General features: G+C 45.1%; 1 protein-coding gene across 2 annotated transcripts; it reads left to right on the top strand.

Moving 5' to 3' along the window:
• Positions 1-67,195: 67,195 nt before the first annotated feature.
• On the top strand, positions 67,196-220,206 carry tmem178a (transmembrane protein 178a; the record flags this gene model as incomplete). Of its 2 annotated transcripts, XM_084317876.1 has the most annotated exons (5): positions 67,196-67,738; positions 197,277-197,321; positions 197,432-197,500; positions 210,769-210,906; positions 219,965-220,206. In XM_084317876.1, the coding sequence occupies exons 1-5, from the start codon at positions 67,300-67,302 to the stop codon at positions 220,204-220,206; spliced, it is 933 nt and encodes a 310-aa protein (XP_084174002.1). In that variant the 5' UTR covers positions 67,196-67,299. The 2 variants fall into 2 exon arrangements, with proteins under 2 accessions (XP_084174002.1, XP_084174001.1); XM_084317875.1 differs by lacking the exon at positions 197,277-197,321 and having other exon boundaries at positions 197,387-197,500.
• Between the last annotated feature and the right edge of the window lie 40,198 nt (positions 220,207-260,404).

The raw sequence follows: 260,404 nt of genomic DNA on the forward strand, positions 1-260,404 counted from the left end.
AAAAATTCGCAAGTTTCACCCCCCTGCTCACAATGACATTGCACCAACACGCTGCTCGCATTCACTGTAATAAAACTCAAAATAAGCAGGTTTTTTGGACATCCTAAATATAACATCACCCACCAGTCCTGTAAGCAAACAATACACATATCCACCCTGGGTCCTACTGTGGCTATACACAACCATCAATATTCCTATTCACCCCACGTCTCTCTCATCCTCCAGACAGCCTCTCACTCTGTACTGCAAATTTCCAACTTCCCGGTTCTTTTTCTGCATGCTCATTATGTGAACAAATCAGAACGGGTCTTAAAAACGGCACCAACTGTAGTATATTCCTATATGAATATCTATTAATTACAGCACAGTGAGGCTGTTAACTAGAGGAAGGAAAAGATCACAGTGTGATAGAAACAATGGTCCTCATCTGGGCTCCCAAATTTAGCCAGTAGAGAATAAGTTGTATACAGCCAGACAACCGGTAGCTATGGTCCAATATTCATTTAATTGCAGCGTGGGCCGAGATGGAATAATGCATTGGTTACATACAGGACACTTCAAGCACAATACATGAGTTGTACAAAAGGATTTGATGAGGTTAAATCACAATAGCCCTCGTTGGCTTTTTACATCAAAGACAATAATGTACATTTAGTCATGTTATGTTAATGAAATAAGAATGTACTAAGCCATACATATGGGCACAACCCGGTCCTAAGGTAGGAATCTGTACATGTTACTCTAACCAACAATAATGAGTAACTTTCCCAACACTGGATTCTACTCACATGTATAACAGCACATTCTCTGGTGGCTCGATGGAGGCTCAGCCGGACCCCCCTGGGGACGGGTCGGTGGGCTGGCCTCCCAACTAACTGCACTGCTCCAATACTTATAGGCCCAATATGACCTTCCTATCTTTCAACTGGTTCAACCAATCACATGTATCTTCTTGTTGGGGCTGCTCTGCCCCCACATGTCCTTGTGGAGGCCGGTGTCGGTGGCCCCCTCCTTTTTGGGCCGTGGCTTCTTATTGACAGAGGCCTGTCTCCTCTGCAACCACTTCAACATTCCTCCATGCACCATTTTTTACTTTCCCACACATATGGTTCATGCAATGACCTATAGATCTCTAATATCACCCCAGTACAGTCATTGCTTCTAGGCTGATATCAAACATCATAGGAGCAGCACCAACCTTTATTTACCAGACTGAATCTTTATAATATAACTGTGATTTGAAGGAAATGGCTTTATTACTTCCAGGTTTGACATTCCTAAAATGGTATTCTTCTTTGTAAGTTATTTTCTAATTTGTTACTATAATCTTGTTATTATTCCAATATTGTTTTTCATTCTAAACTAATATAATGCAATTATGTTTCCTGTGACCTCTAATCTTGGTTAGCGCAGCTGTCTTTACTGCTATACTGAGTCACCGTTTTTCTGTGGTGTGACTGAGTAAACAATGTCGTCATGAGGTGTCGCCTGGTGGTGTTCAACTGATGAGGTCTGGTGACTTCTGCCTTAATAGTGCTTGTGTTGAAAACATTAACCCAGTATAGTCAGTGCTTCTTAGGTTAATACTATTCAATTCACAAGAGCCATCCCAAAACCCTGTCTACCAACTGACACTTTGTATTTTCTGAATCTATTTGTAAAGATTCAACCACATTACTCTGGTCTCACAGAGGCATTTCCGCTTTTGGTCTCTTCTTGCTGTGCTCAACTGTCACATGTCTAGGTGTTTGGTTTCCTGGGGGGGTTGGAATGGCTTTTGTACAACTGTGTAAACAACCCTATAGGCTTGGCCTGCAGGTTTTCTCCAAAATGTGCTCTGAGAGTCTATGTAATACCTAAATTACCATCCCTACAGATATTTTCAGTTTTCAGGGTTACTCTAACATTTTTGATTATGAAATTATGAAGTCAATGTTACCACAGATGTACTACCTAGAATCAACTTCTTCAGTTCAATGCTACCATTACCCCCTCCAGAGGGTTACTGGAAAAGATTACACTCCTCCACATACAAATTTATTTGGAATAACAAACCACCACGTATAAAAAGATCCACCGCACAGAGAAATAAAGCAGATGGTGGCATGGCATTTCCAGATTTTTTCCAATATTTTAAGACGTACACATTAAGACCATTGACAACATGGTTTGACCCCCAAGCATTAGTATCCTGGAGAAAATTAGAAGAAAACATAGTAGCCCCACATAGACTGAAGGACATAGCATACACTAAACTACCAATCAAGCACTGTGAACGGAAATATGGCCCCATAATTACTCATGCGATCCGGATATGGCGTGAAACACAAAAAAAAAATCCTAACCCACATAAATGGCACAATCATACTCCCTTATTCAATAACAATGCACTCTTAATTGAAAAACGACCTATAAGATTCCCTATATGGGAAGAGCAAGGCATACACTCATTAGGGGATGTTTTTAACAAACAGGGTTTTTGTAGTTATAAAGAAATACGCAAAAAATGTAATCTCACCAAGTCCACATGGCTTTTTTACATACAGTTACAGCTATGTTTGAAGTCTCACAGTGTTCCATTAGACATACCAATTGAACACCACAGATACCACAAATTCTTCTATGAAAGAGAGACATCGAGAGGTTTTGTTTCCGATTTTTATCATCAATTACTAACGTCCTCGTATGAAACCCTCCAACTAGACTCTGCCTGGAGGAGGGATATACCAGACCTGGAAAATGACTTTGATTGGCAAGCCAGAGTCACGCCCCTCATAAAAAAACCATCCCTGAACCCTACCGTCATAGGCAACTACCGTCCTGTCTCTCTTCTCTCCTTCCTTTCTAAAACACTTGAACGTGCTGTATCCAACCAACTTACTGCTTATCTCTTACAGAATGACCTCCTAGACCCTAATCAGTCAGGCTTCAGAACTGGTCACTCCACAGAGACAGCCCTCATTGCGGTCACAGAGGCACTTCACTTAGCAAAAGCGAAAGGCCTCTCCTCTGTCCTGATTCTCCTAGATCTATCTGCAGCCTTCGACACAGTCAACCACCAGATCCTCCTCGCGGCCCTCGCAGGAATGGGAGTGGCTGGCTCTGCGCTGACATGGTTGTCATCATACCTCAATGGCCGCTCCTACCAAGTGTCATGGAGAGGGACCCTGTCGGCCACCCGCCCCCTGAGGACGGGTGTCCCCCAGGGCTCGGTTTTAGGACCCCTTCTCTTCTCCCTCTACACTAAATCACTGGGTAACATTATCATGTCTCATGGCTTCTCCTACCACTGTTATGCCGACGATACTCAACTCTTCCTCTCCTTCCCTCCGTCAGATATCCACGTCTCTGAGCGGATGTCCGACATCTCCGCCTGGATGACGACCAACCACCTCAAACTGAACCTAAGCAAAACAGAATTGCTCCACCTGCCGGCCAAATCCTCCCCCCTGACCGACCTTTCCATCACAGTCGAGAATGCAGCTGTGACCGCGTCCCCGACCGCCAAGAACCTTGGTGTTGTCCTCGACGACCAGTTGAACTTCTCTGCTCACATCGCAGCGACAACCAGAACCTGCCGATTCCTCCTGAGCAACGTCAGAAGGATCCGCCCCTTCCTGACAAAAGAAGCCACCCAACTCCTCGTCCAATCAACAGTCATCTCCCGCCTCGACTACTGCAACGCACTGCTCGCTGGCCTCCCGGCCACTGCCACTAAGCCTCTTCAACTCATTCAGAACGCAGCGGCCCGCCTGATCTCAAACCTACCGAAGTTGGCCCATGTCACCCCACTTCTTAGGGACCTGCACTGGCTCCCCATTGCTGCACAAATCCGCTTCAAGGCCCTCAACCTAGCATACCGTGCGGCAAAGGGAACTGCTCCCGCCTACCTCCGGTCAATGGTCTCTAACTACACACCCTCAAGACCCCTACGCTCTGCATCTTCTGGCCGCCTCAGACCTACTCCTATCCAAGCTCCGGGAGGGTCATCAAAGAGAAGTCGCCTATTCTCAATCCTTGCCCCACAATGGTGGAATGAACTACCCACCCCAGTTAGGACAGCGGAAACACGTCCAATCTTTCGCCGTCGACTAAAGACGCACTTCTTCAACCATTATCTGAATAAAAAAAAATAAAAAATAATCTAACCCTAACTAACCATACTGTCATGCAATTGTCCTAATAAACTAACCTACACTGTAGCACTCAACAATTTGATGAACATTGTTACTCAGCTGATAGAGTTGTGCCCTTCCTGATGGCTTGTCGTACAGAACTTGTAAGTCGCTTTGGATAAAAGCGTCAGCTAAATGACTAAATGTAATTGTAAATGTAAGGAGCCTGGGCAAATGTCAGACTTACATCAAGGAACCCGGACCATCAACAAATCAATCTTAACTATATTCACAGGACATACTTGACTCCTATAAGACTGTGCAGAATGGGTCTTAAACAAGACTCCAAATGCTCCCAATGTACAAATGGGGACGAAGGGACATTTATGCACATGTATTGGGACTGCCCACCAGTTAAGACATTCTGGAAAGATGTGACCCAACAATTATCAAAACTCGTATCTTGGAATATACCTGTACACCCCTCGGTATTACTATTGAATGATGTTTTTGAGTTTGCAGTAAATCCACAGCTAAAGAGATTGGTTTTATCGGGTATCACAGTAGCTAAAAAGCTGATCGCATCACGCTGGTTTCAACCGGAAAAAATGTGCCGGAAAGTTTGGTTTCTTACATATCTCGATGTGATTTATCAAGAAATATCTACAGCAAGAATTCTGGGTCTCAATGAATCCAAAATGTCAATGTGGTTAGAAGTGGTGGAGAGAATAAAAGCTAGCTTATAATGGTAGTGTCTGGTTAGGTGCGAGGGATAATGGAGGTACTACCCAAGGTGGGGTCCGGGAGGGGGGGGTTCGAGCTGGAGCATATGTGTGTAGGTTTTTAGATAACAGGTATTAGGGGTATATCTTATATAAGACAATTAACTAAAATGTGATTTCATTGGATGTGCTCTGACAATTAATGCTTGTATATCTTATCGTGTGTTGTCATGTTTGTTTATGTGTTTGTTTAAAAAATAAAATACAAAAAAAATAGATTGTTATTTGTTCAGAACTTGTCACCAGAGTGCCTTTTTCACCTTCTTCCCCTGGAGAGGGAGAGCTTCTCTGTACTTCCCTGAAATCTGAGTTGCATGTGTGATGTCACTAGTAATAGGTCAAACCTCCCACGACACCTTTAGCTTCAGCTACACAGAAAGCTGAGGAGGTATTGACATAATACAGATGTTCTTCTCCAGATTTGACTATTTTTACACCGGTAGTGTTGACTAAATGGTGGAACGATGAAACGTCAGGATCACTGCGCCGCCATTTCTAATTTTGTAGATTGCTATGAATGCATTTCAACGAACAGATAACTATTTCACTTACATATATTTCAAAACATAAAAACTACAGCAGTGAAAAACTATCTGAATCCGGTAATCACAAGCTTGTAATTACAATAGTGTATTTGGGCCTGTTGTTTTGTCCGTCTGTCTGGCCTGCAGCGCTGAACCTTACCTGCTCTGCCCTGACCAATTCTGAGTGGTTCTTCCTGCCCCCCGGGGCATATGGCCCTGAGCCATCGTCATGTATCTCATCCTGTATACATACGCTTGCAGTAGTTCTTAGTTCTATCTATTACTAAATTTCACAATTTTCTTATATACTTTGATTCTACTGTCACCATGCATGCATAATGCTCATTACATGTATTTATTGCTCCATCTCCGCCCACTACAAACATGGGAACTCTCTGTGTTTCATTACACATTATGTGTGCATGCTTACCAACTGTTTCGCCTGTTTTATTGCAACACTACTATCACCGACATCTAAGAAGGGAGATCCCCCCTTGAACGGCCCTTCTAAGATTTCTCTCCTCCACATTGCCTGTGGTGCATTTTTTTCTATTGCTAGGTTTTAGTGAGTTTTCGCTTACCTTTGTGTGGGGTATGTCTGGGAGTGTTGCAATAATTTATTTTTAAATGTTTTGGACTTCATGGTGTTTTTGTTTTGTTCTTGATTTATTGTGATGTTTCTTCTTGACTTGTTTAAAGAAGACGTGTCCGGCCCATGGGGACATTAATGTGTGTTGTCGGGCCTTACAAATCAATTTGATTTGATATGGTGTGTAAGACATGAAGAAGACCATTTACATGGGTGACAGTTGTAGGTGTGTGTAAAACAATGCTGCGATAGTCCTTAAAAGTAGTGAGGGGGATCAATTTGTCCTTTTTCACAGTATTTTGCAACTCATTCTAACTGCTGGGGACAGCAGCAACGTGAATAAGGTGTGAAAAAAAATATAGAAGGACACTTTTTGACTTCCGGTTTGACAACGACATGTAGCGGTCACGTTGGTCACGAGCTCCGCTCCCGTTCATGTTAATTTCGCTTCAAAACCCACTTTTTACAACACTAATGTGTTTAAACCTCGACGTATATTAACTAAGACCTTCTACTAACTATATCAACAGAAAGAATCAACATGACATCAAAGAAAGAACCTGTAAAGAGACGCGGAGCAGACAATCTAACGGGAGACCCTGCGGTGACGCGCTCCGTGAAGGATAGGGCAGTCGAGATCAAGAATAAAACAACCGACAATACCATCGCTTCCACCGCTCCTGCAACCTCACCCGAGACAGACATGGAGAATACATCACCCGATTTCGAGTCTCTGACTAATCTGATAAAGAACTTGACCGACAAGGTAAAGATCTTAACCGACAAGGTTGATAATGCTGACGCCAAGGCTGGTAATATTGCTGATAGGGCTGATTGATTGATTGAAAACTTTATTAACAGATTGCAGAATGGGTACAATACAGTACAGCTCAATACACACAATTGTTAAGGGGATGCAGACCAGAGAAAGACTTTCGTCTTGTTTACATCAGGGTCCCCCATTTTCAATTCATCAGGACATATATGACATACATGACATACAGATAGTCAGTACTGCTACATCTATACATTTATGACATACCAGATTTGCAAATACAGTACTGTTTGTGATACAGAAGGAGTCAAGAAAAGGGAGTATATACATTTGACGTAGAAACTGTACATTGGAGGAGGTTGGGTGGGGGGGGGTTGGGTACATTGGGATATTGACAACCATACTGGGTAATTTACATTGGAGGTGGTTGGGGGGGGGGCACACTGTATAAACAAGCAAAACTGTACATTGAGGGGGGGGGGGAGGAGACACTGTACAAACAAACAAAATTGTACATTGGACTATTGACAAAACCATACTAGGTAAATGACTGTACATTGGAGGGGGTTGGGTTAGGATATTTACAGGGGCCAGTGTTGAATTGCAGTCTCCCGTAGGTGTCCCTTGAGAGAGGTTTTGAAAGTGGGTAGTGATCCACATTCCTTTACAGCTTTGGGTAGGGCGTTCCACATTGATGTGGCATAATTGCGAAACGTGTTTAGTCCCTTATTTGAGCCGAATCTGGGTTTAACATGATTTGTGGAGCTCCCTCTGGTGTTGTGATCGTGGTATTCACTGACCTTTGGGAAGTATTTTTCCATGTACATGGGTACCTTGGTCGTGTAGTGTATCTTGAAGACCAGGCCCATTGCAAGTTGCTGTACTCTGTCGTCTACTCTAAGCCATCCTAGGTTGTCAAAGTGGGCAGGGGTGAGGTGGGTTCTAGGAGTAAGGTCAAGCAGTAGTCTGACCAGTTTGTTTTGAGATGTTTGTAATTTTGTTTTTAGCGCCTTTGAGGTGCTTTGGTACCATGAGGTGCAAGCATAGTCGTAGTACCCCTGAATGAGTGCTCCTGCCAGAGTCTTCAGGGTATTCTTGTTTACCAGAGAGGAGATCCGGTACAAGAATCGAGTTTGTTGGTTGACTTTTTTTATTACATTGGATGCCATTTTGTCACAGGAGAGATTAGCCTCTAGGATGGAACCCAGGTAGGTAATTTCATCTTTCCTTGTGACAATATTGTCACCCACTGTAACTGAGAAGCCGTCGGTCTTGCTGAGTTTGTTATTTGAACCGAAGAGAATGGACTCTGTTTTGCCCATGTGTAATGATAGTTTGTTATCAGCGAGCCATATGCAGATTCTGCCTAGTTCCGAGCTGAGGGTTTTTTCAACCTGTAACTTGTTCTTGTCAGAGACCAGCAGGGCTGAGTCGTCCGCAAACAGGAACAAGTTGCAGTCACAAGCTGACGACATGTCATTTGCATAAATTAGGAACAGTAGCGGTCCTAGTATGCTTCCTTGTGGAACACCACAGCTCACTGTGAGGGGGGGGATAGGGTACCGTTTACCTCCACCATCTGTTCCCTCCCCTCAAGGTAGGATTGCATCCAGCTCACTGATAGACTATCAAAACCAATTGCTTTTAGCTTGTCAATCAGAATGGAGTGATTGACCGTGTCAAAGGCCTTTTGTAGGTCCAGCATGACCATGCAGCAGTATTTGCCTGCGTCCACCTCTTGTTTGATGTGGTCATTCAAATAGAGAAGGCATGTGTCAGTGGAGTGGGATGTTCTGAAGCCAGATTGGAATTCGTAGATTAGATTTTTTTCCGCTAGGTACTTTTCGACCTGTTCGTAGACTATTTTTTCCATGACTTTCGAGATGGAGGTGAGAATAGAAACAGGGCGGTAGTTGCCTGGGTCTAATTTGCTGCCCTTTTTGTGCAGAGGGGTCACCCTCGCAATTTTGAAGTCCTTGGGGACGTGTCCCTGTTTTATGGAGAGGTTTATTATATGTGTGATGATTGGGGTGATGGCGGCTGCTGAGTCTCTGAGGAATTTGGAGGGGATGTTGTCATGGCCAGTGGCCTTGTTAGGTTGGAGGGCGCTCAGTTTATTGAGTACCTCATCTGTTGTTACCATTTCCAGCTTGAAGTCGTCCTTGCGGACCCCTAGGTTTTTGTAGTAAGCTACTATGTGTTCTACCCCATAAAGCCCTGAGTGGGAGGGTAGTTTGTTTACCAGTGTTGTGGCTATGTTTGTGAAGAAAATGCTGACGCTAATGCTAACGCTTTCAAGTTATCTATCGAAGCTAAATTCGAAGAATTTAAAGCAGCGGCTGCAGCACAAACCGAGCGCATTATTGCAGTTGAAAATACCGTGAGCGAATATACACTGAAATTCGATGAGGGCAACAAGGCTCTTCATGTCGAAATCGCGGAACTAGTGGTGGAGATGCAAGAGGGTGACAAGGAGCTTTTGCAGAAGATACTTGACAACAACGAGAAAACAACGGATAGGTTGCTCGAATTCTAACGTTACTCCCGTAGATTTAATATCCGTATAGTGGGATTGGATGAATCAGTCAAATGCACAGACGACTCGTTCCCGTCAGTGTTAGCTGAAATTCTAGGTTCAGAGATCTTCCCTACAACACCGACAGTCGACCAACGTTACAGAGTCGGCACCCGAGACTACAGCGGCAACAAAGTGAGGGTGATCATTGCTAGTCGGCGTAAAACTGAAATAAGAGACACGATCATCAGGGATGCACGTAAGAAATGGGGAAAACTGACATACAAAGGGAAACAAGTGTCGTTCTACGAAGATATGTGCAGGGAGGCTATAACTCTACGAGCCCGTTACAAGGTTGTGATGCATCAGCTCTATGAGAAAAATCTCCGTCCTATCCTACGTTATCCAGCAAATATTTCCATTGCGGAGGGAAATGGAAAAAGGTTCGGGCTCCGTTCGCCTGCCTGAAGCGGCCGAAGAATACATGAAGGAAATACATCGAGGATGACAAGTTTTTTTTTTTTTTTTTTTTTTAATCTATGTTGGATAACTTTACTATGACATCAAAAACGGCATCAAACAAGCTTTTTGACAACATTGAGGTACAAATAGTTTAATACGAAACGCTAGACACTATATTTATAGATTTATGGTTTTCTGATGTCGACATTTTGGAACATTCTGGATTTTTTCAAACGCTCTGTGTCATATTGGAATATACTGGAATACACTGGAATGACATAACTCTATGGCAGGAAGAATACCCTTGAACATAACATCAGTTTTACACAAGTCATGATCGGTGGCTAACTTTCTGGAATACACTGGACTTTTACAATGAAGGCCCGGGAACAATAACATCGGTATGTGACCTGCACATGAACCAGATATGGAAGATCAATAAACCTTTATAACGGATTAATGCCCACCCTTGTCGGGGGACGAACTGCATACAAGGATTTAAAAACCTCATTTTCATCTAGAGGTGTAAGCTTGGCAAAGTTATTTTAAAATTTAAGCAATTGTTCCCTAATTTTAGGGATTTCTATAATTTAGTTCTAAACATCTTTCTTTCTTTTTCTCTGTTTTCTGAAATGTTCCAACCTATACATGTTAGTAGAAGGTTCAAATGAGTATACTAATTGAGGCATATTTTTCATTTTATTTTATTACATTAACGGGAGAGTGGCTAGGCCACGAGTGACATTCTATTAAATTAGAATAAAAGTTTTAGATCCTATGGCAATTGGCATAGGAAAGTTAAGGATACATGGCTCATTCTGGGCTAACCGTGGTGTAAGGGAGGGTGGAGTTGTACGCAAAGGGGGTGTCAAAGGAACACAGGTACCTTGTACGGCTCTTTGAGGGAGGGGGGTTTAGGGGATTATTTGTATATATGTATGTTTTTAAGCTCGGCTCTCAACGGGACCTCAATAATTGGATATATATCCATTGTGAATTCGTACTCCAGACGCATTACTAACAAGTACACAACAACATGTATAGATTATGGCTAGTTTGAATATAATGATTTGGAATACTGGGGGAATAAATAAACAACATAAACGCAAAAGCGTGCTCACACTGATGAAAAACAAACAGGTTGATGTGGCTCTTCTAAGCGAAACGCACCTTTTAGTGGAAGACAAAGTAACGCTAGCGGACAACATATATCATAACATTAGCCACTCTTCCTTTGGAACGAGATCCCGTGGAGTTGCTATAGTCGCGAAACAGAAGTTGAATATTGAATTGCAGGAAGTATGGTCTGATACAGATGGTCGGATAACCATATCTAAAATTGTATACAGGAACAGGAAAATAGCGTTGGTAGCGGCATATGCCCCAAATCTTTACGAGGCTAACTTCTACGCTACACTTACCAGAACAATGTTAAACTTTCTTGAATACTCATTTATAATTGGTGCGCATTTTAATGCCATTTGGGATCCAGGGATGGATAAATCTTATCCCACCTTTTCCAATGATCAGAAGAATTCATCTAATGCATTAAAGGATTGGTCTAAGAATACAGGTGTAAATGACCTATGGCGATCACTCAACCCAACGACCCGAAAGTACTCTTGTCGATCTGCAAGACACAACACATTCTCCAGAATAGATTATGCTTTTGCATCCCCTAGACTATTTGATAACTATGACGTGGAAATGGTACCCAATGCACTATCAGATCACTGTTATTTACTCCTAAAAGGATCATTTGGTATACTGTCATCCCGAGCCCCAAGATGGCGATTTAACTCGATATTGCTGAAAAACAAGGAATTCATTACACAATTCAAAGAAGCTCTTGTTGAATTCCTGCTGGAGAATGCGCAATCAGTACAGGACCCCAGAATATTATGGATGTCGGTAAAGGGATTTATCAAGGATTTCAACTGGGTCTTTTCCTCCAAAATACGCAAGAATCGTTGTTCAAAACTGGCAGAGCTGGAAACGCTTTACTCTACGTTATTTTCCTCTTTACAATACAACTACTCGGTTCGACTGGAAACTCAAATTAATGTGTTAAAAAAAGAGATTAATGCCATTTTAAAACAACAATCTGAAGTTCAAATACGTAGCACAAGACAACAGTATTACTTTCATGGTTCTAAACCAAGTCACCTACTAGCTATGCAGATACGAGCCAACGCTAAATTTGCAGATATCCCTACTATTAAGGCACAGCAAGGACTTGTTACAGACCCTAAAAAAATCAACGAGACATTCAAAAAGTTTTATTCCAACTTGTACAAATCAGAAATGGCCTTCGATCAAAACAAAATGGACATATATCTTAATCAAATTAACCTTCCTAAACTATCAGAGGATAACGCTGCAGTTAGAAACACCCATTACACTAGATGAACTTAGGGAGGCCATATCTGAAATGCAAAGTGGTAAGGCTCCTGGAAGGGACGGTATCCCACCAGAAATGTACCTCTCATGCTGGGATGTAATTGGACCCCTATTACTTAATATGATTTTATACTCAATCAAGGAGGAGAATTTCCATAAGATCGACAATATTGCACTCATAACAGTCCTCCTTAAAAAAGACAAAGACCCCACCGATTGCGGTAGTTATAGACCCTTGAGCCTCCTCGGAACCGATATCAAGCTGTATTCCAAGGTATTAGCCATCAGACTTCAAAAGCATATGACGTCTTTAGTTCATCCTGATCAGACTGGCTTCATAAGAGGCCGCTTGATCATGGATAATATAAGACGGTTATTACATGTGCTAGATGCCAGCAAGGATGACACCCCACCTATAGCGATGCTGTCCCTGGATGCGATGAAAGCCTTTGATAGGTTGGAATGGTCTTATTTATGGGCAGTACTAGAAAGGATGGGGTTAGGAAAAGGATTCATTGATATGATAAAAGTATTATACAAAGACCCATCGGCCATGATTACAACAGGTATAATCACCTCCGAAATCTTTCCGGTATCGCGCTCTTCCAGACAGGGTTGCCCTCTTAGTCCCGGACTATTCGCTTTATCATTAGAGCCTTTAGCACAATATATAAGACAATCCCAATCCATAGAACCAATCGCAATTAAGGGCACACAACATATTAGTTTATATGCGGACGACGTAATATTGTTCATGCAAAACCCTAACACCTCAATGCCTCATCTTCTCAAGTTGATTGATGACTTTGGCAATCTATCGGGATTTAGGATAAATTGGCCAAAGTCAGCCTTCCTTCCACTTAATGCCCCTGCAAAGAATATACTCCTTCCAGAAAAAATACCAATGGTTAAACACTTCAGATGTTTAGGAGTTGAGGTATTCCCTACTATAAGCCAAACGGTGAAGTACAATTACACAAAATTCCAAGATAAGATCAAATACGACTTTGACAGGTGGTCCAAACTTAAAAACTCAGTACAGGCACGAGTATCAATAGTTAAGATGGATGTTTTACCTAGAATCAACTTCATTAGCTCAATGTTACCGTTACCCCCTCCTGATGGTTACTGGAAAAAATTACACTCCACAGCATATACATTTATTTGGAATAACAAACCTCCACGAATAAAAAGATCCACCGCACAGAGAAACAAAGCCGACGGAGGTTTGGCATTTCCAGACTTTTACTACTATTTTAAAGCGTACTCTTTAAGACCACTGACAACCTGGTTTGACTCCCAAGCATCTGTATCCTGGAGAAACTTAGAAGAGAATATAGTAGCACCACATAGACTGCAGGCAGGGGCGTAGCTGGGGGGGGGGCCCACATTTTTTTTTTCTTTTTTACTAGACATCACTCAGGTGTATTATTGATGCTCTCATTGATACTATGTTTGTTTCTGAAGTGTGTGTGTGTGTGTGTGTATGTGTATGTGTATGTGTATGTGTATGTGTGTGTGTGTGTGTTAGGCTCACCCACCAACAGTGCAGGTGCTGAACTGCTGATCCGAATGTATAGGTAAAAACCATATTGTTACGTACCCCTGTGGGGAGACGCAACACAAGGCCACAGACAGGGTAGGTGAGGGTGCAGTGACACTAAAACGCATGAGACAATTTGCAAAATAATAATATTTATTTTACAAAATTCAAGATCAGCAACACAGAGAGCACGGAGGACTTACCAGTGAGCACCAAATGAAATATCAAAAAGAAATAAAAGCCCACCCCCCCTTACAGGCGCGGACGCCACAAAGTACAGGTGGTGGTGCTCACTCTAAAGCTGGTGTCTTTAACAGTAGGTCACCTACGTGATGCAAAATGTAGACCCAGGGTGTCTTCCTGTCCTCAATGTCCCTGTGTGCGAAACAAAAGGTTAACAAACAATTTACACCATAAGCTGGGTGAAGATTAATAAACAAATACACAAAACAGGTTATGGGTAAACAGAAAATGTACAACAGGCAGGATCACAAAAGGTACAATACTATAGGAAATGGCTAATCCACCAGAGCCTTGACCAGCTCTCACACAAACATGAGCTCAACAGAGCTTTAACTGGCTCATGTACCAAACATGAGCCCAACAGAGCTTTAACTAGCTCACACACTAAACAAATGAGAGCACTACCACAACACCACCAGATATAGTTACCAACATACACCGACCGAGCTCTAGCTAACACTGCACACACAGGGATATATGAAGGGATGTGGAGGTTAATTAGTCTGATGAGCCTCAGCTGCTGCTGCTGCTACTGCTGTTGTTGTTTGGAGTGGGATGGTGATTGACCCTGAGAGATAGATAGGTTACACAGGAGGGAGACAAAAAAAACAACAATACAACCTGCCTACATACATAACACATATTATATATATATATAATACCCTATACAATATAATATTACATGCATACATAATGATATAAGGACAGAGTCCGTAACACTTCCCCCCCCAAGGAGTCAGCCCATGGCTGACTAAAACATAACACCATCAGCATCATAAAAATAAACACTCAACCGTCCCGAACAGCAAAACACCTCCTAACGAGCTAACCTCGAGAAAGGGCATCGGCAAACACATTCTCTGTGCCCTTCTTGTGACGGACCACAACGTTATACCCCTGCATAAGCAGAGACCACCGCATCAACCGCTGGTTGTGGTTATACATGCGGTGCAAAAAAACAAGTGGGTTGTGGTCTGTGTGGACCACCACAGGCTCCACACTTGACCCCACATAAACCTCAAAAAATTGGAGCGCAAGCAGCAATGCCAACGTCTCCTGCTCTATTGTAGAGTAGCGTGTCTGGCTGCCACTAAACTTCTTCGAGAAGTAGCCCACAGGATGGACCAAACCCTCCGAATCCACCTGCGTCAGAACCGCACCAGCACCAACACAATTCGCATCAACCTCAACGGAGAAAGGTCTACTAAAATCAGGAGCATTAAGGACTGGAGCACTACACAAAAGGGCCTTACAGCTTTCAAAAGCCACTTGACACTTGTCTGTCCACACATAAGACACCAAGGGACTGATCAGGTCAGTCAGATGGGCTGCAACTAAGGAGAAATTCTTACAGAACCCCCTGTAGTAACCGAGAAAACGACGTAGCTCCCGCCGTGTGGTCGGTACTGGGAATAAGGTTATGGCCTCTATCTTGGCCTCAAGAGGACGCACCTTACCACCGCCCACCTGTTTTCCCAGGTAGGTCACTGTCGCCTTACCGAACTCACATTTTGCCAAGTTCAGTGTCAGAGAAGCGTCTGCCAACCGCTGGAACACGGTTCTCAGCGAGCTCACGTGAGCAGACCAACTCAATGAATGCACCACCACATCGTCCAGGTATGCCGTACAGTTGGGCACATCTCCCAACACTATGTTGACCAGTCTTTGAAACGTTGCCGGTGCGTTTCGCATCCCGAACGCCATCACAGAATACTGCAGGAAAGCATCGGGCGTAGCAAACTCAGATATTTCAGAGGCCCTTGGAGAGAGTGGCACCTGCCAATAACCTTTTAAAAGATCCAATTTCGTCACATACCGGGCTGACCCAATGGTATCCACACAATCATCGATGCGTGGCATAGGAAAAGAATCAGGAATGGTTACTGCATTTACTTTTCGATAATCAGTGCAAAACCGATGAGTGGTGTCTGGTTTTGGAACCAACAGGCATGGTGAGCTCCATGGACTCAAACTGTGACGTGCCAAATTATGCTCCAATAAATATGCCACCTCCTGCTTCATTATTTCCCTTTTCACCGCGTTTACCCTATAAGGATGCTGTTTGACTGGCCTTGCATTACCGACATCAATGTCGTGTTCCAGAACGGTAGTGCGGGTTGGGACATCTCCAAACAAAACAGGATAACTGTGAATGAGCGCCACCATGTCAGCTTCCTGCTCCTTACCCAAGTGTGGCATCAGGGAGGGAAAGATCAACAACATCTCCGAGTTGCACAAGCGAGGAGTTTGTTGCTGGACCCTGGGAAGATAACGCTTCAACATATTAATGTGACACACACGGGTTTTCTTTCGCCCGTCAGGCGTCCTGACAACATAGTCAGTATCACTCAACTTCTTCTCGATAGCATAAGAGTGTGGTATAATATAATGTCCTCATGTAAAGATATTCCCCTCCCCTGTGTCCCCTTACCTGTGCCCCCCCCCCCTCTGTGGAATAAGACATTCCCCTCCCCTTTCTCCCCAATCCTGTGCCCCCCCCCCTTTCTCCCCAATCCTGTGCCCCTCTCCCCAAACCTGTATCCCCCCCCCCATTTGACCTATCAAATGGGACCACATCCCCCCCTTGTTAACTATATAAGTCTCCTCCCGAGATCAATCCAGGTCTTTTACCTGGGTCATTTCAGCTGATCACCTGGGGCGAAGCCCTCAGCCATTCTCTCTATGTACTCATGTATATTTCTATCTGTCTGGATAATAAACCTTATTATCCAAACCTCGGTTGACTGAGAACATTCTTCTTCAGGATATCCACAAATATCCCACAATTGGCGGCTACGAACTTGTGACGGACTCTTTGCGTCCTACCGGCGTGCTGTATTGTTTCATCGATACAGAGAAAAGTGAGTATAATAGATGGTCGACCAAAAATGTATGGCAAGGAATTAAAACCTTCCCACTTTTCTCTGTGCCAGGTGAATGTTACAGAATGTTGTCAAATATTGAGATCATGGCTGAGTAATAATAATGTGCATTAATATATCTGATCTGTATTGAAAATCGTTACCTGGGTCCTTATCAGGCGGTTCTGAGAGGATGGGTTATATGTGCTATTCCCGAAAGCTTTGGCACAAAATAAGGTTGTTGGATTGCTAACCCTAGCCTAGCTGATGCAGGCTAAAATATAGGCAACAAAAGAAGAAACGTGGGCTTATTAGATGTGATATCCTTGGAAAAGGCTACTCTGTTAGAACCTATTCTGTGATTCTTTTGGCAAAGAGGCGGGAAGTTAGGACCGAGAAGCTGATGGAATCATAATTAGATTTACCAGAGTAACGTCATAATATTCATTGTTTCAACCTCAAACTAAGCCCACAATCTCTTCCATTCCTGAAAACGATGTATTCGGATTAAATTAACCAATTGATCATACAGATAGCGGGAAGATGATTACGCGATGTCCTAGTAGTACATGATTACGTGATGTCCCGGGAGTACGTGAATGTACATTAAACGGGACATTAGTCGCGGAAAGTACATTAAACGGGACATTAGTCGCGGGTTGAAGAGACCGAGAGTGTGAGTAAAAGGTATATATAATCTAATATAGCGCTGTTAAATTTCGAAGTTTAGGATTCGGTCGTTATGTTTTAAAAACGATGTATAGTTAAACCGAGGGTAAACAAGCCTTGTCGCAGCAGGGTGCTGGCCGACTAAACGAACAGCGATCCAATACAGACCAGGTATATACACACGTTAACTTTTATGTATTTTCGTTTGTTTGTCTGTTTAAAGTCTCGTTTGTATGTGCACAGTATGCCGACTGATATCGCGCCGAGCATTGAGAGACGAGTTAACATTATGGGAATAACATTGGGGTACAACTCGCGCGACATGCAACGTCCGGTTGGAAATTATAGTTTTATCGTTTCTGTTTGTTTACGTTTCACATATGTACAGGCGCGTTCATTCGGTAACAAAACGCTGGTTTAGGTGAATTCCAGGCTATTGAAAGCTCGTGGAAAAAATATTGCATGGATTGCAAAGCGTTATTTCCGAGGTGAATGGGAACGCGTGAACGTCGCTTGAACTGATGACGTCATACAAAAGTGCGATATGAAACTATCATTAGGCGAACGTAAAGTTTAATATGCCCGTATAGTATATGTTAATTGTATGAGTAAATACACGCTGCAAGGGGGTAATATAATATGGTCATTCAATAACTGAACTGAACTGTGAGGATCCAACGTGAACACGGCAGCTTTTTCCGGTGAGTATGAAACAAACCTTGATGACGCATGACATAACCATCCTCTCATTGCAGTAAATTACAGCTATCCCATATCGCTTGAGTGATTGTTTTTCATTTAATTTACACGTTATAAGTCACATAAAGCTAGTTTTAAATAGGATTCTAATCAATTGGATAGATTTGATCTAAAAGCTAAAAGAAAGAATCAACCTTTCTTTAGAGATAATGAATAAATGCAGATAATGTTTAAATAAGACCAAAATCATGCCTCCTCTTTTCCACAGTAACATTGATGAGATATGTATATTGTGTGAGATGATAAAAAAGAGAAGGACTAGCTAATGTTTATTGAGCATACATGCAGTCAAAGAGACTTCACCGAAAAGAAAATAGTGGGAAATTAACATGTTTTTGTGTTTTCAGTCTGACTCTGAGGCGAGATGCAGAACAGTGCAGGTCTACACCCAAATTGTATCACAAAAGACAGAAACTCCAACAATTTGCATGTCAACATGTGTGGAGCTGAAAGACAATCGATTGACCAGTTAAAACAAATCTGCATCCAAACACCCACATGTAAATTTTGTTTACAGAAACAAAGCTATTCAGAGTGGGCACTTGAAACCCAAGGGGTATGGCATGGGTGAGACAAAGCAATGCAAATGCCTGCACTCTGACCACAGGCTTGGTGGACTCACCTGACAATGCAAATAGCCAGAGAGGACTCTGACCACACCTAGAAACTCAACTTACTATAGTATAAACACAGGTGATGATGTTGCAGTCATGAAAGTCTACCTAATTCCCATACTAACAATAACTAACCAGTTGTTTTCATCATCTCTTTTCAAGAGGCACACGAATTAGAGATATGAATTCTGAATAAAACCAGACAAAGTAGAAGTGCCCGAGATGAAAGATTAATAATGAAAACAACTTCACTTGCAATCTCCTCCTTCTATCCTCTGCTTACAACTACTAACTCCTTGCAATTTCAAGTCTTTCCATGACTGCAAATATCAACCACCAAAATTGGAGCACAATTATCTAAATGTACAAGGTATACACGTACATTGATCATTTAGCTGACACTTTTATCCAAAGCGACTCACAGATTCTGTGCGACAGGACATCAGGAAGAGCACAACTCTATCAGCTGAGCAACAATTCATCAAAGTGTTGAGTGCCACAGTGTAGGGTAGTTTTATTAGGACGAGTGCATGACAGTAAGGTTAGTTAGGGTTAGATGACAAAACGAATGATTGTTTTTCATGAAAAATTAACTGGCTGTCTAGGTTTTATGTTTTTTTCCTATGCTATGATGAGCCACACTGAGATGTGAAAAACGCCAGAGAAGGCGTGACGAGGTAAGTATCCTGAGGCACACCCATCGCACAGGTAAGATCAACTTCAATTTAACATCACAGACTATGAAGACAAAGAGCTATTTTATCTGATTCAAGACTTTGGCCATTCATTTAAAATTTTATTTAAAGCCTAATGCTGTAAGATCTAGTTAGATACAAGATCTGATAAGATTGTAGTGAATGTGACCTTCTTGACATAAGGAATCACTGCTAATGCAATTGGCTTGCATTTCCTATTTTCAATTAAGTGATTTTATTTACAATGAATTGAATTAATCCCAAAATGATTTTCCTCTTTAGCAGAAAGGCGTTGAATCATTTATGTGAGGAGGTTTTCTAAGGCAATTTTATCATCCTCAGATCATATTGGTGAGAGGACACGACAAGTGAGAAGGAGTGAGACGACGCGTGACCTGAACCACGAACGACATGCGGCCCATGGCAAACCAAACGAAGGGGAGCACAACCAGGGCGACGACACAACCTGAGAGAGCCGCCATCCAACCCAGCCCACCCAGGGACGCCATCCCCAAGGAAGTGGAGCAGAGGACCACGAAGGAGACTGACCAAGGAGACACTGACGAAGAGGAGATCAACCTTGACGGCCTGAGAGAAGACACCTACGAGTTCAGAGTCATCACCATCAACGAGATTGCGCCTGCTGCACCACCCCGGCACTGCAGAACACGGCAGACCAAACCCATCACCTACAGAAAGGAGATGGAGCCCCGACCATCAAGGTGGACTTCCATGACCAGATTGCCATCCGTGTGAGAGAGAGCATCCTACAGACAGGCCGCTACACCAGTAAACCCTCGCCCCTCTAGTACCGCAATGACGAGGAACGGGGGGACCAACCACCACACAGCACGTTCAAGACCACCCTACAGCCATGTCTCTAGGCCTGATAAAGGTCAAGCGTGAGCACAGTGGCAGACATGTGATGGTGGTGAAGAACAACATAGACTCCAGGGAAAGAGTCTGCAAGGCCACTATAGTTGACCGCCCCACTGCTACAGGTGACCCTTGACAGGGAATGGACGGCGACCAGTGAATGTTCCCGACTGCATCGTCAAGAAGAGACATCATCAGAGACCTGTGGACCAAGAGACTTCTGAACACACATTGTCCACATTGTTATGTATGTATTTAATTTTTACTGTGTTACTGTTTGGCCCTGCCACACGACAGACCGAGAACAGATGATCAACACGACACAGCAACTGTCAGATTCACAAACAAGAACTGTTTCACAGAGTTCATATGTATCTGGAAAATTATTGACTAGGAATATGATGAAATACAATCAGTAAGATTGCATTAACCAATTTTATAATGGCAATGAGAAATGATCACAGAGTCACATTGCAAAATGGTATTGTTAAACAGGGCAGAACCTGTTGGGTTGTTCCAAGACACCAAGTTTGTTTTGACCATTGATAGTATGCACCACAGAACAATGCATAACGATTATCATAATCACCTTTTATATCAGTTTTATTAACCACTAGGTTAACGGTTGTTAAAATGTTTTTGTACACATTAGCCACTAGGTTAATGCTTATGTGTAAATCCTATTCCTAATAATTATGCACACGATTTTGTTTTTTCACCCTGTGCACTCTGACCACACAGAGACAGTGTTCACATGTATTTAATTGGTTTATTACTATGCCTGTATGCACAACCATGACATTAGCTCCCCTGAGTCACGACATGAACGACTGAAGGTATGCCAAGATATGTGCACAGCTATAGCCTCTAATGATTATGTTATTTGTTGTTTGATATCAGAGTTGAGGACCAATCATTGATATAGGTATTTTGAGATTAATAAAAGAAAAGGGTAATATCTATTCCCACATCTCTGATATCAAAATAACACAGACCGCAGTCCAGTCGATCGTGTCATGAATCATGTATATAAATAATACTATTTTAAACTGTTATGCCAACCAACAGATCACATTTTTTTTTCACATCAGATCACAAATTTTCATTATTTTAATTGTTTTCTATTTTATTCATTCTGATAACCGATGGATTACATCGGCCCCATTCTTTTACCATACCTATTCACTTTTACCTGTTCCAAACAATCCTGGTATATTATACATTAATCTCACCCACATTATAATAGAGAAAAGTGAGTATTGTGGTATAATATAATGTCCTCATGTAAAGATATTCCCCTCCCCTGTGTCCCCTTACCTGTGCCCCCCCCCTCTGTGGAATAAGACATTCCCCTCCCCTTTCTCCCCAATCCTGTGCCCCTCTCCCCAAACCTGTATCCCCCCCCCCATTTGACCTATCAAATGGGACCACATCCCCCCCTTGTTAACTATATAAGTCTCCTCCCGAGATCAATCCAGGTCTTTTACCTGGGTCATTTCAGCTGATCACCTGGGGCGAAGCCCTCAGCCATTCTCTCTATGTACTCATGTATATTTCTATCTGTCTGGATAATAAACCTTATTATCCAAACCTCGGTTGACTGAGAACATTCTTCTTCAGGATATCCACAAATATCCCACAAGGGCCAAAAAAACGAGCACTCAAAGAAGAGCCAGGGATGGGCAACAAAACTAAAACCAAGTCATCAGACTGGAAAGAACGTGGAAGCGCTTTTTTGTCAAACTGCCGTTTCATTGAACCCTGAGCAGCAGAGAGACTCTCCCTAGCGATACTACACGCCTCATGCAGCCGCTCCTTAAACCTACACACATAGTTCAAAACCCCTCTCTTTGGAGGTATGGTGTGCAGAGCCTCCCCCATAAGTTGATCCTTTAATACCCTTAAAGGACCTCTCACTGAATGCCCAAACACCAGCTCTGCTGGGCTAAAACCCAGTGACTCCTGAACCGTTTCTCGCACGGCAAACAGAGCTAGGGGAACACCTTCATCCCAGTCTCTACCACTCTCCATACAATACTTGCGCAACACTGACTTGAAGGTCTGATGCCACCTCTCCAGGGCACCTTGCGACTCAGGGTGATACGCACTTGAGATCCTGTGAGAAATAGACAATGACGATAACACCTGTTCAAATATTCCTGAAAGGAAGTTAGTACCTTGGTCGGTTTGTACCACTTTTGGCAGCCCAAACGTAGAAAAAAACTTGATCAGAGCTTTCACTATAGACTGAGATGTTATCTTTCTAAGAGGAATAGCCTCAGGGTACCGTGTTGCTACACACATAATTGTTAAAAGGAACTCGTTACCAGACTTCTTTTTCGGCATGGGACCAACACAATCCACTAGCACATGCTCAAACGGCTCCCCCATAGCTGGGATTGGGTGAAGCGGGGCAGGTTTAATAACCTGATTAGGCTTCCCTGTAACTTGACACACATGACAAGTATTACAGAATCTGGTCACATTCCTCTTTTTTTTTAAATACTTTATTTCTCAGTTTACTAGACAAGAACAGACAAAACAAAAAGGAGGAGACAGAACAAAAATAAACAGACAAAACTAAACAAAAAAAAAACTAAAAGGACTGCCAGACAGGAAAATAAAATAACAGTGTTACTTAACTCAAAGCATTAAAGTGTGTTGTATAGCCAGGTGTTACAAGGTGCAGGTCAAACATGATATACAGGGGTGAGTCTCTGCAGAGTGCAGTTATTTGTCCTTCAGATAGTCAATGAATGGGCTCCATATGTCCGAAAACCTGTTGTGCTCTTTGGATCTGTAATAGCGGATCCTCTCCATCTGTATGATTGTGATCATTTCATTGAGCCATTTCTGGAAACACGGGGGTGTAGGTGATTTCCAATCGGTTAGAATCATTTTTTTTGCAGCTACCATGCCGAGCATTAGTGTCTGTTGTTCCTCCCTCGTGTACCTTAAGGCAGTCTCTGAACACCCAAAGAGTGCCAACTCTGGATCAGGGGGAATGTCCTTTCCATAGACCCTGGAAAACCACTGGAATATTTCACCCCAGAATTTTTGTAAATGAGGACAGAGCCAAAAGAGATGTGTTAAAGAGCCCTCTGCAACTTTACACCTGTCACATAATGGAGAAAGAGATGGATAAATTCTGTGTAGTTTGGTCTTTGAATAGTGGAGTCTATGGATGACTTTAAATTGAATCAATTTGTACCTAGCATTGATCGAGCAAGTTTGGATTCTAGTCAAACCTTCATTCCATATGTTCTCAGACACCTCTAGATTCAACTCAGTGGACCAGGCATCTCTCAGATGGTCAGTGGACACAGAGGTGGAAAACAGGGACATAAAGCGAGATATCAGGTGTCTGGAGTCTGGAGGGAGCTTCAGGAGATCATAGAAAGGGCAATTCTCTGGCATGGTTTCAAAATGTGGAATTTTTTCTTTGACATAGTGTCTGATTTGAAGATATCGAAAAAAGTGGGAGTTAGGAATGTTAAATTTTGTTTTCAGTTGGTCGAATGATGCAAACTGTTTGTCTATGTACAAGTCTCCAAGGGTCGTGAGTCCCTTGTCCCTCCAGACAGCAAACGCCCCATCTGTCCGAGATGGCAAAAAGGAGTGGTTATGACATATAGGGGTATACATACAGACATTTGGTGGCTTGTGAACACCTCTTATCTGATTCAAAATCCTAAGTGAGTTCCTTAAGATAAAATTGTCACCAATTAGCTTTTGAGGGGATTCTGTTTTAGAAAAAAGTAAAGTACAGAGAGAGGAGCCTTTTACTGCTGTGGCTTCAATGTTTAGCCACAGGGGGGAGTTATTAGATGGTGTCTCACCCGAGAGTCCCCTCTGCCAGTAGGTCAGAGCTCTAGCATTAGCTGCCCAATAATAATTCCTGAATACAGGCAGGCCTAGGCCTCCCTCCTGTGTTGGCTTCTGCAGATGCCCTTTTGATATGCGATGGGTTTTATATCCCCATACAAATGGGAAAATAATAGAGTCTAGTTTCTTAAAGAATGCTGCAGTGAGGAAGATTGGCAGATTTTGAAATAGATACAAGAATCTAGGAAGAGACACCATCTTGATTGCGTTAATACGCCCCACCATAGATAAGGGCAGGGTCCTCCACTTCTCTATGTTGAGTTTTAACTTTGTGAGCATGTCAGCATAGTTAAGTCTAAATAAGAGTTTGGGATTTCGAGATATTCGGAGTCCTAAATATGAAAAATGGTCATTTACTACTTTAAATGGTAGAGCCTTAAGAAAGTCTGAGTTCAGGCCGCCCGAGAGAGGCATGAACTCACTCTTACCCCAATTGATTGTGTAGCCAGAAAGCTTACCAAATGATTCAATGAAATCTAACAAGGGAGGAACAGAGGTTTCTGGGTCTGAAAGATATAACAATGTATCATCAGCGTAAAGGCTCACCCGGCTTTCCATGTCCCCTATCTTAATGCCTCTGATATTGGGGTGGCTCCTGATTCCTATCGCGAGGGGCTCCAGAGCAACGTCGAATAGTAAGGGAGAAAGCGGATCGCCCTGTCGGACCCCACGTTGCAAGTCAAATGGTCCAGATTTATCATTATTAGTGAGGATGGAGGATGTCGGGCAGAGATATAGTATTTTGACCCATGCAATAAAAGAGTCTCCAAATCCAAATCTTTTAAGTGCCTCGAGCATGTAGGGCCACTCTATTTGATCAAACGCTTTGGCTGCATCTAAGGACAAAATGGCCGCTCTGGAGTTGTCCTCGTGGTTGGTATAAACATTGTTCAGGAGCCGACGCACATTACAAAATGAAAATCTGCCTGGGATAAACCCTGTTTGGTCAGGGTGTATAATTGATGGAATATGTCTCCCTAATCTATTGGCTAATACTTTTGTGATCGATTTTTGATCAAAATTAAGGAGGGCGATGGGCCGGTAGCTCCCAGGCTCTGTTTCCTCCTTGCCCTTCTTCAGTATGATACATATATTTGCTTCGTACAGAGAGTTCGGAAATCTGTTATTCTTAATGGAGTCATTGATCATTCTGAGTAGGATTGGGGCAAGTGTCTTGTGAAGGTCACATTCCTCTTTAACCCGGGCCAAAAAAAATGCTTTAAAATCCTGTCATAGGACTTGGTGATGCCTAGATGTCCTGACCAAGGATGATCATGAGCTAAAGACAAAACAGACTGTCGATACTGTGTAGGCACAACAATCTGTGTAACATAACTCCACTCATTATCAAAATCCATCCGTGATCTCCACCTCTGCATTAGCACATCACTCTCAACAAAATAGGCCACTTCCTTGTTCTTAGCTGTCTCTGGGGCAAGAGCAGCAGCAAAACATGTGGCTAAACTAGCATCTTCCTTCTGAGCAACGATCAGATTACCTCAAGTCATGGGTAAATGAGTTGTCTCAGAGGTGAGCGTATCCTGCTGAAGCGCTATACTGTCCCTCGTCTCAACAGCAGGTTGAGCAAACATAAGTGGGGAAATAGGCGCGCCAGACAACTTAGTAGCTAGCACAGTCTCTGACAAGTCAACTACTTCACCCAACTTACGTGCTTGAGCACGGGTGACTGCACAAACTGTAAACACCTCAGGGAACTGTTGCGCCAACACATCTGGACGCAAAACCTCAGGGCGCTCCAAAACCTCCAAAATGGGCATAACTCTGCCACCAGCGATGTCATTTCCCAACAGGAAAGTGACACCTCTCACCGGTAACGACGGGCGTATGCCCACCTTGAACACCCCCTGTGCTAAACCATAGTTTAAATGTATCAGATGGAGGGGCACCGACACAAAACCCATCTCGATCCCCTGCACCAACACACTTGAGCCATTTGACGACTCATAACTAAACGGAAGCACGTCTGACAATATAAAAGACTGTGCTGCCCCAGTATCTCTCAGTATGCGCACCGGACGCTGGTCCAACTCACTACCACTGAGAGAAACCATGCCGTCCAACATAAACGGTTCGTAACTGGGCTCCAGGCCGTCACCCATTTTTGTGGGGACTACTGACTGCGGAGCTATCACCGTCTGCACCAAACCAACCTCCTTTGGTCGTCTATTTGGCGTAGACAGCTTGCATTTGAACGCATGACAGTCCTCCCTAATGTGACCCACCCGATGACAATGAAAACATTCCCGCTCCTCCTTGTAGCGGGGAGATAATAAACGTGGTGGGCTAGTGTGCACCTTAGCTGGAGTCTGAGCAGAGGTATAAAAACCTCTATCCTCCTGTCTTAAAGTACCAAATGACTGTCTATGAGTAAGCACAAACTCATCAGCGAGCACCGCCGCCTGTGCCAACGTCTCAACTTTCTGCTCATTGAGATATGTTACCAAACGGTCATTCAGACTATTTTTTAATTCCTCCAGTAACATCAACTCAGCCAGAGAATTAAAATCAGCCACATCACAAGCCCTACACCACCGATGAAATAGAGATTCCTTCTCACGAGCAAACTCCACAAAAGTTCGGCCAGGCAACTTTCTGTGAGTGCGAAATTTCTGCCTGTACGCCTCTGGCACTAACTCGTAGGCTCTAAGTACAGCCGGCTTGATTATGTCATAAGACAAACTGTCGCTGAGAGGGAGGGCAGACAAAATTTCCTGGGCTTTCCCAGTGAGCTTACATTGGAGTAAGAGAGCCCAGACCTCTTTAGGCAACTTTAATGAGGTAGCAACTCGCTCGAAAGCATTAAAATAGGAGTCTACCTCCGCCTCACGAAATTGAGGTACAAGAGATATTAATCTACTCACATCGTAAGTCCCCACAGCCGTGGAAGAGGGTTGAGCAGGACTCCCAGTTTTTGCAGCCTCGAGCTCCAGTTGCTTAATTTTAACATCAGCGTCGAACCGGTGGTTCGAGATCTCAGCCTCCAGCTCCATTTCCCTAACAGCTAAACTGTATTCCCTCTCCTTCTCCCTTTCCTCAAACTGCAACCGTGCTAAACTCAACTGAAGACTGGCCTCTTCAGTACTCCCCCCAGGGAAAGGTGAAGCATGACCGGGCACCGGAGACGCGACACCCGAAAGGGGAGGCTTATCCTCTCCCCCCTCTGCATCCGCCCCAACTCCCTCCTCCCCACGCTCCTCGTCCGAGGCAGAATGAGGGGAAGAAATAAAAGACGCCCCCTCACCTACACCGAGCACCTTCCTATACACCAATATGCGTACCACCTCCTCTCTCAGGTCAGCCTTTGCCAAACTTTTAGCAAGGCTGACCTGAAAATGCGAGGCGATAGCACATAAGTCTTCCTTCCTGCACTGATCCAAACGATCAACTGAGGGATCACACAGAAACTCCTCCACACTAAAAGACGACATGCCTACAAAGACACACTAGTGCAAACACACACCAAAAACACACCGATCAAACCACCACCAAAACCCAAACTAACCAACGTGCCCACCAACACCCCCCCTCACCTCCCGGACGAGCCCCCATTTATGTTACGTACCCCTGTGGGGAGACACAACACAAGGCCACAGACAGGGTAGGTGAGGGTGCAGTGACACTAAAACGCATGAGACAATTTGCAAAATAATAATATTTATTTTACAAAATTCAAGATCAGCAACACAGAGAGCACGGAGGACTTACCAGGGAGCACCAAATGAAATATCAAAAGGAAATAAAAGCCCACCCCCCCCCCTTACAGGCGCGGACGCCCCAAAGTACAGGTGGTGGTGCTCACTCTAAAGCTGGTGTCTTTAACAGTAGGTCACCTACGTGATGCAAAATGTAGACCCAGGGTGTCTTCCTGTCCTCAATGTCCCTGTGTGCGAAACAAAAGGTTAACAAACAAGAAAAACAATCACCATAAGCTGGGTGACGATTAATAAACAAATACACAAAACAGGTTATGGGTAAACAGAAAATGTACAACAGGCAGGATCACAAAAGGTACAATACTATAGGAAATGGCTAATCCACCAGAGCCTTGACCAGCTCTCACACAAACATGAGCTCAACAGAGCTTTAACTGGCTCATGTACCAAACATGAGCCCAACAGAGCTTTAACTAGCTCACACACTAGACAAATGAGAGCGCTACCACAACACCACCAGATATAGTTACCAACATACACCGACCGAGCTCTAGCTAACACTGCACACACAGGGATATATGAAGGGATGTGGAGGTTAATTAGTCTGATGAGCCTCAGCTGCTGCTGCTGCTGCTGTTGTTGTTTGGAGTGGGATGGTGATTGACCCTGAAAGATAGATAGGTTACACAGGAGGGAGACAAAAAAAACAACAATACAACCTGCCTACATACATAACACATATTATATATATATATAATACCCTATACAATATAATATTACATGCATACATAATGATATAAGGACAGAGTCCGTAACGATAGGTTATAACTATAACCAAGTTCTGTGAGTAATGGTGACGCTCGGTGCTGTACCTCGCCTGTGCACGCGCACTGAATAAAAATTCCACAATGTACCTTTACATCCCAATATTCGTCTGACCACACCCCTATCAGCTTACCTTCATAAGCAGGTGTGTGGCCACCTACTCGCCTCCTTCCCAAGCTTTCACCAAAAGGTGAGATCAAGGGCTGCAGCGGCGTCGGACGCCGAGCGTCACCATTACTCACAGAACTTGGTTATAGTTATAACTAAGGCTGTCAAATATATCGCGTTAATATCGCGTTAACTCCCGATTCTATTAATGCCACTAATTTTTTTAACTCAAGATTAACTAAAAATTTTTTTTTTTTTTTTTTTTTTTACTAGACTTCACTCGGGTGTATTATTGATGCTCTCATTGATACTATGTTTGTTTCTGAAGTGTGTGTGTGTGTGTGTGTGTGTGTGTGTGTGTGTGTGTGTGTGTGTGTGTGTGTGTGTGTGTGTGTGTGTGTGTGTGTGTGTGTCTGTGTGTGTGTGTGAGATATAGAGAGAGAGGGGGGTGAGAGAGATGAGGAAGGGGCAAAAGAGAAAAAGAGATGGGAGAGTGTGTGTGTGAGGGAGCGAGGGGGGTGTGTGATTAATCAGCCCTTGTGTGGGTGAATGTAACAAGTTCCTAACGTTTTCTTTCCCCTATTATTTCATGCACACTTTATTCATTGTTTTAAATTATTATTTTCTTTTTATTTTCTTTTAAGTTATTTTGTGCATCACTCTGTTTTGAATTTGATGCAAATTTGCAATGCATGAGGGTCATCCTTTTGTGTTAAATGGCTGCACAAAGCAAGCATTTGTTGACTCGCATGTTGATAAGAGTATTAAAACTTGGAACTTGAAAAAGATCTGTTTAAGGTAAAAAAAAAATAAAAATAGAAATGCGATTAATTTGCGATTAATCGCGAGTTAACTATGGACAATCATGCGATTAATCGAGTTAAATATTTTAATCGTTTGACAGCACTAGTTATAACCTATCGTTCTGTGTCGTAATGGCTCTCGCTCGGCGTCACTCTCTGCACAAGGGAGGCAGAGCGAGAGCCATCGGCCGACAAATATACCCCGCTGAGGCCCCCCACAACCATCAGATCGGGGAGGACCGAGCCCCCCCGACCCCCCCTAATGGAGGGCACCCCCCCTATTGGAGGTTCCCGGGAGGGCGACGGACCCGACCGCGCGAAGAGGCACTCAAGCAACTCAACGCACAGGGTGAGCAGACCGTGGCCTGACCCCACGACTACACACACGCACAACCCGCATGCCACCCGGGAACGAACGGAAGGAACAACCTCGTTACTGCCCCCAGAAAACACGGGGTCAAGAGCAAACCCAACCCCGTGGCAAGGCCGTAGCAGCGGCGCGAAGGAAGACCCAGACCCACCAAGGGACTGGATCCCCTAGAAAACGGGGGCCCGGAGAGGTCAATGACGCCAGGCATCAAGACCCCACCAGGCGGTCACTTAGTGACACCGCCCCCCACATCGCCAGCGTATTCGGATCAGGCCCCTCCAAGAGCGGGCCCTTTCCCCCCAACAGCACACCGCCTGGCATACTGACCCTGCAGAACAGGCAGTCAGCACGGCCGTAACACTCAAGGTTAACCAATGGAAGCAGGCAGCGTACCGGGGAAACCAGGCAACAGGCTGTAACCCGAGCCTGGAGCACTGCGGACGAGACAGGCGCCAAAGGAGTCAGCTGAAAACAGCCTCCCCGGCGGAAGGGGCGTATGCTGGCGTTGTTGATCACCATGACAAAGCCTCCTTTAAAAAAAAAAAAACCCAGCGGGTATGAGGCAGCGAAGGCTGACACGATTGGCAGACGTCATGAACGTGCAGGGGCACACTCAACCGGGTAACCCGGGAGTTGACTCTGCTCCAACACACCAGAGAACCAACCACCCTGTCGTTACCCTATGCGGTGGTTGGTCCTATAACCCCTCAAGAAAAAACTCCAAAACATACCTGCGGGCATACTACCGCAGGACAAGTGTTTCAGTTTCCAACAGGGTTATCCCAGGCCTACGGGTCGACGAAACATTACTTCGGACCGGGCCAGGCGATACGGGAAGCACAGGGTCACCCGAGGAGGTCAAAGACCACCCCAACAGGCCCCTCTTCGCCATGCGTGAGAGAAGAGCGAAAAAAATGGAGAACCAGCCCCAAGCACACCGTACTTGGTATTCCCAGGCGGTCTCCCAACCAAGTACTAACCAGGACCCACCTGCGTAGCGGCCGAGATCTGACGAGATCGGGCGTGTACAGGTTGGCATGGCCGTAAGCCATTACGACAGTGCGGAGTACAATATGTACCCAACAAGGGTCTCCATAGCGCCTAACCCTGTGACACCCGGACCGACCTGGCATTTCTTCCCCCTGAAAAAAGCCCAAATCCCTCAGGGTACCAGAACAGCAGATCTGCATCCCCGGCGGACAACGGGTTTAACTGATCCGGACCAGCGTGACCAGAACCAGTCCCGTGCCCTAACCACGCCGACATGCCTACTCCAGGAGAAGGGGCAGATATGCGTGGTGATCTTAAAACATGAAAAGAAGGCGCCACCCAGCCGTTCGGTGCGAACCGCGCCCGGTCGCCCACCCCCAGGGCGTGAGACCCCTCTACATATGTTCAGATCCATTCCGTCATCATCCCCCAGATATGAACGAGAATCCGTCGACAACCAACACAGGTCGTCGGAAGAGGAAAAACCTCCATCCCAGTTGCTTTATAAAAACGCTGTTTTAACCCCAAGCAACCAAGGCGCGCCAGTCAGTCGCCTGATGTTCAACAGAACACCCCGAGCTAGCACTATGCGTGCGTCGGGACACAACCACATCAATAAACAGGCTAGTTAGACCTGTCATTGAATCCCCAAGGCGCCCAGGGGAACGACAAGAGGGGTGTGATGCTTCCTAACCCCAACTCTTTTTAATAAAAAAGAAGGAAGCACCAACAGCATGAATCCCAGTCTGCACAGCCGGGAGTAAAAACTATTTATATTTTTACATCGAGTCACCCCTTCCACAGAGGATTTAGACCGAAATTCCCCAGAAAGCCTTCCCACTTGAGTCGTAGAATGAAAAAGCCATGGCAACTGCGAGTCACGTGACCAATTGACTCAAGTTACACATAAAAACGAGCGTAGCGGACCCGGAAGTCCTACGCTCTAACCCGACACTTTGACACCACAGACCTTACGTAAAGATCTACTCACGGAAGCCATCGTCATAGCAACGTAACGTACGCTATGACGGGGGGAAACCCTGCACATAACTCCTGTTTGTAATAGGAGCATAGTCAGGACAACCCACCGAACGGCTGGGTGGCGCCTTCTTTTCATGTTTTAAGATCAACACGCATATCTGCCCCTTCTCCTGGAGTAGGCATGTCGGCGTGGTTAGGGCACGGGACTGGTTCTGGTCACGCTGGTCCGGATCAGTTAAACCCGTTTAACGGCTTGGCCCTGACTGGCCCAACAGGAGATGAGAAAACCCATTCGACCAATCAAGTGGGAAAGAGGGGTTTATTCGGCACCCCCTCACAAAACCCTTCCCCCTGCACACAATAACAACTTTAGCATATGATACCTTTGGTAGAATGCTAATGAAATAGCGCAAGCTAATACAATGCACGCTACCCACAGTTAACTGTGAACAGGGTTTACAACAACCAAGTCGTGTGCATGTGTGAATCCTACACCCGCATTCCATGTTGTACATAGAAAAACACTGATAGAGAGTATAACGGCTAGGCCATGGAACGTGTGTATATGAGCATTACTGCAACTAACACAACAGTGTTGTAGTTCAACATTACTTCGTGTGTAAGCAACAGACCATACAACCAGCTTCTACCTGCATGTGGAGCGTCAGGCCAAGATAGAAACCCTTCTATAACCGCGTGAAAGCTGCAGACCTTGCTTTAATCTCATAACACGAACGTAACTCATCCATCAATGTATACCAATGTAGATTCACCCTTTTCAACCTTATCATATTTTGGTGAAGAAACACACAGTTTGTATAACCAAAAAATATAGTCCCCCTTTAGGGGACTTTTTATTTAATTAACAAATAATATGATAGGGCCGGGGAGGGGTAAAAAGTGGGGACCGCATGGGGAAAAAAGTCACTGTCTAGCGGCGTCTGCTGCCTCGAGCCGCTCGGGCTTTGCCACCCCGAGAAGCCCCGGAGGGACGGTAGGCAATCGGTTGCTGGTCTCGTCGATCCCTACCGTCACCCCCGGTCGTAGATGGGCCGGCTACAGCAGCAGCACCGTCTCTCCTCCTGGCCTTCGTCGATGGGCCAGCAGTGGCGATGGAGGCAGTGGCAGCCACGGCGGAGGAACCTCGACGACGCGGAAGCCTTCTGACTCCACCGGCGACGATGGGAGGCGGAAAATGGGGTTGGAGTACGGACCTCTCCTCTGCCATCTCTCTGCATGTTGAGATCATCAGCTGCAGGGCCTTCCCGAATAGTCCAGCATCGGAGAGGGTGGCTGTCATGGGGCTATCCCATGCCCTGTAAGTAGGGATGCACATGGGCCTTAAGTGGTTTGACCTGTTCCCACATGTGGTCATGCGGCCAAACATTTAGTTTAGGCCTTCGGCCTAGTTTGTTTTGTTATGTTGTTTTGTAATACAGACACATTGGTTTAAAGCATAACATGTTATGTAGAATTAAAGTACATGCATTTGTTGATAAATACCGTTTGTCTGTGCTCCCACTTGGTTCCTTGTAGGATCTCTGGCTGCCCAACCAGAACTGGGAGAGGCCAGGGCCTTTTCTGGAGGGGAGATTCGGAAGGAACCAAGTGTGGTAGAGTACAGGGGGGGGGATTTTCATAACGAGAGGGGAATAGGTTTATGAAGCGCCCTAAACACTGTTTAGTGTTTGGTGATGATAGAACATGATGGAGTAATGTATCCATGTTGTCCAGAGTTATTGGATGTGTAAATTGATGTCTGTATTGATTAATTGATTGTTTGTTTTTGGTTTGTCCCTGTAGGAGGAGCTTCCAGCATAAAGCCAGGGATGGAGGCTCCTCTCGGGGAGAAGTAGTGACAGGCTTGGAAGTGAGACACAGCCGTACTAAGACCTAGGTCCCTTAGCCAAGGGCCTAGTTGTTTATATTTGTTAAAAGAAAGTTTAATCATTTTGTATTATTTTTGTATTTATGTTAAAATATGTTTTTTCCCGTTTTTTCCCACTGGGGAGCAAAAGAACAAATAGAATAAAAAACCAACCACTGGGTGATGGCAACCTGACTCGGACTGCATTTTTCCTTCGCTTGGCCGCCTCCTCACAATTGGTGTCAGAAGTAAAGAGGACTACAAGCTTCAGGGATGCCTCCCAAAAAGCAACAGCAACAGCAAGAGCCTGCAGAGGAGGGTGCCACAGGGGGAGCCTTCGAGGATGGCTTTCAATCGGAAAGTGGCCCCACTGCAGGTCCGGAGGCCAGCTTCGCCAGGTTGGCACGGATGTTTGAGATGCATATGCAGTACCAGATGGATCGGGATAAAAGGCAGGATAAAGAAGCAGAAATAAAAGAACGGGAGTTCAGTGCTATCAGCGACAAGGTCACCGAGCTTCAGTTGGACCTGGAGGCAACCAGGTCTGGTCCACCAACGGGACGAGCCAGTGGGGTCCCAGGCGGAGAACCCAGGATGGTGAGGTTAGAGGAATCTGATGACGTTGAACATTTTTTGACCACTTTCGAGAGACTGGCAGCAGTGTATGGCTGGCCACGACAAGAGTGGGCTGTCCGCCTCATTCCTCTGCTGACTGGTAAGGCCAGGTGTGCCTTTGTAGCTATGGACCCAGCTCATACCAAAGACTATGACATTTTGAAAGCAGCAGTTTTGAGGAAGTATGAGATAAACAGTGACACTTATTACCAATGGTTCCGCTCCGACGACACACCACCAGATGAGGCCCCCCATGAGCTCTACACCTGCCTCAAGGACTTGTTCTGTAGATGGGTGGGTTATGGCACCTCCACCAAAGAGGAGATCATGGAGAAGCTGGTCCTCGAGCAGTACATCAAGGTGTTGTATCCAGAGGTTAAGACCTGGGTGAGGGAGCGCAACCCAGAAACGGCGGCGGAGGCTGCAGAGCTTGTGGAAACATATGTGACGGCACATGGAGGTCCAAGGGGCCACCGCTACGCTGGCGCACTACACCAGGCCAGAGGTAAGTCTGAGGGTGTTGGGATGGGTGGTTCAGGTAGTTACTCTCCTAGGCAGCCCGGTTTCAACCAGCCCAGTTCGAGCCAGACTAGGCCAAAGCCATTTGTAAGAGGATATGCCAGGAATAGGTCAGAGGTTGTATGTTACAACTGTGGTGAGGCAGGCCATATCAGTCCAGTTTGTCCCGTTAGAAAGCCAGAGATAGCAAGTCTCTGCTATGTACCTAGGCCAGCTCTAGGCGCCTCCCCTAAGGACAGTTCTGAGTCACCAGTCATGTCTGTCATGTTGAATGGCAGGCCCCTGTCAGCCTTATTAGACACAGGTTGCACACAGTCTCTGGTACAGGCCAAGTATGTCCCCAGGGAGTTGTGGAGTGAGGAAAGAGTTAAAATTGTCTGTGTCCATGGGCATGAATCAGAAGTCCCCATAGTGGAGGTATATGTTGAGGTAAACAACCAGGCATATCTGGTGAAGGTTGGAGTGGCCCCGAACTGCCCTACCCTATTTTGCTGGGGACAGATCTGCCTATTTTGCTAGACCTCATTCTTGAGAGTAAAGGGAGATTATGTGGGGTAGTTACTAGGTCCAAGGCGAGGGAGCACACTAATACACCAGTCTCTGTGACACAACCACTGATTCAGCCAGACACAACTGACACAGAAATACCCACCACTATCAGGCCAGACTCCGATTCACCAGCTACCAATGCGGACACAGTGCAGCTGATGCCATTTTTTGGGGTAGAGGTAGGTGGAGTGCCAGGAGTCACACAAGAGGAGAGATGTGAGAAACGCAGGGAGCAAGTCAGAGGAATTGTGTTGCAGTCAGCTGACCAGCCAGATCAGGATATGGAGTTTCCAGGGCTGTCGGTAAAGGAGGTTTTTTCTGGGGATCTTGCCAGACAACAGAGAGGGGACCCCACTCTAATAGACTGTTTCAAAGAGGCAGAGAAGGAATCCAGTTCTAGTCCCCTTAGCAAGCGGTTTCTGCTCGACAATGGGTTGCTTTATAAACAGAGTGAATATGACAGGCAGCTCATACTGCCAAAGGCATGCAGGGAGGAAGTGCTGAGGCTAGGCCATACTATTCCTTGGGCGGGTCACCTAGCTTTTGAGAAAACCTTCCAGAGGATTTCAAAAAGGTTTTTCTGGCCAGGGATGTATAGCCAGGTCAAATATTACTGCAAGACATGTCCAGAGTGCCAGCTTACAGCAGGGAAAGCTACAGCCCCTGTACCCCTTATGCCACTCCCTGTGATAGGCACCCCTTTTGAGCGGATAGGGGTGGATATTGTTGGTCCATTAGAGAGAAGCCAGGCAGGCAACCGGTTTATCCTTGTCATTTGTGACTATGCCACCAGATATCCAGAGGCCTTTCCATTGAGAGAAGTGACAGCCAAGCAAGTAGCTACAGCTATGCTGCAGTTTTTTTCTAGGGTAGGGATCGCGAGGGAGGTACTTACGGACCAAGGGACCAATTTCATGAGTCGCACACTCAAACAGGTCTATCAGCTGTTAGGTATCAAGAGAGTAAGGACCACTCCCTACCACCCTCAGACTGATGGCCTTGTTGAGCGTTTCAATCAGACCCTGAAACGTATGCTGAAAAAGTTTGTTTCTGAGTCAGGGAAGGACTGGGATAAATGGCTGCCGTTTCTGTTGTTTGCCTACCGTGAGGTTCCCCAGGCCTCAACTGGGTTTTCACCTTTCGAGCTGCTTTATGCCCACCAGGTCAGAGGTCCATTGGATGTGCTGCGAGAAACCTGGGAGGAGTTGGACAAACCACAGAACATGAACGTCATCTCTTTTGTCCTGAAAATGCGAGAGACGCTCATGAGGACCACCACAATGGCACGTGAAAACCTTCTGAAGTCCCAAGCCAAGCAGAAGGAGTGGTATGACCGGTCGGCAAGACAGCGGAGCTTGGAACCTGGGGAGGAAGTCTTGTTGCTTTTGCCAACATCAGAGCACAAACTGTTGGCAAGGTGGCAGGGCCCATACCGGGTCAAGCAGAAGATGGGGCCGGTAACGTATAAGATCCACATGCCAGAGAGGAGGCAGCCACTTCAGATTTTCCATATAAACATGCTCAAGAAATGGCACCCCCGCCCAGTCTCTGTGACACCTGTACCGCACTCGCTCTTCATCCAGGCAGTGGAGGAAGAGGAGGAACCCATGGAGCAGTACCTACCCGGTCGGGAGGAGGGGAAGAAGCTGGACATGGACCACCTTTCAGCAGGAAGGAGAGAAGAGCTCCTTCGGATCTTGCCCCTCCATCTCTTCATGGAGACTCCGGGGCGCACGGACATGGTGCACCACCACATCACTTTGAAGGAGACTAAGCCCCTTCGTCAGCCAGTCTATAGGGTGCCAGAACGTCTGTTACCGGTGCTGAGGAAGGAGTTGGAAATGATGAGGGAACTGGGGGTGATTGAGCCCTCCTCCAGTGAGTGGAGCAGCCCAGTCATCTTGGTCCCAAAGAAGGATGGCACCCTGAGGTTTTGTTTGGACTTTCGGAAGATCAATGGGGTGAGTAAATTTGATTTGTACCCCATGCCCAGGATCGATGATCTGGTGGAGAGGCTAGGAGGCGCCAGCTTCATTAGCACTCTTGATCTCTGCAAAGGGTACTGGCAGGTTCCCCTTACAGCAGGGAGCAGAGAGATCACGGCTTTCCGAACCCCCTTTGGTCATTTCCAGTTCACGGTCCTTCCTTTCGGCCTTCATGGAGCGCCGGCGACATTCCAGAGAATGATGGACAAGGTCCTGTCGGGCACAGAGGCCTTTGCCGCTGCTTACCTGGATGATATAGTGATCTACAGCAACAGCTGGGAGGAGCACCTGTGTCATCTCGAGGAGGTCTTGCAGAGGATCAGGAAAGCAGGCCTCACCATCCGCCCTGACAAGTGCTCACTGGCCAAGCAGGAGACCAGGTACCTGGGTTTTGTGTTGGGGAAGGGACTGATCCGACCGCAGGTGGGGAAGGTTGATGCTATCAAGTCCGCTCAGAGGCCCACGACCAAGACTCAGGTCAAGTCCTTCCTGGGTTTGGTTGGCTGGTACAGGCGGTTTATACCTGACTTCTCAACTGTTGCTGTGCCTCTCACGAACCTCACGAGGAAGAACGAGCCCAACAAAGTGCGGTGGACGGACGGGTGTGAGGAGGCCTTCCAGGGTTTGAAGACCTCGTTGTGCGGTGAGCCCCTGCTTAAGAGTCCTGACTTTGAGCAGCCATTCACAGTCCAAACGGATGCATCGGATCTGGGTATTGGAGCCGCCTTGTTGCAAGGGAAACCGGGTAATCTCCAGCCCATTGCTTACATCAGCAGGAAGCTCAACTCTCACGAAGTCAGGTATTCCATCGTGGAAAAGGAGTGCCGTGCCATCAAGTGGGCACTGGACTCTCTCCGATACTACCTGTTGGGCAGGAGATTCAGCCTGGAGACTGACCATCGGGCACTGTCTTGGCTGGGGAGCATGAGGGACACCAACTCCAGAATCACGAGATGGTTCCTTGCCATGCAACCTTTCGACTTCGAGGTACTGTATAGGAAAGGGAAGGAGAACTGTACAGCAGACTACCTCTCCAGAACGTCACAAGTGTCTACTCCAGAAGGGGGGGGTAATGTCATGGGGCTATCCCATGCCCTGTAAGTAGGGATGCACATGGGCCTTAAGTGGTTTGACCTGTTCCCACATGTGGTCATGCGGCCAAACATTTAGTTTAGGCCTTCGGCCTAGTTTGTTTTGTTATGTTGTTTTGTAATACAGACACATTGGTTTAAAGCATAACATGTTATGTAGAATTAAAGTACATGCATTTGTTGATAAATACCGTTTGTCTGTGCTCCCACTTGGTTCCTTGTAGGATCTCTGGCTGCCCAACCAGAACTGGGAGAGGCCAGGGCCTTTTCTGGAGGGGAGATTCGGAAGGAACCAAGTGTGGTAGAGTACAGGGGGGGGGGATTTTCATAACGAGAGGGGAATAGGTTTATGAAGCGCCCTAAACACTGTTTAGTGTTTGGTGATGATAGAACATGATGGAGTAATGTATCCATGTTGTCCAGAGTTATTGGATGTGTAAATTGATGTCTGTATTGATTAATTGATTGTTTGTTTTTGGTTTGTCCCTGTAGGAGGAGCTTCCAGCATAAAGCCAGGGATGGAGGCTCCTCTCGGGGAGAAGTAGTGACAGGCTTGGAAGTGAGACACAGCCGTACTAAGACCTAGGTCCCTTAGCCAAGGGCCTAGTTGTTTATATTTGTTAAAAGAAAGTTTAATCATTTTGTATTATTTTTGTATTTATGTTAAAATATGTTTTTTCCCGTTTTTTCCCACTGGGGAGCAAAAGAACAAATAGAATAAAAAACCAACCACTGGGTGATGGCAACCTGACTCGGACTGCATTTTTCCTTCGCTTGGCCGCCTCCTCACAGTGGCCGTCAGAAGAGGAGACCTCTTCTTCTCCGGCACACGGGCCTGCTCCAGCCAAAGGTGGCGCTGGATCAGAGTAGCCAGGGCGCGCACTTTCCCAGAGGCTATGGCCTGCACCTGGGTCAGATGCAGGACAGCTCCTGCCGCCTGGGTGAGCTGATCATGTTGTACCTCCGACCGCTCCGTGCCGCCCGTCATTATCCCGGATACAAATCTAGCCAGCTGTGCGATGTTAGACGCAGCAGCCAGCGATTGTGTACCCGCGATGAATGACTGGTCACTCCAATACGCCAACCGCCTAGCCGATCTTCCTTGGAGAACCGGCTTGCATAACGGCTCCCACACCACATCCGGACAGAGGAGAGCGGCCATCGGCCTATCAAGCCGTGGCACACCCTCTCTCATACCTTCAACCAAACCCACCACCCGAGTAACTGGTACGTAGGCGGGAGTGAGGCCCATGATGTGGGACACCACCTGGCCCCGACGAACATAGGCCCCCATTGAGGGGAAAAATGGGTAGACAACGTCCACCCCTCTCACCGGGCGACGCTGCCAGAGATGACCTATTAAATCATCGGGGACAGGAGCAGGCAGTGGCTGCGGCAGCGGCACGCCATTTGCAGCGGCCGCCACCGCCATAAGCTCGGGGAACAAAGCCTGCAGTTCCCCCTGCAGACTTTCCTCCACCGAACCCGCATCCCTCACATGCAGCAGGCTGCGACTGGTTAAGGAACCACAGTCTGATGTGGCTGATAGTAGGGCATCCTGCTGAAGACGCAGAGGGGTTTCCCCGACATCCTCGAACAAGGCGCCCCAAGGAGACATATCACCCCCCTCCAGTGTTACTTTTACTCCACAATAAAAATCAATCAATCAATCAATCAATCAATCAATCAACCTGGACGGGTGGGATATTCGTCTCTACTGGGCCTTCAAACAAGAACCCGTCCGCCTCTACCATGTAGTCCTCTGTTTCCATTGGACAACTAGAGACCGACGCATCCTCGCTGGTCTCCAGCAATTCCCCAAACCCAGGCCGGTCATGTCTGCAGGACACCATCTTGCGACGGGACCGAGCAGACGCAAAAAGCTTGCGTCTCAAATCCTCCGGAACCAACGGAACCGGCCGTTCAACAACGGACGATTCCCCGGAACCAGAGGAACCAGAGCCAGGACCAGGCCATCGCAGAGTCGATGGCACCGGTGCACTGGCTCCTCGGAGAGGCAAACTACCCATCGAATGCCTACCGGGCGTGGCTGCCGACCACGAAAGCGGCAACAGCCCTGCACCAGAACGCACGACGGAGGCGGGAATGGAGAACCACTGGTAAAGAGTGATTCTACGACTCTCCGAAGTAGACATTATGACTTAGATTTTTCTCTTGAATATTTATGATAGAAGAAAAAAATAAGCACAATGTAAACTCGTCTCAACTTTCTTCAACTCGCAACCTCGTCAAGTGGGGATCTACCAGGCACTTCCTTATGGTGAAAGCGAAGAAGGAGGCGAGTAGGTGGCCACACACCTGCTTATGAAGGTAAGCTGATAGGGGTGTGGTCAGATGAATATTGGGATGTAAAGGTACATTGTGGAATTTTTATTCAGTGCACGTGCACAGGCGAGGTACAGTGCAGAGAGTGACGCCAAGCGAGAGCCATTACGACACAGAACACATATTATGCGTTTTCATCAATAAAAAAAATGGCCAAAAAAATTTCCGCTCGCCCGCTTACGCGCGCTGGCATTCACTGGGGGCCTACAAATACATTCTTTCATGGGGCGCAGAATCTGGTGCTACACCCCTGACTGCAGGACATAGTATACACCATATTATCAATTAAGCAATGCGAATTGAAATTTGGCCCCCTTATTACACATCTGATCCGGATATGGCGTGAAACACAAAAAAAATATTCTAACCAACATAAATGGTATAGCCATACTCCCCTATTCAATAACAATGCACTCCTTATTGGAAAACGACCTATAAGATACCCCAAATGGGAAAAGCAGGGCATACACACATTGGGAGATGTTTTTAACAAACAGGGTTTTTGTAGCTATCAAGATATACATAAAAAATGTAACCTCACCAGTTCCACATATTATTTTTACGCACAGTTATTGGATTGTTTGAAGGCTCATGGAGTCCCATTAAAGATACCAATTGAGCACCACAGATATCACAAATTCTTCTATGAAAGAGAGACATCGAGAGGCTTCGTATCTGATTTTTATCATCACTTACTAACGTCTTCGTATGGAATCCTCCCCCTAGACTCAGTCTGGAGGAGGGATATACCAGACTTGGAAATAGATTTTGATTGGCAAGAAGTCTGGGCAAACGTTCGAATTGCGTCACGTAACCCGGACCATCAACAAATTAATCTTAATTATATTCATAGGACATACCTGACTCCTATAAGATTGAACAGAATGGGACTTAAACAAGATTCCCTATGTTCCTTATGTACAAATGGGGATGAGGGTACATTTATGCACATGCATTGGGATTGCCCACCAGTTAAGATATTCTGGGAAGAAGTGTCCCAGCAATTATCAGAATTCTTATTTCTGAACATACCTGTACATCCCTCTGTATTGCTGTTGAATGATGTTTTTCAGTTTGCAGCCCCTATACAGCTAAAGAGACTAGTTTTATCCGGTCTCACAGCTGCTAAAAAGCTGATAGCATCACGATGGATTCAACCGGATAAAATGTGCCGGAAGGTATGGGTTCTTACCTATCTCGATGTGATTTATCTAGAAATATCTACAGCAAGAATTTTAGGTGTCAGTGAAACCAACATTGCAATCTGGTTAGAAGTGGTGGAGAGAATAAAAGCTAGCATATCAATTGTAGTGCCTGGTTAGAAACGAATGAAAATGGATGGATTATCCAAGTGGGGGTCCGGGGGGGGGGGGGGGGGGGGGGGGGGTGAGCGAGCAGGAGCATATGTATGTATTGTATTAGATAGCAAGTATTAGGTATATATCTCGTAAACTACATTTATAATGATTCAAATGGTGATTTCATTGGATGTTTACTGTTAATGCTTGTGTGTCTAATTTGATGTTCTGTTTAAAAAATATATATATATAATATAAAATATAAATATATATATAAAATAAAAAATAAAAATAAAAAAGGACACTTTATAATGAGGGGTACTCACTTTATCGTAATACCAATTAGGAGGAGAGGTGGCCTCAAGAAGCAGGATGTAACAGGACGGTTGGTGGTTCAAATCCCTTTACCAACTGTCTACAAGGGAAGTAAATAAGCAATACTCTCCTATTGCTCAACAATTACCATAGAGGAGCCCTTTGGCAAGGCACTGAAATCCCAATCGATCCAATGGAGCTGGTAAATGTCAGACAGACACTGTGTCCGACAGACCAGTGGCTATACTGGGCAGCTCCCAGGTGTGACTGTCTGGAACTGTGTGAGTGGGAAGTGTATCTGAGACACTGTGTCAGACAGACCGGTAGCTGGGCAGCTCCCAGGTGTGACTGTGTGGAACTGTGTGAGTGGGAAGTGTAGTCTTAATGGCAAAGAGCATCACTACAGGGACGAGGTGAGCCAACTGATCACGTGGTGCAACCTCATTCTCAATGTTTAGCCACTGTTTATACTGTATATATAGTCCTGTATAGTGTATGTACAGATACAGCACTCAAAACTCAAACCTCTCATGCCTCTCTACCACTCTCTACCACTCCTCTATTGTTCTTGACCGGGCCAGATTTCACACCTCCACTTCCTCCCACAGGCTGGGCAGATTTTCATCTTAAATTTTTATTCGTCCCAAATGTCCCAGCCCCATCAGATTTCTTAGCTTTTTTCACTGTTTACTTATCATGCATTGCAACACTAATATATGGTCAGTACCCCAAGTCAGACTGCTCATATAAAAATTATTTTGGGGGTCTGTGGGCAGTAGCCCCCGACCCCCTCCCTGGGGAAGCACTTAAGTTAACTACTCTCCCTTTGTTCCCCCAGCCAACACCCCCGGAAAATTAACACCTGAGTAGACTTAAGTGGCACACAAGCAGCAACAAGCAGCAAACAAGCAGCAGAATTGGTTTGATTTTTGACCGCTGCGTCTGTACATCGTGTCCCATATGTTACTTATGTTTATAGTGTCCTACATGTTACTTTATGTTTATATTAGATCTTTTTTATATACACCGCGGGAAGGGGGAAACGTAATTTCATTTCTCTGTATGTCTTGCACATTATGAGAAACGACAATAAAGCTGACTTTGACATTGACTTTGAGTAAGATGATCCTTTATTAATCCCCTTGCGTAAATTCGGGTGTCAAAGCAGCATGGGGGTGGGGGGGATACAGGGGGGGGGGGGGGTACAGAGCTGTGTGTAGAACATGTGTAGCCTACTCCCTCAACCTTCCCTAGGTAAATAAAGGTTAATGAACAGGAAAATAGCCAGAAGACACCTTAATTAACTAGAAATGAAAACATCTTCATCTTGATGTAATGTGGTGTTGTTGTGTAGCAGGGTTGCGTCTATTCTTAACCCAAACGGTTCATGCGTTTTGCGAATCTGATTGGCCACTGACGTTTCTGGTCATGTGACATGTGCGCCCAATCGCGTGACGCGCCCATTTACGCCTCGACCAGCAGCAAACCCTAACCCTAACCCTAACCGTTCTATCGCCATGCTCTAAGACAAACTCTAACCTTAACCAACTTCGAAAGAGTGCCTAAGCTTAACCGGGGAAAGAACTTGCCGTCACACGATTGGTGCGACCAGAAACATCAGTGGCCAATCAGAGCGCAAAACGGGAACGCGTTCTTATTTCTGAACATACCTGTACATCCCTCTGTATTGCTGTTGAATGATGTTTTTCAGTTTGCAGCCCCTATACAGCTAAAGAGACTAGTTTTATCCGGTCTCACAGCTGCTAAAAAGCTGATAGCATCACGATGGATTCAACCGGATAAAATGTGCCGGAAGGTATGGGTTCTTACCTATCTCGATGTGATTTATCTAGAAATATCTACAGCAAGAATTTTAGGTGTCAGTGAAACCAACATTGCAATCTGGTTAGAAGTGGTGGAGAGAATAAAAGCTAGCATATCAATTGTAGTGCCTGGTTAGAAACGAATGAAAATGGATGGATTATCCAAGTGGGGGTCCGGGGGGGGGGGGGGGGGGGGGGTGAGCGAGCAGGAGCATATGTATGTATTGTATTAGATAGCAAGTATTAGGTATATATCTCGTAAACTACATTTATAATGATTCAAATGGTGATTTCATTGGATGTTTACTGTTAATGCTTGTGTGTCTAATTTGATGTTCTGTTTAAAAAATATATATATATAATATAAAATATAAATATATATATAAAATAAAAAATAAAAATAAAAAAGGACACTTTATAATGAGGGGTACTCACTTTATCGTAATACCAATTAGGAGGAGAGGTGGCCTCAAGAAGCAGGATGTAACAGGAAGGTTGGTGGTTCAAATCCCTTTACCAACTGTCTACAAGGGAAGTAAATAAGCAATACTCTCCTATTGCTCAACAATTACCATAGAGGAGCCCTTTGGCAAGGCACTGAAATCCCAATCGATCCAATGGAGCTGGTAAATGTCAGACAGACACTGTGTCCGACAGACCAGTGGCTATACTGGGCAGCTCCCAGGTGTGACTGTCTGGAACTGTGTGAGTGGGAAGTGTATCTGAGACACTGTGTCAGACAGACCGGTAGCTGGGCAGCTCCCAGGTGTGACTGTGTGGAACTGTGTGAGTGGGAAGTGTAGTCTTAATGGCAAAGAGCATCACTACAGGGACGAGGTGAGCCAACTGATCACGTGGTGCAACCTCATTCTCAATGTTTAGCCACTGTTTATACTGTATATATAGTCCTGTATAGTGTATGTACATCGTGTCCCATATGTTACTTATGTTTATAGTGTCCTACATGTTACTTTATGTTTATATTAGATCTTTTTTATATACACCGCGGGAAGGGGGAAACGTAATTTCATTTCTCTGTATGTCTTGCACATTATGAGAAACGACAATAAAGCTGACTTTGACATTGACTTTGAGTAAGATGATCCTTTATTAATCCCCTTGCGTAAATTCGGGTGTCAAAGCAGCATGGGGGTGGGGGGATACAGGGGGGGGGGGGGGGGGGGTACAGAGCTGTGTGTAGAACATGTGTAGCCTACTCCCTCAACCTTCCCTAGGTAAATAAAGGTTAATGAACAGGAAAATAGCCAGAAGACACCTTAATTAACTAGAAATGAAAACATCTTCATCTTGATGTAATGTGGTGTTGTTGTGTAGCAGGGTTGCGTCTATTCTTAACCCAAACGGTTCATGCGTTTTGCGAATCTGATTGGCCACTGACGTTTCTGGTCATGTGACATGTGCGCCCAATCGCGTGACGCGCCCATTTACGTCTCGACCAGCAGCAAACCCTAACCCTAACCCTAACCGTTCTATCGCCATGCTCTAAGACAAACTCTAACCTTAACCAACTTCGAAAGAGTGCCTAAGCTTAACCGGGGAAAGAACTTGCCGTCACACGATTGGTGCGACCAGAAACATCAGTGGCCAATCAGAGCGCAAAACGGGAACGCGGAAGCATGCACCGTTTGGGTTAAGAATACAGGCAGCAGGGTTGGGTCTGCTGAGAGTGGCTGTAGAGGAGGGTGTTGAGCTGGAGGTGTTGTGTTCGTCTGGTGATTCAGGGTCTAGATCCAGGCAAGTGTTACAGTATGCCTAACTCCAAACATCAGTGATGGGGAGATGCCCACCCAGACAGATCTAAACTAGGTTTCTGTGTAGTAGTACTCTTTCCTTTTTTGGGGTGGGCCTGTCCTCTCGAAAAGGTGTTTTGGTTTATATATAATCTTTATATTTGTACGTGGATGAATCTGAAGTTATACAGTAGAACCCCATGAGGCATTTGTATACTGTAGACTTGGGCTATGTCTATATATGTATATATATATTTATATGTGTGTGTGTATACTGTATATATTTTTATGTATACATGTGCATATGTGTGTATATATAAATATCCTTTCGATATTCCTAAAAAGCTGTAAATGTAGATGGTACTGAGGCCAGCATGCCGGTCAGAGAGAAGAGCTGTGGGCAGAAAGCTAGAGTTAATGGCCTAGAGGGCAAATGAAAGGAAATAATGGGAGCTGGAGCGACTGAGAATTAGCATGGGGGAGGGGTTTTTGGGATGCTGGAACTAACTGTTGAGCCTTCCCGAGGTGTCGTAGTAGACCTAACTTGACAAAACACCAATGACTAGGACCGCTACTGTTCCTAATTTATGCAAATGACATGTCATCAGCTTGTGACTGCAACTTGTTCCTGTTCGCGGACGAGTCGACTCAGCCCTGCTGGTCTCTGACAAGAACAAGTTACAGGTTGAAAAAACCCTCAGCTCGGAACTCGGCAGAATCTGCACCTGGCTCGCTGATAACAAACTATCATTACACCTGGGTAAAACAGAGTCCATTCTCTTCGGTTCAAATAACAAACTCAGCAAGACCGACGGCTTCTCAGTTACAGTGGGTGACAATATTGTCACAAGGAAAGATGAAATTACATACCTGGGTTCCATCCTAGAGGCAAATCCTTCCTGTGACAAAATGGCATCCAATGTAATAAAAAAAGTCAACCAAAGAACTAGATTCTTGTACCGGATCTCCTCTCTGGTAAACAAGAATACCCTGAAGACTCTGGCAGGAGCACTCATTCAAGGATACTACGACTATGCTTGTACCTCATGGTACCTCAAGCACTAGATGCAACAGTACAGTCTACCTGTATGTCATGTATGTCATTTATGTTATGATTAATAAAAAATGGGGGACCCTGATGTAAACAAGACGAAAGTCTTTCTCTGGTCTGCATCCCCTTAACAATTGTGTGTATTGAGCTGTACTGTATTGTACCCATTCTGCAATCTGTTAATAAAATTTTCAATCAATCAATTCAATCAATTGTAAATACCTGGAGCTCACATTTGAACCATTTCCTCCACCTACACCCCTTCCCCTAAACCCGGTTTATGTTGAACTTTTATGGAATTTTACCAAATAAACACTTCAATTAACAACAAATCTGAATGCGAGCCTTGGTTGCATATGTCAGAGGCCTTGGCTATGAGTGTATAGGGTAATGGTCTTTACATTAGGCAGCCTGGAATATATTCATGAAGTCACTCTTGGTGGCTTGATGCCTATCAAACAAAAACAACTGTTCTGTTCAGTCTCTGCTGCAACAGGTAGCCAGGCTGTACCTGAGGCGATACTCTTTGCACAGATAAGGCAGAATGGGGGCTTGAGCCCCTGCTCTTTTGCCCCAAGTGCCCCTTTCCTTTTTCTTTTCAAATATGAAGACGGAAATGTATACTACTATCCATGAAAGAATATACTTTATCAACTTAGAGAGTTCTATTCTAAAGACTGTTTATTTTATTATTTATTTATTTATTTAAATAATACTATCTTTGAATTATCTGATATTCGAATAGCTTTATCTTTAATAGTGTTTCTGGCTGGTAAAGCATGCTCTTCATTCTGGAGGGAATAGCTTCTTTCAGGATCCCATGTTTGGTGTCCTTGAGCAATTCTTCAGCTGCAATCAAACTAATTAGTGAATTGTGAAAAGCCTAGCAGATATAATTCTTCACCAACATCATGCATAATGCATAGAGACTAGCCCCTTTCGTGACTGTGATGCACACCAACAAAGTTTGGCCGAGTGAATCCACAGTCCCTTAGGAAACCACCCTATTTTAACTCTGAAGAACTGGTCCGACGCAAAACGTTCGTATACAAGTATCGCAGAGAAATTTCAAAGGTACTCACAGTTGCATGAGGGTCTTGGACAGAGAAACACAATGGTTTGAAAGCTCTGCGTTGCTAATAAACATTTTAAATAATTTGTATAATGCCATGCCATGGATTTTGTGGACCCCACAAAATCCTCCACCCCATCTACCAACCTCCTACCTACCAACCTCCTCCAATGTACAGTTTCTTCGTCAAATGTATATACTCTCTTTTAGACTCTTCTTGTATCACAAACAGTACTGTATTTGTAAATCTGGTACATGTCATAAATGTATAGATGTAGCAGTACTGTCTATCCATATGTCATATATGTTATGATGAATTGAAAATGGGGGACCCTGATGTAAACAAGACGAAAGTCTCTCTGGTTTGCATCCCCTTAACAATTGTGTGTATTGAGCTGTACTGTACACATTCTGCAATCTGTTAATAAAATGTTCAATCAATCAATCAATAACCCTGGTGATATGCTGGCTCTCGCTGCCCATCGCTGCCTATCTACACGTTGGATTGTAGTGGCCATTGGGGGCCATGTGGTTGGGTATGTAGCATCTATCTATCTACACGTTGGATTGTAGTGGCCATTGTGTTAGGGATGTGTTAGCAGAGGGCCCAGGCGCAAACAGATACGAGGGAGAGGTAGAGGTAGATTGTCAAATATGAGCACTGCTTCTTTAATTCGAGTCACTTGGAGCCAGGGGTGAAGTGTAACAAAAACAGCTTTACTTCAAAAAGGAGCAGTAGCAACAAACAAGGATTCTCCAAAGGACAAAAACAAACTCAGCAAGGCTGGCAAGAAAATGATTGCAAAACCTAACTACAAAATAAACACTAACCAAAAACATGAACTGTAAATGCAAAAACAAGGAAAGTCACAAAACAAACACTAATACTTGGGAACACTTACTATGAGGCAAAAACAGGATCACGGGAGACAGGGTGAGACAGAGAACAGAGCAACATCAAACAGGAATCTCAAACATGGAACCGAAACAATGAATGAAGAGTAGGGAACACACACCAGATATAGGGGAAACAATTAACACTAGAGAGACAGCAGGGCAATTAGCAAAACGAGACGCACATGAGGGAAACACAAGACCAAACACTCTGGGGAAATAAACAGGGAAGCACACAGAACTAACTACACAAGAAAATACTGAACACTAGACAGAGTAAACATAACAACCATACAAGGAACTAATAAAGACTAAAAATAAAGACTAAAGACAGAACACAGTTAAAACACACAGGAGACAATAAAAACGCCAAGAGTACAAGAATGTCCAAAGGTGGGGGCTGGTGAAGAGTAGAGGAGAAAAGTCCTCGCAAGGGTGGGGGCTGTTGAGGAGAGGAGACAGGGAAAAAAGGTCCAGGGACAGGCGAACCCTCACACATTGGGGGCCATGTGGTTGGGTATGTAGCATCTATCTATCTACACGTTAGGTTGTGGTGGCCATTGGGGGCCATGTGGTAGGGTATGTATGTAGCATCTATCTATCTACACGTTAGGTTGTGGTGGCCATTGGGGGCCATGTGGTAGGGTATGTATGTAGCATCTATCTATCTACATGTTGGGTTGTGGTGGCCATTGGGGCCATGTGGTAGGGTATGTAGCATCTATCTAACTACATGTTGGGTTGTGGTGGCCATGTGGTAGCGTATGTAGCATCTACTGTATCTTTCTATACGTTGGGTTGTGGTGGTCATTGGGGGCCATGTGGTAGTGTATGTTATGGTTTGTAACCGACCTCAAACGCAACGGCACAGACAGGAAGTTCAGAGTTAGCCAAATGCTAGGGCGTATTTATTTACAGAGTCAAAAGAAGGATAAGGTACAATAATCAAACAAACGGGGAGACTGCCTTCGGCAGAGTCATCTGCCGCTCTGCAGAATCCTCCTGGTGATAGTGGTGGGGAATTGGCATGTGACGTTGTAGCGGCTCTGCAGATACTCCCAGCAGATAGTGGTGGGGAATTGGCATGTGACGTTGTAGCGGCTCTGCAGATACTCCCAGCTTTCACTCAAGGTGGAAAACGGAGAGAGAGAGAGAGAGAGAGAGAGAGATATCAGAAACAGTCCAACGAAACACAGAGGCAGTGTGGTTCCCTCCTCCCTAGCTGGGTCCAGAACCAATTGACAGTGACAGTCCTCAGTGTTCCCCACAACACACAATTTAGCCGAGTTAGTGCAACAAAACGAAGTCTTCAGTGTCTCTTTTAAGACACACAATCAGAATAATCCAGAGGGGTTTGGTTTTACTAACCCAAGCGCAATGCGTAAAGCGGGGCGCAGCTCCAAACGGGGAACAAGGTTCTCCACAGCGGTTCTCCACAGAAAGGTCCTGGAGAGAAAGTAGACCAGGAACAGCAACGGGGAAAAGCAGGCAAATGCAGTTGTATTCCAGAACGACCCGACAACGATAGAAGGAAGGTCCTGGTATATAAAGCCCTCTGGGGCGCTAATCACAAACTATGACAGCTGCGTGATGAAAGTGGCAATCGTTCAAAAAGCGTGTGGCGGGGAATGCACCAATCAGCACCATACCTCAGGAGAGCGTGTGGCGGGGAACCAACCAAACCTCACAGTACCCCCCCCTCCACGGGAGCCACCCGGCGACCAGCCCGACCCGGCTCGCCCGGATGGGCACGATGGAAGTCGTGATTAGGCAGGGATCCACGATGAGCTGGCGGGAGACCCAGCTCCGTTCCTCCGGGCCGTACCCCTCCCAGTCCACCAGGTACTGGAACCCCCGACCCCGCCGTCGAACGCCCATCAACCGGCGGACCTGCCACTGGGGGTGACCGTCCACCATCACGGGAGGAGGTAGTTCCGGAGCAGGAGGCATCAGGGGACTGAGAGAGACAGGCTTAACCCGGGACACATGGAAAACGGGGTGAATGTGCATGGACGTAGGAAGCTTCAGAACCTCAAAAGGACCGACGAACCGGGGGTTAAGCTTCTTGGCCGAGGACCGAAGTGGAAGGTCCCTTGCGGAAAGCCACACCCTCTGCCCAGGGTGGTACGTCGGCGCAGGGACCCGGCGCCGGTCAGCCCCACGACTGGCGCGCTCCGATGACCGGAGCAGCGCAGTCCTGGTGATCTCCCAGACCCGACGGCACCGGTTGAGGTGGTCCTGTACGGAGGGAACTGCCACCTCCGACTCCTGTGCAGGGAAAAGAGGGGGTTGGTAGCCCAGGGATACCTCAAAGGGTGAGAGGCCGGTGGCGGAACTGACCATGGAGTTGATGGAGTACTCGACCCAGGGAAGGAAACGGCTCCAAGAAGCGGGTTTCTCGGCAGCCACACACCGAAGAGCAGACTCCACACTCTGGTTCATCCTCTCCGTTTGTCCGTTAGTCTGGGGATGATAACCAGAGGAAAGACTGACCGTTGCCCCCAATCCCTTGCAAAAAGCCCGCCATACCTGGGAAGTGAACTGGGGCCCCCGGTCCGAGACGACGTCCTGGGGAAACCCATGGAGGCGAAACACGTGGCGTGTCAGGAGGTCCGCCGTCTCGGCCGCCGAGGGAAGCTTGGGAAGGGCCACGAGGTGAACCCCCTTGCTGAACCGATCCACCACGGTCAGTAGGCACGTGTTCCCCTGGGAAGAAGGAAGACCCATGACGAAGTCCAACGCCACATGGGACCAAGGGCGGCTCGGAATGGGAAGCGGCTGCAATAGCCCGGAGGGTGCCTGGTGGGAGGCCTTGCTGCGGGCGCAGACTGCGCAGGCCAGTACGAACTCCTTGATGTCGTTCCTCATGGTGGGCCACCAGAATCGACGAGCCAGGAAGGAGAACGTGCGATGAACGCCTGGGTGGCAGGCGAACCGGCTGGTATGGCCCCACTGGAGGACCCGGGACCGGACTGAGTCGGGGACGAAGAGACGATGAACCGGTACATTGCCTGGAGCGCGATGGAAGCGTAGGGCACGCCTTACCACCCCCTCGATGCCCAAGGTGACTACTCCTACCACCCTGGCCTCTGGGAGGATGGGAGTCGGGTCCTCAGTGGTTGGAGCCCCCTTGGAGTGTAACCGGGACAGGGAGTCGGCCTTCGTGTTGCGGGAACCAGGGCGAAACGTCAGCGAGAAGTCGAACCGACTGAGGAAGCTGGCCCATCTTGCCTGCCGGCCATTGAGGCGCTTGGAAGCACGGATGTACGTCAGGTTCTTGTGGTCCGTCCAAATGGTAAATGGCTCCTCGGCCCCCTCTAGCCAATGACGCCACTCCTCCAAGGCAGCCACAACCGCCAGCAGCTCCCGATTGCCGATGTCGTAGTTCCTCTCGGCAGGGAGGAAACGACGCGAGTAGAAGGCGCACGGATGTACCTTCTGGTCCGTTGCCGACCGCTGGGATAAGATAGCTCCCAGTCCAGTATCCGAGGCATCCACCTCTACGATGAACTGTCTCTTGGGGTCTGGATAGAGCAAGATCGGGGCGGAAGTGAACCTCTTCTTGAGGGAGCGGAACGCAGCACACGCCGCTGGGGACCAGTCGAACGGCAGGGCGGGAGAGGTCAGCCTGGTAAGCGGTTCCGCCACCTGACTGTAGTTCCGGATGAATCTTCGGTAGAAGTTGGCGAACCCGAGGAAGCTCTGTAACTCCTTCCGAGAGGTGGGTTCCGGCCACTCCTCCACGGCCCGGATCTTGCGAGGGTCAGCTCGGGTCAAGCCTCTCTCCACGATGAAGCCCAGGTAATCGACGGAGTCGGAGTGGAATCGGCACTTCTCTGCCTTGACGAAGAGCCGATTGTGGAGGAGGCGCTCCAGCACACGGCGGACATGCTGGATGTGTTCCTCGAGGGTCTTGGAGAAAATGAGGATGTTGTCTAGGTATACTACCACAAACTCCTCCAGCATGTCACGAAGGACGTCGTTCATGAGCGCCTGGAATACCGCCGGAGCGTTGGTGAGGCCGAACGGCATTACCAGGTACTCGTAGTGGCCCCTGGGAGTCTTGAAGGCGGTCTTCCACTCATCGCCCTCTCGGATACGGACCAGATGGTAGGCACTCCGGAGGTCCAGCTTGGTAAAGACGGTAGCCTGGGTGAGAGGCTCGAAGGTGGAGTTCATGAGAGGAAGAGGGTACTTGTTCTTAATGGTGATCTCGTTGAGCTGGCGATAGTCGATGCAGGGTCGAAGGTCTCCGTCCTTCTTCCCAACAAAGAAGAAACCGGCCGCCACAGGGGAGGAGGAAGGCCGAATGAGTCCTGCTTCCAAGGACTCAGAGATATATTGATCCATCGCTGCCTTCTCAGGGACGGTCAGACTGTAGAGGCGGCTGCCGGGAAGGGGAGCCCCTGAGCGGAGGTCGATGGCACAGTCGTAAGGCCGGTGAGGCGGAAGGGCCTGAGCCCTGGACTTACTGAAAACCTCCTCGAGGTCGTGGTACTCGGGGGGTATGGTCGAGAGGTTCCGGAGGCGGCTCACAAACGGATCTCCGGGGCGAGGGACAGGACGCCGCCTGAAGACACTGGGCATGACAGGAAGAGCTCCACCCCCTGATGGTACCGGAGGACCAGGCGATGTGGGGCTCGTGCAGCGCGAGCCAGGGCCGGCCCAGGACTACTGGGACAAGAGGGGATCTGGTGATAAAAAACTGGAGTCTCTCAACGTGGTTACCAGCAATGGTGAGCAGGACAGGACAGGTGCGTTGAGTGATGTCAGCCAGGCGGTGTTGGTCCAATGCGAACACCTCCAATGGCCTCACGAGGTCCTCTAGTGGAATGTTGGCCCGGGTAGCAAACTCGAAGTCTAGGAAACTCTCGTCAGCACCCGAGTCAATGAGTGCCTCCATCGTGGCCCGTTGGTCCGCCCAGGCCAGGGTGACGCTCATCAGACGGCTAGGTGGTGCACGGCTCTGGGAACGAGAAAAACGGCTCACCAGGATCTCCCGGGGTCCCGGCGAGCCTGATCTTTTGGCCGGGTGGGGCAGTTGGCGATACGGTGTCCATCCCGACCGCAGTAGAGGCAAAGGCCAGACCTTAACCTCGCCTCCCGTTCAGCTTGGCTAAGATGTGAACGTCCAAGCTGCATGAGTTCCTCCCCGGTCACCGAACGGGAGGGGAAGGAACCACCAGTCGTGTTGGGAGCAGGGCGGACCGCAGTACCGTCACGAGTACGGGGGGTCTGGGGAACCTCTGGAGGTCCCTGTCGGGTTCTCTCATGTCTTCTCTCCTGGAGGCGTCCGTCGATGCGAATGGCGAGGCTGAATAGGTCCTCGAGGGACTCAGGTTCCTCACGGATCGCGAGCTGGTCCCTGACAGCGTCGTTGAGCCCCCTCATGAAGGTGAGACGAAGCGCTTGATCGTTCCAACCGCTCTCCGTTGCCGCCAGTCTGAACTCCAGCACGTAGTCGGTGACCCCGCCACTGCCCTGCCGGAAGGTGCCCAACCGAGCTCCAGGGTCCTGGCCACGGGCTGGGTGGTGGAAAACCCTGCGGAGCTCAGCCACGAAGTCTGGGTAGGAAAAACAGAAATCAGCCCCCATTGCCCAGGAGGCAGTAACCCACTGGGCTGCCCGGCCTGAGAGCAGGTTAGTCATGTAAGCCACTCGGGCTCCCCTTGAAGTGAATCGGCTGGGTTGATGACGAAAAACCAACTCACATTGCATGATGAATGTGGCACAATCCTCGAAGTTACCATCGAACAACCGTGGTTCGGAGAGACGGGCTCCCGAGGTGCGGGATCGGGAGGCGCGGGGCCTGCCACGGCTGCGGGTGATGCTCCGGCCGAGGCTCCTGAAGTAGGTGGGGTTACAAGCAAGGTGTTAACGGCTTCACTCAGCGCTTGTAATTGGTGGAGAATATTAGTCTGCTGATTACCCTGGGCTGTCTGTAGGCTAGCCAGAGAGCCAAGGGACTCCTGAATAGGCAGGACCTGGTCTCGGAGCTCCTGTACAGCAGCCGCAGCCGCACCTAGCTGTAGGCTGTGGTCGTTGGTTAACTCAATCTGGACCGCCAACGCTGTTCTGAACCTGTCTGTGTAGGCTGAGGTCGTCATGGTCGGTTCGTAATGTTATGGTTTGTAACCGACCTCAAACGCAACGGCACAGACAGGAAGTTCAGAGTTAGCCAAATGCTAGGGCGTATTTATTTACAGAGTCAAAAGAAGGATAAGGTACAATAATCAAACAAACGGGGAGACTGCCTTCGGCAGAGTCATCTGCCGCTCTGCAGAATCCTCCTGGTGATAGTGGTGGGGAATTGGCATGTGACGTTGTAGCGGCTCTGCAGATACTCCCAGCTTTCACTCAAGGTGGAAAACGGAGAGAGAGAGAGAGATATCAGAAATAGTCCAACGAAACACAGAGGCAGTGTGGTTCCCTCCTCCCTAGCTGGGTCCAGAACCAATTGACAGTGACAGTCCTCAGTGTTCCCCACAACACACAATTTAGCCGAGTTAGTGCAACAAAACAAAGTCTTCAGTGTCTCTTCTAAGACACACAATCAGAATAATCCAGAGGGGTTTGGTTCCACTCACCCAAGCGCAACGCGTAAAGCGGGCAAAACGAGGCGCAGCTCCAAACGGGGAACAAGGTTCTCCACAGCGGTTCTCCACAGAAAGGTCCTGGAGAGAAAGTAGACCAGGAACAGCAACGGGGAAAAGCAGGCAAATGCAGTTGTATTCCAGAACGACCCGACAACGATAGAAGGAAGGTCCTGGTATATAAAGCCCTCTGGGGCGCTAATCACAAACTATGACAGCTGCGTGATGAAAGTGGCAATCGTTCAAAAAGCGTGTGGCGGGGAATGCACCAATCAGCACCATACCTCAGGAGAGCGTGTGGCGGGGAACCAACCAAACCTCACAGTGTATGTAGCATCTACTGTATCTTTCTACACGTTGGGTTGTGGTGGCCATTGGGGGCCATGTGGTAGGGTATGTAGCATCGGCATCTATCCCCCCCCCCTCCCAGTGAGCTGTGGTGTTCCACAAGGAAGCATATATGGTATATTGACTTGAGTAGACTGTTAGATCAACCCTGAAACTGAAAATATCTGTTATAATAGTTAATTCAAAATAATGCTTTAATAGTGAACTGTAGCATTACATGGACTCTCAGAGTAACAAAACAATGAAGATGCAAATATGGTCAGTGGGGTGTGACACTCTGGGGAGCTTTTCAGGCAACCCCCGCTCACGAGAGGACTGTTTACCCAACTGTATTTAGGAGAACAGTTGGAGACACAGGGGACAGGTCATAAACTCCCCTGCATGCTAAAACTGGTTGAATCCACATAATAATAGATTAGAGACCAGACACACAGGTCAAATAATGCCTTAAGTCTGTAGGAAACCATATCAATTTAGAAGGTAACTTACAAAGAAGATTGAATATCATTTAGAATGTCAATCTGGTTATGAAGGTAATCATTTCACTCTTGTTGTAAACCATATACGTTTTAAATCATAGAGTAATACAAAGTGTCAGTCTGGTAAATAAGGGTTGGTGCTGGCTCTAGTGGACTGATTGGTATTAACCTAGAAGCAATGACTGTACTGGGTTAATGCTAGATAGTCCATAGATTCATTACACAAACCATATATAAAGGGAAATGTTAAGGAAACGAGGAAATCAGGGGGGGCGGACCGCCTCCCCCAGAAGATCATCTGAGGAGAACTCCATGTAGGGAATCAAGAAACCTAATTGGACCAACGTATTATTAGAATAGGCTACTATTGGTGGAAATCAGAGTATAAAAGAATGTATTGGTGAGAGAGAGGCCAGGCCAGAACAGATGCACCCACCCAACCCAGGGGGTCTGATTCTGAGCCTCCACCCCTCCACAGACTGCTACTTTGCCTCTATGTGAGTAAAACTGTATATGGAATAATCACTGCTTGTGATAACTAGAGTAAAATGCCTATCTTAGACCAGGTTTAATCATGTGGTGGCAAAGAGTATTATAGTCTATTTCATTGATAACATGACTACTTTTTATGTGCAAACCTGTCTTGATGTGAAGAAGCCACTGTGAATGGGCTATATGATTATGTAAATCTCATCAATCCTTTTGTACAATCATGTATTATGATGAATAATTCCTGTACGTACCTGATTGCTTATCCACCGTTGGCCGCTCGGCAAATAAATGAGTTTGGACCATAAGTTCCTCTTTTGTCTGGCTACACAAGTTATTTCTCATCTGACTAAGTCAGGGGAGTCAGATGAGGACCATGTTTCTATCACTCTGTCCTTCTTCCCTCTAGTTAGCAACCTGTATACGCTGCAAATGACCTTAGATATTGTATAGAATATACGTCAAATACTAGGCCTGTTACTGTTCCTAATTTATGAAAATGACATGTTGTCAGCTTGTGACTGCAACTTGTTCCTGTTCGCGGACGACTCAGCCCTGCTGGTCTCTGACAAGAACAAGTTACAGGTTGAAAAAACCCTCAGCTCGGAACTCGGCAGAATCTGCACCTGGCTCGCTGATAACAAACTATCATTACACCTGGGTAAAACAGAGTCCATTCTCTTCGGTTCAAATAACAAACTCAGCAAGACCGACGGCTTCTCAGTTACAGTGGGTGACAATATTGTCACAAGGAAAGATGAAATTACATACCTGTAAGGCAAATCCTTCCTGTGACAAAATGGCATCCAATGTAATAAAAAAAGTCAACCAAAGAACTAGATTCTTGTACCGGATCTCCTCTCTGGTAAACAAGAATACCCCGAAGACTCTGGCAGGAGCACTCATTCAAGGGTACTACGACTATGCTTGTACCTCATGGTACCAAAGCACCTCAAGCACTAGATGCAACAGTACTGTATGTCATTTATGTTATGATTAATTGAAAATGGGGGACCCTGATGTAAACAAGACAAAAGTCTTAACAATTGTGTGTATTGAGCTGTACTGTATTGTACCCATTCTGCAATCTGTTAATAACATTTTCAATCAATCAATTCAATCAATTGTCAATACCTGGAGCTCACATTTGAACCATTTCCCCCACCTAGACCCCTTCCCCTAAACCCGGTTTATGTTGAACTTTTATGGAATTTTACCAAATAAACACTTCAATTAACAACAAATCTGAATGTGAGCCTTGGTTGCATATGTCAGAGGCCTTGGCTATGAGTGTATAGGGTAATGGTCTTTACATTTGGCAGCCTGGAATATATTCATGAAGTCACTCTTGGTGGCTTGATGCCTATCAAACAAAAACAACTGTTCTGTTCAGTCTCTGCTGCAACAGGTAGCCAGGCTGTACCTGAGGCGATACTCTTTGCACAGATAAGGCAGAATGGGGGCTTGAGCCCCTGCTCTTTTGCCCCAAGTGCCCCTTTCCTTTTTCTTTTCAAATATGAAGACGGAAATGTATACTACTATTGTTATGGTTTGTAACCGACCCCAATCGCACAACACAAGACAGGTATGAGAGTAAGCCAAGAACTGGGCATTTATTGAAACAACAGAAAAGCGGCACTGTCCCTTTAAGGGAGAACACAAAATACTGGAAAAACAAGAACTAGGGAAAAAGGGCAATGTGCCTTTAAGAGGCGAGCTGGCTAAGGGGAAGGCTAAGGGAAGGCTAACGGACAGGGCCAGGGCAAGGGAACAGGACAGGAACAGGGAGGACTAGGAGGACTGGACAGGGATGACTAGGAGGACTAGGAGGACTGGACAGGGAGGACTAGGAGGACTAGAAGGACTGGACAGGGAGGACTAGGAGGACTAGAAGGACTGGACAGGGAGGACTAGGAGGACTAGAAGGACTGGACAGGGAGGACTAGGAGGACTAGAAGGACTGGACAGGGAGGACTAGGAGGACTAGAGAGGGGAAACAGGGACAGAGGCCCGCGGAGGGGGGCTGGGGACAGGGACAGAGAAAACAGGGTTCGGACCTTGGAACAGGGCGAGGGTCAGAGCTGCTTACAGGGATGGAGTAGGAGCGCGCAGGCTAGACGTCTGGAGGAGAGCGCGCCGGCTCGGAGAGCGCATCTGGCGCGGGGTCTGGAGTGGTGTGCGTCTGCTTGGAGAACGCGCCGGTTCGGAGAGCGCATCTGGCGCGGGGTCTGAGTGGTGCGCGTCTGCTTGGAGAACGCGCCGGTTCGGAGAGCGCATCTGGCGCGGAGGTCTGAGTGGTGCGCGTCTGCTTGGAGAACGCGCCGGTTCGGAGAGCGCATCTGGCGCGGAGGTCTGAGTGGTGCGCGTCTGCTTGGAGAACGCGCCGGTTCGGAGAGCGCATCTGGCGCGGAGGTCTGAGTGGTGCGCGTCTGCTTGGAGAACGCGGCGGTTCGGAGAGCGCATCTGGCGCGGAGGTCTGAGTGGTGCGCGTCTGCTTGGAGAAACGCGCCAGTTCGGAGAGCGCATCTGGCGCGGAGGTCTGGAGTGGAACACTGGAATACCTCCCGTAGAGGATTAGAGAGCGCAGTACTGTGTCCCACTCCAGGCAAACGGCGACAGGTGGCGAAGGCTTGCACCTCGTCTCACGCCGGAGATGAAACAGCATACAGACAGAAACTCCCGTAGGAGCCTACAGATAGAGAACCTCCCGTAGGAGTTTGCTGATAGAGATATGATACGGAACGACCCGACCAGGACTGGGGGGAAGAGCGAGGTATTTAAAGCCCACTGGGGGCGCTAATTAGAACACACCTCAGGTGCGTGATGGTAATTGATACTTGAACTAGAAGTGTGTGTTCGGCACGGACCAATCAAACAGATCATGAAAGATAGTCCAAGGGTGTGGGCTGCTGAAGAGCAGACAAGACTAAACAAGCGCGAGGGTGGGGGCTGGAGAGGTGAGGAGACAGGGAATTAAAGGTCCAGGGAAAGGCGAACCTCACAACTATCCATGAAAGAATATACTTTATCAACTTAGAGAGTTCTATTCTAAAGACTGTTTATTTTATTATTTATTTATTTAAATAATACTATCTTTGAATTATCTGATATTCGAATAGCTTTATCTTTAATAGTGTTTCTGGCTGGTAAAGCATGCTCTTCATTCTGGAGGGAATAGCTTCTTTCAGGAACCCATGTTTGGTGTCCTTGAGCAATTCTTCAGCTGCAATCAAACTAATTAGTGAATTGTGAAAAGCCTAGCAGCTAAAATTCTTCACCAACATAATGCATAGAGACTAGCCCCTTTCGTGACTGTGATGCACACCAACAAGGTTTGGCCGAGTGAATCCACAGTCCCTTGCTCCCCCATAGGAAACCACCCTATTTTAACTCTGAAGAACTGGTCCGACGTGAAACGTTCGTTATACAAGTATCGCAGAGAAATGGTTTGAAAGCTCGGCGTTGCTAATACACATTTTAAATAATTTGTATAATGCCATGCCATGGATTTTGTGGAGGCGGTCTGTTACCCCTTTTCCACCAAATTAATTCTGGCTCTGGAACCGGTTCTGTTGGGGATTATTTGAACCTCTGTGCTGTCTAGCAGTGGTCCGCGTTTCCACCTGTTTCGAGCTGACCCACTGTAATCAACTGTCATCAACGGAGAAAGTTGCTTAATGTATTTGCTGCAAGTATAAGGAACGCATACTTGTTTATGATCAATTATTTGTTCAATCTGAAGAACCTTTGTTAAATGTATTGATGCTCGCATACGCCTCGAGGTGTGCAATTCTCGCACGAAGATGTTTAATCCATCTGTAATGCGCCCAAACCTTGTAATGCACCTTGTCCACTGATCAGTAATAGCACCTTGTCCACTGATCAGTAATGCACCTTGTCCACTGATCAGTAATGCACCTTGTCCACTGATCAGTAATGCACCTTGTCCACTGATCAGTAATGCACCTTGTCCACTGATCAGTAATACACATTGTCCACTGATCAGTAATGCACCTTGTCCACTGATCAGTAATGCACCTTGTCCACTGATCAGTAATGCACCTTGTCCACTGATCAGTAATGCACCTTGTCCACTGATCAGTAATACAAACTGACTTGACAGCCGCACTCACCTGGGCAAACTGAAAGGTCCCTTGTTTTGGATTTAAATGTGGTGGAAAGTAACTATTTTCATTTTAGGGAACTTTATACTTTTACTCCACTACATTTCAAGGGAAATGTTGTACTTTTCACTCCACTACATTTATCTGAACCCATCAGTTACTAGTTACTTTGAATAAACGGATTTTGCATAGAAAACATAATATACAAAATAAAATATTTATGAAGATTATATACTTTCACATTTGAAGCCTGTCAACTTCAAGCAGCATAACTGGACCACTTACCACTTTAACATGACCTTTAATCAGAGCAGCATAACTACTGGACCACATACCACTTTAACATGACCTTTAATCAGAGCAGCATAACTACTGGACCACATACCACTTTAACATGACCTTTAATCAGGGCAGTATAACTGGACCACATACCACTTTAACATGACCTATAATCAGAGCAGCATAACTACTGGACCACATACCACTTTAACATGACCTATAATCAGAGCAGCATAACTACTGGACCACATACCACTTTAACATGACCTATAGGCCTAGAGGTCACACAATACACAAACGTCATGTAGAATGTGTACTTTTACTTTAGATACTTAAGTACATTCAATAGCAAATACTTTTCTACTTTTACTTAAGTAGACTTTGAATGGAGGACTTTTACGTTTACCAGAGTACTCATTTATCTGAGTATTTCTACTTTTACTTAAGTAAAGGAACTGTGTACTTCTTCCACCACTGGTATTCCTTTCGTGTTATATGACAGTGCAGTAAAATAGCTGCAGACCATTAGAGGAAGGGCTAAAAATAATATCCTGTGATAAAGCTCATACCGGCTGTGTCTCTGCCTCTCTGTATTGGCCATGATACTCTGGTAGTGCTTGCCTGACTGCAACAGTGCAAAGAGGCAGTTGTTTGAGTGGCTAGGGTCTTTGACTATTCTGTTATAGCCTTGGCCCTGCAAGAGTGATTGGTGTAAATGTCCTGGAGAGTGGGAAGCCCACCTCCAATTGTGTGTCCGGCTGATCGAGCCACTCTCTGCAGTCTGCTGCGGTCGTGTGCAGTGCTGTAAATGTCCTAACCCAACCCCCTCCAATGTACAGTAAATGTCCTAACCCAGTAATACACAAGACCCTCTTCTTGGACCAAGTAAGGTTTAGTTGATAATCCAATGTACAGTTACCCCCACCCCGCCTACCCATCCCCACCCCACCCAACCACCTCCAATGTACAGTTCCCACCCCACCTACCCAACCCCCCCCCCCCCCCCCCCCCCCTCCTCCAATGTACAGTTTCTTCGTCAAATGTATATACTCTCTTTTTTCTTTAACTCTTTTTGTATCACAAACAGTACTGTATTTGTAAATCTGGTATGTCATAAATGTATAGATGTAGCAGTACTGTCTATCTGTATGTCATGTATGTCATATATGACGAATTGAAAATGGGGGACCCTGATGTAAACAAGACGAAAGTCTTTCTCTGGTCTGCATCCCCTTAACAATTGTGTGTATTGAGCTGTACTGTATTGTACCCATTCTGCAATCTGTTAATAACATTTTCAATCAATCAATCAATCAATCAATCAATCAAACAATCAATCAATCAATCAATCAATCAATCAACTATTCCCAAACCAGGAGGTGATGTTGCCAGTCAGGATGCCACTCTATTGTGCATGAGTAGAAGTTCATTAAGATCTTCGGACTCACTTTGAACTTCCTTAGACGCCAGGAAGTAGAGGCGCTGCCGTGCCTTCTTCACTACACTGTCTATGTGTGTGGTCCATGTCAAGTCCTCTCGGATATGTGCAGAGGTGCGTTGCTCATGGGACGGGGTTGCACGATGTGCAACCAAGCATTTGTGAGCAGAAGCGCGTGCATAAGCATAAGCATAACAATAGCGCATGGAATGCAACCCATTTCATGGTATTCACATTCACATGTTTGGTATGAACGGTGCTCTGCCTGAGTCGTTCACACCAAACCTGAGGGGGAGGGGGCAGGGAGCTCTGTGTCTATTCCATCCTATCCTATCCAACCACTACAGTAAAATACTTATGCACAAAAGTCATTCCATGCAGCACTGCAAAATGTGAAAGGGGATTCAGCGCCATGAATCAAATTATCACCAATAATTTTCAAGTAAACACAAGTTGTCTGATTATTTTAAGTGTGCGTTTGTGTTTGTGTGTAAAACTATTTTACTACAATTGCCATCTTGTTTTTTTTTCTGGGACAAGGCTTTGAGTATGTGCTCATGGCGGCTATTTAAACACAAAAACACTCATGTTTACCATTTTAGCTAATTCTGAATCTCTTCTAGAAACAGTTTTACATCTGTGGTGTTCGGGTCCAAACGGACCCGATATAGAAAAATGGCTATAGACATCGGTTGGCTTCATAGAAATGCTAAGGCTAACTCTGTGGATCACATGTCAATCAAGGTTCATATTTGACTAGACACTTCACCCTCCCCCCTTCATGGGAACAAGAGCAGGAGCGAGAGGGAGGTGGAGAGGAGGAACAGAGTGATAGGGAGGTGGAGAGGGAAAGGGAACAGAGCGATAGGGATGTGGAGAGGGAGAGGAGGAACAGAGTGATAGGGAGGTGGAGAGGGAAAGGGAACAGAGCGATAGGGAGGTGGAGAGGGAGAGGAGGAACAGAGTGATAGGGAGGTGGAGAGGGAGAGGAGGAACCGAGTTATAGGGAGGTGGAGAGGAAGAGTGATAGGGAGAGGAGGAACAGAGTGATAGGAAGAGGGAGAGGAGGAACAGTGTGATAGGGAGAGGGAGAGGAACATAGTGATAGGGAGGTGGAGAGGAAGAGAGTGATAGGGAGGTGGAGAGGGAGAGGAGGACCAGAGTGATAGGGAGAGGGAGAGGAGGAATAGTGTGAGAGGGAGAGGAACATATTGATAGGGAGGTGGAGAGGGAGATGAACAGTGTGATAGGGAGGTGGAGAGGGAGATGAACAGTGTGATAGGGAGGTGGAGAGGAAGATAGTGATGGGGAGGTGGAGAGGGAGATGAACAGTGTGATAGGGAGGTGGGGAGGGAGATGAACAGTGTGATAGGGAGGTGGAGAGCGAGATGAACAGTGTGATAGGGAGGTGGAGAGGGAGATGAACAGTGTGATAGGGAGGTGGAGAGGGAGATGAACAGTGTGATAGGGAGGTGGAGAGGGAGAGGAACATAATGATAGGGAGGTGGAGAGGGAGATGAACAATGTGATAGGGAGGTGGAGAGGGAGAGGAACAGTGTGATAGGGAGGTGGAGAGGGAGAGGAACATAGTGATAGGGAGGTGGAGAGGGAGAGGAACATAGTGATAGGGAGGTGGAGAGGGAGAGGAACATAGTGATAGGGAGAGGAGGAAGAGAGCGATAGGGAGGTGGAGAGGGAGAGGAGGAAGAGAGTGATATGGAGGTGGAGAGGGAGAGGAGGAAGAGAGCGATAGGGAGGTGGAGAGGGAGAGAAGGAAGATAGTGATAGGGAGGTGGAGTTGTTTTGTTCCTTGATTTATTTCCATAATACAGTTCTAAAACCCACAAAGCAGTTTACTCAATAAAGTGTCTTCATATTATATGTTATAGTCAGATTGCATAAATATTTACCCATTTTCTTCAATATGGGGAACAGCATGAGTGAATATAATCCTATTTTCGATTGAAAAAAGATGTATATTGTGTCTTGGGGCCATATGGGGGACATATAAAATAATGTTTGATATGGGTACTGGTTATGATAGTTAGTAATCAAACTATCCAATCAAGTTAGTAATGAAGTACAAAACAAAACTGGATAATAATCCTTATTTTTTGGGGTGGTTGGTACTGAGTTACACACCGGGTCCATTCGAACCCAGAGTTTTTGTTAACACCACAATAAGATAAATAAATAAGCATGAATTAACTTAAACTAGAAAAGTAAATACAAACTAAATTAACAATGTAACTACAATTACATTGTTTGTTTTTCCACCATATCTGTTGACAATATAATTTCTTTATATATTGAAGGCTACATACTGTGCGCACGAGGGAACATTTATGCGCATGCGCGTGCATGTGCACGTGACGTCAATAAAACGCGTGCAACCAGAGTTGAAATCACCAACGCATGCCTGGATATGTGGACTCTGAGGTATACTTGAAACTGTATACTTGAAACACTCTCTCGAGGTTTAATAATAATAATAATAATAATAATAATAATAATAATAATAATAATAATAATAATAATAATAATAATAATAATAATAATAATAATAGATTTCATTTGTATAGCACACTTTAAACTCAGTGAGCTCTCAAGGTGCTTCACAGCACAAGGAAAATAAAATTTAAAATAGAATAAAAAGGTTTAAAACAAGAAAACATTCAAATGAATAGAAATAAAAAGATAAGAATAAAAAGGTTTAAAACATAAAAACATTTAAAATGAATAAAATAAAATAAACAAAACATAGGAGCAGATTAAAAAACAAATGGGTTTTAAGGCTGGCCTTGAAGGCAGCAATGGAGGAGACTGAGGCCTTGATGGACCCCGGCAGCTGATTCCACAGGTGGAAAAAGCACAGTGCCCGCATGGTCGACAGCCTAGTGCGTGGGATGGTGAGGAGGTTTTGGCTGCTAGACCTGAGTGACCTGGACGCAGGTTGAGGGGAGAGGAGGTCTTGGAGATAGGTCGGGACGGAGTGGTTTATGGCCTTATAGACCAGCAGGAGAACCGTGAAGGTGATCCGCTGGTTAATTGGGAGCCAGTGAAGGGAATGGAGGAGTCGGACTGGGGTGATGTGTTCTGTTTTCCGGGTTTTGGTTTTGGATGTACTGTAACCTCTGGATGGTTTTGGAGGGAAGGCCTGCCAGCAGAGAGTTACAGTAGTCGATGCGGGAACTGACGAATGCATGGACCAGTTTTTCGGCATCTGGGAGAGTAAGGGTCTGCGTTTGGAAATGTTCCTCAGGTGGTAGAAGGAGGTTAGACAGACTGTTTTTATGTGCACGTCAAATGAAAGGAGGGGGGCTGTAGTTCCTTGCCCCAGACCTCCTAAAATCCACAATCAGTTATTTGGTTTTGCTGACGTTCAGGGAGAGGCTGTTCTCCTGGCACTGTCTCCCAGGTAGGCCCTCTCTCGTCGTTTGCAGAGATCAGGCCCACCACAGCTGTGTGTGTTGTCAGAAAACTTGACGTTCAGAGAGAGGGAGAGAGAGAGAGAGAGAGAGAGAGAGAGAGAGAGAGAGAGAGAGAGAGAGAGAGAGAGATGGGAGGGGGGATCCAGCGAAGAGTCTCACAAATAGAAGTGTGGAAATGATAACTACTAAATTATTCATGTAAGTCTACAGGGAATGAAGATAGAGCCATATGGCTGAGCGTGTGCGCCACAGCCTGCAAGCCTATAACACCGACATCACAACAAAAACGGGTTCACGTGTGCTTTCGCTCCACGGTTAGCTTTAGGCATAGAATCACAAAGGTTTTCGGTGCATCGGTTCCCCTGCCATTCATCATTTAACTGCAGGTTAGTGGAAGTCTGGCATCTGTCTCTTATAGATTAGACACACCCCATCACCGTTATCATCGGGGGCGGGGCCTTTGCTAGCCTTCAACAGAGGAGGAGAGAGGACTCGGGATTCTAGTGAACGGGCGACCGACCACCGCGGCGCCACCGCTATTCTGGAGCGAGGATGGAGGGGAGGAGGAGGTGAAGCGCGACGGGAACTGTACGTAAACACAGCGCACGGGAAGGAGAAGAGGGGGGAGAGAGATAGAGAGACGGTCGAAACCAACACCCATCTCACACCGTGGACATTATAATAAGCAACACCATCAGCTGTGTTTTGGCGTGTTGTTGTGTGTTCCTGCACCTTGGTGGTGCTGGATAGATCCTACATAGAAGCGCAGAATGACGAAGCGCTCCAGGGGGCAAACAGTTGACGGGAGCGACGATGGATAAAAACGCTTAGTAATTGGAATAGCAGGTTCTCTGGAAAAGGCATCCGACCGTCGAACCGAGCGCATGAAGTCGAGGGCTGATGTTGACAACATGGATAAGCAGGCGGTCGTCACGGTGCTGAGCTTGTCCATGAGCGCCTTGTCGCTCTCGCTGCTGGTCACCGCGATCTTCACCGACCACTGGTACGAGACGGACACCCGGGACCACAAGGAGAACTGCGACAGACACGGGTCCGACTCCAACGACCAGAAGAACCGGGAGATGCCGATTTACCACCTGCCACTGGTGGACAGCGGCAACCCCAAGCGCAACGTGGCGCTGATGAAGCCGATCCACGTCGGGAGCAGAGAGGAGGACTTGCTGGAGAACTGGAGAGCGATTTTGGGAATGGGCATCCTGGAGACGGAGTGCGGGCGTCCGCTGTTCTCCACGTACTCTGGACTCTGGCGGAAATGTTACTTTGAAGGCATGGACCAGGATATCGATAAACTCATATCCAAGGGTAAGTTTGATTGTTGTGACCCTTCTTGGAAAAAAAGTGTGACAGATCGGTGAAACAATTTGTAAATACAAGCTGCCAGGTCGGGCTGCCTGGCTGGGGCTATAGTCCGCACTATGCGTTGCGACGAAAGTAAGGCTATATAGTGAATATCGATCATTAGGCTGTAACCTGACACACCCAAATAAAAATGTCTAAGAGTATACAGGCATAATTGGCTCTGGGCCCGACTGATGCGTGATGCATACTTATGAGATAGCCTAAAGACAGTAAGCGCAGTAATAACACAACAAGACACCCGCCATCCTACACGTTTGTTTACGCGGAGAAGTTGTCAACGCATGCGGCTGCAGGGAGAGTCCACGTAGGCCCACCTGGCGAACTTCAAGCTTCAGATGTGTTCAAGGTTGGAACCGGGAATGTCGATAGGGATTAACGGGAGTTATGCGAGCCCATTTCCCGTTTTTTGACCGGTCCGTCAAGATTAATGTCAACGCCATTTGCCACCTTGCATCTTAAACAGCCCGAGGTGTCATGCATGTGAAGCACCTCGACCTTCATCGAACGATCCTTGATTTCTGTCAATGTTGATTTAATTCGATACCTACCCGCGATCTTTGAAGAGCTTAGCAGTGTGGGCCTCTACGTGACTTCGACTTTTGCGCACAGGGATGCAACGTAACACCTCACCAAAGATAGCAGTAGTTATACATTTTGTATCCTTGGGCATCTTGTCCTCGAGTTGATGGGCAGCGCTCCTCATCATAAATATTGGAGGAGATCGGAGAGAGCCGGCATACTGAATAGGATCGCAACAACCTCCTCGAGCTCGGAGAGCAGGAGATGCTCAGCTCGACAGATCAAACGTGCGCCGCGCCGCGCTCTTCAAAGCGGCTCGAGTCCCGCTGATAGAATTCGTCAAGTGTGTCTGGACCACTCTGTCTGATTAGATTGATTTTTAGCAAAGGCTGCATCACAGCCTGCACACACACACACACACACACACACACACACACACACACACACACACACACACACACACACACACACACACACACACACACACACACACACACACACACACACACAGGGGCGGACCTAGCACATTTGGCGCCCTAGGCGAGATTCACCACTGCGCCCCCCCCCCATTTTTTTTTTGTTTTTTTTGTATTTTTTTGTATTTTTTTTTTGTAATTTTTTTTATTTTTTTTGTATGGCTTTTGCCTCTTCATAGTTCTCTAACGTTAGTCTTTCTTTCCTCAACGCTCAATTCTATAAACACTTGACCGATACCCATCAATGCACAGCGCTCTAGCATGTTCTGACTGTGAACACCTAAAGCTGAGGCTCAGACCGACCGACCGTTTTAGATTTTTGGCTCATTTTCCCTTATGTTAGAATTTTTTTAATGTAAAAATAATGGTTGCAGATATAGAGGTGGGCGCCAAAACTGCACAAAAAAAAATAAAAAAAAATATATATATATATTTTTTTTTGGCGCCCCCCTCTGGGTGGCGCTCTAGGCGACCGCCTATATCGCCTGTAGGAAGGTCCGCCCCTGCACACACACACACACACACACACACAGGGCCGGACTGGGGAAATAATTCATACCGGGAGATATAGCGCGAAATATAGCCCCAATCAGGCCACCTTTTAAGCGGGGGGTCTGGGGGTCTCCCACCAGGGCATTTTTTGTTACAAAGACTTAATTTCCTGCATTCTGGTGAATTTTAGTGCATGATTGTGAATCACAAACTAATGAGCCAACAATTGCTTAGTACAATGTACTGTTATGAACCTACTCTGTGCACCTTCAAAAAGAAAAAAGCAAGAGCACAACATATTTTTCTATTTACTATTATAATACAGTTAACCACTCTCTCCACCTATTCAAACAGAGCAAGAGCACAATACCATATTCACTTTACTGATGCACTACCCATCAACAGTTAAAATAGCCAGTAGCGGCTGCTGGTTTTCTCTCCACTAGGGGCGCTATACCAAAACATTTTGCAAACATGTACAGTACCACGCAACCGACTCATGGCAAGACGTGAGCGATTCGACTCACGCTCACGGCAATGAATCGGCTCTTATGAACGAGTCGCTCAGCTGTTACTACAACAACACACAACCAGTCAAATAAAGTATAGTCTAATTCACAACTTGAAACACAATATATAAATAGAAAAGTTAGAAACAAAACTCGCTCCGTCTCCAAACACACGCAGATCTCTCCCTCTCTCTCCTTCTCTCTCTCACACACAGCGCGACGTGGAATCGATTCGTTACACAATCAGACCTAGTATGTGTAGTATATACCAAGAATAACTTCAGTATGAGTACAGGGCTGTACACATATTTTGCATATTGTTAAACGAGCCAAGGCTAGCTATTAAACTATCGATATGAATCGAAAATCTGGGACCCTGATGTAAACAAGACAAACGTCTTTCTCTGGTCTGCATCCCCTTAACAATTGTGTGTATTGAGCCGTACTGTATTGTACCCATTCTGCAATCTGTTAAATAAAGTTTTCATTCATTCATTCAAACAAAGACGATATTGAACAAGCCATAATCCACGTATTTTCAATCCAAAAAGAAAGAGAGAGAGAGAGAGAGAGAGAGAGAGAGCATTTGAGTAACGTTACATTTTCAACAAGATTGCTGCTATTTAAACACTTCATGGAAACGGGGTAACGTTAACTTTATGTCGACTGTAGTATTGTATGACCTCGACATAACGTTTAAACGTTAACGTTACTCCGTTTCCATGCAGTAATTATAAAAGTGGCCAGCTAAGATAACGGAGCTAACAGCTAGCAGTAGCTAACGTTAGCTGAAAGCTGTAACGTTACAACGAATCAGCTGTTGATATTATGCGGCATCAGTAGACAACGTATCATGTATTAAACTAGAGTTAAGATCGCTAATCTACCTTGTTGTTGGCTTGTTGATAAAGTATATCCACTCCATGGCATTGTCCATCCAGCCTGTGTTGATGTCCATCCATGTCCCTCCACACTGCATCCATATATAGCTTGTTGTTAGCCAACAAGTACTGTGTGAGTGAAGAGCTGTGTCTTTGTCCATTTCCGCCTCGAACAGCCTGCAAACTACCTGGTGTTCTATCGCCATGCTCTAAGACAAACTCTAACCTTAACCAAGTTTGAAAGAGTGCCTAAGCCTAACCGTTGAAAGAACTTGCCATCACGCTCCAAGACAAATATCTACATCACACAACACAACAACAGCATAAACTCATGTTGCAAACTGCGGTTACGGAAAGTACCGCGTCGGCCAATCAGAGAGCTTTTAGACGCTCGGCTGCTTGCTAGGTCGTTTCAAACCAGCGCCCGAGTTCCATCATAATACATCATATTCAACGCAAAGCGCGTGGCTGCGACGGATACAGCTATGAACCAGTGCACGGCGGGCACGCGCACTCCAGGCGCAATTGCGCCTAGCCCAGAGAGAAATACGGCGAGGAGAAATGCCTGCGGCTACGTAATGAAAAGGTCTATATCAGACAGAATCGTCACTTCCTGTTCAGGAAAACTATTATTAATCTTTGTAAAATTAAGTTATATTGTGCATTGGAAACACAAACATACTTAAAATGAGTAAATATTATTCATTTTAAACATGTTTATATTATTTATAGGGCTATAAAACTAAAAACTAAAAAGTTTTTTTTCTTCTTCTCTCAATTAACAGGTGGGTCGGCGCCCTAGCGCCCCTAGTGGTAGAGCCGCCACTGAAAATAGCCCTTTACACAAACATTAAATAACAGCCCTTTCATTACAATACTATAATAACAGTAGCCACTGCCAGAATAGTGACACATGTATCGCGTGAGCTCACGCATGCATGCACAACGAAGACAGAAGATTGCGTTGTCTCAATCATTTTTGAGGAAATTAGAAAGGGAACAACAACTTAACCCGTCTGATCAGATTCTTATTTTTTTGATAACTTTGCAGTGATTATATTTGTAGCCAATATATGTGGCAAAGGTGTGTAATCTTTGAATTATCTTGGAATTATTTTGACTCTCTTTCATAAATTGTTTATTCAACTTCAGCCGCAATCATAACCACCACATATTGTTTTTTGTAATGTCAGATTTAACAACTCCTTTCAGAAAAGTGGGAGTATTTCATTTTTAATCTGAAGTTGAATAAAATATTTATGGAAAATAAAGTGGGAAATTATTTCAACATATAATCTTTTTATGGCGTTTTTCAATTTAGTCCCCTAATATGGTAAGAGTATAACACTTTAGTTTTCAGACACAAGGGTTAAATTATTTATTTGTTTCTTGGCAGATTTAAGATTGGCCTTTTGACAGGGGAGATGATGCATTGCATGGTAACATGTTTATTTTTATCACTGACTAACCTGCTGGTTCCTTGACCTTGGTGCAAGAAAACATTTGATAAATGTTGCCGGATTTAGCAGCATCTCCTGTAAGGGCCTTTCTTTTTCTTTGTTTTATCCCTCTCTCCTCCACCCTCTCTTTCTTCCACTGTCCATCTTGACATCAACGTTAATTGACTTTCGCTCTACTGTATCTCTCCCGAGTCCCTCACTACCTGGCTCATTGCAGCGTTATTTCTAAACCTAGCCGCATTTCTGGCAGACGCTCTCTGATTGGCACTGACTGACGCTCTCTGATTGGCCACTGACGCGTTTGCCCAATCGCGTGACGAGCTGTGTCTTTGCCCATTTCCACGTCAAACAGCCTGCAAACTACCTGGCGTTCTATCGCCATGCTCTAAGACAAACTGTAACCTTAACCAACTTCGAAAGAGTGCCTAAGCTTAACCAGTGTAGAAACAGGCGTCGGCAAATCAGAGAGCGTCTTGCCAGAAATGCGGCTAGGTTTAGAAATAACGCCTCATTGCCTGGCTGTTATTCTGCATCTGAGTGCCATCTGCCATTCCATTCGCCGCCTCCGCTGTCAATCAGTTGTATCGCCTGGTCCCGCCTCCACCAATCACAAGCGGCAGCACGGCTCCATTGTGTGTGTGTGATCCGCGTGAGGGAGAGAGAGTCAGACAGTGGTGGCTGGTCCATAGTGGGCGCTAGATCGCCGCCCTCCCTGGTTAAAAGAAGAAGAAGAAAGGAAAGTATTCACGCCCGCCGGCCGCGTGAACACTTTCGGCAACCAACATGTACTTCCGCGTTTCTCTGATTGGCCAGCGATTGGCCAGCCCTCTACGCTCGTTTTCCCCCTACGCCAATAACGCGCGCATGCGCATTTCGTACTTGTCTCCCTGTGTACAGCTGAGAGCTCCAGCATAGCTATGTACGCGAGCTAGGCGCAAGCCAGAGTAAAACAGTTTTCATTCAATCAATCAATCAATCAATCAATCAATCAATAATAACATTAACGAGACTCTTGTTGTGTCTATTCTGCTAACGCTACCTCTCATTGCTTTAACGTTACCTAGGCTCTCATGTCTATCTGCTAACGTTAACGCAGGGGTCTCAAACTCAATTTACCTGGGGGCCGCTGGAGGTAGAGTCTGGGTGAGGCTGGGCCGCATCAAATATTCCACAAAAAAAGGGTTTCAAGTATTCAAAAAAAAAGTACAACTGATCCAATCTTCTCAATCTTTAGCAATAACATTTCAGAACATGAACAGTTCTTCAGAACATAAACGGTTCTTTCTTCAGGCTTCTCAGTGGTGTCAGTGGACTCATCCACAGCTATGGAAATGCGCTGTGCATTTTTTTTATTCTATCACAAAGCTGTTTATTAAAAAAATAGGTAAAAACCATATTATGCGTTTTCATCAATAAATAAATGCCCCACACTTTTTTAATAGATTGGGGGCCCACAAATTGATTCTTTCATGGGGCCCAGAATCTCCAGCTACGCCCCTGGCTGGGACTCAGGAATCCTGAGTCCGGATGAACGCATATTTTCCCTTTGAATTGCAGTCGACTTTTCTTTTACTGACCATCTTTGAAAATGCCATATTTTTCTGCTGGCTGCCTGCTGGCGAAAATAGGCTAATAGCTACATTTATCTCACAGAGATACACTGGGAGCGAGTTTACTGTATGCGCTGCCAACTCTGCTCCGACTTGAACTGAAAGAGAGATACGTCATGCAGTCCGTGAAGACCCGCCCTACTCCCCTACTCTGCCTCTGATTCGCAGACTGTGGGTGAGGGGGAAAAACGCTGACGGGACTCGTATGTGATTGGACCAGACTCGTACACAGACAGACCTAGTGGCAGTGCTGCGGGACATGCAGAGCACTGCTCGCAGAGGAGAGAGATAACGAGGATGCATTTGCTTCCACTTTACTTGATATCACTCCGGAATCACGTTTCAACCAAGTCACTAACATAACGTTGCTGTCATGAGCCTGCGCTATGGTAGCCTACAAGTGATAAAATAAATAAAACTTCCAACTCTCGCGCAACGACTCGGCAAACAGTAGTGCGCGGGCCGCATTAACACTACACTTTGATATCCAGTAGGGGGCCGCAAAATATCATCCCGCGGGCCGCAATTGGCCCGCGGGCCGCGAGTTTGAGACCCCTGCGTTAACGTTAGCATTAAGCTAACAAGCTGGGGCCGCTGGTGTACAGCTGAGAGCTCCAGCATAGCTAACTTATGTCCGCGAGCTAGGCGCAAGCCAGAGTAAAACACAGTTTTCATTCAATCAATAATAACATTAACGAGACTCTCGTTGTGTCTATTCTGCTAACGCTACCTCTCATTGCTTTAACGTTACCTAGGCTCTCGTGTCTATCGGCTAACGTTAGCATTAAGCTAACAAGCTGTAACGGCACCAGTCTCGCGTCTATCTGCTAACTTTAGCATTAGGTAATAACCGCTTTAAAATGGATGGTGATTACCTCACGTTGTGTCTATTCTACTAGCATTAACCATTAGTTACTAGTACAAACAATCAATAGCGAGTTATATTGATCACGCTATGTACGATAGCCATGCTAAAACGCTGGCACAACATTAGCACCTAACCTAACAACAACAACAAGCTTAACAAGTCAGCGATCTTTTTGTGAGACTAAACTCTCCGCTCTGTGGCAAATTGTGTTGATGTCGGTTTTGTTTCATCAATAAATGAGGCAGAATACACAGTGACTGTATCCTTTTTTGTTTATTGCACTTGTTCCTGCTGCAAATGAAATCCTACGCGAGACATTAAAGATGGCGGCTTTCTGTTTTTCTGGAGAACCTCCAACGAGTGACGCGTCTCTCTTCTGACCAATCAGTGGTCTGCAGTGTTTCACGTGACTCATGAGGGGGTAAACGAGCGTAGAGCTGGTATTCACGAAGGAGAGCGCTGGCCAACGCTGGCCAATCAGAGAAACGCGGAAGTACATGTTGGTTGCCCAAAGTGTTCACGCCCCCCGGCCCCTAGCGGCCTAGCCCCCTCCAACCCCTTTTCATGGGCGCTCGATCTCAGCTCCACGGTCCGTGCGCAACTCACAGGGCAAATACATACGTACGTGTTAATAAATACGTACGTACAACATAACACAATCAAATACGATATCCGAGGGCGCTTGGTCTAGTGCTCGAAGTAGTCACTCTATTGGCTGAGAGTGGCACGTGACATCGCCTCGAGGAAATACGCTCTGCTCTGCTAGTAGTTGTCTGGTTGTCTGCTAGTAGTTAGCTGGTTAGATACTGTACATTCAGACAGTGTTGGATCTAACTAAATAGATTTATATGGACACTTTTATGGAAAGTTCAAGCCCTGGACCACAAAGCTTCTCGAAGGATTAAGGCTATACTCGGTCAACAACAACAACAACAACAACAACAACAACAACAAGCAGCTATAATGGCTGGATGCAGTCTGGACAGTGGACATCGACATAACAGTCTGGACAATCGACATATACTGTACACTTTATCAAGCCCTGCTGGACCGCGTTTGAACTAAACAAGTGAGTTGCGGTCTCTCTCTCTCTCTCTCTCTCTCGCTCTCTCTCGCTCTCTCTCGCTCTCCCTGTTAGAGCGATGCTGTGTTGTTGTTGAACTAACTAATTAATTTCGCCGCGGGGGGGCCATAATCACCCGGACAATGAATGGTAACTTGTTTAACACTTTGCCGACCAGTTAACTCGTGTTTCGATTCCACCCGTTGAGGACCAGAGCCACGAGTTAACTTGTGGCAAGTTGTTATTGTTTTATTCCATATTAATAACGGTATTAACGTCCCCGATCGACTTGCAGGATCTACCCGCATATTTGATTTCCGAAACATGCAATACCGGCCAGATCCTCTTAGGGGCGCCATCGCTCCACTGCAGTATCATTGAGGCCGAATGGGAAAATTATATTTTTTAGGGGCGTTTCATATGAGCCTGGATCCCAGCCGAACATCCTCCATCTTTGATCACGTTACCGAACGCAGATTTCAGCCTGGAATAATGGGAGTTATGATCAGCCAATGGACATATCGATCTACCAGATTCCGATGCATAATGACGAAATGCTGCCGGCGATCACATGGGCTGACGGTAGGATACTATTCACCCAAATTACAGCCGGATTGGACATTGTTGTAACACGCAAGCGATCGATCAGTTGAATGTGGCTACTTGAATGCACACTGTATTGCTAATCAATAATATTAATCGGCGTCCCCCGCCGCCCCCATTTCATCCATAGATGCTCTGTAATAGTCCGGATGCTAAGCAGTTTGTTTTATTTCATTCGTATATATACAACAGAAATGGCGTTTGATATAACGTGACTAGCCTTTAGCCTCATATCTAGCTTCCCAGAAAAAAGACGAGACGAAAACTGCGATAAAGCTTATATTCACGACGCTATAAAATGACAACCAACAGATGGATTTTTATTTTCTTTAAGCCATTATGAAGGCACGGTTTATGCACTCAAGTGACAATGAGAATGGACAGATAGCAATACTATAAAGTATATATATAGCTGTTAGAAAGTACATCGGTTTGTTGACAAACCCTGGTCGTCCAGAACCATATTACACTGCAAACCGTGGTCGCCAATGTGTTAAAATGACAAGATATACATATGTGATTATTATTGTTTGGCTTTGGCAATGTAAACTAGGGCTGACCTTCGAAGCTTTTTTTGGCAATCGAAGCTTCGGGGCCGAGCTTCGATTTTAATTCGAAGCTTCGAATTTTTTTTTTTTTTTTTTTTTTATATATATTTTTTTTTTATTTTTATTTTTATTTTTTGTATCTTATGTTGTGGGACTTGTACAGCACTTTCGTAAACTTTGTTGTTTTTAAATGTGCTCTATAAATAAAGTGGGTTGGATTAATTAATTAAGTAGCCCCTTTCGTGACTGTAACGCATCCAACAAAACCAAATTCTCAACAATACTAAACGACATGGCCCCCCTAAGAACCACCAGGGTAAAAAATCGCGCTGAGCCGTGGATGCACTCCGAAATACTGGCCGCTATGAAAACCAGAGACAAAAAATGCTCTGAGTTTCGTAAAAGTCAGTCAAAGCTTACTAAAAGCACGAGCAGTGAACTCCAAGCCCACGTGACTGAACTCAAACTAGAAAGAAACAGACTAAGAAACGACGTAAACTCCATGATCAAAACTGCAAAAAAGAATTTCATCAATGACAAAACTGAGGAAAACAAAAACAAACCACGTGAACTTTGGAAATTACTCAATAATCAACTAGGATGCAGTAAAAAACTTAAAACCAGATTCTCAAACATAAACATAAAAACGGACAACACGCTCATCACAGACAAGCTGGATGTAGCCAATTACTTAAACATTTTCTTCACAAACAGCCACAACACTGGTAAACAAACTACCCTCCCACTCAGGGCTTTATGGGGTAGAACACATAGTAGCTTACTACAAAAACCTAGGGGTCCGCAAGGACGACTTCAAGCTAGAAATGGTAACAACAGATGAGGTACTCAATAAACTGAGCGCCCTCCAACCTAACAAGGCCACTGGCCATGACAACATCCCCTCCAAATTCCTCAGAGACTCAGCAGCCGCCATCACCCCAATCATCACACACATAATAAACCTCTCCATAAAACAGGGACACGTCCCCAAGGACTTCAAAATTGCGAGGGTGACCCCTCTGCACAAAAAGGGCAGCAAATTAGACCCAGGCAACTACCGCCCTGTTTCTATTCTCACCTCCATCTCGAAAGTCATGGAAAAAATAGTCTACGAACAGGTCGAAAAGTACCTAGCGGAAAAAAATCTAATCTACGAATTCCAATCTGGCTTCAGAACATCCCACTCCACTGACACATGCCTTCTCTATTTGAATGACCACATCAAACAAGAGGTGGACGCAGGCAAATACTGCGGCATGGTCATGCTGGACCTACAAAAGGCCTTTGACACGGTCAATCACTCCATTCTGATTGACAAGCTAAAAGCAATTGGTTTTGATAGTCTATCAGTGAGCTGGATGCAATCCTACCTTGAGGGCAGGGAACAGATGGTGGAGGTAAACGGTACCCTATCCCCCCCTCTCACAGTGAGCTGTGGTGTTCCACAAGGAAGCATACTAGGACCGCTACTGTTCCTAATTTATGCAAATGACATGTCGTCAGCTTGTGACTGCAACTTGTTCCTGTTTGCGGACGACTCAGCCCTGCTGGTCTCTGACAAGAACAAGTTACAGGTTGAAAAAACCCTCAGCTCTGAACTAGGCAGAATCTGCATATGGCTCGCTGATAACAAACTATCATTACACATGGGCAAAACAGAGTCCATTCTCTTCGGTTCAAATAACAAACTCAGCAAGACCGACGGCTTCTCAGTTACAGTGGGTGACAATATTGTCACAAGGAAAGATGAAATTACCTACCTGGGTTCCATCCTAGAGGCTAATCTCTCCTGTGACAAAATGGCATCCAATGTAATAAAAAAAGTCAACCAACGAACTCGATTCTTGTACCGGATCTCCTCTCTGGTAAACAAGAATACCCTGAAGACTCTGGCAGGAGCACTCATTCAGGGGTACTACGACTATGCTTGCACCTCATGGTACCAAAGCACCTCAAAGGCGCTAAAAACAAAATTACAAACATCTCAAAACAAACTGGTCAGACTACTGCTTGACCTTACTCCTAGAACCCACCTCACCCCTGCCCACTTTGACAACCTAGGATGGCTTAGAGTAGATGACAGAGTACAGCAACTTGCAATGGGCCTGGTCTACAAGATACACTACACGACCAAGGTACCCATGTACATGGCAAAATACTTCCCAAAGGTCAGTGAATACCACGATCACAACACCAGAGGGAGCTCCACAAATCATGTTAAACCCAGATTCGGCTCAAATAAGGGACTAAACACGTTTCGCAATTATGCCACATCAATGTGGAACGCCCTACCCAAAGCTGTAAAGGAATGTGGATCACTACCCACTTTCAAAACCTCTCTCAAGAGACACCTACGGGAGACTGCAATGCAACACTGGCCCCTGTAAATATCCTAACCCAACCCCCTCCAATGTACAGTCATTTACCTAGTATGGTCTTGTCAATAGTCCAATGTACAATTTTGTTTGTTTGTACAGAGTCCCCCCCCCCCCCCCCTCAATGTACAGTTTTGCTTGTTTATACAATGTGCCCCCCCCACCCACCTCCAATGTAAATTACCCAGTATGGTTGTCAATATCCCAGTGTACCCAACCCCCCCCACCCAACCCCCCCCACCCAACCTCCTCCAATGTACAGTTTCTACGTCAAATGTATATACTCCCTTTTCTTGACTCCTTCTGTATCACAAACAGTACTGTATTTGCAAATCTGGTATGTCATAAATGTATAGATGTAGCAGTACTGACTATCTGTATGTCATGTATGTCATATATGTCCTGATGAATTGAAAATGGGGGACCCTGGTGTAAACAAGACGAAAGTCTTTCTCTGGTCTGCATCCCCTTAACAATTGTGTGTATTGAGCTGTACTGTATTGTACCCATTCTGCAATCTGTTAATAAAGTTTTCAATCAATCAATCAATCAATCAATTCAATCAATCAATCAATCAACAAGGTTTCACTCGGCTGTGTGATTTAATTCAAGGTGGATCGCTGTTGTCGTTTGAACAACTTCAGATTTCATGGGAACTACCAATCCCCCAAATCAAGAATGTTTAAGATGAATGAAGTAAGATTTTGATTATTTGAAATATGGCCTGTGTAGACTAAACTATGCACAGAATTATGTCAGTCTACAACAGGGGTGGGCAACTTTGTATATGGTGAGGGCCACAAAATGTCCACAATCAATCTGGGGGGCCGCATTGTTTATCGGCAGTCCCGCCAGTAGTACCCCATCACTCAAATAGCCCTAATAGTCACAAGGTATATAAACAATTATAATTTGTTGTAACTTTGTTTTTATTACATTTCAAATGCATTTAGTAATGCAATTTCAACTTTATGAATTTATAAACAGCTGAATTTAAAAGTATTGCTGTGTAACCCCAAATATATACAAAAATGATCAATTATAATTAAGGCTTCTAATAAAATAAATTTATGAACTTAAAGCCCACTGCTCAACAAACACAAAGCAGCATTCCTGCTGCATTTCACAGTAAATCAAAAGTGCAATAATAAATGATTTTGTTAAATGTATAAACTTTTATCCTGCTACTAAACAAAACATTATAACACTGAAATGCATGTTATGGATATGAAGCACTAGGGGTGGGACGATACATCGATCCAGATCGATACATCGATGTAATTATCAACAATCGAATCGGATTGATGCGATGTAATAAGATCGATTCATATCGATACTCTTATTTTGAAAATCCTGTGGCGAGTCTCATATCGGCCCAAGAACAACAGCAGTAGCTCCGTGTGTGTAGATGTTACAGCATAGCATTCTCCCTTTCTGTGTGTGTGTGTGCGCGCGTCTTTGGAAAGACCAGATGAGGTCAGAGGAGTTTGATGTTTAAATGTTATTTAAACATAAACAATATAATACATAATAAATGTAGGCCAGATACATGATCATGCAACATCAACAAATTGTTGTAGGAACGGTTTGGGAGAGGGAGGTTGTGAGTTTTGAGTTCTAAAAAATGTAGCTTAAAGTTTAAAGCTCAATATATAAAAACGTGGCACTTTACAGTGAACAGGAGGTCTATTTGTATTAAAAACAATAGATTGATTTTCCTTTAAATGTCTGGAAGAGCTCAAAAATACAAATGGCAAATGATATTTTCATTACCTTTTTTTTGTTGATCTAAATGTTACTGATTGTGTTAAATGGGCATATGATATCATCTCATATCGATTGCAGGCACCCGAATCTAATCGTATCGTATTGTATCGTGAGAGACTTTGTGATATCGGCAAATATCGTATCGTTGTCCAAAGAATCGATATCGTATCGTATCATGATGAAACTGGTGATTCCCACCCCTATGAAGCACTCAGGAATGTTTTGTTTAGTAGCAGGATAAAAGTGTATACATTTAACAAAATCATTTATTATTGCACTTTTGATTTACTGTTGTAGTGAAATGCAGCAGGAATGCTGCTTTGTCTTTGTGTTATTAGTGTTATCTGAACACTACAAAAGTAAACAAGTAAAGTGCAAGTAAAGTAAAGTGCAATACTACATGCCTCCCATTGACCCTTTATCAAACTGGCATGACATTCACCCTCGCCCCACAGTGGGTCAATAATGGTTATAATAATAATAATAATAATAATAATAATAATAATAATAATAATAATAATAATAATAATAATAATAATAATAATAATAATAATGGTCCCCTCTCTACACCTCTCCATCACCCCCCCCCCCTCTCTACACCTCTTCATCATCTCTTCCCCCCTCTCTACACCTCTTCATCATCTCCCCCCCCCCCCCCCCCTCTACACCTCTTCATCATCTCCTCCCCACTTGTGGTCTCTCTTGTTGGCGCACAATAGCAGGAATGTCAACTTCAATGTTTGTGCATGCAATCTGCATCAGATGAAATAATGTTTCATCCGACAGCCTGTTTCTCTCCTTTGACTTGATGTGCTTCATGTTTGAGAAATTGCTCTCGCATATGTATGTGCTCCCAAACATACTGGCCATAGAGAGGGCAAAGTCCCTGAAGAGTGGGAAGCGGGGTTCAGGTAGCAGTTTCCAAAATGAAATTCCCCTCTCATTTCTCTTTGCTTGAAAAAAAGGATCTGACTGTAGCTCGCACAGTTCAAGCTGCAACGGTGGGGGCTGCTCTGACACCGTAGCGGTGAGGGGGCCGGCAAACAGCGCTATCCGTGACTGCATGCCGTTGAAATCTTCAAACCGATCATTGAATTGCATTTCCAGTGTTTCAATGTCGCTCCTGTACTTTCTGACGGCTCAGCCATCGGATTTCTGTGTGTAGCTGCAAGTCGCCATAATCAGTGTCCATCTCTTCCAAAAAGGAGACAAACTTTCTATGGTTTAGTGACCTGTTGCCTCCACGAATTAGATTGGTAACCTTGGTAACCAAATCCATAACATGGCTGTATAGTCAAGCTTCTTGGCACAGAGAGCCTCCTATATCAGATAAAAAAAAAGAAAACCGATTTAACGACTCTCGCATATAATTTGACTACACTCGATTCGCATTTGTCATTATTAGTGACCCACAATAGATGGAAATTATGTTAGCGAACTTACCTGATGTATAATGCAGTGCAGCATTGGACACTCAATGCCACTCTGCCTTAGAAGCCCAGCGAATCCTGTGCGTTTTCCTTTCATTGCCGGTGCTCCATCGGTAACAACAGCCGACAGTTTATCAAAACCCCCATATTGCTGCACGGCACTTTCAACAGCGTTTCATATGTCCACACTAGGGCTGACCCCTATTAATCAAATAGTCGACTAATCGATCGAAAGGAGCCATAGTCGACTGCCAACTCTTCTTAGTCGAATACAAAAAAAAAAAAGTTAAAAAAAAAGTTAAAAAAAATCTATATATATATATATATATATATTTTTTTTTTTTGGCCTGGGGCCGCATGAAACGTCGGTGAGGGCTGCATGCGGCCCGCGGGCCGCCAGTTGCCCCTCCCTGGTCTACAAGGTCCGGATTCTACATGGTCCGGCAATGTAGACCTTGTAGACTCCACTACAGACCAATTATCAGTGAATGTTCATGCATTTTTAAGAAGGGCAACTTCCACAAAAAAACAAAGAACTCACCAAAACATCTCAGTAGCACCTTATCTAAATGTTATATTTCATATATGGAGATTCATATTTATTTATGTATTGCATGCATTTCTACATTTTATTTCCTATTTTGTTTATTCATCCCAGTATCTTTCTTTCTTATGTGTGGAATTCTACAAGGCGCACCCACCCACACACACACACACACACACACACACACACACACACACACACACACACACACACACACACACACACACACACACACACACACACACACACACACACACACACACACACACACACACACACACACTTACATTTAGTCATTTAGCTGACGCTTTTATCCAAAGCGACTTACAAGTTCTGTACGACAAGACAGCAAGAAGGGTACAACTCTATCAGCTGAGTAACAATGTTCATCAAGTGTTGCGTGTTACAGTGTAGGTTAGTTTATTAGGACAAGTGCATGACAGTAAGGTTAGTCACGGTTAGATTTTTTTTATTTTATTTTTTTATCATTTCAGATAATGGTTGAAGAAGTGAGTCTTTAGTCGACGGCGAAAGATTGGACGGGATTCGGCTGTCCTAACTGGGATGGGTAGTTCACACACACACACACACACACACACACACACACACACACACACACACACACACACACACACACACACACACACACACACACACACACACACACACACACACACACACACACACAAATCGAAGTAAAAAAAAAATAGAATTTTTTTTGTTGGAAAAAAAATTAATTTTTTTTTTTTTTTTTTTTTTTTAACTTCGATTTTTTTTAATGTTCGAAGCTTGTGCCATCGAACGAAGCTTCGAAGCGTCGAAGTATTTAAGACAGCCCTAATGTAAACGTATGTTTCCCATGTCAATAAAGCCCATTTGAATTGAATTGAGAGAGAGAGAGAGAGAGAGAGAGAGAGAGAGAGAGAGAGAGAGAGAGAGCTGTGCGTGTTTGTGTAGGGCTATTGGAAACGTGGTTGCATTTGACTGACTGTGATCATATATTGATTGATGGCAATGGTGATAATATTCGCCAATGCGTGCCTTGTACATGTTTGCAAAATGTTTGGTATAGCGCCCCCCGACGAAGAATTCACCAGCCGCCACTGGAGTCAGATAGTTCTCCAACTCTGTCGCAGACAGTGAAATCCTGGTTGTTCCCCACCCACCTAGGTTATCTAACTATCCCGCAGCGCCGCCGCCACAACTAGAAACAATGGCATGAAAAAAAAGAAAAAAAAAGTATAATAATTTTTTATAATTCTTTTTTTATATATAATTTTTTTTTGATCTAACTCCCGGTGCTCCCGATGGCCAGTCCGGGCCTGCACACACACACACACACACACACACACACACACACACACACACACACACACACACACACACACACACACACACACACACACACACACACACACACACACACACACACACACACACACGCTATTAGCTATTATCTGCTCTTGGGCAGGCATATAACATGTAGTTAGATGTAAAACTCAGTGGCGTCGCGTGGGTAAAATAACAGAGGATGCAAAAAAAATTAAAAATACGTTTTTTTTCATATTTAAGCCAAATAATATATAATTATAATATATTTCTCCCTCCCTCCCTCGCTCTCTCTCTCCCTCTCTTTCTGAATATTACACACACACAACACAAATATATATACACACACACAGTGGTTGCCTGCAGGAGGTCTGGTTTGATTATGAATCAGAGAGAGAGAGATAGAGAGATAGATAGAGATATGGCCTGATGTCGCCGTCGGAGCGTTTCTCAGCGTCTTGCAAGATATTGCTGACATGGCAGAACATACATGTATACAGTAGCCTGTGGCTTCCCTTGGCTTCCAGGAGGATTCACCACTGGTAAAACTATCTTACAGCGTTTGAATCCTAAGAAATACAGCGGCATAATTCATACGTTCTTCATCAGTAATAATATTGGTTTTTATTGCAGAACATGGTATTTTCTCAAGCAGACAGATGTAAACACTGTAATCTGTGTTGCATGTACCTGACAAACTGAACTGTTTGTATTACAGTCATATTCCAACTTAACTGAATGAACATGTGTGTGTGGACTACTGTACTATTACAGGTATTGAAATGAACAATGCAACTTCCTTATACTAAAAAAAAAAAAAAAAAAATTCATATGAATATTTAAATATCGATACTTGGCGTCCCTGTATCGATACGGTATCGCCACGCAAAGTATCGCGATACTACTACGTATCGATTTTTCCCCCCACCCCGCATTCACTCACACACTCACATGCAGATGGCAGAGGCAACCATGCAAGGTGCCAACCTGCTCACCGGGAGCAGTTAGGGGTTAAGTGTCTTGCTCAAGGACACTTCGACACACTGCCCGGGAGGAGTGAGAACCAAACGACTGCTCTACATGTCGCCCTCATGTCCTACTGAAAACAATGCTTGAGCTTCCGCACTATATAACGCATATAGTTCATGTCACTAATAAGTCAAAGTCAAAGTCAGCTTTATTGTCGTGTGCAAGACATACAGAGAAAAGTAACATATAGGACACTATAAATTTTTTTTTTGGATCCACTTTTTCTCCCATTTTTCTATATTTTCTCCCATCCCAATTTCGTATCATCCAATTCAACCCTCCCCTGTCACGAACGCTGTTTCTTGCCTCCCACAAGCCGGCTGCAATGTGGACTAAGTCATACATAGCACAAGTCCCCTCCGGTACTTGAGGTAACAGCAGTCGCATCTTTTCACCTGCGCAGCTCGATCTCTCAGTGGCGAGGAGTAACGCGTGGGAGGCTCACGCTGCCCCCGACACTTCCTGATTCTACTGCGCAGGCGCACCAACCGACCTGTAGGAGTCGCTGTCCACAACGCCCGATCCCCACCCATCAGTTTCCCACCCCCTAATACGGCCAATGTGTATTAGTATGAACGACCAGCTAAACTGAAAGCAATTCGGAGATCTGGGCTCGAACAGGCAAGCCCAGCGTCTCCGTCATTCGTGGCGAGCGCCTTGCCCACTACGCCACGTAGCCGCCAGGACACTATAAACATAAGTAACATATGATACACGATGTACGTACACCAGGGTTAGAAATTAAAAAATTTTTTCAAGGGCTTTTTTTGCCCCCCTTAATTGATTTTCGGGGGCTTTTTTGTATTTCGGGGGCACAACATTTTTATAATGAAAATTAACATAAAGATTATAAAACATTGTTGACATTTCTTTTTACAGTCTTCGTCCCTATGTTTGATAACGTAATGTTAATGTCTCCATATATAGGGCTCTACGCTAACCTTTTTCCCAAGGAGCACATGTGCTCCTAAATAAAATGTTAATAAATAAAATCTAAATAAAAATTTAGGAGCACACAGAAATTTAGGAGCAGAGTGACAATTGTTCAAGTAACACACACATTGATTGATTGATTGATTGATTGATTGAAAAGTTTATTAACAGATTGCAGAATGGGTACAGTACAGTACAGCTCAATACATACAATTGTTAAGGGGATGCAGACCAGAGAGAGACTTTCGTCTTGTTTACATCAGGGTCCCCCATTTTCAATTCATCATAACATATATGACATACATGACATACAGATAGACAGTACTGCTACATCTATACATTTATGACATATCAGATTTGCACACACACACACACGATGTGTGACATGGCTTGGTTTCATGTTTTGAGGTACCTTCAATTATCTGTAAATAATACATACATACTCTATCTAAATAGATTAAATATGATTGTCCCTGAGGGCAAGTTGTGTTGTTGTCAGATCGATCAATGAAATATGTTGCGCGCTCAGCGCTGTGGAATGAAGGAAATGCGCATCGGGATCATTTGGATGTTATTCTTTGGAGTTGTGTTACAAATGGAACGGTCTTTCCCCGCCGAACACAAGTTACTTAACGTTACACAGGTTGCGCTATGCAGATGCTTAGCTTGCTAACGTTAAGATAGCAGTGTAACTTAATGTTACACAGCACTATGCATGCTTGCTGAAAAGCAGAGCTCTCTGTCTGTCTGTGTTCGCACCTCAAGCACCCTTAACACGCAGCGGGCCCCGCCTCCCTCCCTCTTTGCATTCCACCCAAAAACTGAATTTCAGTCCAGTTTCTTAACTATTAACAGCGGAGCTGTTTTGTAATCTTTACTCTGCAAGTAAATGATTTTTCCGGTTCGCACACACACATATTATTAGGGGGAAATGCTCGCACTGTAGAGCATATATATAATTATATATATAATTAGTAAACTGTCGGGGGCTTTTATTGCCCCCCTTAACTGATTTTCGAGGGCATTTGGTCAATTTTCGAGGGCATTTTGCCCCAAGCCCCCGTTAATTTCGAACCCTGACGTACACACTATACAGGACTATACAGTATAAACAGTGGCTAACATTTTTTATGTATGATTGAAATACATTTAGGAGGTTTATTTTATTATTATTTTTTTTATTATGTTTTTGGTAGGTTTTTTGTTTGTTTGTACTACCGGGCAGTCCGGTAGAGGGAGAGAGAGAGGAAGAGCGGGAGACAGAGCGGGGGGAAGACATTCGGCAAAGGACGCCGGGTCCGGGAATCGAACCCGGGGCGACCGCTTTGCGACACAGCGCGTTACATGGGTCGCCACTTGGGTGCCTAGTGCAAATCTTTTTTAGCAGCAGTGTAGTAAGTAACTTAAAATAGTAAGTTTAACTAATAAATAATGGCTTGTCTATTCTGTGCTAGATCAAGACACTATTTCAATAATGGATGACGGTGAAAGCATACACGCCACGAGAACAGTTAGTACTCTGTAGATATAACGTCAGCTAGCGAGGTTGCACATCTTCTACTTTCATGAATTGTTTTCTACTCCTACTCTGCTTTAAAAAGATAATTCCGCACCGTCATCCATTATTGAAATAGTGTCTTGATCTAGCACAGAATAGACGAGCCAGTCATGCTGTTGGTTTTATGATAAACAATGACTTCATAACTTACCTGCTAATGATAACGTTAACTAAATAATAAAGACACTTTCGCCGCCATGACTGCGTATCAAACCCACCTTGTTGAGCATCTGCAACGACATAAACACACGTAGATGAGCAATGATTGTTTCTGAATCGTTAACCGTATGAGAAACGGGTAAATATTTACGAAATCTAAGTGATTTTCCAACCTCAGGGTTGATCTCCATCGAGTTGGTTAGAACTAGAGCTCGGTGAAGGCTGGCTGTTCGCGTGTCACTCGGGGGGGCGTGCTTCAGCGGCCAATCAAAGGAACCCGGAAACCGAACAGCGTTGTAGAAGGCATAGACGCATCCTGGTCAGAAAAACGGGGCAGACTACAATATATTTGCATTTGCTAGCCATGCTAGCGATCTAAACAATCAATCCATGCCAAAGCTAGATATGTAAAAGGTGAAAGACTCACACTCACAGCCATGCTGATTTGGCAAAATGACATCCACCCATTTTCGTTTTGAAACTACTTTTAGTCAGGGGAGTGTCATGGTTTCTCCATAAAGCCACGTCATACTTCTTTAGCGCAGCAGCTTGCGCAGGTAGGGGGCAACTTAGTCACGTGACTCAGTTGATATTGCTGATTGGCTCGAACACGGGAGGAGGTTGATGTACTGACACGCTGGTGTCAGGACAATAGCCTGCTCCTGAACATTGGTAAAACCAAGGAGCTGATCGTGGATTTTAGGAGAACACAGCAGGGGACACACACACCACTGTGGATAAACGGGGCTACCGTGGACAGGGTGAGCAGCTTTAAGTACCTGGGGGTCCACATCTCAGAGGACCTGACATGGACAACACACATAGACTCAGTCGTAAAAAAGGCGAAGCAGCGCCTCTACCACCTGAGACAGTTAACACTTTCCGTGCCAGCCGTGCCAGTCCTATATACCCTGTTGAGTGCCGACGCTCTATTCAATGACAGAGCGCTCACATTTGTGAACGCATAAACTATATCTTAAATTATGGCTATGTGTCTAATACGACCGTCGCTTATCAATGACTTGTTTGCAGTCAACATTGTCGAAACTGATTGTTTTTTAATCGGTTAATTTCCATTTTATACCATTTTGAAAAACACTCGTTTTTTGAAACCTTCAGTTTTTTTAAACCTTTCCGGGCTGAAAAATCGATTATCTTATTTCCTGATCAGCTACACACACTCACAGCCACACACACACACATATGGGACACGTTGATATATAGGTGAAAACAGCTCTGATTATCCCAATACTGGTAAAATAGATTCCTTACCTCAGATCAGATGTTCTCCAAAAAAGATTATTCCAATTCAAGTCAAGTCAAGTCAAGAGTTTTAATTGTCACGGCATACAGGTATACAATGAAATGCGGCTGGTCTTGCCCGCGACAATGTGCAATACAGTGGTACAACATATAATAGAATCCAATAAAATACAGTGGTACAACATATTAATAGAATCCAATAAAACAGTGCAATAAACAGGTACATGGTGTGCCATCTCGGTATCTGTACATTAGTATTTACAGAGCATATAGGACATGCTAGTTAGCTTTAGTAGTGCAATACACTGTTCCTGATGTTATACTACTTTAAGTGGCCTTTCCTCTGGCCATAAGTGTGCGTGTGTGCGGCATGAGTGTTAAAGTGGCTGCTAGTGTGTGAGCGTGCTCAGCGTGCGTGTCGTGTATGTGCTTGTGTGTGGATAGTTCAGTTTCTGTGTCTCTCAATGTTCATTGTTCAAGGCTCTGATGGCCTGGGGGAAGAAGCTTAGCCTAAGCCTCTCCGTCCTAGTCGCTGGAGTTCGCAGGCGTCTGCCTGATCTCAGCAGCTGGAACAGGCTGTTATTGGGGTGGTGGGGGTCTTTCATTATCCTGCAGGCTCTGGATTTGCACCTCTTGTTGTATAGAGCCTGCAGGGGAGGTAGCGCAATACCCGTGGTACGCTCGGCTGAGCGCACCACTCTCTGTAGGGCCTTCTTGTCCTGTGCCGTGCTGTTCCCATACCAGGCAGTGATGTTTCCGGTCAAGATGCTCTCTACAGCTCCTGAGTAGAAGGACTGGAGTATCTTCCCCGATACTCTGAACTTCCTTAACTGTCTCAGGTGGTAGAGGCGCTGCTTCGCTTTCTTTACTACTGTGTCTATGTGTGTTGACCATGTCAGGTCCTCTGAGATGTGGACCCCCAGGTACTTGAAGCTGCTCACCCTGTCCACGGTAGCCCCGTTAATCCTCAGTGGTGTGTGTGTCTCCTGCTGTCCTCTCCTATAATCCACGATCAGCTCCTTGGTTTTACCAATGTTCAGGAGCAGGCTGTTGTCCTGGCACCAACGTTCCAGTACCTCAACCTCTTCCCGGTAGGCCTTCTCGTCGTTGTCCGAGATCAGCCCCACCACCACCGTGTCGTCGGCGAACTTCACAATGGAGTTGGAGCTGAACTTGGCCACACAGTCGTGTGTGTAGAGTGAGTACAGCAGGGGGCTTAGAACACAGCCCTGGGGGGACCCGATGCTCAGGGTGATGGTGTTGGAGGTCTGACCCCCCACCCTGACCGCCTGGGGTCTTTCACTCAGAAAGTCCAGTACCCAGGCGCTCAGGGCGGAGCTCAGGCCTAGCTCGATCAGCTTGTCCACCAGTCTGGTGGGGACTATGGTGTTGAACGCTGAGCTGTAGTCAATGAACAACAGTCTCACATAGCCCCCCTTCTGACGGTCAAGGTGGGAGAGAGTGCTGTGCAGTACCTGGGAGACCGCGTCATCAGTGGACCTGTTTGTCCTGTATGCAAATTGCATAGGGTCCATATCACTGGGGAGAGAGGCACAAATGTGGTCCTTGACCAGCCTCTCGAAACATTTCATGACCACAGAGGTGAGTGCCACCGGTCTGTAATCATTTGGACATGTTGGGGAGGGTTTCTTCGGTACAGGGATGATGGTAGACATCTTGAAGCAGGCAGGGACTACTGACTCCGCCAGGGATTGATTAAATATGGCGGTGAACACCGGGGCAAGCTGGTTTGCACAGGACTTAAGTATGCGTCCTGTTATACCATCTGGGCCTGCAGCCTTCCTGGTGTTCACCTGCATAAATGCTCTTCTCACACTGTGTTCCGACAACGAGAGAGCGCCCCCGCCCCCCCGCGGTTGCCCCCCCCCCTCCACAACAGCCGGTGCGCCAGTGACGTCACTAGCCAGAGGGCTAGCGGCGACACTGTCTACACCGAACCGAGCGTAGAAGGAGTTGAGTTTGTCCGCTAGAGAGGCGTCGTCGCTCCCCATTGAGGGGGCGCTGACTTTGTAGTCAGTTATTGTCTTCAGTCCCCTCCACAAGCCTCTTGTGTCGTTTTGTGCCATTTGTGTCTCCAGTTTCTCAGCATATGTCCTCTTAGCAAGTTTAACAGCCTTGCGCAGAGTGTAGACTGAAGCCTTGTACTCTTCCATATTTCCTGATTCTCTGCCCAGGTTATAAGCCGTGGTGCGTGAGTTTAGGGCTGTTCTTATAGTGCTGTCCACCCAAGGTTTCTGGTTTGGGAAAACCCGCGCCGTCTTTGTGAGGACAATGCCGTCTACCACTGTTGCTATGTAGCTCACAACGGTATCAGCGTACTCGCTGACGTCACTGGCGCTTCCTTCAAACATGTCCCAGTCTGTATCCTCGAACGCGTCACGGAGCTCGGCCTCTGATTCGTCAGACCACTTTTTTGTCTCACGTGACACGACGACGTCACGTGATCTTTGTTTGTATGCTGGGATTAAAAAGATGGAGTTGTGATCGCTCGCGCTTACAGAGCCCATCAGTGGCGGAGCCGCTACAGCCTTGTAGGCAGCTCTGAACGGGGTGTAGCAGTGGTCGAGTGTGTTCCCCCCTCTTGTGGAGCAGGCGATGTGCTGAAAAAAGGTCGGCATCACTTTTTTCAGGTTTGCCTGGTTGAAATCACCAGTCACTATCGTCGCGGCTTCCGGGTGCTTGATCTGCTGTTTGTTGATGTGGTCGTGTAATTCCACCAGCACTTTGCCAGTATTTGACTGTGGGTGAATATACACGACGGATATAATGACCGCGGTAAACTCACAGGGTAGGTGGTACGGCCGGCACAGGATTTGGAGATGTTCCATATCTGGGGAGCATGAACTTGAGAGGACATGTACTTCCTTGGGATTAACCCAGAGATTGTTCGTGAGGATGCAGACCCCACCTCCGATGCTCTTCCCAGAGGCTGCCGTGCGATCTGCTCTCAGGACGGTGAAATTGTCCGATGGAGAGACGCTGTTGTCTGGCGTCGCTGGCTTGAGCCATGTCTCAGTGAAACACATGATGTTAACGTCTCTCATCTCCCGTTGGAATCGGACCCTCGCTCTCAAGTCGTCCATCCTTCCCTCCAACGAACGTGCATTCGCCAGAAAGATGGATGGAATTGCTGGACGGTAAGCAGATCTTTTTAATCTAAGTCTGATACCGCCTCGTCTACCTCTATGCTTCTTTCTGCCGTTTCCTTTGTTGTCGTTTTCCCGCTTGATTTCTGTTAGCCCTTCTGGGCATAAAGTGTCTCCCAACTCCTCTTTGAGTCCGGAGTTTAGGTCCATAAGTGTCTGGCGGTCGTATGACATACCCGCCAGTGATGTTTTAATAAAAAAAGTCGAAAAAACAAACATAATAGCAAAAAATTTGCACAATCGTCGCGGAGCTAAACCAAAGGCGACTGACCGGGGTCGCGCCATAGTAGTACAATTCCTGATCGCCATTCCAAATATCAATCGCGTTTATTGATCCAACGCTGGGTGGTCGAAAGACATATTCCACGCTGTTCTGATGGTGGGCGATGACTGGGATCGTCTCCGGTTACTTGCCTGACAAGTAAAATGTGGAATCCGGACTCTTTTTTCCCCCATGCGTTTCATTCAGTCAAATCCAATGGGGTGCAGTACCATCCGGAGAGACGACAGGGGGCGGTATTTTCTCAATTCGAGCTCAGAGAGATCCCCACTGGTAAGATGAGGCTAGATTGATGAAATATTAATGGAAATCGCTAATAAAAAAAATAACGATAAAAAAACGGCATATCTCGTTTCTGGCACTCAACGGTTGGCATGAAATAACGAATTATGCCGTGGCTGGCACTTAAAGTGTTAAGGAAGTATATATGCGGTATATGCCCCAAATCTGTACGAGGCTAACTTCTACACTACACTTACCAGAACAATGTTAAACCTTCCTGAATACTCATTTATAATTGGCGCGGATTTTAATGCCATTTGAAATCCCGGGATGGATAAATCTTATCCCACCTTTTCCAACGACCAGAAAAATTCATCTAATGCGTTAAAGGATTGGTTTAAGAATACAGGTGTAAATGACCTATGGCGATCACTCAACCCTACGACCCGAAAGTACTCTTGTCGATCTGCAAGACATAACACACTTTCCAGAATAGATTATGTTTTTGCATCCCCTAGACTATTTGATAACTATGACGTGGAAATGGTACCCAATGCACTATCAGATCACTGTTATTTACTCCTAAAAGGATCATTTGGTATACTGTCATCCCGAGCCCCAAGATGGCGATTTAACTCGATATTGCTGAAAAACAAGGAATTCATTACACAATTCAAAGAAGCTCTTTCTGTATTCCTACTGGAGAATGCGAAATCGGTACAGGACCCCAGAATATTATGGATGTCGGTAAAGGGATTGATCAAGGATTTTACCGGGAACATTTCCTCCAAAATACGCAAGAATCGTTGTTCAAAACTGGCAGAGCTGGAAACGCTTTACTCTACGTTATTTTCCTCTTTACAATACAACTACTCGGTTCGACTGGAAACTCAAATTAATGTGTTAAAAAAAGAGATTAATGCCATTTATAAACAACAATCTGAAGTTCAAATACGTAGCACAAGACAACAGCATTACTTTCATGGTTCTAAACCAAGTCACCTACTAGCTATGCAGTTAAGAGCCAACGCAAAATTTGCAGATATAACTACCATTAAGGCACAGCAAGGACTTGTTACAGACCCTAAAAAAATCAACGAGACATTCAAAGAGTTCTACTCCAACTTGTACAAATCGGAAATGGCCTTCGATCAAAACAAAATGGACATATATCTTAATCAAATTAACCTTCCTAAACTATCAGAGGATGACACTAAACAGTTGGAAACACCCATCACACTAGATGAACTTAGGGAGGCCATATCTGAAATGCAAAGTGGTAGGGCTCCTGGAAGAGACGGTATCCCACCAGAAATGTACCTCTCATGTTGGGATGTAATTGGACCCCTATTACTTAATATGATTCTATATTCAATCAAGGAGGGGAACTTCCATAAGAACGACAATAATGCACTCATAACAGTCCTCCTTAAAAAAGACAAAGACCCCACCGATTGCGGTAGTTATAGACCCTTAAGCCTCCTCGGAACCGATATCAAGCTGTACTCCAAGGTATTAGCCATCAGACTTCAAAAGCATATGACGTCTTTAGTTCATCCTGACCAGACTGGCTTCATAAGAGGCCGCTTGATCACGGATAATATAAGACGGTTACTACATGTGCTAGATGCCAGCAAGGATGACACCACACCTAAGGCGATGCTGTCCCTGGATGCGATGAAAGCCTTTGATAGGTTGGAATGGTCTTATCTATGGGCAGTATTAGAAAGGATGGGGTTAGGAAAAGGATTCATTGATATGATTAAAGTATTATACAAAGACCCATCGGCCATGATTACAACAGGTATAATCACCTCCGAAATCTTTCCGGTATCACGCTCTTCCAGACAGGGTTGCCCTCTTAGTCCCGGACTATTCGCTTTATCATTAGAGCCTTTAGCACAATAAGACAATCCCAATCCATAGAACCAATCGCAATTAAGGGCACACAACATCATATTAGTTTATATGCGGACGACGTAATATTGTTCATGCAAAATCCTAACACCTCAATGCCTCATCTTCTCAAATTGATTGATGACTTTGGCAATCTATCGGGATTTAGGATAAATTGGCCAAAGTCGGCTTTCCTTCCACTTAATGCCCCTGCAAAGAATATACTCCTTCCAGAAGAAATACCAATGGTTAAACACTTCAGATGTTTAGGAGTTGAAGTATTCCCTACTATAAGCCAAACGGTGAAGTACAATTACATAAAATTCCAAGATAAGATCAAATACGACTTTGACAGGTGGTCCAAACTTAAAAACTCAGTACAGGCATGGGTATCAATAGTTAAGATGGATGTTCTACCTAGAATCAACTTCATTAGCTCAATGTTACCGTTACCCCCTCCAGATGGTTACTGGAAAAAATTACACTCCACCGCATCCAAATTTATTTGGAATAACAAACCTCCACGTATAAAAAGATCCACCGCACAGAGAAACAAAGCCGACGGAGGTATGGCATTTCCAGATTTTTACCACTATTTTAAGGCGTATTCTTTAAGACCACTGACAACCTGGTTTGATTACCAAGCATCTGTATCCTGGAGAAACTTAGAAGTAAATATAGTAGCACCACATAGACTGCAGGACATAGTATACACCAGTAGTGGTGGGCCTGATCTCTGCCAACGACGAAAGGGCCTACCTGGAAGAGGTAGAGAACCTGTCACAGTGGTGTCAGGAGAACTGCCTCTCCCTGAACGTCAGCAAAACAAAAGAGATGATTGTGGACTTCAGGAGGTCGGGGGTCAAGGACTACAGCCCCCTCAGCATCGACGGGGCACCGGTTGAGAGAGTGAACAGTTTCAAGTACCTCGGAGCCCACATATCCGAGGACTTGACATGGACCACACACATTGACAGTGTTGTGAAGAAGGCACGACAACGCCTCTACTTCCTCAGGCGCCTAAGGAAGTTCCAAGTCAGTCAGAAGATCCTTAGGAACTTCTACTCATGTACAATAGAGAGCATCCTGACCGGCAACATCACCTCCTGGTTTGGGAATAGCACTGCACAAGACCGTAGCAGACTACAAAGAGTGACACGTTCAGCCGAACGCACAATTGGAGGGGGGCTTCCCACCCTCCAGAACATTTACAACAAGCGGTGCAAGGGGAAGGCTGAGAGAATTATTAAGGACTCGAGCCACCCGAACAACTGCCTCTTTGAACTGCTGCGGTCAGGCAAGCGATACCGGAGTCTTAAGGCGAGCACAGAAAGACTCAGAAGAAGCTTCTATCCCCAGGCCATCAGGCTGCTAAACGAACAATAATCACTATGCAACAACCATCAAATGCACACAGCACACACACCCACACGCACACACTCACTCAAACAAACAACACACTGCAGCACCCACTCTCCACACTTTAGATCACACAAACACACTTACACTTTATATTTATTGATAAAGGATTTGCACTACAACTCGTACACCTACTGTGAATTGTACCTAAATTGCACCTCGTCCCATTTCTCCATTTCTGCCTTGCACTATATAGTATTGTATATTAGTACACTGCACAGTATTGTATATTGTATGGTAACTACGTCTATTCTGCATCGAACATTGTACATATGTCTAAACTGAACACTGTGACCTAATTTTTTTTACTTCTAATTTTACTATGTTATTTTATTTCATACTTATCTTGTCTTGCACAGTCTCTGGAGCGCAACAGTAAGAAGCATTTTGTATAAAAGTATTCTGTACTTCTGTATGACAACTATTAAAGAAACTTGAACTTGATATTATCAATTAAGCAATGCGAATTGAAATTTGGCCCCCTTATTACTCATGTGATCCGGATATGGCGTGAAACACAAAAAAAATATTCTAACTAAGGATGCTCGATATTGGCTTTTTTACCGATACCGATATTCCGATATTGTCCAACTCTTAAAGGTCCCATGCATTATAAATGTCATTTTTCAGTCTCTAGCATTGTATTATAGTAATAGGAGTTCGTATCAATGTGTTTTAGGGTCTAAATACCATATTGGCGAATTGCTCCGTTTCAGCCCAACCCCTCTGTGCCTCTAGTAAATCGGGTCATTTTGATTTGAAGTCCCTGAGCACGTCACTGGGCGCTGTGGATAGACACAGTGATGCGATTGGCTCTGTGGTTGGAGCTAATGCCCGCCCCCATTCTACCTAGACTAGACAGCGAGTGGGGCTGCGGGGCCGAGAGGAAGAGAGAGCCGAGAGGGAGCCGAGAGAAAGGAAGAGAGAGGGAGGGAGGGAGAGAGAGGGGGCACTTGGGGGGGGGGGGGGGGGGGGGGGTACCTGCCGGCCGCGCGCCACACGGGAGATTGAAAGAAAGAAAAGAAAAAAGTTGCCTCGTCTCATCAGCGAGAGCCGAGTGGGAGAGAAAGGACAGAAAGGAAGAGAGAAGGAGGGAGGGAGAGAGAGGGGGCACTTGGGGGGGGGGGGACCTGCCGCACGGAGGTCCGCGTGACACACACCTCCGAACGGGAGAGTGATAGAAAGAAAAAAAGGAAGAGAGAGGGAGGGAGGGAGAGAGAGGGGGCACTTGGGGGGGGGGGGGGACCTGCCGCACGGAGGTCCGCGCGACACACACCTCCGAACGGGAGAGTGATAGAAAGAAAAAAAGGAAGAGAGAGGGAGGGGCTTCTCTCTCTCTCTCTCTCTCTCTCTCTCTCTCTCTCTCTCTCTCTCTCATGGTATAAATGATTATTTGTGTAAATAAGGTTATACGCCGACCATTAAGAAAATACATGTTAGTTTAGGAATAAGGGGCAGGTAACTATATAACTATAAGATTTATTCTTCTTCCTGCTCCTTTTGTCCATGGAATGACTATTTATGATTTTTTAATGAAGAAACTATGATTGTATTATTCCATGTGGCAAATAAAAACTCTGAACTGAACTGAACTCTCTCTCTCTTCCCCCCCCTCCCTCCCTCCCTCTACCAGTGCAGACTGTGGTCTGACTGTCACTCAAAGTGCTTATGGGCGGAGCCAGGCCATAACAGCCTGATTTCTCGAGGCTGAAAAATGATGGTTTCGAGTACTTGATTAGAAATATAAAACAATGAATTTTTTTGAAAAAAAAATTACAAATGTCTTCAATAGACTAACAGGAATTGTGTAAAGTTGCCCAAATAGTGCTAGGAATAGCAGTGCATAGCCCCTTTAATTTCCGATACCGATATCAACCGATATCAACCGATACCGATATATGCAGGGTTTCTCCCCCCAAAAAACTGAATAATTTCAGGTAACTAATAATTTCACTGGATATATATATAACAAATATTGTTATTGTTTTTTTTTTTTTTTTACCGATACCGATATTTTCCGATATCACATTTTACTGCCGATATCGGCCGATAATATCGGTCGGCCGATAATATCGGACATCCCTAATTCTAACCTTCATAAATGGCATAGTCATACTCCCCTATTCAATAACAATGCACTCCTGATTGGAAAACGACCTATAAGATACCCTAAATAGGAAAAGCAGGGCATACACACATTAGGAGATGTTTTCAACAAACAGGGTTTTTGTAGCTATAAAGACATACATAAAAAACTTTATCTCACCAGTTCCACATATAATTTTTACACACAGTTATTGGTCTGTTTGAAGGCTCATGGAGTCCCATTAAGGATACCAATTGAGCACCACAGATATCACAAATTCTTCTATGAAAGAGAGACATCGAGAGGTTTCGTATCTGATTTTTATCATCAATTACTAACGTCCTCATATGGAATCCTCCCCCTAGACTCAATCTGGAGGAGGGATATACCAGACTTGGAAATAAATTTTGATTGGCAAGAAGTCTGGGCAAACGTTCGAATTGCGTCACGTAACCCGGACCATCAACAAATTAATCTTAACTATATTCATAGGACATACCTGACTCCTATAAGATTGAACAGAATGGGACTTAAACAAGACTCCAGATGTTCCTTATGTACAAATGGGGATGAGGGTACATTTATGCACATGTATTGGGATTGCCCACCAGTTAAGATATTCTGGAAAGAAGTGGCCCAGCAATTATCAAATTTCTTATTTCTGAACATACCTGTACACCCCTCTGTATTGCTGTTGAATGATGTTTTTCAGTATGGAGCCCCTATACAGCTAAAGAGATTAGTTTTATCTGGTCTCACAGCGGCTAAAAAGCTGATAGCATCACGATGGTTTCAACGGGAAAAAATTTGTCGTATGGGTTCTTACATATCTCGATGTGATCTATCTAGAAATATCTACAGCAAGAATTTTAGGTGTCAGTGAAGCCAAAATTGCAATCTGGTTAGAAGTGGTGGAGAGAATAAAAGCTAGCATATGAATGGTAGTGCCTGGTTAGGAACGAATGATAATGGATGGATTATCCAAGTGGGGGTCCGGGGGGGGTGGCGAGCGAGAGCATATGCATGTAGGGTATTAGATAGCAAGTATTAGCTGTATATCTCGTATACTACATTTATTTAAATGGTGATTTCATTGGATGTTTACTGTTAATGCTTGTATGTCTAATTTTATGTTATGTTTAAAAATTTATTAAAAAAAAATACAAAAAAAAAAAGTGTTAAGGAAGTTCAGAGTATCGGGGAAGATACTCCAGTCCTTCTACTCCGGAGCTGTAGAGAGCATCTTGACTGGAAACATCACTGCCTACTATGGAAACAGCAAGGCACAGGACAAGAAGGCCCTACAGAGAGTGGTGCGCTCAGCTGAGCGTACTACAGGTATTGCACTACCACCCCTGCAGGTCTTATAACAAGAGGTGCAAATCCAGAGCCTGCAGAATAATGAAAGACCCTCAACACCCCAACAACAGCCTGTTCAAGCTGCTGCGGTCAGGCAAACGCCTGCGCACACCAGCAACTAGGACAGAGAGACTTTCTTTCCCCAGGCCATCAGAGTCTTGAACACTGAACTCTCCACACACAAGCACACATGAGCACACACACAACACACATACTGTATACGCTCACACACTAACAGTCACTCTAGCACGAACACACACACACACGCACGCACGCACGCACGCACGCACGCACGCACGCACGCACGCACGCACGCACGCACACACGCACACACACACACACACACACACACACACACACACACACACACACACACACACACACACATGCTGCACACGCTCACACTCAACGGTGACTTTACACAATGAAAAAGGTCACTTAAAAAAAAAGAACAGGAGTGGTTCTTGTATAGTAAATAGATGGCTATAGCAAGATAGCATAAGGATAATATGTATATTGTATAGTATAGTATTGTATAGTAGTGTACAGACGCAGTGCCTCATCCGTAGCTAACACTGTATTGCACTATCGCAGGACCTTAGCATGTCTTTTACCATGCTTTTTGTAAACTTTATGTACATTATACCTGTTATGTCTTATTCTTATTACTTGTATTATCGCTGCGGGCATGACCACCCGCATTTCACTGTATGCTTGTATGCCGTGACAAATAAAACTCTTGACTTGACTTGACACCATATGTTTGTATACAGCAAACAGGTCTATTGGCTGCTGGCCACACGTCAAGCTCTGCCAAGAGAGGTAGATATGCTATAGTATACTATAAGAGAGTTAGCTATATATGCTGTAGTATATACTATAAGAGAGGTAGATATAGGCTATGGTATATATATACACTGTATCATAGTATATACTTATTATAATGTGAATTTCTCCAGACCTCTCTCGGCATTGATTGATTGATTGATTGAAAACTTTATTAACAGATTGCAGAATGGGTACAGTACAGTACAGCTCAATATACATACAATTGTTAAGGGGATGCAGACCAGAGAAAGACTTTCGTCTTGTTTACATCAGGGTCCCCCATTTTCAATTCATCGTAGAACCTGAGGTGTGGCTAACAATAGCAACCCCTCCCCACTCAAGTCCAACCCACATAGATTAGATTAGATTTGATTCAATTCGATATATTGGAAGCCTGTGGCAGTGGTGGATCTGGAGAAAACAATTTATGTTAAATTGTTAAAAGTTTATGAAGGGTGCCTTGATTTTCTTTTATCAAGGCAAGAATAATAATTTGGAACTCAAAAAGACTGGTATGGAACTTTAGAGGCTAACCACAGATTAGATTAGATTAGATTGGATTAGATTAGATTAGATTAACATGTTTCCATTATACAACACAATTACAGTACAACAAATATAAGTTTGGCATCCAACCAGAGTGCAAATGTAACAGTAAAGTGCAATAAGTAAGACATAGCAGACCAAAAGAAAACACTTAAACAATGTGTCTGACCGCAACGTGTTGTACCCCTTGCTGGCCTTGTCCACAATTTGTAAGTGCATGGATAAAAGCACAAGTAAATGTAAAGTGAAAAGCGGGGACCTTTGAAGCACCATAATGAACACATGCATTATGAATTGAAAATAGGGGACCCTGATGTAAACAAGACGAAAGTCTTTCTCTGGTCTGCATCCCCTTAAAAGGGAGATGAAGCATAGCGATAAACACATAGTCATAGCATCAAATTAGTATTTAGATAAACCACAGAAAAAATCATGTTATAAAAATAAGGCGTTTCTAAGAAAAAACGATTTGTAATGTCCATTTATGTAGCATTTATGAACATGTGCGCCGCCATTTTGTTGCTGACGTCACGGTGTTGGTTTGGTATATACACTGCTGGTTAGTCGGGTCAGTCAAATGTTGCCTACCAAACAACGGGACCGCGGTGGTTCTTTTTGTATTGCTCCTGGCCAGGGGTGTAGCTCCAGATTCTGGGCCCCATGAAAGAATGTATTTGTAGGCCCCCAGTGAATGCGCGCGCGCGTAAGCAATGGCTAGCTAGTTAGCACCAGCCGGGTACCAGCGTTAGCTCCCGGGAGCTAACGCCGGTACCCGGCTGGTGCTAACTAACTGGCCATCGCTCCCGGGAGCTAACGCCGGTACCCGGCTGGTGCTAACTAGCTAGCCATCGCTCCGGGAGCTAACGCTGGTACCCGGCTGGTGCTAACTAACTAGCCATCGCTCCCGGGAGCTAACACCGGTACCCGGCTGGTGCTAACTAGCTAGCCATCGCTCCGGGAGCTAACGCTGGTACCCGGCTGGTGCTAACTAACTAGCCATCGCTCCCGGGAGCTAACGCCGGTACCCGGCTGGTGCTAACTAGCTAGCCATCGCTCCGGGAGCTAACGCTGGTACCCGGCTGGTGCTAACTAACTAGCCATCGCTCCCGGGAGCTAACGCCGGTACCCGGCTGGTGCTAACTAGCTAGCCATTGCTCCGGGAGCTGACGCTGGTACCTGGCGCTAGGTAGCCAGCAGGCTAAATGGTCCCGACGCTCGGCTGGTTGAACTGGAGCTAGGTAGCCAGCAGGCTAAATGGTCCCGACGCTTGGCTGGTTGAACTGGAGCTAGGTAGCCAGCAGGCTAAATGGTCCCGACGCTCGGCTGGTTGAACTGGAGCTAGGTAGCCAGCAGGCTAAATGCTCCCGACGCTGAACTGCCAGCGCCGGTCTGTCTGTCGAAGACCGAGGGAACCGCATCAGGCTTCAGCTGATTAGTGGTCTTCTGGACAAACCTCCCACCTCCAACAACATAATCTGAGGCAATGAAGTGTTCGCTGGAGATCTTCATTCCCTGTCCAACAGGCTGATCGCGCCGCCTGAGTGCAGCCAGCCTAAGCCAACGTGCCAACAACACTGTTTTTTTCACTGGTAGTTTGTGGAAATCAACCAACTTTCCTCTCTCTTTCACACGGTAAAATTAGTTTGAACAGCCAGAAGCAATACAAAAAGAACCACCCGACAGTCCATGTTTACTATGCAGCTAACCAGCAGTGTATACACCAAACCAACACCGTGACGCCCATGGCGAAAACAGGGAAATTATATTTGATTTTTCAGACAAATAAGCAGGATTTCACATTTTATTATAGGACCCTGTCTTACACAAGGTACACAACAAACAAACTAGGATCACATTGTTCACTGCTTCATCTCCCCTTTAACAATTGTGTGTATTGAGTTGTACTGTACTGTACCCATTCTGCAATATGTTAATTAAAGTTTTCAATCAATCAATCAATCAATCAACCAGTCTTTGACCACACCAGTCTTTTTGACACATGAGTTCCAAGTCATTCTTATACCTTGATACAAAAATCAAGGCGCTCTTCTGTCTTCACAATATTTTACTGTTACTGACAAATTTGCTATTTATTTTCTGCCAACTCAGCACTGCAATTGGATTCTAGTGTAAAACGTAGCACCACATAAACTGAAGAAAGTTGAAAAGCTGTAAAGGAATGTGAATCACTACCCACTTTCAAAAACACTCTCAAAGAACCCCTACGGGAGACTGCAATTCGAAACTGGCCCCTACAAATGTCCTAACCAAGTTGTACAGTAAATTACCAAGTATGGCTTTGTCAGTATTCCAATGTACAGTGTACAGTGTCCCTCACCCCCCCCCCCCTACCCCCCCCCCCCCCCACCTCCAATGTACAGCCCCCCCCCCCCCCCCCCCACCCAACCCCACCCCACCTACCCAACCTCCTCCAATGTACAGTTTCTACGTCAAATGTATATACTCTTTTTCTGGACACTTTTTGTATCACAAACAGTACTGTATTTGCAAATCTGGTATGTCATAAATGTATAGATGTAGCAGTACTGTCTATCTGTATGTTGTGTGTGTCATATATGTTATGATGAATTGAAAATGGGGGACCCTGATGTAAACAAGACGAAAGTCTTTCTCTGGTCTGCATCCCCTTAACAATTGTATGTATTGAGCTGTACTGTACTGTACCTGTAACTGAGGGGTTACAATACCCTGACTGTATTAAAGATTGTGATATATTAAACCACTACTAGTTATGTACTTTAATTACTGGCCATACAGTACATGAATATATATGGTGAACACCCACACAAGAATACGGCATTGACACATAAAGTTCTATTGGAGGGTTATTTATTATTATTAAGCAACGTTAGGTTACAGATTGAGAATTAGGCTCGCGCTTGTATGGCGAAGAACATACGTAAAGTCAGTCAAGAGCATAAGTCAATGAGAATAGTTTGAATACTATGATGGGTCTAAGCTGATGCCACCTGTGGTATAGCAATTATATGGGCCACACCGGTACCAGCTGGAGACACTGGGGGGTTCCCTCCGGGTGTAAGGCCGGTAGGGGTAGAGGAATGTTCGGGTACAAAGTCTGGGTCAACGAGGAATAACAAGGCTCCAGATACAGGAGCCGGTGCATGTACTCCTTTGATCAGCAGACAAAGCAACAGTTGTAATCCAGTATGCTCGACAGCATTGACGACAGCCAGCCAGCCCCTTCCAAGAGGCGGGCCCGAGTGATGATCCTCACGGGGGTAAATTCCAAACGACAGTGGGATCAACGGTTCTCTTCTCCAGTGGTCACGGTCCCAAAGCAATATAATCCAACCAGAAATGGTTCTGCAATCGCCGGTGTAGATTCTCCGGTGTACATATCCAACGGTTCTCGCCTAGGACTCCTCAGGTGTGGGCACGGATTTAGGCCGCACAGCCTGGATAAGTGCACTAGCTAAATACACGACGAACCGGTGGTAATGCTGGTCACTGAAGAACTGTAGCCGCACGATACACTATAAATGATCGACTATTACTTCACATTAGATTAAGTCGAACTCAACGTTACTGCGTTAAACTCTGACACTTTAGCATTCTATTCGCACGCGGTTCTCAATGCTCTATTTAGATGCAAGGTTGCTCACTTCACTGCACGCTGACTCGTGGTGAAGGCATTAAGGTTTTGGTAAGACTACTGCTGTTTACACCTGCGCCGTATTTATACGTAAGGTGAATATCTAGTGCCAACCTCAGTTCTCGTCTCGTATTACTGCGCAGACTCTGGGCATGTAACGACATGCCCGGAGTTGCCTTTGAACTTGCCGTTGGGGGCTTGGTCGTTGGCGCCTGGGGTCGCTGTCCAATAGGAGAGCGAATATTACTCTGGTTTGTACACAGGTAAAGGGATATTCCGTGTATATATACAAACAATATACAAGGTATATCAAAACAATAAATATATATATTCAGTTTAATCTGACCCTTTGCAACAGCCGCCTCCTAATTAGTCCGCACCTAATTAGTTAAAGCGAAGACAGATTAATAGTCCTGTCAACTACTCAATGTCTGTTGTGGGGAGTAGGGCAATCTACAAAGTCAGTGGGTCATGATCGTCATCAAGGGAGTCAGGGAGCCTTGGCAACTCTATCAGCCTCGCCACGGGTCGGGTGTATGTCTGTCCCTGGGCAATAACTTCTGCCGCTCTGACCTTTCCGTCGGCACCAGTGATCACTTTGCTTACGCGGCCGGCCGGCCACATAGCTCGGGGTAGTGACTGGTCCACGATCATAACGACTGTGTCCTCCGTCAAGTTGTCTCTATCTTTTACCCATTTCTGGCGGGTTTGTAGAGACGGTAGGTAGTGGAGGAGGAAACTGTTCCAAAACTTGTCAGCCAATACTTGACTGTACCTCCACATTCTTCGGCCGTTCGCTTCTTCGGGTCTGTACACCGTCTGTGGGAGCGCGGGGTCCAGCCGCCCCATCAAGAGAGTGTTGGGGGTGACTGGGTCGACATCTGCTACATCACTTGAGACATAACCGAGGGGCTTTGAGTTCAATACTCCCTCGATCTCTGTGAGGACTGTCGTGAGGACTTCTTCAGCCACGGTCTGGGCCCCAAGCACGGCATACAGAGCTGTCTTTATGGAACGTACTTCTCTTTCCCAGGTTCCCCCGAAGTGAGGGGCGTTCGGGGGGTTAAACTGGAAGTCGATCTGAGAGGGAGCGAGGTGGGTCTTAAGTTCTGGGCCCATGGCTTGGAAGCTCTCTCTCAGCTCTCTTTCTCCGCCTTTGAAGTTTGTCCCGTGATCAGACAACAATATAGACGGTTTTCCTTTTCGCGCTGTGAATCTCCGGAAGGCCATGAGGAATGAGTCCGTACTCATGGTCGGAAGGAGTTCTATGTGTATTGCTCGGGTGGTCATGCATTTGAATACAATGCCCCACCTCTTCTCTGTCCCTCTTCCTTTCTTCACGTAAAGCGGGCCGAAGCAGTCCATGCCGGTGGAGTGAAAGGGCTTGTCGCCAAGTCGGAGGCGACAGGGAGGCAGGTCAGCCATCATGGGTATACTGGGCTGTGCTCGCCACTTGCGACAGTCTAGACAGGTCCGCTGGAAGCGTCGTACTGCTTCTCTTCCTTGCAGTATCCAATAGCGACGTCGGATCTCAGCGAAGACTCTCTCTGCCCCAGCGTGATGCACATCCTCGTCGTATTTCTTTATGATGAGCTCGGTGACCTTGTGTCGGCTGTTGAGGACTATAGGAAACTTGACGTCATCCGTTAAGTCCGGGGCTCGTCTCAGACGACCACCCACCCTGATGAGGTCATGGGTGTCGCGCTCAGGGGCCAAGTGGAGCAGTCTGCTGTCTGACGGGACTGGCTTTGATCCCTGCAGACAGTCTAGCTCGTCAGGGAATGAGTCTCTTTGGGCTCGCTGTAGCAGAAGGAGTTCTGCTTCTTCGTAGTTAGCTGCATTAATGTCGGTAGTGGGGGGAACCTCAGGGTGGTGCCACAGGAATGTCTTTAACTGCGCACTCTCAAGGGTGGGGCAGTCGTCTATGTTAGGGTCAGTGGGGACTGGTGTGTGCGTCAACCCACAGAACATAGATTTCTTGATCTCTGCCTCCTCTTGACTAGCCTCCCGAGGGGTGGGGTTAGGCCACTCTTCTTCCGGGAGCTTGAGGAACTCAGGACCGTCACTGTAGATATTGTGACGTGTGAGGTCATCTAGGGACATCCCCCGTGTGATGACATCTGCTGGGTTCTGTTTCGTGTCCACGTACCTCCAGCACGCTGATTCTGTTAAGTCTTGGATCTCTGTGATCCTGACTCCCACGAAGACCTTGTATCTACACGAATCGGACTGGATCCATGTGAGTACGGTCATGGAGTCTGACCACAAGATTGTTCTTTGCACCGGGATGGTGAGTTCACGTTGGATTAACGTGGCGAGTTGCGCGCCTACCAGGGCTGCGCAGAGCTCTAGACGCGGGATCGATTGTTGCTTGCGGGGGGCTATCCTTGAGCGAGCCAGGATGAAGGCTGTGTGTATTTCTCCTCCCTCCTCTCGGGCCCGCAAGTAAGCCACCGAGCCGTAGGCCACTTCTGAGGCGTCGCTGAAGACGTGCAGGTCCATCTGGCACGTCTCCAGCCGCACTGTGGGTGGGAAGTAGCTTCGGCGTATGTTCACATTTTGGAGCGAGTTGAGTTCTCTCTCCCACTCTCTCCAGGTGGAAGCGAGGTGGTCGGGTATGGGGTCGTCCCAGCCCTGTTCCTTGTCCCACAGCTCTCGTACAATCATTTTCGCCCTGGTGGTGTAAGGTAGGATACACCCCAGCGGGTCATATTGCCTTGCGAGTGTTCTGTATACGCTCCGTCTGGTGGTCGGTAGAGGGGTCGACCTTCCCTGCTCCGTGGTCAGGGGTGTTTATCTGTAATGGAGCGAGTCTGTTTTGAAGCGCCAGACTAGTCCTAATGTCATTTCTTGTGCTTCACCTGGGATGGTCGCCATCCAGGTCTCGCTGCTTGCTGCCTTTGTCTCTGGGGAGAGGCTGCGAAGTACTTGAGGGTCGCTGCTGGCCCACTGCCGGAGATCAAAGCCGCCTTTGATCAGTGAGGTGCGGAGCTTGAGTAGGAGGGCTTCGGCTTCTTCTGGCGTCGAGACGCTTTGCAGACAGTTGTCCACGTAGAAACTCCTCTCTACACTTTGTCTGACCTCCTCGTCAGCTTCAGGGTCTTCTGTGACATGTTTTTGCAGTGCGAACGTAGCACAGCATGGGCTGCATGTGGTTCCGAAGGGGAGGACCTCCCATTGGTAGATGGATGGTTGCTCATCCCCGATCCTCTCTCTCCATAAGAACCGCAGCAAGGGCTTGTCCTCTTCCACTAGTCGCACCTGCAGGAACATCCCTTTGATGTCGCCGCTGATGGCCACCTTGTCTTGGCGGAAACGTAGTAACACGCCTAGTAGAGAGGGGCCGAGTGTTGGGCCGGGCAAGAGTTCTTTATTCAGATTCTGTAGTCCGATCTGGTAGCTGCAGTTGAATACAATACGATCCTTGCCGTTGTGGTGGACCTTGTGGTGGGGCACGTACCATGATTCGGTCGTCTGGTCGGCCTCTTGAATGTCAATTTTCTTTATGTGTCCCGCTGTGATTAGCTTGTCAATCTCAGCGCGGTACACAGTGGCTTGAGTGGGGTCTTTGGCTAGACGCCGCTCGGTGTTCAGTAGATATCGCTCTGTCGCTTCTTTTGAGGCGTGGAGGGTGGGCATACCCTCTCGCCTCAAGAGTGGAGTTGCGTATCTCATCACTCCCTTGACCTCGACTCTCTTTGTCCTCTGCTCGAGGAGGGTTATGGCATAAGTGTCTTCCTTTGAGCGAACGAGTTTCTTTTCATTCTTAAAGGGCATCGCATCTAATGTCCATAGCCTCTCGACGTGCTGTAAGAGGGTGGTGTCTTCTTCTTTTATTCTTGAGTGGAGGCAGCGAGTGGCTGCTGGTCGGTTGGAAGACCCGGAGAGGGGGCCTTGTAGTGTCCAACCTAGGCGGGTCTCGACCGCTGCTGGACAGCCTCTGGGCCCGATGTGGACCCGGTCCGTTGGGACGATGAGGTGTGCGTGGTCGGATCCTATGAGCAGGGTCGGGGTGGCGCCGTCGATGAGCGGTATAGGTAGTTGACGTAGGTGCACGTATTTTTCCATCAGCTTTGGGATGGGGTAGGTGTACTGTGACAGGCCTATGTCTTGGCTGGTGAAGGCGTTAGTAATCCTATACTGCTTCTCGGGCTGCCCGACTGCTGCTATCGTGAAGGAGACATTTTCACCCTTTATGGTCTTCAGGTCTCTTCTAATAGTACGGATTGTCATTGTTTCTTCGCTCCCCCGCAGACCCAGCCGGGCTGCAGCGGATGCGAGGAGGAGAGTCTTTTCTGACCCATCGTCTAGGACGGCGTAAGTGTCCATGACCTTGTCCTCGTAGCTTAATATCACTCGGACCACTTTCAAGAGCACTCGGGAGCTCCCGCTCTTCGCAGGGTCGATATACATGACGTTCACTCTCGAGCTGCTTGGGGGTATGAGTTTCTTCTTGTTGCTGTCATGTAGGACATCCAAGTGGGCGCCGTCGCACTTGCTGCATTTCTTCTTTAAACGGCACTCGGCTGCCATATGGCTGCGCGCGCAGCGGAAGCAGCGGCGGTTGGCTTTGATCCACTGACTCACCTCGTCAGCGGTCATCTTCTTGAAAGTGTCACATTGAGACAGCCAATGTTCCTTTTCACAGTACTGGCATACAATCTTCCACTTCCCCTTCGTCTGGGGGGTGCTGTGGTTCTTGTGCTGCGGCACTGACTCGGCTTGGTGCATAACGGTCACTGACCGGCGGTTATCATTAGATCTCTGAGGTCCATCTCTTGGGCTTGGTCCACTCCACACGAACGTGTCCAGTCGTAGGCTGCTGACTTCCCTTGCGAGGAAGGCGGCCAGGTCTAGGAGGGTTGGCTCGGGATCACGGTGGTCTCTCTGCCGCCGAAAGCGCTCTTGGCGGGCTGGAGGGAGCTTCTCTAGTATTCGTTCCACATTAGAGTTAGCATATAGTTCATATCTCCCTTTCTCCTTTTGGGACCCCAGCATCCCTACCAGGGATTGTACCTTGATAGAGAGGTCATCCAATGCTCTATTGTCTTTGGCTGGGGGGAGGCGGTCGATATCTCTTTTTTCTTGTATCACGTAGTCCCATATGCGTCCATAACGCTGGTCGAGGGCCACTAGAGCCGCGGAGTATGGGGTGCTTGAGTTGGAATATGCCAGCGCTATATTATGCGCTCTGGGCACCTTGAGATGCTTAAGGAGGATGGCATATTTGTACGACTCATCAGGGACGTCGGACATCATAGTCTCCAAGCACATCCGTAATTCCGTGTACTGTGCTCTGTCCTCGTGCGTAAAGTCTGGGAACGTCGGTGTGCCAAGGTACGATGCCATGGATGGCTGGCACATTGGTGAGCGTAGGGGAAGAGGCCTCCTGGGCGAGTCTCCCCGTACGTGTTGTCGTGGGTTGGTACTTGGTGGGTACCAGAGGCCGGGTACCCAGGTGCTGTTCCTCGGTGCTGACTGTACGTCAAACTCACCCGTGAGTTGAGTCGGGGGTTTGTAGTGCAGTGACTCGGGGCTGAAGTCTGGGCTGTACTGGGCCTCCTGGTCCTGAGTATGTTGCTGCGGGTGGGCTTGACATTCCTCCTCTTCCTCTTCTAAGTCCTGAAGTCTTCTATTCAGTCTCTCGGCGACGTAGGCCGGTTCTTCCCGGTGGCTGGGTCTCGTATGGACCGGTCGGGGAGGGGGTTCGTAGACGTAGACAGGATCCTTCTGTTGGCCGGGTCCCGGGTCGCTTGGTCGGGTAGGGGAAGGTGCCCTAGACCCTTGTCGTGATGATCTCCGGGAGCTCCGTGCGGAGAGAGGGGGTGTCGCCCTGGCAATCAATTGTTCTATCATCTGCGCCTGCAGCCGGTCGCGCTCTGCTTCGCGCTGGGCATGGGCGGCGTCGCGCTCTGCTTCGCTCTGGGCATTGGCGGCGTCGCGCTGTGCATTGGCGGCGTCGCGCTGTGCATTGGCGCGGTCTCTTTCAATGTTCTCTTCCGTCTGAAGGCGTCTCTCCTCCAGTATTATGCGTCGTCTTCACTCCTTTGTTGCGCCTGGAAGCGCTCTCGCTCGGTTGCAGAGTGTTCGCGTTCACTAAGGGCTTGCGCTTGGAGTTGCGCGTGAAGGCGCTCTCGTTCCGCTGCAGATTGTTCGCGCTCGCTCGTCTGTTGAGCCTGAAGGCGCTCTCTTTCCATGGTAGAGTGTTCGCGCTCACTTAATTGTTGCGCCCGGAGGCGCTCTTGTTCCATGGCAGAGTGTTCACGCTCACTTAATTGTTGCGCCCGGAGGCGCTCTTGTTCCATGGCAGAGTGTTCGCGCTCACTAAGCGTATTTGCTTGAAGTCGATCACGTTCACCCTGAAGTCGATCGCGTTCGGTGGAGGCTGTCAGGGTGGCGATGAAGGCTTGCGCCAGTATCTGGTCCGCCTCGCTGGGGGATGACACTGACGGAGGTGATCGGCTTCTGACAGTGCTCGTTGGAGATCTGTTCTTCTGGCGCGCCCCGAGGTCCATCTCCTGGGCGCGCTTCTCTTCTGGTGGTGTGTCGGGTTCTGTCCCTGGAGCGCTTTCTTTATCCTGGAGTTATCCGGAGACTATCCCGTTGACGTTGTCTGGAGGTATAGTCATGTCATGTCCCACCTGGTCCCCCCCGTGAGCTTGGTCAGTTTCGTTAGAACCCACTGGGGTCTCTACTGGCAGGGTCGCCTGGTCGATAGGATTTGACATGCTTTGACTATCCGCTTTATCCGTATTTAACGTCTGTTTAGATAAGCTAGGTAGTAGAACGACAGCGTATTCCTCCAGATAGGGAGGTGGCTGACGTTTGCGCTGCGGGCGTTCTAGCTTGGGAGAGCCGCTTGGGGAGTGTTCACCGCTGGCCATGGTTAATATCAATATTATATTAAATATTACACTGATACCATCCGGTTCGAAGGACCAATTGTAACTGAGGGGTTACAATACCCTGACTGTATTAAAGATTGTGATATATTAAACCACTACTAGTTATGTACTTTAATTACTGGCCATACAGTACATGAATATATATGGTGAACACCCACACAAGAATACGACATTGACACATAAAGTTCTATTGGAGGGTTATTTATTATTATTAAGCAACGTTAGGTTACAGATTGAGAATTAGGCTTGCGCTTGTATGGCGAAGAACATACGTAAAGTCAGTCAAGAGCATAAGTCAATGAGAATAGTATGAATACTATGATGGGTCTAAGCTGACGCCACCTGTGGTATAGCAATTATATGGGCCACACCGGTACCAGCTGGAGACACTGGGGGGTTCCCTCCGGGTGTAAGGCCGGTAGGGGTAGAGGAATGTTCGGGTACAAAGTCTGGGTCAACGAGGAATAACGAGGCTCCAGATACAGGAGCCGGTGCATGTACTCCCTTGATCAGCAGACAAAGCAACAGTTGTAATCCAGTATGCTCGACAGCATTGACGACAGCCAGCCAGCCCCTTCCAAGAGGCGGGCCCGAGTGATGATCCTCACGGGGGTAAATCCCAAACGACAGTGGGATCAACGGTTCTCTTCTCCAGTGGTCACGGTCCCAAAGCAATATAATCCAACCAGAAATGGTTCTGCAATCGCCGGTGTAGATTCTCCAGTGTACATATCCAACGGTTCTCGCCTAGGACTCCTCGGGTGTGGGCACGGATTTAGGCGCACAGCCTGGATAAGTGCACTAGCTAAATACACGACGAACCGGTGGTAATGCTGGTCACTGAAGAACTGTAGCCGCACGATACACTATAAATGATCGACTATTACTTCACATTAGATTAAGTCGAACTCAACGTTACTGCGTTAAACTCTGACACTTTAGCATTCTATTCGCACGCGGTTCTCAATGCTCTATTTAGATGCAAGGTTGCTCACTTCACTGCACGCTGACTCGTGGTGAAGGCATTAAGGTTTTGGTAAGACTACTGCTGTTTACACCTGCGCCGTATTTATACGTAAGGTGAATATCTAGTGCCAACCTCAGTTCTCGTCTCGTATTACTGCGCAGACTCTGGGCATGTAACGACATGCCCGGAGTTGCCTTTGAACTTGCCGTTGGGGGCTTGGTCGTTGGCGCCTGGGGTCGCTGTTCAATAGGAGAGCGAATATTACTCTGGTTTGTACACAGGTAAAGGGATATTCCGTGTATATATACAAACAATATACAAGGTATATCAAAACAATAAATATATATATTCAGTTTAATCTGACCCTTTGCAACAGTACCCATTCTGCAATCTGTTAATAAACTTTTCAATCACCCTCTGTATTAACCCTAATTTATATATTGAAACAATTTGTATATTGTTTATCCACCAAGCTGTTCAATAAACTACTGGAAATGGCTCAGCAGCATCTCTACACCTTGACCCTCATTGAGGATGCAAGGATCTATGAATAGCGTAGCACTCCGGAATTCCAAGTCAGCAGCTTATATTCTTCCAAGATATGTCAATAGCTACTCAGCTTTCTGTGTCTGCTGAATTAAAGGTGTCAAATTACCGTACCTCATATTGAACCATAATAAGTTCAACCCGTTAGTGACTGACATCACACATCTGATTCAGATTTCAGGGAAGTACAGAGAAGTCTAGTAGTGTAACGGCAATTTTTCCTTTCCAATGTCCTGCTTTCTCTTGCCCGTTACTTCACAGGTATGATAGGGAGTGATCTTACGCAGTAGACACAGCAATGATGGATGTCCAGTCGTGATTCCAGGTTTAGGGGTGTTTATTGCTGAAGTTGCAGTTGTACATAAAATGTATTGCCAGAGTGGGTTCTGTAGGAATTATATGGTATTCTATATTTATTTGGTATTTCTTGGCTTCTGGTTGCTGAGCTGCTGAGCTTCTGTTACTGAGCTACTGTTAAGAACGGTGTGCTCCTCACTACCTGTGTCCTAGTTGATTACTATCTCCGCAGAACCAAATAACACTACAGCCATACAGTCCATTACAAACTATCTGTTAGCAATAAACAAGTGGATGAACAATAACTTCCTAAAATTAAACGAAAGCAAGACCGAAATCCTATTGATCGGCCCAAAAGCGAAAAGGGAAGTGCTGTGTGAAAATCTGGGGAGTCTGTCAGCCTATGTAAAGACTGAGGTTACAAGCCTATGTGTCATCTTGGACTCAGACCTGACCTTTAAGTCTCATATTAATAAGGCCATGAAAACGTCATTCTTCCACCTAAGAAACATAGCGAAAGTAAGACCTTTCGTAAATAAAAAGGATGCAGAGACACTGATTCATGCTTTTGTCTCAAGCCGGCTTGACTATTGTAATGCACTGTTCACTGGTCTTCCCAAAGCAATCATTGGGAAGCTTCAGCTTATCCAAAACTCTGCAGCTCGATTACTAACTCATACAAAGAGAAGAGAACATATCACTCCAGTCCTAGCCACTCTGCACTGGCTTCCAATAACTCATAGAATTGATTTTAAGGTCCTTTTCCTGACATATAAAGCTCTTAATGAGCAAGGCCCAAAATACATAGCAAATTCCCTAGTTAGTTATCTGCCCTCAAGAACGCTACGGTCATCCACTACAGGTTTACTAGACACACCCAGAAACCAAAAGAGGATAGGAAGTATGGCATTTGCCAACTATGCCCCAAAACTATGGAACACACTACCAACACACATCAGAAACGCCAGCTCCATACACATTTTTAAAGGAAAATTAAAAACGTACCTATACAGTCTAGCTTACAAATAGTGTACCATGCCTTAGGGAAAGTGAGTATCTTATTGAAATGTTTTTATTATTGTTTTTATTTTTTATGTATTGATCTTTTACTGAAATGTTATTTTACTGTACTTTGCCTATTGCCGTACTTTTATTACTGTTGTCTTATTAATGTGATGCTTTATTTTTAGTACCCGGAGCTGCTAACTGGCTAACGTTATGAGAGCTAACGTTGCTACCTGCTGTACCCGGAGCTGCTGGCTAGCTGACGTTATGAGAGCCAACGTTGCTACGTACTGTACAAGTGCATTGGTTTAGTGCACTTCCTACTTCCGGTTGCTGCTAAACAAGTACAAGTGCATTGGTTTAGTGCACGTTATGAGAGCTAACGTTGCTACCTACTAGATATTGGTTTAGCATTGGTTTAGTGCACGTTATGAGAGCTAACGTTGCTACCTACTAGTTATTGGTCTAGTGCACTTCCTACTTCCAGTTGCTGCTAAACAAGTACAAGTGCATTGGTTTAGTGCATTTCCTACTTCCTAACTGGCTAACGTTATGAGACATAACACAAAGACGCTATGGCTTGGATAAGCCTTATGGATCCATAAGGCTTGGAAAAGCCTTATGGACCCAACTCTTTAGATGAGGGAATGGGTACATACGCACACAATACGCGACCACTAATAAAAACATAACTACACTAACGTTATGAGAGCTAACATTGCTACCTACTGTACAAGTGCATTGGTTTAGTGCATTTCCTACTTCCGGTTGCTACTGAACGGACATGTTTGTGCGGACCTGTTCTCCCAAACTGGTTACGGTATTATTATTATTTTTTTTAAACATTGATCTTAACTGATCACTGTGACTTTATTGCTTTTATCGTTATATATGCCTATGTTTGTGTACAGCACTTTGAGCTACATGACATGTATGAAAGGTGCTTTATAATACTTACTTACTTACTTACTTACTTACTTACTTACTTACTTACTTACTTACTTACTTACTTACTTACTTACTTACTTACTTACTTACTTACTTACTTACTTACTTACTTACTTACTTACTTACTTACTTACTGCACCTGTGACCCTAAATACCTAACCAGTGCTGTCAAATCTAAAACCCGCCACCAGGTGTCCAATAATAATATTACAAATAATAAAATAATATGCCACCATCATAATGGCTCCTACAAGTAGTATAATAATAATAATAATAATAATAATAATAATAATAATAATAATAATAATAATAATAATAATAATAATAATAATAATAATAATAATAATAATAATAATAATTCATTTAATTTATATAGCGCTTCTCAATGACCCGAAGTTGCTGACAATAGTCGGGAGCAAAGTAAAAACAAAGAAACAAAAACAAAGAAACAAAAACAAAAGGAACATGAGACCATGGGGGGAACAGGGAAGACAGCATGATAGCACAAAAAGACAGGAGACAGACATCAATCAGGTTGGAGGGGGGGGGGGGGGGGGGTTTATGGGTGGGGGGGGGGGGGGGGTTGAAGGCAAGGGAGAACAGGTGGGTTTTGAGGCGAGCTTTGAAGGTGGAGAGTGTAGGGGAGTCTCTGATGGACTGAGGGAGGGAGTTCCAGAGTCGGGGTGCAGTGCGAGAGAAGGCCCGATCACCAAAGTTTTTGAGTTTGGATGTCGGGACAGTGAGGGAGGCAGTGGAGGAGGACCGGAGGGAACGGGTGGGGCGGTAGGGAAGAAGGAGACCAGTCAGGTAGGGGGGAGGCCAGGCTGTGAAGGGCTTTGAAGGTGAGGAGTAGTTGTAACTGAGGGGTTACAATACCCTGACTGTATTAAAGATTGTGATATATTAAACCACTACTAGTTATGTACTTTAATTACTGGCCATACAGTACATGAATATATATGGTGAACACCCACACAAGAATACGGCATTGACACATAAAGTTCTATTGGAGGGTTATTTATTATTATTAAGCAACGTTAGGTTACAGATTGAGAATTAGGCTCGCGCTTGTATGGCGAAGAACACACGTAAAGTCAGTCAAGAGCATAAGTCAATGAGAATAGTATGAATACTATGATGGGTCTAAGCTGACGCCACCTGTGGTATAGCAATTATATGGGCCACACCGGTACCAGCTGGAGACACTGGGGGGTTCCCTCCGGGGTGTAAGGCCGGTAGGGGTAGAGGAATGTTCGGGTACAAAGTCTGGGTCAACGAGGAATAACGAGGCTCCAGATACAGGAGCCGGTGCATGTACTCCCTTGATCAGCAGACAAAGCAACAGTTGTAATCCAGTATGCTCGACAGCATTGACGACAGCCAGCCAGCCCCTTCCAAGAGGCGGGCCCGAGTGATGATCCTCACGGGGGTAAATCCCAAACGACAGTGGGATCAACGGTTCTCTTCTACAGTGGTCACGGTCCCAAAGCAATATAATCCAACCAGAAATGGTTCTGCAATCGCCGGTGTAGATTCTCCGGTGTACATATCCAACGGTTCTCGCCTAGGACTCCTCTGGTGTGGGCACGGATTTAGGCCGCACAGCCTGGATAAGTGCACTAGCTAAATACACAACGAACCGGTGGTAATGCTGGTCACTGAAGAACTGTAGCCGCACGATACACTATAAATGATCGACTATTACTTCACATTAGATTAAGTCGAACTCAACGTTACTGCGTTAAACTCTGACACTTTAGCATTCTATTCGCACGCGGTTCTCAATGCTCTATTTAGATGCAAGGTTGCTCACTTCACTGCACGTTGACTCGTGGTGAATGGTTTACTAGTAATGAACGAAGTGCTGCTGTTTACACCTGCGCCGTATTTATACATAAGGTGAATATCTAGTCCCAACCTGGTCACTTTGGTCCTGAATCACTACACTGCCAAAGGCATGTTCTAACATGCCCCAAACTCACCCATTGCACCTGTCTGAGTACGAGACTGCCTGGAGCCTGGGGGCACTGTCCAATAGGAGAGCGAATATTACTCTGGTTTGTACACAGGTAAAGGGATATTCCGTGTATATATACAAATAATATACAAGGTATATCAAACGATACATATATATATTCAGTTTAATCTGACCCTTTGCAACAGTAGTGTTTTAAAGTTTATGCAGTGTTTGATCGGGAGCCAGTGGAGAGAGTGGAGGACAGGAGTGATGTGTTCACGGGACCGGGTGTTAGTGAGGAGGCGGGCGGCTGAGTTTTGGACCATTTGCAGTTTATGGAGGGAGCGGGAGGTGATGCCAGTGAGGAGGGAGTTGCAATAGTCCAGGCGGGAGGAGATGAAGGCGTGTATGAGGGATTCAGCAGCAGGGGGGAGAGGCAGTGACAGATTTTTGCAATGTTGCGGAGGTGATAGTATGATATTTTTACGATGGAGCGGACGTGGGGGTCAAATGAGAGGGTGGGGTCAAGGAGGACACCAAGGTTTCGGACTAGGGGGGAGGGGGTGATGGTGGAGTCATTGATGGTGAGTGTGATGGGTCCGGATCTGGTGAGGGTGGTTTTGGTGCCAATAATGAGAAGTTCCGTCTTGTCACTGTACAATTTGAGGAAGTTGTGAGTCATCCAGGTTTGGAGTTTGGTAATGCAGGATTCGATGTGACTGAGGGGTGGGCTGTGGGGGGATTGTGTACTGATGTAGATTTGGGTGTCATCAGCGTAGCAGTGGAAGTTGAGGTTGTATTTACGGATGATGTGGCCAAGGGGGAGAATGTAGCAGATGAAGAGCAGGGGGCCAAGGACTGAGCCTTGGGGGACCCCCTGTGTGACTGGGGAGGGGGAAGAGGTGTGGCCGGAGAGGGAGATGAATTGGTGTCTGTCTGTGAGGTAGGAGGAGAACCAGCCAAGTGCTGTGCCCTCAACACCCAGTTGGTGCAGCCTTTGGAGGAGGATGGAGTGACACACTGTGTCAAAGGCTGCACTGAGATCGAGTAGGATCAGGATGTTGAGGGCACCGGAATCAGCGGAGATGATTTCGTATCATCCAATTCAACCCTCCCCTGTCACGAACGCTGTTTCTTGCCTCCCACAAGCCGGCTGCAATGTGGACTAAGTCATACATAGCACAAGTCCCCTCCGGTACTTGAGGTAACAGCAGTCGCATCTTTTCACCTGCGCAGCTCAATCTCTCAGTGGCGAGGAGTAACGCGTGGGAGGCTCACGCTGCCCCCGACACTTCCTGATTCTACTGCGCAGGCGCACCAACCGACCTGTAGGAGTCGCTGTCCACAACGCCCGATCCCCACCCATCAGTTTCCCACCCCCTAATACGGCCAATGTGTATTAGTATGGACGGCCAGCTAAACTGAAAGCAATGTGGAGCGCTGGGCTCGAACAGGCAAGCCCAGAGTCTCCGTCATTCGTGGCGAGCGCCTTGCCCACTACGCCACGTAGCCGCCCCAATACAAACAATTGTTAAGGGGCCCAGGGGGTGTAGACTGTTGTAGTTTGGTCAAATCAAGCAAATTTACATCATGCTCCAAAAAAAATAAAAGAAATCTGCCGAGCGATGTGGAGTGGGGACCGGGGAGCGCTCGATTCAAGGTGAGCGGTGAGCGAGCGACTTGGGGGCGGGGTCAACATGAGCGATTAGCAGAGCGGAACAAGCCGTCTAGAGCGAAGAGCGGATTTCTCGCCTGCGCCAATCCGCTCACGGGCCCTGGTCGAGAGTGGGTTTTTTGAGGACAGGGGTGACAGCGGCGAGTTTATAGGGGGAGGGGACGTGGCCTAGGGATAGTGACTGGTTGAAAAGGGCGGTGAGGTGGGGGATGAGAGCAGGGAGGCAGGATTTGGTGAGAGTAGTGGGGAGGGGGTCAAGGGAGCAGGTAGTGGTCTTGGAGGTGGTCATGAGGTCCATGATGAAGGAGGAGTCGTAGTCAAAGTCATGCCTCCAAGATTTAACCATTATATTTTTTTGAGTGGCAGGGTTTCCCCTGGTGTACTCTCTAATCACTAACTGGTTTCCACTGGTGTACTCTCTAATCACTAACTGGTTTCCACTGGTGTACTCTCTAATCACTAACTGGTTTCCCCTGGTGTACTCTCTAATCACTAACTGGTTTCCACTGGTGTACTCTCTAATCACTAACTGGTTTCCACTGGTGTACTCTCTAATCACTAACTGGTTTCCACTGGTGTACTCTCTAATCACTAACTGGTTTCCCCTGGTGTACTCTCTAATCACTCCCAGGCGATAGATCTGTAATGGCTTTGTATATTATATCTATCATAACTGATCCTAGTTCATACACCGGTAACACTCTTACTAATGAATGGCATTTAACAAGCGAGTCTTAGAGTTATTTCTAAATGGCTGCATTAATATAACAGCTTTTATCCAAAGCGCTTTACAATTTGTTCCTCAGATTTTACCCATTCACTCACACATTCACAGCGGAGGCAACCATGCAAGGTGCCGACCTGCTCATCGGGAGCAATTAGGGGTTAAGTGTCTTGCTCAAGGACACTTTGACAAGCTGCCCGGGAGGAGCGGGAATCGAACCGGGAACCTCTGGATTACCAGACGACTGCTCTACCTCCCAAGCCACTTTCGCCCCCATTTCTAAGGGTCACTCATACATATTGGCGTTACACGAAAAGGAAAAATATCCAGGGCAGGTTTCATTACTCGAAAGCCAAGTAAATGTCACATTTTGACCCTTTCCAATGTGACGCCGGAGTCGGTGAAAATGCAATAATGTCTTTAAAATGTCATTGATGAAAACCAGAGTGCTTCCGCAGAGAGCTGGACACTGGAACGAGACCTATTGTTGATGCAGCTACTTGTATTACATTTGTGGAACAAATCTTTAATGTGCAATTCACACTGTTGCCAGTTGTAAACAGTGTCTGTCCCCACAGAATTAGATAGAACATATAAAAGCTGTTTTGACTTTTTGCTGTGAATTGTTTGCACATAGTCTGGTTTGATTTTGATTTTATTACGGATCCCCATTAGCTGGTGCCATGGCAACCAGTCTTCCTGGGGTAGTTAGAGGTAGTTCAAGTTCAAGTTCTTTATTAGTCAAATACATTGCAGGGGGCATTGCAGGTGATGCAATTCTTGTGTTTCGAGCTCAGACTCAATGGTGCACAATTAAGAAACATCAATGAATACAAGAATGGTAACAAACAATAGGTAGTAGTAGTAACATCAAAATAAAATGTAAAATTACGTAAGATAAAATAGTCAATTATTTACAGAAAGTGTCTTGCGTGTAGTGTATGTGCATGATAAGGTGCAGTGCAGGGTGTGTGTGTGTGTCCAATAACAATAAGTAGTAGTAGTAGTAGTACGATAAATTAAATTAAATATCAAAATGAATACTACAGTATCCAAAGGAGTTTCTGATCATTAGTTTATGAAATTGGCGCTATAGCTTGCCTTAGGAGGAAAGGGGTCCTTGGAAATCGTGTACCAGGCGTATTTCCTGTCCATAAATCTTTTATTCAACTTCAGCCCTGATCATAACAATTTGTTTTTTATTTTTTGTAATGTCAGATAAAAAATGAAATACTCCCACTTTTCTGAAAAGAGTTGTTAAATCTGACATTACAAAAAATCCATCAAAATCTGTGTTGTTGTTAATCATTGACACATGCCTAGCCTGTAATAACCCCCCCCAGAAAAATGTACTTTGCATTTGATATATTGAAAATATTTTACTTTTTGTGTGTTTTTTTAACAATAATTTGTGATGCCATCACACAAACTGGCATTTAAAGGGTTACAATTCGAAAATGTATTGAATATGTTTTTTTTTTTTTTTTACTATAATTTGTGATGCCCATCACAAACACTGGAATTTAAAGGGTAAAGATTTAAAAATTCCTGCACCAGAATGCAGGAAATTAAGTCTTTGTAACTAAATAGAGTGAGAGAGAGAGAATTAAGTACATTTGCTGAAATACAGTTGTTCTTAATTTTCTCACTTGCTATGTGAGAATGTTAGTTATGTTCTCAATGCCCCCTTGCATTGTATGAGTTGTGTGGAAGAGTTTGCTAGTTCTAGTGCTACCCCTTTGTACATTGTGGCTGTGTCTGACAAAAGTTAACAATAAATAATGGTATTAGGAATACATTTGCCTCCTGCGTGAACTGTGCATAGCTGAATAGACTGTATTTTAACGTCGGTCATATGGTGGTACTTGGAGAGCCAGCTACGTTCTCAGGTGGTACTTGGTGTAAAAAGTTTGAGAACCACTGGTCTATACAAACGATCTTTTTTTTTTATCCACTTTTTCTTCTCCTGTTTTTCTCTGATTTTCTCCCATCCCAATTTAGTCGTTATGCCAATTCCCCCCTCCCCTTCCTGGTCGTTGCTCGCATGTGCCCCCCACTGGTCGGTCTAGGGAGTCCTGAAGTCTATCGGATTCTGCCTCCGTCACATAGGAGACAGCCTCTTTTCACCTGCCAGCACGGACTCTCATTGGTGAAGTGTAACGCGTGGGAGGTCACACTACCTTCACCATATCCCTTCTTTGCTGTGCAGGCGCCCTGACCGACCTGTAGGAGTCGCTGTTTACAACGACCAGAATACCAACCCACCGGCTTCCCTCCCGCTGACTCTGCCAATTGAGTCAGTATGATGGCCGGCCAAGCCGGAGGCAACGCTGACAGCCGGATTCGATACCGGTGTCTCTTGCGTTGGTGACGAGCGCTTAGACCGCTGCGCCACCCAGCCGCCCTCTATACAAACGATCTTCAAGCTAACTGCATGTCAATCTAAGGAGGTTGGACTTGTTACAACTTTATGAAAACTGAAAGTGAAACTTAACATGGATGGATTATAAACATTGGAAGAGTAATATAAATTGTGAACATTTATGTAAAAACATGTATTTGGGTGGAAATGTGAATACTGTACCTGTAATAATACAAACCACCCCAAACAAAGTCCAATGCAACTGGTTAATGACGACTTGAAGCGTGCTTTCCTCCTCTATTTCTTAATTTTAATCTTTATTATTATTATTATTTTTTTTTTTTTTTTAAAGACTTTATTTATATTTTCAGTTTATAAATGCACAGTAAAGTAAAGTACAGTATAACCCCCCCACCACCCATCCCAAGGCCATACAAAAAAATATATATTATATACATACAAAAAGGCGGAAATAATAATAAATAAATAATACATTAAATATATTCTGAATCGATATTCATTTGAATTAGCGATTATCGATTCATAAAATCCCAAGATCGATCTTAAAAAAAAGAAATAATAAAAATTATAATATATATATTTTTTCATCCCCCAATTTAGTTGTTATGCCAATTCCCTTCCTGGTCGCTGCGTGCATTGCCCCACTGTCTGGGGAGGGTGTAGACCAGGGGTCGGCAATTCAGTTTGGCCTCGGGATAGGCATTTTCCATTGGTTCTCCCAGCCCACGTGACCATTTCTAGCATTTCCATTGGCTATAGTGACAGACATAGATAATGATTCTGGAAATACAACAAATCTACGAAACTGAGACATCACCCAGACGTGTGTGGGATATTGTGGATATCCTGAAGAAAGTTCTCAGTCAACCGAGGTCCAGTTAATAACAAGGGATATTGTGGATATCCTGAAGAAAGTTCTCAGTCAACTGAGGTCCAGTTAATAACAAGGTTTATTAACCAGACAGATAGAAATATACACATAGTATTTAGAGAGAATGGCTCTCGCCCTAGGTGATCAGCTGAAATGGCCCAGGTAGAGACCCTGAATGCTGTCGGGAGGAGCCCTATATAGTGGAACGGGGGAGGAGGGGGTCCCATTTGATAGGTCAAATGGGTGGGCGGGGGAACACAGGATAGGGGACAAAGGGGAGGGGAGGGGGATTTCTTTACATGAGAGTTGGGGAATCAATATATTATTCCACACGTGACATATGCCAAAGCCAATGTTCCAATAAAAAGTACATTCATGTAACTGCTTGAGAGTAAATTCTTAATGTAAACATTGATATTTTTAACAATGCAACATGTTAGGGTTCCTTGAACCATTAAAATTGTATAGCATTGAATTGAATTTAATCAATTTCTGTTATTGTCCTGTGAGTTATTGTTGATTATTACTGTTACTGTATTGTTTGTCTTGTTTCATGTAAAAAAAGAGAAAATAAAAAACATTTGTTCAAAAAAAAAGAATCGAATTTAATCGGAAATCGAATTGATTCTGGACCTTGTGAATCGGAATCGGATTGAATCGGAAATCGAATCGATTCGGGAAATCAGTGGCGATACCCCGCCCTAGTTATATAGTTGTCGGAAATTACTGTACATTGTTTGGCAATGTATAGGAACATTCTACAGCATTATATATCCTTGCATTCAACTGGCTACTGAATAGGTATGTAATGAATGATGTCACATGAGGGATATATGCTTCTGACAAATTCTGGTTTTAACATACAGTCTCTGTCTCTGGAGCTACTCTGGTTGTATCTCACCTTCTCTAATGGAATCATAGAAAGCAGTTTGTAAACGAGGGAGGTTTCGCTGACATTGCAGAAGAATTAGCCTCCGGGTTAAACCCACCTCTATTTCTTACCTCCTTCAAGGAGGTTATGTTCTCACCCGCATTCATCTGTCTGTCTGAACAAGATATCTCGAGAACATGCTGTGAACATTCATAACCCAACTCAAGAAACCATGATATTTCCTCTAGCGCCACCACCAGGCCAAACCATGGCAATGTATAGACCTGTTTGCTGTAGTTTCTTTAATAGTTGTCATACAGAAGTACAGAATACTTTTATACAAAATGCTTCTTACTGTTGCGCTCCAGAGACTGTGCAAGACAAGATAAGTATGAAATAAAATAACATAGTAAAATTAGAAGTAGAAAAAATGAGGTCACAGTGTTCAGTTTAGACATATGTACAATGTTCGATGCAGAATAGACGTAGTTACCATACAATATACAATACTGTGCAGTGTACTAATATACAATACTATATAGTGCAAGGCAGAAATGGAGAAATGGGACGAGGTGCAATTTAGGTACAATTCACAGTAGGTGTACGAGTTGTAGTGCAAATCCTTTATCAATAAATATAAAGTGTAAGTGTGTTTGTGTGATCTAAAGTGTGGAGAGTGGGTGCTGCAGTGTGTTGTTTGTTTGAGTGAGTGTGTGCGTGTGGGTGTGTGTGCTGTGTGCATTTGATGGTTGTTGCATAGTGATTATTGTTCGTTTAGCAGCCTGATGGCCTGGGGATAGAAGCTTCTTCTGAGTCTTTCTGTGCTCGCCTTAAGACTCCGGTATCGCTTGCCTGACCGCAGCAGTTCAAAGAGGCAGTTGTTCGGGTGGCTCGAGTCCTTAATAATTCTCTTAGCCTTCCCCTTGCACTGCTTGTTGTAAATGTTCTGGAGGGTGGGGAGCCCCCCTCTAATTGTGCGTTCGGCTGAACGTGTCACTCTTTGTAGTCTGCTACGGTCTTGTGCAGTGCTATTCCCAAACCAGGAGGTGATGTTGCCGGTCAGGATGCTCTCTATTGTACATGAGTAGAAGTTCCTAAGGATCTTCTGACTGACTTGGAACTTCCTTAGGCGCCTGAGGAAGTAGAGGCGTTGTCGTGCCTTCTTCACAACACTGTCAATGTGTGTGGTCCATGTCAAGTCCTCGGATATGTGGGCTCCGAGGTACTTGAAACTGTTCACTCTCTCAACCGGTGCCCCGTCGATGCTGAGGGGGCTGTAGTCCTTGACCCCCGACCTCCTGAAGTCCACAATCATCTCTTTTGTTTTGCTGACGTTCAGGGAGAGGCAGTTCTCCTGACACCACTGTGACAGGTTCTCTACCTCTTCCAGGTAGGCCCTTTCGTCGTTGGCAGAGATCAGGCCCACCACTACTGTGTCATCAGCAAATTTGATGATGGTGTTGTTGTTCCGCTGTGCTACGCAGTCATGTGTGTACAGGGAGTAGAGGAGGGGGCTCAGAACACAGCCCTGGGGGGCCCCTATGTTGAGCGTGATGGATGAGGAGGTGCAGTTGCCGGCTCTTACCACCTGGGGTCTGCCCGTCAGGAAGTCCAAGACCCACTGGCAGAGGTCATAGTTCAAGCCCAGGCCCCTGAGCTTGGCTATGAGTTTGGAGGGGACTATGGTATTGAATGCTGAGCTGTAGTCGATGAACAGCATTCTCACATATATATATATATATGTATATATGTATGTATGTATGTATATATATGTATATATATATATATATATATATATATATATATATATACAAATATATATACAAACATACCGTGTTCGAGCCAATCAGCAATACCAACTGAGTCACGTGACTAAGTTGCCCCCTACCCGCGCAAGCTGCTGCGCTAAAAGAATATGACGGGGCTCTATGGAGAAACCATGACACTCCCCTGACTAAAAGTTGTTTCAAACGAAAACGGCTGGATGCAATTTAGCCAAATCAGCACGGCTATTAGTATGAGTCTTTTACCTTTTACATATCTAGCTTTGGCATTGATTGATTGTTTAGATCGCTAGCATGGCTAACAAATACAAATATATTGTAGTCTGACCAGGATTACGTTCCTTTTGCCCCCTTGATGCGCATGCACACTGAGGGCCCTTTCTCACTCACTGCTCTGTGTCGAATCAGACCTGGCTCGCATCAGAAAAGGGTGTGTCTGTCTGAGTGAGAACGCTGTCCCCCGTCCCCGCCCCCCGCTGATTCGTCCCCGGGGGCGCTGAACCTGGACCGCTGAAATAGGTGGTCTCAGGCGCGCACTAGTGGGGGCGGTTAGGCCTGGCAATTTTGTTTGCCATTGCTATGTCTATACATTGTTCGAATGCATTTATTTCTATTAGACCAGTGGTGCCCAACCAGTCGGCCGTGGTCGACCAGTAGATCAATGACATGCAATATAATTGCCACAAGCGATGGGATAATGTTAGCTTCTGAACAGGCTAGCTAACTAGCGTTAGCCGTTAGCCATTGCTGTATACTATACTTTCTTGTTCGAATGCATTTATTTCTATTAGACCAGTGGTGCCCAACCAGTCGGCCATGGTCGACCAGTAGATCAATGACATTCAATATAATGCATATAATCGATGCAGCAATGTTACTAGTAAAGGCTAAGCTAACTAGCGTTTAGCCGTTAGCTTAGCGCTATCGTTAAAACGCTCAAAAGCGGACTCTGCTCCGTCTTTGTGAGCTATCCACTAAAGGACATTGCGCGATGAGATACCAGCGCAGACACGCCCAATATGTGTGGCTCGCTAGTAGTGTTGTCAAAAATATCGATTTTTCGATACATATCGATTCTGAATATTTAAAACAGTTTCAATACTCATTTCCCGCAATATCGATACTTTCTGCACTATCGATACCAGCTGGCGTTCTCGCAATCTTCTCTCCTTGTTGACACACACTCACACACGCTGCTGCTGTGGCATGCCCCTCCCCCTCCCCCTCCCCTCACAGACCTGTCTTGTGTCAACACAACTCCTCAGCTCTCACTCGCTCCAAGTGCAGAGCCTCGACAGCTCTTCTTTCAACATCACTGAATCATTAAACAAAATGACCCATTAAACGATTGACTTTAGGCGTTGTCTAATGTTGGCCATCGTGGCGTTCGTTGCAGGCTTGCAGCTGTTGGCTAGCTGTTGGTTAGCTTGCTATCTTTCTTAGTTGGCTAACGTTAGCTACCTAGCTACTAGCTAGCTAATACTGGCTGGCTGCTAGTGCCTACCTTTGAATTCACAATGGAATGGCTAGCTAACTAACTGTACATATCGATGTGATTGGCTGAGACCGTATTTTGTACGGTTGGCTGGATTGGGGGTGGCCAGAGCGGCTAGCTGGCAGTTCATGGTGCAGTAGCTGGCTAGATAGCTGGCTAATGTTGGCCAATATAGCTGTGACTGAATGATGCTAGCCTTATGTGGTCTTATGAGTTTCAGTTCATAGGAAAATACTTTGACTATAATGGTCAGAAGTACATTAACTGTATATACTCTCTTTTAGAAACTGTCTCTTAAACAGTACTGTATATCTTGTATGTCATAAATGTCTGGATGTAACAGTACTGTTTATCTGTATGTCATATATGTTATGATGAATTGAAAATGGGGGACCCTGATGTAAACAAGACAAAAGTCTTTCTCTGGTCTGCATCCCCTTAACAATTGTGTGTATTGAGCTGTACTGTATTGTACCCAATCCATTCTGCAATCTGTTAATACAATTTTCAATCAATCAATCTGTTATGCTTAACACGCAGTACTATTCACTTTACTTAATTTCTAAGATTATATAATTTAGTTATTTTTAAATGTCTGATCTAAAGATAAACAAAGGGTTTTAAAAGTGTTATATTTATCTTCTCTTATAGTACCAGAGAGAAGCTGAGGAGAATCAACCAGCAACAAAAGCAAAATTTATAAAAAATATATATATATATATATATATATATATATATATATATATATATATATATATATATATATATATATTTTTTTTTTTACATTTTAAGATTGAACCTTTTTCCCTGTGGTATCGAAAATGGTATCGAATATCGATACTTTTCAAGGTATCGTATCGAAGTTCGAAATTCCAGTATCGTGACAACACTACTCGTGAGCAGTCTGCACTCTGCACTCCTGACAGCGCTGTTGGCAGAAATGTGTGTGTGTCAAAATGTAGAGCGCTGTCAACGTTTAGCACGCTGTCAAAAGAATAATAAATAAAAACATTACAAGCGAACTAGAAATCAAGAAATCAAGATGGAAAGCAGTAAAAAGAAACAAACCTGCAGTTACAACCAAGAATGGCAAACAACACATGCCGTTTCTTCTTAAACCCAAAAATCCCAAAGTCACTGCAGTTGAGATAACAAGCGTCTATCACACTGTACAACACTCCCATTCATACAGGTCAGCCAACTGTGGTAGCAAGCTAGCTCCTGTCATTTGGCCAGACTCCGAGATTGCAAAATCGTGTGGTCGTACAAAAGCTACATCCATAGTTATGGATGTGCTTGCACCTTCCTCAGTGGAGAGTTGTTTGAGTGAATTAAAAAACCCAATGGTCCCAGGTGCTTTCCATGGTTCTGAAGATGGGCACACACGCCGGCTGCCAGTGCCAAGACGAATGTGGAGAGATATAATTTTGTATTTAAATTTGTATTTAACCTTTATCTATTCTGTGAAGACCAGTTATTCTAATAAAAATCAGTATATATCTGTCCCACTTTGTCCCACCAAAATCTTACTGTTGTCCTGCTTTTGGACTTTTTGTATCTGGTCACCAGTGTGTGTGTGTGTGCTTAAATACAAATTAAGCAAGCTCTATACATTACGAAGTAAACGAAATACAATACAAAATGAACGGAATACTAAAGAAAATAGATCTTATGAACAGTATCTAACTTGTTCGAGAAATATAAAGCCACATGCTTATAGCCTTCGCAACGCGTGATTTAGAAATAAGGCTAAGCACTAAAATTTCAAATGCTTGGTTCTGAGATGATCAATACAGTAAACATTTATTTCTGATAGGCGTGCTGATCAGCAGTAATGCAACGTCATGATTATTATTATTATATTATTATTGTTTTGTTTGCAGAAAATGAAGCAAATTTACAAAACATGTTGAATATTATGAGTTCTTGGTGCAGGAAATGGAGACTTGCGATTAACAGTGAAAAAACACAGATTATGCACTTCAGGAAAAAACATGAACAGCAGAGTAACCATACGTTTCAATTTGGACCAACGCCCCTGATTTACACATATTCTTATAAATATCTTGGTTTCATCTTTAATGAGTACATGAGCTTCATAGAACTTGAAGGAAGGAAAATACTGTCTGAGGCTGCGGTTACACTAATGGCCAGTTTTCGTTTTGTTGTCAGGGTCAGTTTAGCTTTTCAGAACGCAACGTAATGGCAGGCAAGTTAGACATTGGTTTTGCCTCCTGAGCACAGTGATGTAGTACAATGCCAAAGCAGTAGGTGGCAGTAGGTGGCGAACATGAAGGCAATTTTCAACCAATCAGAAAAGTTTAATGTGCCAATACACTTCCTGCTAAAAAACAACAAACCACCATCTTTAAATGCCTCGCGTGAGCCATTTAGCCAACGTAGCATTTATTTTTCAGCAAAGAAAGTGCAATAAATAAAAACGGATACATTCACTGTGTGTTCTGCCTCATTTGTTGATGATTTGTTGATGAAACAAAACTAACATCAACACAATTGACCACCAAGAGCGGAGTTTTAGTCTCACAAAAATATCTCTGTGTTGTTAGCTACATGCTAATGTGCATGTAGCATCATGTTAATAGCATCGAGTAGAAATGGGAGAACACTTTATTTAACAGATTGCAGAATGGGTACAATACAATACAGCTCAATACACACAATTGTTAAGGGTATGCAGACTGTTGTAGCTTGGACTGGGCTCCTTATAACAACTAACAGGGTTTGGAAGTAACGTTAGCTAGGTAGCTAACATTAGCTCACGTTAGCCAGCCAGCACCAAACTGATGATATCAGGAGCTATCAGTAGCTAGATAACATTAGAGACAACGCCTCATGTATTAAACAAAGGTGAATAGATGACTGGGCCATTTTGTTTAATGTTTGTTATGTTCAAAGAGGAGCTCTGAGCTAACAGGGTCTGGTAGCTAGGTAGCTACGGTAGGTAGCTAACGTTAGCTCATGTTAGCCTGCTGCTCATGCAATCGTCAATGCTAGTGGAATGAATGGATGTTAACTTTATTTAACAGATTGCAGAATGGGTACAATACAATACGGCTCAATACAAACAATTGTTAAGGGAATGCAGACTGTTGTAGCTTGGACTGGGCTCCTTATAACAATAACTTGACAACACATGGTAGCCGCAGCTATTTGGGACAGCTCTGCTGTAAACACTAGAAATAACCGTGTGGGTCTCTACTGCGCATGGGCGTTGAGCAACAACGGCTCCGTATCCGGCTCACGCAGATTACATGGCAGCATTGTCGGCGAGTTTTGGCGAGTATCCAAAACGGAAACACTATTTCAGCGTTGCCCTATCCTGCAAAAACGGCGTTTCTTTTTAACTTGGACAGCAAACGTAATCATTCAACAACAAAAACGTTTCTGTATTCAATGGTGTAACCATGGCCTGAGTCAGCAGGAAGGGCGCTAGGGGGTGTGTTGAGTAAAATGAAAGTGTGCACTGACCTTGGGTTTTCAATATTTACACAATTATTTGATTCAATGGTGGGTTCTGTTTTATTTTATGCTGCTGGAGTATGGGGTTTTGATGATGCACCTGAATGTAATGCTATCCAGAACCGTGCCATGAGATACTTCTTAGGAGTCCATAAATATACACCAAAAGGGGCTATAGAAGGGGACATGGGTTGGGACTCTTGCTTGGTCAAGCAAAAAGGTGAAATGGTTAGGTTATGGAACCGCCTGGTCCAGCTGCCAAATGACAGGGTGACAAAAAAGATATTTAACTGGGACAGAGCACATGGTCATCCCTGGTCAAGAGAGATGTCCATGATCTTTTCTTCTGCTGACTTAAGTATGATTTTTATGAACAATCTGCAGTGTAAGGTTCACATAATTAAAACAAAATTATCAACAATCCATCAGGATAAGTGGAAGGTGGAGATATGGAAAAAACCTAAACTTAGAAAATATGTTGTAATTAAAAATGAGTATTTTACTGAACCTTATGTAATGTTAAACTTAAAGAGAAGACGGAGGTCTCTGTGTGCCCAGTTGAGGTCTGGCACCCTGCCATTGGCTGTGGAAGTGGGTAGATTCCAAGGTAAACCTGAGGAGGAGCGGTTGTGTGTTCTATGTGATCTGGGAGTGGTGGAGGATGAATATCATTTAGTTTTTTATTGCCCTTTGTACACCGATTTGAGGAGGGCTTTATTTGAGAAAATTCTAATTGTAAATCCGGATTTGTTTTGGCAGTCTGAGAGTTGTATGTTGAGTTTTTTTTTTGTGGAGGACATCCTCAGTTTTGCAGGATTTTTGGAGAAAGCATGGCACTTGAGACAAAACACACTATATCCTATAAAATTGTATATGAATTCCTCTCGTTTCTTTGTTTACAATACATTGCTTACAGCTTGTGTTATATTACGTTTGATTGTATTTTCTTTTTCTTGTGGCCATCTTGGTCTATATGTCATTTGTCAAGTAATTTGTCAAGTATACTATTATATACTTATTGTTTATGTGTCTTGTAAGCCCATATGGTCTGGGCATACACCTGTATGTGTAACGATCCCAGACTCAGCCCTCTGTTGGGCTGTGATGGGAAGAGTAACATTGGTCCCCTACCTCCCTCCTGTAACGAGCCCAGACTCAGCCCTCTGTTGGGCTGTGATGGGAGAAGAAACATTGGAGTCCTACCTTCCTCCAGTCTCATACCACCTTCTAGTGGTCACCAGCAGATGGTGCAAACTTTGATTCTACCTGTGTTAACTCATATGTTTAGTATAATTAATGGGATAATTAATGTGATGTCATTGTGTGTGTTGTTGTTGTTGTTGAATTTCCCTTCCCTTGTGTGATGTTGTTTCCCTGGCTAGTGTTGTTTTGTAATATGCTTTTGTGTCTAGTTGTTGATTCTGTGTTTTGGACTGGTTCGCCAGCTGGTTCCAATTAGAATTAGCCTGTGTATATAAATGGTTCGGTCTCTCCCCATTGTGGCGTCATCCCTCCGCGTTACCTCCAGTTACCTCCGTGTTCCCTTGCCCGTCGTGTCTCCTGTCGTCTTCCTCGCCTTGCTGTTTTGTATTGAGTTAGTAAGTAAGTTTAGTATTCCGTTTTTGTGCATCTTTGTTTTCTCGTGTAATCAGTTCTTATTTGTATCTAGTGCCAGCGCGGCTGTGCCTTTTGTTTAGTTTGTTCCTGTAATATATTTCATGGCTCTAGTGATTCTCAAATAAATGGATCACAGTATTTGAGAAGAGCAAACTGCCGTCTCCGTTTCCTCCATTCATCTGTCTAGCCGCATATTGGGTTCTTCTCTCCCCCCTATCGTAACAGTATGTAAGACACGGAAATAAAAAACATCAAATCAAATCAAATTATGAAGTTATTATTATTATCATTATTATTAAATGAAAGATAACTCCTCTCCTTCACTAGAATATAATATAATTATGAAATCAAATATAGGCCAGGGCTTTACAACCTAATAAAGAGATTGAATATATATTAAATGCGATATAAACTAAATTAAATATAGCACAATAGAATAATAATATAGCACTATATTCTATTGTGCTATATTTAATTTAGTTTATATCCCATTTAATTGTATTCAATCTCTTTATTAAGTTGTAAAGCCCTGGCCTATATTTGATTTCATAATTATATTATATTCTAGTGAAGGAGAGGAGTTATTTTTCATTTAATAATAGTAAGAACTTCGTTTTATATAGTGCCTTTCATAAAACCTAAGGTCGCTTATAGGGGAAGACAATAGAAATAACAAACAGACACAACTTTCCAACTAAAGTGGAACAAATTAGATATATTTTCTGGTGTTCCAACGAAACCTCAATGAACCAAATCCGTCCATAGATTCTGGCTGTACAGGACGAAATGTAAGGTGCCATCGCGCCACTTAGCGATATATCTCTGCATGTGGCTTTTTATTTGTAGAACAAATTAGATTCTGTTTATAAGAGCATAACGCCAAAGCCCACAACGTTAAATAACAATATTTAAATAATAAATACGATTGCATGGGATTTCTGGTTGGCTGCTCAATATCATCCTTGATTTGATATTCTCCTTCGAAATGTTCTTTCACCGTCATGCCTGCACAATTACTGCTGCCATCACCTGTGAAGAGGCTCATTTACATAGAAAGGGGACATGTTCCGCCCATATTACCTCATTTAAATATATGCCAATTGCACGGACGCAATGCTGACGGAGCGCATGAGCAACCTCATTTCACCCGCTGCGTGTCCTTTGAGAGCGATATGCACCGGCTTTGTTTCGGAAAAAGCTGTGCAAACCCTTTGTGGATCCCGCCCATAGTATATTGAAAGATAGCACTTGTTTTTCATATGTGTACATACTGTAAATAGCTGTAGATGACAGCAGATATCTACTCGGTTCCACTCAGGCGTTATATTAACACCGACAGCTTCTAGATATAGGTCTATAGATCTTAAAGGAGGAGACATCCAGTGTGTGTTTTTAGTTAGACTGAACGCGCAGACAGGGCCTTTAGCAGATAACACATTAGCCAAGGTCAGCATCGAGAGAGCAGTCTGGATATCACTTAGATGAGAGGGGGGCATGGCAGGCCGGTGAGAGAGTGAGAGAGAGACACGTAGACACTAGGGGTGGGACGATACATTGATCCAGATCGATATATCGATCTATTATCAATGATGAAATAGGATCGATGCAACGTAAAAAGATCGATTCATATTGCGATACTCTTATTTTGAAGGCAGGCATGCTCCCTTTCTCTCTGTGTGTGTGTGTGTGTGTGTGCATTTGGAAAGACCAGATGAAGTATACCGGTAGTATATTTATAGTAAATGTACTGAGGATGGACAGATAATGTTGATATTTAAACATAAAAAATACAAAACGTGGCACTTTACAGTGAACAGGAGGTCTATTTGTATTAAAAACAATAGATTGTTTTTCATTTAAATGTCTGGAAGAGCTCAAAAATAAAAATGTCAAATGATATTTCCATTGCTTTTTTTTTGTTGATCTAAATGTTACTGATTGTGTTAAATGGGCATATAATATCGTCTCATATCGATCGCAGGCACCTGAATCGAATCGTATCGTATCGTTGCAGACTTTGTGATATCGGAAAATATCGTATCGTTGTCCAAAGAATCGATATCGTATCGTGATGAAACTGGTGATTCCCACCCCTAGTAGACACGCTGACGTTATAAATATGAGTTCTTCTGGGTTTGAGGCAGACTAGGAGACGAGGCAGACACGTAGACACGTTGACAAAGAGACAGCAGTAAGCTGGAGGGTGGGGGATGGGAGGCCCTCCACCCTCCTGAGCCATGAGATAGCTAGCTTCGGCTAACAGGGAAGGCTTTTGGCTAACCACTGGGCCGCAACAACCATCAAGCTGATAACAGGAGAGATCGTTAGAATAATGAATTTAGTAGACTTTCAAAGACTTTCAAAGACTTTCAGAACTGTTTCCATCTTGAGTATATGTCTATGGAATAAACATAACGATTTAAGGAAAGGTATCACGTTTCCAGTGTCGATTCTTCTGATTAGGGATGTACCAACGGGGTGATGCCAGCGTGTGACAGCCAGTATGATAAGTAGAGTATAAACAACACAACGCAGAGACTTCATGGAACCACAGGTGACGAGTAGATTAAAGGCTGAACACGAGAAATCCAACAATATTATCATCTGAGCAGATAGTATTATCATCTGAACATATAAAACATAGTTTATTATCATCCAAGCTTATAAAACAGTCTATTTTCATCTGAGTATATAAAACATAGTATTCTATCATCTGAGTATATAAAACATACTATTTTATCATCTGAACATATAAAACATAGTCTATTATCACCTGAGTATATAAAACATAGTATTTTATCATCTGAACATGTGATAATAGACATGTTCAGGGGATGTCTATTATCAGCACTTGATCATCTTTCCGGCCTTTTCATTTTAACTTAAAGATAGAATCTGTGGTGCGGCCGGGTAGCACAGCGGACTAAGCGTCTGTCTACCACCACAGAGACAGTGTGTTACGATGCAGGTAAGCAATGCGAGTTCAATTGTTGAGGAATGAAAAGAGACGGAGAAGTGGTTTGCTCTTACTTCGATAGGGTGTCTTGTAATACAAGAACACAGAGCAATGCAGGCAGCATAGAAAAGACGCAGTGTCAACTGAGAGAAAAGGCTTGAATATAATACAACAGAATAATAACAGCAACGGGAAGGTCAGCACTCTTCCTTACTCCTTCTGCACGCAGGACAGTCTGAAGACTCGACAAGGAAAGAAGGAAACATAGGGTCAATATAAAGCCACATTCCTGACATTCCAATGCATCAATCAGTGACGGCAATGTGACAGCCAGTGACAACAACCAGTGGTGACAGTTCAATCAGTGAATAGACAGCGAATCAGAAGTGACCAACAATGAGTGCAAATACCAACCACCAGGTGAAGAACTCCAGAAAGACAGTAGGGTTCCTAGGCCTAGAACCCAGAACGTTACACAGTGGGATCGAATCCAGCTGTGGTGCTTCCGGGTTGGCCGACCGACGACCGTCCATACTAACACAATTGGCAGTGTTAGCGGGTGGGAAACCCGGCGAGGGTGGGTCCTGGTCGTTGTAAACAGCGACTCCTACAGTTCGGTCAAGCACCTGCACAGCAAGGGAAGGATCTAGGAGAGGTAGTGTGACCTTCCACACGTTACACTCTCCCAGTGAGAGTCCGCGCTGCCAGATGAAAAGAAGCGGTGGGCTGGGTACACATGTGTCGGAGAAAGCATGTGATAGTCTCCGCCCTCCCGGACCGACGGTAGGGGGTAGAGTGCGCAACGACCAGGAAGGGGATTGGGAATTGGCATAACGACTAAACATTGGGATGGGAGAAAAACGGAAAAAGAAGGGGGGAAAAGATAATAAAACATTTAAAAATGTTTAAAGATAGAATCTGTAATGCCATCAAACAGCGACCTCCAGGTAAAAGAGCTCCTCTTGGTAAAAAATTTTAATAGAATAAAAAGGCAGTGTAAACAATATAACAATAATAATTAACTCTGGACATGTGCATATGGGCAACACGGTGCGAGATGAGGGTATACCTTCTCAGTTATATTTTCCCTACAATAAATAGTTACAATATATAATCTAATAATCTAAATCTAATCTAATATATAATCTAAAAAAAGAAATGCTAAAATGCTAAATATATGTGATATATAATCTAATAATCCAATAATCTAAATCGAATCTAATATATAATCTAAAAATGCTAAATGCTAAATATATGCTCTGATGAAGTATACAGTATACACATAAGGTGCGGTATGCATAAGATACGTATATATTGTCCTTTTAGGTGGGAGTCAGCTACTAGGTTCCTGTCTGGCAGCAGTCCCTGCCCACTGTTGTGGAGCCTGATGGCCGCTGGTATGAAGGACTAGCCGAGGCGGTTAGTTGATTGTCGGGGGGGTATGAGTCTGTGACTGAACGTGCTTCTCATCTTGACTAGCTCATTGTTGTGGGAGGGATTCTCCAGGATATCAGCCAGCTTCCTTCTCATTCCCCTCTGCCACCACCTCTAGACAGAAAACACTCTCATCACAGACAAGCTGGATGTGGCCAAATACTTAAACATATTATTCACTAACATAGCCACAACACTGGTTAATAAACTACCCTCCCACTCAGGGCATTTTGGGGTAGAACACATCCTAGCATACTACAAAAACCTAGGGGTCTGCAAAGACGACTTCAAACTTGAAATGGTAACAACAGATGAGGTACTCAAAAAACTGAGCGCCCTCCAACCTAACAAGGCCACTGGCCATGAAAATATCCCCTCCAAATTCCTCAGAGACTCAGCAGCCGCCATCACCCCAGTCATCACACACATAATAAACCTATCCATAAAACAGGGACACGTCTCCAAACACTTAAAAATTGCGAGAGTGACCCCCTGCACAAAAAAGGCAGCAAATTAGACCCAGGCAACTACCGCCCTGTTTCTATTCTTACCTCCATCTCGAAAGTTATGGACATTTCTTTCTACAAACAGGTTGAAAAGTACCTTGCGGAAAAAAATCGAATATACGAATTACAATCTGGCTTCAGAACATCCCACTCCACTGACAGATGCCTTCTTTATTTGAACGACCACATCAAACAAGAGGTGGACGCAGGCAAATACTACGGCATGGTCATGCTGGACCTCCAAAAGGCTTTCGACACTGTCAATCACTCCATTCTGATTGACAAGCTAAAAGCAATTGGTTTTGATAGTTTATCAGTGAGCTGGATGCAATCCTACCTGAAGGGGAGAGAACAGATGGTAGAGGTAAACGGTACCCTATCCCCCCCTCCCAGTGAGCTGTGGTGTTCCACAAGGAAGCATACTAGGACCGTTACTGTTCCTAATTTATGCAAATGGTAAAAAAGATAGTCCATTCTCTTCGGATCAAATAACAAACTCAGCAAGACCAACAGCTTCTCTCTTACAGTGGGTGACAATATTGTCACAAGGAAAGATGAAATTACATACCTGGGTTACATCCTAGAGGCAAATCTTTCCTGTGACAAGATGGCATCCAATGTAATAAAAAAAGTCAACCAACGAACAAGATTTTTTTTATCCACTTTTTCCCCTTATTTTTCAATTATTTCTCCCATCCCAATTTCGTATAGCCAATTCTCCCCTTCAATTCTCCCCTTCCCTGTCTTGAACGTTGATAGACTATGCCTCCTACTGGTCGGCTGTAGTGAGGATAGAAGCCTTGCATCACGTGTCCCCTCCGGTACACGAGGAGGCAGCCTGTCGCATCTTTTAACCAGACAGCGCGGACTTTCAGTGGCGAGGAGTAACGCGTGGGAGGCTCACGCTGCCCCCGATACTTCCTGTCTCTGCTGTACAGGCGTCACCCAACCGACCTGTAGGAGTCGCTGTCCACAACATCCAATCCCCACCCATTGACTTTCCACCCGCTACCTCTGCCAATCGAGATAGTATGACGACTGGCCCAAGCCGCAGGCAACGCTGACTCGGGGAGTCGAGACCGGAGTCTCTTGCATTGGTGACGAGCGCAATCTCCGCTACGCCACCCAGCCGATCAACGAACAAGATTCTTGTACTGGATCTCCTCTCTGGTAAACAAGAATACCCTGAAGACTCTAACAGGAGCACTCATTCAAGGGTACTACGACTATGCTTGCACCTCATGGTACCAAAGCACCTAAAAAGCACTAAAAACAAGATTACAAACATCACAAAACAAACTGGTCAGACTACAGCTTGACCTTACTCCTAGAACCCACCTCACCCCTGCCCATTTTGACAACCTAGGATGCCTTAGAGTAGACGACATAGTACAGCAACTTGCAATGGGCCTGGTCTACAAGATACACTACACCACTAAGGTACCCATGTACATGTCGAAAAACTTCCCAAAGGTCAGTGAATACCACGACCACAACACCAGAGGGAGTTCCACAAATCATGTTCAACCCAGATTCGGCTCAAACAAGGGACTAAACACGTTTCGCAATTATGCCACATCAATGTGGAACGCCCTACCCACAGCCGTAAACATTTTTGAATCCCTACCCACCTTCAAAACCGCTCTCAAAGAGAACCTACGGGAGGCTGTAATTCGAAACTGGCCCCTGTAAATGTCCAAACCCCCCCTCCCTATGCTTGCACCTTGCACCCCCCTTAACAATTGTGTGTATAGAGCCGTACTGTATTGTACCCATTCTACAATCTGTTAATAAAGTTTTCAATCAATCAATCAATCAATCAATCAATCAATCAATCAATCAGTCTAGTCTGACAAGCTCGACTCCCACCACGGAGCTAGCTTTCCTCACCAGCTTGTTCAGTTTGTTGGTGTCCCTCGAGTTGATGTAGCCCCCCCAGCATGCCACAGCATAGAAGAGGACGCTGGCCACTACAGACTAGTAGAATGACTGCAGCAGTCTATTGCAAACATTGAAGGACCTGAGTCTCCTCAGGAAGAACAGCCTGCTCTGTCCCTTCCTGTAGAGGGCCTCTGTGTTGTCCGACCAGTCCAGTTTATTGTTCAGGTGTACCCCAAGGAACTTATATGACTCCACCACCTCCACCTCATCCCCTCGGATGGTGATGGGAATCGGGGGGGGGGGCCTCTTCTTGCCCCTCCGAAAGTCCACCACTAGCTCCTTGGTTTTACTGGTGTCTTGATTGAATTGATTGATTGAAAACTTTATTAACAGATTGCAGAATGGGTACAGTACAGTACAGCTCAATACATACAATTGTTAAGGGGATGCAGACCAGAGAAAGACTTTCGTCTTGTTTACATCAGGGTCCCCCATTTTCAATTCATCGTAACATATATGACATACATGACATACAGATAGACAGTACTGCTACATCTATACATTTATGACATACCAGATTTGCAATTACAGTACTGTTTGTGATACAAAAAGAGTCCAGAAAAAAGAGTATATACATTTGACGTAGAAACTGTACATTGGATTGGGTAGGTGGGGGTGGGGGGGGACTGTACATTGGAGGTGGTTGGGTGGGTGGGGGGGGGGGGGGTTGGGTAGGAGGGGTGGGTGGGGGACACTGTACAACTGTACAAACAAAACTGTACATTGGATTATTGACAAGACCATACTTGGTAATTTACTGTACATTGGAGGGGGTTGTGTTCGGACATTTACAGGGGCCAGTTTCGAGTTGCAGTCTCCCTTAGGTGTTTTTTGAGAGTGTTTTTGAAAGTGGGTAGTGATTCACATTCCTTTACAGCTTTGGGTAGGGCGTTCCACATTGATGTGGCATAATTGCGAAACGTGTTTAGTCCCTTGTTTGAGCCGAATCTGGGTTTAACATGATTTGTGGAGCTCCCTCTGGTGTTGTGATCGTGGTATTCGCTGACCTTTGGGAAGTATTTTGACATGTACATGGGTACCTTGGTCGTGTAGTGTATCTTGTAGACCAGGCCCATTGCAAGTTGCTGTACTCTGTTGTCTACTCTAAGCCATCCTAGGTTGTCAAAGTGGGCAGGGGTGAGGTGGGTTCTAGGAGTAAGGTCAAGCAGTAGTCTGACCAGTTTGTTTTGAGATGTTTGTAATTTTGTTTTTAGCGCCTTTGAGGTGCTTTGGTACCATGAGGTGCAAGCATAGTCGTAGTACCCTTGAATGAGTACTCCTGCTAGAGTCTTCAGGGTATTCTTGTTTACCAGTGAGGAGATCCGGTACAAGAAACGAGTTCGTTGGTTGACTTTTTTTATTACATTGGATGCCATTTTGTCACAGGAAAGATTTGCCTCTAGTTGGAGTGTCTATATAAAAAAGCGATATATAAAAAGAAAGCGCTATATAAAATGTTATGATCATTCATTCATTCATTCATACATTCGCAAATATGTGCTAAAATACAGCCAAAATATACAATCATATACAGTAAAATGTAGAGTAATAGGTGTAAAAAACTAAAGAAAACATGACTTCCTCACCAATCTCCCCACTTTGCAGTTATTTTCACACCCACTATTTGACTGAGTAGAATAGACGACAGGAGCTAGAATTGCCTATTGCCAGTCTCAACAGACCCAGGCTCTAGCTCCATGTTCTAAATGTTCAAAATTAGGGATGTCCGATAATATCGGCCGACCGATATTATCGGCCGATATCGGCAGTAAAATGTGATATCGGAAAATATCGGTATCGGTAAAAAAAAAGAGAAGAAAAACAATAACAATATTTGTTATATATATATCCAGTGAAATTATTAGTTACCTGAAATTATTCAGTTTTTTGGACGGGGAAACCCTGCATATATCGGTATCGGTTGATATCGGTTGATATCGGTATCGGAAATTAAGAGTTGGACAATATCGGAATATCGGTATCGGTAAAAAAGCCAATATCGAGCATCCCTATTCAAAATTCAAACTCTCCCTTTAAGTCTTGACGTAGGTCTGCACTGTATACTGTAAAATATTCCTAAATATTCCTGCTCTACAGATGAAGAAACATGAGTAGATTCTCACTTTAATCACTCACACAAATCACAGCTCCTTGCTGTATGGCCAGGGCTAAGACATCTTCATCTTTAAACAAGCCTAAACGAGCTGTTCAGAATGATTACCCTTGTGAATCGTACAAGGGGGGGAAGGCTCCTTCTCCATGGTTGGTAAACTAGCTTCGTCTGTGGTTCATGCAAGCTTTTTACCTTGAACAAGGTCTTCTGATATCGATTTCTCTCTCTGCTAAGTCAGGGGATTTAGAATTTCAAAGTGAGAAAAGTCGTTAGCCAAACCTATTAGCATCGCAGCTCAGGTCACCTGGCGTCACCATCTGATAGGGCATACAGACCCTCATCTGCACCTTCATTTACACTGCCTATTTAAATTTTAACTTTTCTACTGTACAATAATTTTATGACCTGTATTATGTCTTCTACTATTACCATGTACCTGTACCTCCCCTCCCCCTCCCCCATGCTGCTATGATGCCTGAATTTCCCCAAGGGGATCAATAAAGGAATATCTTATCTTATATCTTAATTAAATATCTCCCCTTAAAAACACAAGGTTTTTGTTCAGAGGGGATCAGCGTTTTTTAAACACTGAGTCATGGTTGTCAGGAGGATATACAGCATTTCTGACTGAAACCCGTCTGCCCTGTACTGCATATGGCTGAAATGGAATACTCAACCGTTGCCACCGCCAAATTAAAACGGTGATCCAAACAATTTAGCTGGAGGTGTCCGTCTATTTGGCTGACTCAGCAGTCTTTTGGCCGTCAAATTTTGGCCGTTACAGACTTCAGTGGGAGCTACCGGTATGCTAATAACAGACTGACTTTAGAGCGGTGGGCTGGGCATCTCCTCACGGTGGCGTTATTTGCGTTGTTAAATAGAGTTGACAGAATATCTTGCACTTCAGCCCCTCCTCAATCCAAGGTCAGTGCTCTCTAGAAACAGATCTAGGCCACTTAGAATAGAATAGAATAGAAGTACTTTATTGATCCAGAGGGAAGTTCAGCACTACAGATCGCTCACAGTAAACATTTAGGTAGTCAAAAAACAAAAATCACAAATACACTAAATATACAGCCAAAAATATACAGTCATATACAGTAAAATGTACAGTAATAAGTGTAAAATCGTAAAATGTACTTACATTTTTTTTGTAACAACACACGTTAATATCCCCATGGGCCGGACACGTCTTCTTTAAACAAGTCAAGAAGAAACATCACAATAAATTAAGAACAAAGACAAAAACACCAGGAAATCTAAAATAAAATGTAAAATAACTAAATTTAATTAATGCAACACTCCCAGACATACCCCACGCGAAGGTAAGGAAAAACTCACGAAAATCCTAGCAATAGGAAAAAAGCACCACAGGCAATGTGGAGGGGAGAAACCGTAGAAGGGCCATTCTTCTTAGATGTTGGTGATATAGTGTTGCTATAAAACAGGCGAAACAGTTGATAAGCATGTACATATACGTGTAATGAAACACAAATAAGTACATGCAATAGCAACTGGGGTACATAAGAACATTTTGAAAGATTGAAAATAGAGCTGATGACCATTTGAGGTAGGGCTGGGCGATATGACCAAAAACGTTATCGCGATAAAATTATAAAATTATTTTCATATAATTCGATATCGATAATTATCGTCGATATAATGTCCGTCAAGTTTAATTAACTTCTTATGCTGCTGTGAATGTCTCAAGTCGAGTTGATGTCGTCATCAGTCTGCGCACGTTAGCCGACAAGCGGAGTATCTCATGACAATAAATATGACACTAAAATACTCTCTTCCGCCACAATATATTGAAACGAGGTCCACTGTATATCCCACACTACCATAAACGTGGCCTCAGAATTCAAAACACACACATACTCGGCACGTAAATATATAAAAACAGCGACGTGCAAGCTAGTTAACCTAGCCAGCCTGTTGGTTCTAAGCGGAGTATTCCATGACAATGTGCTAAATATGACACTAAAATACTCTCTTCCGCCACAATATATTGAAACGGCGTCCACTGTATATCCCACACTACCATAAACGTGGCCTCAGAATTCAAAACACACACATACTCGGCACGTAAATATATAAAACAATGCCGTGGAAGCTAATTAGCCTAGCAAGCCTTGTTGAGTGAGTCCTACCTCCTTCCGGGTCTCGGCCATCTCCTTCACTGATTGGTTGTTAGCTGTTGTGCGTAAGTACGTCATCACGTAACGCTGGTTGTTGTTAGTGAGTGTGTTGAGCCGAGGCTGAACGGAGGAGATACTATTGGAACGGAGCCAAGCTTGGAAAATCGATATATCGAAACTTTGCGACCACGTTTCATGTTTATTTCGAGGAAATAATTTATCGCGATAGTTATCGTTATCGTTTTATCGCCCAGCCCTAATTTGAGGTATGGGGAGTCCCGGCCATCATTACGGGACGTCCACCACTCCGGTCATCACCACGAGACATCCACTCACAGGAAGACGGGGAGATGGGGACAGGCGTTAGACAGTTTGTGTGTTTGTGATGGGCGGACATAGCAAAAGATACACGTATTATTTTGATTGATTGATTTGATTGAATACTTTATTTTGACACAATCATAGGACAAACATTTGAAAAACAAACAATAACAGTGTCAACACGCTGGTAAAAAATGGATAAACACAATAAAGCCAAGGCATGTTTCCATTGTGGTCCATACATGGAACATAAAAGGCACAAAAACACAAATGGACACTAGACAGGACACCCTAAAAATAAGTACAATAACACCTAACCTGAAATTAAGCATATATGTGAATAGAATAGATACATGTAGTCAGGGGCGGACCTTCCTACAGGCGATATAGGCGGTCGCCTAGAGCGCCACCCAGAGGGGGGCGCCAAAACATTTTTTTTTTTTTTTTTTTTTTATTATTTTCTTTGTTTTTTTATTTTTATTTTTATTTTTTTGCAGTTTTGGCGCCCCCCTCTATATCTGCAACCATTATTTTTACATTAAAAAAATTCTAACATAAGGAGAAATGAGCCAAAAATCTAAAACGGTCGGTCGGTCTGAGCCTCAGCTTTAGGTGTTCACAGTCAGAACATGCTAGAGCGCTGTGCATTGATGGGTATCGGTCAAGTGTTTATAGAATTGAACGTTGAGGAAAGAAAGTCTAACGTTAGAGAACTATGAAGAAAAAAGCCAAAAAGTACATTTGAAGTACATTTCCTGTTTAAGATAAGATAAGATTTCCAGATGATTTCCCCAAAAAAGAAAATATATATATATATATATTTTTTTTTATGCAGTCAGGCCACTGAACTTAGAAGCAGGCCAGGCCGCGTGAATACTTTCGACAACAAATGTTTGTTTCCGCGTTCTAGTTTTGCGCTCTGATTGGCCAGGTCAGGTGACATGTGCGCCAATCGTGGGACAGCAAGTTCTGTGCCTATTTCCGGGTCTAACAGCCTGCAAACTACCTGGCGTTCTATCGCCATGCTCTAAGACAAACTCTAACCTTAACCAACTTCGAAACGGGGGAACCCCCAGGGGGATCCTCTTAGCCCTTTACTATTCGACATGGCCATAGAACCACTCGCACAGGCCGTAAGGCAGTCAGCCGAGATCTCAGGTATTAGAGTGGGCGGGAGGGAGCACAAAATCACTCTTTACGCGGACGACGTGCTGATCTTTGTGTCTAAGCCTGACTCTTCAATTCCATGTCTAACCCGCATGATTTCCACATTTGGAACCTTCTCGGGGTACAAAATAAACTTTTCCAAATCCGAAGCAATGCCACTTGGGACACTCAAATCTATCCCGATACTGCCCGAGCCCTTCCCATTTCGCTGGTCGCCCTCCGGCTTCGTTTACCTAGGAGTATTTGTGACACCCACCTATGATACGTTGGCTAAGGCCAATTTTCCCCCTCTTTTAGACACCATAAGGGCAGACTTAGTTAGATGGGCCCCCTTACCGATCTCCTGGCTGGGTAGGATTGCCCTCGTCAAGATGAACGTACTCCCCAGACTGTTGTACCCTCTTCAAATGATCCCAGTGCTGCTGACAAACAAGGTTATCAAGGTGCTGGAAGGTTGGCTAAGCTCATTCATTTGGAATGGGAAGAAACTGCGTCTGAAAATGGCCAAATTACAGATGGACAGTGAAGATGGGGGTCTAGACCTACCTAATATTAGACACTACCAACTGGCGGCACACCTTAGGGTGATGGTCGGCTGGCTCAGAGCAGACCCACTGTCAATATGGCTGGACGTTGAATCCTCGCAATCTAAGTCCCCCTTGTGGAACCTACTATTTATCAAAGACTTTAGGTCTGTGAGGAAGGTGTGCTCCAACCCCATCACATTATGTTCCGTCAAGGCCTGGAAGACTGTCCGTAAGGTGGAGGGCCGAGCCAAGCTGACCTCTCCTCTTACCCCGATTGTAGACAAACCCGACTTTAAGCCAAACCAAGTCGGCGGCGGCTTCAAGACCTGGTATAGGCAGGGTATAACCGATCTTGGCCACCTGTTTGATGGCCGGACCCTAATGTCCTTTACACAGCTGCAGCAGCGATATGGCCTATTGAAAGCGGAATTTTTTAGGTACCTACAAATTAGGCAGTTTATCACCAAGGACACCTCACTTTTAACTGACATCTCCACCTCGCAGGTGGAGAAAGCCCTCTCCTTACAGATCCCCAAAAAAACAAATATCTATCTTCTATAGTACTCTGAACCGTAATTCATCTTTATCTTCCTATGTTACTGTTGTATATTCCTATATGAATACCCATTAATTACAGCACAGTAGTGAGGTTGCTAACTAGAGGAAGGGAAAGATCACAGTGTGATAGAAAACATGGTCCTCATCTGAGCTCCCAAATTTAGCCAGTAGAGAATAAGTGTGTACAGCCAGACAACCAGCAGCTATGGTCCAATATTCATTTAATTGCAGCGTGGGCCGAGATTGGAATAATGCATTGGTTACACACAGGACACTTCAAGCATAATACATGATTGTACAAAAGGATTTGATGCAGGTAAATCACAATAGCCCTCGTTGGCTTTTTACATCAAAAGACAGTATTGTACATAAATATTAGTCATGTTATGTTAATGAAATAAGACCATAGTACTCTTTGTCACCACATGATAAAACCTGGGTCTAAGATAGGCATCTTACTCTAGTTATCACATTATACCGTTTTACTCACATAGGGACAAAGTAGACCATGGTCGGTGGTGGTGGTGGTGGAGACCAGACTCAGACCCCCTGGGTGTGGTGTGGCGGGTCCGGCTGGCCTGCCTCTCTATTCTTATTGTTCCAATACTTATAGATTTCATGACCTCACTTTTCTTAACCTAGTTCCACCAATCACCAGTATCTAAACACAGGCAGTCCTCATTTGGTGTCTTCTTGGTCGTGTGTGTCTGTAACAACCGGGTAGCCCCCTCCTTTTTGGCTATGGCCTCCTTTGAATGAATCAATCATGTTAACATTCCTTCTATTTGGTTCTTCTGTAAGTTACTTTTCTAATAGGTTACTATACTCTTGTTTTATTATTCCAACATTGTTTTCATTCTAAACTAATATACTGCAATTATTTCCTGTGACCTTCTCTTAATTAGGCAACTGTCCTTAGGTTTTACTGAGTCACCGTTTTTCTGTGGTGTGTGACTGAGTAAACAATGTCGTCATGAGAGGTGTCGCCTGGTGATTTTCAACATGATGAGGTCTGATGACTTCAGCCTTAATAGTGCTTGTGTTGAAAACATTAACCCAGTATAGTCAGTGCTTCTTAGGTTAATACTATTCAATTCACAAGAGCCATCCCAAAACCCCGTCTACCAACTGACACTTTGTATTTTCTGAATCTATTATTGTAAAGATTCAACCACATTACTCTGGTCTCACAGAGGCATTTCCGCTTTTGGTCTCTTCTTGCTGTGCTCAACTGTCACATGTCTAGGTGTTTGGTTTCCTGGGGGGGTTGGAATGGCTCCCTCGCCAACTGTTCTATTTACCATCACTACAGATGGTACTTTCAGTTTCCTGGGTTAATCTAACATTTTTGATTATGAAATCATGAAATTATGAAGTCAAGGTTACCACATTACTAAACAGTCCTGGGAAGAGGATTTGGACATAGAAATCACAGATGCAGACTGGCAGGATACGTGGACCTACGCAAAAAAAATCTCGGTTTGTAACCGCACCAAGGCCATCCAAATTAGAATATTGCATCGCATTCATATTACCCCCGCCCGTAAAAGTAAAATGGATCCCAATACGTCCCCACTTTGCTTTAAATGCAAGATAGAGATTGGAAATCACGTCCACTGTTTTTGGACCTGTGTAAAACTACAGAGCTACTGGTACGACGTTGTAGAAGAACTGTCTGACATATTTCACACCCCCATCGAGCTGGATCCCCTCTGCCTTTTGCTGGGCCTCCCAGATATTCATGTTACCAATTCCAAACATAAGAGACTGTTCAATTTGTTGACATTTGCTGCTAGAAAGAACATCCTGTTGTTTTGGATCAAGGACGAGGTCCCGTCAATGAGGTCATGGCACAATATCATAATGGAATGTATCCCCTGTGAGTATATTACGTGTATGCTGCATTCCAAGTTGGACACTTTTTATGAGATCTGGGACCCCTATCTGTCGCATATTGGGCCTGCACTGTCCACCACTGTACTCGCCGGATTTCCCCATTACCAGTAACCTCCCACTGCTGCCTTGTTTTGTCTACGGTACTGGCATTGTAAATACTGTACATGTCCTATTGACTGCGGTAATACTGTACATGTTCTCTTGACTACAGTAGTGCTGTACAGGTACCCTTGACTACAGTAACACTGTACATGTCCACTTGACTACAGTAGTACTGTACATGCCCACTTGACCACATTGATACTGTACATGTCCTCTTGGCTACAGTAGTACGGTACATGTTCTCTTGACTACAGTAATGCTGTACATATACCTTTGACTACAGTGACACTGTACATGCCCTCTTGACTATAATAATACTGTACAAACCCACTTGACTACATTGATACTGTACGTGTCCTCTTGGCTGCAGTAGTACTGTACAGGCACTCTGGGCTACTAGGGTATACACGGTCATATGCACACGTTCACTACACACATATATGCATGTACACATAAAACATATACATAGGTAAAGCACACGCACATATGGGTAGGTAGAACACACGTATATATAGCACACGAGATAAGGCGCACACGTGAAAGCCACACTTATTTTATTTTGTTTTATTTATTTTATTTTCTATTGTCATTTCCTTATTTAATTTTTATTGTCTTTTTTCTTTTCTGTTTGCCTGTCTTGTAATGTTATTACTGTTATTAGTGTCATTATTTGTATTATTATTGACGGTATTGTATTGTGATGTCTTGTTCTATGTTGAAAATTGAAAATAAAAACATTTATAAAAAAAAAAAAAAAAACTTCGAAAGAGTGCCTAAGCTTAACCGTCGAAAGAAGGGCAGGCGTTCTATCGCCATGCTCTAAGACAAACTCTAACCTTAACACTTTGAGTGCCACGAGGTGGCGCCAGAGTTAGCGCTTCAATGCCACCATCGGCGCCAATGTTACTGTAGCTAAGGGGCTACACAACCCTGACTGTATTAAAAATTGTTTAGATTAAACCACTACTAAAGAATATTAATAGCCAGACAGTACAGTTAGACAAAATGGCGGACACTCAATTGACTTGCCGGGGACAGGGATACCAAGTTAACAGTATTTTAATAGTCATAGCAACATACATATTAGTTATCACGGTTCTCCTTTAATAATAGAATGTCAGTGTATCAAAGTCAGCGGTAATGAATAGTTCCTAGATTACGGATACTCGACCGGAGCTCTGAAGGGAGTGAGATGAAACGAGGCGATACAGGGAAAGCAAATGGTGGCTGGAGACGATGGTTTCCCTCTGGAGCCCTGCTCCGGAGGAACTGTAGACTGGTCGGATAATCCTGTCGCCGCTGGAAGAAGGGGTCTCGTACGGAACCGGTCCTTGTAATCCTAGCGCCCGATGGCAGGGTTAATAGCTATTAATCCAAAAGCCCGTTGGCATAGATGGTAGATAGCTAGCTTCGTTTGTACTTGAAGCTAACCCGCAGACGGTCTCCAATGAGTAGTTATATCCAAACGGCGCTGGGTTTAACTATAAGTCTCTCCACGTTACTTTGCTTACACGAGTCACTATACTGTGCCAATAATGGCTCTACAATATTATAGTTGTATCTAAGTAGCCATTAGCTCTCTATAACGATACACTGCTATCGGTCTGTGTACAACTGTACCGGACGTCTCACACTCTCGCTCTGCTAGTTCTTCTGTTATGTTACTGCCGCTGCGGCTGCTTGCACCGTCTACAATATATACTCAAACTGATCCCTATGGGGCTCAGCCGATTCACCTGTACAGAATCAATGCTCTTGCTCTGGGCTTGTCTGAACGTGTCTGAACATGTCTAGAAACCATGTCTAGGGGGCGCGTCTCTGGCGCCTACAACGTCAAGGATGGGACCCAATAAGGCGAGCGAAGAATACTGTTATGCAAACAGATGGCGTAAAGATATATATCTTATATATATAAACAATATACAAGTTATACAAAATAATAAACGCAGACTTTCAGTGTTAATCTGGACCTTCAGAACAGTTACGCTTAATATCGCCTAATCTATGTTTTAAATTATGGCTATGTGTCTAATCTGCCCGTCGCTTATCAAAGAATCCTTTTCCAGTCAGTGCTGTCAAGGCAGATTGGTTTTTTATCGCTTCATTTCCGTTTGAGAGCATTTTGAAAAGCACCCGTTTTGAGGTAAAAAACAGTTCATTCTAGACCAGGGGTAGGCAACCCTAGGCACGCGTGCCTGCATAGGCACGCGGGGGCATTTTCATAGGCACAGGGGGCAGCATAAAATAAATTAAATAAAAAATTATAATACATTTTTTTTGCTTTGAAATATTATAGTGAAATATTTTGCACTATTGTCGCATTTATCTTGTTGAAATCCTCCCACAGGTTCTTTTTACTACCACATATTTAATTGAGACCCTTTATTTGTTTATTATTTCAATTTAGCTGGAAATACATTGCTACATCATTCAGTAACATTTGCAGAGCCTTATAACAAAAACATTATTATGGTCACCATTGTGACCAGTAGGATTAATCAACAAATTTTATTATTTATTTTTCTATTTCATTGAACATTGCACATGTTAAAAGCCATTTTTTTTCTCAAAATGTGAGTATTACCAAGTCAACTTGTGTTCTTAAAACAATGACATTAGGTTGAAATAATGTGGTTGTGTACTTATTTTTCTGTTAACGTATTATGGATTGAAAACTGAAAACCTTAATGCACAGTAACTGAACTCAATATTTTTAAGTTCTGGTAACTTATTATTATAAAAATGTTTACAGTGTAGTCTTACGATCAATCAAAACTTATTTACACAATATACCTCACATTCACCCTCCATTCACATCCTGGTGTTCTCCTGGTGTTCTCCATTAGGCCTGTAGGTGGAGCTATGACAGCACACGTACAGTACACACACCGATGGTGTGTGATGTGTCCAAAAATGAATGGGCAAATGTGAGTGAAATGGTCGCACTGTATGCAGCTGTTTGTTTGCATTGCATTCCCCCCCCCCAACTCAGATTTAGGGTTGATACAACCATCATAATAATATTGTTAATAATGACAATAACAATAATGATGTAATAATGTAAAGATTATCATTAAAAATACCTGATTATGAGAAAAAAAAATTACGATGCATGGAATATTGTTGAGGCACACTAGTTATAACTATATTTCAAACAGGCACTCCATGTCAAAAAGGTTGCTGACCCCTGTTCTAGACCATTCTATGATAATCGTCTTTTACTGGAATATTCCAGAACGTTGATATTTGTCGGCCTATTTATGAATCGTTTTCAAATAAACGCTAGATGATCAATATTATACGTGCACGCAAGCACATTCGAGCCGCGCACGGATAATTGCCGTGTTCATTTCCTCTTGGACTTTTACAGTGAAACCGAAAGAGCCCATTTCACAAAACAGCTTATATCTCCATCAAAATTTGTCTGATTATCCTAACACTGATAACATAGATTCCTTACCTGACATCAGATGGTATCCAACTGGTTTATTCCAATTCCTGATCACCATTCGAAAAAATCGATAAGTGTATGGATCCAACGTGTGTACAGTGCAGTACATGATTCCGCGGGTCTCAGAGGCTCCAGAATGAACTGTGATAACCCTGGCTGCATCAGTGGACTGGAAAATGTGGAGTACAGGATTTTTTTCCCCATCCATTTTCATTGAGTCCATTCCAAAATCCCTTATGTCATCTGGGAGACGATAGGGGGTGCTTTTTTCCACATCTGATCGCCGGCGGCGCTCGGGTATACTAGGGTAGGCTCACGTGATGCAATATGATTTCAGATCGCTAAAAAAAAAAATATTTCAGAGAAATCTCGTGAGTGGCTTTCAACATAACTATCGGAAACCCGAGATATCTTGTGAGTGGCAGTGAAAGTGTTAACCAACTTCGAAAGAGCGCCTAAGCTTAAAGGAAAACTCCAACATTTTGGGAAATTAGCTTATTTAACATCTTCCCTGGAGTTAGACAAGAAGATACATACCTTTTTTGTCTCTGTGCGTGCATTTAGCTTTGGGAACAGTCGCTCCGTTAGCATAGCTTAGCTTCATCACTGGAAGTGAGGGGGGGCCGGAGCCTGACGTTCCCTTACAGTGTATAGTTTGATTGATTGATTGAAAAGTTTATTAACAGATTGCAGAATACACTCCAAATACAACTCCAAAACGTTCATGTAAACATGTTGTGACCTGTGTATTCACCACGTGGAGAAATAAAAAATAATTGAATTAGACAATTACGTTTTATAAGCAAATATACTCGGAACAATTTTTTGCCTAACCACTCCTCTCTGAGCGCAGCCAGTGATTTCAACGTGTCGTCGTGATTGTTGACATTCTCATTCATTCAAAGGATCCGAACCGATTGAAGTTTATGGATACCATGACTTAAAATCCTCTTACCTTGACGATTAAAAGCCTCCCCAATTTAGAAAAACAGTAATCCAATGGCTGGTATTGTTATACCGGACGCTCTGAGCTAACCGGAGCTAACACAGATCAGGATAGTAAAGCATATATAATTACTTCCTTTCTGGGGTTTTCAAAATAAAAGTGTGACGTTTATAGCAGCGGAAAACATTTATTTTGTACATTATCTAACGTTAACACGAACCTAAACTAACTTTAGGTTAGTTGTAACATTAGTAACATTATATATATATATTTTTTTGCCTCCTATAATAGTGGGGGTCTCTGACACCGTTATTTCGGGGGTCGCGGCCTGAAAACTTTGGGAACCCCTGGTCTAAACCACAGGCATTGTGGTGTTCAGGCTTGACACGGACTAAAACAAACAATTCCAATGTCCACACAAGTGCAATTTCAATAAACAGTTGAGGTTTATTGATCCAAAGTACAGTTCCGATAGGCAAAAGAGTCGTCAAAATACAGTCCAAGGTCAAAACACGATCCAGGCTCTCGTACAAAAAAGGGAATGTTCAATACTCAGGGTTTGTCCTCCGGTCCGGGGTCAGTTTCACAGGGGGTTGTCTCAGCCAGTCCAGGGTCCAGTACCACGAACACCTACTTGCTCTCACCTCTCCTTCAAACTACCTCTCACCTCACAAACTCTATATCACACTCTCTCCACGATCTCTACTCCTTCCTCACCTCCACTCAACTTCCCTCTGTCCTAGTCCTTTATGCCGGGTGTGTCTCTGTGTGTGTGTGGGATGTGGGTGCACGTGGGTGCACAGGTGTATTCTATCAGTCCCCAATCAACTCCTCATTCTCTCCTCTGCCCGTGACAATAGTATCTCCCTTCCTCCACGTAACCATGTGATGAGGGATGATATCTGCCACAATGTATACACGGTGACAGTAGAATAAAAAATTGTGAAATTAAGCAAGTGGGTGCATTTGTTTTTGTTTCCTGGAGCACACTAGGTGCTAGAGATGATGAGTTATATCTCAGTAGGCAGAGCGGGACGCGATAGCCAGTTGATATATAACTGGACCACACACCACTTTAACATAACCTTTAGAGGTCAATGGATTGAGGCTTGAATGCTCCCAAGCACTGGAATACACAAACATCACGTAGAATGCATACTTTTACTTTAGATACTTAAGTACATTCAATAGCAAATACTTCTCTACTTTTACTTAAGTTTGAATGGAGGACTTTTACTTTGACCAAAAGCTCGAGCAGTGAACTCCAAGCCCATGTGACTGAACTCAAACTGCAAAGAAACAGACTAAGAAATGAAGTAAACTCCATGATCAAAACTGCAAAAAAGAATTTCATCAATGACAAAACTGAGGAAAACAAAAATAAACCCAGTGAACTTTGGAAATTACTCAATAATCAACTAGGCTGCAGTAAAAAACTTAAAACTAGGTTTTCAAACATAAACATAAAGACGGACAACACGCTCATCACAGACAAGCTGGATGTGGCCAATTATTAAAAAAAAATCTTCACAAACATAGCCACAACACTGGTAAATAAACTACCCTCCTACTCAGGGCATTTTGGGGTAGTCGTAGAACACATCATAGCCTACTACAATAACCTAGGGGTCCGCAAAGACGATTTCAAACTAGAAATGGTAACAAGAGCTGAGGTACTCAGAAAACTGAGCGCCCTCCAACCTAACAAGGCCACTGGCCATGACAATATCCCCTCTAAATTCCCCAAGAGACTCAGCAGCCGCCATCACCACCCCAGTCATCACAGACATAATAAACCTCTCCATAAAACAGGGACACGTATTCAAAGACTTAAAAATTGCAAGAGTAACCCCCCTGCACAAAAAGGGCAGCAAATTAGACCCAGGCAACTACCGCCCTGTTTCTATTCTTACCTCCATCTTGAAAGTCATGGAAAAAATAGTATACGAACAGGTCGAAAAGTACCTTGCGGAAAAAAATCTAATCTTCGAATTCCAATCTGGCTTCAGAACATCCCACTCCACTGACACATGCCTTCTCTATTTGAACAACCACATCAAACAAGAGGTGGACACGGGCAAATACTGCGGCATGGTCATGCTGGACCTACAAAAGGCATTCGACACTGTCAATCACTCCATTCTGATTGACAAGCTAAAAGCAATTGGTTTTGATAGTCTATCAGTGAGCTGGATGCAATCCTACCTGGAAGGGAGAGAACAGATGGTGGAGGTAAACAGTACCCTACCCCCCCCCCCCCTCCCAGTGAGCTGTGGTGTTCCACAAGGAAGCATACTAGGACCGCTACTGTTCCTAATTTATGCAAATGACATGTTGTCAGTTGTGACTGCAACTTGTTCCTGTTCGCAGACGAATCAGCCCTGCTGGTCTCTGACAAGAACAAGTTACAGGTTGAAAGAATCCTCACCTCAGAACTAGGCAAAATCTGCACCTGGCTCACTGACAACAAACTATCATTACACCTGGGTAAAACAGAGTCCATTCTCTTCGGTTCAAATAACAAACTCAGCAAGGCAGACGGCTTCTCAGTTACAGTGGGTGACAATATTGTCACAAGGAAAGATGAAATTACATACCTAGGTTCCATCCTAGAGGCAAATCCTTCCTGTGACAAAATGACATCCAATGTAATAAAAAAAGTCAACCAACGAACTAGATTCTTGTACCGGATCTCCTCTCTGGTAAACAAGAATACCCTAAAGACTCTGGCAGGAGCACTCATTCAAGGGTACTACGACTATGCTTGCACCTCATGGTACCAAAGCACCTCAAGGGCGCTAAAAACTAAATTACAAACATCACAAAACAAACTGGTCAGACTACTGCTTGACCTTACTCCTAGAACCCACCTCACCCCTGCCCACTTTGACAACCTAGGATGGCTTAGAGTAGACGACAGAGGACAGCAACTTGCAATGGGCCTGGTCAGCTCCGTCCCTGAGGAGTCGAGAGAGAGAGAGAAAGAGAGAGAGAGAGAGAGAGAGAGAGAGAGAGAGAGAGAGAGAGAGAGAGAGAGAGAGAGAGAGAGAGAGAGGCAGCAGAGTCCTGATTCATTATTGAATCCCTCCTACACCCTCCGTGAGAGAATCATGGCGGCAGGAAAGTTTGGAGCACTTCTGGCTCTCCTTTTTTATGCTTTTATATTAAGTTTTAACAACACAGGCCCAGACTATTTTAACTTTAAACCTTCTAATGAGTTTAACACAAGTAATACGATGACAGGATTGAAGCACTTTGGGCTGGGGAAGTTGACCCTGCTCAACGCTTTCGTTTACCCAAACTGGTACAATCCCTCAAACAAATTGAGCAAAACGGGAAACAAACGCAAAATCGACCGTGACTATTTGATTATTACGCTTGGTTTGCTTATGTCTGGTGACATTCACCAATGTCCTGGTCCGATCTCGGACGGTGTAAACACCACGCAGAACGGCGACAGCAACAACAGCTACAGATGCAACGTACCTGTTTCCCAGGTATGTATGGAAATCAGCGGTGCAGCTCCAGATGTTGATATTTGCCAGCCTAACCCCCATCCTTACTTCTGCTTCCCGGGAGCCACGACGGGACCTGAGCCCAAGCCAGACGGCGCTGATGGAGTCAGGAATGGAGAAAACATTCGGAGACCGGCAGGTCTCCGCTGCCGGTGGAGCAGCGGAGACCTGACGACGGCCTTCCTAGAACCGCGAGATCAGAGCACGTAATTGCGAACTCGGGCGAAGAAGCCACGGGGCCGGAACGAACGCCGATAGAGCAGTGGAGACCTGAAGCGAATATCCACGGAGAAGACGAGACACTACCAAACTTGGATAAACTATACGCAAAAAGAGGACTACATTTTTTCCATCTAAACATCAGAAGCCTCCTCCCCAAAATAGACGAACTTCGGCTACTATTTAATAGTTGCAAGGTAGGAGTAATATGTTTCAGTGAAACTTGGCTTGACAGTTCAATAAGCGACTCCGAAATTGAGATTGAGAACTATATAATTGTAAGGAAAGATCGAAACCGAAACGGAGGAGGTGTGTGTGCTTATATTAGATCGGACATTGGTTTTAATATAAAATCAGATCTTGAACACGACGCGGTAGAAGCGATGTGGCTTGATATTCTGTTACCCAAAAGCAAACCAATTATTTTTGGAGTCTGTTACAGGCCACCAGACCAGGGCAATTTTTATGTTGATCTAGAGGAGATATGCTCCAAGTGCACTGATTTTGAGAAATCTGAAGTTGTTGTCATGGGAGATTTCAACACTGATTTACTTAAAAAGAGCTCTGGATTAAAGTCCCTTCTGAATTATAGTAAATTGTTTGACCTGCACCAGCTCATCACTGAACCTACCAGAGTTACCTCCCTTTCTCAGACCATAATCGACTTAATACTGGTCTCTGATAAACAGAGGATAACAAACAGCGGCGTTGTTGATTTTGCACTCAGTGATCACCTTGCAATTTTCTGTACCAGAAAGGTGCAGAGGGGTCATTTCGAGGGTCACAACAACATAAAAATCAGATCTTTAAAAAATGTCAGCAAGGAAATGCTCCTGGATGGTTTAACGGGTGTGGACTGGTCTCATGTAATGCACTGTAAAGAGGTTGATCAAGCATGGGATGGTTTCAAAACAACATTTCTTAAAGTAGTTGACAGATTAGCACCCAGGAAGATGGTCAGGATAAAGCAGAGGACACAGCCCTGGATTAATGATGACATTTTAAAAGCTATTAAAATAAGGAACAATCTTTTTAAACTATTTAAGAAGTCCAGGACAGAACAGGCTTTCCTGGATTTAAAGAAACACAAAAACTATGTAAATAGTTTGATTAAAGGGGCGAAGAAGGGTTTTTTTAATGAAAAAATAACAGAGTATAGGAACAACTCAAGGAAACTCTGGAGGACACTTAAAGAGGTAGGATACAGTAAGAAATTAAAGACTAAATCGGGCAATATCAGTTTAGAAATAGGAGACAAAATTTCAGCAGACAAATCAGAGGTGGCAGACTGTCTGAATAGCTATTTTACATCCATTGCAAAAACTATATCGGAAAGGATCCCAGCTAAACCCGGCAACAACATAGAGAGTGAAGTCCATAAATTCTACCTAGATCAGGGGGTTAAAGCAAATGCTTTCTCCTTTAGGAAAGTGACTGAGATGGAGGTCCAGGAAAAGCTTAAAAAACTTGACACCTCAAGGGCTACTGGATTAGACAACATCCCTGGTAAATTCTTGCAGGATGCTGCAGAAATCATTGCCCCATATGTAGCTCACATTACCAACCTAGCCATTGACACAGGAACTGTGAGGTTTTGTCCGCTGCTCACCTACTCTCTCTGTTCCTTTAAGCCTACTGTTAAGGAATTCCCTTCTCACTCACCTCACTAGCCCCCACCCTCGCGTTCTTTACTCTCGTTTGCTCTCAGCAGCCACACCCTTGTACTACCTGTCATTATGTGTTTGATTGGTCTGGCGCCGAACTCACACTTCTAGTTTGATTATCAATCACCTTCACGCACCTGTGGTGCATTCTAATTAGTTCCCCTGTGGGTTTTAAGTAGCTGGCTCTTCCCCTCTGTTCCTTGTGGGGTCGTGTTGTAACATGCCGTAACATGCCGTAACATTCGGTATCATATTCTCTATCATCAAGACTCCTTCGGGAGGTCCTCTGTCTGTCTATGCTGTTTTCATCTCCGGCGTCAGATGTGCTCCAGCCTTCGCCTCCTGTCGCCGTTGCCTGGGGGAGATACTGGACTGCGCTCCCTAGACTTCCACGGGAGGTATCCCAGTGATCCACTTCAGACCTCCGCGCAGCAGGCGTCCTGACGCACATCCAGACCTCGGCGCAGCAGACGCCCAGACACCATCCAGACCTCCGAGCCTGGCGCGCTCTTCCGCGCAGACGCACTCCAGATGCGTCCTCCGTACCGGCGCGCATTCCGCGCAGACGCGCTCTCCACTCCAGACCTCCGCGCAGCAAATGCGCCCTCCGTACCGGCGCGTACTCAAAGCAGACGCGCACCTTCCAGACCTCCGAGCTTGGCACGCTCTTCCGCGCAGACGCACTTCAGATGCGTCCTCTGTACCGGCGTGCACTCCAAGCAGTTGCGCACCACTCTGACCTCCGCTTGGACAACCGGCTCCCCGGTGGCGACGCTCTCGCCCCGCTGCTGTTCCAGCGCTCTTTACGCACAAACGCCTGGGTGAGTTTTTAATGACTGTCCTTGATCAAATTCCGTTTTCGTGTGTTTTTATAACACTGAAGATTACCACCTTTTTATCAGACAGTCACTCACCCAGCGGTTGCCTTTTGGATTATTTTCACTGGGATAATATTTTGACCTAACATCTCCCACTGTGTGTTTTTCACACCGAAGATATTATCACTTTGGATTGTATTTTGGACTTCGCTCTCAGTGTCTATTTTTGCACCGAAGATATTTTTCACTTGGGATTGTGTTTTGGAACATTGCTCACTGTGTGTGTTTACACGAAGATTAGTTCACTTGGATAACTTTTGTTTTTGGGTACAGTCACCTCTCCTGTTCTCCTGCTCGTTCTACCTGCACCCTGTGTTGACTCGCTCCCTCTCTCTCTCTCTCGGTCCCGCATCACCTCGGAGATTCTGCCGAGAGAAGTCTGCAGAGCGGCTCTGACGTCAGCATCTGCTACCCCCTACTACCACTTCGGGAGAAGCTGCAGGGCAGCAGAACATTTCATCCTTGCTTGTATTCCTGTCTTGTTTAGACTTTCCTATTCTGTGCTCATTATTGCTTTTTCCAAGACCTGACCCTGTTTACTCTTTCCCAGTATGCAGCTCCTGCCCTCGCCCTGTTCCAAGGCCTTACCCTGTTTTTCCCTAGTCCTCCCAGTCCTCCCTGTCCCCAGCCCGCCTCCGCGGGCCTCTGTCCCTTCCTCCCCTATCTAGTCCTCCAAGTCCTCCCACGTCCCCAGCCCGCCTCCGCGGGCCTCTGTCCCTCCTTCCCTCTCTAGTCCTCCTAGTCCTTCCCGTCCGGTCCTCCTAGTTCCTCCCGGTTCCTGCCTTCCCTTGCCCCGGCCCTGTTTTTCCCTTAGCCTTCCCTTAGCCTTCCCCTTAGCCAGCTCGCCTCTTAAAGGCACTGTGCCTTCTCCCTTCATGTTATCCATTATTTTGTGTTCTCCCTTAAAGGGACAGTGCCGTTTTTTCCTTCTGTTCAATAAATGCCCAGTTCTTGGCTTACTCTCATACCTGTCTTGTGTTGTGCGATTGGGGTCGGTTACAAACCATAACAGGAACATTTCCAAGCGAAATGAAATCGGCAAGAGTTATTCCTCTCCACAAAAAGGGAAACAAATTGGAACCGGGTAACTACAGACCCATTTCCATCCTGGGCGTTCTATCAAAAACCATTGAGAGGCTAGTATATGAGCAAATAGACGGGTATTTCTCCACTAATAACATCATGTACAAATACCAATCTGGTTTCAGGAGGTCCCACTCCACAGACACCTGCCTGCTGTTCCTCACAGATTACATCAGGAAAGAGGTAGACGAGGGAAAGTTCTGTGGAATGGTAATGTTAGACCTCCAGAAGGCATTTGATTCAGTGGATCACAACATCTTGTTAATGAAGCTTAGGGCCCTAGGCTTTAATGAGGCAGCTCAGAAATTGATTGGTTCCTACCTAACAGGGAGACAACAGGTGGTAGATATAAACGGAGTACTCTCCAGTCCTCGGACAGTAGAGTGCGGGGTCCCACAAGGGAGTGTTTTGGGTCCGCTCCTCTTTCTACTGTATATAAATGACCTGAAAGCAGCTTGCTCATGTGACCTTTTTTTATATGCAGATGACTCCGCCCTACTAGTGTCTCACAAAGACAAAAAAGTGGTTGAGCAGACATTGAGTGCAGAACTAGAGAAGGTTAGCGACTGGCTAGGCCACAACAAGCTGTCCCTCCACGTGGGGAAGACTGAGTCAATTTTATTCTGGTCAAAGGTCAGGCTCAGAAAATCGCCAGGTTTTAACATTAGAATAGGAGATACTGTTCTCACAGACAAAACATCTGTGAAATATCTCGGTTGCGTCCTGGAAAACAGCTTATCAGGGGAAAGCATGGCTCACCAAGCACTTACAAAGATAAATAACAGGACTAGATACCTAGCCAGAATCTCAAATTTTTTAGATCAGTCAGCGATGAAGATTCTTGCTGGAGCTCTCATACAGTGTCACTATGACTATGCATGTGGCTCCTGGTACAACAGTGCCCCCAAAAGTCAGAAAATAAAACTACAGACATCACAAAACAAGCTAATCAGGGTAATACTAAGGCTACCTGCTCGAACCCACCTTGACCCATCTCACTTTGAGGTCATGAGATGGCTTAAGGTGGAAGACAGAGTAAACCAGATAGGGATGTGCCTAGTTCACAGAATAGTGCATGGGGTAGTGCCAGTGTACTTTAACAATTACTTCAACAGAATCAGAGACACCCATGCTTACCAAACAAGGCGCAGCTCAACTGACTTTGTGCCAGTCAGATTCAGGAGCTGTATGGGGAAGGAGTCATTTTTATATTCAGCAGCTGTCTATTGGAATAGTCTGCCCAGTGAACTGAAAACCATAGACAGTGCCGTTAGATTCAAGTCCAGCCTGAAGACATGGCTCAAAAGGGACTATACCTAGACACTTAGCTTAAGGCACCCTTGCATGTTGTATGAGTCTGTATGTATATAAATGTTAAATGGTATATGTGATGTGTTGTGATGTCACGTTTTGTATGATGCATGTGTTAAGCATCACATTCCCCCACCCCCCTACAAGGACCACAATGGAAATAAGCTCTGAGCTTTTTTGTGTTACATCCTTGGCAGTATATCCCGACTGTGCTCTTCTATCACATGTTTATTTTTTATATTGTCAAATAAAGTCATTCATTCATTCATTCAGTCTACAAGATACACTACACGACTAAGGTACCCATGTACATGGCAAAATACTTCCCAAAGGTCAGTGAATACCACAACCACAACACCAGAGGGAGCTCCACAAATCATGTTAAACCCAGATTCGGCTCAAACAAGGGACTAAACATGTTTCGCAATTATGCCACATCAATGTGGAACACCCTACCCACAGCTGTAAAGGAATGTGAATCACTACCCACTTTTAAAACCACTCTCAAGGAGCACCTATGGGAGACTGCAATTCGAAACTGGCCCCTGTAAATGTCCTAACCCAACCCCCTCCAATGTACAGTAAATGTCCTAACCCAGTAATACACAAGACCCTTTTCTTGGGACCAAGTAAGGTTTCGTCGATAATCCAATGTACAGTTACCCCCCACCCCGCCTACCCATCCCCCCCACCCAACCACCTCCAATGTACAGTCCCCCCCCCCACCCCACCAAATATTGTGTATATTACTAGGCTTGCTTAAATGGTGATGAAACAAAGGAGAATATGAATTATGATTTTTCTTTGCATCTTTGACAGTGAATAACACCATGCTAAAAATGATCAGACTTCTTGAGATCATGTGTACAAAAAATCGAAGGAAATTAATAAAGGGAAGATGATTAAACAGAAGCAGGGCTGTACGCTAAGCTTTTTCACTAGGGGCACACTTGCCCCTAAATGAGAAATTTAGGGGCACAGAATATTTTTAGGGGCAAATCTTTAAATAACAATTTTACCATTATAGTGCAAAAAAATATGTTCCTCCTGCCTCATTACTGTGGTCCTTTTATTTAACATTTAAGTGTGTTTGTTTTGTATCTTTTATAATGAACCAACTGAGAAAGTGTGTAAATCACTAATAGAACAAAAACAACAAACTGTGTGTGTGTGTGCATGCGCTTGTAGTGCTCCTTGAATGAGATCACCACAACACACACACACATCATTACATTAATCAGGAGGACAAGAAACTCTGCATACCTTTGTTTCACAATGAAAAGTGCTTTATAAATAAAATTAATTATTATTATTGTAAATAACCCCATGAAAGGTTTACTATTTTTATGGGTAATTACCCGCTTCATATTTGTGATGTTACTGGTTTCAGGGTGTGCCTAAAGTGATCAATGTGTTGGGCCGTTTATAGAGATCTATGCCAATTAATGTTTATGTATATCCGGGACTTTTTTTTATAAGAATTGAGAGGCCTACTACGGTATTTGTATATGTGACCTTTATTTTGAAAACCGTGTTGCGACGCAACCGTGTTTAAGTTTGCGCTTTTGACAGTGGAAATGTTCAGTTCAACTTAGCTCGAAGGAAAGACTCTAATCAAAAAGGTTTAATGGACCTGTATGAGGCCATAGCTCTTACGGTGGGACTTTATAGAAGAGGAATGTAATACTATGCAAAATGAGAAATAAACAGTGATTTTACCAGCAGTAAGTTGCAAGCCACTTTCATACGGGGAACCGTGACAATTATTAGTATTATCTTATTTGCATATTGTCTCATTATTAGATAGATAGGTTGATACTTTATTGATCCCAGGAGGGAAATTTAAGTAGACAGTATTTAAGTATTGAAAAACGTCCTAATAGTGGGCGACTCACCAAATGCATGGCTGAACTGAACGTTAGAAGTGTGTCCCTGTCAATCATCACTGCCAGATCTGACTTAATTTCACCGGCTATGGTCTCTTATCATCTCTCCACATCGGACGTGGTTGTCATAAGATGGACTGATATCCGCTCCGTTCTTCTTGCAGAGCAAAATTAGCGGCTTAAACTTATTGAAATGAAGTTCTTCTTTGGCGATGCAACATTCAGTTTCGATTCGATGGTTCGCTAGGAATTATGGGATTTGGTGTTGGATGTATGGACTCAACGCAGACGGGGACCAGTGGAGGTTTCTCTATGACAACACGTGAAACACAAATTCACTCATAATTCATAATTATTATTAATTTACATATATATATATATTTTTTTTTTAATTATTATTATTATAATTTTTTTATTAGAAAAGCTTTCCGCTGTAAAAAAAGATGCCAGTGATTTTTATTTTTTTCAAAAATTGCCAAAATTGACAGCTCTGAGCAGGCCTGCACTGCAGTAATGCCTGCAGTAATATTCGTGCAGAATATCTGCACAGGTTGACCCAATTTAAATAAATAATAAATAATAGCCAATCAAAATAGGCTATTAACGTCATCTAAGCACGGTCTGTGCAGTTTAACTCTTGCCATTGAATGGGGGGATTGAATGATTGACAGCCTTGTTATCCAATCAGTTAATGGTTTCTCTTTTGCTGCTCTGCGGCTCTGCAGCTAGCATGATTGACAGTCTTGTGGCCCAATCAGATAATGGTTTCTCTTGTGCCATACTGCGGCTCTGCAGCTTGTTTACAAAATATTTTTTATCTCAGGAAGAGAACTTGTTGGAGCTAACGTAGCTAAAGGGCTACCACCGCAGCTATCAGGCCCAGGGTGGAGTGTTTTGTTATTGTTCATGAACTTATTGTGCATCGTTTGATGATATATATATACACCTGCGATAAAAGCTAAACGTGACAACAACAACAACGTCATCGCCTCGCGGGCACTTTGAATTCTCTAGTACTGTAGATAGCGTTGCAATGGAGGAAGGAGATATTGTCGACTAGCTTGCTTGCTAGCTAACGTTACGCAAGTCTTGTGAATGTCTAAACAGGGCTGATGGCATTGATGAAGATGATATCAATAACAACAATGCCTCTCCATTGTGCATCGTTTGATGATATATATATATATATGTTTTTTTTTATCTCAGTCGTTGTAAAACGAAAGCCTGCAGTGCTTAGCCTGGACCGAAGTGTAGTAGTTCTAACTTCACTCGGGAGACAAAAGCCAAACATCAATTTGATGCAACAAGCTGGCTCGCGATGCGCTATTGTTTACATTTTCCATGGGATTAATGCACGCGGCTCGAGTCGGACTCGTCACATGGAGAAGCTGCACTATTCAACGATAGATGAGATCGATCGAGATACCGTCTTTATGGGTAGGTCGTGTCTTCTTGGCTTTAGAATGTCAGTTTGTGTAACGTTACTGTAACCGAATTGAAACCGCATCATAACTCCTACATCGACCATGTCACTTTTCAAAAGGCATGAATGAATGAAAACATTATTTAACAGATTGCAGAATGGGTACAATATACAGTACGGCTCAATACACATAATTATTAAGGAGATGCAGACCAGATAAAGACTTTCGTCTTGTTTACATCAGGGTCCCCCATTTTCAATTCATAGTGAAATGTATCTTGTGTTATTAGGAGCCCTGCTAAAGTTGGTAGCTAACGTTATATTGATAATGTTTCAATATTATCAGGTTGATATTATTATTTTTTTTGTATCAAATTTTTTATTATTATTCACACGAAACAAGACAACACATTAACCACAATCACAATACATAGAACTTCACAAGAAAATAACAAAAACAATAATAATAATACAGACTAACAATTATACAGACAAGAGAAAAGAAAACAGAGTTCAACCTTCTAAATTTTAATTCCAAGGGGTACTATCTAATAAATGGTCTTTCCCAGTGTTCAGCCCCGATTCCCGGCCGTGTGACCCTATATTAATAAAACGTACCTCTCCAATCCACCACAAGGACCATTTTTTGAGAACACGACCCGAAAACAGAGCAATGAACCTTCATGAAAAAACAAAAACCAGTAGAGGTGTTCCATAGACTCACAGAGACCGTGTAAAAGTGGCCAAACAGTGAAGAAATAGTTAAATAGCTGCCCCCCCATAATATCCCCAGCTAAACTCAAGATGACAAGACAAAAGACAAGACAGACAAAAACATTTCCTCCTCCCCCTCCCAAGAGACCGCCGGACTCACCCGAACACGCACCCCAACCCCGCTCAGCCGCACACTGCGGTCTTTACCTTCTCAGCTGCTGCGAACCACAGGTCAATTCCAGCCTGCCCCACCCCAATCACCCGGGCTGTGGATATCTCAAGATAAATCACATCCAATAGAGTTAGGGACCAGTTAATCATTGTAAGCTTCTCAGGCTCCTTCCATCTCATTGCTATTAGCTTCTTCGCTGCTGTGACGCCCGCTAGGACAACCCTTTTCAGTTGTACGGACGCGGGTAGTGTCGTTATATCGTTCAGGAGTAGCGTAACAGCTGTGAATGGGATAGTTAAGCCACACAGATCTGAAAGTTTGTCCGTTATTGACCTCCAGAAGCGGGCCACTGGTGGGCAATCCCAATACATATGCATATAAGTGCCAGTGGCCTTTTGAGAGCACAAAGTGCACCGAGAGTCGGTTATCAGTCCCATAGCATATAGCTTCCTAGGTGTAAGATAGGTCCTATGAATATAATTAAAATTAATTTGCTGGTGATTGGGGTTGCGGGAAGATAATGCCACATTTGCCCAAACATCATCCCAGTCAAACTCGGGGTCCAACTCCGGGATATCCACACGCCAGATTGTATCCAATGATAAATTTTTATACGTGGATTGAATTAAGAGCGTATAAAAGTCGGAGACAAACCCTCTGGATGTCGTCCTGTCCACTATGAGCCTGAGGAAGGGGTGTGGGTGCAAGGCTTGAGCCCACGGTACGCCATGCGCCCTCAGTGCTGACCTTAGTTGAAGGTAAAGAAAGAAGGACTCGCCGGGAAGATCATAAAATTCTCTTAAGTCCTGAAACGCACGGAGGCCGTTCTTATCATAAATATCCTCCAGAGTATGCACTCCCCTCCTTTGCCATTGAGGAATATTAACCGGCTTGTGTCCAACAAGTAATTGCTGGTTATTAAAAATTGGAGAGTCCAGGTGCCAAGGGCATTTAACCCCACACGACCTCTGTACATTACGCCACGTTTGGATCACGTGAGTTATGATCGGTCCATACCTCAGCCGGCATTTCGAAATAGAGACAGTGGAGTACACTACATCCTGCAATCTTAGCGGAGATACCGCCGCCGCTTCTAAGGAGCGCCACGATACAGCCTCTACAGGGTCTAGCCAGCACATCAGAGGTCTCAGTGAAAAGGACCAGAAATAAAGTTTAAAATCAGGGATTGCGAGGCCCCCATCTTGTTTTCTACGTTGAGTAGTAGCTCTTTTGATTCTCAGGCGTTTGTTATTCCAGACAAACTTAGATACCATCGATTGTACCTTGCGCCAGTGGTCTATTGGAGGGGGCAGGGGGAGCATTGAGCTAATAAAATTTATCCTAGGCAGGATGTTCATTTTGATTATGGAAGCCCGGGCTTGTAAGGAGTTAGGAAGGGACGACCACCTGTCTAGATCCTGGCGTATTTTATCATAAGTACCCGTGAAGTTGTACTTAGTAGTTTGGTTCAGCGTGGGGAATATCTCTATGCCCAAGTATTTAAAATGTTCTACTATGGGGATATCAGCTGGTAGTCGTACCGCCTTGGCCAGTTCATTAAGAGGTAGGCAGGCTGATTTGTTCCAGTTAATCTTAAAACCTGACAATTTACCAAAGTCGTCGATTATCTTCAATAATTTTGTGGCCGACCGGGAGGGGTCGTCCATGAAAATCAGCAGGTCATCCGCATAGAGAGCAATTTTGTGTGGAGTATTGTTGACCATTATGGGGACGATGTCCTCCGATTGCCTAATAAATTGGGCCAAAGGTTCGAGGGAAAGCGCGAACAGTCCCGGGCTCAGAGGGCAACCCTGTCTAGAAGATCTGGAGACTGGAAAGAGTGTGGAACAGTTTTTGCCTGTCAGTATCATCGCAGACGGCGAGGCATACAGGACTTTAATCATATGAATAAAACTCTTTCCAAGACCCATGACCTCAAGTACCTTCCACAGGTATGACCACTCAAGTCTGTCAAACGCCTTCATGGCATCCAAAGACAGAACTGTGGATGGAGTTGTATTGTCTTTACTGTTATCGATTACATGCAACAGCCTCCTAAGATTATCTGCAGCCAGACGCCCCGGGATAAAACCAGTTTGATCGCAGTGTACCAATACAGACATAAATCTCTGCAGGCGACGGGCCAGCACCTTGGCAAACACCTTTAAATCGGCCCCGAGAAGACTCAAGGGTCTATAGCTACCACAGTCATTGGGATCTTTGTCCTTCTTGAGAAGTAAAGAAATCAACGCCATATTGACATCTCTTGAGAACTCCCCTTGTTCGATAGCGTAATTGATCATATCGAGCATCAATGGACCCAGTTGGTCCCAGAAAGCTAAATACACTTCGGGTGGAATACCATCCCAGCCTGGTGCCTTACCCCTCTGCATTTCAACAATCGTCTCCCTCAATTCTACGAGAGTAATCGGTCTCCCCAGTTCCTTGGCCTCTTCCTCAGAAATGTGGGGTATCTCAAGCCCGCCAATGAACGATTCAAATTTAGAGTCATCCAGATTACCCTCTGAGCTATATAACTGTGAGTAAAACTCTTTAAAAGTGTCATTGATCTTTTTCGAATCAGTAGTGACTGCACCCTGGCTCGTCCTAATCGAGGGGATATCCGAGAAATGATCATTTGAGCGTATTTTCATTGCCAATAGATGGCTAGGTCTGGAGCCGTGAAAATAGTAATTTTGTCTTGTCCTATGTATCAAGAACTCAGACTGTTGTTTAAGTATGGAGTTTATTTCTTTTTTGACTATCTTACGTTGTGTGTTTAGTCGTTCATTATAGTCAGTTTGCAAGGATGCGTATAGGTCCGCATATAATGATTCCAGTCCTTCTAGCTTTTTTGACCGGGATTTTCGCAAATTGGAGGCAAATAGTGTGACATGACCTCTGATGAATCCTTTCAATGCGTTCCACAGGACCCTAGGGTCTTCTACTGTGCCAACGTTGATCTGCAAAAATTCAGCTAGTTTACTCCTGAACTGAAGTCATCGTTCTTTAGCAAGGTCGAATTAAAACGCCATCTGGGAGCTCTTGCGGAGAGCCTGCCAAAGGTTGCCGTAAGGAAAACCCCCTTGTGGTCTGAGAGAGCCAAGGGAACCAATGAGACCTCGAAACTATCAAACATATTAGGGGACGCGAATGCATAGTCAATTCGAGAGAAGCTTTTGTGTCTGGCTGACAGGTGAGAGTAATCTTTGAGGGTGGGGTTGCATAAGCGCCAAAGGTCTGTGAGCCCTGTGTCTTTGGCCCACATCCTAAGGGCCTTAGAAGCCCGTTTTTGGTCGCTCGTTTCAGAGGGCCCGGACCTATCCATCTCCGCATCCCAGCACGCATTAAAATCGCCACCCACAATGAGAGCGTATCCATTAAGTTCCAACATATTCTTCGTGATTGTATTATAGAACGCTGAATCAAATGTGTTAGGAGCATACAATGCTATTATAGCCATCTTCCTATGCAAGAATTCAACTTTTGCTATAGTAATCCTTCCCTCCGTGTCCGACCATACATCCAAGATTTTGATATCAAGGTTACGTCTTGTAACTATGACTACTCCTTTCGTCTTATCATCGGCTGAGGATGAGGAGATAACGTGATATTGCCGATTTGCCAGTCTTGACACGTCACCTACCAATAAATGCGTTTCACTAAGGAGAGCAAGGTCAATATTTCTCCTCTTCAATAGCCAAAGGACACTGGCACGCTTGTGTGGGGCGTTAAGCCCTCCTGCGTTCCTAATTAAAATATTCAATTTAGCCATGGTCGAGCTTGTATAAATGCGTAGAGAACATACCCGTGCAGCCAGGCTGAGTACAGTTGTGCTGATCCCGGCGGGCCCGGACGGTCAATCCCAGGAGTTCAGAGGAGGAACGATTACACACATATAAGACAACAGTACATAAAACACATAAAAATACCACCCCAGTTACAACCCCCCCTCCTTCTACTCTAAACCCTATCCCACCCGTCCTATTATAAGGCCCCCTATACCCACTCTCCAATCCCCACCCTATGCCCCATCCCCTGAGGATGGTCATCTTCTTACATGGATCAATAAGACGCTCCCCACTCCAACCCCCCTCTAGATAAACCCCTGAGTAAACCCCCACTAGTCCAATAAACACAAATAATAATAAAAATAAAATTCAATAAAGATATCGGTCGAAACCCACCTAAGCACTGGCCCCAACATGAGATAACCATAATGGTAAAAATAGCCATTATTAAATAATAACTCCACATCAACCTGCAGCCATCTATTTCCGAATCTGCGCTTCAACGTCGCATTGTTATGGCCCAAAAGGGTATAGGAAAATTCAAAACGAAATTAAATTAAAGCATCCCAGCCGATAGTCTAAGGCAGGGTCGGGTCACAGGTTAATTGTGCAAAATTGTGTGAACAGTGTCAATTAAACCATGACAAAAAAAGGAAGGGAAAAAAAGGGTTATGGTCAAAGTGCACCCCTTTAGCTGTCCCTCTGATCAGGCACAACGGCTGAAATGACATAACCTATGTAAGAATAGAATTAAACACATTCATTAATCAATCCGGGGATGGTAATAGGCAACACCTGACACCACCTGTTATCATACATTGTTTCAATAAAGATATCGGTCGGAGCAGTTAGTCCAAGGTAGGATCGAATCACAGTTAAATTGCTCATTCAAATGCCATTAAAACAGCGACAATAATTATTATATAATTACTCAGCATCAACCCTGTAACCATCTACCTTGGAGTCTGCATATTAATGTCGCAACGTTATAGCATAAGTGGCTCACGGAAAATTCAAAACAAAATTAAGGCGAATCAGCAGTTAGTCCAAGGTAGAATCGGATCACATTTAAATCGCGCATACAGATGACATAAAAACAGCGACAATAGGAAAGAAAAAGAAAGGAAAAGAGGGTAATGGCTAGAGTGCAAGCCATATAACCATATAGCCATGAAGTGCATAGCCATACCCGACCCAACCTGTTATCATATATTGTATATGCATATTCAACCGACCTTGGCATCTACTTTGGATCCCAAAGCTCAAAACAACCTGGATATAAAAAAAAAAGCATACCAGAAGTTAGTTAGGGATTCGGTCACTCTTGAATTGTGCAAACCAATGTCCCTTTGAACAGCAACAGCAACCAAAATACGTAACCATTAACGGGTCTCGAATGTCTCAGCGCAGACTATAGACGAAGCCCGCTGGCTGGCTAGCCCGAGGCTAGCGCGTAAGCTAGTGATGAATCCGGATAGCACGTTAGCCTATTATGTACATTGTTCAGCTAGCTCGTTAGCTTCCAAAGAGGCGATACACAAGTACGACCATGAGGTCAGCTTTAGCAAGTAACAGAAGTCATTGGGAAGCCCCGCTAGTTGGATGGGCAGAGGACAGTTAGCATGTCTGGGCATGACAGCAAGTGTTTGTGAATAGTCGACCTAATCAATGTATATAGGCCCAAACCGCCAAGTCACTCACCCTCCATAGATATCAAGCAACAGACTCGGGTGTCTCCGCGAGATATTCCTTCGCTTTAGCCAACGACCAAAACAAACGCTGACCACCGACCTTCTCCAACACAGATAATTTCGCGGGAGCGAATAACGTGGGCCTCAGGCCTAGTTTCCATAGCTTAGTCAGGACCACCTTGTATTCGGCTCTCTGTGCTTGAACCTCTGGTGTAAAGTCTTCGAAAATGGCCACTTTGTGATCGCCAAGCCTCAGATTACCCCTTCTGGTACGAGCCGACCGCATGATGAGTTCTCTCTGCTGGAGTCTGTTCAGCTTGACTATGATGGGCCTCGGCTCTTTGTTCACGCCGGGAGAAAACCTGCCCGCTCTGTAGGCCGATTCACAGATAGGAGGCATAGGGAGGACGTCCGTCCCTAGTATCTTCTGCAGCAGTTCGGGCACGGTCTCAGAGAGACGGCCTTCACCGCTGGTCTCCGGTACTCCAACAATCCTGACGTTGTGGCGTCTATCCCGGGACTGCATCTCCTCCATTGCCGACTGTAGTTTGTTGACTTCAGCCTGCCTAGCCAGCAGGGCGGATTCAAGACCCGCCATCTTCTCGCACTGTGATGATACCTCCGTCGTTAGCATGGCTAGTTCGTTAGCATTAGCCGATGAGGCAGCGTGAATCGCCTCCATCTTGTCTGTCAGCGGGACTACCGCCAGCCGTATTTCTTCTGATATCTCACGACGGAGGCTGATACAGAAATCCGCCAACACTTTCTTCTGTGCTTCAGCGATGCGTGTCTCAGAGTCTGCGTGTAGCTTGGTCATGACCAAGAGCACAGCTTCGCTTAACTCCCCGACAGCGGGAGACGGTGCGGCCAGGCTCGGCGGTGCCGGCTTGCTGGTTGTGGCGCCTGGTTTCATGGCTCTGGTTTCCACCCCCGCCATCGTAGAAAGTCGAAAAAAGTCGATGAATGTATACTAAACACGACGACCTAGCAAACAGATAAAAAACAAATAAAAATAAAATAAAGACTAATGGGGAGAAACGTATATTCAGCACGGTAGAAGGGAGCTCATGTGAAACACGTCTACTCCATGATCGCTCAGCTCCGCCCCCATCAGGTTGATATTATTAGGTTGATAATGGTGTCAGTGTTTCAGATAGCAAGGTGGAGATCTTTGTTAACTAGTAGAGCTTTGGTTGAGAGAGATTACAGTGCTGTCTCTTAAAACTCATAAACAAGTATTGAGCAAGACGAGTTTGTCTGTTGTGTTGTGCGTATTGTATGGGAGGGATAATGATGACTGTGTGTAACTAGGAGGGATATGAGGACTGTGTGTATGTGGCACTGAATTGATGTAAACAAGACGAAAGTGTTTCTCTGGTCTGCATCCCCTTAACAATTGTGTGTATTGAGCCGTACTGTATTGTACCCATTCTGCAATCTGTTAAATAAAGTTTTCATTCATTCATTCATTCATTCATTCATTCATTCATTCATTCATTCATTCATTCATTCATTCATTCATTCATGTGTAGAAAGAATAACTATAACATTCTCATTCTCAAAGACCACAGTCTTAAACACACGCACACACAAAAGATACATGGACTATTGTTATTGGACACAAGCCACACACATGGACCCTGCACCATAATACACCTGTGATTATAGTATACTTGTTATTACACACACACACACACACACACACACACACACACACACACACACACACACACACACACACACACACACACACACACACACACACACACACACACACACACACACACACACACACACACTCTCTCTCTCTCTCATTCAGTTCTGTTGTGTTAATATAAACCCGCCGTGGTCTCTCTCTGTCTCTCTCTCTCATTCAGTTCTGTTGTGTTAATATAAACCCGCCGTGGTCTCTCTCTGTCTCTCTCTCTCATTCATTCATTCATTCATTCATTCATTCATTCATTCATTCATTCATTCATTCATTCATTCATTGTCCTTGTGTTACATAAAACCCATCTGTGGCCTCGTGCAGAGGAAGGTGGTAAATACATGTTAGATATTCCAATGTACAGTTTTGCATACCATTGACTCAGAATGGTCGGTTTTATTGAAATCGTCACAGCAGTATAGTTTGTTTATACTTCAGAAGTATGATATTTAAACATGGTCCCCAAAATGAATGGAAGCGAATGAGGAGCCTGACACCTGGGAGGAATGGGGGTGTTGCAGCGTTGGGGATGTTTAAAAAATATAATTTAATATAGAATATAATATAATAATTTGTGCTTCACCTAAAAATTTGGTCAGCAGCCTCCACTGACGGGGACATGGTATTTAATCGCACGATAGACTTGTAAGAGCCGCATTCAAGCTTATTTGTTTTGATTAATTGTGAATCTGTATTAATACATTTCTCTGTTGCAGTGAGTGGGGCGCTTTGCTCAGGTGAATGGGGCAGGGCTAACGCTAAAGCCACAGGTGCGGCGTGTGACGGCAGAGCAGCAGGCAGCAGCAATACTGTCATTGACACGCAGCGCAGACGCAACCTTTTGTTACTAAGATTATTAGGATCTCTTGTTTTGTTATTGAGATTATTGGGATCTCTTGTTTTATTTCTATGTACGGTATTGTTTTCATATTTTGTTCTTGCTGGACCATTAAAAGAGCAAAAGGAACAACATAAGCGTGCAGTGGTTTCTGTTCTGCGACTGCGAGTCTGACACTGCTTCCCAACCTACAAGTGGAAGATTCAAATAGGTTATAAGACAAACCTGTTAGGATTTTGGCCACTACATCAAGTCAATGACAAGCTGCGATTGAAGAGCACGGATTATTGGGATCCGAAGGAACGAAAAAGGATTGGACTCTTGGAGGATCAAACAGGTCCATATTGGAACGGAAAGCGCCGGCCCGACGCGCGGCTACAAACAGAGGAAACGCCGGCCTGACGGCTGTAAACAAGCAAGCAAACAAATAATTGAGGTATGTGTTTGCAAAAAACCAACGCCACATGAATAATTATTCGTTTGGAATAAATGCCAGGATTATTACTAAACGGACGTTTGCCTCTGATGACGATGTTTATGGACAGTGAATATTTTATTTTGTGCTGGTGACATATCATGGATAAAGAGAGCAGCCAAGGAAACGCCGCCCTGGCGTGCGGCTGTAACCAAACAACAATTGAGAAAGACAATGATAATGAAATAACCAGCCACTGTTTCTAAACACGTCGAAGACCTTGTGGATTTATTTATTTGTTTATTCTGAATTAAAATGGCGAGTAGAGATAAGGCAGACCTGCCCGTTAATGACATGGATGAGGCGCAGCTGCGCGCATCGAGACAAGGAAACGCCGGCCTGGCGTGCGGCTGTAACCAAACCAACAATTGAGAAAGACAATGATAATGAAATAACCAGCCACTGTTTCTAAACACGTCGAAGACCTTGTGGATTTATTTATTTGTTTATTCTGAATTAAAATGGCGAGTAGAGATAAGGCAGACCTGCCCGTTAATGACATATGAGGCGCAGCTGCGCGCATCCAAATAGGATGGCAGACACACGCTCAACGAGGTCTCACTCTTCCTCCCACCACTCCTCCTCTTCCTCACGCATCAACGCGGAGGCAGAGAGACGATATTTATTGGCCAAAGCTTCTATGTTACAAGAAAAACATGCCATTGAAAGACAGGAACAAATGTTAAAAAAAAAGAGAGAAACATTAGAATTACAAGGTGAAATAGCAGCCAGCACAGCCAAAATTGACTATCTTAAAGACATTGAATTACGAAGGTGCCGCCCTGCACGGGCTGAAGCAGCAGCTACTGCGCTGGTATATTCAAAGCCAGATGTTTCAATTCATCCATATGACATAGGTGCTCCAGCTGTTAGGAGCAAGGCAGGAGCACATTACTTGCCCTTTTTTAATGTTAACGATGGTAATGCTCACAGTTGGCCCGATGCTCAGCCAGATGACACTAATGACCAGCACCAGCCCCAACTAGTGCACAATATTCGACCTGTCATGCCCATGTTGTCGCCTCAGTCTTCGTTTAGGAAGTTCCGGTTCCCGAGGGACCCCCCTGCCCAGTTCCCGTCCTCCACCTCGATGGTCAACCAGCGGCCCCGTCCTTTCACCGACAGCCCTCTGCCACAGGCCTCGCCCCTCACTTCTCCCGCAAAAGCCGGGCCGCAAGAGAAGGACGGAGCCCACCCCTCTGCCCAACGGGAGGCGCCGCAGGTGCATTTCAGACGGGGACTTCCTGTGTCTTGGCCACATGGTTCTGAGGCCATCGCAGCAGCCAATAGGGAGGCGCCTGTTCTCACCACACCGGTCCAGAGTCCCTGTGAGGAAAAATCCAGAAGCCTGGCATCGGAGGAGAAGACCTCAGCAGGCATGAAGAGGGCAGAGGACAATACCTCAGCAGACATGAAGAGGGCAGAGGACAAGACCCCAGCAGACATGAAGAGGGCAGATGACAAGACCCCAGCAAGCATGAAGAGGGCAGAGGAGAAGACCCCAGCAGATATGAAGAGGGCAGAGGAGAAGACCCCAGCAGATATGAAGAGGGCAGAGGACAAGACCTCAGCAGGCATGAAGAGGGCAGAGGAGAAGACCCCAGCAGATATGAAGAGGGCAGAGGAGAAGACCCCAGCAGATATGAAGAGGGCAGAGGACAAGACCTCAGCAAACATGAAGAGGGCAGAGGACAATACCTCAGCAGACATGAAGAGGGCAGAGGTCAAGACCCCAGCAGACAGGAAGAGGGCAGAGGACAAGACCCCAGCAGATATGAAGAGAGCAGAGTTATGTGGTCACATAGGGGCCGGGGATAGCCAAGCAGAGTTATGTGGTCACATAGGGGCCGGGGATAGCCAAACAGTACTCAAGTACATTGGTAACGAGCACACTAGGAAGAATGCTCTGATGTTGACCGTCAAAAAGCACAAAGAGCTTTCCCCAGGTCACAGCCACACCCACTCGAGCAGCCAAAAGGTGAGCACTGAGCTAGGCGCTTTCAGGACCACACTTGGTGGACAGCTCCTCACAGTGGAAGACCTCTCACAGGCAGAGAGGTCAGTCATCACCTATGTTCAAAAGCAATCCTTCCCAGTGGAAATGGCAGTGCTGGAAACCGCTCCATTCAGAGTGCAGAAGAACAGTAAGATCGATCCTATACTGGATGAAGGCCTACAAACCATCTTCTGCGAGAGATCTGACCTCTACGCCAGGACACAAGAATACCTTCTGCTACTACAAGGAAGACCGAAATGGAGCACAGTGAGAGAAAAAAAAGGAAAAAACTTTAACATTGGAGATGTCGTCCTGGTAGTCGACCCAACTGCTCCACGGGGGTCGTGGCCATTAGGCAGAGTACAGGAGACCAAGCCTGATGCAGGAGGTCTGACCCGTGCAGTGAAGCTCCAGACGAAAACATCCAATATTGATAGGCCCATAGCTAAGCTATGCCGCATTCCTGGAGATTGAAGAATAACAGGTCTTCTTTCAACAGCCAAAAAGGGATGTAATGTATATACTATATTTTTCTAAATTAATTTGTTGATAGTTTTTACGGCTCTCTTTATTTGTCTGAGTAATTGATTCTTAGAGAACCCATAGACTGACGCATAGATATACACCCATAGACTAATACATACACATACACCCATGATACATATACATACACCCATAGACTGATGCATAGATATACACCCATAGACTTCTTTCAACATCAACAAGGGATAGAATGTATATACTATATTTTTCTAAATTAATTTGTTGATAGTTTTACGGCTCTTTATTTTGTTTGAGTAATTGATTCCTAGAGAACAATTAGGGGCCGGTGTAAGAGCCGCATTCAAGCTTATTTGTTTTGATTAATTGTGAATCTGTATTAATACATTTCTCTGTTGCAGTGAGTGGGGCGCTTTGCTCAGGTGAATGGGGCGGGGCTAACGCTATAAGCCACAGGTGCGGCGTGTGACGGCAGAGCAGCAGGCAGCAGCAATACTGTCATTGACACGCAGCGCAGACGCAACCTTTTGTTACTAAGATTATTAGGATCTCTTGTTTTGTTATTGAGATTATTGGGATCTCTTGTTTTATTTCTATGTACGGTATTGTTTTCATATTTTGTTCTTGCTGGACCATTAAAAGAGCAAAAGGAACAACAAAAGCGTGCAGTGGTTTCTGTTCTGCGACTGCGAGTCTGACACTGCTTCCCAACCTACAAGTGGAAGATTCAAATAGGTTATAAGACAAACCTGTTAGGATTTTGGCCACTACAGACTACAACTACCAAGTATATAGCGTGGCCCAGATTCACTTCACACGCAAATCTTTTTTTCCACACAGGCTATCGCAGTAAGTTCATTCATTGCAGACAGATTTTTTCATAGCACCACAACATTATGTCGCACTGTACAGCCCTGGTTGTAGGCTAATGTTTTACAATTCTTTTTATCCAATTTGTATGGATTAATTTAGGAGTGAAATGCGAATGAAGGGTTGAAATCACTACTCCCAAGGTTGCCCCCAAATATTATTGTCCACTTGCATGGGCCAAATTAAGGGGCAATTTGCAATAATCTCATCGCAGTGTACAGCCCTGAGAAGGTTTTGTAGATACAGTATTGAATTCTCCCATCCGGACCAATGCAATTTGAAATATTATTATAGAATATAGAATAGCAGGATTATAAATTACCTTATTATAGCCAATTCGCACATTTATGGATTGTGCCAAATCTTATATTTCAATTTGGATTTAGTATCACCAGGCGTGCATAAGAACAGATAATGAAATCTACTGTATGTAGCTTTTTAATTTGTCAGGGTGCCACATTTTTAAACTAATTTCAAATCTAGTTGTTGCTACATGCAAAAAATAGGGAAGATAAACTAACTGCGCTTCAATATATGCCAATAACATTACGTTTTGTGGTTTATTATCCAGAGTAATTCGGAAAAATTCCAACGCTCATCGAAAGCTCTCTGTGTCCTCTTCAAAAAACTACAATTCCCAACGTAAAATGTTTCCTAAATGGTAGACTTTCGCAAACTAAACAACAGCAAAACGAAAACGAAAATCGATCTAATAACACTTTAAAGTGGAGATGAAGCAGTGAGCAATGTGATCCTAGTTTGTTTGTTGTGTACCTTGTGTAAGACAGGGTTCTATAATCAAATGTGAAATCTATCTTATTTGTCTGAAAAATATAATATAATATCCCTGTTTTCAACATGGGCGCCGCCATTTTGTTGCTGACGTCATGGCTGACGTCATGCCGGGGGTTGGGTGTATACACTCTGGTTAGCTGCCTATATTGAATGGGTCAGTCAGCAAATAAAATGTTGCCTACAAAACAACGGGACCGCGGTGGTTCTGTTTGTATTGCTCCTGGCTGTTCAAACTAATTTTACCATGTGAGAGAGAGGAAAGTTGGTTAATTTCCACAAACTACCAGTGAAAAAAACAGTGTTGTCGACATGTTGGCTCGGGCTGGCTGCACTCAGGCGGCGCGACCAGCCTGTTGGACAGGGAAGGAGGATCTGCAGCGAACACTTCATTGCCTCGGATTATGTTGTTGGGGTGGGATGTTTGTCCAGAAGACCACTAATCAGCTGAAGCCGGACGCGGTTCCCTCGGTCTTCGACAGACAGACCGGCGTTAGCTCTCGGGGCCCGGCGTTAGCTCTCGCTAGCTAGCGTTAGCAACCGGAGCGTCGCGGAGCATTCAGCCTGCTGGCTACACAGCTTGTGTAGCCAGCAGGCTGAATGCTCCGCGACGCTGGTTGAAGTGGGTCTAGGTAGCCAGCAGGCTGAATGCTCCGCGACGCTGGTTGAAGTGGGTCTAGGTAGCCAGCAGGCTGAATGCTCCGCGACGCTCCGGTTGCTAACGCTAGCTAGCGAGAGCTAACGCCGGGCCCCGGCTGGTGCCAACTAGCTAGCGATCGCTCCCGAGAGCTAACACCGGTCTGTCTGTCGAAGACCGAGGGAACCGCGTCCGGCTTCAGCTGATTAGTGGTCTTCTGGACAAACATCCCACCCCAACAACATAATCCGAGGCAATGAAGTGTTCGCTGCAGATCCTCCTTCCCTGTCCAACAGGCTGGTCGCGCCGCCTGAGTGCAGCCAGCCCGAGCCAACATGTCGACAACACTGTTTTTTTCACTGGTAGTTTGTGGAAATTAACCAACTTTCCTCTCTCTCACATGGTAAAATTAGTTTGAACAGCCAGGAGCAATACAAACAGAACCACCGCGGTCCCGTTGTTTTGTAGGCAACATTTTATTTGCTGACTGACCCATTCAATATAGGCAGCTAACCAGAGTGTATACACCCAACCCCCGGTATGACGTCAGCAACAAAATGGCCGCGCCCATAATGCTAAATGCTTCAGAAATGTACACAACAAATCGTTTTTTCTTAGAAACTGCTTATTTTTATAACGTGACTTCTTCTGTGGCTTATCTAAATACTAATGTGATGCTATGAATATGTATTTATCGCACTGCTTCATTTCCACTTTAACCTATTGGTAAACTAACGTATTGATGATAATATACATTATAACGGCTGTTGTGATGTTATGAAGGTTATGATGTTTATACTTGAGTACGTTTGAAAAATAAAACGATACTTTTGTCAGACAGTCTAGACAGATTGATTTATGATGTGATGTCATTTGCGGTCCACCGATGGACCGCACGGGTGGAAGAGGTTAAGTGAGACCGAAATCATCCGGAGACACTGTTACAATCTGCCTGGCCCTGCTCTCCCCCCTGCCTATCCAGAGACTCATGCACAGTCCTATACCCCCACCTACTGGACAACTGCCCGCACTGTCCCTGCTTACTGTTGTCCTCCACCTGTGTCTTGTATTTTCTGTGATCATTAGTGTACTCCCTGTCTTGTTGTCCATCCCTGCGTGTCTGTTATCTGCTGTTTTCCCTTGTCTGGTCTAGTGTTATGTCTCCAGTGTGTGTGTGTGTATATTGTGTTTCTCTGTTTAGCCTTGCCTAGTCTGTGTTCCCCCCAGGTGTCCCTCGTCCAATCAGTGTGTGTATTTATGTGTGTTCCCCCCTGTCTTCCTTCGGTTCACTATTCTGTTTCCTGTATTCTGTCGTCCTGGTTGTTACTCGCTGTTCATAGTGTTTCGTCATAGGGCTGGGCGATATAACGATAACGATAAATATCGCGATATATTTTAATAATCGATATCGAATATCGATTTAAAAAAAAAAAATTTTAATTAACATTTTTTTGTGACCTGCAACAGGGCAGTTTTAAAACCAGAGACAGTGGACAGACTTGTCTTTCTTGCCTGCAACTTAACACTTTCAGTGCCACGCCTGGTTTTCCGTTTTACCGCTTGAATGCCACCATCGGCGCCAATGTTAACGTTAATATCGCCTAATCTATGTTTTAAATTATGGCTGTGTCTAATCTGCCCATCGCATTATCAAAGACTATTTTCCAGTCAGTGCTGTGAAGGCAGATTGTTTTTTTATCGCGTCGTTTCCGTTTCAGAGCAGTTAGAAAAGCCCCCGTTTTGATATAAAAAACAGCTCATTCTGGAGCATTCTATGAAAATCGTCTTTTAGTGGAATATTCCACAACGTTGATATTCGTCGGCCTTTTTATGAATCGTTTTCAAATAAACGCTAGATGATCAATATTATACGTGCACGCAAGCACATTACGGCCGCGCACTGATAATCGCTCCGTTGATTTCCTCACAGACTTTTACAGTGAAACCGAAAGAAGACATTTCACAAAACAGCTTATAACTTCATCAAACTTACTCTGATTATCCTACCACTGATAACATAGAGTCCTTACCTGACATCAGATGGTATCCAACTGGTATATTCCAATTCCTGATCACCATTCGAAAAAATCGATACGTGTATGGATCCAACGCGATACAGTAGAACTCCATGATCCGCGGGGCTCTGAGGCTCCAGAATGAACTCTGGTAACCCCGGCTGGATCAGTGAACTGGAAAATGTGGAGTACCGGATTTCTTTCCCCATTCATTTTCATTGAGTCCATTCCAAAATCACTTATGTCATCTGGGAGACGACAGGGGGCGCTTTTTTCCACAGTGATCGCCGGCGCCCCTCGGCTATACTCGGGTAGGCTCGGGTGATGCAATACTTTTTCAGATCGCAAAAAAAAAATAAATAAAAAAATCTGAGAAATCTCGTGAGTGGCATTCTACGTCACTATTAAAAACCAGAGAAATCTCGTGAGTGGCACTCAAAGTGTTAAAGTAATGGCTTTGCTTGTCCAAATGACAATACTGACCAAATTGAGATTTATTTTTCTCTTGTCCATTTATTTTGTTTGCTTTCTAATTTAAAATACAGTTTGAAACCGTCTGTACACAGTAGGCTATGTGTGCTAGCAGAACTAGACTCCAGTCACGAGTCACGGTCATGGGAGGAGTTTATGGGAAATTGCTTAAAAAAAAAAAATAATCAAGATTATCTTTATTTTAATAAAATTATAATAATTGTGAGAAACAAATCTGAATTCTATTATGTTTTGTTTTACAATACATTCATTTTATAGTAGTAATCATGTCACATTATAAGGCGAACCTTCTGTAGTGTGGCAGTGAAAGGGTTAACGCGCGGCCAAGCACCACCATTCGCAGCAGCAGCAGCAGAATGCCCCGCGCGATAGTACATTGTAACGCTTGTACAAAGCCACTTATTCTGAGATGATAATTAATGTATCTGGATAACCAATGCACGGATTTTGTCGAGGCAGGTAGCGTTATTTTGGGAAAATTGATATCTATAGTCTGGTATATTTTTCGTCCACGAAAAATGGAGGCTGTAATAATTATTATTGCTCGAGAGTCTCTATGAATAATAATAATTAGAGCCTCCATTTTTCATGGACGAAAAATATACCAGACTATAGATATCAATTTCCCCGAAATAACGCTACCTGCCCCGACAGAATCCGTTCATTGGTTATCCAGATACAGATGAATTAGCATCTTAGAATAACAAATAACACATAAAAGACAAACGCAACATCTTTTTCTTTTCTTTTCTCCAGCGCGACCAGCACATCTTTCGTTGGATTGGCATGTCTAATAATGCTGTTATTAGAAAATGTGAACTTTTGTTTGTACAGCCTTTGACAACCTACTGTATGCATACGTGTGCGCGGCTGTGCGCTTGGCAGAGTGTTGTACAGTATTTTGTTATTTTTGTATGTCATGTTTGGTACAGTAAAGTGGTCTAGTGGAGCAGCAATATACTTGTTGTGGTCTTTTTATTTTAGTATTTCCTTCTTTATCTTTGTCACTTTGTCAATGATTAAGAGTAAGTCAGTTAAAAATGATCCCCCGTAGTGCTGTGTGTGTGAGTGTGTGTGTGTGCTGCTGTTCTACCTAAATAAAATAAAAAATTAGGGGTTAGGGCATTGTAAAAACGCTAAAATAATAAAATAAAGGTCAAAAAATAATTCTCTGCGCGTGCGCGCGGGTATCGTTCGCCAAGCAGTCGCACCCCCTGGCGTCAAGTTCAAACTCCGCCTATGGTCACGGTGCACATGTGCGGTGGTTTGTCCACCAAAAAAGTGCCAAAAGATCGAAAATAAACTAGCAGAGCCAGAACTGTTCAACTCCCCTGGAGCCACAGCCAGCAGAGAAGCCGGTTTACTTTCGCTTTTAAACCAGCTGCAACTAGGGTGACCAGATCCCAATAAACCAAATGTGGGACAAATGGTATGTTTGTGAGGGACAATGTGGGGCGCCCCCCCCCCCAGCGCAGCCCCCCCCCTCCTTTTTTTTGGTAGACTGTCCCTGTCCCCTCCATCAAGGCTCATCCGCCACTGTCCTCATTAAAATGACCACAAGCCTAATATGTTTTGCCCTTATTCATTTATTTTCCTTTTGTCTCTAATGGGTGTTAAGTACTCAAAATAAATAAATAAATAAATAATGAATAATAAATAAAATTACCACCCAGACTTACAATCACATATGATTAGGTCTGGACCCCCAGTCTTATCACACACTTGCACACGCATGCACACACACACACACACACACACACACACACACACACACACACACACACACACACACACACACACACACACACACACACACACACACACAGACACACACACACACACACAGGGACCGAAACTAAAGCCCGCCGCCCGCCAGGGGCGGTCAGTTTTTACCTTTGGCGCTTGACACTTAGAGGGCTGCCCGCCGTGTGGCGTGTAGACGTGTAGTTCATAACGATACTCTTATTTTGATTGTGCGAGTACAGATTATAGCCGCTCTCGTCTTTTTTTTCTCCGCCGCGAGATCGTTAAAAAACTACAAGTCCCACATTGCACTCAAGTCAACGGTCCAATCACAGTAGAGTGACGTGACTGGTTTCATGAGAAAGAAAGCAAATGACCAATCGGAAGCTCTCATTTGGCTTGTTTACTTCCTGAAACGCCACCATTGCGATATGCGGGCTGAGCTACCGTTACTGTTTAAACAATGACCCAGTCAACTATTCACTTTTAGTTTAATACATGACAAGGCATTGTCTAACGGTATCTAGCTGGCTAGCTACTGATAGCTGCTGATATCAACAAATGCTCCAGCAATAGTCGACTCGAGTGCATAATACCTCCGTTCCCTCGTTAGCTAGCTTAGCTAGCTCACGTTAGATCTTATCTGTCCCAGTAAACTAAATTGTCTTAACGTTATCTACCGGGCTAGCAGTAGCTACAGATAGCTCCTGATATCAATGTCTTATAACATTGATTGAATGCGTATTCTAGCTGAGGGCATGTTGAATGTGATTTGACAATAGAACCGTAACGTTATAAATAGGGTCCAGCTGCATCGCCGGAGAATCCTTGCATGCTGAATGTAGGGTCTAGCTGAATATAGGGTCTAGCTGCAGGGCCGGAGAATCCTTGCTGGAGCTGGAGGCTACTCAAGTATACACACAGACAGTGGAGCTGTTTGCAGATAGCAAGCATTTTGACTTATTGCGTGGTGGCGATGTCTCGCAGATAATACAACTACAAGTATGATTATATAATATATATTTTATTTCAATTTTTTTTATATAAAATATATATATATATATATTATATTATATATATATAATTTTGGCAGGTAAGAAATATGCTTGGCGGGTAGTCTCTTCCCATCTACCCGCCACTGGCCGGTGAGTCAAAAAGTTAATTTCGCTCCCTGCACACACACACACACACACACACACACACACACATAATGACCACCCAGACTATGTATAATTAATAATGACTACCCTCACAACGCTTTTTCACTCTCCTGCCCTCCGGGAGGAGAATGAGGAGCCTCCGAGCCAGGACCAGCAGACTGAAAGACAGCTTCATACACCAGGCTGTCAGGAAGCTGAACTCTCTCCCAGCTCTAGCCTCTCCCCTCCTCTACTCTGCCACCACAGAACCTGGACTAAGAACACCCCCCCCCCGCAGGAACAGTAATGGCACAATAATAAAGAATATGATTATCTTCCACCTGCACTGATTTGTGCGGGGGGTGGTTCGGTTACCAAGCGGCTACTCGCATCTTTTTTATTGTTATTATTCGTTTTCAATCTAAACCGTTTGTGATTGTTTTCCCCTATTCAAATTTGGAACAAAGCGAGCGGTGGATGGAACTGATCTGTTTATCCCAAGTTGCGCGGAAGGACAACTGGCTTGGGAAAGTATTCACGCGTCCCGCCAGGCTCATGAAACGGACCGCCGCGCGCAACAGTGTTGGGAGTTGTTGTTGTCATAGGATGCGGTGTCACTCGCGGCCAGATACTAGTAATGTTATTACGCGACGCATAGAGGATCTTCACATTGGCTGGGGGGGGGGGGGGGGTCGGGGACATTAGCGCGGATGACAACCAATCATGCAGGACATGGTCTCAATTTGCGTGACGCGTGAAAAGAGACCGAAATGCTGTACAATCACGCGCAATGCGTGACGTCTGGCCACCCTAGCTGCAGCCTGAGAACTGGAGTGTGAGGGGATGTAACACTAAAGATGGCGGCAATGACAAAGAATTGCTGCAAAATAAACATACATCTGTTGTTAAAAAAAAATATATATATATATACTTATAACAATTCGATAATTATCGATATCGAGAAATATGATAACTAGGGCTGTCAGTTTATCACGTTAATTAGATTAATTAATTACACAGCAAATAATCGCCTTATGAAAATTAACTCAAAATTAATTACAACATTTTTTTTTTTAATAATAATAATTTTTTTGTATCTCATTCATTCCATAAGCATGTAGAATACACATTTACAGATTTTTTTTAATATGGTCCATTTGTTTGTTCAGGGTATCTGATTCTAGGGACATCTATGAATCTCAGGGAATGTATTCCCAGTGTCAGAAATACTGTGGGCTAGATCCACAAAGAATGGATTGCACGGTGCAAGTTGCACCCTTACTTACAATTCATTATGAATTGAAAATGGGGGACCCTGATGTAAACAAGACGAAAGTCTTTCTCTGGTCTGCATTCCCTTAACAATTGTGTGTATTGAGCCGTACTGTATTGTACCCATTCTGCAATCTGTTAATAACATTTTCATTCAATCAATCAATCTGCGCGGTGATTGATTGAATGAACATTTTATTTTGAGTAAATTGTAATGAACCAAATGAGAATATCAATAATTTTTTTTTTATCTTTGACTGTGAATAACACCATGCTCAAATTGACCAGACCTGAAAAATCTAAGCAAATTAATAGATGGAAGATGATTAAACAGAAGGTTTTGTAGATACAGTACTGAATTCTGCCATCCGGACACATGCAATTTGAAATATGATTATAGAATATAGAATATGAGGCATAAAATGGTAATGCGATTAAAATGTGATTAATTAGATTAATTAATTACAAATCCTGTAATTAATTCGATAAATTTTTTTAATCGCCTGACAGCACTAATGATAACATTATCATATCGTTATTGCGATATGATTTTTTTCCATATCGCCCAGCCCTATTTCGTCAGCCTGGTTGTATTTGGTATCCTGTCGTTCGCGGAATTGTCCTGTGTACCCAGTTAAATAGTAAGTGTTTCCAGTGTTCAGTGTGTTGTTGCTACCATCTTTGTTTTCGTGTTCAGCTCGCTTTTGGATAGGTTCTTGTTTGTAGTTAGTTTTGTACCCCGCTCACTGTCAGCCTTGCTGTGCCTTTTTGTTCGTGCTTTTTTGGAGTGTACCTTTGTTGTTGCCCTGTTTTCAATTAAAGTACTTTGAACCACACCCCAACGACTCCTGCCTGCTCTACTCGTCTCTGTCCTGCGTTTGGGCCCTACTCTCCCCCACACCGTAACAGACACAGGTTGCCAGCTCAAACAATCCTTTTTTTTCTTTTTTTTCACTTTTTCTCCTTATGTTTAAATTTTTCCCCCATCCCAATTTTCGTAATTTCAATTCTTCCCTCCCCTGTCTTGAACGTTGCTAGACTATGCCTCCCACTGGTCGGCTGTAGTGAGGATAGAAGCCTTGCATCACGTGTCCCCTCCGGTACACGAGGAGGCAGCCTGTTGCATCTTTTCACCAGACAGCTCGAACTCTCAGAGGCGAGGAGTAACGCGTGGGAGGCTCACGCTGCCCCCGATACTTCCTGTTTCTGCTGTGCAGGCGTCACCCAACCGACCTGTAGGAGTCGCTGTCCACAACGTCCAATCCCCACCCACCGGCTTTCCCACCCTCTAACACTGCCAATTGTGTTAGTATGACGACCGGCCAAGCCGGTAGCAACGCAGAGAGCTGGGCTCGATACCAGCATCTCCTGCGTTAGTGGCGAGCGCCTTGCCCACTGCGCCACTCAGCCACCCCAGCTCAAGCAATTCTTGATCTACTGGATGAGATTAAGGATGACATTGAGCCAGCCAACCAGAGATCCCATGCAATCGTATTTATTATTGAAATATTGTTATTTAACGTTGTCGGCTTTCCCAATGTTGTCGGCGCTATTGATTGATTGATTTTTAAACCAGATTTAGATTTAGCATCATGATGCAATTCTTATTTGTGTTATGCACTGCTCTCACTGCTTGTTTTATTATGTATTCATTCATTATATAAAGCACTTTGAACTGCAATCCTTGTATGAAAGGTGCTATATAAATAAAGATTGTTATTATTGCACTCACGTTCCAATTGTACCACCGCACTCATATGCTCCAGAATAAACGTTTAATGTATAACATTTCGTCAGGTCCATGGAGTAGACGCTGGAAACACGGCCAATGAAAAGTTTATTCTGGAGTATATGATAATGCAGGTTCTATTATCTTAACGATAGGTTATGTAGATAACCTAGTTATATTAGTATTGGCTGAGCGTCCCGCTCTGAGCCTTACGAGATACTTCTATCTCCTGTGATACTTAATGTATCTCCCACGAATAAAAAACACATGCACCCCACCTGTATGGGGCCCCGCCCCTTATGGTGGCCACCACCCATATAACCATGACTCTGGTCATGAAACACCCTTCCTCGCCAAAAACCCGTCCCAGGAAAAGATCCCTCAAAAGGGAACTCAGGGCGCGCAGAGCGGGACGCTCAGCCAATACTAATATAACTAGGTTATCTACATAACCTATCGTTATATTTAGTATTTGCATCGCGTCCCGCTCTGAGCCTTACGAGATAATGGGGAAGAGCGGGCGCGAGACCCGACAGATGTACCCCCTGAGGACCCGTAAGCCCACATCAAGGGGTGCGGGGAGCCCTGTCACCCCATCCTTCCTAACGAAGGGGGGGCGCAGTCAACTCCACCTGAATGCGAACAAGAGGGAGCTAGAACCCCTTGAACACACCGTACAGGCGGAACCACGTGTGACTCAACACACTGTGGCCCATACCCACACACTCCTGCTACCCGACCAAAGGACGGGAAGCAGGAAAGGCCACAGACCCCAGAACCGCCTGGGAGACAGAACCCCCTGGTCATGTCCATGAGGTAAAACCTTACAAAGGAGCCCGGGGGGGGCGGTTAGGTGGCCGAGCGGAGATTGCGTTCGTCACCAGCCCCGGAGCTGAGCTGGATTTGCCTGTTCGAATCCAGCTCACAGCTCCGGGGTTGTCACCAGCTTGGCTGGCCGTCTGCACTGATACAATTGGCTGTATCAGAGGGTGGGAGAAGCTGGCGGGGTGGGTCCGGGTCGTTGTAAACAGCGACTCCTACAGTTCGGTCGGGGCACCTGCTAAGCGCGGATTGGACGTGAGGGGGATAGTGTGGTCCTCCCACACGCTACGCCCTCTCAATGAGAATCCGCGCTGCCAGGTGAAAAGAAGCGGTGATTGGCTGGACGTGTGTCGGAGGAAGCACGTGGTAGCCTCCACTCTCCCAGATGATCTGACTGTGGGGGGTAAGTGCGCAGCGACCAGGAAGGGACTGGGAATTGGCATACGACTAACATTGGGATGGGAGAAAATCGGAGGATAATGGAGGGGAAAAAAAAAAAAAAAAAAAAAAAAAAAGGAGCCCGGGGAGGACCATGAAGCTGCAGCACAGATGGCCTCCACCGAGGCCCCACCCAGGAGAGCGGCAGAGGCAGCCACCCCACGAGTGGAGTGCGCCCCGACGCCCCCAGGGGGATCCTGCCCAGCCAACGTGTAGCAGAGGGCAACACCCTCGCACAACCAATGGGACAGGCGCTGCTCCGACAGTGCCTTACCAGCACGAGCCCCACCGTAACAGACAAAAAGCTGGTCGGTAACCCTGAAATCCTGAGTACGGCTGAGGTAAATCCCCAAGCACGGACTGGACATGACAGGTGAAGGCCCGCATCTAACTCACTAGTGTGAGGAGGAGGACGAAACGCCTGAACCACAATATCCCGGGAGCGGAAGGAACTCCGGATATTCTTAGGCACGAAAGCAGGATCAGGTCGCAGAGTGACACCGCAATCGGTCCGAAAAGACAGGCACTCTGGACGTACCGAGAGAGCACAGAGCTCACCTACGCGTTTAGCGGAAGTGACAGCCAGAAGGAACGCGGTCCTGAAGGACAGCTGTCCCAACGGCGCCCGCTCGAGCGGCTCAAACGGGGCCAAGGACAACCGACCGAGGACCAATTGAAGATCCCAAGTCGGAGCCAAGGAGCGTTGCACCGGCTTAACGCGTCGAGCGCCAAGCAGGAAACGCTTCACAAGAGGGTGGCTGAACAAGACATCCCCTCAAACCCCTCATGATAGGAGGATATAGCTGCTGCATATACCCTCACCGTCGAAGCCGACAGTCTATCAAGGAGAGACTGGAGGTAACTAAGGACAGCATCCAGGGGGCAGGAGACTGAGTCCCGGCCCCCCACCTTACACCACACTTGGAACATACGTCATCTGCCCGCGTAAGCGCGACAGTGGAGGGAGCATGCGCATTCCAGATGGTAACACCATCAGGATCAAGAACCTGCGCCCCTCAACGTACCCGTCCCAACAACTGACCTAACGATGTATGGGGAAGAATCCCTGGCGGCACGGCATCGGTCCCAGACCCGCCTGGCCATGTCCAGACGCAATCCTCACCCGTCAGGATGAGGGCCGCCCCGCGACAGTACACCTGCACCCACATTCTCCCTGCCGGGGATGTGGGGAGCCCTCAGGCCGCGCAGATGGAGGACGCCCATAGCCAGCCGCCCGCCGCCTGGTGCAGACAGGGGGAGCGTACTCCTCCCTGTCTGTCGATACACGACACTGACGTCGTAACGTCCGTCCTGATCAACACCATTTGTGGACCAGAAGGACCGCTTTCAACACCAACACATTGAACGTAGCGCAGACCGGGCAGCATGGTTTGCCAGCTGCCCCCTACTGCGTTGGCCCGACGCATCACCAGCGAGGGAGGCGTCGGTGAAAACGCGACGTGAGACAGCGCCGTAACCGTCCTAGGACGGAACCTCCCGAGCGTGTTGACAACACGCTCTGAAATGGATGCCCATAGCCCTCCAACCGTTGACTGGGAAGAGGAATACTCTACATCCAGTCTACAGCAACCCCAGGCTGGTAGAGACCTGCCTGGTATGAGACCTGACGATCCACCTTGACCGCGAAGGACCAGAACGTCATCAGGGCAGAACACTCCGTAACCCCGGACGACGCAAAGGCCCCAGTGCGGCCTCCACGCACTTGGTGAAGATGCGGGGAGCCAGAGAAAACCGAACGGCAGCCTCTGGTACTCATACGCTAACCCTGCAAAGGAAGCGTAGGTAAGCCCTAGGATGGAAGATCGGGGATGCGCATACGCATCCTACAGGTCTATGGAGGAGAACCAGACCCCCACCTGACAGTGTTCAACAGGTAGGAGACGATCCAAAAAATGCTGAACCTTCCCATGGGACAGGACCAGCCTGGGTCTTACACCCCTCCCTCCCGACTTCTCGGGCTGAGAACACCGGGAGGAGAACGCCACGACGATGGCTCGCTTCGTCCACAGAGATTGGATCTCGTTGACCAGAGCTGTCCCTGCTGGAGACCCCGACAACAGGGTCTGTACCAAACCTGAAAACGGGTGGGGTTGTGTAAACACAAGTCCCCGCCTCACCGTTCTCTCCATCTACCTCGACATATGGTACTGCCGTAGTCATATGTGACGACACTCCCAACGCACCCGCCGTCACGTGGCGCAGGTCCGCCAGGAACTGTAGATAGTTGGCCCGGTCCCCCCGCTGTGCGTAGACAACCCCGGAACCGTGCGAGGAGCGCGTTCCGTGTCGGAACACCTGACCCTGACACAACCACGAGGCAATCGCACCCAAGGGGGAACCCCGACAGAAAGGGCCGATCTGATACGGGGGGCTTCCGATGAAAAAAGCCCCCCCACTGAACACCCCTCCAGAACATGCTGAAGGAGTTGTTCTGCAGCCGGACATGCAAGGTGTAAGGTCCCCATGGGTTCCTACACACCGTAGCCCTGCAGTGATATTACTACCACCCCAAACCATGTGAGCTGCGACCACTTGCCAATATTTCAGGAGTGGGAGGCACCAACATGATACCTGGCCTGGCGAAGGCGAGGCCGGGGAAGCCCGCACTGTGTGCCTCAAAAGGTTTCGAGCCCCCCTGCTGACAACACTTAAGTTGACAGACGTAACACCAGGCTCAACCAACACAGTTCAAGGTGTGGGAGCCGCTTGACAGCACAACATTCTCACGGACAGACCCAGGCTCAGCCATCAACTGGGTGTCAGCCCCTGTCCCCATGAGAAGCGAAAAGTGGGGCCGCCCGCGCTTCAACGAAGGCACGCGGCCCGCAGCCAAAGGAAACAATCAGAGCCCACTTCTTCCGCTGGTGTTGGGGAAGGGAGTGATCGGAGAGCGGGCTGCTCGCGGCAGGACGGTGACGGCTTGTTTGTTCAAGCCGAACCCATCCTACATGGCCGATCCCTCGGCCGCCAAGGCTGTCGGCCTTGTGGACACCTGTCGAATCAACGCCCAGGATACCTCTGGCGGGGGAAAAACATGGCCGCCTGTCGAGGGCCCCGTCATCGCCGCTGACGAGGCCGTGCTCTCTCTTCTTCTGGCTGCGCGGTGTGAGGCGGTGTAGGGCCTAGGACAATACCGCCCGCGCTCCAGCAGAAGACCAAAATCCCCTGCGGAGAGGGGAACCCTGAGCGGTTATAGCTTGCGGCTGGGTCAAAGCTAATAACGTCAACAACCTCGCGCGATGTGTCGACGTCGGCTGGCCCTCAAGGCCCCTCCACCAGACACCATTTTTTTAATAGAAAAAAACACCAATTCAAACACAGTTCTAATCGTTGCCAATTCCATACCGTGGCGGTACAAGCCTTAACAGCCCACCAGCCACTCGCCAGGCCGACCCACCCATGGTGTCTGCCGGGCGGGGCATTGTTTCAATATATCAAAAACAAAGGACTGACGTTAACATGGAGCACCAGTGGTGATTGCAAACAGCACCCTCCACTGTGGTGTGCACCATGAAAGGGTTAAATGAATAAAAGAGCTAAACCACAAAAACTGTAGAATGAGCAAACCCATACACACAAAGTTTAAGGGGAGACGGACCAGACCCGTCTTCATTCAAAATATTCACAACAGAACACCAGCCCTAGTTTAGCCCATTTACCAAAAAAGGTAAACAAAGCCCCCCCCCCGCACTACTCCCCCAGTATACCGATTGACCGTCAGTATGAATGGTTTGAGAGGAGAGAAAGCTGTAGCAAGACAGACCTTCTCATAGCAGAGTGACAAAACGAAACAATAGCCCCCTACACAGGGCCGCCCCAGGAGATGGGGGGCCTCGCGTCTAAAAACGCACAGGGCCTCACATTTCTCCCAGGCGGCCCTGCCCTTATACTACTGCAGCCTAACGCCAGGCAATGTGGGACCCAAGACAACAATTGCCTGTGCACAGACACGCAACATGTTTATCATGTCGGCTGGACCCATAGCCCCACTACCCGACGCCAACCCAGATGGGAACACCGTTCAACAAACCCCGCCGGAACACAAGGTAAAATACCTGGCTAGGAACCTAGCCACGACCTACCCCGTTGTCAACCCATTTACCCGAAAAAGGTAAATAGAACTCAAAAACCCCACAACAGCTACCGACTGACCTTCATTGATGAACCGGGCAAGAGGCGGGAGAGTGACAACATCTCACGGCGGAGACATTAAAACAGCATAGCAATTAGCAGTAGTAATAGCATGCGGCAGTAGCGATAGCATGTAGCATAGCTTCAGATGTTTTAGCAGCACGCCCAAGACAGCTTGGAAACCGTTCCCTGCAGAGAATGTTCACCAAACCATCCTGCCCCCGGCGCCAACACACAACATGGTTGTGTTAACAAAACAAACCAGCATTACTAACACTAATACCCATGCCTGAAGACACAGGGTCTACCTGAGTACAAGCTGGCTCGACAGCCAGCCTTGTACAGCTGAACCTCGATGTGCAGTCATCAAACGAGGAACATCAACACAGGCCCGTCGTGTCGCCGAAAACATGCGTCGAAGATGCCAGGGGCCAGCAACCTCCGGTAAGCTTCCAACATTATTAATCTTCCTTAATCTTTTCATTCCGCTAGACTCATATGGTGCACTCATCCAATACGCTGGGACGAAAACAGAGGAAGGGTGTTTCATGACCAGAGTCATGGTTATATGGGTGGTGGCCACCATAAGGGGCGGGGCCCCATACAGGTGGGGTGCATGTGTTTTTTATTCGTGGGAGATACATTAAGTATCACAGGAGATAGAAGTATCTCGTAAGGCTCAGAGCGGGACGCGATACAAATACGAAATATAACTAAACATTAAATACAACTGTCTCACTCAAAATATTCGTAAATTAGAAAATATCTTCACTGGCATAGTGCTTAAATTCGGTATAAAAATTCAGCACTATGGACAGGTCTGCTCAAAATAATTTATTTGTGGATGACAAACAAATGCAATGACGAAATAAACTAAATACAATAAGGGATAAACAAAATAAACACATTTGGCATCTCATATCCCAGTCTGAGAGCAGTTGGGATATCCAAATGTGGCAGTGGAAAAATATGGGTGATTTTGCGCAAGCTCCCACGCGTGTGCCCGTATTCCGATCCACGCAATAATAGTCAAGGAGGTAGGTCTCCTCATGGGACACAAGTTCCCAATGCATTTATTGTCCCGTGGGATAATGCCCCCCCGCGGCGATATTAATTGAGGGCAGATTTGCGGTGATGGAGAAATTAATCAGAATCAGGATCAGAAAGGTCTTTATTGCCAAGTAGTTTTCACATACAATGAATTTGCTTTGGTAATTTTCTGTGTGATATTAGCGGACATACATTAACACATTCACGGCCAGGGGTCGCTGTTTACCTTCTGTATAGAATGTTAGTGCTGTAAGTCAATGGGCGCTTTGTTCACTTGCGAGTGCTTAAAATATATCTTATTATTATAGCTATGGGTCTAATACACCCGTCGATTGAGTTGCTTCCAGTCAATGTGCACAAAACAGATGGTGGAGTAAAATTTTATGAAATATGAACTAAGTTAACAGCTTGAGTGCCAGCAGGGGGCGCAGGATTTAGCGCTTGAGTGCCAGCGCTCTATTCAATGAGAGGGCGAGCACATTTGCGAATGCATAAACTATATCTTATGGCTATGTGTCTAATACGCCCGTCGCTTATCAATGACTTGCTTGCAGTCAACATTGTCGAAACGGATTGTTTTTTTATCTGTACATTTCCGTTTTATACCATTTTGAAAAACGCTCGTTTTTGGAAATTTCCAGAAAAGAAAAGTGATTCTGCAGGAATCGCCCTTTACTGGAATACGCAAAAAATGTTGTCATTTTTCGGCCTATTTATGAATCGTTTTCAAATAAACGCTAGATTATCGATAGTATATGTGTACTTATGCACGCTAGAGAAGCGGGCTGAAAAATCTATTATCTTATTTCCTGATCAGCACACACACACACACACACACACACATACACATAGGGCCCACGTTGATATATCTGTGAAAAAAGCTCTGATTATCCCAAAACTGGTAAAATAGATTCCTTACCTCAGATCAGATGTTCTCCAAAAAGATTATTCCGATTCCTGATCGCCATTCCAAATATCGATCGCGTTTATTGATCCAACGCTGGGTGCTTGAAACACATATTCCACGCTGTTCTGAGGGACCACAAAGACTGCAATCGGCTCGGATTACATGCCTGACAAGTAAAATGTGGATTCCGGATTTTCTTTTCCCCATGCGTTTTCATTCAGCCCAATCCAAAGGGTGCATTACCATCCGGGAGACAATAGGGGGTGGTATTTTCCCTGTTCGAGCTCAGAGAGAGTCCCAGTGGTAACGTGAGGCTAGATTGATGAAAAATTTATGGAAATCGCTAATAAAAAAAATAACGATTAATAACAAGATTTCTCGTCGTTGGCACTGAACGGTTGGCATGAAATAACGAGAATTCTCGTCGTTGGCACTCAAAGTGTTAAGCGCAATAGAATATAATATAATTATGAAATCAAATATAGGCCAGGGCTGTACAACTTAATAAAGAGATTGAATAAAATTAAATGGGATATAAACTAAATTAAATATGGCACAATAGAATATAGTACAATTATAAGTAAAAATAGAATTGGAATAGGACATGACAAACATATGCAATGACGAAAGATAGTGACAAAAACAAAGGATGCATCGCTTGAGCGACAATCACGAGAAAAGTCGGGTTTTAATCGTTATTTCTTTTATTCGCTATTGCCATTCATAATTCATCGGGGCAGCCTGTGCATACTGTTCTGAATGTGTCTGAGCTGGCAGACGGTCAATACCGCCCTCTAACGCCTTCAGCCGCTATTGCACTCCATTTGAAACGATGTAGTTTGTTTTCTGGGCCGAGCTGAGCCGTGCGGGCAGGGTTTAAATACTAGATCAACTTCATATAGTTTTAGCACTCGCAAGTTTGGCTTTCTCCCCATTGAACAAAGCGATGGCATTCTACCCAGAAGGTAAACAATGACCCCTAGCGCTGAATGAGTTAACACTTCCGGCACCAACAGCAGAGGACGCTGATGGCCCTTCAGCGCCAGTGCTTTATCCAATGTAGGATAGGACTTATTTGCGAGTGCTTAAAATATATCAAATATAATAGCAATAGATCTAAATAACACGGTGATCGTCAGTGAGTTGCTTCCAGTCAACATGCACAACACAGATAATTGATTCATACATACATTTCTGTTTTATACCGTGATGAATATGAATATATTTCTAGAGTGTTCTCATCTCAATAAACTCCAGCAAATCGAGCTTCAATGTATTTTGTTAGAAATCGTGCCATTTGTCGCTTGATTTATGAATCGTTTTCAAATAAACGCTAGATTATCGATATTATATGTGTCATCATGGGCGAACAAAAGCTTCTCCATACTTTGGTCGGCGTGAACCTCACACACACACACACACACACACACACACACACACACACACACACACACACACACACACGCGCTCCGATGCTGGTGAAAGGAACATCTGATTAACCCAAGATTGGTAACATAGATTCCTTACCTCACATGTGATGTAGTGCAAAAAGATTAATCCAATTCCTGATCGCCATTCCAAATATTGATCGCGTTTATTGATCCAACATTATATTTCCAAAACACATAATCCACGCTGCTCTGAGTGTCCCCAGTCAATGTGTTATAACGATACTGCATGCCCGAGAAGGAAAACCTGGACCAGACTTCTTAGATTGATGCACAGCCCCAGCCAGATGGATTCCAATGATGTGCAATACCATCCGGGAGACGTTAGGCGGTGGTATTTGCCCTTTGCGAGCTCAGACCCATTCCCAATGATAACGTCATGCTGGATGGATTAAAACCTGGGATTTCTCGGGTTTGGCGCCCAGAGCATGGCGAGTTAACCCGACTTATCTCGGGTTTGGCCTCCAAAGGGTTTTTAAGCAAGCTCTATACATTACGAAGTAAACAAAATACAATACGAAATAAACAGAATACTAATGGTGAAAAATACTGTTATGTCTAGGCCTCATTTTGGGTTTATTTTCTCCCTTCCTGATAACTGCCAACAGCGCTGTCAGGTGCAAACTGCTCCGGAACTGCTCTGCACACATATGGGCGTGTCTGCGCTAGTAGCTCATCCTCGCAATGTCCTTAGTGGATAGCGCGCAGTTAAGGGTGCAATTAGCACCGCACAATCCATTCTTTGTGGATTTGCCCCTCTGTGTGTATTAGGGGTGGGGGAAAAAATCGATTCGTAGTAGTATCGCGATACTTTGCGTGGCGGTACTGTATCGATACAGGGACGCCAAGTATCCATATTTAATTATTCATAAAAAAAATAATATATAAAAAAAATAAAAAAATTGTGTAAGGAAGTTGCATTGTTCATTTCAATACCTGTAATAGTACAGTAGTCCACACACACACACACACACACACACACACACACACACACACACACACACACACACACACACACACACGTGCATTCAGTTAAGTTGGAATATGACTGTAATACAAACTGTTCAGTTTGTCAGGTACATGCAACACAGATTACAGTGTTTACATCTGTCTGCTTGAGAAAAGACCATGTTCTGCAATAAAAATTATTGAAGTGAGATGAACAGACTGAACTTTATTTGATTAGATAAAACATGATGACAAAGTTTTACTTTGCAGTTGAAAAAAGGTAATAAATTAAATTGTATCCAAAAAATATATAAAAATAAAATAAATTTCCCGCAATACTCAGCGTATCGCGATATATTTAGTATCGCGATACTATCATATCGTGACGCAAGTATCGCGATAGTATCGTATCGCGAGGTCTCTGGCGATTCCCACCCCTAGTGTGTATAGACCTGTTCGCTGTATACGTCAGACTCAGGGCTAGATCCACAAAGAATGGATTGCACGGTGCTAGTTGCACCCTACTTACAATTCATTATAAATTGAAAATGGGGGACCCTGGTGTAAACAAGATGAAAGTCTTTCTCTGGTCTGCATCCCCTTAACAATTGTGTGTATTGAGCCTTACTGTATTCTACCCATTCTACAATCTGTTAATAAAAGTTCCAATCAATCAAATTTGACAAGGTTACAATGGCTTTAAAAAACAAGCAATGTTTTCACAGGTATCGCAGATCGATGCTCGACTGTCAAGTATCACTTCTCTCAATGTGTCCACAGGTATCGCAGATCGATGCTCGACTGTCAGATATCACTTCTCTCAATGTGTTCACAGGTATCGCAGATCGATGCTCGACTGTCAAGTATCACTTCTCTCAACCCATCCGGCTGAGAAACATCCCTCTCAACCTGACGAGAACCATTCAGCAAGACGAATGGCATCTTCTACGTAAGTATTGTACACTCAATCTCGGATCCACCCAAAGGGAATCAATTCGCTCGCACGGCTGCCAGTATCTGCTGTCTGCCGATATTTCAAGATATTTCCTAGAGCTTTGTTTCTACATAGGAGTCTGAATGAGGAATATATGGTGTCAGAAGTGGGACAGCACGTACATTCTAAAGACTTGTGTTTGGGGTTGGATGTGCCTGTGATGAAGGCACAAACACAGGTTTGCCCTCAATCTGCAAATAATACTTGTGTACTAAGGGCTTTCCCCATGGTTTTCAAGATGGTGCTGAGTTGCAACTAGAGGGCGGTTCGGAGGGGGGCCTCATATTTGTTGTCCGGGAGGCAAAAAAATCTGCAATGAAGAAAGACATTTACTGCAAGTTGCTGCAACTTAAAAACATAAAAACTGAAATGTAAACGCATGGTATTGCTGGTGCATTGTCATAGTGGCATTGTGCCCCTATACCAGTGTTTAGGGAAAGCCCTGGCACTGATGTGTGTTACTGTACTCAATTGCCTCTGCAAATAATCTATGCAAATAAATAGATCTGCTCCGCAGTGTTGGGATTCCTGCTGCCAAGTGCTGGGACGAGCGCAGGACCGCATCATTTTCAATCGACTTTCCCAGCGCCCTGATGAATATGTAAAGATAACCTTTCCACACTGGCATTCCTACTTTAGAGTATGACCTCTGAAAAGTGGATTACAACTCTAGCACAGAGAAATGTTCGTGGGGATGAAGGTAAAATGTCAGTTCGTACAAAGAGAAGCTTAAAACTCTCTGGAGTCCATTATTACAGCAAGCGGGCGGAGAAGCACATTCATCAACGTCAGAAACAGCTTTTGTCCCACAGCACCATCCCCTCCATGTGCCTACTGCTTGACTTTGAACATATCACTCCGAGCTAACTAGTATGTACTCAGGACATATCATTGAATATTGTACGTTTGCCTTACTCAGCTGGTAAATATTCTTTGTATAGTTACTTAAGTACATTTTTAAAGCACTATTTACTTTTTCGGGTACTTTGTACTTTTACTCCACTACATTTCAAAGAAAATATTGTACTTTTTACTCCACTACATTTCTCAGTTACTAGTTACTAAGAAGAACCATGGCAGAAATTATGACGATAATGCTTTCAGATATGAAGCCTGTCAACTTCAAGATGCCTTAATCAGAGCAGCCTAACTGAACCTCTTTAACATAACCTTTAGATGTCAACGGATCAAAGATTGAATGTTCCCAAGCATTGGAATACACGTCATGTAGAATGTGTACCTTTACTTTTGATACGTTAGATTTAGACACATTTTACCAGGGTACTATTTTATGTTTTGAAAGTGTGCTTAAATTACCTGTATGTATCAAGTCTATCACGGGCTAGCATGATCTTTTCCCCCTCCGGACGCCGCTCTTTAGGCTAACGGAGTCTTGTCCCCCTTTCAGAGGCTACTCTAATGGTTAGAGACGGCACTCTGGTAAAAGGTCCTCTTTCAGAGGCTACTCTAACAGTTAGAGACGAGGCTGTGAGGGCTGGGTAAGGACTGCATGCTGCCCAACGAGGGGGCGTGCCGAACATTCTACCTCACGCACCTGAGAGTGGTTGGCAATCAGCTCGTCGGGAGACTACTAGTACTGCTGGTTGCCTTCCACTCATGGCCAGGTCGTTCTGTATGCTACCATCAACCGCCTCACTCCTGGTGAGACATCGTCTTCGCTCTCTATAATCCCACGGGAAGATTTCCTATGTTCTCACTGGGAGACGTCGTGCCATCCGTTGCTACCATCTACCGCCGCGTCTCTGGGGTAAGAAGTCGTGCCAGCTACTGCCCTACTCCCTCTTCGTGGACCTCGTTCCTGGGGTGAGGCCTCGTCATCGATCTGTATAGTTCCACGGAAGTATGCCCGTGTTCTCACTCCGTTCCCCTTGGACCCCCTGTTTGCTGTGTTGCCCGTCGGCAGCGTTCTGGTGAGGCTGTACGAGACCAGACTCCGAACTTTCATTTTCATTCATGGACTCAAGAAGATATTCCTGTGTACTTTTTGTTTGCCCTTTAAAGGGACAGTGCTGCATTTTTTTCGTTGTTCATGGACTCTAGTGTATTTCACCCTTAGTGGGTCAGTGCTGCCTTTTTTCCCTGTGCAATAAATAATGCCCTGTTTTTGGCTAACTCTCATACCTGTCTTGTGTTGTGCTATTGGGGTCGCATACAAACCGTAACAGAGGCTCTGGTAAAAGGTCCTCTTTCAGAGGCTTCTCTAACAGTTAGAGACGAGGCTCTGGTAAACGGTCCTCTTTCAGAGGCTTCTCTAACACTTAGAGATGAGGCTCTTGTGAAAGGTCCTCTTTCCTTTCCCTTCCCTCATCCAATCTCCACTGAGTGTACCTTCCCAGGAGCGCGTGGCTCCATGTGTATCCTCCCCAAGCTGCCTGCATCAGGCTGTTGCAACGTTGCTAAACTATCGATTTTGATGGAATTTGTCAAATCTCTATCCTTTGTGTCTGTTGTCGTTGTAAGGGTTGAATTAATTCTTTAATCAATGACCCAATAATGCTGCCTATTAATGAAAAATGCAAAGTATGCTAAAGTTGTGTAGTAGTAATAATAATAAACTTTATTTGTATAGCACCTTTCATACAAGAATTGCAGCTCAAACAGAAAAAAGACAGATTAGTCTCACATTAAACCTTACAATTGATATATAAACAGTCTGAGGTCATTAATTAGTGCAAAACAAAGTCACTGGCTGAGGGTTTCCCGTATTTTCCTGCAGTGGTGGAAGAAGTACCCAGTTGCTAGAAAAACCCAGATAAATGAGTACTTTGGTAAAGTAAAAGTAGATAAGTATTTGCTATTGAATGTACTTAAGTATCTAGAGTAAAAGTATGCATTCTACATGACGTTTGTGTATTCCAGTGTTTGGGAGCATTCAAACCTCAATCCATTGAACCTCTATAGGTTATGTTAAAGTGGTATGTGATCCAGTTATATAGTTGTAAAGGCCAAATGAGTGTTCTTGTTATAGATTATTATTAGTATTATTATTATCTATATATTAGAACTATGCACTGGTAGACTGTCTTATTTTTGTTTGGACACTAGAGGGCTCACCACCCATTACAGCCCACTCCTATAAATAGCCAAGGTGATCACTGCAATCTTTGTGCACCTGTGATGAGGATACAATTTTCTACCTGTCTCACCGTTTGGAACTGACAATGGAGCACTTGACAATTGTTCTGATTTAACCCTTCATTCACCATCATTTACCTTTGGACAACAATAAACCCTGTAAACCGTAAGAGGAGCAACTTTGGACATTCAATTCATTCAACATCACAACCTTGGGACTGAGTAAGATAGTTAATTGCGGGTGCATCATGGACGCTTGTCGATTCATTGGGGAGCGACAAGCGGCCACTACAAAGTAGAAAATGACCTCATGGAAGAAGGACGTGTGCTGAGTGAGTACAAAGCTGGAAAACTCCTCACGAAAGAAGGACATGTGTGAGTATAAAGTAGGACAAGCTCCCTCACCAAAAGGACTCCAGAGGTAAGAAGATTTATGAATAACACCTCTGTTGTTGAAGACCTGGATAAATGAATTGATAGTAGCGTGAAGAGCTGAACCAGCCTTCCGTGAAGAAGACTGTGGAATGGATTATGGAACGGACTATGTGCCGTATTAGAATTAAGTAGAACCATCGCAATTAATGATGTCTGGACGTGTGGAAACTAAATGGCGCAATGGACTGATTTAATTCCGATACAGCAGTGGACTACGGAAAGGAGCATTGAGGTATTGCAATTAAAGTCACTCTCGACGTGTGGAAACGAAATAACGTCGGCACATTGGCAACCTAATTGAGTTGCGATATTGTGGATATGGAACTGACTGTATGCCGTATCGTTTAGAAGTGGAGCCATCGTAATTAGTGTCGTCACTGAACGTGTGGAAACTAAATTGTTCTCTTGGACATTGTAGATGTGTGGCAAAACTAAAGCTATACTACATTACTGCATAATATACTAAGCAGAAAGGAAAGGAAACCCACTTTTGAACGCTCTGATGGCTCTGACGTCACACCAAGTGAATGCAACATTCAAACTACAAAGGATAAATAAAAAGAATAAATAACATGTCTGAAGCCAAGATGAGGCCAACCAGTCAAGTACTGGCGAATCGCGTCTTGCTCTTTGCCATCGAGATGTACCTCATCTCCAGTACCTACTGTACTTCATTAACGAAAAACAAATGCACCCAGCATCTGACCAGGCCCCGCCCCAGTGCCGTACTATAAGGCACCGGGCGTGGTCACCACTCGCCCTTCCTCTATTTCGTTTCCATCATGGCAGATGCTTGCACCCTGTGAACTAGCGTTATGAAAAGTATAGAGAATTGCGCAATGTTGAGTATTCGCCGGAGATTTGCCAACCCCTGGAATCTTCTCGGCATGTTCCAACGGCACGTCGGGTCTGTCCTGGTGTTCCTCGTCTCTTGGCAGCGGTTCGAGGGACAGCGTGTGATGTTTAGCTATCGAGCTAACTCGCACCAGGTAGGCTCTGTGCCATCAGGCATTAACACTGGTGTTAGTAATGCTGCTTGTTGTCCTGTTGGACAACCGAGTTGTGTATCGGCGCAAGGGGCAGGATGTCTGGGTGAACGTCCCTCTGAGTTGGACGTTTTCCAGGCTGCCCTGGAGCACGCTGCTAATACTAAATGCTATAATGCTGGGTCACTGTTCTAATGTTCCCCGCTGTGGGATGTCACTAGGCATGGCGATGCTGGCATTGGTGATGTTGATCGAGTTGTCCCGGGAGACAACCGAGTTGTGTATCGGCGCCAGGGGCAGGATGTCTGGGTAAACGCTGTTGTTTTCCCCGTTACCCTGGAGCGCGCGGCTAACGCTATGCTAGGGCTGGGCGATAAAACGATAACTATCGCGATAAATTATTTCCTCGAAATAAACATGAAACGTGGTCGTAAAGTTTCGATATATCGATTTTCCAAGCTTGGATATGAGTACACGCACAACCAATCAGTGAAGGAGATGGCAGACAGCGGAAGGAGACCCGCACTGCACCTCTGGGTAGAGATGTAGGACTCAAGTAGTAAACAAGGCTGGCTAGGATAATTAGCTTGCACAGCGCTATTTTATAGTTTACGTGCCGAGTGGGTGTGTGGCGTGAATTCTGAGGCCACGGTTATAGTAGTGTGGGGTATACGGTGGACGTCGTTGCAATGTATTGGGGCGGAACAGAGTATTTTAGGGTGATATTTAGTACTTTGTAAACAAGGCTGGCTAGGATAATTAGCTTGCACGGCGCTATTTTATAGTTTACGTGCCGAGTGGGTGTGTGGCGTGAATTCTGAGGCTACGGTTATAGTAGTGTGGGGTATACGGTGGACGTCGTTGCAATGTATTGGGGCGGAACAGAGTATTTTAGGGTCATATTTAGTACTTTGTAAACAAGGCTGGCTAGGATAATTAGCTTGCACAGCGCTATTTTATAGTTTACGTGCCGAGTGGGTGTGTGGCGTGAATTCTGATGCCACGGTTATAGTAGTGTGGGGTATACGGTGGACGTCGTTGCAATGTATTGGGGCGGAACAGTATTTTAGGGTCATATTTAGTACTTTTTTCATGGGATACACCGTTTGTCGGCTAACTGCTAACGTGCGCGGACTGATGACGACATCAACTCGAGACATTCGTAGCAGCAAAACAAGTCTATTAATAGCCCGTCTATCGGCGCCGGGCATAAGAAGTTAAATAAACTTGACAGACATTATATCAACGATAATTATCGATATCGAGTTATATGAAAATAATTTTATAATTTTATCGCGATAACGTTTTTGGCCATATCGCCCAGCCCTACGCTATGCTATGCTGGGCTACTGTTTCTGTTTGTCTCCCCGCTGCGGGATGTATGTCTACAGTCTTCCCTTCTCTTAACCATTCATGCTGACGGTCAATCGGTGTCTAATGTGGGAGTATTGCGGGGGGGCTTTGTTTACCTTTTCATGGGTGAATGGGCTGAGGTCTAGGGCTGGTGTGCTGTTTGTGAATATATGAATGATATGCGGGACTGGTTCTTTGGTCCGCATCCCCTTAACGTGTGTGTATGGGCTAGCCCATTCTACAGTATATTGGTGGTGTTTAGTTCATTTATTCATTAACCCCTTCATGGTGCACACCACAGTGGAGTTTACTGGTTGTAACCACCACTGGTGCTCCGTGTTTAGCATCAGTCCTTTGCCTCTGGCATGTTGAAACAGTGCCCCGCCCGGCCGACGCCATGAGGTGGGTTGGCCCGGCGAGTGGCTGGTGGGCTGTGTTAAGCCTGTACCACCACGGTATGGAATTGGCAGCGATTAGTAACTTTGTTCGACTTGCTGTTTTTTCTGTCAAAAATGGTGTCTGGTGGCGGGGCCATGAGGGCCAGCCGACGTCGAAACATCGCGCAAGGTTGTTGATGTTATTAGCTTTGACCTAGCCGCAAGCTATAACCGCAGGGAGTTCCCTCCTCAGGGCTCCCCTCTCCGCAGAGGATCTTGGTCTTCCGCTAGAGCGCGGGCGGTATTTGTCCTAGGCCCCACACCGCCTCACGCCGCGCAGCCAGAGGTGAGAGCACGGCCTCGTCAGCGACTATGGCGAGGCCCTCAACAGGCGGCCATGTTTCCCCCGCCAGAGGTATCCTGGGCGTTGAGTCAACAGGTGTCCACAAGGCCGACAGCCTTGGCGGCTGAGGGATCGGCTATGTTGGATGAGCTCGGCTTGGAATATACAAGCCGTCGCCGTCCTGCCTCAAGCAGCCCGCTCTCCGATCACTCCCTCCCCCAACACCAGCGGAAAAGGGGCTCTGATTTGTTTCCTTTGGCTGCGGGCCGCGAGCCTTCGTTGAAGCGCATGCGGCCCCACGTTTCGCTTCTCATGGGGACAGGGGCTGACACCCAGTTGATGGCTGAGCCTGGGTCTGTCCGTGAGAATGTTGTGCTGTCAAGCGGCTCCCACACCATAAGCTGTGTTTGGTTGAGCCTGGTGTTACCTGTCAACTACAAGTGTTGTCAGCAGGGGGGCTCGAAACCTTTTTGAGGCACACAGTGCGGGCTTCCCCGACCTCGCCTTCGCCAGGCCGGGTATCATGTTGGTGCCTCCCACTACTGAAAGATTGGCAGTGGTCTCGCAGGCGCGTGATTTGGGTGGTAGTAATATCACTGCAGGGCTACGGTGTGTAGGAACCCATGGGGGCCTCACACCTTGCATGTCCAGCTGCAGAACAACTCCTCAGCATGTTCTGGAGGGGTGTTCAGTGGGGGAGCTTTTGTCACCTAGACTGATGTCAGCTTCCCCCGTATCAAACCGGCCCTTTCTGTCGGGGTCCCCCCTTGGGTGCGATTGCCTCGTGGGTAGTGTCAGGGTCAGATGTCCCGACACGGAACGCTCTGCTCGCACGGGTCCAGGGTTGGCTACGCACAGCGAATGGGACCGGGCCGCCTATCTACAGTTCCTAGCGGACCTGCGCCAAATGGCGGCGGGTGTGTTGGGAGTATCATCACATATGGCTACAGCAGTACCATATGTCGAGGTGGATGGAGAGAACGCTGAGGCGGGGACTTGTATTTACACAACCCCACCCGTTTTCGGGTTTGGTACAGACCCTATTGTCAGGGTCACCAGCAGTGACAGCTCTGGTCAACAAGATCCAATCTCTGTGGACGAAGCAAGCCATCGTCGTGGCGTTTTCCTCCCGGTGTTCTCTGGTGCCTGAGAAATCGGGAGGGGGGGTGTCAGACCCATGCTGGACCTGTCCCATGGGAAGGTTCAGAATTTTTTGGATCGTCTCCTACCTGTTGAACACTGTCAGGTGGGGGCCTGGTTCTCCTCCATAGACCTGTAGGATGCGTATTCGCATCCCCGATCTTCCATCCTAGGGCTTACCTACGCTTCCTTTGCAGGGTTTAGCGTATGAGTACCAGAGGCTTTTCTCTGGCTCCCCGCATCTTCACCAAGTGCGTGGAGGCCGCACTGGGGCCTCTGCGTCGTCAGGGATTACGAAGTGTATTCTGCCCTGACGACGTTCTGGTCCTTGGCGGTCAAGGTGGATCGTCAGGTCTCATACCAGGCAGGTTTCCTACCAGCCTGGGGTTGGCTGTAGACTGGAAGTAGAGTACTCCTCTTCCCAGTCAACAGGTGGAGTGCTATGGGCATCCCTCTCAGAGCGTGTTGTCGACACCTAGGACGGTTACGGCGCTGTCCGTGATACGCCTGCTCGGTATGATGGCATCTGCTCATTCCGTGGTCCCTCGTGGCCTCTTCTTCACCCCAGGAGGAGGTTACGGAGGTGTTTTTTTTCCAGTATGGAAATAGACCCGGTGAGAGGCAAGTGGAAGCGGCTAAGGTTCCCGTGTCAGTACTGGGGGACCTCGCCCCCTGGGGTCCCTATGGGCAGTAGGCTGTCACACGTCATGTTTTTCACTGACGCCTCCCTCGCTGGAGACGTGTCGGGCCAACGCAGTAGGGGGCAGCTGGCAAGCCATGCTGCCCGGTCTGCGCTACGTTCAATGTGTTGGTATTGAAGGCGGTCCTTCTGGTCCTCAAACAGTGTTTGATCAGGACGGACGATACGACGTCGGCGTCGTATATCGACAGACAGGGAGGAGTACGCTCGTCTGCACCGGGCGGCGGGCGGCTGGCTATGGGCGTTCTCCATCTGCGCAGCCTGAGGGCTCTCCACATCCCCGGCAGGGTGAATGTGGGTACGGGTGTGATGTCGCGGGGCGGTCCTCACCCTGACGGGTGGGGATTATGTCCGGACATAGTCGTGCCGCCTGGGATTCTTTCCCCCCATACATCTGTTAGGTCAGTTGTTGGGGCGGGTACGTTGAGGAGCGCAGGTCCTTGATCCTGATTGCGCCGGATTGGGGCGCAGCTGTGTGGTTCCCGGTCCTGATCCAGCTCTTGGTAGCCCCGTCGTGGCCTGTTCCTTGGTCATCGCGGGCCCTCTCTCAAGCGCACGGGTCTCTGTGTTAGTTCCCTGTGCTGGACCAGCCGCTGATGGTTTGGCTGGTGAGAGGGTGAGTCTGGAGAGGATGGATCCTTCTGTGGTTGGTACCATCCGGAACATGCATGCTCCCTCCACTATCGCGGGTTACGCGGGTAGGTGGCGTATTTTCCAAGAGTGGTGTAAGACACTCTCTTGTGAAGCGTTCTCTGGCTCCGAGTTGGGATCTTCAATTGGTCCTCGGTCGGTTGTCCGAGGCCCCGTTTGAGCCTCTTGAGCAAGGCCTTTGGAACAGCTGTCGTTCAAGACTGCGTTCCTGCTGGCCATCACCTCCGCTAAGCGCGTGGGTAAGCTCTGTGCTCTCTCGGTGCGGCCTGAGTGTCTGTCTATTCGTTTCGATAGCGGTGCCACTCTGAGGCCTAACCCAGTCTTCGTGCCAAAAAATATCCGAAGCTCTTTTGCTCCGGGGATATTGTGGTTCAGGCGTTTTCATCCGCCTCCTCATGCTAGTGAGTTAGAGGCGAGCCTTCATCTGTCATGTCCGGTCCGGGCTTGGGGATTTACCTCAGCCGTACTCAGGGCCTCAGGGCTACCGATCAACTTTTTGTCTGTTGCGGTGGCTCTCGCGCTGGTAAGGCACTGTCGAACCAGCGCCTGTCCCATTGGTTGTGCGAGGGCATTGCCCTTTGCTACACGTTGGCTGGGCTGGCCCCCCTGGGGGTGTCAGGGCGCACTCCACTCGTGGGGTGGCGGCCTCTGCCGCCCTGTTAGGAGGGGCTTCGGTGGAGGACATCTGTGCTGCGGCCTCATGGTCCTCCCCGGGTCCCTTCGTAAGGTTTTACCTCATGGACATGACCGGGGGTTCTGTCTCCCAGGCGGTTCTGAGGTCTGGAACCTCCCGTGCTTCCCACCTTTCGGTGGGTTAGCAGGGATGTGTGGGTGTGGATCACAAGGTGTTGTGTCACACATGGTCCCGCCTGTGCTGTGCTTTTAGAGGTTTCTAGTTCCCTCTTTTTCGCACTTGGGTGGAGTTGACTGCCGCCCCCTCTTCACTAGGAAGGCGGGGTGACGGGACTCCCCTCCCCCCTGATGTGGGCTTACGGGTCCTCAGGGGGTGCATTTGTCGGTCCTCGCGTCTGCTCTGTCCCCATATCTCGATGGCGAAGAGCAAGACGCGATTCACCAGTACGACTATATAACAATAGGTTATGTATATAACCTAGTTATATGAGTACTGGCTGAGCGTCTTGCTCTTAGCGCGCCCTGAGGTCCCTTCGGAGGGGTTTTCTGATGGAATCTTTTTCCGAGGAAGGGCGAGTGGTGACCACGCCCGGTGCCTTATAGTACGGCACTGGGGCGGGGCCTGGTCAGATGCTGGGTGCATTTGTTTTTCGTTAATGAAGTACAGTAGGTACTGGAGATGAGGTACATCTTGATGGTGAAGAGCAAGACGCTCAGCCAGTACTCATATAACTAGGTTATATACATAACCTATCGTTATACTGCTGTGATTAAAGGTTATGTTAAAGTGGTGTTTGGTCCAGTTATGCTGCTCTGATTAAAGGTTATGTTAAAGTGGTATGTGGTCCAGTTAAGCTGCTCTGATTACGTCCTCTTGAAGTTGAAATGTGAACATATATCATATTCATAATTCTCTTCCATGTTTTCTATGCAAATTTTTTTCCTTCAAAGTAACTAGTAACTGATGGGTTCAGATTAATGTAGTGGAGTAAAGAGTACAATATGTCCTTTGAAATGTAGTGGAGTAAAAGTATAAAGTTCCCTAAAATTAAAACACTCACATAAAGTACAAGTAGCTCGAAAATGTACTTAAAGGAACATGCCAACATTTTAAATGAGAAATTAGCTTATCGTCTTCTCCAGAGAGAGACAAGAAAATAGATACCAGTTTCCTCTCTGTGCGTTCAGTAGAAAGCTATCTGGCTGCATGTTAGCCTAGCTTAGCACAATGAATGGAAGCGGACATGACCGGTTAGTTAGTTAGTTAGTTAGTAAGTAAGTTAGTAAGTAAGTAAGTAAGTAAGTAAGTAAGTAAGTAAGTAAGTAAGTAAGTAAGTAAGTAAGTAAGTAAGTAAGTAAGTAAGTAAGTAAGTAAGTAAGTAAGTAAGTAAGTAAGTAAGTAAGTAAACTTTATTTGTATAGCACCTTTCACAGATAAAATCACAAAGTGCTTCACAGAAGTAAAACATAGCAACAGTTACATCAACGCACTACACATAAAACAATTCTGACACATCGTAAGCATAGGCATAACATAAGAAAATTAAATAACTAAATATGTCAGTCCTAAAACAAAACAATTATAAATAAATAAACAAAGTATATAACCAGGAATTAATTAAAAGCCTGACTGAATAAAAACGTTTTCAACTGTTCCTTAAGTCAAGTGAACGCATAGAAAGGGGGAGGGTGTTCCAAAGGGTAGGGGCCATAAATTGGAAGGACCGGTCACCTTTTGTTATTAACCGGGTCCGTGGGACAACCAGGAGATTTTGGTGGGAGGACCTAAGTGCACGACTGGGGGAGTAGGGGCGCAGTAAATAACAAATGTACACAGGGGATTTACCTTGGAGGGCTTTAAAAGTTAAAACAAGAATTTTAAAATGGACACGATAATTAATGGGGAGCCAATGTAGAGTGGATAAAATGGGAGTGATGTGGGCACACCTACTTGTCCCAGTTAAAAGCCTTGCCGCTGCATTTTGAATGATTTGCAAGCGGTTTAGCACAGATTTATCCAGACAGGTAAAAATTGAATTGCAATAGTCCAGGCGTGATGAAATAAAAGCATGGATGATCATTTCCATTTCAGCTCTAGAAACAACAAATCTTAATTTGGCAATGTTTCTGAGCTGATAAAAACATGACCGTGTGAGCTGGTTGACATGGCTGTTAAAAGACAGAGTCATCAAAAATTACACCTAAGTTCCTCACATGAGGTTTGACACACTGACCTAAAGGTCCAATCGAATTTTTTATAATGGGGATGATGTGGTCGGGAGCAATAATGAGGGCTTCTGTCTTACTTGCATTAAGCTGAAGGAAATTATCAGCCATCCAGCTCTTGGTTAGCCTTCGGGAGAGGTGTTAGTTGGACAATGCCTAGGTTAACCGGTCATGTCCGCTTCCATTCATTGTGCTAAGCTAGGCTAACATGCAGCCAGATAGCTTTCTACTGAACACACAGAGAGGAAACTGGTATCTATCTTCTTGTCTCTCTCTGGAGAAGATGGTAAGCTAATTTACCAAAATGTTGGCGTGTTCCTAAGTACAGTACTTGAGTAAAAAAGACTTAGTTACTTTCCACCACTGACTAGTTGTCATAGAAACAGGGTACTACTGTACATGTACATTACTAGGACGCTATGCAAGATAACTGGAGAACCCGACAGCAGGATGTAAAGATGCAGATTCACAGCATCTTTTGCTTCGGGACAGCAGGGGTAGGTTATCGAGAGGTGGTTGTCATGGAAACGTGCGTTCGTTATCCTCGTCTCGTGTGTTTTCTCTGCATGTGTCTGAGCAGCTTTCTGAGCATGAAGAACATTTACACTTTGGGTGTGTGTGTGTCTGTGTGTGTGTTTGTCTCTCTGTCTCTCTGTGTGTGTGTCTATCTGTGTGTCTCTGTGTGTGTGTCTCTCTGTGTGTGTGTCTGTGTGTCTCTGTGTGTGTTTCTGTGTGTCTCTCTGTGTGTGTGTGTCTCTCTGTGTGTGTCTGTGTGTCTGTGTGTGTGTGTGTGTCTCTGTGTGTGTGTGTGTGTGTGTCTCTGTGTGTGTCTGTGTGTCTATGTGTGTGTGTCTGTGTCTCTGTGTGTGTGTCTCTGTGTGTGTCTCTGTGTGTGTGTGTGTGTGTCTTTGTGTGTGTCTCTCTCTGTGTCTGTGTGTCTCTGTGTGTGTGTGTGTGTGTGTGTGTGTGTGTGTGTGTGTGTGTGTGTGTGTGTGTGTGTGTGTGTCTCTCTCTCTGTGCATCTGTGTGTGTCTGTGTGTGGGTCTCTCTCTGTGTCTCTGTGTGTGTGTGTGTCTCTCTGTGTGTGTCTGTGTCTCTGTGTGTGTGTGTCTCTGTGTGTGTGTGTGTGTGTGTGTGTGTGTGTGTGTGTGTGTGTGTGTGTGTGTGTGTGTGTGTGTGTGTGCGCGTGTGTGTGTGTCTATGTGTCTCTGTGTGTGTGTCTGTGTCTCTGTGTGTGTGTGTCTGTGTGTGTCTCTCTCTGTCTCTCTCTCTCTGCCTCCCAGACCTCCGCAGGATCACAGCAGGGTTCCTGGGCATGGCGGCGGCGGTGCTGCTGTGTGGGAGCATCGTGGCCTCTGTCGGGTTCTTCTGGGAGGAGAGCCTCACGCAGCACGTCTCCGGCCTCCTCTTCCTCATGGCAGGTATGAAGAGCAAGAAGCTGTGTGTGTCTGTGTGTCTGATTGTGAATGTGTGATTGTGTGTGTGTGATTGTATGTGTTTGCGTCTGTATGATTGTGTATGTGTGATTGTGTGTGTGTTTGTGTCTGTATGATTGTGTGTGTGTGTGTGTATGATTGTGTGTGTTTGTGTCTGTATCAGTGTGTGTGTGTGTGTGTGTGTATGTTTGTGTGTGTGTTTGTTTGTGTCTGTATGATTGTGAATGTGTGATTGTGTGTGTGTGTGTTTGTGTCTGTATGATTGTGAATGTGTGATTGTGTGTGTGTGTGTGTGTGTGTGTGTGTGTGTGTGTGTGTGTGTGTGTGTGTGTGTGTGTGTGTGTGTGTGTGTGTGTGTGTGTGTGTGTGTGTGTGTGCATGCATCTGATTGGACATGTATTCACCTTATTTTGTAAAGTCATTTTCTGTTTAGTTTTTGTTTCTTTAAATCAAGGGATTTGCCCTCAAGCGCTTGCAAAGAGATTAAATGAACATAATAATAATAATAATATTCTCAACAGGCTGTTATACTTTCAACATTTACATTTAGTCATTTAGCTGAACGCCTTTATCCAAAGCGACTTTCATGTTCTGTACGACAAGTCAACAGGAAGTGAGTAACAATGTTCATCAAACAGTGCTGAAACTTTGGTGCTGCAGTGTTATATGCATAGTTGTAACGTAACAACATATTAGTATAGTAGAAAGAGTGCGGGGGGACAGCCACCTGAAGGGGGCGGGGGGCCGACAGGGTCCCTCTCCATGATACTTGGTAGGAGCGGTCGTCGAGGTAGGATGTCAGCCAGCCACTCCCATTCCTGCGAGGGACGCGAGGAGGATCTGATGGTTGACTGTGTCGAAGGCTGCAGATAGGTCTAGGTCTCTAGGAGAATCAGGACAGAGAGGCCTTTAGCTTTTGCTAAGTGAAGAGCCTCTGTGACCGCTATGAGGGCCGTCTCTGTGGAGTGACCAGTCCTGAAGCCTGACTGATTAGGGTCTAGGTCATTCTGTAAGAGATAATCAGTAAGTTGGTTGGATACAGCACGTTCAAGTGTTTTAGAAAGGAAGGAGAGAAGAGAGACAGGACGATAGTTGTTTATGATGGTGGGGTTCATGGTTGTTTTTTATGAGCGGTGTGTCTCTGGCTTGTTTTAGGGAGGTGGGAATCACCCCAGAGTTGATGGAGGAGTTGATGGTTGCAGTTAGGAATGGGAGAATGTCTGGTGCTATGGTCTGGAGGAGTGGGGAGGGTAACTGGTCCAGCTGGCATGTAGTGGGACGGTTAGACGTTACCAGTGTCAAGGCCTTGGCTATGTCAAGTTATCCGGCGTTATCCAAGTCTCAGTAAGAGCCAGAAGCTGGAGGTTTTGACTATGGGCATAGGCAGTAATGAAGTCTGCTTTCCTGACGGCTGATTGACAATTCCATAAGCCTCCACGTACAGTGATAGGTCTATTTGTAGTGGTGGGGGGGTAGGAGAGGTTCCCAGGATTGCTCCAAAAATGGTGTGGATGGCTTGAAGCTGGTCTGGTGGAGGAAAGTGTGGGGATGGGTAGGAAACACATGGTTGAGGGGGATAGGTGTGAGTAGCAGGAGGAAAGGTGAGGTTCTCAGGCGAGGAGGGGAGGAAGAAAGTTAGAGAAATGGCAAAGAGGGAGGGAAAGGGAGAAATGTGCAGAATAGAGTAATAAATAGGATAATGGTAGCACTGTGGTGGGTCGGTTTCTTCCTCTGAGGACTCTCGCAGGAAAACTCCTCGTCTTTGTCCGTCTTCTATTCATTGACGCTACGCTGACGATTATCCAGCTGCATTTAAATCTCTATCACTAGTTACTAATGCCAGACACCCGTGGGAGCCCTGAGTCTGAAGAGCTCAGTTAGCAGGACAAAGCCACATGTAGTTTGACCAACACCTCCAGTGTCACCTGGGATCATGAAACTAGTCCGAATGTAAGATTTAAGATAAAAAAAAAAACAGGTTTTTTCACGCTACACCCTTCAAAATGATGCAGTCAAAGTTGACTCAGTTAAAGGATCCTCCCTTTCTGCTGTTGTCATGAATGTTTCCTGAAATATAATTCAGTGGTCTGCTGCTCCCTGTTCATCCTGCAGCGCGACCGACTGCAGGACGGCATGACAATTCTACAGGACTAAAGTAATACTGAATGCAATGTGTAAGAATAAAGGTTTACATCATGTATAACGCATGTTATCTAAATATAAGCATTTAGATTAACTAATGTCTTGAAAACACAGTAGGTAAAATAGGCCAAATGTCTCAGCAGCAGAAACACTAAGAACAGAACTTGTAGGCTGATAGGAATGATGTCTTCATAGTTGTTACTGGTTGTTACTGCTCCTAAAACACTGAGGGCGGGATCCCCAAAGGGTTTGCGCTGCTTTTCCCGACGCAAAGCCGGTGCTTAAATCTATCTAGGTCGTCCTCGGACGGGCCCTCCATCGGTGCTTCCAGTCATCCCGATCCTCCATGCATCTGGCTAGCTCGCCGGTGCTTTCTGTTCCCGCATCTCTCCTGAGTACGTCCACGTAGGTTAATGTGGCCTCGTGATCGATGCCCGTGTGTTGGTTCCCACAGCACAAGTTTGCTGGTTGGCATCTCATGGTGTCTCTGGCAGTGACTGCCACTTTATCACTCACCTTTAGCACCCCCCCATACAAGTTTGCATTAGTGACATGCTCATCCCTGTTGATGTTGAGCACCACACGCATCATTCTAAAGCTCTGAAACTCAGTTTGCTATCCACAGATGCAAATGAGCCTCGTCCAAAAATGCTCCCTATCCACAAAGCCCGCCGTCAATTGCACCAAGCAGTTAACTCTACGCACCTACCGTCTTCACAGACATGGTGGTAACTAAGCGGAAATCCCTAAACACAATGGGGCATCATGCCAGCGTCACACAAATCCAACGCAGTTAAGGGTGCAATTTCCACCGCGCAATCCATTCTTAGTGGATCCCGCCCTGAGACAACGTCTTCAGCACCATGGAGAGGGCAGTGTGCCATATAGGCCTTTTAATAATAATAACTTAATAACTTTATTTGTATCCTTTTGAGGGATTTATATTTCTTGCTAGACTGCGCTGCTTAGAGCCTTCTTACAAAGAGGATGTTTATAAAACTCTCAGCATTTCAGAGAGAAATTCACTTTGACTTGAATCTCGCTCTTCATGAGATACACGCTGTGTTCTCTGGTGTGGTCAGAACCTCAGAACCACATCTTCAGCTGCAGAGGCCAGTGGAACTGAAAGTGCTGTAGTCAAACTGGCTAGAAACACAGCTCACTGCAGCTTCTTGGAGAAAGGAGACACTACTAAGCAGGGAAACTCTGGCGTGTAGCTGGCACTAGCTGCTGACGATTTAGAGAAATCCATGTATTTAATTCAATGCAAGAATGCATATTATAGACTGTCAGAAAGGAGGATGAATCATATCCACCAGTTATAAAGATGAATGACCAGAGGAGGGGCAATGCCCCCCACCTGAAAACCACACCCTGCTACCAGTACCATGGTGATGCATGACCTTTACCATGGCAGTACTATGATGATACATGACTTTTACCATGGCAGTACTATGATGATACATGACCTTTATCATGGCAGTACTATGATGATGCATGACCTTTATCATGGCAGTACTATGATGATGCATGACCTTTATCATGGCAGTACTATGATGATACATGACCATTACTCACCCATTGACTCACCCATTGACTCACCCATTCACTCACCCATTCACTCACCCATTAACTCACCCATTCACTCTCACATTCACACCGACGGCAGAGGCGACCATGCAGGGTTAAGTATCTTGCTCAAGGACACTTTGACACGTTGCAGAGAGGAGCCAGAAATGGAGCGGCTCCCCGCCTACGTCCTGTCAATGATCTCTAACTACACACCCTCAAGACCCCTCCGCTCTACATCTTCTAACTACACACCCTCAAGACCCCTCCGCTCTACATCTTCTAACTACACACCCTCAAGACCCCTCCGCTCTACATCTTCTAACTACACACCCTCAAGACCCCTCCGCTCTACATCTTCTAACTACACACCCTCAAGACCCCTCCGCTCTACATCTTCTAACTACACACCCTCAAGACCCCTCCGCTCTACATCTTCTAACTACACACCCTCAAGACCCCTCCGCTCTACATCTTCTAACTACACCCCCTCAAGACCCCTCCGCTCTACATCTTCTAACTACACACCCTCAAGACCCATCCACTCTACATCTTCTAACTACACACCCTCAAGACCCCTCCACTCTACATCTTCTAACTACACACCCTCAAGACCCCTCCGCTCTACATCTTCTAACTACACACCCTCAAGACCCCTCCGCTCTACATCGTCTAACTACACACCCTCAAGACCCCTCTTCTCTACATCTTCTAACTACACACCCTCAAGACCCCTCTGCTCTACATCTTCTAACTACACACCCTCAAGACCCCTCCGCTCTACATCTTCTAACTACACAACCTCAAGACCCCTCCACTCTACATCTTCTAACTACACACCCTCAAGACCCCTCCGCTCTACATCTTCTAACTACACACCCTCAAGACCCCTCCGCTCTACATCTTCTAACTACACACCCTCAAGACCCCTCTGCTCTACATCTTCTAACTACACACCCTCAAGACCCCTCCGCTCTACATCTTCTAACTACACCACTCAAGACCCCTCCGCTCTACATCTTCTAACTACACACCCTCAAGACCCCTCCGCTCTACATCTTCTAACTACACACCCTCAAGACCCCTCCACTCTACATCTTCTAACTACACACCCTCAAGACCCCTCCGCTCTACATCTTCTAACTACACACCCTCAAGACCCCTCCGAAATGTGAACATATATCATATTCATAATTCTCTTCCATGTTTTCTATGCAAATTTTTTTCCTTCAAAGTAACTAGTAACTGATGGGTTCAGATTAATGTAGTGGAGTAAAGAGTACAATATGTCCTTTGAAATGTAGTGGAGTAAAAGTATAAAGTTCCCTAAAATTAAAACACTCACATAAAGTACAAGTAGCTCGAAAATGTACTTAAAGGAACATGCCAACATTTTAAATGAGAAATTAGCTTATCGTCTTCTCCAGAGAGAGACAAGAAAATAGATACCAGTTTCCTCTCTGTGCGTTCAGTAGAAAGCTATCTGGCTGCATGTTAGCCTAGCTTAGCACAATGAATGGAAGCGGACATGACCGGTTAGTTAGTTAGTTAGTTAGTAAGTAAGTTAGTAAGTAAGTAAGTAAGTAAGTAAGTAAGTAAGTAAGTAAGTAAGTAAGTAAGTAAGTAAGTAAGTAAGTAAGTAAGTAAGTAAGTAAGTAAGTAAGTAAGTAAGTAAGTAAGTAAGTAAGTAAGTAAGTAAGTAAGTAAGTAAACTTTATTTGTATAGCACCTTTCACAGATAAAATCACAAAGTGCTTCACAGAAGTAAAACATAGCAACAGTTACATCAACGCACTACACATAAAACAATTCTGACACATCGTAAGCATAGGCATAACATAAGAAAATTAAATAACTAAATATGTCAGTCCTAAAAACAAAACAACAATTATAAATAAATAAACAAAGTATATAACCAGGAATTAATTAAAAGCCTGACTGAATAAAAACGTTTTCAACTGTTCCTTAAGTCAAGTGAACGCATAGAAAGGGGGAGGGTGTTCCAAAGGGTAGGGGCCATAAATTGGAAGGACCGGTCACCTTTTGTTATTAACCGGGTCCGTGGGACAACCAGGAGATTTTGGTGGGAGGACCTAAGTGCACGACTGGGGGAGTAGGGGCGCAGTAAATAACAAATGTACACAGGGGATTTACCTTGGAGGGCTTTAAAAGTTAAAACAAGAATTTTAAAATGGACACGATAATTAATGGGGAGCCAATGTAGAGTGGATAAAATGGGAGTGATGTGGGCACACCTACTTGTCCCAGTTAAAAGCCTTGCCGCTGCATTTTGAATGATTTGCAAGCGGTTTAGCACAGATTTATCCAGACAGGTAAAAATTGAATTGCAATAGTCCAGGCGTGATGAAATAAAAGCATGGATGATCATTTCCATTTCAGCTCTAGAAACAACAAATCTTAATTTGGCAATGTTTCTGAGCTGATAAAAACATGACCGTGTGAGCTGGTTGACATGGCTGTTAAAAGACAGAGTCATCAAAAATTACACCTAAGTTCCTCACATGAGGTTTGACACACTGACCTAAAGGTCCAATCGAATTTTTTATAATGGGGATGATGTGGTCGGGAGCAATAATGAGGGCTTCTGTCTTACTTGCATTAAGCTGAAGGAAATTATCAGCCATCCAGCTCTTGGTTAGCCTTCGGGAGAGGTGTTAGTTGGACAATGCCTAGGTTAACCGGTCATGTCCGCTTCCATTCATTGTGCTAAGCTAGGCTAACATGCAGCCAGATAGCTTTCTACTGAACACACAGAGAGGAAACTGGTATCTATCTTCTTGTCTCTCTCTGGAGAAGATGGTAAGCTAATTTACCAAAATGTTGGCGTGTTCCTAAGTACAGTACTTGAGTAAAAAAGACTTAGTTACTTTCCACCACTGACTAGTTGTCATAGAAACAGGGTACTACTGTACATGTACATTACTAGGACGCTATGCAAGATAACTGGAGAACCCGACAGCAGGATGTAAAGATGCAGATTCACAGCATCTTTTGCTTCGGGACAGCAGGGGTAGGTTATCGAGAGGTGGTTGTCATGGAAACGTGCGTTCGTTATCCTCGTCTCGTGTGTTTTCTCTGCATGTGTCTGAGCAGCTTTCTGAGCATGAAGAACATTTACACTTTGGGTGTGTGTGTGTCTGTGTGTGTGTTTGTCTCTCTGTCTCTCTGTGTGTGTGTCTATCTGTGTGTCTCTGTGTGTGTGTCTCTCTGTGTGTGTGTCTGTGTGTCTCTGTGTGTGTTTCTGTGTGTCTCTCTGTGTGTGTGTGTCTCTCTGTGTGTGTCTGTGTGTCTGTGTGTGTGTGTGTGTCTCTGTGTGTGTGTGTGTGTGTGTCTCTGTGTGTGTCTGTGTGTCTATGTGTGTGTGTCTGTGTCTCTGTGTGTGTGTCTCTGTGTGTGTCTCTGTGTGTGTGTGTGTGTGTCTTTGTGTGTGTCTCTCTCTGTGTCTGTGTGTCTCTGTGTGTGTGTGTGTGTGTGTGTCTTAGTGGGATCCACTAAGAATGGATTGCGCGGTGGAAATTGCACCCTTAACTGCGTTGACTCACCCATTGACTCACCCATTCACTCACCCATTCACTCACCCATTAACTCACCCATTCACTCTCACATTCACACCGACGGCAGAGGCGACCATGCAGGGTTAAGTATCTTGCTCAAGGACACTTTGACACGTTGCAGAGAGGAGCCAGAAATGGAGCGGCTCCCGCCTACGTCCTGTCAATGATCTCTAACTACACACCCTCAAGACCCCTCCGCTCTACATCTTCTAACTACACACCCTCAAGACCCCTCCGCTCTACATCTTCTAACTACACACCCTCAAGACCCCTCCGCTCTACATCTTCTAACTACACACCCTCAAGACCCCTCCGCTCTACATCTTCTAACTACACACCCTCAAGACCCCTCCGCTCTACATCTTCTAACTACACACCCTCAAGACCCCTCCGCTCTACATCTTCTAACTACACACCCTCAAGACCCCTCCGCTCTACATCTTCTAACTACACCCCCTCAAGACCCCTCCGCTCTACATCTTCTAACTACACACCCTCAAGACCCATCCACTCTACATCTTCTAACTACACACCCTCAAGACCCCTCCACTCTACATCTTCTAACTACACACCCTCAAGACCCCTCCGCTCTACATCTTCTAACTACACACCCTCAAGACCCCTCCGCTCTACATCGTCTAACTACACACCCTCAAGACCCCTCTTCTCTACATCTTCTAACTACACACCCTCAAGACCCCTCTGCTCTACATCTTCTAACTACACACCCTCAAGACCCCTCCGCTCTACATCTTCTAACTACACAACCTCAAGACCCCTCCACTCTACATCTTCTAACTACACACCCTCAAGACCCCTCCGCTCTACATCTTCTAACTACACACCCTCAAGACCCCTCCGCTCTACATCTTCTAACTACACACCCTCAAGACCCCTCTGCTCTACATCTTCTAACTACACACCCTCAAGACCCCTCCGCTCTACATCTTCTAACTACACCACTCAAGACCCCTCCGCTCTACATCTTCTAACTACACACCCTCAAGACCCCTCCGCTCTACATCTTCTAACTACACACCCTCAAGACCCCTCCACTCTACATCTTCTAACTACACACCCTCAAGACCCCTCCGCTCTACATCTTCTAACTACACACCCTCAAGACCCCTCCGCTCTACATCTTCTAACTACACACCCTCAAGACCCCTGTGCTCTACATCTTCTAACTACACACCCTCAAGACCCCTCCGCTCTACAGCTTCTGGCCTCAGACCCACTCCTATCCGAGCTCTGGGAGGGTCATCAAGGAGAAGCCACCTATTCTCGGTCCTCGCTCAATGGTGGAACGAACTTCCCACAGTCAGGACAGCTGAAACCACAACAATCTTTCACCGTCGACTAAAAACACACTTCTTCAATCAATATCTATAATAAAAAAAAATTAACACTAACCTTCTTACTGTCTTATACTATCATGCACTCTTCCTACTATACTAATATGTCTCTACTGCTATGCACTCATCACTGCACCACCCAAGTTTCAGCACTGTTTGATGATCACTGTTACTCAGCTGTAAGAGTTGGACCCTTCCTGCTGACTTGTCGTACAGAACTTGTAAGTCGCATTGGATAAAAGCGTTCAGCTAAATGACAAAACGTAAAAGTAAATTGTACGACTTTAACGACGCATGTGATCACTGTGGCACAGAAGCGTTACGACTTTCATGTGATCAGTGTGGCACTGAAGCGTTACGACTCTCCAACTGTAGGCGGCTTCTTCTTTCTGTCCCACACAGGCATCTTCTGCACCATCTCTCTCTGCACCTACGCCGCCAGCGTCTCCTACGACCTCGCCAGGAACCCGCCGTTCATCTACGGCCTCCCCGCTGACGTGGACCACGGCTACGGCTGGTCCATCTTCTGCGCCTGGGTCAGCCTGGGCCTGACGGTGGCCTCCGGCTGCCTGTGCACCACCTACCCCTTCCTCGGCCGCGCCAAGGCCCTGCGCTCCAAGACGGCCCGCGAGTCCTCTGTGTGACGGGACGAGTCGCAAGTCTTTTTTTCCCCTCGGAGTCGGGAGTTCTCTCTCTCGTGATGTGGCGTGTTAGTAGATGTAAAAGGTGATGATGACCTGGTGTCAGGGAGGAGAGGGACGGGGACGGGATGGGACGATCGTTTCTAAGCATGGGACGTCGGTTCTCGGTTGAAAAAGGGAGGGGCGTGTAAATGTCCCTACGACTCATCGCTTACCTGTTTCACAACGGTAATAAAACAACAACAGTGTTTGCAGTGAGATGTGGGAATATTGTATTATGGAGTCAGGTCTTTTTGTAGACTGTCCAACCCCCCCCCCCCCCCCCCCCCCCCACATCCCTCTACCCCCACCCCGACATCACCACAAATTGGTGGTGATGTCGATGACATGTAATCTACATATATGTCTCTGATGAAAAGGCAAACATGCCTAGTACACACGCACACACACACACACACACACACACACACACACACACACACACACACACATACATGTATACATACACACATACACACACACATACAAGGTCACAGTAGATCTTCACTTATCTGAGCGCCAAGACATACAGACATACAGAGCATGTAGCCAGCTAACAAAATGACATATTCTCTGGCAAAACAACGTCAGTACAATTATACTGTACCTGCTGGTTCTGTGAGAGAGACAGAGGAGAATGGTATTTTTGTTTCCTCTTTTGTTCCATATTACAGGCTCCCCAGGATTCCACGATAGAGGAATTTTGCGTGGAAAACTTGATGTCCCATGGAAAGTGTCATGGAGAAATAAAAAACTGTCTACTGAATCTTACAGAATATTGCCCACATGCAGCGTCCTTTCAGTGTTCAGCACGTTCACAGCCTGAGGCTACATGGACATAGCAAACTCACCACAAGCCTGCCCACACACACACACACACACACACACACACACACACACACACACACACACACACACGCACATGCACACGCACACGCACACACACACATGCACTGGGTCTGGATCAGAAGCTATTCAAACCAGCAACAATGTAAAGCATCAACCAGCACATCTTCCAAACTAAATACTAACTACTAGCATTAAATATGAAAGCTATAGGCAGACTTGAGATGTTGCCTTCTTGTTTCTCCCCTCTGCTTGGCTGTGGGTGGACATGTCAAAGCTGCTGGGCTGGTAACTTCTTGTTTCTCCCCTCTGCTTGGCTGTGGGTGGACATGTCAAAGTTGCTGGCTGGTAACTTTCAGACATTGCAGGAGCTTCTCTCTGCTGCGAGCCTCAGGCATCTGGATCACTCGACTCAGACACAAATCCCCTGCTGTGGCTTTTGTCTTAAGTCTTGCAACACATTTTGTTGGCAATTCTATTGATTTGGTATCTTAAACGGCACAGAACGAAGTAACAACAGATACAGCACTGTCAAATTGGCCGTGCACTGCCTTCTGCAGTAGCACATCAACACCACTAGATGTCAGTGAAGGATCACATTTCACTCTGACTTGAATGTAATTGTTTCAGTATTGAAAACTTTATTTACTGGTAGACATACATGATGTTCTTGAATTTAAGCACTTAACCAGCACCATAGAATAGGCAATTAAACAATAAATGTTTTTATTTTGCAGTATATTCATAATTTTACAAGAAATAGCAACTTAATTTTAATTGCAGAAATTGCAATTTTACAATTGCAGAATTTTCAAAAGTCCACCATGGAATTTGAGATTTCTTGCCATGGAATCCTGGGCGGCCTGATCTCCGCTTTTACAGTATTTACACCCTTCCATGGAAACAAAAGCCAGTGATCAAAGACTATATATATATAATATATTATATAATATATTATATAATATAAGTATGCAACGAGCTGGTGACGAGACAATCCATTTGAAGACGTAGAGATGTGTACGACATGTGAGTATAATGTATTCTGTCACAGGCAAATACAGTGTAACCCAAGTTAAAAAAAAGTATACTTAAGTATAATTTTCTAAAGGTATACTTTGTATACTTTAGTGTACTTTTTATGTATTCACAAAGTATACTAATGTTAAGTGTTGAATTGAAACCACTTAAAGGTAGATTCTGTAATGTCATCAAACAGTGAACTTTAGGCAACTCTAGGGTGTTGCTGACGCCGGCCACACCTGGAGACACCAGGTCTGGAGACATTCACAGTATAATAAGTTACTAGACTTCAACCCACGCATCAGACCGAAACCAAAACAAATAAACAAAGTGCAGTACCAAGTAGGGCTCTTTTGCCTAGGGGTTGCTGTTTGACAACATGACATATTTTCTACCTTTAAGTTGTACTTAAGATGTACTTAAATATATAAAAATGATACGTTTGATGTATTTTTGGTTACTTGTGCTTACCAAAATAGTACATTTTTAATAAGTCTAATAAAGTACAACTTAAGTGTACTTAGATGATACTTACAGCATATTAATGAATATCATACTAAATATGTGCTTTGGTTTTAGTACATGAAAGCACATAAGAAGTACCAAAAATACATATAGAAAAAGTTTACTGTCAGTTTGGGGAAATATACATTATGTGTTTAGACTTGGGAAAAGACTGGTTTCAAATTAAACAAACATCCATAAAAGAATGAAATACAAGGTGATGTAGCAATAATATTCTGCTCATGTGAACCATGGATGTGTTTTCTTATTCGGGGGGGGGGGGGCAATGTATTATGTAATTATGAAAACATTATGAATGATAAGAATTGGCGTCTGAGTATGAATGAGGCTGGTGGTGTTGTTGAATGGTAGAGTCCTCTCAGCACAAGCCATGCTGTAAATGTAAACCAATCAACAACACCCTGGGTAAGCAAGACATATGGCTCGGGTTCTACAAATCAGAACTATCCCTTTTAATGAGTAAATTAAATTAAATCAAACAATCTACTGAACGCTGAGTATTGCCCCAATATGAAATGACATGGCGCCACGCAGATTGTTATTAAACCATTGACCATTGTATTTCACATTGTACAAAATACCTGGAAACGAAATCTGACCTGAATGCTGTTTTATTGGTTTTTGGTTATTTGGTTTTAACATGGTTACAGACTGGACACCAACCTCAGATGAAGAACCATATAACTGGAAAAGTTAAGGGCGGCTAGGTGGTGTAGTGGTCTAAGGCACTCGCCACCAGTGTGGAGACGCTAGGATTCGCGTGTTCGAATCCAGCTCTCCACATTGTTTTTCAGTTTGGCTGGTCGTCCGCAGTAATACACATTGGCCGTATTACGGGGAGGGAAAAACTGAAGGGTGGGGATCGAACGTTGTGAACAAGCGACTCCTACAAGTCGGTTGGTGCGCCTGCGCAGTAGAATCAGGAAGTGTCGGGGGCAGCGTGAGCCTCCCACGCGTTACTCCTCGACACTGAGAGGTCGAGCTGCGCAGGTGAAAAGATGCGACTGCTGTTACCTCAAGTACCGGAGGGGACTTGTGCTATGTATGACTTAGTCCACATTGCAGCCGGCTTGTGGGAGGCAAGAAACAGCGTTCGTGACAGGGGAGGGTTGAATTGGATGATACGAAATTGGGATGGGAGAAAAATATAGAAAAATGGGAGAAAAAGTGGATCAAAAAAAAAAATAACTGGAAAAGTTAGTGCTGTTTTCGTTCATAGTTTGAAGAGTAACCACACCCATGGCTTTTGCTGCCCCCTAGTGGTTTATATTTTCACCACGCTGGACACTCCCCAGTCTATGATGTCAAGTACCTCTTGTTTTCCCCTAGAGACAGACTGTGAAAGTAACTCCAAAGAGGCACTCTGACATCACAGATTGGGGCGGGGCAGAGTGTGCAGCAGGGTGAAAATATCAACCACTAGGGGCAGCGAAATGACCACGGGTTTAGTTTATCTTTAACTCTTTCTCTGCCATACCCGAGATTTCTCGTGTTATCTTGCCATGCGTTGAACGCCAAAACCCAAGATTTCTCGGGTTTTGGTCCTTTGATATTTTCCTTTGATCCCAGTTCTATACTGTCAGCCGGAGCCATCTAGGTGTCTCTGATTCATATGCCTACGTTGGAATTGCAATGCCGATCGAATATCACCAGGTGGCAGTATCACCTACCATTGAACTGGAATGGCTTGGTGTGGATACACGTTTTCCTTTTTTTTGCAAGGGCTCCTCCTTCTGCCTGAACAGAGAGACACAGAGATCGCCTCGAGATTTTGTTGTCTGAAGCGTAGTTCCCATATAAACGAGTATAGACATATACACGGGGAATCGCGATCACTTGGAATTATTCTTTTTGGAATACCTTCTGGCTAAGGTAAGGTATATTCTATGTCTATTTTACCGAACCTGAAACATGTTTTTGTAACGATCACAGTTTTGTGTTTTACCGGACGTAAAACATGCTCGGCAAACACGATCGCAGTTTCTAGTTGAAACGACCCCCCCCTTGATGATTTTGTGAAGACACATATGTACATGATATATACCTTTGATTTGGGAGTATTTGGAGCTTCAGGCGATCAACCAGAACGATTTGGGCTTATTGCATATAATGTGTCATATCTCGTGATCTATGGAAAAAGACTGGATTATTTTGGAAATGGGCAGAGGTTTAGCGTGTAGCGTGTAACAAACTACAGTATGTAATAAACTAATTAGTCAGTAATGGACTATGAACAATGCCTGTCAAATGAGCCATACTATTGTCTCCATAGCTATAATACAGAACACACGATGGATCTACAAACATTGCTAAAATAGTCAATAACGCTGGCGCCATTTAGTAAAGAAGGCGAAAGCTTATGGCAGTCAATGAGTTAAAGAGGTTGATGTGTCACGTTCACTCTCCATGTGACATGGATTGACTTTGCAGCTGTAAATACATGGACAGCCTAGAACATGTTTATATGGTTCTTCAGTGAAAAGGGTTCAATTGAGTTCATACTCGTGTCGCTGGTTTAACAATGACTTCACTTTCTAGGTTTCATATACAGTAGTTTTGATGATTTCTTTAATCTTTTGTATCATTATGTTATGCTTTACTGCTATTGGGACATAAAGGTTGAATCTGCAATGTCGACAAACAAGCGACCTCTAGCAAAAGATGACAACATTGTACTGCGCTTTGTTTACAGTTTGTTTTGGTCTGATGTGTTGGTTGGACTTCAGTGGGTATAGAGGGGAAGGGTTGCTGCTCAACTCTACTTGGTACTTCGTATTTCGTTTTCCACTGCAGATAGTAACACTGTCAATGAGGGCGGGGTTTGCAGGGATGACCGTCGCTGCTTGACACAGCGCAGCTGCTTATGTGGCTGTGTACTGCTTCATTTATAAAACAAGGAAGTAATCTAAAGATTTAGGACGAGGGAGGAGGACATTTATCTTTGTTTAATAACATTACAAGTAAAGTTAGGCTTTGTTGTCGGCTTCCTGACTCATTTAAAACGAGAGAGCAGCACAGAGCTGAAAGAGCAGCACAGAGCTGAGAGAGAACAGCACAGAGCTGAGAAAGCAGCATAGAGCTGAGAGAGAGCAACACTGAGCTGAGAGAGAGCAGCACAGAGCTGAAAGAGAGCAGCACAAATAAATACCCAACACAGATGATTTACTGTGGAAACATACGCTATTATAGTTTCATTTTCCTTTACATTTTTTGTGCTCTTTTTGTGGATCTGACAAAAGCATTTGATACAGTTGACCATCCCTTGTTCTTACACAAGTTATGTATTATTGGTTTAGATGTGATTGTTTCAGAATAATTTATTTGAGAGACTGTGAAGTATGGGAGTGTCCAGTCTGAATTCTTGACGGTAACAAAGGGTATTCCGCAGGGATCAATTTTAGGTCCTGTCCTTTTCACAAATTATATTAATGATATTGTCTCTTCATTGAGTGGTTGTCAAGGCCATCTGTGACTGTATGCCGATGACACTATTGTGTATTGTACAGCTAGCCATTTAGAACCTGCAGCTTTCCTTTTATGCTCTACAGGGTGCGCTTATTTACTGGTGCTTAAATGCAGATACACTTTAATTGATTATGATAGTGTGCATATATCCACTAGAAATGGATCTAACATTGAGAGAGCTACTGATTATAAATATCTTGGCATCTGGCTTCATGAGAAGTTTATGTCATGTAGATGACAATTGGCTTCTTCTATAGAAACAGTGCCAGCTTCTGGATTGTTGAAGTAATTATCCTATCAGTGTTGGTTTATGGGTCATTTATAGAAATGCTGCTCGTTCCACTCTTAAACCCCTGGACACGTCTATCATTCTGCCCTCAGATTTATTTCTGGTGATGACACTCACCACTCTGTCCTCTATGATAAGGTAAGTTGGCAAAGAGGTGTAATGGTCAATGGTATTTGTTTATCTATGAGGCCATTATCGGCAAATTACCACTTTATATTGCAATGATGCTAGATTGAAATTCTGGACTCTATCTAAACCTCTCAAATGGCTGGTTTATGCTTAAGGTCCCTGATGCACATATTTAACTTGGAGAGTCAGCCTTTTGTTTTAGTACCAACTTCCTGGACTTATCTTCATCATACATTGAAATAAATAGATCTTTAACCTCCCTGGTACAAATTGTGTAGCATCTCACAATGTACAACATAAACAGATTTCTATCTCTGTTTTTATCTTTTTAATTTTTTTTATTGTTTTTATTATGTTTTCAATCATTGATGCCTACTTTTATTGATGTGTAATTGTTTTACTGATCTTAAATTCTTTTTTACTTTTATGTTAATTTGTTTAAATTATTTATTTTAAATTACATGTAAACTCGATGTTGTTGCAAATGAGGGCAACCTCAAATGATTTTCCGAGTTAAAATAAATGTTTGAATACATTTCTCCTTTTCATTCATTTCCCACCACTGGCTGCTGTTGTAGCGAACCTCATATTGTCGTTGATATAAAATGCATTAAAAACATTTTCCCCAGCAAATCTCTTACTTACTTACTTAGGCCCATCGCTCCCAATGGAGCATAGGCCATCTACGACTATTCTCCATCCAACACGGCTTTGGGCTGTCCTTTCTGCCTCCCCCCAGCTGGTTCCTTGTCTCTTGAGCTCTGCCTCAGTGTCCCCCCTCCAGGTGTTCTTAGGCCGCCCTCTCTTCCGCTTCCCCTGGGGATTCCAAGTCAGCGAATCTCTTAGTTACATCAATATTGTGCCGTCAGAACAGTCTTATGTTTGCAGGTTAAGTATTTAATGTTCACTATTATTTCCTATTAGGCCACCATCGTGTAAAATAGTGAAGTGATGCCAGAGCAGCCTTCTTGTTTCACCAAATAGCAAACATTGGAAATACTTACATTTTACATTTACATTTGATCATTTAGCTGACGGTTTTATCCAAAGCGACTTACAAGTTCTTCACCTATAAGTACAACCCTGCTTAGCATACACAATGTTGTTGTAACTAGGATTAGCTGAAATAAATAATCATATTTGTGCATAGCTCACTAGATTGATCAACTTCTGATATGATTTTCACATGAGCACGATGGTGCTGGATGCTTATGTTACAAGAGACGATTATCTCTGACCAATCAGTGGTCTGCAGCCTAGGCTACAATAGATTATTCTCTCTGACCAATCAGTGGTCTGCAGCCTAGGCTACAAGAAACGATTCTCTTTGACCAATCAGTAGTCTGCAGCCTAGGCTACAAGAGCCGATTCCCTCTGACCAATCAGTGGTCTGCAGCCTAGGCTACAAGAGACGATTCTCTGACCAATCAGTGGTCTGCAGCCTAGGCTACAAGAGACGATTCTCTGACCAATCAGTGGTCTGCAACCTAGGCTACAAGAGACGATTCTCTCTGACCAATCAGTGGTCTGCAGCCTAGGCTACAAGAGACGATTCTCTCTGACCAATCAGTGGTCTGCAGCCTAGGCTACAAGAGCCGATTCTCTCTGACCAATCAGTGGTCTGCAGCCTAGGCTACAAGAGCCGATTCTCTCTGACCAATCAGTGGTCTGCAGCCTAGGCTACAAGAGACGATTCTCTGACCAATCAGTGGTCTGCAGCCTAGGCTACAAGAGACGATTCTCTGACCAATCAGTGGTCTGCAGCCTAGGCTACAAGAGACGATTCTCTCTGACCAATCAGTGGTCTGCAGCCTAGGCTACAAGAGACGATTCTCTCTGACCAATCAGTGGTCTGCAGCCTAGGCTACAAGAGACGATTCTCTCTGACCAATCAGTGGTCTGCAGCCTAGGCTACAAGAGACGATTCTCTCTGACCAATCAGTGGTCTGAGAGACCATCTCGCTTGGAACCGTGATGGAGGCAGTGTTGTAGCACTTGAGTCCGAGTACTGGACTGATTTTCAGGACTCGTGACTCGACTTGGACTTGAGCACTGATGACTCAGACTTGAGTCGAGCATTGACTGCATTCGGACTTGGAAGGTGCAGACGAGGACTCTGACTTAATACAGTTATTTATTTAAGAAAAGGCCCTAATCATTTGGCATAAGATATTGATGGCTAGTGCATTTGTTTGGCTATTGTGTCACAAAGTAAATAATTAAGCATTACATCACGCGCAGGAGTGGTTTGTGAACAATAAACCATGCCTAGGGGTGGTCGTTAGGCCCGAGGCGCAGCCGAGGGTTGTTAGACCCCCCTAGGCATGGTTTATTGTTCACAAATCACGACTGCAAGTGGTGTAATGCTTTTATACAACTGCCATATTCATCCAACCTTATTGCTATACAATAAACACACATTAATCGAAGATTTATTGAAAAAACCATCCGCCAGAAAAAGTAGTTCCCACAACTACAAAAAAGACAAGTTGCCTCCATGTGGAAGCAGCTTGAAGTGCATCCAAACCAACTAACACATCCAACTGTGTATTATTGGAATGATTGAGAGAAGTTGCCTCATGTGGAAGCAGCTTGAAGTGCATCCAACCAACTAACACATCCAACTGTGTATTATTGGAATGATTGATTGAACATTTTATTACCAGATGCAGAATGGGTACAATACAGTACGGCTCAATACACACAATTGTTAAGGGGATGCAGACCTACTTTCTATAGAACTTCATTCTTAGATGCTTCTATAGAAAGTAGGTAAAACAAATTAAAAAGTTTTCTTTGCCCTATAGGAAAAAAAAAGTTTTCTTCGCCCTATTTTTTTATTTATTTTTTTAAACCTACTGTAGAGGGCCTAAACTTAACCAGTTGGAAACCAAGCGTACAGTAATAAAATTAGCAATCAATCAATCAACTCAATAGGCCATGCTCACTTAGAACAGCGCAGCACCCAGCTCTCTCTCAGTCTGACTATCCCCCGCGTTGCAGACAGGAGTGTGTGTGTGTGTGTGTGTGTGTGTGCGTGTGTGTGTGTGTGTGTGTGTGTGTGTGTGTGTGTGTGTGTGTGTGCTTGGGGTGGGTGGAGACTGAGCCAGCATCGGACAGTGTGAGAGTGAGGGCTGCAGTCAGAGAGAAGGAAAAAGAAATTGAAAAAAAAATTGCTAATTAATCAATCAATCAATCCGCGATTTTTCTTTTGTTACACAATGATTCAAGACCCATCAATTACATCATCCAACATTGTTTAAAGGACTAAGACATTCGCTGTGACAGAATCGCTTGCTATTTAGTCGTTTAGTCGTTATCAACATATCCATTTGTTAAATTATTGTCCGGCATCTTGTGATCCGGTGGAGTGATGTGATGTGATTCGGTTGTGGGCGGGTCCTGGGCCAGCAGCGTGGAATTGTGAAGAATAAACACGTGTAAAATGACTGTTTCAGCCAATCAGAATCGAGAAATGTGCATGCCGTTGTATAAACTCCCTTTGAAACCAGTGTCTTTTATGTTTAAAATGTAGACCTTTTTTTTTATTTGTATGTCAGCTCTTTGACTGCCAGAGTGGAGTGGACTCAACCATGACGACTCGGACTAGGATTATGGGGACTCGACTCGGACTCGACTCTGGCTCTTCTTTGGTGACTCGGACTTGGACTCGAACACTGGGGACTCAAGACTCGGACTCGAGATTTAGTGACTCGACTACAACACTGGATGGAGGTGATACTAAAAAAGTACCAGGTACCAAGTACTGTCCAGGCGGGTTGAGCCGAGCAGGTACCAGAAGGGAGATTTGGGAGAAATCCACAGTATAAGAAATTACTAAAATCTAATTTGCCAAAATTAGCTGTACTTTTTGTCGCCATAGTAGAAATATGTGTCTTGTCTTGAATATGAAAGAGGGTTAATTCCAAAATGCTACATGTATATATCCACTTAACCCGGAGTTCATGCGACAAGCAAAGTCAGCCACTAATTCCAATTTGTCAGCAAACATCTTGTAAATGAGAGTGGAATTTTCATTTGAATGGTTCTTTTTCGTTTATAAAATAAATATTTAATATGTTTTTGCTGGTATCGTCCAAAACATTTCACTTGTTCAGATGGTCTCTATTCCCAGAGGGGTTGGGATTAGAGAAGCTGAAATGTAGCCTAAAAACATACAGGTGCCAGATATTTAAACACAAGCCAGAACATGCAGTGTAACACAATCACACACTATTAATAGATATGTCTGTATACAGTTTTCATACCGGGAATAGAGACCTTTCTGTGTGGATCAAACAAATGTTTATTTAAAATGCAGAAATGACGCATACTGTACGACTACATTGGAATTTAACAAGCGTAATTGTATACAGAGGCAGATATAAAGTATATACACAGCTGCTGTAGAATGAGTATATATCCTTCTGAGTATATCAGCCTAATTACCATTGAAGTACATATATACTGTAGGAACGTGGGATCACTGTATACTCCACAGGCTTGGGAAGTAATGGATAATAAATGGTAACTGTAATCAGATTACAGATACTTTTGAGGAACAAGCCTCACTTGTTGGAACTCGGAAACACATTGAAGGGGGGAAGGCTTTTTGACACCAACATCGCATTATATAATTTGAAATAATGCTTAGTTATAAATTATAACAATATTCAGAAATTGCAATCAAAGTGGATTTGATTTTGAACCACTAAAATTAAATGAATAGTATAGTTTCATTACTTGTATAGCTATGTTGACGTTTTACATTTTCTGTTTCAGACTAAAGCTATGTTCACACTGCAAGCTTTAGTGCTCAATTCTGATTTAAAACTTGGATCAGATTTTTTTGTTTGGCCAATTTCAGATTCCAGTGTGAACTGGCCACTGCTCCTGAACTGACCTGCAAATGAACAATAACGAAGATGGAGGACACCGAATTCACAGTTTGTGGCTTAATGTATAAGTTGAATGCAGTGGAGGCCAGCTAATTAAAACAAATCAGACCTGTATCTGATTTAAGTTTAAGTTTCAAGTTTGTTTTTATTTGTCATGTATAACATGCACATTACAGTGAAATGCTTGGTTTTGTATGAGCCCCTGATAATGTGCTTCATACAGTAAAAAAGTAAGTAAAAGAGAAATTACAATATACAATACAATATACAAACTAAGTACAACCTAAGTACAATGAAGTAAAAATTCAGACAATGACATTTACATTTAGTCATTTAGCTGACGCTTTTATCCAAAGCGACTTACAAGTTCTGTACGACAAGTCATCAGGAAGGGTACAACTCTATCAGCTGAGTAACAATGTTCATCAAAGTGTTGCGTGTTACAGTGTAGGTTAGTTTATTAGGACAAGTGCATGACAGTAAGGTTAGTTAGGGTTATAGAGTTCTTTTTATATATATATATATATTTTTATATAATTATTTCAGATAATGGTTGAAGAAGTGCGTCTTAAGTCGACGGCGGAAGATTGGACGGGTTTCGGCTGTCCTAACTGGGGTGGGTAGTTCATTCCACCATTGTGGGGCAAGGACTGAGAATAGGCGGCATCTCTTTGATGACCCTCCCGGGGCTTGGATAGGAGTGGGTCTGAGGCGGCCAGAAGATGCAGAGCGTAGGGGTCTTGAGGGTGTGTAGTTAGAGACCATTGACTGGAGGTAGGTGGGAGCGGTTCCCTTTGCTGCACGGTATGCTAGGTCGAGGGCCTTGAAGCGGATACGTGCAGCAATGGGGAGCCAGTGCAGGTCCCTAAGAAGTGGGGTGACATGGGCCGACTTCGGTAGGTTTGAGATCAGGCGGGCCGCTGCGTTCTGAATGAGTTGAAGAGGCTTGGTGGCAGTGGCCGGGAGGCCAGCGAGCAGTGCGTTGCAGTAGTCGAGGCGGGAGATGACTGTTGATTGGACGAGGAGTTGGGTGGCTTCTTTTGTCAGGAAGGGGCGGATCCTTCTGACGTTGCTCAGGAGGAATCTGCAGGTTCAATGAGGTACAAAATACAGACAATGGGCCTCATATCACAAACAGTACTGTATTTGTAAATCTGGCATGTCATAAATGTATAGATGTAGCAGTACTGTCTATCTGTATGTCATACTCACTTTAAATAAACAACACACTATAGCACCCACTTTATCACACTTTACACTTTATATTTATATTATTGGTAAGGGAATTGCACATCTCTCATTCCTTATTCCTTATTGCACCTCACCACCACAACAGTGGCACCACAAGCTAAGCTATACCTCACCATATTTTTTTTAATCCACTTTTTCTCCCATTGTCAATTTTTCTCCCATCCCAATTTTCGTATCATCCAATACAACCCTCCCCTGTCTCGAACAAGCCGGCTGCAATGTGGACTAAGTCATACATAGCACGAGTCCCCTCTGATACTCCAGGTAACAGCAGTCGCATCTTTTCACCTGCGCAGCGCGATCTTTCAGCGTCAGGGGTCTGCGCTTTGGAGGGGCGCCGCCCCCATCGCTTCCTGATTCTACTGCGCAGGCGCACCAACCGACCTGTAGGAGTCGCTGTCCACAACGCCCGATCCCCACCCATCAGTTTCCCACCCCCTAATACTGCCAATGTGTATTAGTACGGACGACCAGCTAAACTGAAAGCAATGTGGAGCGCTGTGTAGAAAAGACGAGAGGTAGGCAGGTGAGCGTAGATGGTTATTTAATACAAGTAGCTTACAGGGATGACACGATACAGTCTAGTCGTATATGCTGCTAACCTGACCGGTGTTTACTTCCTGAGTGACGTCAGAGTAGTACGGAGGCCGTCATGTATCAAACTTGTGTATCAGACTAGCACAATGCTCTACATCCTTCCTCTTAAGTCGTGCTCTAATGTAAATACTAACAATGCTCTACAGGCTAGTAGGCTATAACAAATTAAGCCATGAAAGTGATTACTACTAATATCTAGCATGTGGCTATTTGAACAAACCACAGGTTAACTGTACTTCAAGTGGTAATACACAACAGGTGTATAGTATGAACGTCATTACTCCTTCTTTTTTTTTCCCGAACAGTCCTTGTGACAAACAGTACATATATCTGCTGTTTGGCCTGCCCGTGAGATGTACGGAGACTGAGTGCGCGGGTGAGTCTTTTGAACAGTCTCTTGTATCCGGGCGTGTTGTTGAGCGTCTGCCTCCTCGGTGACGGGGTGACTGTTGCCTTCGGGTTGGCCAGTCGGAGGTTGGAGAGTGATGTCGGGGTCGCAGGGGTCGCTAAGGTCACCCTGTGGCGGTTCCGGTTCCGAGACGGGAAGAAGGTGTCTCCGGTTCCTTCTGTACTCTCCTCCTTCTGACTCCACGACGTAGGACCTTGGTTCCTTACAGATGCTCTTGATTGTGCCCATCCGGTCGAATCCATGTGGAGTCTGTAACCTCACTACATGTCCCTGGGCCAGTGGCTGGAAGGGCCTGCTTGATCTGTCATAGCACGACTTCTGAATGCTGCATTTCTTCTCGAGCTGTGCTTTGATCATCTTGTTGTCCTTCGCCTTAGGAACCAGTAGTGTCTTGCAGATGGGTAGGGTGGTACGTGTCTGTCTTGACATGAGCCGCTTAGCCGGTGACCCAAGTGACTGGTCACGTGGAACGTTACGGAGGTTGAGCAGATTTAGGAAGACGTCTGTTCCGTCCCATCTGGACCTCTCCATGAGTTGCTTCGCGCTGCGCACAGCTCTCTCCGCTAATCCATTCGCCTGAGGGAACTCCGGGCTACTGGTCACATGGTCGAAGTCCCAGGCCAAGGCGAACTCCTTGAAGCGCTGGCTTGTGTACTGGGCCCCGTTGTCCGATATTACTTTGTGTGGGGCTCCATGCACAGCGAAGTGTCTTTTCAGTTTTGTTATCACTGTGTTGGATGTGATGTCACGCAGCAGGTCCACCTCGAACCAACCTGAGTATGAGTCGACCAGCACTAGGTGGTGACGTCCATTCCACTCGAAGATGTCGGTCGCCACGGTTGACCACGGTAAGTCTGGAATGGGATGCAGCTTGAGTGGCTCCCTATGTTGGTGTTGTTTTGTGCTGTTGCAGACATGGCATGATGCTGTTTTCTCCTCGATATCCTTTGCCATGGCAGGCCAAAACACAATGTCCCTCGCCCTGCGCTTGGTCGACTCTGTGCCAGGGTGGCCTCTGTGCAGGATCGTGATGTAGTCCATTTGCAGTGATTTGGGAATGACGGCTCTTGAGCCCTTCATGATGACGCCATCGTCGATTGTGAGCTCATCTCTGAATGCAAAGTATTGGCGAGCCACTGCAGGCAGCGTCGACTCGCTCACAGGCCATCCGTGGTTGATGATGTTGCATATTTTCTGCAGGGTTGGGTCCCTTTCTGTGTGTTCCTTGAGCTTGTTCAGGCGTGATGAGGAAATGTGTCTCACTGCCATGACCTCAAAGTCTTTCTTTTCACCACTAAGCCGGTCTGTGGTTTGTCTGGGAGCACGTGACAACGTGTCCGTGAGATACATGTCCTTTCCCTTCTTGTACCTCAGCTCAAAATCGTACCTTTGGAGTCTAAGCATCATACGCTGCAGTCTGGCTTGAGCCGTGTGTAGGGGCTTTGACTGGATGGTGACCAGCGGTTGATGATCCGTTTCGATTTGGATGTGCTTTCCGTATACGTAGTAGTTGAACTTGGAACACTACTGTGAGAAGCTCCTTCTCGATCTGTGCGTATCGCCTCTCCGTCTCCGTCAAGGTGCGGGATGCATAAGCGACTGGGACACCGTCCTGTAGACACGCCGCGCCTAGGCCATACCGGGAGCTTGCGGACGTCGTAGTACATCAGCGTGGGTGGGTTTGAGAGACACTGTTTCAGCGCGTCAAATGCATCTTGGTGCTGCTTGTACCAACACCATTCCGTGTCATGGTGCGTTAGGTGTCGCAAGGGGGCTGAGATTTCACTGAAGTTTGGGACAAACCTGGCCAAGTAGTTTACCATGCCGAGGAATCGCTGCAGAGCCGTTACATCTTCTGTTGCAGGCAGTTCGCTGATCGCTTGCGTATTTGATGGGTCTGGCTTTAGACCCTGACTTGTGAACAGGTGTCCAACGTAGCCGACTTCTTTCAGTCTGAACCTGCATTTCTTGGAGTTGAGCCGTAAGTTGACTTCACATGCTCTGTCGAGGACTTTCTTGAGATTTTCGTCATGCTCTTTCTCGCTGCTTCCTCCAACGATAATGTCATCGACTATCACTGCACAGGGGTATTCTGCGAAGATTTGCTCCATTGTGTGTTGGAAGACTTCACTGGCGCTGCTTATGCCAAAGTGCATTCTGAGGAAACGGAATTGTCCGAATGGCGAGCTGAATGTGGTCAGTAGCGATGATTTGTGATCCAGTGGTATTTGTCAAAAAGAGTTCTTGGCGTCCAGTGTTGAGAACACGGTTGAGTTTGGCATATGCGCTGCTACTTCCTCCACAGTGCGCATTGGGTGATGTGGGCGTTTGAGCGCCTTGTTTAGGTCTCGTGGATCAATGCAGAGGCGTATGTCGTCTGAGTTCTTCTTGTGGGTTGCTACCATTGAAGATACCCACTCAGTGGGATCTGAGACTGGGGTTATGATGCCTGTGCTTGCCATTCTGTCCAGTTTCATCTTGACCTTCTCTCGCATAGCGACTGGGATCCGGCGTGCTGGCCTGACGACAGGCGTGGCCTCTCGGTCGATTTTCATGGAGTAGGTGTAGGGGAGCCTACCCACCTCGTCCTTGAAGAGGTCTGAATAGTCCGAGAACATCTTGTGTGAAAAATGTTCCTCGTCTGTCAGATGTAGCTGGTGTATCTCCTTACTGAGTGTGACCAGTCCCATGCTAAGGCTGTCTTGTAAACAAAGCAGTGTCTGAACGTCTTGTTGCACCACGTGGAACTGTAGGGAGTGGGACTTATCTGTTATGTAGCATGCTAGGGTTGCTGTCCCCAAGGTGTATATTTCATTTCCTCCGTAAGCAACCAGCCTCGCTGTTCTGGAGCGATCTACTCTCTCTTTGTATTTCACTTGGTTGAACGTTTTGCGAGATATCACGTTGCACTTGGCTCCGGTGTCCACTTTGAGCTCGACAGGGATTCCGTGGACCTGGACTCTGCAGAATATTTCACTCTTTTGTGTCGCTGGTGATCCCACAGTATTGACTGTGTTTGTCGCTACTGTGACCCCATCACAGTAGAACGAATCGTCGCTGTCGCCTGACGATATTGTTCTGTCAATCTGGTTCACAGCATGCTTTTTTCTGTATTGGTGCTGTGGATTGTCTCTGTGACTTCCTGGAGTGGATTTGCAGTACTGCTTGAAATGATTCATTTTCTCACATCCGTGACACTGTTTGCCGAATGCAGGGCACCTTTCTCGTCTGGGCTTGTGACTGCCTCCACAGTTGCTGCAGCTGGCTATGGACCGAGTTGAGTGCTCTGTATTTGGCTTTTTCTTGTAAACACGTTCTTTCATTCTGTGCCGTAGGCTATCTACGTTGGTTGTGCTTTGCTTTGGTGCAGCCAGTGTCCTAGTGTGTTGTTCTGTCATTTCGTGGATCTGACATGTCTCAACTGCCTTGGTTAAAGTTAGTTTGCTGTCACGGAGTAGTAGCTTCCTCATGCCACAATTTATTATGCCACACACAAGTCTATCTTTGATTAGCTCTTCGCGCAGATCTCCGAATTGACAGCTCTTTGCTTTGATTTTTAAATCACTGACATAGGCTTCAATAGTCTCATCTTGTTTCTGGCTCCTTGTATTAAACTTGTGCCTTTCCATGGTGACGTTTGTTTGTGGATTGCATAACTCACGGAATTTCCTTTTCAAGCACTCCGGGTCTTCTCTTGATTGTGCGGGGACTATTTCTTAATACATGCAAAGTATTCTGTATTTCTGTATGACAAATAATAAAGAAACTTGAAACTTAAACATATATGTTATGATGAATTGAAAATGGGGGACCCTGATGTAAACAAGACGAAAGTCTTTCTCTGGTCTGCATCCCCTTAACAATTGTGTGTATTGAGCTGTACTGTATTGTTACATTCTGCAATCTGTTAATAAAATGTTCAATCAATCAATCAATTCACAAAGCAATATAAGAACAGATTTCCTCCTTTGTTCTTAACTAGCATTTTGTTCTTACCTGGGATTCAGCAATGATTTCTTATTTTTGCTTTTTTCTTAGGCAAGACCAAATTCTAAGAGTGGTCGAGAGCACTCTTACCCATTATTGAAACATTATTATTACATTATGGGCTTCATTACCTGTGATTTCAAGATTTCAAGATTCAACATAGTCTAGCAACGTTCAAGACAGGGGAGGGAAGAATTGGATAATACGAAATTGGGATGGGAGGAAAATAGAAAATGGGGAGAAAAAGTGGATAAAAAAAAAAGATTAAGATTCAAGGGGTTTATTTATCACATACATACCAGAGCATACAGTGAAATGCGGTTGGCCATGCCCGCTTCGATTGTGCAAGAATACAATAGTAAGTAAAATAAGTAGAAGATGATAAAGTAGACATAAAATAGGCATGATAAAATAGACATGTTAATAAATCCTGAGATAAATGCAATACAATGTTGAGCTACGAATTAAAGGCACTGGGTCCTATGTACACTTGTTACGACCCCTGTGTGTCTAAGGGTAAAGGGCTGTAACATAACAGTTGGTTGACAGAAAAGATGGACCACGTTTGTAAACAACAATGATATTTATTGAGAGATGCAAAGGAAGCACATGTAGCTCAGGGGTGAGCCCAGGCCAAAACAACAAACAAACACCACTATACTCCAAATAAACCCAATCTAATCTATGGTAAAAGAAATTACATTACCTAAACTACTCTTACCTAACCAAAACAGGAGAAAACAATATCCAAAGGAAATGGCAGCTCACCCCATCTGTGCTTCCTGAGAAAGAGAGAAAAACACATTAATGATACATACAACAAAATGGAAACATAACAAAACAATCTATAGGTAACAATGCTCTCTCTGCGGCCATACAATCACAAAGGCACTTTCACTATTACAAAGGCCTATTGTTGTGAAGGGCCAGATTAAACCGAATATATATATTTATTTATATATATATATTTAATTGTATTTGTATATTCTCTAATATTCCCTGATATCCCTTGTATATTCCTTGTACAATATGCATTGAATATCCATTCTAGCCTACTGAACATCCCATAATAGTCTCCATTCTACTATTGGTCGAGACCTTGGTGCCAGGCTGCCATACCCCTCAGACCCAGTTCAAACGTACCGCTCAACATGTACGAACAAGTCCTAGTTCCGCGTAGGAATCTGGCTACCGCACCACTAATGGGACTATTTGTTCATAGTGCGTATATATACTGCGCTACTAAAGTAGGACTTCCTTTTCAGTCCAGTTTCTTACCCTCCAATAGAGTCACAGACGTAAAGCCTCCCCGCGACGCCACGTGTGGGAGTAAGGCCAAGTTCGCCTACCATCGGTATTGAGACATCGTGTATATTAATATTTGAATAGTCATATTTGGCACTATATCGTCGAGTTGGACGTAGTCTATTAAGCTAATAATAGTCTGTTAATATATAGTGCTTCGTGCGGTGAGAATACTACCGTAGTCAGCACCCCATCGTTTCGGGCAGAAAACTGGCTGCTTATCCAGGGTGGTTGACCCCACGTGAAGCTGCACCCGAGGAGCCCCAGAGCCGACGAGCTAGTGGACCTGTATACCGGATTATTCTACCGACGACAGCCCGCCTTCCCAGGCACGGATTATGCTTTGTATACGTTGATTATTCCATGGATAAAGACCCCCGACACTGCCGTGTGTTGGAACCCCCCCCCCTGGAGAGGACGCAAGGTGAGGAGACGCTCTGCAAGACGAGGTCGCTTCACGTCTCTCCTCCGTGGACCGGAGGACGCCGGCCCACAAAGAGTCCATCTGCTTTCATCTGTGGTCCAAGGATCGCCGGCGCATTGAACGGCACTACAGTGGGTTCACCTGGGATACCCTTGGCCGGATGAGGCAGCCGGATTCTACCCCCCCCCCCTTCCTACTCCTGTCGGCTTACAAGCGACCGGATTAACCCCCCCTAGTGTATCCAGTATATAATCATTAAAGTATCATTGCTGTTATTCCTTAACTATTCCAGGTCGTATATGTACCACCTGCGCCTTCAGAGATTGGACATTCTCTATTGATATACCGACGAATACTCTTGCCATAAAAGTGCATACTAATTTCCATTCATAAATGTGATTGATTTGATTAAGTGCTTGCTCTACACACCATCGCTGTGTAGAAATAAAGACCTATTTCTAATTCGTACATTTGTGTTGGATCCGTTTCATCTACGTGACAGTGTTCATCATAATATATTTATGCCGTGTACTGGGTGGCCGAATATTAAGTACAAAGGTAGTGGTAGTAAGTATCATATCTAGTAATACAGTCAGGGAATTGTACCCCTCAGTTACAATTGGTCCTTCGAGCCGGAGGGTAATTAGTGTAATATTAATATAGTGTTATTAATATTGAAATGGCCTATGATGAACACTCCACGAAACGATCCTCCTAACCAACGCCCGCAGCGCGAACGACGGCTCCCTCAGTACTTAGAGGCTTACGCTGTCAGTCAACAACCTAGTCTTCTACTAACAGTAAACGCGGTAAAACTAGAAAGTAAAAGTATGTCTAACCCCAACGCCCAGACTACCCCGACCATAGAGGCCCCTACGGGTTCTAATGTAACTGACCAAGTTCACGGTGGGGACCAGTGGGAACCAGACATGACTTCACACCCCGCCAGTACTGAAGAAGTAGTCCCCGATGAGTCCCGGGAGGAATACAACGCTACCGAGAGAGAACTCGGCACGGAAGAAGACGGGGAGAGCACCGTGGAGATAGAGCTCCAAGGCTCCGCAAGGAGTACCCCGAGGGAAGGCTCCACTATACAACCGCCTTCTCCCAGCGAGGCAGAGAGGACCCTACAGCAGGCCTTCCTCATCAGCCTGAACGCCGCTGCTGAACGCGACCGACTGCAGATCCAGCAGCGGAGCGAAGAAGAGCATATACGTCTAGAAATAAGACGCATTCAGAGAGAAGAGAATGTGGCCCGAGACCGAGCAGACAGCCAGCGAGAAGCTGCTGGTGCTCTACGGGACGCAGAGCGCGACAGACAGCAAGCGCAACTAATAGAACAGCTGATCAGACGGACAACACCCTCTCCCTCCGCCAGAGGCTCCAGGAACTCGTCTAGACACACCTCCAGGGCGGCATCCCCTAGCCGAGTAAACAACCCTGAACTTGACCAACAGACGAGGTCTATACCCCCCACAGACCACCTCCCCCCACCGGTCCAAGCGAGACCTAGCAACCGGGAAGGAGCAGCATATCCTGTGGAGAGGCTAAACCAGAGACTACAAGCACTGGATGACCTAACTGAAGACGAAGAGGAAGAGGAGGAGAACCACGCCCGACGACAGCACAGTACTCTACCGGACCAGGAGGTCCGGTACAGCCCAGGCTATACTCCCGCGGAGCTGCGCTACAGACCCCCGACTCTATACACGGGTGAGCACGACGCACGACCCGCACCGAGGAACAGCACCTGGACAAGCGGGCCATGGTACACTGCCGGTACCAGCCCATACCAAGGAGCGGGAGGAGACTCGCCTAGGAGGCCTCTCCCCCAACGCTCGCCGATGTATCCACAGTCAGCGTCATACATTGGCACGCCTATGGTACCCGACTTCACCCAAGAGAACCGGGCCCAGTATACAGAACTCCGCATGTGTCTGGAGACCATGTTGGTGGATGTATTGGATGAACGCCACAAATACGCCATCCTACTGAAGCACTTAAAGGTACCCTGCGCACATAATATAGCGCTCGCCTACGCGACTTCCACCACCCCATACACAGCAGCGCTGGTAGCATTGGACCAGAGGTATGGGCGCATATGGGATTACGTGATCCAGGAGATCCGACACATCGACCGCTTACCCCCAGCAATAGACAATCGAGCACTGGACGACCTGTCCATCAGAGTGCAGTCCCTGGTAGGGATGTTGGGAGCGCAGAGAGAGAAGGGGAGGCATGAACTTTACGCCAACTCAAATGTGGAAAGGATCTTGGAGAAGCTGCCGCCCGCTCGACAGGAGCGTTTTAGACGGCAGAGAGACCACCGAGACCCGAATGGCCCCGAACCGAACCTCCTCGATCTAGCAGACTTCCTGGCGAGAGAAGTCAGCAGCCTACGGCTAGATACATTCGGACGGAGCACCCCTGGCTCCAGAGAAGGAACCAGACGACTAAATGATGGAAGAAGATCGGTGACTGTGATGCACCAATCGGAGTCAGTACCGAGCAGCAGGAGCCACAGTACCCCCTCCAGAACGGAGAAGTGGAAGATAGTGTGCCCCTACTGTGAGAAAGAACACTGGCTAGCGCAATGTGACTCCTTCCCCAAGCTGAACGCGGAGGAAGCAAGTCAATGGATAAAGTCCAACAAGCGCTGTTTTCGCTGTGCGCGCTCACACATGGCAGCCGAATGCCGCTTAAAGAAAAGGTGCACCAAGTGCGATGGAGCCCATCTGGACATACTTCACGACAGTAACAGACGGCGCCCTTCACCCGCACCATCCAGCAGCAAAGCGAGCGTCATGTACATCGATCCCGCCAGCAGCAGTGGAGCCCGAGTACTCCTAAAAGTAGTGCGTGTGACACTAAGCTACCAGAATAAAGTCCTGGACACTTACGCCGTCCTCGATGACGGGTCAGAGAAGACCCTTCTGCTCGCCTCCGCTGCGGCCCAGCTAGGGCTGCGGGGAAGCGAAACCCAAATGACAATTCGGACGATAAGACGAGATTTGAAGACGATAAAGGGCGAGAATGTCTCATTCTCTATCGCAGCAAGCGGCCAGCCTGAGCGACGGTACCAGATTACAGACGCTTTCACCAGCCAAGAAATAGGACTGTCGCGGTACACATACCCCGTCGCCAAGCTGATGGAGAAATATGCACATCTGCGCAAGTTACCGATCCCGCTCATAGACAATGCTATGCCGACCCTGTTGATAGGCTCCGACCATGCAGACCTCATTGTCCCGATAGACCGGGTTCATACCGGACCCAGAGGCTGTCCTGCAGCAGTCGAGACCCGTTTGGGATGGACTCTCCAAGGCCCGCTCGCCAAATCTCTCAACCGAAGTACAGCCACTAGATGTCTCCACTCCCGAGTCACAGAGGGAGAAACCGCACTCCTGCAACACGTAGAGCGGTTATGGACCTTGGAACAAATGCCCTTTAAGAACGGAAAGAAAGACATTCGCTCTAAAGATGACATTTACGCCATTCACCTCCTCGAGACAGGGACCAAGAGAGTCCCGGTCAACGGCGTGTTGAGATACACCACGCCACTCCTGCGGCGAGAAGGAATGCCTACTTTCCACGCCAAGACAGACGCCACAGAACGGTACCTGCTGAACACGGAGCGGCGCTTAGCCAAGAACCCCGCCCAAGAGAGTGTATACCGCGCTGAGATTGAGAAGCTCATCACAGCGGGACACGTCACAAAGATGGACATTAAAGAGGCTGACCAGACCACTGAATCGTGGTACGTGCCTCACTACAAGGTCCATCACAACGGTAAAGACCGCATAGTATTTAACTGCAGCTACCAGATCGGATCCCAAAATCTGAATAAAGAGTTACTGCCCGGTCCCACACTCGGCCCCTCCCTACTCGGCGTTCTACTCCGCTTCCGCCAGGAAAAGGTGGCCATCAGCGGGGACATTAAAGGAATGTTCCTGCAGGTGAGATTAGTAGAGGAGGACAAGCCCCTGTTACGGTTCCTATGGAGAGAGAAGCCAGGAGATGAGCACCCAGCCATCTACCAATGGGAAGTCCTCCCCTTCGGAACGACGTGCAGCCCCTGCTGTGCTACATTTGCACTACAGAAACATGTAGCAGAGGACCCAGCAGCGGACGAAGAGGTCCGACACAGCGTAAAGAACAGCTTCTACGTAGACAACTGTCTACAAAGCCTTTCAACCCAGGAAGAAGCCGAGGCTCTCCTGATTAAACTCCGCGCCTCATTGATCAAAGGCGGCTTTGATCTCAGGCAGTGGGCCAGCAGCGATCCGCAAGTACTGCGCAGCCTCTCCTCCGAGGACAAGGCAGCCAGCAGCGAGACCTGGATGGCTACAATCCCGGGAGAAGCCCAGGAGATGACCCTGGGATTGGTGTGGCGATTCAAAACAGATTCGCTTCACTACAGACACAAGCCCCTGACTACGGAGCAGGGAAGGCCGGCGGCGGCGCCGACCACCAGACGGAGTGTGTACACAACACTCGCCCGACAATATGACCCGCTAGGATGTATTCTACCGTACACCACCAGGGCAAAAATGATTGTACGAGCATTGTGGGACAAGGACCAGGGCTGGGACGACCCCATTCCCGCACACCTTGCATCCACCTGGAGAGAGTGGGAGATGGAGCTCCACTCACTCCCAGGCGTTAATATGCGCCGAAGCTACTTCCCACCCACGGTGAGGCCAGAGACATGTAAAATGGACTTACACGTCTTCAGTGACGCCTCAGAGGTCGCATACGGATCAGTAGCCTACTTGCGGGCCCAAGAAAAGGGGGGAGAGATCTACACAGCATTTGTCCTCGCCCGCTCGAGAATAGCCCCACGCAAGCAACAATCTATCCCACGCCTAGAGCTCTGCGCAGCCCTAGCCGGAGCGCACCTAGCCACGCTCATCCAACGTGAGCTCACCATACCGGTGTCTAGAACAATCCTGTGGTCAGATTCCACGACGGTACTCGCCTGGATCAAATCGGACTCATGCAAGTACAAAGTCTTCGTGGGAGTCAGAGTCACCGAGATTCAAGACTTAACCGAAGAGTTAACCGGAGAAACAGAGTGGCGCTACGTTGATACAAAACAGAACCCAGCTGACGTCATCACCCGGGGGATGCCCCTGGATGACCTCACCCGTCACAATGCTTACAGTGACGGCCCCGCATTCCTAAGACTCCCGGAAGGACAGTGGCCCATGCCTATCCCGAGGGAAGCAAGTCCAGAGGAGGTGGAAAATAAGAAGTCTGTGTTCTGTGGATTGAGCACTGTTATCTCCGCAGACCCCAACACACTCCTGATGGGGCGGCTAGATCCTGCATTACCCCAGACAATGTACCGGCCTGAAGAAGCGAACGGCCGACGAATGTGGAGGTACAGCCAAGTATTAGCCGACAATACTTTTGGAGCAGTTTCCTACTGCACTACCTACCGTCTCTACAGACCCGCCAGAAGTGGGTAAAGGAGAGAGACAATTTGACAGAAGGAACAGTCGTCATGATTATTGATCAATCACTGCCCAGAGCTATGTGGCCGGCCGGCCGCGTAAGCAAAGTGATCACCGGTGCCGACGGCAAGGTCCGAGCAGCTGAAGTGCTCGTCCAGGGTCGCACTTACACCCGTCCCGTGGCGAGGCTCATAGAACTGCCCCGACTCCCAGACACAATCGATGATGACCATGACCCTATAACCCTATGACTTTGTGAAGTTGACTGACCCCTACAGCAAACCCTTATGTGTAAATAGACAACGCGATTAATCTGTCTCTGTTTAACTGATTAGGTCTGGGACCAATCAGGGGGTGGCTGTTGTGAAGGGCCAGATTAAACCGAATATATATATTTATTTATATATATTTAATTGTATTTGTATATTCTCTAATATTCCCTGATATCCCTTGTATATTCCTTGTACAATATGCATTGAATATCCATTCTAGCCTACTGAACATCCCATAATAGTCTCCATTCTACTATTGGTCGAGACCTTGGTGCCAGGCTGCCATACCCCTCAGACCCAGTTCAAACGTACCGCTCAACATGTACGAACAAGTCCTAGTTCCGCGTAGGAATCTGGCTACCGCACCACTAATGGGACTATTTGTTCATAGTGCGTATATATACTGCGCTACTAAAGTAGGACTTCCTTTTCAGTCCAGTTTCTTACCCTCCAATAGAGTCACAGACGTAAAGCCTCCCCGCGACGCCACGTGTGGGAGTAAGGCCAAGTTCGCCTACCATCGGTATTGAGACATCGTGTATATTAATATTTGAATAGTCATATTTGGCACTATATCGTCGAGTTGGACGTAGTCTATTAAGCTAATAATAGTCTGTTAATATATAGTGCTTCGTGTGGTGAGAATACTACCGTAGTCAGCACCCCATCGTTTCGGGCAGAAAACTGGCTGCTTATCCAGGGTGGTTGACCCCACGTGAAGCTGCACCCGAGGAGCCCCAGAGCCGACGAGCTAGTGGACCTGTATACCGGATTATTCTACCGACGACAGCCCGCCTTCCCAGGCACGGATTATGCTTTGTATACGTTGATTATTCCATGGATAAAGACCCCCGACACTGCCGTGTGTTGGAACCCCCCCCCCTGGAGAGGACGCAAGGTGAGGAGACGCTCTGCAAGACGAGGTCGCTTCACGTCTCTCCTCCGTGGACCGGAGGACGCCGGCCCACAAAGAGTCCATCTGCTTTCATCTGTGGTCCAAGGATCGCCGGCGCATTGAACGGCACTACAGTGGGTTCACCTGGGATACCCTTGGCCGGATGAGGCAGCCGGATTCTACCCCCCCCCCCCTTCCTACTCCTGTCGGCTTACAAGCGACCGGATTAACCCCCCCTAGTGTATCCAGTATATAATCATTAAAGTATCATTGCTGTTATTCCTTAACTATTCCAGGTCGTATATGTACCACCTGCGCCTTCAGAGATTGGACATTCTCTATTGATATACCGACGAATACTCTTGCCATAAAAGTGCATACTAATTTCCATTCATAAATGTGATTGATTTGATTAAGTGCTTGCTCTACACACCATCGCTGTGTAGAAATAAAGACCTATTTCTAATTCGTACATTTGTGTTGGATCCGTTTCATCTACGTGACAGTGTTCATCATAATATATTTATGCCGTGTACTGGGTGGCCGAATATTAAGTACAAAGGTAGTGGTAGTAAGTATCATATCTAGTAATACAGTCAGGGAATTGTACCCCTCAGTTACACCTATAAACAAAAAGGGATATTATCAAAGTACAATGCCACAAAATAACACTAGGCCTAGCCTCATGCCAGAGAGAAAGAAAGACTGAAGGGAGAAGCCATGTTTTAACAGGTGTGTGGTGATCCATGATTGGGTGGTGTTGATTGAGTGTTGGAGTCTGGAAAACCATCCACCAATCGGTGCTGTGCTGGGTAATGGAAGGGCAGGCCTGGCAGGGACCAATGGTGGAGGGAACAATGGCTGGAGGGAGGAAAGAAAAATGGAGAACACACACACATGGAGACACACACTGGGGAATATATACATTGGGATGTAACAACACTACTATACAATATACAGTTTTAATCTATGTCCCTATGCTATACTTGCTAGTACTAACTATACTATACAATAATCACAAGTTCTTTCCTTAAAGTGACCTTTGTTCCCCCCCTTCCTTTAAAGTGTCATTTTCTTATGTGTTTAAAGTGACCTGTGGTGCGTTTGTGTGTGAGCGAGTGCAGAATGTGTGTTGTGTGAGTGTACTCATGTGTGCTTGTGTGTGGAGAGATCAGTGTTCAATCTTCTGATGGCCTGGGGGAAGAAGCTGAGCCTTACAGCCCAGACACACCAGCCGCGCGCTTCACTTTCGCTCCCATGTTAACGGACGTAGCTGTGTGCAAGCGATCGTTTTCGCTTTGGTCGGATTCAGAGGCGTGCGCCACATGCATTTTCACAGAAATACACTCAATATCTGCATTATTACCACACATACTGTATAGATGTTGTTCAACCAGCTAATGTGTCTGTATCTTTCCCAATACAAATAAACCATATTACTATACTTTTTCAGGAGTACAGTCACACTGATCATCATTCTAAAATGAATTCTAACATTCTAATTAATTATATAATAACTGGTTATACATGCAAAATGGACAATAGAACACTGGAATTGGAAATCTTGAAAAAATCTTCAAACGGGGACTGACTTTGCAATAGACTAGGCATTTACAGCTGTTCCAATGTAAATGTGCCTTCCTCCGTGCACTTTCGCCCTCTCTGAAGTCGGACTCGGTGTGCCCGGCCACGCGCACGTTCTCGCGCGGAACCCGCAAGTGCATGCGCGCGCGGCTGGTGTGCGTGGGCTCTTAGTCTCTCTGTTCTTGCTGTGTGTATGCGGAGGCGCTGACCGCAGTAGCTTGAGCAGGCTGTTGTTGGGGTGGTGAGGGTCTTTCATTATTCTGCAGGCTCTGGATTTGCACCTCCTGTTATATAAGTCCTGCAGGGGTCATAGTGCAGTACCCATAGTACACTCTGCTGAGTGCACCACTCTCTGTAAGGCCTTCCTGTCCTGGGCCGTGCTGTGATGTTCCCAGTCAGAATGCTCTCTACAGCCCTTAATTGTCTCAGGTGATAGAGGCGCTGTTTCGCCTTTTTTACCAGTGTCTATGTGTGTTGTCCATGTCAGGTCCTCTGTGATGTGGACTCCCAGGTACTTAAAACTGCTCACCCTGTCCACGATAGCCCCATTTATCCACAGTGGCGTGTGTCCCCTGCTGTATTCTCCTAAAATCCACGATCAGCTCTTTGGTTTTACCAATGTTCAGGAGTAGGCTGTTATCCCGGCACCAGCGTGCCAGTACATCAACCTCCTCCCGGTAGGCCTTCTCGTAGTTGTTAGAGATCAGCCCCACCACCACGTGTCGTCCGCAAACTTCACTATGGAGTTGGAGTTGAACCTGGCCACACAGTCATGTGTGTACAGTGAATACAGCAGGGGGCTAAGAACGCAGCCCTGGGGGGACCCGATGCTCAGGGTGATTGAGTTGGAGGTATGTCCCCCCACTCTGACCGCATGGGGCCTGTCACTCAGAAAGTCCAGGATCCAGGCGCTCAGGGCGGAGTTCAGACCCAGATCGATCAACTTGTCAACCAGTCTGGTGGGGACTATGGTGTTGAAAGCTGAACTATAGTCAATGAACAGCAATCTCACATAGCCCCCCTTCTGACTGTCAAGGTGAGAAAGGGTGTTGTGCAGTACCTGGGAGACCGCGTCGTCAGTGGACCTGTTTTTCCTATATGCACAGATGTAATCCTTGACCAGCCTCTCAAAGCATTTCATGACCACAGAGGTGAGTGCCACCGGTCTGTAGTCATTTAGGCCTGCTGGGGAGGAGTTTTTTTGTACAGGGATTATAGTGGACACCTTGAAGCAGGCAGGGACCACGGACTCTGCCAGGTATAGGTTGAAAATAGTGGTGAACACTGGGGCTAGCTGATTAGCACAGGACTTAAGTATTCGTCCTGTTATCCCATCTGGGCCTGCAGCTTTCCTAGTGTTCACCCCCATAAACGATTTTGTTACATTACAGGAAGTTTTAACTTGTGGTCAATTCAGTTTTGAGGACTTGTTGTTGTTGCCGTTAGTAAATCATTTAATCTTTAACCTCTTCCACCCGACGGGACCGGTGACATCACGTCATAAATCAATCTCTCCAGACTGTTTGACAAAAGTATCGTTTTTTTTGTCAAACGTATTCAAGTATAAACATCATAACCATGTCACAACAGCAGTTATAATGTATATTATCATCAATACGTTAGTTTACCAATAGGTTAAAGTGTTATTAGATAGATTTTCATTTTCGTTTTGGTCTAGTTTAGTTCGCGAAAGTCGACCATTTTGGAACATTTGAACGTCGGGAATTGTAGTTTTTGTAGCTTTCGATCACAGTTGGAATTTTTCTGAACGACACTTCCCAAAAGCCTCTATGGGGTTTCAAGCACATTACTTCTGTATGCATTTTTTTAATATCTCTTATTATTCGGGATAATAAATCACAAAAAGTAACGTTATTGACCTATATTGAAGCACAGTTAGTTTATCTTCCCTATTTTTAGCATGTAGCAATAATTACATTTGAAAATAGTTTCAAAATGGTGGCACCCTGATAAAAATAAAGAAGCTACTGTACATACAGTAGATTTCATTATCTGTTCTTATGCATGCCTGGTGATACTAAATCCAAATTGAACGGGCATTTGAAAGATAATATATGTATTTATATAAATGTGCGAATTGGCTATAATAAGGTAATTTATAAGCCTGCTATTCTATATTCTATAATAAATAATATTTCAAATTGCATTGGTCCGGATGGGAGAATTCAGTACTGTATCTACAGAACCTTCTGTTTAATCATCTTCTTTTTTCATGTCTGGGCATTATTATAATTGTAGAAGTGGAGCAATATTCCATTTACTTAGGTATGTTTTTTAGGCGGATTTTCAGAAAATAGGGCTCCACTTTCGCGGCCACTGGGATCCGTCTAATCTCACTCTATACGGCCAGCTTATCATAACAACATTTCATTGTGCGTGAGGCTGTTTGTAGAGCTACATCTATACTTTATATCAGGGGTCGGCAATAGGCGGCCCGCGGGCCGAAATTGGCCCGCCAGCAATCATTTCTGGCCCGTCAGTTTATTTTGAGAATATATTTATTTTACGCGCAGGAAATATTCACTCGTGACGCCAGAGTGTCTTTGAGAAGCTGTATCTATCTATTCATCATATCTATGTCTGTCACTATAGCCAATTGAAATGCTAGAAATGGTCACGTGGACTGAGAGAACCAATGGAAAATTCGTGTAGTTTGTCAATAGTCCCACCGGGCCGCGTGTATATTTTCCCTAACACACTTTCACTTCTGCGTTCGGGTACCGGGCCGCGTAAGCTAAACTAACGTTAGCAAAAATGTGTTAAAAAAAATAAAATAAACGTCTTTGGATAGCTTCTTTGCAAAGTGGAAATACCAACTGAGGAGCCAGAAGAGGAGCCTACGACCTCCAAGACACATAAAGCTTCTTTTAATAAACAGGAGTCACACTTAAAATACGGGTTTATCGCAACAGGTGACTCTTGCGTGTCGACGTCCTCTCTGCATAATATGTGGCGACAAGATAGCAAACGAGGCAATGATGACAACTGTGTTCAAGTTGGCAGATAAAGTAGCTGCATTCAACGCCAATCTGGAATTGGAGGGGGCGGTGAGTGGACATTTGACATGTTTAAAACATTAGCAGGGATTTTGGAGGACTGAAACAATCCCAGGGCAGTTATGGTGAGTCGTGTTTTCATGCATTCTGTTCTGCTGTTCATGTGTTGCTTATGCACTCGCCGCGGTGCTGCATGAAAATCAAATGCCCATCCTACTGTTCTGCTGTTCATGTGTTGCTTATGCACTCGCCGCGGTGCTGCATGAAAATCAAATGCCCATTCTACTGATCTGCTGTTCATGTGTTACTTATGCACCCGCCGCGGTGCTGCATTTGTCACTATCATTATATTAAATTAGCCATTGTTTTTGGTTCTGGCCTGCCATACAATGGCTTGGGGAAAAATTGGCCCGCGGCCAAACCTAATTGCCGACCCCTGCAATTGACAATGACAATGGACAGATAGCAATAATATAAACTTTATATTATTGCTATCTGTCCATTGTCATTGTCAATTGACACTATAAACCGTACCTTTAATATGCCTTAAATAATAAATCTTTTCATCAATACGTTCCCATTTTATAGCGTCGTGAATATGAACTATATACCGCAATGTTCTGGGGTATTTCCTGGAAGGCGAGATACAGAGCGCTAAGCTAATAACGTTAAATCGAATGGCGTTTCGGCTATACACAAGCTAGAGCTAAAACTCTAAATGCATATTATCGGTATCATGGTCCACCATGAATGCATGAAAGGGGGGGGACGTCGTTTCTGATTATTGATTACCAATAACGGCATTAGCCTCATACGTTGACCGGGTGGTTGGCTATCAAAGCAAGGCCCGAACGGGCTGTAATTTACATGAAAAAGCTCTTACCGTGGGCCGGTTGGATCCCAAAAATGATTTCCCAGTTATCGATCACCATCTGGTAGATCAATATGTCCATTGGCTGATGCTATATTCCTTTACTGCATACTGAATTCCACATCGCAAAAAGTATTCCGGGCGATCTGATGAAGGCATAACTTCAGGCTAACAAAAAAGTCCACCCATGATGAAAAAAAACAAAACACCGGTCTGTAACAGGGAACACTGCATTATCGAGACAGCGCCCCTACGAGGATCTTGCCGGTAATGCACTTTTCCGAATCCCAAGAGTAGGGTAAATCTGCAGTGCCGCTCTGTGACATTGAGTAGGATATTACAATGGAATAAAAGCCAAAACAACCTTATATATATACGTGGTTGGCCCTCAAGCGTTGGATCCGAAACACGTATATATACGTGGTTGGCCACAAATGTGTTAAGAGGTTAATGGACTACTGTGTTTCTCACTGAGAAAAATACTTCTTATTATCAAGTGATTCCAATGCAGTGTAGGTGTGTGTTGACTGACACACTACATTTAAACTCAGAGGCTGTACATACTTTATCTGAATAAGTCACGATTCCTTCATGTATATATAATAGCAGATTGATACGAATAAATGCTGTTTAAAAAGAAATTAAGATAAAGAAGAGGAGGAACTACAATGGCCACAGGGTGGCGCCACACAGCTATTTATCAGAGAAGAGGACTACAGGAGCCATCTACCAAGCAATATAAAGACCATCTTTATTGGAACATGTTTTCCAAACTTTCTTTTCAGTGTCAGAAGAGCCGTCGGGCCTGATAATCACAGTTTGTGTCGTCCCTTCCCTTTCTCATGTGCACAAACAAATCAAGACATTCAAATATTGTTTCAACAGCAAATAGACCTGTTCGCTGTCCACATCAGACTCAGTGTGCGTGCGCATCACTGGAGCAGAAAGGAACATAATCCTGGTCAGAACAACGGGGCAGATTACAATATATTTGCATTTGTTAGCCATGCTAGCGATCATTCTAAACAATCAATCCATGCCAAAGCTAGATATGTAAAATGTGAAAGACTCACACTCACAGCCATGCTGATTTGGCTAAATGACATCCAGCCGTTTTCGTTTGAAACAACTTTTAGTCAGGGGAGTGTCATGGTTTCTCCTTAGAGCCCTGTTGTATTATTTTAGCGCAGCAGCTCACGCAGGTCCGGGGTAACTTAGTCACGTGACTCAGTTGGTATTGCTGATTGGCTCGAACATGGTATGTTTGTATACAGCGAACAGGTCTATACATTCAAAAAAAAAAATAAAACAAGATAAATAGACTGACTTCAAATAAACCTGTGATGTCGTTGTTGAATCTCTCGGTGGGCAGCAGGCTCGCTCTGCCAAGATATGATAAACACGTCATATAAAAATAAATCCAGCGAGGAGGTTTGACCTCTTGAAAAGCACAAGATGATGACATGAATAACATTATTATATATTAGCATATGATATCCTATAATGTTATATATTACATTAGAACATCCTATATTATTGTAAAATGTGATATCACTCGTAAAGACAAAGTCAAATGTGTTGCTATTTCTTCAGGGAAAAGAAGTGTGTATATATAAAAAAGAAAAGAAAAAAACAGAAGACGACAATTCACAGAAAAAGTACCATGACTTATTAGACCATGTACTGCATGTAACTATATTTTGATTTGATGTTTGATTCAAATATGCAACAACAAACAAACATCAAGTACAGATATAGCCTTAAGCTGTTAAAATTATAAATGTATATAAAAAACTAAACAAAAAACACAAGTCTAACTCATTATTTTTGTCATTTACATATTTGAAAAGGAGTGGGAAGAAGTATACCCTTATTTAATCCCACCACTTTTTACTCATCAGATCATACTTTAGTAACTTTACTAATTCATACTTTACTAACTGCTCGTTTTATTGTCAGACTTATAATGAAAATATTTACTTTAACAATTTTTTTTTTTTAAATAATTCCTTATTAATATTGTAGATTACCCTGTATAGTTTCTCTAGCCATTCAGAGACTGTATTCAGTACAGTGCAACCAGTGGCAATGCTTTCAAAAACATTGGATGTATTGATTTTTTGTATTGATTTCTTTTTTATTGTGTGGGGTGTTTGGGGGACTGGCTGTTCCGGGGGGGTTCACATGCCTTCGAGCAACACTGTACTTATTGTACTTATTTTATGCCTATTCTTATGTCTGCACGTTATGTCTTATGTTCTACGTTGCACTACTTTTATTGTCTTTTATACCTATTCTTATGTCTGCACTTTGTTGCATTGTTTTTATTCTGTCAACTGTATGCTAATTTTATGCCTATGTTCATTTTATGCTATTTGCTGTGGGGCACTCTGGGCTGTGGTCCATGTGTGAAGGGTGCTATATAGATAGTTATTATTATTATATTATAAAAAAAAAAATTATTCATTGAAATGTCTAAATCTCTGCGACATTGACAATGAGGGTGACCTCAATTGTCGTTTTTGAGAATAAATAAAGGTTTGAATTGAATCTACTGTATTGCAACCGGTCAAGGTTGGAGTCAGATGTCTTTTGCCCCCGACTTACAAGAATGAATCAATCTCTCACTCAAGTAAAAGGCCTCATGCTAGGACTGTGAGAGAACATCTGCTATTTTTATTTAACCCCGAAAGGAAAAGTCCAATGAATAGCCTGGATTTTCTACTGTTTAATTTGAGTTCTGAAGCCTCTTTTTTGACAATATTGTAAGCGATATACCTCCTCTAAATTTAAAGTCCTGTACACTTTAACAGCCAAGTTATACAGAGCCATGACGAAATATGCAGGATCTATTTCAGATACTACACTGAACACAAGAGTTCTACATTTTGGGTCTACTTTCATATTGAATTTTTTAAAGGTGACATGTACTATAAATGTCATTTTTCAGTCTCTAGCATTGTATTATAGTAATAGGAGTTCGTATCAATGTGTCTAAATACCATATTGGCGGATTGCTCTGATTCAGCTCAGCCCCTTTCCTCCTCCAGTAAATCAGGCCATTTTGATTTGAACGGCTGATATACGTCATACAGCCGCTGGGTAGCACACAGTGATGCGATTGGCTCTGTGGTTGGAGCTAATGCCCGCCCCCATTCTACCTAGACTAGACAGCGAGTGGAAGCCACTTCCTCATGCTGCGAGGCAGAGTGGGGCCCGACGCCTCTGCGTGCGCTCTGGAGGGAGAGAGGGAGAGAGAGATGGAGAGAGAGGGGGCACTTGGGGGGGGGGGGGGGGGGGCACTGCAGAGGTGTCGGGTTTCGCTCTGGAAGAAGCTCTCTCTCTCTCTCCCACCCCCCCCCCCTCTCTCTCTCTCTCTCTCCCTCCGACTCTCCGAGTGTGTGCAGAGGTGTCGGGTTTCGCTCTGGAAGAAGCTCTCTCTCTCTCCCACCCCCCTCTCTCTCTCTCTCTCTCTTTCCCACCCCCCCTATCTCTCTCTGACTGTCACTCAAAGTGCTTATGGGCGGAGCCAGGCCATAACAGCCTGAAATCTTGAAGCTGGAAAATGATGGTTTTGAGTACTTGATTAGAAATATAAAACAATGCATTTTTTTGAAAAAAACCTTACAGATGTCTTCAATAGACTAACAGGAATTGTGTAAAGTTGCCCAAATAGTGCTAGGAATAGCAGTACATAGCCCCTTTAAGAAAACTATATATTAAAATCAGTTGTAAATTTTTTTCATCAAATGTAATTGACCAAAAAAGAATCCAGCTAAAACTAAAAACACTGATATGATTACAGACAGTATTGTGTTTTGGGATGCAATAGCCATATTTCCTTGCTCTTAAATGAAAATAACAAGATACTTTGAAATATTGCTTGAACGTTGAATAGGGGTTGATTTTCCATTAATATATAATATATTTCCATTAATATTATTCCAGTGGTCAAAAGTCTCTACGAGTTGACCTTATTTACTCATGTTACCATCCAAGTAATAGACACAGTATCTCCATGTAAGAGAGTGGAGAGAGATTCAAACAGAGGTGCTCTACTCATCCTCTACACTAAAACAGAAGACTATTATACATGCACATACTTCTGGTGTTGTATGTTACAGGAAACACAATAACAATGGAAATGGATAGAATAAAGAAGGAATAGACTAAGAAATAAAGAACACACACACACAGGTGTTTAAAGGGCCACTTTGCTGATTTTCAACTTGAACCCTGTCATGAGGAGGACATGTGATAATCACACATAAAACTTACCAACGTGTTCTGTGTCTCGAGATCTCGCACCTTGGCAGAGAGCAGACCTCTAGTGAACTGTAGTAGCCTAACTAGAGGAAATATCATCTGTAGTTCACTAGAGGCCTAGTCTCTCAAGCAGTTCACTAGAGGCCTAGTCTCTCAAGTGGTTCACTAGAGGTCTCTCAAACGGTTCAATAGAGGTCTAGTCTCCCAAGTGGTTCACTAGAGGCCTAGTCTCACAAACGGTTCAATAGAGGTCTAGTCTCTCAAGTGGTTCACTAGAGGTCTCTCAAGTGGTTCACTAGAGGTCTAGTCTCCCAAGTGGTTCACTAGAGGTCTCTCAAGTGGTTCACTAGAGGTCTAGTCTCTCAAACGGTTCACTAGAGGTCTAGTCTCCCAAGCGGTTCACTAGAGGTCTAGTCTCCCAAGCAGTTCACCAGGTCTAGTCTCCCAAGCAGTTCACCAGGTCTCTCAAGCGGTTCACTAGAGGTCTCTCAAACGGTTCAATAGAGGTCTAGTCTCCCAAGTTGTTCACTAGAGGCCTAGTCTCTCAAACGGTTCAATAGAGGTCTAGTCTCTCAAGTGGTTCACTAGAGGTCTCTCAAGTGGTGCACTAGAGGTTTAGTCTCACAAGTGGTTCACTAGAGGTCTCTCAAGTGGTTCACTAGAGGCCTAGTCTCTCAAACGGTTCAATAGAGGTCTAGTCTCTCAAGTGGTTCACTAGAGGTCTCTCAAGTGGTTCACTAGAGGCTGTCTCTCAAGCGGTTCACTAGAGGCTGTCTCTCAAGTAGTTCACTAGAGGTCTAGTCTCTCAAGCGGTTCACTAAAGGCCTAGTCTCTCAAGCGGTTCACTAGAGGCTGTCTCTCAAGCCAGCCTATCTCTAAGTAAGACCGATGGTTACATACATTATGTAACTCTAGTTATACGAGTTAGCACGCAGCTTCAAAGCTTTCACTGTGGATATCTCAACCATTAGTTCAGATTTCTATCTACCTTTCAGCTAGTAAAATCTTTTTTTTTATCCACTTTTTCTCCTCATTTTTCTCCCATCCCGATTTCATATTGCCAATTCTCCCCTCCCCTGTCTTGAACGTTGCTAGACTATGCCTCCCACTGGTCGGCTGTAGTGAGGATAGAAGCCTTGCATCACGTGTCCCCTCCGGTACACGAGGATGCAGCCTGTCGCATCTTTTCACCAGACAGCGCGGACTCTCAGTGGCGAGGAGTAACGTGTGGGAGGCTTACGTTGCCCCCGATACTTCCTGTCTCTGCTGTACAGGCGTCACCCAACCGACCTGTAGGAGTCGCTGTCCACAACATCCAATCCCCACCCATCGACTTTCCACCCGCTACCTCTGCCAATTGAGATAGTATGACGACTGGCCCAAGCCGGAGGCAACGCTGACTCGGGGAGTCGAGACCGGAGTCTCTTGCATTGGTGACGAGCGCAATCTCCGCTACGCCACCCAGCCGCTCCCAGCTAGTAAAATCTTAATACACCACACCCCCTGGCTATGTAATGCCTCATTATTCAATCCATCTTTGGTTCACTAGTAGTTCAGCAAACTTTAGATGAGAAAATAAATGGATTCAGACTCTGTGAAATTGGCTGCCACTGTTGTGTTGATAGTCCTAATAACAAACATCCTTCTCTATTACTAAAGGAAGGAATTCTGTCAGTACCAGACGGACAGCAATCAACTCTAGGAGAATGATATGATGGTCCACTATATTCTTTCCTACGATGGATTGAGGAACAACTCATTAGCCATGGATGTGTGCTTTACTCAAATCGTACTGCTCCAACCCGGTTATATGATTGGCTGGCTGAAAGGTAGACCAAGGTTTGAACCAATGGCTGGACAGGATATACCCACAGTGCAAGAGCTTTGAAGTGAATCACTAACAAAATACAACACATTGGTACATTTTATGTCACAAATGCCTCTTTAAAAAGTATGTTTTATCTATTGCTACACACCTGGACAATCTTATCTATGTATAAACAACTTGATACTACCGTGTTGACACTGAAATCCTTATTGTGTCTGCCCAGTGCAATAAACACCTTTGTAGAATTGTTGCCGTTTAGTGTGTCACTGATGATTTATTAAAGGGATTCTTAGAAACTGGCATTCATGTTTAGGTTCCCGCCAAAAATACCTTTGTTCTGACAAACATAAAAGATCCCCCCAGATAAAAAAATTTGTATCCACTTTTTCTCCTCCTGTTTTTCTGTGTTTTTCTCCCATCCCAATTTAGTCGTTATGCCAAATCCCCCCTCCCCTTCCTGGTCGTTGCTCGCTGGTCGGTCTAGGGAGCCCTGAAGTCTATCAGATGCTTCCTCTGAGACATAGGAGACAGCCAGCAGCATCTTTTTCACCTGCCAGTGCGGACTCTCATTGGTGAGGTGTAATGTGTGGGAGGTCACACTACCCTCACCATCTCCCTTCCTCGCTGTGCAGGCGCCCTGACCGACCTGTAGGAGTCGCTGTTTACAACGACCAGAATACCACCCAACCGGCTTCCCTCCCGCTGACTCTGCCAATTGAGCCAGTATGACGGCAGGCCAAGCCGGAGGCAACGCTGACAGCCGGATTCGATACCAGTGTCTCTCGCATTGGTGACGAGCGCTTAGTCCGCTGCGCCACCCAGCCGCCTTCCCCCAGATTAATTTTAAACTCTTAAAAACGTTCTATATTGAATAAGACTTTCATAAAATGTACATGTTTTGGAGTGGTGAGGACCTTTAAAAGCATCAATACCTTAGATTAGTTGGTTCCTCTGAACCCTGAGTAGCCCAGATACTAAATATATAATATCAATTGTCCTATATTTGATCCCACCCCACCTTCATATGTAGAAAAGCTCATCTGGTGAATTTGTACTGTAATTAATTTACATAGAAATGTTTCAATTCCTAAATTAGTCAAATTAGGTATGCAGAATTGTATCAAAGATATTTTAAATATAGAACATTAAATAAATGTAATCTTTGTAGTCTATAGGATTTCACAAACAATTTTGTGTGGGGGGTTGTCTTCGTCCACTTACACAAGTAAAGACAATAGTACAAAATAAATCACATTAAATATTCATAAAAGTGAAAATCAGAACACTACAATACACTCAAAACATCCCTTTGATGTGTTAAAAGATCCCCTCCACACGTGTTTTTAACACTTTAAAAATAGTATATTGTATAATCATTTGTTTTGTGTGGTTTTTCCACCAAAAATGTTCAATAAACGACTGAAAATGGCTGAGCAGCGTCGATACACCTTTGCCCTCATTGAGAAGAAAAGATCTATGATGATGACCTTTAAACTACAGAGAAACTCCTCCTTCAGTGGAGGAATGTGAGAAGGTGCCCAAGTTCTGCACAAATAACAATCTGTATAGTCAAAGTCATGCCGCCAAGAGGAGTTAAAGGTGCTATAGATAACATTCAACCACCAGATGTCGCACTAGAGCACAAGCATGTCATTAAATTATTCATCCACATGGGGAAATGGGAAGTAGGGAGGGGATACAACATACATTTTGGACCCGCAAATCTTTTTTAATGATAAATTAATGAATCAATAATTGTTTTGGGGGAAAAGCAATACTTTTATTCTGCACCTTTCTAAAAGCTCTGTGGATTTATCATTATAATTTATTTTTAAATGATTACATAAATATGTTATCTATAGCACAACAACTGTAGAAAGAAAACACGTTTTGGAGTGGAGGGGACTTTTAACCAAGTACTATTATAGATTATATAATTATAGAGAAGCCATTTTTGTTCAGCTTTGAAGTTATGCACAGACATAGAAGTGCATTTTCTTAAACAAAATACTATTTTGGATCCTTAGCAGTGGCTATGTACAAGTTGAGTCATCAACACGGAGCCTCCATTTCAACAGATGTTCCTAGTGTTAGCCAAGGAAACTATAAAAGAAGGAAGAGTCATCACGTCAGAATACCAGTGTTATATGCTCTGCTTGGTGCCAGTTCTATATAAAAATATACCAGCTATCTGAGGAAATATACATCAAACAATATATCAAATGTTAGCTAGTTAACAATGCAACAAATTGCAGATGATTCTGACATCCAAGGTAATAACCTGTTTAAGTGACAGGTCATCAACGAGGAGATAATGATCCCATTCAACTCAACGTCGGCCGAACTGAACGTTTCCACACTTGGCACTGATGTGCATTCACACCCTTCTTGCTTTTATAGTTTCCTTGGGGTTAGCAGAAGGATGAAGAAGACCTAAAGCAAGGTAGACGGCAGACTCAGATTTTCTTTTAAGCCACTTTCCTTAGATTATATTTGTAATCGTGGTGCAGATAGTTCAACACCACTATAGTACCGCAGTTGCCTTTGATGACCAACAAGGTGTTTAGGTCTTGGATGTGTCAACAGGACACGCCAGCCTACAAGTCTTGGATTCAAATGTACAAGCTTAGTTCAGCAGCTTTGCAAGTGAGCAGTCATAGGGGAGGGGGGTCTTCTCAAATTACCACCATACAGTATATGTGTGGTAAGAATTCAGAATATTTGTTGATAAAAAGTAAAGGGCTTTATTATTTAGGTAAATGTCTCAACAGCCTAGCGGGTGGCTGAGCAGGTAAGTGATGAGTCACATCACACCAGACTTATGATGA

This window comes from Notolepis coatsorum (assembly GCF_963971535.1).
Source record: "Notolepis coatsorum genome assembly, chromosome: 7".
Lineage (NCBI taxonomy): Eukaryota > Metazoa > Chordata > Actinopteri > Aulopiformes > Paralepididae > Notolepis > Notolepis coatsorum.